Genomic DNA, 288,358 nt, shown 5'->3' with positions numbered 1-288,358 from the left:
GTCCTGTGTGCATTAAACAATCAGGGGAAAAGGCTCTGCTCACTTATACTGTTCATCTGGTGACATGTCCCGTGTCTATTAAACCATCAGGGGAACACACTCTCCTCACTTATACTGTTCATCTGTTAACATATCCCGACTATATTAAACCATTTGGGGAACACGCTCTCCGCACTTATACTGTTCAACTGGTATCATGTCCTGTGTGCATTATACAATCAGGGGAACACACACTCCTCACTGATCCTGTTCACCTGGTAAAATATCCTGTCCATATTAAACCATCGGGGGAACACACTCTCCTCACTTACACTGTGCAAATGGTAACATATCCTGTCTATATTAAACCATCAGGGGAACACATTCTCCTCACTTCTACTGTTCACCTGGTAACATATCCTGTCCATATTAAACAATCAGGGGAACACACTCTCCTCAATTATACTGTTCACCTGGTAACATATCCTGACTATATTAAACCATCAGGGGAACACGCTCTCCTCACTTCTACTGTTCACCTGGTATCATGTCCTGTGTGCATTATACAATCAGGGGAACACACTCTCCTCACTGATACTGTTCACCTGGCAACATGTCCCGTGTGTATTAAACTATAAGGCGAACACACTCTCCTCACTTATACTGTTCACCTGGTGACATGTCCCGTCAGTATTAAACAATCAGGGGAACACACTCTCCTCAATTATACAGTTCACCTGGTAACATGTCCTGTGTGTATTGAACAATCAGGGGAACACACTCTCCTCACTTATACTGTTCACCTGGAAACATGTCCTGTGTGTATGAAACCATCAGGGGAACACACTCTCCTCACTAATACTGTTCACCTGGTAACATATCCTGTCAATATTAACACATCAAGGGAAAACACTCTCCTCACTCATACTGTTCACCTGGTAACATGTCCTGTGTGCATTAAACAATCAGGGGAACACACTCTGCTCACTTATACTGTTTACCTGGCAACATATCCTGTCTATAGTAAACCTTCAGCGGAACACACTCTCCTCACTTATACTGTTCACCTTGTAACATATCCTGTCTATATTAAACCATCATTGGAACACACTCTCCTCACTTCTGCTGTTCACCTGGGAACATATCCTGTCTATATTAAACAATCAGGGGAACACACTCTCCTCACTTATACTGTTCAACTGGTAACATACCCTGTCAACATTAAACCATCAGGGGAACACACTCTCCTCACTTATACTGTTCACCTGGTAACATGTCCTGTGTGCATTAAACAATCAGGGGAACACACACTCCTCACTGATACTGTTCACCTGGCAACATGTCCTGTGTATATTAAACCATCAGGGGAACACACTCTCCTCACTTATACTGTTCACCTGGCGACATGTCCCGTGTGTATTAAACCATCAGGGGAACAGACTCTCCTCGCTTATACTGTTCACCTGGTAGCATGTCCTGTGTGCATTAAACAATCAGGGGACAGGGCTCTGCTCACTTATACTGTTCATCTGGTGACATGTCCTGTGTATTGTAAACCATCAGGTTAACACACTCTCCTCACTTATACTGTTCGCCTGGTAACATTTCCCTTGTGTATTAAACAATCAGGTGAACACAGTCTCCTCACTTATACTGTTCATCTGGTAACATGTCCTGTGTGCATTAAACAATCAGGGGAAAATCCTCTGCTCACTTATACAGTTCATCTGGTGACATGTCCCGTGTCTATTAAACCATCAGGGGAACACACTCTCCTCACTTATACTGTTCACCTGGAAACATGTCCTGTTTGTGTTAAACCTTCAGGGGAACACACTCTCCTCACTTATTCTGTTAACCTGGTAACATATCCTGTCTAAATTAAACCATCAGGGGAACACACTCTCCTCACTTATACTGTTCACCTGGTAAGATTCACTGTGTGCATTGAACAATCAGGGGAACACACTCTCCTCACTTGCACTGTTCACCTGGTAACATGCCCTGTGTATAGGAAGCCATCAGGAGAACACACTCTCCGCACTTCTACTGTTCACCTGGTAACATATCCTGTTTATATTAAACCATCAGGGGAACACACTCTCCTCACTTATACTGTGCACCTGGTAACATATCCTGTATATATTAAACCATCAGGGTAACACATTCTCCTCACTTCTACTGTTCACCTGGTAACATATCCTGATTATATTCAACAATCAGGGAAACACACTCTCCTCACTTATACTGCTCACCTGGTAACATATCCTGTCTGTATTAAACCATCAGGGGAACACACTCTCCTCACTTATACTGTTCACCTGGTAACATTATCTGTGTGCATTAAACAATCAGGGGAACACACTCTCCTCACTGATACTGTTCACCTGGCAACATGTCCCGTGTGTATTAAACCATCAGGGGAACACACTCTCCTCACTTATACTGTTCACCTGGAAACATGTCCTGTGTGTATGAAACCATCAGGGGAACACACTCACCTCACTAATACTGTTCACCTGGTAACATATCCTGTCGATATTAACACATCAAGGGAAAACACTCTCTTCACTTATACTGTTCACCTGGTGACATGTCCTGTGTGCGTTGAACAATCAGGGGAACACACTCTGCTCACTTATACTGTTTACCTGGCAACATATCCTGTCTATATTAAACCTTCAGGGGAACACACTCTCCTCACTTATACTGTTCACCTGGTAACATATCCTGTCTATATTAAACCATCATGGGAACACACTCTCCTCACTTCTACTGTTCACCTGGGAACATATCCTGTCTATATGAAACAATCAGGGGAACACACTCTCCTCACTTATACTGTTCAACTGGTAACATACCCTGTCAACATTAAACCATCAGGGGAACACACTCTCCTCACTTATACTGTTCACCTGGTAACATGTCTTGTGTGCATTAAACAATCATGGGAACACACTCTCCTCACTGATACTGTTCACCTGGCAACATGTCCTGTGTATATTAAACCATCAGGGGAACACACTCTCCTCAATTATACTGTTCACCGGGCGACATGTCCCGTGTGTATTAAACCATCAGGGGAGCACACTCTCCTCGCTTATACTGTTCACCTGGTAGCATGTCCTGTGTGCATTAAACAATCAGTGGACAGGGCTCTGCTCACTTATACTGTTCATCTGGTGACATGTCCTGTGTATTTTAAACCATCAGGTTAACACACTCTCCTCATTTATACTGTTCGCCTGGTAACATTTCCCTTGTGTATTAAACAATCAGGTGAACACACTCTCCTCACTTATACTGTTCACCTGGTAACATGTCCTGTGTGCATTAAACAATCAGGGGAAAAGGCTCTGCTCACTTATACAGTTCATCTGGTGACATGTCCCGTGTCTATTAAACCATCAGGGGAACACACTCTCCTCACTTATTCTGTTCACCTGGTAACACATCCTGTCTAAATTAAACCATCAGGGGAACACACTCCCCTCACTGATACTTTTCACCTGGTAACATTCCCTGTGTGCATTGAACAATCAGGGGAACGCACTCTCCTCACTTACACTGTTCACCTGGTAACATGCCCTGTGTATAGGAAGCCATCAGGGGAACACACTCTCCGCACTTCTACTGTTCACCTGGTAACATATCCTGTATATATTAAACCATCAGGGTAACACATTCTCCTCACTTCTACTGTTCACCTGGTAACATATCCTGTCTATATTCAACAATCAGGGAAACACACTCTCCTCACTTATACTGCTCACCTGGTAACATATCCTGTCTGTATTAAACCATCAGGGGAACACACTCTCCTCAATTATACTGTTCACCTGGTAACATGTCCTGTGTGCATGAAACAATCAGGGGAACACATTCTCCTCACTTCTACTGTTCACCTGGTAACATAGCCTGTCTATATTCAACAATCATTGGAACACACTCTGCTCACTTATACTGTTCATCTGGTAACATGTCCTGTGTGCATTAAACAATCAGGGGAACACACTCTCCTCACTTATACTGTTCGCCTGGTAACATTTCCCTTGTGTATTAAACAATCAGGTGAACACACCCTCTTCACGAAATACTGTTCGCCTTGTATCATGTCCTGTGTGCATTAAACAATCAGGGGAACACACGTCCTCACTTATACTTTTCACCTGGTAACATGTCCCGTGTGTATTAAACCATCAGGGGAACACACTCTCCTCACTTATACTCTTCACCTGGTTACATGTCCTGTGTGTATTAAATCATCATGGGAACACACTCTCCTCACTTATACTGTTCAGCTGGCAACATATCCTGTCTATATTAAACCATCAGGGGAACACACTCTCCTCGCTTCTATTGTTCACCTGGCGACATGTCCCGTGTGTATTAAACAATCAGGCGAACACACTCTCCTCACTTATACAGTTCACCTGGTAACATGTCCTGTGTATATCAAACCATCAGGGGAACACACTCTCCTCACCTCTACTGTTCACCTGGTAACATATCCTGTCTATATTAAACCATCAGGGGAACACACTCTACTCACTTATACTGTGCACCTGGTAGCATATCCTGTCTATATTGAACCATCAGAGGAACACACTCTCCTCACTTCTACTGTTCACCTGGTAACATATCCTGTCTATATTAAACAATCAGGAGAACACAGTCTCCTCACTTATTCTGCTCACTTGGTAACATATCCTGTCTATACTAAACCATCAGGGGAACACACTCTCCTCCCTTATACTGTTATCCTGGTAACATGTCCTGTGTGCATTAAACAATCAGGGGAACACTCTCTGCTCACTTATACTGTTCATCTAGTGACATGTCCTGATTATATTACACCTTCAGGGGAACACACTCTCTTCACTTATACTGTTCACCTGGTGACATATCCTGTCTATATTGAACCATCAGGGGAACACACTCTCCTCACTTATACTGTTCACCTGGTAACAGGTCAATTGTGCATTAAACAATCCGGTGAACACACCCTCCTCACTTATACTGCTCGTCTGGTAACATGTCCCGTGTGCATTAAACAATCAGGGGAACACACTCTCCTCACTTATACTGTTCACCTGTTAACATGTCCCGTGTGCATTAAATAATCAGGGGAACACACTCTCCTCACTTATACTGTTCACCTGGCGACATGTCCCGTGTGTATTAAACCATCAGGGGAACACACACTCCTCACTTATACTGTTCACCTGGCAACATGTCCCGTGTGTATTAAACCATCTGGGGAACACAGTCTCCTCACTTATACTGTTCACCTGGTGACATGTCCAGTTTGGATTAACCCATCAGGGGAACACACTCTCCTCACTTATACTGTTCACCTGGTAACATGTCCCGTGTATAGTAATCCATCAGGGGAACACACTCTCATTACTGACACTGTTCACCTGGAAACATGTCCTGTGTGTATGAAACAATAAGGGGAACACACTCTCCTCACTTATACTGTTCACCTGGTAACATGTCCTGTGTTTATTGAACCATCAGGGGAACACACTCCCCTCACTTATACTGTTCACCTGGTAACATGTCCTGTGTGTATTAAACCATCAGGGGAACACACTCTCCACACTAATACTGTTCGCCTGGTAACATATCCTGTCTGTATTAAACCTTCAGGGGAACACACCATCCTCACTTATACTGTTCACCTGGTAACATATCCTGTCTATATTAAACCATCATGGGAACACTCTCTCCTCACTTCAACTGTTCACCTGGGAACATGTCCTGTGTGCTTTAAACAATCAGGGGAACACACTCTCCTCACTTATACTGTTCACCTGGTAACATATCCTGTCTATATTAAACCATCAGCGGAACACACTCACCTCACTTATACTGTTCACCTGGTAACATGTCCTGTGTATATGAAACCATCAGGGGAACACACTCTCCTCACTTCTACTGTTCACCTGGTAACATATCCTGTCTATGTTAAACCATCAGGGGACACACTCTACTCACTTACACTGTGCACCTGGTAGCATATCCTGTCTATATTAAACCATCAGGGGAACACACTCTCCTCACTTCTACTGTTCACCTGGTAACATATCCTGTCTATATTAAACAATCAGTGGAACACACTCTCCTCACTTATACTGTTCACCTGGCAACATGTCCCGTGTGCATTAAACCATCAGGGGAACACACTCTCCTCACTTATACTGTTCACCTGGTGACATATCCTGTCTCCATTAAACCATCAGGGGAACACACTCTCCTCTCTTATACTGTTCACCTGGAAACATGTCAATTGTGCATTAAACAATCAGGGGAACACTCTCTGCTCACTTATACTGTTCATCTAGTGTCATGTCCTGTGTATAACAAACCTTCAGGGGAACACACTCTCTTCACTTATACTGTTCGCCAGATAACATTTCCCTTGTGTATTAAACAATCCGTTGAACACACCCTCCTAACTTATACTGTTCGTCTGGTAACATGTCCCGTGTGCATTAAACAATCAGGGGAACACACTCTCCTCACTTATACTGTTCACCTGTTAACATGTCCCGTGTGCATTAAATAATCAGGGGAACACACTCTCCTCACTTCTACTGTTCACCTGGCGACATGTCCCGTGTGTATTAAACCATCAGGGGAACACACTCTCCTCAATTATACTGTTCACCTGTTGACATGTCCCGTGTATATTAAACCATCAGGGGAACAGACTCTCCTCAATTATACTGTTCACCTGGCAACATGTCCCGTGTGTATTAAACCATCTGGGGAACACACTCTCCTCACTTATACTGTTCACCTGGTGTCATGTCCCGTGTCTATTAAACCATCAGGGGAACAGACTCTCCTCACTTATACTGTTCACCTGGCAACATGTCCCGTGTGTATTAAACCATCTGGGGAACACACTCTCCTCACTTATACTGTTCACCTGGTAACATAGCCTGTCTATATTCAACAATCATTGGAACACACTCTGCTCACTTATACTGTTCATCTGGTAACATGTCCTGTGTGCATTAAACAATCAGGGGAACACACTCTCCTCACTTATACTGTTCGCCTGGTAACATTTCCCTTGTGTATTAAACAATCAGGTGAACACACCCTCTTCACGAAATACTGTTCGCCTTGTATCATGTCCTGTGTGCATTAAACAATCAGGGGAACACACGTCCTCACTTATACTTTTCACCTGGTAACATGTCCCGTGTGTATTAAACCATCAGGGGAACACACTCTCCTCACTTATACTCTTCACCTGGTTACATGTCCTGTGTGTATTAAATCATCATGGGAACACACTCTCCTCACTTATACTGTTCAGCTGGCAACATATCCTGTCTATATTAAACCATCAGGGGAACACACTCTCCTCGCTTCTATTGTTCACCTGGCGACATGTCCCGTGTGTATTAAACAATCAGGCGAACACACTCTCCTCACTTATACAGTTCACCTGGTAACATGTCCTGTGTATATCAAACCATCAGGGGAACACACTCTCCTCACCTCTACTGTTCACCTGGTAACATATCCTGTCTATATTAAACCATCAGGGGAACACACTCTACTCACTTATACTGTGCACCTGGTAGCATATCCTGTCTATATTGAACCATCAGAGGAACACACTCTCCTCACTTCTACTGTTCACCTGGTAACATATCCTGTCTATATTAAACAATCAGGAGAACACAGTCTCCTCACTTATTCTGCTCACTTGGTAACATATCCTGTCTATACTAAACCATCAGGGGAACACACTCTCCTCCCTTATACTGTTATCCTGGTAACATGTCCTGTGTGCATTAAACAATCAGGGGAACACTCTCTGCTCACTTATACTGTTCATCTAGTGACATGTCCTGATTATATTACACCTTCAGGGGAACACACTCTCTTCACTTATACTGTTCACCTGGTGACATATCCTGTCTATATTGAACCATCAGGGGAACACACTCTCCTCACTTATACTGCTCACCTGGTAACATGTCAATTGTGCATTAAACAATCCGGTGAACACACCCTCCTCACTTATACTGCTCGTCTGGTAACATGTCCCGTGTGCATTAAACAATCAGGGGAACACACTCTCCTCACTTATACTGTTCACCTGTTAACATGTCCCGTGTGCATTAAATAATCAGGGGAACACACTCTCCTCACTTATACTGTTCACCTGGCGACATGTCCCGTGTGTATTAAACCATCAGGGGAACACACTCTCCTCACTTATACTGTTCACCTGGTGACATGTCCCGTGTATATTAAACCATCAGGGGAACAGACTCTCCTCACTTATACTGTTCACCTGGCAACATGTCCCGTGTGTATTAAACCATCTGGGGAACACAGTCTCCTCACTTATACTGTTCACCTGGTGACATGTCCAGTTTGGATTAACCCATCAGGGGAACACACTCTCCTCACTTATACTGTTCACCTGGTAACATGTCCCGTGTATAGTAATCCATCAGGGGAACACACTCTCATTACTGACACTGTTCACCTGGAAACATGTCCTGTGTGTATGAAACAATAAGGGGAACACACTCTCCTCACTTATACTGTTCACCTGGTAACATGTCCTGTGTTTATTGAACCATCAGGGGAACAAACTCCCCTCACTTATACTGTTCACCTGGTAACATGTCCTGTGTGTATTAAACCATCAGGGGAACACACTCTCCACACTAATACTGTTCGCCTGGTAACATATCCTGTCTGTATTAAACCTTCAGGGGAACACACCATCCTCACTTATACTGTTCACCTGGTAACATATCCTGTCTATATTAAACCATCATGGGAACACTCTCTCCTCACTTCAACTGTTCACCTGGGAACATGTCCTGTGTGCTTTAAACAATCAGGGGAACACACTCTCCTCACTTATACTGTTCACCTGGTAACATATCCTGTCTATATTAAACCATCAGCGGAACACACTCACCTCACTTATACTGTTCACCTGGTAACATGTCCTGTGTATATGAAACCATCAGGGGAACACACTCTCCTCACTTCTACTGTTCACCTGGTAACATATCCTGTCTATGTTAAACCATCAGGGGAACACACTCTACTCACTTACACTGTGCACCTGGTAGCATATCCTGTCTATATTAAACCATCAGGGGAACACACTCTCCTCACTTCTACTGTTCACCTGGTAACATATCCTGTCTATATTAAACAATCAGTGGAACACTCTCTCCTCACTTATACTGTTCACCTGGCAACATGTCCCGTGTGCATTAAACCATCAGGGGAACACACTCTCCTCACTTATACTGTTCACCTGGTGACATATCCTGTCTCCATTAAACCATCAGGGGAACACACTCTCCTCTCTTATACTGTTCACCTGGAAACATGTCAATTGTGCATTAAACAATCAGGGGAACACTCTCTGCTCACTTATACTGTTCATCTAGTGTCATGTCCTGTGTATAACAAACCTTCAGGGGAACACACTCTCTTCACTTATACTGTTCGCCAGATAACATTTCCCTTGTGTATTAAACAATCCGTTGAACACACCCTCCTAACTTATACTGTTCGTCTGGTAACATGTCCCGTGTGCATTAAACAATCAGGGGAACACACTCTCCTCACTTATACTGTTCACCTGTTAACATGTCCCGTGTGCATTAAATAATCAGGGGAACACACTCTCCTCACTTCTACTGTTCACCTGGCGACATGTCCCGTGTGTATTAAACCATCAGGGGAACACACTCTCCTCAATTATACTGTTCACCTGTTGACATGTCCCGTGTATATTAAACCATCAGGGGAACAGACTCTCCTCAATTATACTGTTCACCTGGCAACATGTCCCGTGTGTATTAAACCATCTGGGGAACACACTCTCCTCACTTATACTGTTCACCTGGTGTCATGTCCCGTGTCTATTAAACCATCAGGGGAACAGACTCTCCTCACTTATACTGTTCACCTGGCAACATGTCCCGTGTGTATTAAACCATCTGGGGAACACACTCTCCTCACTTATACTGTTCACCTGGTGACATGTCTATGTGTATTAAACAATCAGGGGAACACACTCTCCTCCCTTCTACTGTTCACCTGGTAACATGTCCCGTGTATATTAAACCATCAGGGGAACACACTCTCATTACTGATACTGTTCACCTGGAAACATGTCCTGTGTGTATGAAACAATAAGGGGAACACACTCTCCTCACTTATACTGTTCACCTGAGAACATGTCCTGTGTTTCTTGAACCATCAGGGGAACACACTCCCCTCACTTATACTGTTCACCTGGTAACATGTCCTGTGTATATGAAACCATCAGGGGAACACACTCTCCACACTAATACTGTTCACCTGGTAACATATCCTGTCTATATTGAACCATCAGGGGAACACACTCTCCTCACTTATACTGTTCACCTGGTAACATGTCCTGTGTGCATTAAACAATCAGGGAAACACACTCTCCTCACTTATACTGTTCGCCTGGTAACATATCCTGTCTATATTAAACCTTCAGGGAAACACACCCTCCTCACTGATACTGTTCACCTGGTAACATATCCTGTCTATATTAAACCATCATGGGAACACTCTCTCCTCACTTCAACTGTTCACCTGGGAACATGTCCTGTGTGCTTTAAACAATCAGGGGAACACACTCTCCTCACTTTTTCTGTTCTCCTGGTAACATATCCTGTCTATATTAAACCATCAGCGGAACACACTCACCTCACTTATACTGTTCACCTGGTAACATTTCCTGTGTATATGAAACCATCAGGGGAACACACTCTCCTCACTTCTACTGTTCACCTGGTAACATATCCTGTCTATATTAAACCATCAGGGGAACACACTCTACTCACTTACACTGTGCACCTGGTAGCATATCCTGTCTATATTAAACCATCAGGGGAACACACTCTCCTCACTTCTACTGTTCACCTGGTAACATATCTTGTCTATATTAAACAATCAGGGGAACACACTCTCCTCACTTTTTCTGCTCACTTGGTAACATATCCGGACTATATTAAACCATCAGTGGAACACACTCTCCTCACTTATACTGTTCACCTGGCAACATGTCCCGTGTGCATTAAACCATCAGGGGAACACACTCTCCTCACTTCTACTGTTCACCTGGCGACAAGTCCCGTGCGTATTAAACCATCAGGGGAACACAGTCTCCTCAATTATACTGTTCACCTGGTGACATGTCCCGTTTATATTAAACCATCAGGGGAACAGACTCTCCTCACTTATACTGTTCAACTGGAAACATGTCCTGTGTGTATTAAACAATCAGGGGAACACACTCTCCTCACTTATACTGTTCACCTGGTAACATGTCCTGTGTGTATTGAACCATCAGGGGAACACACTCCCCTCACTGAAACTGTTCACCTGGTAACATGTCCTGGGTGCATTAAGCAATCAGGGGAAAAGGCTCTGCTCACTTATACTGTTCATCTGGTGACATGTCCCGTGTCTATTAAACCATCATGGGAACACACTCTCCTCACTTATACTGTTCACCTGGTAACATGTCGTGTGTGCATTAAACCATCAGGGGAAGACACTCTCCTCCCTTATTCTGTTAACCTCTTAACATATCCTGCCTAAATTAAACCATCAGGGGAACACACTCTCCTCACTTATACTGTTCACCTGGTAACATTCCCTGTATGCATTAAACAATCAGGGGAACACACTCTCCTCACTTACACTGTTCACCTGGTTACATTCCCTGTATGCATTAAACAATCAGGGGAACACACTCTCCTCACTTACACTGTTCACCTGGTTACATGCCCTGTGTATATGAAGCCATCAGGGGAACACACTCTCCTCACTTCTACTGTTCTCCTGGTAACATATCCTGTCTATATTAAACCATCAGGGGAACACACTCTCCTCACTTATACTGTTCACCTGGTAACATATCCTGTCTATATTAAACCATCAGGGGAACACACTCTCCTCACTTACACTGTGCACCTGGTAACATATCCTGTCTATCTTAAACCATCAGGGGAACACATTCTCCTCACTTCTACTGTTCACCTGGTAACATAGCCTGTCTTTTCAACAGTCAGGGGAACACACTCTCCTCACTTATACTGTTCGCCTGGTAACATTTCCCTTGTGTATTAAACAATCTGGTGAACAGACCCTCCTCACGAGATACTGTTCGCCTGGTAACATGTCCTGTGTGCATTAAACAATCAGGGGAACACACCTCCACACTTATCCTGTTCACCTGGTAACATGTCCCGTGTGTATTGAACCATCAGGGGAACACACTCTCCTCACTTATACTCTTCACCTGGTTACATGTCCTGTGTGTATCAAACCATCAGGGGAACACTCTCTCCTCACTTATACTTTTCACCTGGTAACATGTCCCGTCAGGATTAAAAAATCAGGGGAATAAACTCTCCTCACTTACACTGTTCACCTGGCAACATATCCTGTCTATATTAAACGATCAGGGGAACACACTCTCCTCACTTCTTCGGTTCACCTGGTAACATGTCCTGTGTGCATTAAACAATCAGCGGAACACACTCTCCTCACTTATTCAGTTCACCTGGTAACATGTCCTGTGTATATGAAACCATCAGGGGAACACACTGTCCTCACTTCTACTGTTCACCTGGTAACATATCCTGTCTATAATAAACAATCAGGGGAAAACAATCTCCTCACTTATTCTGCTCACTTGGTAACATATCCTGTCTATATTAAACCATCAGGGGAACAGACTCTCCTCACTTATAATGTTCACCTGGCAACATGACCCGTGTGCATTAAACCATCAGGGTAACACACTCTCCTCACTTCTACTGTTCACCTGGTAACATATCCTGTCTATATTAAACCATCAGGGGAACACACTCTACTCAATTATACTGTGCACCTGGTAGCATATCCTGTCTATATTAAACCATCAGGGGAACACACTGTCCTCACTTCTACTGTTCACCTGGTAACATATCCTGTCTATATTAAACAATCAGGGGAAAACAATCTCCTCACTTATTCTGCTCACTTGGTAACATATCCTGTCTATATTAAACCATCAGGGGAACAGACTCTCCTCACTTATAATGTTCACCTGGCAACATGACCCGTGTGCATTAAACCATCAGGGTAACACACTCTCCTCACTTATACTGTTCACCTGGTGACATATCCTGTCTATATTGAACCATCAGGGGAACACACTCTCCTCACTTATACTGTTCACCTGGTAACATGTCAATTGTGCATTAAACAAGCAGGGAAACACTCTCTGCTCACTTATACTGTTCATCTAGTGACATGCCCTGTGTATATTAAACCTTCAGGGGAATACACTCTCTTCACTTATACTGTTCGCCTGGTAACATTTCCCTTGTGTATTAAACAATCCGGTGAACACACCCTCCTCACTTATACTGTTCACCTGTTAACATGTCCCGTGTGCATTAAACCATCAAGGAACACACTCTCCTCACTTATACTGTTCACCTGGTGACATGTCCCGTGTATATTAAACCATCAGGGTAACAGACTCTCCTGACTTATACTGTTCACCTGGCAACATGTCCCGTGTGTATTAAACCATCTGGGGAACACACTCTCCTCACTGATACTGCTCACCTGGTGACATGTCTATGTGTATTAAACAATCAGGGGAACACACTCTCCTCCCTTATACTGTTCACCTGGTAACATGTCCTGTGTGTATTAAACCATCAGGGGAACACACTCTCCTCACTTGTACTGTTCACCTGGTAACATGTCGCGTGTATATTAAACCATCAGGGGAACACACTCTCATTACTGATACTGTTCACCTGGAAACATGTCCTGTGTGCATGAAACAATCAGGGGAACACACTCTCCTCACTTATACTGTTAACCTGGTAACATGTCCTGTGTGTATTAAACCATCAGGGGAACACACTCTCCACACTAATACTGTTCACCTGGTAACATATCCTGTCTATATTATCCCATCAGGTGAACACTCTCTCCTCACTTCTACTGTTCACCTGGTAACATGTCCTGTGTGCATTAAACAATCAGGGGAGCACACTCTCCTCACTTATACTGTTCGCCTGGTAACATATCCTGTCTATATTAAACCTTCAGGGGAACACACTCTCCTTACTTATACTGTTCACCTGGTAACATTTCCTGTGTATATGAAACCATCAGGGGAACACACTCTCCTCACTTCTACTGTTCACCTGGTAACATATCCTGTCTATATTAAACCATCAGGGGAACACACTCTACTCACTTACACTGTGCACCTGGTAGCATATCCTGTCTATATTAAACCATCAGGGGAACACACTCTCCTCACTTCTACTGTTCACCTGGTAACATATCTTGTCTATATTAAACAATCAGGGGAACACACTCTCCTCACTTTTTCTGCTCACTTGGTAACATATCCGGACTATATTAAACCATCAGTGGAACACACTCTCCTCACTTATACTGTTCACCTGGCAACATGTCCCGTGTGCATTAAACCATCAGGGGAACACACTCTCCTCACTTCTACTGTTCACCTGGCGACAAGTCCCGTGCGTATTAAACCATCAGGGGAACACACTCTCCTCAATTATACTGTTCACCTGGTGACATGTCCCGTTTATATTAAACCATCAGGGGAACAGACTCTCATTCCTTATACTGTTCAACTGGAAACATGTCCTGTGTGTATTAAACAATCAGGGGAACACACTCTCCTCACTTATACTGTTCACCTGGTAACATGTCCTGTGTGTATTGAACCATCAGGGGAACACACTCCCCTCACTGAAACTGTTCACCTGGTAACATGTCCTGGGTGCATTAAGCAATCAGGGGAAAAGGCTCTGCTCACTTATACTGTTCATCTGGTGACATGTCCCGTGTCTATTAAACCATCATGGGAACACACTCTCCTCACTTATACTGTTCACCTGGTAACATGTCGTGTGTGCATTAAACCATCAGGGGAAGACACTCTCCTCCCTTATTCTGTTAACCTCTTAACATATCCTGCCTAAATTAAACCATCAGGGGAACACACTCTCCTCACTTATACTGTTCACCTGGTAACATTCCCTGTATGCATTAAACAATCAGGGGAACACACTCTCCTCACTTACACTGTTCACCTGGTTACATTCCCTGTATGCATTAAACAATCAGGGGAACACACTCTCCTCACTTACACTGTTCACCTGGTTACATGCCCTGTGTATATGAAGCCATCAGGGGAACACACTCTCCTCACTTCTACTGTTCTCCTGGTAACATATCCTGTCTATATTAAACCATCAGGGGAACACACTCTCCTCACTTATACTGTTCACCTGGTAACATATCCTGTCTATATTAAACCATCAGGGGAACACACTCTCCTCACTTACACTGTGCACCTGGTAACATATCCTGTCTATCTTAAACCATCAGGGGAACACATTCTCCTCACTTCTACTGTTCACCTGGTAACATAGCCTGTCTTTTCAACAGTCAGGGGAACACACTCTCCTCACTTATACTGTTCGCCTGGTAACATTTCCCTTGTGTATTAAACAATCTGGTGAACAGACCCTCCTCACGAGATACTGTTCGCCTGGTAACATGTCCTGTGTGCATTAAACAATCAGGGGAACACACCTCCACACTTATCCTGTTCACCTGGTAACATGTCCCGTGTGTATTGAACCATCAGGGGAACACACTCTCCTCACTTATACTCTTCACCTGGTTACATGTCCTGTGTGTATCAAACCATCAGGGGAACACTCTCTCCTCACTTATACTTTTCACCTGGTAACATGTCCCGTCAGGATTAAAAAATCAGGGGAATAAACTCTCCTCACTTACACTGTTCACCTGGCAACATATCCTGTCTATATTAAACGATCAGGGGAACACACTCTCCTCACTTCTTCGGTTCACCTGGTAACATGTCCTGTGTGCATTAAACAATCAGCGGAACACACTCTCCTCACTTATTCAGTTCACCTGGTAACATGTCCTGTGTATATGAAACCATCAGGGGAACACACTCTCCTCACTTCTACTGTTCACCTGGTAACATATCCTGTCTATATTAAACCATCAGGGGAACACACTCTACTCAATTATACTGTGCACCTGGTAGCATATCCTGTCTATATTAAACCATCAGGGGAACACACTGTCCTCACTTCTACTGTTCACCTGGTAACATATCCTGTCTATAATAAACAATCAGGGGAAAACAATCTCCTCACTTATTCTGCTCACTTGGTAACATATCCTGTCTATATTAAACCATCAGGGGAACAGACTCTCCTCACTTATAATGTTCACCTGGCAACATGACCCGTGTGCATTAAACCATCAGGGTAACACACTCTCCTCACTTATACTGTTCACCTGGTGACATATCCTGTCTATATTGAACCATCAGGGGAACACACTCTCCTCACTTATACTGTTCACCTGGTAACATGTCAATTGTGCATTAAACAAGCAGGGAAACACTCTCTGCTCACTTATACTGTTCATCTAGTGACATGCCCTGTGTATATTAAACCTTCAGGGGAATACACTCTCTTCACTTATACTGTTCGCCTGGTAACATTTCCCTTGTGTATTAAACAATCCGGTGAACACACCCTCCTCACTTATACTGTTCACCTGTTAACATGTCCCGTGTGCATTAAACCATCAAGGAACACACTCTCCTCACTTATACTGTTCACCTGGTGACATGTCCCGTGTATATTAAACCATCAGGGTAACAGACTCTCCTCACTTATACTGTTCACCTGGCAACATGTCCCGTGTGTATTAAACCATCTGGGGAACACACTCTCCTCACTGATACTGCTCACCTGGTGACATGTCTATGTGTATTAAACAATCAGGGGAACACACTCTCCTCCCTTATACTGTTCACCTGGTAACATGTCCTGTGTGTATTAAACCATCAGGGGAACACACTCTCCTCACTTGTACTGTTCACCTGGTAACATGTCGCGTGTATATTAAACCATCAGGGGAACACACTCTCATTACTGATACTGTTCACCTGGAAACATGTCCTGTGTGCATGAAACAATCAGGGGAACACACTCTCCTCACTTATACTGTTAACCTGGTAACATGTCCAGTGTGTATTAAACCATCAGGGGAACACACTCTCCACACTAATACTGTTCACCTGGTAACATATCCTGTCTATATTATCCCATCAGGTGAACACTCTCTCCTCACTTCTACTGTTCACCTGGTAACATGTCCTGTGTGCATTAAACAATCAGGGGAGCACACTCTCCTCACTTATACTGTTCGCCTGGTAACATATCCTGTCTATATTAAACCTTCAGGGGAACACACTCTCCTCACTTATACTGTTCACCTGGTAACATATCCTGTCTATATTAAACCATCATGGGAACACACTCTCCTCACTTCAACTGTTCACCTGGGAACATGTCCTGTGTTCCTTAAACAATCAGGGGAACACACTCTCCTCACTTATACTGTTCACCTGGGAACATGTCCTGTGTGTATGAAACCATCAGGGGAAGGAACTCTCCTCCCTTATTTTGTTAACCTCTTAACATATCCTGTCTAAATTAAACCATCAGGGGAACACCCTCTCCTCACTTATACTGTTCACCTGGTAACATTCCCTGTATGCATTAAACAATCAGGGGAACACACTCTCCTCACTTACACTGTTCACCTGGTTACATGCCCTGTGTATATGAAGCCATCAGGGGAACACACTCTCCTCACTTCTACTGTTCACCTGGTAACATATCCTGTCTATATTAAACCATCAGGGGAACACACTCTCCTCACTTATACTGTTCACCTGGTAACATATCCTGTCTATATTAAACCATCAGGGGAACACATTCTCCTCACTTCTACTGTTCACCTGGTAACATAGCCTGTCTATATTCAACAGTCAGGGGAACACACTCTCCTCACTTATACTGCTCACCTGGTAACATATCCTGTCTGTATTAAACCATCAGGGGAACACACTCTCCTCACTTATTCTGTTCTCCTGGCAACATGTCCCGTATGTATTAAACCATCAGGGGAACACACACTCCTCACTTCGACTGTTCACCTGGTAACATATGCTGACTATATAAAACCATCAGGGGAACACACTCTCCTCACTTATACTGTTCACCTGGTAACATGTCCTGTGTGCATTAAACCTTCATGGGACCATACTCTCTTCACTTATGCTGTTCGCCTGGTAACTTTTCCCTTGTGTATTAAACAATCCGATGAACACACCCTCCTCACATATACTGTTCGCCTGATAACATGTCCCGTGTGCATTAAACAATCAGGGGAACATACTCTGCTCACTTATACTGTTCACCTGGTAACATGTCCTGTGTGCATTAAACAATCAGGGGAACAAACTCTCCTCACTTATACTGTTCACCTGGCGACATGTCCCGTGTGTATTAAACCATCAGGGGAATACACTCTCCTCACTAAAACAGTTCACCTGGTGACATGTCCCTTGTATATCAAACCATCAGGGGAACACACTCTCCTCACTTATACTGTTTACCTGGCAAAATGTCCCGTGTGTATTAAACCATCAGGGGAACACACTCTCCTCACTTATACTGTTCACCTGGTGACATGTCTATGTTTATTTAACAATCAGGGGAACACACTCTCCTCCCTGATACTTTTCACCTGGTAACATGTCCTGTGTGCATTAAGCAATCATTGGAACACACTCTGCTCACTTACACTGTTCATCATGTGACATGTCCTGTGTATATTAATCCATCAGGGGAACACACTCTCCTCACTTATACTGTTGGCCTGGTAACATTTCCCTTCTGTATTAAACAATCAGGTGAACACACCCTCCTCACGAAATACTGTTCACCAGGTAACATGTCCCATGTGTATTAAACAATCAGGGGAACACACTCTCCTCACTTATACTCTTCACCTGGTTACATGTCCTGTGTGTATCAAATCATCAGGGGAACACACTCTCCTCACTTATACTGTTCACCTGGTAACATATCCCGTCTATATTAAACCATCAGGGGAACACACTCTCCTCACTTCTTCGGTTCACCTGGTAACATGTACTGTGTATATGAAACCATCAGGGGAACACACTCTCCTCACCTCTACTGTTCACCTGGTAACATATCCTGTCTATATTAAACCATCAGGGGAACACACTCTACTCAATTATACTGTGCACCTGGTAGCATATCCTGTCTATATTAAACCATCAGGGGAACACACTCTCCTCACTTCTACTGTTCACCTGGTAACATATCCTGTCTATATTAAACAATCAGGGGAACACACTCTCCTCACTTATTCTGCTCACTTGGTAACATATCCTGTCTATATGAAACCATCAGGGGAACAGACTCTCCTCACTTATAATGTTCACCTGGCAACATGTCCTGTGTATATGAAACCATCAGGGGAACACACTCTCCTCACTTCTACTGTTCACCTGGTAACATATCCTGTCTATATTAAACCATCAGGGGAACACACTCTACTCAATTATACTGTGCACCTGGTAGCATATCCTGTCTATATTAAACCATCAGGGGAACACACTGTCCTCACTTCTACTGTTCACCTGGTAACATATCCTGTCTATATTAAACAATCAGGGGAAAACAATCTCCTCACTTATTCTGCTCACTTGGTAACATATCCTGTCTATATTAAACCATCAGGGGAACAGACTCTCCTCACTTATAATGTTCACCTGGCAACATGACCCGTGTGCATTAAACCATCAGGGTAACACACTCTCCTCACTTATACTGTTCACCTGGTGACATATCCTGTCTATATTGAACCATCAGGGGAACACACTCTCCTCACTTATACTGTTCACCTGGTAACATGTCAATTGTGCATTAAACAAGCAGGGAAACACTCTCTGCTCACTTATACTGTTCATCTAGTGACATGCCCTGTGTATATTAAACCTTCAGGGGAATACACTCTCTTCACTTATACTGTTCGCCTGGTAACATTTCCCTTGTGTATTAAACAATCCGGTGAACACACCCTCCTCACTTATACTGTTCACCTGTTAACATGTCCCGTGTGCATTAAACCATCAAGGAACACACTCTCCTCACTTATACTGTTCACCTGGTGACATGTCCCGTGTATATTAAACCATCAGGGTAACAGACTCTCCTCACTTATACTGTTCACCTGGCAACATGTCCCGTGTGTATTAAACCATCTGGGGAACACACTCTCCTCACTGATACTGCTCACCTGGTGACATGTCTATGTGTATTAAACAATCAGGGGAACACACTCTCCTCCCTTATACTGTTCACCTGGTAACATGTCCTGTGTGTATTAAACCATCAGGGGAACACACTCTCCTCACTTGTACTGTTCACCTGGTAACATGTCGCGTGTATATTAAACCATCAGGGGAACACACTCTCATTACTGATACTGTTCACCTGGAAACATGTCCTGTGTGCATGAAACAATCAGGGGAACACACTCTCCTCACTTATACTGTTAACCTGGTAACATGTCCTGTGTGTATTAAACCATCAGGGGAACACACTCTCCACACTAATACTGTTCACCTGGTAACATATCCTGTCTATATTATCCCATCAGGTGAACACTCTCTCCTCACTTCTACTGTTCACCTGGTAACATGTCCTGTGTGCATTAAACAATCAGGGGAGCACACTCTCCTCACTTATACTGTTCGCCTGGTAACATATCCTGTCTATATTAAACCTTCAGGGGAACACACTCTCCTTACTTATACTGTTCACCTGGTAACATTTCCTGTGTATATGAAACCATCAGGGGAACACACTCTCCTCACTTCTACTGTTCACCTGGTAACATATCCTGTCTATATTAAACCATCAGGGGAACACACTCTACTCACTTACACTGTGCACCTGGTAGCATATCCTGTCTATATTAAACCATCAGGGGAACACACTCTCCTCACTTCTACTGTTCACCTGGTAACATATCTTGTCTATATTAAACAATCAGGGGAACACACTCTCCTCACTTTTTCTGCTCACTTGGTAACATATCCGGACTATATTAAACCATCAGTGGAACACACTCTCCTCACTTATACTGTTCACCTGGCAACATGTCCCGTGTGCATTAAACCATCAGGGGAACACACTCTCCTCACTTCTACTGTTCACCTGGCGACAAGTCCCGTGCGTATTAAACCATCAGGGGAACACACTCTCCTCAATTATACTGTTCACCTGGTGACATGTCCCGTTTATATTAAACCATCAGGGGAACAGACTCTCATTCCTTATACTGTTCAACTGGAAACATGTCCTGTGTGTATTAAACAATCAGGGGAACACACTCTCCTCACTTATACTGTTCACCTGGTAACATGTCCTGTGTGTATTGAACCATCAGGGGAACACACTCCCCTCACTGAAACTGTTCACCTGGTAACATGTCCTGGGTGCATTAAGCAATCAGGGGAAAAGGCTCTGCTCACTTATACTGTTCATCTGGTGACATGTCCCGTGTCTATTAAACCATCATGGGAACACACTCTCCTCACTTATACTGTTCACCTGGTAACATGTCGTGTGTGCATTAAACCATCAGGGGAAGACACTCTCCTCCCTTATTCTGTTAACCTCTTAACATATCCTGCCTAAATTAAACCATCAGGGGAACACACTCTCCTCACTTATACTGTTCACCTGGTAACATTCCCTGTATGCATTAAACAATCAGGGGAACACACTCTCCTCACTTACACTGTTCACCTGGTTACATTCCCTGTATGCATTAAACAATCAGGGGAACACACTCTCCTCACTTACACTGTTCACCTGGTTACATGCCCTGTGTATATGAAGCCATCAGGGGAACACACTCTCCTCACTTCTACTGTTCTCCTGGTAACATATCCTGTCTATATTAAACCATCAGGGGAACACACTCTCCTCACTTATACTGTTCACCTGGTAACATATCCAGTCTATATTAAACCATCAGGGGAACACACTCTCCTCACTTACACTGTGCACCTGGTAACATATCCTGTCTATCTTAAACCATCAGGGGAACACATTCTCCTCACTTCTACTGTTCACCTGGTAACATAGCCTGTCTTTTCAACAGTCAGGGGAACACACTCTCCTCACTTATACTGTTCGCCTGGTAACATTTCCCTTGTGTATTAAACAATCTGGTGAACAGACCCTCCTCACGAGATACTGTTCGCCTGGTAACATGTCCTGTGTGCATTAAACAATCAGGGGAACACACCTCCACACTTATCCTGTTCACCTGGTAACATGTCCCATGTGTATTGAACCATCAGGGGAACACACTCTCCTCACTTATACTCTTCACCTGGTTACATGTCCTGTGTGTATCAAACCATCAGGGGAACACTCTCTCCTCACTTATACTTTTCACCTGGTAACATGTCCCGTCAGGATTAAAAAATCAGGGGAATAAACTCTCCTCACTTACACTGTTCACCTGGCAACATATCCTGTCTATATTAAACGATCAGGGGAACACACTCTCCTCACTTCTTCGGTTCACCTGGTAACAAGTCCTGTGTGCATTAAACAATCAGCGGAACACACTCTCCTCACTTATTCAGTTCACCTGGTAACATGTCCTGTGTATATGAAACCATCAGGGGAACACACTCTCCTCACTTCTACTGTTCACCTGGTAACATATCCTGTCTATATTAAACCATCAGGGGAACACACTCTACTCAATTATACTGTGCACCTGGTAGCATATCCTGTCTATATTAAACCATCAGGGGAACACACTGTCCTCACTTCTACTGTTCACCTGGTAACATATCCTGTCTATAATAAACAATCAGGGGAAAACAATCTCCTCACTTATTCTGCTCACTTGGTAACATATCCTGTCTATATTAAACCATCAGGGGAACAGACTCTCCTCACTTATAATGTTCACCTGGCAACATGACCCGTGTGCATTAAACCATCAGGGTAACACACTCTCCTCACTTATACTGTTCACCTGGTGACATATCCTGTCTATATTGAACCATCAGGGGAACACACTCTCCTCACTTATACTGTTCACCTGGTAACATGTCAATTGTGCATTAAACAAGCAGGGAAACACTCTCTGCTCACTTATACTGTTCATCTAGTGACATGCCCTGTGTATATTAAACCTTCAGGGGAATACACTCTCTTCACTTATACTGTTCGCCTGGTAACATTTCCCTTGTGTATTAAACAATCCGGTGAACACACCCTCCTCACTTATACTGTTCACCTGTTAACATGTCCCGTGTGCATTAAACCATCAAGGAACACACTCTCCTCACTTATACTGTTCACCTGGTGACATGTCCCGTGTATATTAAACCATCAGGGTAACAGACTCTCCTCACTTATACTGTTCACCTGGCAACATGTCCCGTGTGTATTAAACCATCTGGGGAACACACTCTCCTCACTGATACTGCTCACCTGGTGACATGTCTATGTGTATTAAACAATCAGGGGAACACACTCTCCTCCCTTATACTGTTCACCTGGTAACATGTCCTGTGTGTATTAAACCATCAGGGGAACACACTCTCCTCACTTGTACTGTTCACCTGCTAACATGTCGCGTGTATATTAAACCATCAGGGGAACACACTCTCATTACTGATACTGTTCACCTGGAAACATGTCCTGTGTGCATGAAACAATCAGGGGAACACACTCTCCTCACTTATACTGTTAACCTGGTAACATGTCCTGTGTGTATTAAACCATCAGGGGAACACACTCTCCACACTAATACTGTTCACCTGGTAACATATCCTGTCTATATTATCCCATCAGGTGAACACTCTCTCCTCACTTCTACTGTTCACCTGGTAACATGTCCTGTGTGCATTAAACAATCAGGGGAGCACACTCTCCTCACTTATACTGTTCGCCTGGTAACATATCCTGTCTATATTAAACCTTCAGGGGAACACACTCTCCTCACTTATACTGTTCACCTGGTAACATATCCTGTCTATATTAAACCATCATGGGAACACACTCTCCTCACTTCAACTGTTCACCTGGGAACATGTCCTGTGTTCCTTAAACAATCAGGGGAACACACTCTCCTCACTTATACTGTTCACCTGGGAACATGTCCTGTGTGTATGAAACCATCAGGGGAAGGAACTCTCCTCCCTTATTTTGTTAACCTCTTAACATATCCTGTCTAAATTAAACCATCAGGGGAACACCCTCTCCTCACTTATACTGTTCACCTGGTAACATTCCCTGTATGCATTAAACAATCAGGGGAACACACTCTCCTCACTTACACTGTTCACCTGGTTACATGCCCTGTGTATATGAAGCCATCAGGGGAACACACTCTCCTCACTTCTACTGTTCACCTGGTAACATATCCTGTCTATATTAAACCATCAGGGGAACACATTCTCCTCACTTCTACTGTTCACCTGGTAACATAGCCTGTCTATATTCAACAGTCAGGGGAACACATTCTCCTCACTTCTACTGTTCACCTGGTAACATAGCCTGTCTATATTCAACAGTCAGGGGAACACATTCTCCTCACTTATACTGTTCGCCTGGTAACATTTCCCTTGTTTATTAAACAATCAGGAGAACACATCCTCCTCACTTATACTGTTCGCCTGGTAACATGTCCCGTGTGCATTAAACAATAAGGGGAACACACTGTCCTCACTTATACTGTTCACCTGGTAACATATCCTGTCTATATTAAAACATCAGGGGAACACACTCTCCTCACTTATACTGTTCACCTGGTAAAATGTCTTGTGTGCATTAAACAATCAGGGGAACACACTCTCCTCACTGATACTGATCACCTGGCAACATGTCCCGTGTGTATTAAACCATCAGGGGAACACACTCTCCTCACTTGTACTGTTCACCTGGTAACATGTCCCGTGTGTATTAAACAATCAGGGGAACACACTCTCCTCACTTATACTGTTCGCCTGGTAACATTTCCCTTGTTTATTAAACAATCAGGAGAACACATCCTCCTCACTTATACTGTTCGCCTGGTAACATGTCCCGTGTGCATTAAACAATAAGGGGAACACACTGTCCTCACTTATACTGTTCACCTGGTAACATATCCTGTCTATATTAAAACATCAGGGGAACACACTCTCCTCACTTATACTGTTCACCTGGTAACATGTCCTGTGTGCATTAAACAATCAGGGGAACACACTGTGCTCACTTATACTGTTCATCTGGTGACATGTCCTGTGTATATTAAACCATCAGGGGAACACACTCTCCTCACTTATACTGTTCGCCTGGTACCATTTCCCTTGTGTATTAAACAATCAGGTGAACACACCCTCCTCACTTATACTGTTCGCCTGGTAACATGTCCCGTGTGTATTAAACCATTATGGGAACACACTCTCCTCACTCATACTGTTCACCTGGTGACATGTCAATGTGTATTAAACAATCAGGGGAACACAATCTCCTCCCTTATACTGTTCACCTGGTAACATGTCCTGTGTTTATTAAATCATCAGGGGAAAACCCTCTCCTCACTTATACTGTTCACCTGGTAACATGTCCTGTGTGTATTAAACCATCAGGGGAACACACTCTCCTCACTTATACCGTTCACCTGGTAACATTTCCCGTGTATATTAAACCATCAGGGGAACACACTCTCATTACTTATGCTGTTCACCTGGAAACATGTCCTGTGTGTATTAAACCATCAGGGGAACACTCTCTCATCACTTATACTGTTCACCTGGTAACATGTCCCGTCAGTACTAAACAATCAGGGGAACAAACTCTCCTCACTTATACTGATTACCTGGTAACATATCCTGTCTATATTAAACCATCAGGGGAACACACTCTCCTCACATATAATGTTCACCTCTTAACATGTCCCGTGTGTATTAAACCATCAGGGGAACACACTCTCCTCACTTTTTCTGTTCAACTGGTAAAATGTCCTGTGTATAAGAAGCCATCAGGGGAACACACTCTCCTCACTCCTCCTGTTCATCTGGTAACATATCCTGTCTTTATTAAACCATCAGGGGAACACACTCTCCTCACTTATACTGTTCACCTGGTAACATGCCCCGTGAGTATTAAACAATCAGGGGAACACACTCTCCTCACTTATACTGTTCACCTGGTAACATGTCCTGTGCATATTAAACAATCAGGGGAACACACTCTCCTCACTTACACTGTTAATCTGGTAACATGTCCTGTGTTAATTAAACATTCAGGGCAGCACACTCTCCTCACTTATTCTCTCCACCTGGTAACATGTCCTGTGTGTATTTAACCATCACGGGAACACACTCTCCTCACTTATCCTGTTCACCTGGTAACATTTCCCGTGTATATTAAACCATCAGGGGAACACACTCTCAGTGCTTATGCTGTTCACCTGGAAACATGTCCTGTGTGTATTAAACCATCAGGGGAACACACTCTCCTCACTTATGCTGTTCACCTGGTAACATGTCCCGTGCGGTATTAAACCATCAGGGGAACACTGTCTCATCACTTATACTGTTCACTAGGTAACATATCCCGTCAGTATTAAACAATCAGGGGAACAAACTCTCCTCACTTATACTGTTCAGCTGGTAACATATCCTGTCCATATTAAACCATCAGGGGAACACACTCTGCTCACATATCATGTTCACCTCTTAACATGTCCCGTGTGTATTAAACCATCAGGGGAACACACTCTGCTCACTTATACTGTTCACCTGGTAAAATGTCCTGTGTATAAGAAACCATCAGGGGAAGACACTCTCCTCACTCCCACTGTTCACCTGGTAACATATCCTGTCCATATTAAAACATCAGGGGTACACACGCTCCTCACTTATACTGTTCACCTGGTAACATGTCCTGTGTCTATTAAGCCATCAGGAGAACACACTCTCCTCACTTATACTGTTCACCTGGTAACATGTCCTGTGTGCATTGAAGCATCAGGGGAACAAATTCTCCTCACTTATACTGTTCACCTGGTAACATATCCTGAGTGTATTAAACCATCAGGGGATCACACTCTCCTCACTTATACTGTTCACCTGGTAACATGTCCTGTGTCTATTAAGCCATCAGGGGAACACACTCTCCTCACTTATACTGTTCACCTGGTAACATGTCCCGTCAGTATTAAACAATCAGGGGAACACACTCTCCTCACTTAAACTGTTCACCTGGTAACATATCCTGTCTATATTAAACCATGAGGCGAACACACTCTCCTCACTTATACTGTTCACCTGGTAACATGTCCTGTGTGTATGAAACCATCAGGGGAACACTCTCTCCTCACTTATACTGTGCACCTGGTAACATATCCTGTCTATATTAAACCATCAGGGGAACACACTCTCCTCACTCATACTGTTCACCTGGTAACATGTCCTGTGTGTATTAAACCATCAGGGGAACACACTCTCCACACTATTACTGTTCACCTGGTAACATATCCTGTCTATATTAACCCATCAGGGGAACACACTCTCCTCACTTATCCTGTTCACCTGGTAACATGTCCTCTGTGCATTAAACAATCAGGGGAACACACTCTCCTCACTTATACTGTTCACCTGGTAACATATCCTGTCTATATTATACCTTCAAGGGGAACACACTCTCCTCACTTATACTGTTCACCTGGTAACATATCCTGTCCATATTAAACCATCATGGGAACACACTCTCCTCACTTCAACTGTTCACCTGGGACATGTCCTGTGTGCATTAAACAATCAGGGGAACACACTCTCCTCACTTATACTGTTCACCTGGTAACATATCCTGTCTATATTAAACCATCAGCGGAACACACTCTCCTCTATTATACTGTTCACCTGGTAACATGTCCTGTGTGCATTAAACAATCAGCGGAACACACTCTCCTCACTGATACTGTTCACCTGGCAACATGTCCCGTGTGTACTAAACAATCAGGGGAACACACTCTCCTCACTTATACTGTTCACGTGGTAACATATCCTGTCTATAATAAACAATCAGCGGAACGCACTCTCCTCACTTATACTGTTCACCTGGTAACATGTCCTGTGTGCAATAAACAATCAGCGGAACACACTCTCCTCACTGATACTGATCACCTGGCAACATGTCCCGTGTGTATCTAACCATCAGGGGATCACACTCTCCTCACTTATACTGTTCACCTGGTAACATGTCCCGTGTGTATTAAACAATCTGGGGAACACACTCTCCTCACTTATACTGTTCGCCTGGCAACATGTCCCGTGTGTATTAAACCATCAGGGGAACACACTCTCCTCACTTGTACTGTTCACCTGGTAACATGTCCCGTGTGTATTAAACAATAAGGGGAACACACTCTCCTCACTTATACTGTTCGCCTGGTAACATTTCCCTTGTTTATTAAACAATCAGGAGAACACATCCTCCTCACTTATACTGTTCGCCTGGTAACATGTCCCGTGTGCATTAAACAATAAGGGGAACACACTGTCCTCACTTATACTGTTCATTTGGTAACATATCCTGTCTATATTAAAACATCAGGGGAACACACTGTGCTCACTTATACTGTTCATCTGGTGACATGTCCTGTGTATATTAAACCATCAGGGGAACACACTCTCCTCACTTATACTGTTCGCCTGGTACCATTTCCCTTGTGTATTAAACAATCAGGTGAACACACCCTCCTCACTTATACTGTTCGCCTGGTAACATGTCCCGTGTGTATTTAACCATTATGGGAACACACTCTCCTCACTCATACTGTTCACCTGGTGACATGTCAATGTGTATTAAACCATCAGGGGAACACAATCTCCTACCTTATACTGTTCACCTGGTAACATGTCCTGTGTTTATTAAACCATCAGGGGAAAACCCTCTTCTCACTTATACTGTTCACCTGGTAACATGTCCCGTGTGTATTAAACAATCAGGGGAACACACTCTCCTCACTTACACTGTTCGCCTGGTAACATTTCAGATGTGTATTAAACAATCCGGTGAACACACCCTCCTCACTTATACTGTTCGTCTGGTAAGATGTCCCGTCTGCATTAAACAATCAGGGGAAGACACTCTCCTCACTTATACTGTTCACCTGTTAACATGTCCCGTGTGCATTAAACAATCAGGGGAACACACTCTCCTCACGAATACTGTTCAACTGGCTGCATGTCTATTTGTATTAAACAATCAGGGGAACACACTCTCCTCCCCTATACTGTTCACCTGGTAACATGTCCTGTGTGTATTAAATCATCATGGGAACACACTCTCCTCACTTATACTGTTCTTTGGTAACATGTCCCGTGTATATTAAACCATCAGGGGAACACAGTCTCATTACTTATACTGTTCACCTGGAAACATGTCCTGTGTGTATTAAACAATCAGGGGAACACACTCTCCTCACTTATACTGTTCACCTGCTAACATGTCCTGTGTGTATTGAACCATCAGGGGAACACACTCTCCTCACTCATACTGTTCACCTGGTAACATGTCCTGTGTGTATTAAACCATCAGGGGAACACACTCTCCACACTATTACTGTTCACCTGGTAACATATCCTGTCTATATTAACCCATCAGGGGAACACACTCTCCTCACTTATCCTGTTCACCTGGTAACATGTCCTCTGTGCATTAAACAATCAGGGGAACACACTCTCCTCACTTATACTGTTCACCTGGTAACATATCATGTCTATATTATACCTTCAAGGGGAACACACTCTCCTCACTTATACTGTTCACCTGGTAACATATCCTGTCCATATTAAACCATCATGGGAACACACTCTCCTCACTTCAACTGTTCACCTGGGAACATGTCCTGTGTGCATTAAACAATCAGGGGAACACACTCTCCTCACTTATACTGTTCACCTGGTAACATATCCTGTCTATATTAAACCATCTGCGGAACACACTCTCCTCTATTATACTGTTCACCTGGTAACATGTCCTGTGTGCATTAAACAATCAGCGGAACACACTCTCCTCACTGATACTGTTCACCTGGCAACATGTCCCGTGTGTATTAAACAATCAGGGGAACACACTCTCCTCACTTATACTGTTCACGTGGTAACATATCCTGTCTATAATAAACAATCAGCGGAACGCACTCTCCTCACTTATACTGTTCACCTAGTAACATGTCCTGTGTGCAATAAACAATCAGCGGAACACACTCTCCTCACTGATACTGATCACCTGGCAACATGTCCCGTGTGTATTAAACCATCAGGGGATCACACTCTCCTCACTTATACTGTTCACCTGGTAACATGTCCCGTGTGTATTAAACAATCTGGGGAACACACTCTCCTCACTTATACTGTTCGCCTGGTAACATTTCCCTTGTTTATTAAACAATCAGGAGAACACATCCTCCTCACTTATACTGTTCGCCTGGTAACATGTCCCGTGTGCATTAAACAATAAGGGGAACACACTGTCCTCACTTATACTGTTCACCTGGTAACATATCCTGTCTATATTAAAACATCAGGGGAACACACTCTCCTCACTTATACTGTTCACCTGGTAACATGTCTTGTGTGCATTAAACAATCAGGGGAACACACTCTCCTCACTGATACTGATCACCTGGCAACATGTCCCGTGTGTATTAAACCATCAGGGGAACACACTCTCCTCACTTGAACTGTTCACCTGGTAACATGTCCCGTGTGTATTAAACAATCAGGGGAACACACTCTCCTCACTTATACTGTTCGCCTGGTAACATTTCCCTTGTTTATTAAACAATCAGGAGAACACATCCTCCTCACTTATACTGTTCGCCTGGTAACATGTCCCGTGTGCATTAAACAATAAGGGGAACACACTGTCCTCACTTATACTGTTCACCTGGTAACATATCCTGTCTATATTAAAACATCAGGGGAACACACTCTCCTCACTTATACTGTTCACCTGGTAACATGTCCTGTGTGCATTAAACAATCAGGGGAACACACTGTGCTCACTTATACTGTTCATCTGGTGACATGTCCTGTGTATATTAAACCATCAGGGGAACACACTCTCCTCACTTATACTGTTCGCCTGGTACCATTTCCCTTGTGTATTAAAAAATCAGGTGAACACACCCTCCTCACTTATACTGTTCGCCTGGTAACATGTCCCGTGTGTATTAAACCATTATGGGAACACACTCTCCTCACTCATACTGTTCACCTGGTGACATGTCAATGTGTATTAAACAATCAGGGGAACACAATCTCCTCCCTTATACTGTTCACCTGGTAACATGTCCTGTGTTTATTAAACCATCAGGGGAAAACCCTCTCCTCACTTATACTGTTCACCTGGTAACATGTCCTGTGTGTATTAAACCATCAGGGGAACACACTCTCCTCACTTATACCGTTCACCTGGTAACATTTCCCGTGTATATTAAACCATCAGGGGAACACACTCTCATTACTTATGCTGTTCACCTGGAAACATGTCCTGTGTGTATTAAACCATCAGGGGAACACTCTCTCATCACTTATACTGTTCACCTGGTAACATGTCCCGTCAGTACTAAACAATCAGGGGAACAAACTCTCCTCACTTATACTGATCACCTGGTAACATATCCTGTCTATATTAAACCATCAGGGGAACACACTCTCCTCACATATAATGTTCACCTCTTAACATGTCCCGTGTGTATTAAACCATCAGGGGAACACACTCTCCTCACTTTTTCTGTTCAACTGGTAAAATGTCCTGTGTATAAGAAGCCATCAGGGGAACACACTCTCCTCACTCCTCCTGTTCATCTGGTAACATATCCTGTCTTTATTACACCATCAGGGGAACACACTCTCCTCACTTATACTGTTCACCTGGTAACATGCCCCATGAGTATTAAACAATCAGGGGAACACACTCTCCTCACTTATACTGTTCACCTGGTAACATGTCCTGTGCATATTAAACAATCAGGGGAACACACTCTCCTCACTTACACTGTTAATCTGGTAACATGTCCTGTGTTAATTAAACATTCAGGGCAGCACACTCTCCTCACTTATTCCCTCCACCTGGTAACATGTCCTGTGTGTATTTAACCATCACGGGAACACACTCTCCTCACTTATCCTGTTCACCTGGTAACATTTCCCGTGTATATTAAACCATCAGGGGAACACACTCTCAGTGCTTATGCTGTTCACCTGGAAACATGTCCTGTGTGTATTAAACCATCAGGGGAACACACTCTCCTCACTTATGCTGTTCACCTGGTAACATGTCCCGTGCGGTATTAAACCATCAGGGGAACAAACTCTCCTCACTTATACTGTTCAGCTGGTAACATATCCTGTCCATATTAAACCATCAGGGGAACACACTCTGCTCACATATCATGTTCACCTCTTAACATGTCCCGTGTGTATTAAACCATCAGGGGAACACACTCTGCTCACTTATACTGTTCACCTGGTAAAATGTCCTGTGTATAAGAAACCATCAGGGGAAGACACTCTCCTCACTCCCACTGTTCACCTGGTAACATATCCTGTCCATATTAAAACATCAGGGGTACACACGCTCCTCACTTATACTGTTCGCCTGGTAACATGTCCCGTGTGTATTAAACCATTATGGGAACACACTCTCCTCACTCATACTGTTCACCTGGTGACATGTCAATGTGTATTAAACAATCAGGGGAACACAATCTCCTCCCTTATACTGTTCACCTGGTAACATGTCCTGTGTTTATTAAACCATCAGGGGAAAACCCTCTCCTCACTTATACTGTTCACCTGGTAACATGTCCTGTGTGTATTAAACCATCAGGGGAACACACTCTCCTCACTTATACCGTTCACCTGGTAACATTTCCCGTGTATATTAAACCATCAGGGGAACACACTCTCATTACTTATGCTGTTCACCTGGAAACATGTCCTGTGTGTATTAAACCATCAGGGGAACACTCTCTCATCACTTATACTGTTCACCTGGTAACATGTCCCGTCAGTACTAAACAATCAGGGGAACAAACTCTCCTCACTTATACTGATCACCTGGTAACATATCCTGTCTATATTAAACCATCAGGGGAACACACTCTCCTCACATATAATGTTCACCTCTTAACATGTCCCGTGTGTATTAAACCATCAGGGGAACACACTCTCCTCACTTTTTCTGTTCAACTGGTAAAATGTCCTGTGTATAAGAAGCCATCAGGGGAACACACTCTCCTCACTCCTCCTGTTCATCTGGTAACATATCCTGTCTTTATTAAACCATCAGGGGAACACACTCTCCTCACTTATACTGTTCACCTGGTAACATGCCCCGTGAGTATTAAACAATCAGGGGAACACACTCTCCTCACTTATACTGTTCACCTGGTAACATGTCCTGTGCATATTAAACAATCAGGGGAACACACTCTACTCACTTACACTGTTAATCTGGTAACATGTCCTGTGTTAATTAAACATTCAGGGCAGCACACTCTCCTCACTTATTCTCTCCACCTGGTAACATGTCCTGTGTGTATTTAACCATCACGGGAACACACTCTCCTCACTTATCCTGTTCACCTGGTAACATTTCCCGTGTATATTAAACCATCAGGGGAACACACTCTCAGTGCTTATGCTGTTCACCTGGAAACATGTCCTGTGTGTATTAAACCATCAGGGGAACACACTATCCTCACTTATGCTGTTCACCTGGTAACATGTCCCGTGCGGTATTAAACCATCAGGGGAACACTGTCTCATCACTTATACTGTTCACTAGGTAACATATCCCGTCAGTATTAAACAATCAGGGGAACAAACTCTCCTCACTTATACTGTTCAGCTGGTAACATATCCTGTCCATATTAAACCATCAGGGGAACACACTCTGCTCACATATCATGTTCACCTCTTAACATGTCCCGTGTGTATTAAACCATCAGGGGAACACACTCTGCTCACTTATACTGTTCACCTGGTAAAATGTCCTGTGTATAAGAAACCATCAGGGGAAGACACTCTCCTCACTCCCACTGTTCACCTGGTAACATATCCTGTCCATATTAAAACATCAGGGGTACACACGCTCCTCACTTATACTGTTCACCTGGTAACATGTCCTGTGTCTATTAAGCCATCAGGGGAACACACTCTCCTCACTTATACTGTTCACCTGGTAACATGTCCTGTGTGCATTGAAGCATCAGGGGAACAAACTCTCCTCACTTATACTGTTCACCTGGTAACATGTCCTGTGTGCATTAAACCGTCAGGGGATCACACTCTCCTCACTTATACTGTTCACCTGGTAACATGTCCTGTGTCTATTAAGCCATCAGGGGAACACACTCTCCTCACTTATACTGTTCACCTGGTAACATGTCCTGTGTGCATTAAACCGTCAGGGGAACACACTCTCCTCACTTACACTGTTCACCTGGTAACATGTCCCGTCAGTATTAAACAATCAGGGGAACACACTCTCCTCACTTAAACTGTTCACCTGGTAACATATCCTGTCTATATTAAACCATGAGGCGAACACACTCTCCTCACTTATACTGTTCACCTGGTAACATGTCCTGTGTGTATGAAACCATCAGGGGAACACTCTCTCCTCACTTATACTGTGCACCTGGTAACATATCCTGTCTATATTATACCATCAGGGGAACACATTCTCCTCAATTCTACTGTTCACCTAGTAACAAATCCTGTCTATATTAAACAATCAGGGGAACAAATTCTCCTCACTTATACGGCTCACCTGGTAACATATCCTGACTATATTAAACCATCAGGGGAACACACTCACCTCACTTATACTGTTCACCTGGCAACATGTCCCGTGTGTATTAAACCATCAGGGGAACACACACCCCTCACTTATGCTCTTCACCTCGTAACATATCCTGTCTATATTAAACCATCAGGGGAAAACACTCTCCTCACTTATACTGTTCACCTTTTAATATGTCCTGTGTGCATTAAACGATCAGGGGAACACACTCTTCTCACTTATACTGTTCATCTCGTGACATGTCCTGTGTATATTCAACCATCAGGGGACCACAATCTCTTCACTTATACTGTTCGAATGGTAACATTTCCCTTGTGTATTAAACAATCCGGTGAACACACCCTCCTCACTTATACTGTTCGCCTGGTAACATATCCCGTGTGCATTAAACAACAGGGGAACACACTCTCCTCACTTATACTGTTCACCTGGCGACATGTCCCGTGTATATTAAACCATCAGGGGAACACACTCTCCTCACTTATTCTTTTCACCTGGCAACATGTCCCGTGTGTATTAAACCATCAGTGGAACACACTCTCCTCACTTATACTGTTCACCTGGTAAAATGTCCTGTGTGTATTAAACCATCAGGGGAACACACTCTCCTCACTTATACTGTTCACCTGGTAACATGTCCTGTGTGCATTAAACAATCAGGGGAACACACTCTGCTCACTTATACTGTTCAACTGGTGACATGTCCTGTGGATATTAAACCATAAGGGGAACACACTCTCCTCACTTATACTGTTCACCTGGTAACATTTCCCTTGTGTATTAAACAATCAGGTGAACACAACCCTCCTCACGAAATACTGTTCGCCCGGTAAGATTTCCTGTGTGCATTAAACAATCAGGGGAACACACTCTCCTCACTTATACTGTTCTCCTGGTGACATGTCCCGTGTCTATTAAACCATCAGGGGAACACACTCTCCTCACTTATACTGTTCACCTGGTAACATGTCCTGTGTGTATTAAACCATCAGGGGAACACACTCTCCTCACTTATACTCTTCACCTGTTTACATGTCCTGTGTGTATTAAAAAATCCGGGGAACACACTCTCCTCACTTATACTGTTCACCTGGTAACATGTCCTGTGTATATTAAACCATCAGGGGAACACACTCTCCTCACTTATACTGTTCACCTGGTAACATGTCCTGTGTGCATTAAACAGTGAGGGGAACACACTCTCCTCACTTATACTGTTCACCTGGTAACATGTCCTGTGTATATTAAACCATCAGGGGAACACACTCTCCTCACTTATACTATGCACCTGGTAACATGACCTGTCTATATTAAACCATCAGGGGAACACAATCTCCTCACTTCTGCTGTTCACCTGGTAACATATCCTGTCTATATTAAACAATCAGGGGAACACACTCTCCTCACTTATTCTGCTCACTTGGTAACATATCCTGTCTATATTAAACCATCAGGGGAACACACTCTCCTCACTTATACTGTTCACCTGGCAACATGTCCCGTGTGGATGAAACCATCAGGGGAACACACTCTCCTCACTTATGCTGTTCACCTGGTGTCATATCCTGTCTATATTAAACAATCAGGGGAACACACTCTCTTCACTTATACTGTTCGCCTGGTAACATTTCCCTTGTGTATTAAACAATCCGGTGAACACACCCGCCTCACTTATACTGTTCACCTGGTAACATGTCCCGTGTGCATTAAACAATCAGGGGAACACACTCTCCTCACTTATACTTTTCACCTGTAAACATGTCCCGTCTGCATTAAACAATCAGGGGAACACACTCTCCTCACTTATACTGTTCACCTGGTGACATGTCCCGTGTATATTAAACCATCACGGGAACAGACACTCCTCACTTACACTGTTCACTTGGCAACATGTCCCGTGTGTTTTAACCCATCAGGGGAACAAACTCTCCTCACTTATACTGTTCTCCTGGTGACATGTCTATGTGTATTAAACAATAAGGGGAACACACTCTCCTCCCTTATACTTTTCACCTGGTAACATGTCCTGTGTGTATTAAGCCATCAGGGGAACACATTCTCCTCACTTATACTGTTCACCTGGTAACATGTCCTGTATGTATTAAACCATCAGGGGAACACACTCTCCTCACTTCTGCTGTTCACCTGGGAACATATCCTGTCCATATTAAACAATCAGGGCAACGCACTCTCCTGACCTGTACTGTTCACCTGGGAACATATCCCATATCCTGTCAAAATTAAATCATGATGGAAACACACTCTCCTCACCTCTGCTGTTCACCTGGGAACATATCCTGTCTGTATTAAACAATCAGGGGAACACACTCTCCTCACTTATGCTGTTCACCTGGTAACTTATCCTGTCTATATTAAACCATCAGGGGAACACACTCTCCTCACTTATACTGTTCACCTGGTAGCATGTCCTGTGAATATTAAACCATCAAGGGAACACACTCTCCTCACTTATACTGTTCACCTGGCAACATGTCCCGTGTGTATTAAACCATCAAGGGAACACACTCTCCTCACTTATACTGTTCGCCTGGTAACATTTCCCTTGTGTATTAAACAATCAGGTGAACACACCCTCCTCACTTATACTGCTCGCCTGGTAACATGTCCCGTGTGCATTAAACAATCAGGGGAACACACTCTCCTCACTTATACTGTTCAGCAAGCGACATGTCCTGTGTGTATTAAACCATCAGGGGAACACACTCTCCTCACTTATACTGTTCACCTGGTGACATGTCCCGTGTATATTAAACCATCAGGGGAATACACTCTCCTCACTTATACTGTTCACCTGGCAACATGTCCCGTGTGTATTAAACCATCAGGGGAACACACTCTCCTCACTTATACTGTTCACCTGGTGACATGTCTATGTGTATTAAACAATCAGGGGAACACACTCTCCTCCCTTCTCCAGTTCAACTGGTAACATGTCCTGTGTTTATTAAACCATCAGGGGAACCCACTCTCCTCACTTATACTGTTCACCGAGTAACATGTCCTGTGTGTATTAAACCATCAGGGGAACACACTCTCCTCACTTATACTGTTCACCTGGCAACATTTCCCGTGTATATAAACCATCATTGGGACACACTCTCATTACTTATACTGTTCACCTGGAAGCATGTCCTGTGTGTACTAAACCATCAGGGGAACACACTCTCCTCACTTATACTGTTCACCTGGTAACATGTCCCGTGTGTATTAAACTATCAGGGGAACACAATCTCATCAATTATAGTGTTCCCCTGGTAACATGTCCCGTGTGTATTAAATCTTCAGGGGAACACACTCTCCTCACATATACTGTTCACCTGGTAAAATGTCGTGTGTATATGAAACCATCAGGGGAACACACTCTCTTCACTGATACTGTTCATCTGGTGACATATCCTGTCTATATTAAACCATCAGGGGAACACAATCTCCTCACTTATACTGTTCGCCTGGTAACATGTCCCGTGTGCATTAAACAATCAGGGGAACACACTCTCCTCACTTATACTGTTCACCTGGTGACATGTGCCGTGCATATAAAACCATCAGGGGAACAGACTCTCCTCACTGACACTGTTCACTTGGCAACATGTCCCGTGTGTTTTAAACCATCAGGGGAACACAATCTCCTCACTTATACTGTTCACCTGGTGACATGTCTATGTGTATTAAACAATAAGGGGAACACACTCTCCTCCCTTATACTTTTCACCTTGTAACATGTCCTGTGTGTATTAAACCATCAGGGGAACACACTCTCCTCACTTATACTGTTCACCTGGTAACATGTCCCGTGTATATTAAACCATCAGGGGAACGCACACTCATTACTTATACTGTTCACCTGGAAACATGTCCTGTGTGTATTAAACAATCAGGTGTACACACTCTCCTCACTTATACTGTTCACCTGGTAACATGTCCTGTGTGTATTGAACCATCAGGGGAACACACTCTCCTCACTTATACTGTTCACCTGGTAACATGTCCTGTGTGTATTAAACCATCAGGGGAACACACTCTCCTCACTTATACTGTTCACCTGGTAACATATCCTGTCTATATTAACCCATCAGTGGAACACACTCTCCTCACTTATACTGTTCACCTGGTAACATATCCTGTCTATATTAACCCATCATGGGAACACACTCACCTCACTTATGCTGTTCACCTGGTAACATGTCCTGTGTGCATTAAAAAATCAGGGGAACACACTCTCCTCACTTATAATGCTCACCTGGTAACATATCCTGTCTATATGAAAACTTCAGGGGAACACACTCTCCTCACTTACACTGTTCACCTGGTAACATATCCTGTCTATATTAAACCATCATGGGAACACACTCTCCTCACTTATACTGTTCACCTGGTAACATATCCTGTCTATATTAACCCATCAGTGGAACACACTCTCCTCACTTATACTGTTCACCTGGTAACATATCCTGTCTATATTAACCCATCATGGGAACACACTCACCTCACTTATGCTGTTCACCTGGTAACATGTCCTGTGTGCATTAAAAAATCAGGGGAACACACTCTCCTCACTTATAATGCTCACCTGGTAACATATCCTGTCTATATGAAAACTTCAGGGGAACACACTCTCCTCACTTACACTGTTCACCTGGTAACATATCCTGTCTATATTAAACCATCATGGGAACACACTCTCCTCACTTCTACTGTCCACCTGGGAACATATCCTGTCTATATTAAACAAGTTCGGCAACACACTCTCCTGACTTACACTGTTCACCTGGGAACATATCCCATATCCTGTCAAAATTAAACCATCATGGGAATACACTCTCCTCACTTCTACTGTTCACCTGGGAACATATCCTGTCTGTATTAAACAATCAGGGGAACACACTCTCCTCACTTATACTGTTCACCTGGTAACATGTCCTGTGAATATTAAACCATCAGGGGAACACACTCTCCTCACTTATACTGTTCACCTGGCAACATGTCCCGTGTGTATTAAACCATCAAGGGAACACACTCTGCACACTTATACTGTTCATCTGGTGACATGTCCTGTGTATATTAAACCATCAAGGGAACACACTCTGCTCACTTATACTGTTCGCCTGGTAACATTTCCCTTGTTTATTAAACAATCAGGTGAACACACCCTCCTCACTTATGCTGTTCGCCTGGTAACATGTCCCGTGTGCATTAAACAATAAGGGGAACACACTCTCCTCACTTATACAGTTCACCAGGCAACATGTCCCTTGTGCATTAAACAATAAGGGGAACACGCTCTCCTCACTTATACTGTTCACCTGGTAACATATCCAGTCTGTATTAAACCATCAGGGGAACACTCTCTCCTCACTTATACTGTTCACCTGGTAACATGTCCTGTGTGCATTAAACAGTCAGGGAACACACTCTGCTCACTTATACTGTTCATCTGGTGACGTGTCCTGTGTATATTAAACCATCAGGGGAACACACTCTCCTCACTTATACTGTTCGCCCTGTAACATTTCCTGTGTGTATTAAACAATCAGGTGAACACACCCTCCTCACTTATACTGTTCGCCTGGTAACATGTCCCGTGTGCATTATACAATAAGGGGAATACACTCTCCTCACTTATACTGTTCAGCTGGCGACATGTCCCGTGTGTATTAAACCATCAGGGGAACACACTCTCCTCACTTATACTGTTCACCTGGTGACATGTCCCGTGTATATTAAACCATCAGGGGAATACACTCTCCTCACTTATACTGTTCACCTGGCAACATGTCCCGTGTGTATTAAACCATCAGGGGAACACACTCTCCTCACTTATACTGTTCACCTGGTGACATGTCTATGTTTATTAAACAATCAGGGGAACACACTCTCCTCCCTTCTCCTGTTCACCTGGTAACATGTCCTGAATTTATTAAACCATCAGGGGAACCCACTCTCCTCACTGATACTGTTCACCTGGTAACATGTCCTGTGTGTATTAAACCATCAGGGGAACACACTCTCCTCACTTATACTGTTCACCTGGCAACATTTCCCGTGTATATAAACCATCATTGGGACACACTCTCATTACTTATACTGTTCACCTGGAAGCATGTCCTGTGTGTATTGAACCATCAGCGGAACACACTCTCCTCACTTATACTGTTCACCTGGTAACATGTCCCGTGTGTATTAAACTATCAGGGGAACACAATCTCATCAATTATAATGTTCACCTGGTAACATGTCCCGTGTGTATTAAATCATCAGGGGAACACACTCTCCTCAGTTATACTGTTCACCTGGGAAAATGTCCTGTGTAAATGAAACCATCAGGGGAACACACTCTCTTCACTTATACTGTTCACCTGGTGACATATCCTGTCTATATTAAACCATCAGGGGAACACACTCTCTTCACTTACCCTGTTCGCCTGGTAACATTTCCCTTGTGTATTAAACAATCCGGTGAACAAACCCTCCTCACTTATACTGATCGCCTGGTAACATGTCCCGTGTGCATTAAACAATCAGGGGAACACACTCTCCTCACTTATACTTTTCACCTGTTAACATGTCCCGTGTGCATAAAACAATCAGGGGAACACACTCTCCTCACTTATACAGTTCACCTGGCGACATGTCCCGTATGTATTAAACCATCAGGGGAAAACACTCTCCTCACTTATATTGTACACCTGGTGACATGTCCCGTGTATATTAAACCATCAGGGGAACAGACTCTCATCACTTATACTGTTCACCTGGCAACATGTCGCGTGTGTATTAAACCATCAGGGGAACACACTCTCCTCGCTTAGACTGTTCACCTGGTGACATGTCGATGTGTATCAAACAATCAGGGGAACACACTCAGCTCACTTATATTGTTCATTTGGTGACATGTCCTGTGTATATTAAACCATCAGGGGAACACACTCTCCTCACTTATACTGCTCACCTGGCAACATGTCCCGTGTGCATTAAACCATCAGGGGAACACTCTCTCCTCACTTATACTGTTCACCTGGTGACATGGCTATGTGCATTAAACAATCAGGGGAACACACTCTCCTCCCTTATACTGTACAACTGGTAACATGTCCTGTGTTTATTAAACCATCAGGGGAACACACTCTCCTCACTTATACTGTTCACTTTGTAACATGTCCCGTGTATATTAAACCATCAGGGGAACACACTCTCATTCCTTATACTGTTCACCTGGAAACATGTCCTGTGTGAATTAAACCATCAGGGGAACACACTCTCCTCACTTATACTGTTCACCTGGTAACATGTCCCGTGTGTATTAAAACATCAGGGGAACACACTCTCATCACTTATACTGTTCACATGGTAACATGTCCCGTCAGCATTAAACAATCAGTGGAACACCCTCTCCTCACTTATACTGTTCACCTGGTAAAATATCCTGTCCATATGAAACCATCAGGGGAACACACTCTCCTCACTTATACTGTTCACCTGTTAACATATCCTGTCTATATTAAACCATCAGGGGAACACACTCTCCTCACTTATACTGTCACCTGGTAACATGTCCTGTGTATATTAAACCATCAGGGGAACACACTCTCCTCACTTATACTGTTCACCTGGTGACATGTCCTTTGTGCATTAAACAATCAGGGGAACACACTCTACTCACTTATACTGTTCACCTGGTAACATGTCCTGTGTATATGAAACCATCAGGGGAACACACTCTCCTCACTTCCACTGTTCACCTGGTAACATATCCTGTCAATATTAAACAATCAGGGGAACACACTCTCCTCACTTATTCTGCTCACTTGGTACCATATCCTGTCTCTATTAAACCATCAGGGGAACACACTATCCTCACTTACACTGTTCACCTGGCAACATGTCCCGTGCGTATTAAACCATCAGGGGAACACACTCTCCTCATTGAAACTGTTCACCTGGTGACATACCCTGTCTATATTAAACCATCAGCGGAACACACTCTCTTCACTTATACTGTTCGCTTGGTAACATTTCCCTTGTGTATTAAACAATTCGGTGAACACACCCTCCTCACTTATACTGTTCGCCTGGTAACATGTCCCGTGTACATTAAACAATCAGGGGAACACACTCTCCTCACTTATACTGTTCGCCTGGCGACATGTCCCGTGTGTATTAAACCATCAGGGGAACACACTCTCCTCACTTATACAGTTCACCTGGTGACATGTCCCGTGCATATTAAACCATCAGGGGAACAGACTCTCCTCACTTATACTGTTCACCTGGCAACATGTCCCGTGTGTATTAAACCATCAGGGGAACACACTCTCCTCACTTATACTGTTCACCTGGTGACATGTCTATGTGCATTAAACAATCAGTGGAACACACTCTTCTCCCTCAAAATGTTCACCTGGTAACATGTCCTGTGTGTATTAAACCATCAGGGGAACACACTCTCCTCACTTATCCAGTTCACCTGGTAACATGTCCCGTGTATATTAAACCATCAGGGGAACACACTCTCATTACTTATACTATTCACCTGGAAACATGTCCTGTGTGTTTTAAACAATCAGGGGAACACACTCTCCTCACTTATACTGTTCACCTGGTAACATGTCCTGTGTGTATTGAAACATCAGGGGAACACACTCTCCTCACTTATGCTGTTCACCTGGTAACATGTCCTGTGTGTATTAAACCATCAGGGGAACACACTCTCCTCACTAATACTGTTCACCTGGTAACATATCCTGTCTATCTTAAACAATCAGTGGAACACACTCTCCTCACTTATACTGTTCACCTGGTAACATATCCTGTCTATATTAAACCATCATGGGAACACACTCTCCTCACTTCTACTGTTCACCTGGGAACATATCCAGTCTATATTAAACAATCAGGGGAAGACACTCTCCTCACTTATACTGTTCACCTGGTAACATATCCTGTCTATATTAAACCATCAGGGGAACACACTCTCCTCACTTATACTGTTCGCCTGGCGACATGTCCCGTGTGTATTAAACCATCAGGGGAACACACTGTCCTCATTTATACTGTTCACCTGGTGACATATCCTGTCTATATTCAACCATCAGCGCAACACATTCTCTTCACTTATATATGTTCGCCTGGTAACATTTCCCTTGTGCATTAAACAATCCGGTGAACACACCCTCCTCACTTGTACTGTTCGCCTGGTAACATGTCCCGTGTACATTAAACAATCAGGGGAACACACTCTCCTCACTTATACTGTTCGCCTGGCGACATCTCCCGTGTGTATTAAACCATCAGGGGAACACACTCTCCTCACTTATACTGTTCACCTGGTGACATGTCCCGTGTATATTAAACCATCAGGGTAACAGACTCTCCTCACTTATACTGTTCATCTGGCAACATGTCCCGTGTGTATTAAACCATCAGGGGAACACTGTCTCCTCACGTATACTGTTCAAATGGTGACATGTCTATGTGTATTAAACAATCAGGGGAACACACTCTCCTCCCTTAAACTGTTCACCTGGTAACATGTCCTGTGTGTATTAAACCATCAGGGGAACACACTCTCCTCACTTATACTGTTCACCTGGTAACATGTCCCGTGTATATTAAACCATCAGGGGAACACACTCTCATTACTTAAACTGTTCACCTGGAAACATGTCCTGTGTGTATTAAACAATCAGGGGAACACACTCTCCTCACTTAGACTGTTCACCTGGTAACATGTCCTGTGTGTATTGAAACATCAGGGGAACACACTCTCCTCACTTATACTGTTCACCTGGTAACATGTCCTGTGTGTATTAAACCATCAGGGGAACACACACTCCTCAATAACACTCTTCACCTGGTTACATATCCTGTCTATATTAACCAATCAGGGGAACACACACTCCTCACGTGTACTGTTCACCTGGTAACATGTCCTGTGTATATTTAACCATCAGGGGAACATACTCTCCTCACTTATACTGTTCACCTGGCGACATGTCCCGTGTGTATTAAACCATCAGGGGAACACACTCTGCTCACTTATACTGTTCATCTGGTGACATGTCCTGTGTACATTAAACCATCAAGGGAACACACTCTCCTCACTTATACTGTTCGATTGGTAACATTTCCCTTGCTTCTTAAACAATCAGGTGAACTCACCCTCCTCACTTATACTGTGCGCCTGGTAACATGTCCAGTGTGCATTAAACAATAAGGGGAACACACTCTCCTCACTTATACTGTTCACCTGGTAACTCATCCTGTCTATATTAAGTTTTAGTTTCGGTGACTGCAGCGTTGATAGCAACGGAGGTGCGTGAACGGGCTTACAGCTGGGAAGTCAATTTCAGCGTAAGTTTAAAAGTGAATTCCCTTTTGTTTTCGGAGGACCAGGGGACTGCTGGGTAAGGAAAAGGGTATATATTTGTGTGGTTTAGAATCTCTTTCTTTTAGTTTCGGTGACTGCAGCGTTGATAGCAACGGAGGTGCGTGAACGGGCTTACAGCTGGGAAGTCAATTTCAGCGTAAGTTGAAAAGTGAATTCCCTTTTGTTTTCGGAGGACCAGGGGACTGCTGGGTAAGGAAAAGGGTACATATTTGTGTGGTTTAGAATCTCTTTCTTTTAGTTTCGGTGACTGCAGCGTTGATAGCAACGGAGGTGCGTGAACGGGCTTACAGCTGGGAAGTCAATTTCAGCGTAAGTTTCAAAGTGAATTCCCTTTTGTTTTCGGAGGACCAGGGGACTGCTGGGTAAGGAAAAAGGTATATATTTGTGTGGTTTAGAATCTCTTTCTTTTAGTTTCGGTGACTGCAGCGTTGATAGCAACGGAGGTGCGTGAACGGGCTTACAGCTGGGAAGTCAATTTCAGCGTAAGTTTAAAAGTGAATTCCCTTTTGTTTTCGGAGGACCAGGGGACTGCTGGGTAAGGAAAAAGGTATATATTTGTGTGGTATAGAATCTCTTTCTTTTAGTTTCGGTGACTGCAGCGTTGATAGCAACGGAGGTGCGTGAACGGGCTTACAGCTGGGAAGTCAATTTCAGCGTAAGTTTAAAAGTGAATTCCCTTTTGTTTTCGGAGGACCAGGGGACTGCTGGGTAAGGAAAAGGGTATATATTTGTGTGGTTTAGAATCTCTTTCTTTTAGTTTCGGTGACTGCAGCGTTGATAGCAACGGAGGTGCGTGAACGGGCTTACAGCTGGGAAGTCAATTTCAGCGTAAGTTTAAAAGTGAATTCCCTTTTGTTATCGGAGGACCAGGGGACTGCTGGGTAAGGAAAAAGGAAGATTTGTGTGGTGGCTGTACCCGAGACACTACACGTGTAGTGTCTCCCACGCACCCTCCTCCTCTAACCAAAAAAAAAGGACTCTGGTGTGTTGATAAGGTAAACTTTTTATTTGGGAAGTTCTGTCCGTTGGATTGCTAACCTAACAAGTTTTGACTTTTTGTTTTTTTGGTTTTTCAGTAGATTTGTTGGGAATTTGGAATAGTGGGAATGGAGATTAAGGCAGTTGTATGTTCCTCCTGCAGAATGTGGGAGGTAAGGGTCGCCAAGAGTGTCCCTGCTGACTGCATCTGTGGGAAGTGCACCCAACTCCAGCTCCTCGAGAACCGCGTTAGGGAACTGGAGATGGAGCTGGATGAACTTCAGATCATTCGGGAGGCGGAGGAGGTTATTGAGAGGAGTTATGGGGAGGTAGTCACACCTCAGGTAAAAGAAGTAGGTAGATGGGTTACCGTCAGGGGAAGGAGAGGGAACCAGCAGGCAGTGCAGGGATCCCCTGTGGCAGTTTCCCTCAACAACAGGTATACCGTTTTGGATACTGTTGCGGGGGACGACTTACCAGGGGTAAGCAATGGGGTACAGATATCTGGCACAGAGTCTGTCCCTGTTGCTCAGAAGGGAAGGGGGAAGAGGAGCAGAACATTAGTCATTGGGGACTCCATAGTTAGGGGAACAGATAGGAGGTTCTGTGGGAACGAGAGAGACTCACGGTTGGTATGTTGCCTCCCAGGTGCCAGGGTTCGTGATGTCTCGGATCGTGTTTTTGGGATCCTTAATGGGGAGGGGGAGCAGCCCCAAGTCGTGGTCCACATAGGCACCAACGACATAGGTAGGAAGAGGGATGGGGATTTAAGACAGAAATGTAGGGAACTAGGGTGGAAGCTTAGAGCAAGAACAAACAGAGTTGTTATCTCTGGGTTGTTGCCCGTGCCACGTGATAGCGAAGCGAGGAATAGGGAGAGAGAGGAGTTGAACATGTGGCTGCAGGGATGGCGCAGGAGGGAAGGATTTGGTTTCCTGGATAATTGGGGCTCTTTCTGGGGTAGGTGGGACCTCTACAAACAGGATGGTCTTCACCTGAACCAGAGGGGTACCAATATCCTGGGGGGGAGGTTTGCTAGTGCTCTTCGGGGGGGTTTAAACTAATTCAACAGGGGAATGGGAACCCAAATTGTAGTGCCAGTGTACAGGATGTTGAGAGTAGTGAGGTCAGGGATATGGTTACAAGGACGCAAGAGGGCACTGGCAAGCAAGAACCTGGTTTAAAGTGTGTCTATTTCAATGCCAGGAGCATCCGGAATAAGGTGGGTGAGCTTGCAGCATGGGTTGGTACCTGGGATCTCGATGTAGTGGCCATTTCGGAGACATGGGTAGAGCAGGGGCAGGAATGGATGTTGCAGATTCCGGGATTTAGATGTTTCAGTAAGAACAGAGAAGATGGTAAAAGAGGGGGGGGGAGGGGTGGCATTGTTAATCAAGGAGAGTATTACAGCGACAGAAAGGACGTTTGAGGACTCGTCTACTGAGGTAGTATGGGCTGAGGTTAGAAACAGGAGAGGTGAGGTTACCCTGTTGGAAGTCTTTTATAGACCTCCGAATAGTTCCAGAGATGTAGAGGAAAGGATAGCGAAGATGATTCTCGACAGGGGTGAGAGTAACAGGGTAGTTGTTATGGGGGACTTTAACTTTCCAAATATCGACTGGAAATACTATAGTTCGAGTACTTTAGATGGGTCAGTTTTTGTCCAGTGTGTGCAGGAGGATTTTCTGACACAGTATGTAGACAGGCCAACCAGGGGCGATGCCACATTGGATTTGGTACTGGGAAATGAACCCGGCCAGGTGTTAGATTTAGATGTAGGTGAGCTCTTTAGTGACAGTGATCACAATTCGGTTAGGTTTACCTTAGCGATGGGCAGGGTCAGGTATATACCGCAGGGCAAGAATTATAACTGGGGGAAAGGAAATTATGATGCGATTAGGCAAGATTGAGGATGCGTAGGATGGGGAAGGAAACTGCAGGGGATGGGAACAATCGAAATGTGGAGCTTATTCAAGGAGCAGCTACTGCGTGTCCTTGATAAGTATGTACCTGTGAGGCAGGGAGGAAGTTGTCGTGCGAGGGAGCCGTGGTTTACTAAAGAAGTTGAAGCGCTTGTCAAGAGGAAGAAGAAGGCTTATGTTAGGATGAGACGTGAAGGCTCAGTTAGGGCGCTTGAGAGCTACAAGCTAGCCAGGAAGGATCTAAAGGGAGAGCTAAGAAGAGCAAGGAGAGGACACGAGAAGTCATTGGTGGATCGGATCAGGGAAAACCCTAAGGCTTTCTATAGGTATATCAGGAATAAAAGAATGACTAGAGTTAGATTAGGGCCAATCAAGGATAGTAGTGGGAAGTTGTGTGTGGAATCAGAGGAGATAGGGGAAGTGTTAAATGAATATTTTGCGTCAGTATTTACAGTAGAGAAAGAAAATGTTGTTGAGAATACTGAGATTCAGGCTACGAGGCTAGATGGGATTGAGGTTCACAAGGAGGAGGTGTTAGCAATTTTGGAAAGTGTGAAAATAGATAGGTCCCCTGGGCCAGATGGGATTTATCCGAGGATTCTCTGGGAAGCTAGGGAGGAGATTGCAGAGCCTTTGTCCTTGATCTTTATGTCGTCATTGTCGACAGGAATAGTGCCGGAAGACTGGAGGATTGCAAATGTTGTCCCCTTGTTCAAGAAGGGGAGTAGAGACAGCCCTGGTAATTATAGACCTGTGAGCCTTACTTCGGTTTTGGGTAAAATGTTGGAAAAGGTTATAAGAGACAGGATTTATAATCATCTTGAAAAGAATAAGTACATTAGAGATAGTCAGCACGGTTTTGTGACGGGTAGGTCGTGCCTCACAAACCTTATTGAGTTTTTCGAGAAGGTGACCAAACAGGTGGATGAGGGTAAAGCAGTGGATGTGGTGTATATGGATTTCAGTAAGGCGTTTGATAAGGTTCCCCACGGTAGGCTATTGCAGAAAATACGGAAGTATGGGGTTGAAGGTGATTTAGAGCTTTGGATCAGAAATTGGCTAGCTGAAAGAAGACAGAGGGTGGTGGTTGATGGCAAATGTTCATCCTTGAGTTCAGTTACTAGTGGTGTACCGCAAGGATCTGTTTTGGGGCCATTGCTGTTTGTCATTTTTATAAATGACCTGGAAGAGGGTGTAGAAGGGTGGGTTAGTAAATTTGCAGATGACACTAAAGTCGGTGGAGTTGTGGATAGTGCCGAAGGATGTTGTAGGGTACAGAGAGACATAGATAGGCTGCAGAGCTGGGCTGAGAGATGGCAAATGGAATTTAATGCGGTAAAAGTGTGAGGTGATTCACTTTGGAAAGAGTAACAGGAATGCAGAGTACTGGGCTAATGGGAAGATTCTTGTTAGTGTAGATGAGCAGAGAGATCTTGGTGTCCAGGTGCATAAATCCCTGAAGGTTGCTAACCAGGTTAATAGGGCTGTCAAGAAGGCATATGGTGTGTTAGCTTTTATTAGTAGGGGGGTCGAGTTTCGGAGCCACGAGGTCATGCTGCAACTGTACAAGACTCTGGTGAGACCGCACCTGGAGTATTGCGTGCAGTTCTGGTCACCGCATTATAGAAAGGATGTGGAAGCTATGGAAAGGGTGCAGAGGAGATTTACTAGGATGTTGCCTGGTATGGAGGGAAGGTCTTACGAGGAAAGGCTGAGGGACTTGAGGTTGTTTTCGTTGGAGAGAAGGAGGAGGAGAGGTGACTTAATAGAGACATATAAGATAATCAGAGGGTTAGATAGGGCGGATAGTGAGCGTCTTTTTCCTCGGATGGTGATGGCAAACACGAGGGGACATAGCTTCAAGTTGAGGGGTGATAGATATAAGACAGATGTGAGAGGTAGTTTCTTTACTCAGAGAGTAGTAAGGGCGTGGAATGCCCTGCTTGCAGCAGTAGTAGATTCGCCAACTTTAAGGGCATTTAAGTGGACATTGGATAGACACATGGATGAAAATGGAATAGTGTAGGTCAGATGGTTTCACAGCTCGGCGCAACATCGAGGGCCGAAGGGCCTGTACTGCGCTGTAATATTCTAATTCTAATTCTAATTCTAAACCATCAGGGGAACACACTCTCCTCACTTATACTGTTCACCTGGCAACTTGTCCCATGTGTATTAAACCATCAGGGGAACACGCTCTCCTCACTTATACTGTTCACCTGGTAACATATACAGTCTATATTAAACCATCAGGGGAACACAGTCTCCTCACTTACACTGTTCACCTGGTAACATGTCCTGTGTGCATTAAACAGTCAGGGGAACACACTCTGCTCACTTATACTGTTCATCTGGTGACATGTCCCGTGTATATTAATCCATCAGGGGAACCCGCCCTCCTCACTTATACTGTTCACCTGGTGACATGTCCCGTGTATATTAAACCATCAGGGGAACACACTCTCCTCACTTACACTGTTCACCTGGCAGCATGTCCCGTGTGTATTAAACCATTAGTGGAACACTCTCTCCTCACTTATACTGTTCACCTGGTGACATGTCTATGTGTATTAAACAATCAGGGGAACACACTCTCCTCCCTTATACTGTTCACCTGGTAACATGTCCAGTGTTTATTAAACCATCAGGGGAACACAGTCTCCTCACTTATACTGTTCACCTGGAGACATGTCTATGTGTATTAAACAATCAGGATAACACACTCTCCTCCCTTATACTGTTCACCTGGTAACATTTCCCGTCAGTATTAAACAATCAGTAGAACATACTCTCCTCACTTATACTGTTCACCTGGTAACATATCCAGTCTACATTAAACCATCAGGGGAACACACTCTCCTCACTCATACTGTTCACCTGTTACCATGTCCCGTGTGTATTAAACCATCAGGGGACCACACTCTCCTCACTTATACTGTTCACCTGGTAAAATAACCTGTGTATATGAAACCATCAGGGGAACACACTCTCCTCACTCCTACTTTTCACCTGGTAACATATCCTGTCTCTATTAAACAATGAGGGGAACACACTCTCCTCACTTATACTGTTCACCTGTTAACATATTCTGTCTATATTAAACCATCAGGGGAACACACTCTCCTCACTTAAACTGTTCACCTGGTAACATGTCCCGTTAGTATTAAACAATCAGGGGAACACCATCTCCTCACTTATACTGTTCACCTTGTGACATGTCCTGTGTATGTACAACAATCAGGCGAACACACTCTCCTCACTTATACTGTTCACCTGGTAACATGTCCCGTCAGTATTAAACAATCAGGGGAACACACTCGCCTCACTTATACTGTTCACCTGGTGACATGTCCTGTGTATATAAAACAATCAGGGGAACACACTCTCCTCACTTATACTGTTCACCTGGTGACATGTCCTGTGTATATAATACAATCAGGGGAACACACTCACCTCACCTATACTGTTCAACTGGTAACATGTTCTGTGTGTATCAAACCATCATTGGAACACACTCCCCTCACTTACACTGTTCACCTGGTTACATGTCCTGTGTGTATTAAAGCATCAGGGGAACACACTCTCCTCACTTATCCTGTTCACCTGGTTACATGTCCTGTGTGTATTAAACCATCAGGGGAACACACTCTCCTCACTTATACTTTTCACCTGGTAACATTTCCTGTGTGTTTTGCACCTTCAGGGGAACACACGCTCCTCACTTATACTGTTCACCTGGTAACATGTCCAGTGTGTATTAAACCATCAGCGGAACACACTCTCCTCACTTATACTGTTCACCTGGTAACATGTCCCGTGTGCATTAAACAATCAGGGGAACACACTCTCCACACTTCTAATGTTCACCTGGTAACATGTCCTGTGTGCATTAAACAATCAGGGGAAAACACTCTCCTCACTTATACTGTTCACCTGGGAACATGTCCTGTGTGTTTTGAACCATCAGGGGAACACACTCTCCTCACTTATACTGTTCTCCTGGTAACATGTCCTGTGTGTATTAAACCATAAGGGGAACACCCTCTCCTCCCTTATACTGTTCACCTGGCAACATGTCCTGTGTGTATTAAACCATCAGGGGAACACACTTTCCTCACTTATACAGTTCACCTGGTAACATGTCCCGTGTATATTAAACAATCAGGGGAACACACTCTCCTCACTTATCGTGTTCACCAGGTTCCATGTCCTGTGTGTATTAAACCATCAGGGGAACACACTCTCCGCACTCATACTGTTCACCTGGTAACATATCCTGTCTATATTAAACCTTCAGGGGATCACACTCTCCTAACTTATACTGTTCACCTGGTAACATATCCTGTCTATATTAAACCATCATGGGAACACACTCTCCTCACTTCTACTGTTCACCTGGTGACATGTGATGTGTATGTAAAACAATCAGGGGAACACACTCTTCTCACTTATACTTTTCACCTGGTAACATGTCCTGTGTCTTTTGCACCATCAGAGGAACACACTCTCCTCACTTACACTGTTCACCTGGTAACATGTCCTGTGTGTATTAAACCATCAGGGGAACACACTCTCCTCACTTATACTGTTCACCTGGAAACTTGTCCTGTGTGTATTAAGCCATCAGGGGAGCACACTCGCCTCACTTATACTGCTCACCTGGTAACATGTCCCGTGTGCATTAAACCATCAGGGGAACACACTCTCCTCACTTATACTGTTCACCTGGAAACATGTCCTGTGTGAATTAAACAATCAGGGCAGCACACTCTCCTCACTTATACTGTTCACCTGGTAACATGTCCTGTGTATATTAAAGAATCAGGGGAACACACTATCCTCACTTCTACTGTTAACCTTTTAACATGTCCTGTGTGTATTACACCATCAGGGCAACACACACTCCTCACTTACAGTGTTCACCTGGTAACATGTCCCGTGTGCATTAAATAATCAGGGGAACACGCTCTCCTCACTTATACTGTTCACCTGGTAACATGTCCTGTGTTTTTTGAAACATCAGGGGAACACACTCTCCTTACATATACTGTTCTCCTGGTAACATGTCCTGTGTGTATTAAACCATTGGGGGAACACACTCTCCTCACTTATACTGTTCACCTGGTAACATGTCCTGTGTGTATTAAACCATCAGGGGAATACACTCTCCTCACTTAGACTGTTCACCTGGTAACATGTCCCGTGTATATTAAACAATCAGGGGAACACACTCTCCTCACTTATCGTGTTCACCTGGTTACATGTCCTGTGTGTATTAAACCATCAGGGGAACACACTCTCCTCATTTTTACTGTTCACCTGGTAACATGTCCCGGCAGTCTCATACAATCAGGGGAACACACTCTCCTCACTTATACTGTTCACCTGCTGACATATCCTGTCGATATTAAACCTTCAGGTTATCACACTCTCCTTACTTATACTGTTCACCTGGTAACATATCCTGTCTATATTAAAACATCATGGGAACAAACTCTCCTCACTTCTACTGTTCACCTGGTGACATGTGATGTGTATATAAAACCATCAGGGGAACACACTCTACACACTTATACTGTTCACCGGGTAACATGTCCCGTCAGTATTAAACAATCAGGGGAACACACTCTCCTCACTTCTACTGTTCATCTGGTGACATGTCCTGTGTGTATTAAACCATCAGGGGAACACACTCTCCTCACTTCTACTCTTCACCTGGTTACCTGTCCTGTGTGTATTAAACCATCAGGGGAACACACTCTCCTCACTTATACTGTTCACCTGATAACATGTCAAGTCAGTATTAAACAATCAGGGGAACACACTCTCCTCACTTACACTTTTCACCTGGTAACATATCCTGTGTGTTTTGCACCATTTGGGGAACACACTCTCCTCACTTATACTGTTCACCTGGTAACATGTCCTGTGTGTATTAAACCATTCGGGGAACACACTCTCCTCACTTATAATGTTCACCTGGTAACATGTCCTGCGTGTATTAAACCATCAGGGGAACACGCTCTCCTCACTTATACTGCTCACCTGGTAACATGTCCCGTGTGCATTAAACCATCAGGGGAACACGCTCTCCACACTTATACTTTTCACCTGGTAACATGTCCTGTGTGCATTAAACAATGAGGGGAACACACTCTCCTCACTTATACTGTTCACCTGGTAACATGTCCCGTGTGCATTAAACTATCAGGGGAACACACTCTCCTCACTTATATTGTTCACCTGGTAACATGTCATGTGTGCATCAAACAATCAGAGCAACACACTCTCATCACTTATACTGTTCACCTAGTAACATGTCCCGTCAGTATTGAACAATCAGGGGAACACACTCTCCTCACGTATACTGTTCATCTGCAGACATGTCCTGTGTATATTAAACAATCAGGGGAACACACTCTCCTCACTTATACTGTTCACCTGGTGACATATCCTGTGTATTTTAAACAATTAGGGGAACACACTCTCCTCACTTATACTGTTCAACTGGTAACATGTCCAGTCAGGATTAAACAATCAGGGGAACACACTCTCCTCACTTATACTGTTCACCTGTTGACATGCCCTGTGTAGATAAAACAATCAGGGGAACACACTCTCCTCACTTATACTGTTCACCTGGTGACATGTCCTGTGTATATAATACAATCAGGGGAACACACTCACCTCACCTATACTGTTCACCTGGTAACATGTTCTGTGTGTATCAAACCATCATTGGAACACACTCCCCTCACTTACACTGTTCACCTGGTAACATGTCCTGTGTGTATTGAAGCATCCGGGGAACACACTCTCCTCACTTATCGTGTTCACCTTGTTACATGTCCTGTGTGTATTAAATCATCAGGGGAACACACTCTCCTCACTTATCCTGTTCACCTGGGTACATGTCCTGTGTGTATTAAACCATCAGGGGAACAAACTCTCCTCACTTATGCTGTTCACCTGGTAACATGTCAAGTCAGTATTAAACAATCAGGGGAACACACTCTCCTCACTTATACTTTTCACCTGGTAACATGTCCTGTGTGTTTTGCACCATCAGGGGAACACACGCTCCTCACTTATACTGTTCACCTGGTAACATGTCCTGTGTGTATTAAACCATCAGCGGAACTCACTCTCCTCACTTATACTGTTCACCTGGTAACATGTCCCATGTATATTAAACAATCAGGAGAACACACTCTCCTCACTCATACTGTTCACCTGGCAACATGTCCTGTCTATATTAAACCTTCAGGGGATCACACTCTCCTTACTGATACTGCTCACCTGGTAACATGTCCTGTCTATATTAAACCATCATGGGAACACACACTCCTCCCTTCTACTGTTCACCTGGTGACATGTGATGTGTATGTAAAACAATGATGGGAACACACTCTTCTCACTTATACTTTTCACCTGGTAACGTGTCCTGTGTCTTTTGCACCATCAGGGGAACACACTCTCCTCACTTATACTGTTCACCTGGTAACATGTCCTGTGTGTATTAAACCATCAGGGGAATACACTCTCCTCACTTAGACTGTTCACCTGGTAACATGTCCCGTGTATATTAAACAATCAGGGGAACACACTCTCCTCACTTATCGTGTTCACCTGGTTACATGTCCTGTGTGTATTAAACCATCAGGGGAACACACTCTCCTCATTTTTACTGTTCACCTGGTAACATGTCCCGTCAGTCTCATACAATCAGGGGAACACACTCTCCTCACTTATACTGTTCACCTGCTGACATATCCTGTCGATATTAAACCTTCAGGTTATCACACTCTCCTTACTTATACTGTTCACCTGGTAACATATCCTGTCTATATTAAAACATCATGGGAACAAACTCTCCTCACTTCTACTGTTCACGTGGTGACATGTGATGTGTATATAAAACCATCAGGGGAACACACTCTACACACTTATACTGTTCACCGGGTAACATGTCCCGTCAGTATTAAACAATCAGGGGAACACACTCTCCTCACTTCTACTGTTCATCTGGTGACATGTCCTGTGTGTATTAAACCATCAGGGGAACACACTGTCCTCACTTCTACTCTTCACCTGGTTACCTGTCCTGTGTGTATTAAACCATCAGGGGAACACACTCTCCTCACTTATACTGTTCACCTGATAACATGTCAAGTCAGTATTAAACAATCAGGGGAACACACTGTCCTCACTTACACTTTTCACCAGGTAACATATCCTGTGTGTTTTGCACCATTTGGGGAACACACTCTCCTCACTTATACTGTTCACCTGGTAACATGTCCTGTGTGTATTAAACCATTCGGGGAACACACTCTCCTCACTTATAATGTTCACCTGGTAACATGTCCTGCGTGTATTAAACCATCAGGGGAACACGCTCTCCTCACTTATACTGCTCACCTGGTAACATGTCCCGTGTGCATTAAACCATCAGGGGAACACGCTCTCCACACTTATACTTTTCACCTGGTAACATGTCCTGTGTGCATTAAACAATGAGGGGAACACACTCTCCTCACTTATACTGTTCACCTGGTAACATGTCCCGTGTGCATTAAACTATCAGGGGAACACACTCTCCTCACTTATATTGTTCACCTGGTAACATGTCATGTGTGCATCAAACAATCAGGGGAACACACTCTCATCACTTATACTGCTCACCTGGTAACATGTCCCGTGTGCATTAAACCATCAGGGGAACACACTCTCCTCACTTATACTGTTCTCCTGGAAACATGTCCTGTGTGAATTAAACAATCAGGGCAGCACACTCTCCTCACGTATACTGTTCACCTGGTAACATGTCCTGTGAATATTAAAGAATCAGGGGAACACACTCTCCTCACTTCTACTGTTAACCTGGTAACATGTCCTGTGTGTATTACACCATCAGGGCAACACACACTCCTCACTTACAGTGTTCACCTGGTAACATGTCCCCTGTGCATTAAATAATCAGGGGAACACACTCTCCTCACTTATACTGTTCACCTGGTAACATGTCCTGTGTGTTTTGAAACATCAGGGGAACACACTCTCCTTACTTATACTGTTCTCCTGGTAACATGTCCTGTGTGTATTAAACCATTGGGGGAACACACTCTCCTCACTTATACTGTTCACCTGGTAACATGTCCTGTGTGTATTAAACCATCAGGGGAACACACTCTCCTGACTTAGACTGTTCACCTGGTAACATGTCCCGTGTATATTAAACAATCAGGGGAACACACTCTCCTCACTTATCGTGTTCACCTGGTTACATGTCCTGTGTGTATTAAACCATCAGGGGAACACACTCTCCTCATTTTTACTGTTCACCTGGTAACATGTCCCGTCAGTATCATACAATCAGGGGAACACACTCTTCTCACTTATACTGTTCACCTGCTGACATATCCTGTCTATATTAAACATTCAGGGTATCACACTCTCCTTACTTATACTGTTCACCTGGTAACATATCCTGTCTATATTAAAACATCATGGGAACACACTCTCCTCACTTCTACTGTTCACCTGGTGACATGTGATGTGTATATAAAACCATCAGGGGAACACACTCTCCTCACTTATACTTTTCACCTGGTAACATGTCCTGTGTTAATTAAACAATCAGGGCAGCACAATCTCCTCACTTATACTGTTCACCTGGTAACATGTCCTGTGTATATTAAACAATCAGGGGAACACACTCTCCTCACTTCTACTGTTAACCTGGTAACATGTCCTGTGTGTATTACACCATCAGGGGAACACACACTCCTCACTTACACTGTTCACCTGGTAACATGTCCCGTGTGCATTAAACAATCAGGGGAACACACTCTCCTCACTTATACTGTTCACCTGGTAACATGTCCTGTGTGTTTTGCACCATCAGGGGAACACACTCTCCTCACTTATACTGTTCTCCTGGTAACATGTCCTGTGTGTATTAAACCATGAGGGGAACACTCTCTCCTCACTTATACTGTTCACCTGGTAAGATGTCCTGTGTGTATTAAACCATCATAGGAACACACTCTCCTCACTTACACTGTTCACCTGGAAACATGTCCTGTGTGTATTAAAGCATCAGGGGAAAACACTCTCCTCACTTATACTGTTCACCTGGTAACATGTCCTGTATATATTAAACAATCAGGGGAATACACTCTCCTCGCTTATTCTGTTAACCTGGTAACATGTCCTGTGAGTATTAAACCATCAGGGGAACACACTCTCCTCACTTATACTGTTCACCTAGTAACATGTCCTGTGTGTTTTGAACCATCAGGGGAACACAATCTCCTCACTTATAATGTTCACCTGGTAACATGTCCTGTGTGTATTAAGCAATCAGGGGAACACACTCTCCTCACTTATACTTTTCACCTGGTAACATGTCCTGTGTGTTTTGCACCATCAGGGGAACACACTCTCCTCACTTACACTGTTCACCTGGTAACATGTCCCGTGTGCATTAAGCAATCAGGGGAACACACTCTCCTCACTTATACTGTTCACCTGGTAACATGTCCTGTGTGTTTTGCACCATCAGGGGAACAGACTCTCCTCACTTAGACTGTTCTCCTGGTAACATGTCCTGTGTGTATTAAACCATTAGGGGAACACACTCTCCTCACTTATACTGTTCACCTGGTAAGATGTCCTGTGTGTATGAAACCAACATCGGAACACACTCTCCTCACTTACACTGTTCACCTGGTAACATGTCCTGTGTATATTAAAGCATCAGGGGAAAACACTCTCCTCACTTATTCTGTTAACCTGGTAACATGTCCTGTGAGTATTAAACCATTGGGGAACACACTCTCCTCACTTCTACTGTTCACCTGGTAACATGTCCCGTGTGCATTAAACAATCAGGGGAACACACTCTCCTCACTTATACTGTTCACCAAGGAACATGTCCTGTGTGTTTTGAACCATCAGGGGAACACAATCTCCTCACTTATACTGTTCAGCTGGTAACATGTCCTGTGTGTATTAAACCATCAGGGGAACACACTCTCCTCACTTCTACTCTTCACCTGGTAACATGTCCTGTGTGCATTAAACAATCAGGGGAACACACTCTCCTCACTTATCCTGTTCACCTGTTTACCTGTCCTGTGTGTATTAAACCATCAGGGGAACACACTCTCCTCACTTATACTGTTCACCTGGTAACATGTCAAGTCAGTATTAAACAATCAGGGGAACACACTCTCCTCACTTACACTTTTCGCCTGGTAACATGTCCTGTGTGTTTTGCACCATTAGGGGAACACACTCTCCTCACTTATACTGTTCACCTGGTAACATGTCCTGTGTGTATTAAACCATTAGGGGAACACACTCTCCTCACTTATACTGTTCACCTGGTAACATGTCCTGTGTGTATTAAACCATCAGGGGAACACACTCTCCTCACTTATACTGCTCACCTGGTAACATGTCCCGTGTGCATTAAACTATCAGGGGAACACGCTCTCCACACTTATACTTTTCACCTGGTAACATGTCCTGTGTGCATTAAACAATGAGGGAAACACACTCTACTCAATTATACTGTTAACCTGGTAACATGTCCTGTGTGTATTACACCATCAGGGGAACACACACTCCTCACTTATACTGTTCACCTGGTAACATGTCCTGTGAGTATTAAACCATCAGGGGAACACACTCTCCTCACTTATACTGTTCACCTGGTAACATGTCCCGTGTGCATTAAACAATCAGGGGAACACACTCTCCTCACTTATACTGTTCACCTAGTAACATGTCCTGTGTGTTTTGAACCATCAGGGGAACACAATCTCCTCACTTATACTGTTCACCTGGTAACATGTCCTGTGTGTATTAAACCATCAGGGGAACACACTCTCCTCACTTATACTTTTCACCTGGTAACATGTCCTGTGTGTTTTGCATCATCAGGGGAACACCCTCTCCTCACTTACACTGTTCACCTGGTAACATGTCCCGTGTGCATTAAACAATCAGGGGAACACACTCTCCTCACTTATGCTGTTCACCTGGTAACATGTCCTGTGTGTTTTGAACCATCAGGGGAACACACTCTCCTCACTTATACTGTTCTCCTGGTAACATGTCCTGTGTGTATTAAACCATTAGGGGAACAACCTCTCCTCACTTATACTGTTCACCTGCCAACATGTCCTGTGTGTATTAAACCATCAGGGGAACACACTCTCCTCACCTATACTGTTCACCTGGTAACATGTCCCGTGTATATTAAACAATCAGGGGAACACACTCTCCTCACTTATCGTGTTCACCTGGTTACATGTCATGTGTGTATTAAACCATCAGGGGAACACACTCTCCTCACTTATACTGTTCACCTGGTAACATGTCCCATCAGTATCATACAATCAGGGGAACACACTCACTTCACTTATACTGTTCACCTGGTAACATATCCGGTCTATATTAAACCTACAGGGGATCACACTCTCCTTACTTATACTGTTCACCTGGTAACATATCCTGTCTATATTAAACCATCATGGGAACACACTCTCCTCACTTCTACTGTTCACCTGGTGACATGTGATGTGTATGTAAAACAATCAGGGGAACACACTCTTCTCACTTATACTTTTCACCTGGTAACATGTCCTGTGTCTTTTGCACCATCAGGGGAGCACACTCTCCTCACTTACACTGTTCACCTGGTAACATGTCCTGTGTGTATTAAACCATCAGTGGAACACACTCTCCTCACTTATACTGTTCACCTGGAAACTTGTCCTGTGTGTATTAAGCCATCAGGGGAACACACTCTCCTCACTTATACTGCTCACCTGGTAACATGTCCCGTGTGCATTAAACCATCAGGGGAACACACTCTCCTCACTTATACTGTTCACCTGGAAACATGTCCTGTGTGAATTAAACAATCAGGGCAGCACACTCTCCTCACTTATACTGTTCACCTGGTAACATGTCCTGTGTGTATTACACCATCAGGGGAACACACACTCCTCACTTACAGTGTTCACCTGGTAACATGTCCCGTGTGCATTAAATAATCAGGGGAACACACTCTCTTCACTTATACTGTTCACCTGGTAACATGTCCTGTGTGTTTTGAAACATCAGGGGAACACACTCTCCTCACTTATACTGTTCTCCTGGTAACATGTCCTGTGTATATTAAACAATCAGGGGAACACACTCTCCTCACTTATCGTGTTCACCTGGTTACATGTCCTGTGTGTATTAAACCATCAGGGGAACACACTCTCCTCATTTTTACTGTTCACCTGGTAACATGTCCCGTCAGTATCATACAATCAGGGGAACACACTCTCCTCACTTATACTGTTCACCTGGTGACATATCCTGTCTATATTAAACATTCAGGGGATCACACTCTCCTTACTTATACTGTTCACCTGGTAACATATCCTGTCTATATTAAAACATCATGGGAACACACTCTCCTCACTTCTACTGTTCACCTGGTGACATGTGATGTGTATATAAAACCATCTGGGGAACACACTCTCCTCACTTATACTGTTCATCTGGTGACATGTCCTGTGTATATTAAACAATCAGGGGAACACACTCTCATTACTTATACTGTTCACCTGGTGACATGTCCTGTGTGTATAAAACAATCAGGGGAACACACTCTCCTCACTTATACTGTTCACCTGGTGACATGTCCTGTGTATATAAAACAATCAGGGGAACACACTCTCCACATTTATACTGTTCACCTGGTAACATGTTCTGTGTGTATTAAACCATCATTGGAACAGACTCTCCTCACTTACACTGTTCACCTGGTAACATGTCCTGTGTGTATTAAAGCATCAGGGGAACACACTCTCCTCACTTATCGTGTTCACCTGGTCACATGTCCTGTGCGTATTAAACCATCAGGGGAACAGACTCTCCTCACTTATACTGTTCACCTGGTAACATGTCCCGCCAGTATTATACAATCAGGGGAACACACTCTCCTCACTTATCCTGTTCACCTGGTTACATGCCATGTGTGTATTAAACCATCAGGGGAACACACTCTCCTCACTTATACTGTTCACCTGGTAACATGTCCTGTGTGTATTAAACCATCAGGGGAACACAGTCTCCTCAGTTATACTGTTCACCTGGTAACATGTCTCGTGCATATTAAACCATCAGTGGAACACACTCGCCTCACTTATACTGTTCAGCTGGTAACATGTCCTGTGTGCATTAAACTATGAGGGGAACACAGTCTCCTCACTTATACTGTTCACCTGGTAACATGTCCTGTGTGAATTAAACAATCAGGGCAGCACACTCTCCTCACTTATACTGTTCACCTGGTAACATGTCCTGTGTATATTAAACAATCAGGGGAACACACTCTCCTCATTTCTACTGTTAACCTGGTAACATGTCCTGTTTGTATTACACCATCAGGGGAACACACACTCCTCACTTACACTGTTCACCTGGTAACATGTCCCGTGTGCATTAAGCAAACAGGGGAACACACTCTGCTCACTTATACTGTTCACCTGGTAACATGTCCTGTGTGTTTTGCACCATCAGGGGAACAGACTCTCCTCACTTATACTGTTCTCCTGGTAACATGTCCTGTGCGTATTAAACCATTAGGGGAACACACTCTCCTCACTCATACTGTTCACCTGGTAAGATGTCCTGTGTGTATAAAACCATCATAGGAACACACTCTCCTCACTTACACTGTTCACCTGGTAACATGTCCTGTGTATATTAAAGCATCTGGGGTAAACACTCTCCTCACTTATTCTGTTAACCTGGTAACATGTCCTGTGAGTATTAAACCATCGGGGAACACACTCTCCTCACTTATACTGCTCACCTGGTAACATGTCCCGTGTGCATTAAACCATCAGGGGAACACACTCTCCTCACTTATACTGTTCACCTGGAAACATGTCCTGTGTGAATTAAACAATCAGGGCAGCACACTCTCCTCACTTATACTGTTCACCTGGTAACATGTCCTGTGTGTATTACACCATCAGGGGAACACACACTCCTCACTTACAGTGTTCACCTGGTAACATGTCCCGTGTGCATTAAATAATCAGGGGAACACACTCTCTTCACTTATACTGTTCACCTGGTAACATGTCCTGTGTGTTTTGAAACATCAGGGGAACACACTCTCCTCACTTATACTGTTCTCCTGGTAACATGTCCTGTGTATATTAAACAATCAGGGGAACACACTCTCCTCACTTATCGTGTTCACCTGGTTACATGTCCTGTGTGTATTAAACCATCAGGGGAACACACTCTCCTCATTTTTACTGTTCACCTGGTAACATGTCCCGTCAGTATCATACAATCAGGGGAACACACTCTCCTCACTTATACTGTTCACCTGGTGACATATCCTGTCTATATTAAACATTCAGGGCATCACACTCTCCTTACTTATACTGTTCACCTGGTAACATATCCTGTCTATATTAAAACATCATGGGAACACACTCTCCTCACTTCTACTGTTCACCTGGTGACATGTGATGTGTATATAAAACCATCTGGGGAACACACTCTCCTCACTTATACTGTTCACCTGGTGACATGTCCTGTGTATATTAAACAATCAGGGGAACACACTCGCATTACTTATACTGTTCACCTGGTGACATGTCCTGTGTGTATAAAACAATCAGGGGAACACACTCTCCTCACTTATACTGTTCACCTGGTGACATATCCTGTGTATATAAAACAATCAGGGGAACACACTCTCCACATTTATACTGTTCACCTGGTAACATGTTCTGTGTGTATTAAACCATCATTGGAACAGACTCTCCTCACTTACACTGTTCACCTGGTAACATGTCCTGTGTGTATTAAAGCATCAGGGGAACACACTCTCCTCACTTATCGTGTTCACCTGGTTACATGTCCTGTGCGTATTAAACCATCAGGGGAACAGACTCTCCTCACTTATACTGTTCACCTGGTAACATGTTCCGCCAGTATTATACAATCAGGGGAACACACTCTCCTCACTTATCCTGTTCACCTGGTTACATGTCATGTGTGTATTAAACCATCAGGGGAACACACTCTCCTCACTTATACTGTTCACCTGGTAACATGTCCTGTGTGTATTAAACCATCAGGGGAACACAGTCTCCTCAGTTATACTGTTCACCTGGTAACATGTCTCGTGCATATTAAACCATCAGTGGAACACACTCGCCTCACTTATACTGTTCAGCTGGTAACATGTCCTGTGTGCATTAAACAATGAGGGGAACACACTCTCCTCACTTATACTGTTCACCTGGTAACATGTCCTGTGTGAATTAAACAATCAGGGCAGCACACTCTCCTCACTTATACTGTTCACCTGGTAACATGTCCTGTGTATATTAAACAATCAGGGGAACACACTCTCCTCATTTCTACTGTTAACCTGGTAACATGTCCTGTTTGTATTACACCATCAGGGGAACACATACTCCTCACTTACACTGTTCACCTGGTAACATGTCCCGTGTGCATTAAGCAAACAGGGGAACACACTCTACTCACTTATACTGTTCACCTGGTAACATGTCCTGTGTGTTTTGCACCATCAGGGGAACAGACTCTCCTCACTTATACTGTTCTCCTGGTAACATGTCCTGTGCGTATTAAACCATTAGGGGAACACACTCTCCTCACTCATACTGTTCACCTGGTAAGATGTCCTGTGTGTATAAAACCATCATAGGAACACACTCTCCTCACTTACACTGTTCACCTGGTAACATGTCCTGTGTATATTAAAGCATCAGGGGTAAACACTCTCCTCACTTATTCTGTTAACCTGGTAACATGTCCTGTGAGTATTAAACCATCAGGGAACACACTCTCCTCACTTCTACTGTTCACCTGGTAACATGTCCCGTGTGCATTAAACAATCAGGGGAACACACTCTCCTCACTTATCGTGTTCACCTGGTTACATGTCCTGTGTGTATTAAACCATCAGGGGAACACACTCTCCTCATTTTTACTGTTCACCTGGTAACATGTCCCGTCAGTATCATACAATCATGTGAACACACTCTCCTCACTTATACTGTTCACCTGGTGACATATCCTGTCTATATTAAACATTCAGGGGATCACACTCTCCTTACTTATACTGTTCACCTGGTAACATATCCTGTCTATATTAAAACATCATGGGAACACACTCTCCTCACTTCTACTGTTCACCTGGTGACATGTGATGTGTATATAAAACCATCTGGGGAACACACTCTCCTCACTTATACTGTTCATCTGGTGACATGTCCTGTGTATATTAAACAATCAGGGGAACACACTCTCATTACTTATACTGTTCACCTGGTGACATGTCCTGTGTGTATAAAATAATCAGGGGAACACACTCTCCTCACTTATACTGTTCACCTGGTGACATGTCCTGTGTATATAAAACAATCAGGGGAACACACTCTCCACATTTATACTGTTCACCTGGTAACATGTTCTGTGTGTATTAAACCATCATTGGAACAGACTCTCCTCACTTACACTGTTCACCTGGTAACACGTCCTGTGTGTATTAAAGCATCAGGGGAACACACTCTCCTCACTTATCGTGTTCACCTGGTTACATGTCCTGTGCGTATTAAACCATCAGGGGAACAGACTCTCCTCACTTATACTGTTCACCTGGTAACATGTCCCGCCAGTATTATACAATCAGGGGAACACACTCTCCTCACTTATCCTGTTCACCTGGTTACATGCCATGTGTGTATTAAACCATCAGGGGAACACACTCTCCTCACTTATACTGTTCACCTGGTAACATGTCCTGTGTGTATTAAACCATCAGGGGAACACATTCTCCTCAGTTATACTGTTCACCTGGTAACATGTCTCGTGCATATTAAACCATCAGTGGAACACACTCGCCTCACTTATACTGTTCAGCTGGTAACACGTCCTGTGTGCATTAAACAATGAGGGGAACACACTCTCCTCACTTATACTGTTCACCTGGTAACATGTCCTGTGTGAATTAAACAATCAGGGCAGCACACTCTCCTCACTTATACTGTTCACCTGGTAACATGTCCTGTGTATGTTAAACAATCAGGGAAACACACTCTCCTCATTTCTACTGTTAACCTGGTAACATGTCCTGTTTGTATTACACCATCAGGGGAACACACACTCCTCACTTACACTGTTCACCTGGTAACATGTCCCGTGTGCATTAAGCAAACAGGGGAACACACTCTACTCACTTATACTGTTCACCTGGTAACATGTCCTGTGTGTTTTGCACCATCATTGGAACAGACTCTCCTCACTTATACTGTTCTCCTGGTAACATGTCCTGTGCGTATTAAACCATTAGGGGAGCACACTCTCCTCACTCATACTGTTCACCTGGTAAGATGTCCTGTGTGTATAAAACCATCATAGGAACACACTCTCCTCACTTACACTGTTCACCTGGTAACATGTCCTGTGTATATTAAAGCATCAGGGGTAAACAATCTCCTCACTTATTCTGTTAACCTGGTAACATGTCCTGTGAGTATTAAACCATCGGGGAACACACTCTCCTCACTTATACTGCTCACCTGGTAACATGTCCCGTGTGCATTAAACCATCAGGGGAACACACTCTCCTCACTTATACTGTTCACCTGGAAACATGTCCTGTGTGAATTAAACAATCAGGGCAGCACACTCTCCTCACTTATACTGTTCACCTGGTAACATGTCCTGTGTGTATTACACCATCAGGGGAACACACACTCCTCACTTACAGTGTTCACCTGGTAACATGTCCCGTGTGCATTAAGTAATCAGGGGAACACACTCTCTTCACTTATACTGTTCACCTGGTAACATGTCCTGTGTGTTTTGAAACATCAGGGGAACACACTCTCCTCACTTATACTGTTCACCTGGTAACATGTCCTGTGTATATTAAACAATCAGGGGAACACACTCTCCTCACTTATCGTGTTCACCTGGTTACATGTCCTGTGTGTATTAAACCATCAGGGGAACACACTCTCCTCATTTTTACTGTTCACCTGGTAACATGTCCCGTCAGTATCATACAATCAGGGGAACACACTCTCCTCACTTATACTGTTCACCTGGTGACATATCCTGTCTATATTAAACATTCAGGGGATCACACTCTCCTTACTTATACTGTTCACCTGGTAACATATCCTGTCTATATTAAAACATCATGGGAACACACTCTCGTCACTTCTACTGTTCACCTGGTGACATGTGATGTGTATATAAAACCATCTGGGGAACACACTCTCCTCACTTATACTGTTCATCTGGGGACATGTCCTGTGTATATTAAACAATCAGGGGAACACACTCTCATTACTTATACTGTTCACCTGGTGACATGTCCTGTGTGTATAAAACAATCAGGGGAACACACTCTCCTCACTTATACTGTTCACCTGGTGACATGTCCTGTGTATATAAAACAATCAGGGGAACACACTCTCCACATTTATACTGTTCACCTGGTAACATGTTCTGTGTGTATTAAACCATCATTGGAACAGACTCTCCTCACTTACACTGTTCACCTGGTAACATGTCCTGTGTGTATTAAAGCATCAGGGGAACACACTCTCCTCACTTATCGTGTTCACCTGGTTACATGTCCTGTGCGTATTAAACCATCAGGGGAACAGACTCTCCTCACTTATACTGTTCACCTGGTAACATGTCCCGCCAGTATTATACAATCAGGGGAACACACTCTCCTCACTTATCCTGTTCACCTGGTTACATGTCATGTGTGTATTAAACCATCAGGGGAACACACTCTCCTCACTTATACTGTTCACCTGGTAACATGTCCTGTGTGTATTAAACCATCAGGGGAACACAGTCTCCTCAGTTATACTGTTCACCTGGTAACATGTCTCGTGCATATTAAACCATCAGTGGAACACACTCGCCTCACTTATACTGTTCAGCTGGTAACATGTCCTGTGTGCATTAAACAATGAGGGGAACACAGTCTCCTCACTTATACTGTTCACCTGGTAACATGTCCTGTGTGAATTAAACAATCAGGGCAGCACACTCTCCTCACTTATACTGTTCACCTGGTAACATGTCCTGTGTATATTAAACAATCAGGGGAACACACTCTCCTCATTTCTACTGCTAACCTGGTAACATGTCCTGTTTGTATTACACCATCAGGGGAACACACACTCCTCACTTACACTGTTCACCTGGTAACATGTCCCGTGTGCATTAAGCAAACAGGGGAACACACTCTACTCACTTATACTGTTCACCTGGTAACATGTCCTGTGTGTTTTGCACCATCAGGGGAACAGACTCTCCTCACTTATACTGTTCTCCTGGTAACATGTCCTGTGTGTATTAAACCATCAGGGGAACACACTCTCCTCACTTCTACTCTTCACCTGGTAACATGTCCTGTGCGTATTAAACCATTAGGGGAACACACTCTCCTCACTCATACTGTTCACCTGGTAAGATGTCCTGTGTGTATAAAACCATCATAGGAACACACTCTCCTCACTTACACTGTTCACCTGGTAACATGTCCTGTGTATATTAAAGCATCAGGGGTAAACACTCTCCTCACTTATTCTGTTAACCTGGTAACATGTCCTGTGAGTATTAAACCATCGGGGAACACACTCTCCTCACTTCTACTGTTCACCTGGTAACATGTCCCGTGTGCATTAAACAATCAGGGGAACACAGTCTCCTCACTTATACTGTTCACCTAGTAACTTGTCCTGTGTGTTTTGAACCATCAGGGGAACACAATCTCCTCACTTATACTGTTCACCTGGTAACATGTCCTGTGTGTATTAAACCATCAGGGGAACACACTCTCCTCACTTCTACTCTTCACCTGGTAACATGTCCTGTGTGCATTAAACAATCAGGGGAACGCACTCTCCTCACTTATCCTGTTCACCTGGTTACCTGTCCTGTGTGTATTAAACCATCAGGGGAACACACTCTCCTCACTTATACTGTTCACCTGGTAACATGTCAAGTCAGTATTAAACAATCAGGGGAACACACTCTCCTCACTTACACATTTCACCTGGTAACATGCCCTGTGTGTTTTGCACCATTAGGTGAACACACTCTCCTCACTTATACTGTTCACCTGGTAACATGTCCTGTGTGTATAAACCATCAGGGGAACACACTCTCCTCACTTATACTGCTCACCTGGTAACATGTCCCGTGTGCATTAAACCATCAGGGGAACACGCTCTCCACACTTATACTTTTCACCTGGTAACATGTCCTGTGTGCATTAAACAATGAGGGGAACACACTCTCCTCACTTATACTGTTCACCTGGTAACATGTCCTGTGTGAATTAAACAATCAGGGCAGCACACTCTCCTCACTTATACTGTTCACCTGGTAACATGTCCTGTGTATATTAAACAATCAGGGGAACACACTCTCCTCACTTCTACTGTTAACCTGGTAACATGTCCGGTGTGTATTACATCATCAGGGGAACACACACTCCTCACTTACACTGTTCACCTGGTAACATGTCCCGAGTGCATTAAACAATCAGGGGAACACACTCTCCTCACTTATACTGTTCACCTGGTAACATGTCCTGTGTGTTTTGCACCATCAGGGGAACACACTCTCCTCACTTATACTGTTCTCCTGGTAACATGTCCTGTGTGTATTAAACCATGAGGGGAACACTCTCTCCTCACTTATACTGGTCACCTGGTAAGATGTCCTGTGTGTATTAAACCATCATAGGAACACACTCTCCTCACTTACACTGTTCACCTGGAAACATGTACTGTGTGCATTAAACAATCAGGGGAATACACTCTCCTCACTTATTCTGTTAACCTGGTAACATGTCCTGTGAGTATAAGACCATCAGGGGAACACACTCTCCTCACTTATACTGTTCACCTGGTAACATGTCCCGTGTGCATTAAACAATCAGGGGAACACACTCTCCTCACTTTTACTGTTCACCTAGTAACATGTCCTGTGTGTTTTGAACCATCAGGGGAACTCAATCTCCTCACTTATACTGTTCACCTGGTAACATGTCCTGTGTGTATTAAACCATCAGGGTAACACACTCTCCTCACTTCTACTCTTCACCTGGTAACATGTCCTGTGTGCATTAAACAATCAGGGGAACACACTCTCTTCACTTATACTTTTCACCTGGTAACATGTCCTGTGTGTTTTGCACCATCAGGGGAAGACACTCTCCTCACATATACTGTTCATCTGGTAACATGTCCTGTGTGTATTAAACCATCAGGGGAACACACTCTCCTCACTTATACTGTTCACCTGGTATCATCTCCCGTCAGTATTAAACAATCAGGGGAACACACTCTCCTCACTTATACTGTTCACCTGGTTACATGTCATGTGTGTATTAAACCATTAGGGGAACACACTCTCCTCACTTATACTGTTCACCTGGTAATATGTCCTGTGTGTATTAAACCATCAGGGGAACACACTCTCCTCAGTTATACTGTTCACCTGGTAACATGTCTCGTGCATATTAAACCATCAGTGGAACACACTCTCCTCACTTATACTGTTAACCTGGTAACATGTCCTGTGTGTATTACATCATCAGGGGAACACACACTCCTCACTTACACTGTTCACCTGGTAACATGTCCCGAGTGCATTAAACAATCAGGGGAACACACTCTCCTCACTTATACTGTTCACCTGGTAACATGTCCTGTGTGTTTTGCACCATCAGGGGAACACACTCTCCTCACTTATACTGTTCTCCTGGTAACATGTCCTGTGTGTATTAAACCATGAGGGGAACACTCTCTCCTCACTTATACTGGTCACCTGGTAAGATGTCCTGTGTGTATTAAACCATCATAGGAACACACTCTCCTCACTTACACTGTTCACCTGGTAACATGTCCTGTGTATATTAAAGCATCAGTGGTAAACACTCTCCTCACTTATTCTGTTAACCTGGTAACATGTCCTGTGAGTATTAAACCATCGGGGAACACACTCTCCTCACTTCTACTGTTCACCTGGTAACATGTCCCGTGTGTTTTGAACCATCAGGGGAACACAATCTCCTCTCTTATACTGTTCACCTGGTAACATGTCCTGTGTGTATTAAACCATCAGGGGAACACACTCTCCTCACTTCTACTCTTCACCTGGTAACATGTCCTGTGTGCATTAAACAATCAGGGGAACACACTCTCCTCACTTATACTCTTCACCTGGTAACATGTCCTGTGTGCATTAAACAATCAGGGGAACACACTCTCCTCACTTATACTGTTCACCTGGTAACATGTCAAGTCAGTATTAAACCATCAGGGGAACACACTCTCCTCACTTATACTGTTCACCTGGTAACATGTCCTGAGTGTATTAAACCATCAGGGGAACACACTGTCCTCACTTATACTCCTCACCTGGTAACATGTCCCGTGCGCATTAAACCATCAGGGGAACAGACTCTCCACACTTATACTGTTCACCTGGTAACATGTCCTGTGTGCATTAAACAATGAGGGGAACACACTCTCCTCACTTATACTGTTCACCTGGTAACATGTCCTGTGTGAATTAAACAATCAGGGCAGCACACTCTCCTCACTTATACTGTTCACCTGGTAACAAGTCATGTGTATATTAAACAATCAGGGGAACACACTCTCCTCATTTCTACTGTTAACCTGGTAGCATGTCCTGTTTGTATTACACCATCAGGGGTACACACACTCCTCACATACACTGTTCACCTGGTAACATGTCCCGTGTGCATTAAGGAATCAGGGGAACACACTCTACTCACTTATACTGTTCACCTGGTAACATGTCCTGTGTGTTTTGCACCATCAGGGGAACAGACTCTCCTCACTTATACTGTTCTCCTGGTAACATGTCCTGTGTGTATTAAACCATTAGGGGAACACACTCTCCTCACTCATACTGTTCACCTGGTAAGATGTCCTGTGTGTATAAAACCATCATAGGAACACACTCTCCTCACTTACACTGTTCACCTGGTAACATGTCCTGTGGATATTAAAGCATCAGGGGTAAACACTCTCCTCACTTATTCTGTTAACCTGGTAACATGTCCTGTGAGTATTAAACCATCGGGGAACACACTCTCTCTCACTTCTACTGTTCACCTGGTAACGTGTCCCGTGTGCATTAAACAATCAGGGGAACACACTCTCCTCACTTATACTGTTCACCTAGTAACATGTCCTGTGTGTTTTGAACCATCAGGGGAACACAATCTCCTCAATTATACTGTTCACCTGGTAACATGTCCTGTGTGTATTAAACCATCAGGGGAACACACTCTCCTCACTTCTACTCTTCACCTGGTAACATGTCCTGTGTGCATTAAACAATCAGGGGAACACACTCTCCTCACTTTTCCTGTTCACCTGGTTACCTGTCATGTGTGTATTAAACCATCAGGGGAACACACTCTCCTCACTTATACTGTTCACCTGGTAACATGTCAAGTCAGTATTAAACAATCAGGGGAACACACTCTCCTCTCTTACACTTTTCACCTGGTAACATGCCCTGTGTGTTTTGCACCATTAGGTGAACACACTCTCCTCACTTATACTGTTCACCTGGTAACATGTCCTGTGTGTATAAAACCATTAGGGGAACACACTCTCCTCACTTATACTGTTCACCTGGTAACATGTCCTGTGTGTATTAAACCATCAGGGGAGCACACTCTCCTCACTTATACTGCTCACCTGGTAACATGTCCCGTGTGCATTAAACCATCAGGGGAACACGCTCTCCACACTTATACTTTTCACCTGGTAACATGTCCTGTGTGCATTAAACAATGAGGGGAACACACTCTCCTCACTTATACTGTTCACCTGGTAACATGTCCTGTGTGAATTAAACAATCAGGGCAGCACACTCTCCTCACTTATACTGTTCACCTGTTAACATGTCCTGTGTATATTAAACAATCAGGGGAACACACTCTCCTCACTTCTACTGTTAACCTGGTAGCATGTCCTGTGTGTATTACACCATCAGGGGAACACACACTCCTCACTTACACTGTTCACCTGGTAAAATGTCCCGTGTGCATTAAACAATCAGGGGAACACACTCTCCTCACTTATACTGTTCACCTGGTAACATGTCCTGTGTGTTTTGCACCATGAGGGGAACACTCTCTCCTCACTTATACTGTTCACCTGGTAAGATGTCCTGTGTGTATTAAACCATCATAGGAACACACTCTCCTCACTTACACTGTTCACCTGGAAACATGTACTGTCTGCATTAAACAATCAGGGGAATACACTCTCCTCACTTATTCTGTTAACCTGGTAACATGTCCTGTGAGTATTAGACCATCAGGGGAACACACTCTCCTCACTTATACTGTTCACCTGGTAACATGTCCCGTGTGCATTAAACAATCAGGGGAACACACTCTCCTCACTTTTACTGTTCACCTAGTAACATGTCCTGTGTGTTTTGAACCATCAGGGGAACACAATCTCCTCACTTATACTGTTCACCTGGTAACATGTCCTGTGTGTATTAAACCATCAGGGTAACACACTCTCCTCACTTCTACTCTTCACCTGGTAACATGTCCTGTGTGCATTAAACAATCAGGGGAACACACTCTCCTCACTTATACTTTTCACCTGGTAACATGTCCTGTGTGTTTTGCACCATCAGGGGAAGACACTCTCCTCACTTATACTGTTCATATGGTAACATGTCCTGTGTGTATTAAACCATCAGGGGAACACACTCTCCTCACTTATACTGTTCACCTGGTATCATCTCCCGTCAGTATTAAACAATCAGGGGAACACACTCTCCTCACTTATACTCTTCACCTGGTTACATGTCATGTGTGTATTAAACCATCAGGGCAACACACACTCCTCACTTATACTGTTCACCTGGTAACATGTCCTGTGTGTATTAAACCATCAGGGGAACACACTCTCCTCAGTTATACTGTTCACCTGGTAACATGTCTCGAGCATATTAAACCATCAGTGGATCACACTCTCCTCACTTATACTGTTCAGCTGGTAACATGTCCCGTGTGTATTAAACAATCAGGGGAACACACTCTACTCACTTATACTGTTCACCTGGTAACATGTCCTGTGTGTTTTGCACCATCAGGGGAACAGACTCTCCTCACTTATACTGTTCTCCTGGTAACATGTCCTGTGTGTATTAAACCATTAGGGGAACACACTCTCCTCACTCATACTGTTCACCTGGTAAGATGTCCTGTGTGCATAAAACCATCATAGGAACACACTCTCCTCACTTCCACTGTTCACCTGGTAACATGTCCTGTGTATATTAAAGCATCAGGGGTAAACACTCTCCTCACTTATTCTGTTAACCTGGTAACATGTCCTGTGAGTATTAAACCATCGGGGAACACACTCTCCTCACTTCTACTGTTCACCTGGTAACATGTCCCGTGTGCATTAAACAATCAGGGGAACACACTCTCCTCACTTATACTGTTCACCTAGTAACATGTCCTGTGTATTTTGAACCATCAGGGGAATACAATCTCCTCACTTATACTGTTCACCTGGTAACATGTCCTGTGTGTATTAAACCATCAGGGGAACACACTCTCCTCACTTCTACTCTTCACCTGGTAACATGTCCTGTGTGCATTAAACAATCAGGGGAACACACTCTCCTCACTTATCCTGTTCACCTGGTTACCTGTCCTGTGTGCATTAAACAATGAGGGGAACACACTCTCCTCACTTATACTGTTCACCTGCTAACATGTCCTGTGTGTATTAAACCATTAGGGGAACACACTCTCCTCACTTATACTGTTCACCTGGTAACATGTCCTGTGTGTATTAAACCATCAGGGGAACACACTCTCCTCACTTATACTGCTCACCTGGTAACATGTCCTGTGTGCATTAAACAATGAGGGGAAAACACTCTCCTCACTTCTACTGTTCACCTGGTAACATTTCCTGTGTGAATTAAACAATCAGGGCAGCACACTCTCCTCACTTATACTGTTCACCTGGTAACATGTCCTGTGTATATTAAACAATCAGGGGAACACACTCTCCTCACTTATACTGTTCACCTGGTAACATGTCCTGTGTGTATTACACCATCAGGGGAACACACACTCCTCACTTACACTGTTCACCTGGTAACATGTCCCGTGTGCATTAAACAATCAGGGGAACACACTCTCCTCACTTATACTGTTCACCTGGTAACATGTCCTGTGTGTTTTGCACCATCGGGGAACACCCTCTCCTCACTTATACTGTTCTCCTGGTAACATGTCCTGTGTGTATTAAACCATGAGGGGAACACTCTCTCCTCACTTATACTGTTCACCTGGTAAGATGTCCTGTGTGTATTAAACCATCATAGGAACACACTCTCCTCACTTACACGGTTCACCTGGAAACATGTACTGTGTGCATTAAACAATCAGGGGAATACACTCTCCTCACTTTTTCTGTTAACCTGGTAACATGTCCTGTGAGTATTAAACAATCAGGGGAACACACTCTCCTCACTTCTACAGTTCACCTGGTAACATGTCCCGTGTGCATTAAACAATCAGGGGAACACACTCTCCACACTTTTACTGTTCACCTAGTAACATGTCTTGTGTGTTTTGAACCATCACGGGAACACAATCTCCTCACTTATACTGTTCACCTGGTAACATGTCCTTTGTGTATTAAACCATCAGGGTAACACACTCTCCTCACTTCTACTCTTCACCTGGTAACATGTCCTGTGTGCATTAAACAATCAGGGGAACACACTCTCCTCACTTATACTTTTCACCTGGTAACATGTCCTGTGTGTTTTGCACCATCAGGGGAAGACACTCTCCTCACTTATACTGTTCTCCTGGTAACATGTCCTGTGTGTATTAAACCATTAGGGGAACACACTCTCCTCACTCATACTTTTCACCTGGTAAGATGTCCTGTGTGCATAAAACCATCATAGGAACACACTCTCCTCACTTACACTGTTCACCTGGTAACATGTCCTGTGTATATTAAAGCATCAGGGGTAAACAATCTCCTCACTTATTCTGCTAACCAGGTAACATGTCCTGTGAGTATTAAACCATCGGGGAACACACTCTCCTCACTTCTACTGTTCACCTGGTAACATGTCCCGTGTGCATTAAACAATCAGGGGAACACACTCTCCTCACTTATACTGTTCACCTAGTAACATGTCCTGTGTGTTTTGAACCATCAGGGGAATACAATCTCCTCACTTATACTGTTCACCTGGTAACATGTCCTGTGTGTATTAAACCATCAGGGGAACACACTCTCCTCACTTCTACTCTTCACCTGAAAACATGTCCTGTGTGCATTAAACAATCAGGGGAACACACTTTCCTCACTTATCCTGTTCACCTGGTTACCTGTCCTGTGTGCATTAAACAATGAGGGGAACACACTCTCCTCACTTATACTGTTCACCTGGTAACATGTCCTGTGTGTATTAAACCATCAGGGGAACACACTCTCCTCACTTATACTGCTCACCTGGTAACATGTCCCGTGTGCATTAAACCATCAGGGGAACACGCTCTCCACACTTATACTTTTCACCTGGTAACATGTCCTGTGTGCATTAAACAAAGAGGGGAACACACTCTCCTCACTTCTACTGTTCACCTGGTAACATTTCCTGTGTGAATTAAACAATCAGGGCAGCACACTCTCCTCACTTATACTGTTCACCTGGTAACATGTCCTGTGTATATTAAACAATCAGGGGAACACACTCTCCTCACTTCTACTGTTAACCTGGTAACATGTCCTGTGTGTATTACACCATCAGGGGAACACACACTCCTCACTTACACTGTTCACCTGGTAACATGTCCAGTGTGCATTAAACAATCAGGGGAACACACTCTCCTCACTGAGACTGTTCACCTGGTAACATGTCCTGTGTGTTTTGCAAAATCAGGGGAACACACTCTCCTCACTTATACTGTTCCCCTGGTAACATGTCCTGTGTGTATTAAACCATGAGGGGAACACTCTCTCCTCACTTATACTGTTCACCTGGTAAGATGTCCTGTGTGTATTAAACCATCATAGGAACACACTCTCCTCACTTACACGGTTCACCTGGAAACATGTACTGTGTGCATTAAACAATCAGGGGAATACACTCTCCTCACTTATTCTGTTAACCTGGTAACATGTCCTGTGAGTATTAAACAATCAGGGGAACACACTCTCCTCACTTATACAGTTCACCTGGTAACATGTGCCGTGTGCATTAAACAATCAGGCAACACACTCTCCACACTTTTGCTGTTCACCTAGTAACATGTCTTGTGTGTTTTGAACCATCACGGGAACACAATCTCCTCACTTATACTGTTCACCTGGTAACATGTCCTGTGTGTATTAAACCATCAGGGTAACACACTCTCCTCACTTCTACTCTTCACCTGGTAACATGTCCTGTGTGCATTAAACAATCAGGGGAACACACTCTCCTCACTTATACTTTTCACCTGGTAACATGTCCTGTGTGTTTTGCACCATCAGGGGAAGACACTCTCCTCACTTATACTGTTCATCTGGTAACATGTCCTGTGTGTATTAAACTATCAGGGGAACACACTCTCCTCACTTATACTGTTCACCTGCTATCATGTTCCGTCAGTATTAAACAATCAGGGGAACACACTCTCCACACTTTTACTGTTCACCTAGTAACATGTCTTGTGTGTTTTGAACCATCACGGGAACACAATCTCCTCACTTATACTGTTCACCTGGTAACATGCCCTGTGTGTATTAAACAATCAGGGGAACACACTCTCCTCAGTTATACTGTTCACCTGGTATCATGTCTCGTGCATATTAAACCATCAGGGGAACACACACTCCTCACTTACACTGTTCACCTGGTAACATGTCCCGTGTGCATTAAACAATCAGGGGAACACACTCTCCTCACTTATTCTGTTAACCTGGTAACATGTCCTGTGAGTATTAAACCATCAGGGGAACACACTCTCCTCACTTATACTGTTCACCTGGTAACATGTCCCGTGTGCATTAAACAATCAGGGGAACACAATCTCCTCACTTATACTGTTCACCTGGTAACATGTCCTGTGTGTATTAAACCATCAGGGGAACACACTCTCCTCACTTCTACTCTTCACCTGGTAACTTGTCCTGTGTGCATTAAACAATCAGGGGAACACACTCTCCTCACTTATACTTTTCACCTGGTAACATGTCCTGTGTGTTTTGCACGATCAGGGGAACACGCTCTCCTCACTTACACTGTTCACCTGGTAACATGTCCCGTGTGCATTAAACAATCAGGGGAACACACTCTCCTCACTTATACTGTTCATCTGGTAACATGTCCTGTGTGTTTTGAACCATCAGGGGAACACACTCTCCTCACTTATACTGTTCTCCTGGTAACATGTCCTGTGTGTATTAAACCATTAGGGGAACACCCTCTCCTCACTTATACTGTTCACCTGGCAACATGTCCTGTGTTTATTAAACCATCAGGGGAACACACTCTCCTCACTTATACTGTTCACCTGGTAACATGTCCCGTGTATATTAAACAATCAGGGGAACAAACTCTCCTCACTTATCGTGTTCACCTGGTTACATGTCCTGTGTGTATTAAACCATCAGGGGAACACACTCTCCTCACTTCTACTCTTCACCTGGTAACATGTCCTGTGTGTATTAAACCATCAGGGGAACACACTCTCCTCAGTTATACTGTTCACCTGGTATCATGTCTCGTGCATATTAAACCATCAGGGGAACATACACTCCTCACTTACACTGTTCACCTGGTAACATGTCCCGTGTGCATTAAACAATCAGAGGAACACACTCTCCTCACTTATACTGTTCACCTGTTAACATGTCCTGTGTGTTTTGCACCATCAGGGGAACACACTCTCCTCACTTATACTGTTCTCCTGGTAACATGTCCTGTGTGTATTAAACCATGAGGGGAACAATCTCTCCTCACTTATACTGTTCACCTGGTAAGATGTCCTGTGTGTATTAAACCATCATAGGAACACACTCTCCTCACTTACACTGTTCACCTGGAAACATGTCCTGTGTGTATTAAAGCATCAGGGGAAAACACTCTCCTCACTTATACTGTTCACCTGGTAACATGTCCTGTGAGTATTAAACCATCAGGGGAACACACTCTCCTCACTTATACTGTTCACCTGGCAACATGTCCCGTGTGCATTAAACAATCAGGGGAACACACTCTCCTCACTTATACTGTTCACCTAGCAACATGTCCTGTGTGTTTTGAACCATCAGGGGAACACAATCTCCTCACTTATACTGTTCACCTGGTAACATGTCCTGTGTGTATTAAACCAGCAGGGGAACACACTCTCCTCACATTTACTCTTCACCTGGTAACTTGTCCTGTGTGCATTAAACAATCAGGGGAACACACTCTCCTCACTTATACTTTTCACCTGGTAACATGTCCTGTGTGTTTTGAACCATCACGGGAACACAATCTCCTCACTTATACTGTTCACCTGGTAACATGTCCTGTGTGTATTAATCCATCAGGGTAACACACTCTCCTCACTTCTACTCTTCACCTGGTAACATGTCCTGTGTGCATTAAACAATCAGGGGAACACACTCTCCTCACTTATACTTTTCACCTGGTAACATGTCCTGTGTGTTTTGCACCATCAGGGGAAGACACTCTCCTCACTTATACTGTTCATCTGGTAACATGTCCTGTGTGTTTTGAACCATCAGGGGAACACACTCTCCTCACTTATACTGTTCTCCTGGTAACATGTCCTGTGTGTATTAAACCATTAGGGGAACACCCTCTCCTCACTTATACTGTTCACCTGGCAACATGTCCTGTGTGTATTAAACCATCAGGGGAACACACTCTCCTCACTTATACTGTTCACCTGGTAACATGTCCCGTGTATATTAAACAATCAGGGGAACAAACTCTCCTCACTTATCGTGTTCACCTGGTTACATGTCCTGTGTGTATTAAACCATCAGGGGAACACACTCTCCTCACTTCTACTCTTCACCTGGTAACATGTCCTGTGTGTATTAAACCATCAGGGGAACACACTCTCCTCAGTTATACTGTTCACCTGGTATCATGTCTCGTGCATATTAAACCATCAGGGGAACATACACTCCTCACTTACACTGTTCACCTGGTAACATGTCCCGTGTGCATTAAACAATCAGAGGAACACACTCTCCTCACTTATACTGTTCTCCTGGTAACATGTCCTGTGTGTATTAAACCATGAGGGGAACAATCTCTCCTCACTTATACTGTTCACCTGGTAAGATGTCCTGTGTGTATTAAACCATCATAGGAACACACTCTCCTCACTTACACTGTTCACCTGGAAACATGTCCTGTGTGTATTAAAGCATCAGGGGAAAACACTCTCCTCACTTATACTGTTCACCTGGTAACATGTCCTGTATATATTAAACAATCAGGGGAATACACTCTCCTCACTTATTCTGTTAACCTGGTAACATGTCCTGTGAGTATTAAACCATCAGGGGAACACACTCTCCTCACTTATACTGTTCACCTGGCAACATGTCCCGTGTGCATTAAACAATCAGGGGAACACACTCTCCTCACTTATACTGTTCACCTAGCAACATGTCCTGTGTGTTTTGAACCATCAGGGGAACACAATCTCCTCACTTATACTGTTCACCTGGTAACATGTCCTGTGTGTATTAAACCAGCAGGGGAACACACTCTCCTCACTTTTACTCTTCACCTGGTAACTTGTCCTGTGTGCATTAAACAATCAGGGGAACACACTCTCCTCACTTATACTTTTCACCTGGTAACATGTCCTGTGTGTTTTGAACCATCACGGGAACACAATCTCCTCACTTATACTGTTCACCTGGTAACATGTCCTGTGTGTATTAAACCATCAGGGTAACACACTCTCCTCACTTCTACTCTTCACCTGGTAACATGTCCTGTGTGCATTAAACAATCAGGGGAACACACTCTCCTCACTTATACTTTTCACCTGGTAACATGTCCTGTGTGTTTTGCACCATCAGGGGAAGACACTCTCCTCACTTATACTGTTCATCTGGTAACATGTCCTGTGTGTATTAAACTATCAGGGGAACACACTCTCCTCACTTATACTGTTCACCTGCTATCATGTCCCGTCAGTATTAAACAATCAGGGGAACACACTCTCCACACTTTTACTGTTCACCTAGTAACATGTCTTGTGTGTTTTGAACCATCACGGGAACACAATCTCCTCACTTATACTGTTCACCTGGTAACATGTCCTGTGTGTATTAAACCATCAGGGTAACACACTCTCCTCACTTCTACTCTTCACCTGGTAACATGTCCTGTGTGCATTAAACAATCAGGGGAACACACTCTCCTCACTTATACTTTTCACCTGGTAACATGTCCTGTGTGTTTTGCACCATCAGGGGAAGACACTCTCCTCACTTATACTGTTCATCTGGTAACATGTCCTGTGTGTATTAAACTATCAGGGGAACACACTCTCCTCACTTATACTGTTCACCTGCTATCATGTCCCGTCAGTATTAAACAATCAGGGGAACACACTCTCCTCACTTATACTGTTCACCTGGTTACATGTCATGTGTGTATTAAACCATCAGGGGAACACACTCTCCTCACTTATACTGTTCACCTGGTAACATGTCCTGTGTGTATTAAACCATCAGGGGAACACACTCTCCTCAGTTATACTGTTCACCTGGTAACATGTCTCGTGCATATTAAACCATCAGTGGAACACACTCTCCTCACTTATACTGTTTAGCTGGTAACATGTCCCGTGTGTATTAAACCATCAGGGGAACACACTCTCCTCACTTATCCTGTTCACCTGGTAACATGTCCTGTGTGTATTAAACAATCAATGGAACACACTCTCCTCACTTACACTTTTCACCTGGTAACATGTCCTGTGTGTATTAAACCATGAGGGGAACACTCTCTCCTCACTTATACTGTTCACCTGGTAAGATGTCCTGTGTGTATTAAACCGTCATAGGAACACACTCTCCTCACTTACACGGTTCACCTGGAAACATGTACTGTGTGCATTAAACAATCAGGGGAATACACTCTCCTCACTTATTCTGTTAACCTGGTAACATGTCCTGTGAGTATTAAACCATCAGGGGAACACACTCTCCTCACTTATACAGTTCACCTGGTAACATGTCCCGTGTGCATTAAACAATCAGGGGAACACACTCTCCACACTTTTACTGTTCACCTAGTAACATGTCTTGTGTGTTTTGAACCATCACGGGAACACAATCTCCTCACTTATACTGTTCACCTGGTAACATGTCCTGTGTGTATTAAACCATCAGGGTAACACACTCTCCTCACTTCTACTCTTCACCTGGTAACATGTCCTGTGTGCATTAAACAATCAGGGGAACACACTCTCCTCACTTATACTTTTCACCTGGTAACATGTCCTGTGTGTTTTGCACCATCAGGGGAAGACACTCTCCTCACTTATACTGTTCATCTGGTAACATGTCCTGTGTGTATTAAACCATCAGGGGAACACACTCTCCTCACTTATACTGTTCACCTGGTATCATGTCCCGTCAGTATTAAACAATCAGGGGAACACACTCTCCTCACTTATACTGTTCACCTGGTTACATGTCATGTGTGTATTAAACCATCAGGGGAACACACTCTCCTCACTTATACTGTTCACCTGGTAACATGTCCTGTGTGTATTAAACCATCAGGGGAACACACTCTCCTCAGTTATACTGTTCACCTTCTAACATGTCTCGTGCATATTAAACCATCAGTGGAACACACTCTCCTCACTTATACTGTTTAGCTGGTAACATGTCCCGTGTGTATTAAACAATCAGGGGAACACACTCTCCTCACTTATCCTGTTCACCTGTTAACATGTCCTGTGTGTATTAAACAATCAATGGAACACACTCTCCTCACTTACACTTTTCACCTGTTAACATGTCCTGTGTGTATTAAACAATCAATGGAACACACTCTCCTCACTTACACTTTTCACCTGGTAACATGTCCTGTGTGTTTTGCACCATTAGGGGAACACACTCTCCTCACTTATACTGTTCACCTGGTAACATGTCCTGTGTGTATTTAACCATTAGGGGAACACACTCTCCTCACTTATACTGTTCACCTGGTAACATGTCCTGTGTGTATTAAACCATCAGGGGAACACACTCTCCTCACTTATGCTGCTCACCTGGTAACATGTCCCGTGTGCATTAAACCATCAGGGGAACACGCTCTCCACACTTATACTTTTCACCTGGTAACATGTCCTGTGTGCATTAAACAATGAGGGGAACACACTCTCCTCACTTATACTGTTCACCAGGTAACATGTCCTGTGTGAATTAAACAATCAGGGCAGCACACTCTCCTCACTTATACTGGTCACCTGGCACCATTTCCTGTGTATATTAAACAATCAGGGGAACACACTCTCCTCACTTCTGCTGTTAACCTGGTAACATGTCCCGTGTGCAATAAACAATCAGGGGAACACACTCTCCTCACTTATACTGTTCAGCTGGTAACATGTCCTGTGTGTTTTGCACCATCAGGGGAACACACTCTCCTCACTTATACTGTTCTCCTGGTAACATGTCCTGTGTGGATTAAACCATGAGGGGAACACACTCTCCTCACTTATACTGTTCACCTGGTAAGATGTCCTGTGTGCATTAAACCATCATAGGAACACACTCTCCTCACTTACACTGTTCACCTGGTAACATGTCCTGTGTGTATTAAAGCATCAGGGGAAAACACTCTCCTCACTTATACTGTTCAGCTGGTAACATGTCCTGTATATATTAAACAATCAGGGGCATACACTCTCCTCACTTATTCTGTTAACCTGGTAACATGTCCTGTGAGTATTAAACCATCAGGGGAACACACTCTCCTCACTTATACTGTTCACCTGGTAACATGTCCCGTGTGCATTAAACAATCAGGGGAACACATTCTCCTCACTTATACTGTTCACCTAGTAACATGTCCTGTGTGTTTTGCACCATCAGGGGAACACAGTCTCCTCACTTATACTGTTCACCTGGTAACATGTCCTGTGTGTATTAAACCATCAGGGGAACACACTCTCCTCACTTATACTTTTCACCTGGTAACAGGTCCTGTGTGTTTTGCACCATCAGGGGAACACCCTCTTCTCACTTACACTGTTCACCTGGTAACATGTCCCGTGTGCATTAAACAATCAGGGGAACACACTCTCCTCACTTATGCTGTTCATCTGGTAACATGTCCTGTGTGTATTAAACCATCAGGGGAACACACTCTCCTCACTTATACTGTTCACCTGGTATCATGTCCCGTCAGTATTAAACAATCAGGGGAACACACTCTCCTCACTTATACTGTTCACCTGGTAACATATCCTGTCTATATTAAACAATCAGGCGAACACACTCTCCTCACTTATACTGTTCACCTGGTAACCTGTCCCGTGTGCATTAAACCATCAGGGGAACACACTCTCCACACTTATACTTTTCACCTGGTAACATGTCCTGTTTGCATTAAACAATGAGGGGAACACAGTCTCCTCACTTATGCTGTTCACCTGGTAACATGTCCTGTGTGAATTAAACAATCAGGGCAGCACACTCTCCTCGCTTATACTGTTCACCTGGTAACATGTCCTGTGTATATTAAACAATCAGGGAAAACGCTCTCTTCACTTCTACTGTTCACCTGGTGAAATGTGATGTGTATATAAAACCATCAGGGGAACACACTCTCCTCACTTATACTGTTCACCGCGTAACATGTCCCGTCAGTATTAAACCTTCAGGGGAACACACTCTCCTCACTTATACTGTTCATCGGGTGACATGTCCTGTGTATATTAAACAATCAGGGGAACACACTGTCATTACTTATACTGTTCAGCTGGAAACATGTCCTGTGTTTTTAAAACAATCATGGGAACACACTCTCCTCACTTATACTGTTCACCTGGTGACATGTCCTGTGTATATAAAACAATCAGGTGAACACACTCTCCTCACTTATACTGTTCACCTGGTAACATGTTCTGTGTGTATTAAACCATCATTGGAACAGACTCTCCTCACTTACACTGTTCACCTGGTAACATGTCCTGTGTGTATTAAAGCATCAGGGGAACAGACGCTCCTCACTTATACTGTTCACCTGGTAACATGTCCCGTCAGTATTATACAATCAGGGGAACACACTCTCCTCACTTATACTGTTCACCTGGTTACATGTCCTGTGTGTATTAAACCATCAGGGGAACACACTCTCCTCACTTATACTGTTCACCTGGTAACATGTCCTGTGTGTATTAAACCATCAGGGGAACACACTCTCCTCAGTTATACTGTTCACCTGGTAACATGTCTCGTGCATATTAAACCATCAGGGGAACACACACTCCTCACTCACACTGTTCACCTGGTAACATGTCCCGTGTGCATTAAACAATCAGGGGAACACACTCTCCTCACTTATACTGTTCACCTGGTAACATGTCCTGTGTGTATTAAACCATGAGGGGAACACTCTCTCCTCACTTATACTGTTCACCTGGTAAGATGTCCTGTGTGTCTTAAAACATCATAGGAACACACTCTCCTCACTTACACTGTTCACCTGGAAACATGTCCTGTGTGTATTAAAGCATCAGGGGAAAACACTCTCCTCACTTATACTGTTCACCTCGGAAGATGTCCTGTATATATTAAACAATCAGGGGAATACACTCTCCTCACTTATTCTGTTAACCTGGTAACATGTCCTGTGAGTATTAAACCATCAGGGGAACACACTCTCCTCACTTATACTGTTCACCTGGTAACATGTCCCGTGTGCATTAAACAATCAGGGGAACACACTCTCCTCACTTATACTGTTCACCTAGTAACATGTCCTGTGTGTTTTGAACCATCAGGGGAACACAATCTCCTCACTTATACTGTTCACCTGGTAACATGTCCTGTGTGTATTAAACCATCAGGGGAACACACTCTCCTCACTTCTGCTCTTCACCTGGTAACTTGTCCTGTGTGCATTAAACTATCAGGGGAACACACTCTCCTCACTTATACTTTTCACCTGGTAACATGTCCTGTGTGTTTTGCACCATCAGGGGAACACCCTCTCCTCACTTACACTGTTCACCTGGTAACATGTCCCGTGTGCATTAAACAATCAGGGGAACACACTCTCCTCACTTATACTGTTCATCTGGTAACATGTCCTGTGTGTTTTGAACCATCAGGGGAACACACTCTCCTCACTTATACTGTTCGCCTGGTAACATGTCCTGTGTGTATTAAACCATTAGGGGAACACCCTCTCCTCACTTATACTGTTCACCTGGCAACATGTCCTGTGTGTATTAAACCATCAGGGGAACACACTCTCCTCACTTATACTGTTCACCTGGTAACATGTCCCGTGTATATTAAACAATCAGGGGAACAAACTCTCCTCACTTATCGTGTTCACCTGGTTACATGTCCTGTGTGTATTAAACCATCAGGGGAACACACTCTCCTCACTTATACTGTTCACCTGGTAACATGTCCTGTGTGTATTAAACCATCAGGGGAACACACTCTCCTCAGTTATACTGTTCACCTGGTATCATGTCTCGTGCATATTAAACCATCAGGGGAACACACACTCCTCACTTACACTGTTCACCTGGTAACATGTCCTGTGTGTATTAAACCATCAGGGGAACACACTCTCCTCACTTTTACTGTTCACCTGGTAACATGTCCCGTGTATATTAAACAATCAGGGGAACAAACTCTCCCCACTTATCGTGTTCACCTGTTAACATGTCCTGTGTGTTTTGCACCATCAGGGGAACACACTCTCCTCACTTATACTGTTCTCCTGGTAACATGTCCTGTGTGTATTAAACCATGAGGGGAACACTCTCTCCTCACTTATACTGTTCACCTGGTAAGATGTCCTGTGTGTATTAAACCATCATAGGAACACACACTCCTCACTTACACTGTTCACCTGGAATCATGTCCTGTGTGTATTAAAGCATCAGGGGAAAACACTCTCCTCACTTCTACTCTTCACCTGGTAACTTGTCCTGTGTGCATTAAACAATCAGGGGAACACACTCTCCTCACTTATACTTTTCACCTGGTAACATCTCCTGTGTGTTTTGCACCATCAGGGGAACACCCTCTCCTCACTAACACTGTTCACCTGGTAACATGTCCCGTGTGCATTAAACAATCAGGGGAACACACTCTCCTCACTTATACTGTTCTTCTGGTAACATGTCCTGTGTGTTTTGAACCATCAGGGGAACACACTCTCCTCACTTATACTGTTCTCCTGGTAACATGTCCTGTGTGTATTAAACCATTAGGGGAACACCCTTTCCTCACTTATACTGTTCACCTGGCAACATGTCCTGTGTGTATTAAACCATCAGGGGAACACACTCTCCTCACTTATACTGTTCACCTGGTAACATGTCCCGTGTATATTAAACAATCAGGGGAACAAACTCTCCTCACTTATCGTGTTCACCTGGTTACATGTCCTGTGTGTATTAAACCATCAGGGGAACACACTCTCCTCAGTTATACTGTTCACCTGGTATCATGTCTCGTGCATATTAAACCATCAGGGGAACACACACTCCTCACTTACACTGTTCACCTGGTAACATGTCCCGTGTGCATTAAACAATCAGGGGAACACACTCTCCTCACTTATACTGTTCACCTGGTAACATGTCCTGTGTGTATTAAACAATCAGGGGAACACACTCTCCTCAGTTATACTGTTCACCTGGTATCATGTCTCGTGCATATTAAACCATCAGGGGAACACACACTCCTCACTTACACTGTTCACCTGGTAACATGTCCCGTGTGCATTAAACAATCAGGGGAACACACTCTCCTCACTTATTCTGTTAACCTGGTAACATGTCCTGTGAGTATTAAACCATCAGGGGAACACACTCTCCTCACTTATACTGTTCACCTGGTAACATGTCCCGTGTGCATTAAACAATCAGGGGAACACAATCTCCTCACTTATACTGTTCACCTGGTAACATGTCCTGTGTGTATTAAACCATCAGGGGAACACACTCTCCTCACTTCTACTCTTCACCTGGTAACTTGTCCTGTGTGCATTAAACAATCAGGGGAACACACTCTCCTCAGTTATACTGTTCACCTGGTATCATGTCTCGTGCATATTAAACCATCAGGGGAACACACACTCCTCACTTACACTGTTCACCTGGTAACATGTCCCGTGTGCATTAAACAATCAGGGGAACACACTCTCCTCACTTATACTGTTCACCTGGTAACATGTCCTGTGTGTATTAAACAATCAGGGGAACACACTCTCCTCAGTTATACTGTTCACCTGGTATCATGTCTCGTGCATATTAAACCATCAGGGGAACACACACTCCTCACTTACACTGTTCACCTGGTAACATGTCCCGTGTGCATTAAACAATCAGGGGAACACACTCTCCTCACTTATTCTGTTAACCTGGTAACATGTCCTGTGAGTATTAAACCATCAGGGGAACACACTCTCCTCACTTATACTGTTCACCTGGTACATGTCCCGTGTGCATTAAACAATCAGGGGAACACAATCTCCTCACTTATACTGTTCACCTGGTAACATGTCCTGTGTGTATTAAACCATCAGGGGAACACACTCTCCTCACTTCTACTCTTCACCTGGTAACTTGTCCTGTGTGCATTAAACAATCAGGGAAACACACTCTCCTCACTTATACTTTTCACCTGGTAACATGTCCTGTGTGTTTTGCACCATCAGGGGAACACGCTCTCCTCACTTACACTGTTCACCTGGTAACATGTCCCGTGTGCATTAAACAATCAGGGGAACACACTCTCCTCACTTATACTGTTCATCTGGTAACATGTCCTGTGTGTTTTGAACCATCAGGGGAACACACTCTCCTCACTTATACTGTTCTCCTGGTAACATGTCCTGTGTGTATTAAACCATTAGGGGAACACCCTCTCCTCACTTATACTGTTCACCTGGCAACATGTCCTGTGTGTATTAAACCATCAGGGGAACACACTCTCCTCACTTATACTGTTCACCTGGTAACATGTCCCGTGTATATTAAACAATCAGGGGAACAAACTCTCCTCACTTATCGTGTTCACCTGGTTACATGTCCTGTGTGTATTAAACCATCAGGGGAACACACTCTCCTCACTTCTACTCTTCACCTGGTAACATGTCCTGTGTGTATTAAACCATCAGGGGAACACACTCTCCTCAGTTATACTGTTCACCTGGTATCATGTCTCGTGCATATTAAACCATCAGGGGAACATACACTCCTCACTTACACTGTTCACCTGGTAACATGTCCCGTGTGCATTAAACAATCAGGGGAACACACTCTCCTCACTTATACTGTTCACCTGTTAACATGTCCTGTGTGTTTTGCACCATCAGGGGAACACACTCTCCTCACTTATACTGTTCTCCTGGTAACATGTCCTGTGTGTATTAAACCATGAGGGGAACAATCTCTCCTCACTTATACTGTTCACCTGGTAAGATGTCCTGTGTGTATTAAACCATCATAGGAACACACTCTCCTCACTTACACTGTTCACCTGGAAACATGTCCTGTGTGTATTAAAGCATCAGGGGAAAACACTCTCCTCACTTATACTGTTCACCTGGTAACATGTCCTGTATATATTAAACAATCAGGGGAATACACTCTCCTCACTTATTCTGTTAACCTGGTAACATGTCCTGTGAGTATTAAACCATCAGGGGAACACACTCTACTCACTTATACTGTTCACCTGGCAACATGTCCCGTGTGCATTAAACAATCAGGGGAACACACTCTCCTCACTTATACTGTTCACCTAGCAACATGTCCTGTGTGTTTTGAACCATCAGGGGAACACAATCTCCTCACTTATACTGTTCACCTGGTAACATGTCCTGTGTGTATTAAACCAGCAGGGGAACACACTCTCCTCACTTTTACTCTTCACCTGGAAACTTGTCCTGTGTGCATTAAACAATCAGGGGAACACACTCTCCTCACTTATACTTTTCACCTGGTAACATGTCCTGTGTGTTTTGCACCATCAGGGGAACACCCTCTCCTCACTTATACTGTTCACCTGGTAACATGTCCTGTGTGTATTAAACCATCAGGGGAACACACTCTCCTCACTTATACTGTTCACCTGGTAACATGTCCCGTCAGTATCATACAATCAGGGGAACACACTCTCTTCACTTATACTGTTCACCTGGTAACATATCCTGTCTATATTAAACCTTCAGGGGATCACACTCTCCTTACTTATACTATTCACCTGGTAACAAATCCTGTCTATATTAAACCATCATGGGAACACACTCTCCTCACTTCTACTGTTCACCTGGTGACATGTGATGTGCATGTAAAACAATCAGGGGAACACACTCTTCTCACTTATACTTTTCACCTGGTAACATGTCCTGTGTCTTTTGCACCATCAGGGGAACACACTCTCCTCACTTACACTGTTCACCTGGTAACATGTCCTGTGTGTATTAAACCATCAGTGGAACACACTCTCCTCACTTATACTGTTCACCTGGAAACTTGTCCTGTGTGTATTAAGCCATCAGGGGAACACACTCTCCTCACTTATACTGCTCACCTGGTAACATGTCCCGTGTGCATTAAACCATCAGGGGAACACACTCTCCTCACTTATACTGTTCACCTGGAAACATGTCCTGTGTGAATTAAACAATCAGGGCAGCACACTCTCCTCACTTATACTGTTCACCTGGTAACATGTCCTGTGTGTATTACACCATCAGGGGAACACACACTCCTCACTTACAGTGTTCACCTGGTAACATGTCCCGTGTGCATTAAATAATCAGGGGAACACACTCTCCTCACTTATACTGTTCACCTGGTAACATGACCTGTGTGTTTTGAAACATCAAGGGAACACACTCTCCTCACTTATACTGTTCTCCTGGTAACATGTCCTGTGTGTATTAAACCATTGGGGGAACACACTCTCCTCACTTATACTGTTCACCTGGTAACATGTCCTGTGTGTATTTAACCATCAGGGGAACACACTCTCCTCAGTTAGACTGTTCACCTGGTAACATGTCCCGTGTATATTAAACAATCAGGGGAACACACTCTCCTCACTTATCGTGTTCACCTGGTTACATGTCCTGTGTATATTAAACAATCAGGGGAACACACTCTCATTACTTATACTGTTCAGCTGGAAACATGTCCTGTGTGTATTAAACCATCAGGGGAACACACTCGCCTCACTTATACTGTTCACCTGGTGACATGTCCTGTGTATATAAAACAATCAGGGGAACACACTCTCCTCACTTATACTGTTCACCTGGTGACATGTCCTGTGTATATAAAACAATCAGGGGAACACACTCTCCACACTTATACTGTTCACCTGGTAACATGTTCTGTGTGTATTAAACCATCATTGTAACAGACTCTCCTCACTTACACTGTTCACCTGGTAACATGTCCTGTGTGTATTAAAGCATCAGGGGAACACACTCTCCTCACTTATCGTGTTCACCTGGTTACATGTCCTGTGCGTATTAAACCATTAGGGGAACAGACTCTCCTCACTTATACTGTTCACCTGGTAACATGTCCCGTCAGTATTATACAATCAGGGGAACACACTCTCCTCACTTATCCTGTTCACCTGGTTACATGTCCTGTGTGTATTAAACCATCAGGGGAACACACTCTCCTCACTTATACTGTTCACCTGGTAACATGTCCTGTGTGTATTAAACCATCAGGGGAACACACTCTCCTCAGTTATACTGTTCACCTGGTAACATGTCTCGTGCATATTAAACCATCAGGGGAACACACACTCCTCACTTACACTGTTCACCTGGTAACATGTCCCGTGTGCATTAAACAATCAGGGGAACACACTCTCCTCACTTATACTGTTCACCTGGTAACATGTCCTGTGTGTTTTGCACCATCAAGGGAACACACTCTCCTCACTTATACTGTTCTCCTGGTAACATGTCCTGTGTGTATTAAACCATTGGGGGAACACACTCTCCTCACTTATACTGTTCACCTGGTAACATGTCCTGTGTGTATTTAACCATCAGGGGAACACACTCTCCTCAGTTAGACTGTTCACCTGGTAACATGTCCCGTGTATATTAAACAATCAGGGGAACACACTCTCCTCACTTATCGTGTTCACCTGGTTACATGTCCTGTGTGTATTAAACCATCAGGGGAACACACTCTCCTCATTTTTACTGTTCACCTGGCAACATGTCCTGTGTGTATCAAACCATCAGGGGAACACACTCTCCTCACTTAGACTGTTCACCTGGTAACATGTCCCGTGTATATTAAACAATCAGGGGAACACACTCTACTCACTTATCGTGTTCACCTGGTGACATATCCTTTCTATATTAAACCATCAGGGGATCACACTCTCCTTACTTATGCTGTTCACCTGGTAACATATCCTGTCTATATTAAAACATCATGGGAACACACTCTCCTCACTTCTACTGTTCACCTGGTGACATGTGATGTGTATATAAAACCATCAGGGGAACACACTCTCCTCACTTATACTGTTTACCGGGTAACATGTCCCGTCAGTATTAAACAATTAGGGGAACACACTCTCCTCACTTCTACTGTTCATCTGGTGACATGTCCTGTGTATATTAAACAATCAGGGGAACACACTCTCATTACTTATACTGTTCAGCTGGAAACATGTCCTGTGTGTATTAAACCATCAGGGGAACACACTCGCCTCACTTATACTGTTCACCTGGTGACATGTCCTGTGTATATAAAACAATCAGGGGAACACACTCTCCTCACTTATACTGTTCACCTGGTGACATGTCCTGTGTATATAAAACAATCAGGGGAACACACTCTCCACACTTATACTTTTCACCTGGTAACATGTTCTGTGTGTATTAAACCATCATTGGAACAGACTCTCCTCACTTACACTGTTCACCTGGTAACATGTCCTGTGTGTATTAAAGCATCAGGGGAACACACTCTCCTCACTTATCGTGTTCACCTGGTTACATGTCCTGTGCGTATTAAACCATCAGGGGAACAGACTCTCCTCACTTATACTGTTCACCTGGTAACATGTCCCGTCAGTATTATACAATCAGGGGAACACACTCTCCTCACTTATCCTGTTCACCTGGTTACATGTCCTGTGTGTATTAAACCATCAGGGGAACACACTCTCCTCACTTATACTGTTCACCTGGTAACATGTCCTGTGTGTATTAAACCATCAGGGGAACACACTCTCCTCAGTTATACTGTTCACCTGGTAACATGTCTCGTGCATATTAAACCATCAGGGGAACACACACTCCTCACTTACACTGTTCACCTGGTAACATGTCCCGTGTGCATTAAACAATCAGGGGAACACACTCTCCTCACTTATACTGTTCACCTGGTAACATGTCCTGTGTGTTTTGCACCATCAGGGGAACACACTCTCCTCACTTATACTGTTCTCCTGGTAACATGTCCTGTGTGTATTAAACCATGAGGGGAACACTCTCTCCTCACTTATACTGTTCACCTGGTAAGATGTCCTGTGTGTCTTAAACCATCATAGGAACACACTCTCCTCACTTACACTGTTCATCTGGAAACATGTCCTGTGTGTATTAAACCATCAGGGGAACACACTCTCCTCACTTATACTGTTCACCTGGGAAGATGTCCTGTATATATTAAACAATAAGGGGAATACACTCTCCTCACTTATTCTGTTAACCTGGTAACATGTCCTGTGAGTATTAAACCATCAGGGGAACACACTCTCCTCACTTATACTGTTCACCTGGTAACATGTCCCGTGTGCATTAAACAATCAGGGGAACACACTCTCCTCACTTATACTGTTCACCTAGTAACATGTCCTGTGTGTTTTGAACCATCAGGGGAACACAATCTCCTCACTTATACTGTTCACCTGGTAACATGTCCTGTGTGTATTAAACCATCAGGGGAACACACTCTCCTCACTTCTACTCTTCACCTGGTAACTTGTCCTGTGTGCATTAAACAATCAGGGTAACACACTCTCCTCACTTATACTTTTCACCTGGTAACATGTCCTGTGTGTTTTGCACCATCAGGGGAACACCCTCTCCTCACTTACACTGTTCACCTGGTAACATGTCCCGTGTGCATTAAGCAATCAGGGGAACACACTCTCCTCACTTATACTGTTCATCTGGTAACATGTCCTGTGTGTTTTGAACCATCAGGGGAACACACTCTCCTCACTTATACTGTTCTCCTGGTAACATGTCCTCTGTGTATTAAACCATTAGGGGAACACCCTCTCCTCACTTATACTGTTCACCTGGCAACATGTCCTGTGTGTATTAAACCATCAGGGGAACACACTCTCCTCACTTATACTGTTCACCTGGTAACATGTCCCGTGTATATTAAACAATCAGGGGAACAAACTCTCCTCACTTATCGTGTTCACCTGGTTACATGTCCTGTGTGTATTAAACCATCAGGGGAACACACTCTCCTCACTTATACTGTTCACCTGGTAACATGTCCTGTGTGTATTAAACCATCAGGGGAACACACTCTCCTCAGTTATACTGTTCACCTGGTATCATGTCTCGTGCGTATTAAACCATCAGGGGAACACACACTCCTCACTTACACTGTTCACCTGGTAACATGTCCTGTGTGTATTAAACCATCAGGGGAACACACTCTCCTCACTTTTACTGTTCACCTGGTAACATGTCCCGTGTATATTAAACAATCAGGGGAACAAACTCTCCTCACTTATCATGTTCACCTGTTAACATGTCCTGTGTGTTTTGCACCATCAGGGGAACACACTCTCCTCACTTATACTGTTCTCCTGGTAACATGTCCTGTGTGTATTAAACCATGAGGGGAACACTCTCTCCTCACTTATACTGTTCACCTGGTAAGATGTCCTGTGTGTATTAAACCATCATAGGAACACACTCTCCTCACTTACACTGTTCACCTGGAAACATGTCCTGTGTGTATTAAAGCATCAGGGGAAAACACTCTCCTCACTTCTACTCTTCACCTGGTAACTTGTCCTGTGTGCATTAAACAATCAGGGGAACACACTCTCCTCACTTATACTGTTCACCTGGTAACATATCCCGTGCATATTAAACAATCAGGGGAACAAACTCTCCTCACTTATCGTGTTCACCTGGTTACATGTCCTGTGTGTATTAAACCATCAGGGGAACACACTCTCCTCACTTACACTGTTCACCTGGTAACATGTCCTGTGTGTATTAAACCATTAGTGGAACACACTCTCCTCACTTATACTGTTCACCTGGAAACTTGTCCTGTGTGTATTAAGCCATCAGGGGAACACACTCTCCTCACTTATACTGCTCACCTGGTAACATGTCCCGTGTGCATTAAACCATCAGGGGAACAAACTCTCCTCACTTATCGTGTTCACCTGGTTACATGTCCCGTGTGCATTAAACAATCAGGGGAACACACTCTCCTCACTTATACTGTTCACCTGGTAACATGTCCTGTGTGTTTTGCACCATCAGGGGAACACACTCTCCTCACTTATACTGTTCTCCTGGTAACATGTCCTGTGTGTATTAAACCATGAGGGGAACACTCTCTCCTCACTTATACTGTTCACCTGGTAAGATGTCCTGTGTGTCTTAAACCATCATAGGAACACACTCTCCTCACTTACACTGTTCATCTGGAAACATGTCCTGTGTGTATTAAAGCATCAGGGGAAAACACTCTCCTCACTTATACTGTTCACCTGGGAAGATGTCCTGTATATATTAAACAAAAAGGGGAATACACTCTCCTCACTTATTCTGTTAACCTGGTAACATGTCCTGTGAGTATTAAACCATCAGGGGAACACACTCTCCTCACTTATACTGTTCACCTGGTAACATGTCCCGTGTGCATTAAACAATCAGGGGAACACACTCTCCTCACTTATACTGTTCACCTAGTAACATGTCCTGTGTGTTTTGAACCATCAGGGGAACACAATCTCCTCACTTATACTGTTCACCTGGTAACATGTCCTGTGTGTATTAAACCATCAGGGGAACACACTCTCCTCACTTCTACTCTTCACCTGGTAACTTGTCCTGTGTGCATTAAACAATCAGGGTAACACAGTCTCCTCACTTATACTTTTCACCTGGTAACATGTCCTGTGTGTTTTGCACCATCAGGGGAACACCCTCTCCTCACTTACACTGTTCACCTGGTAACATGTCCCGTGTGCATTAAGCAATCAGGGGAACACACTCTCCTCACTTATACTGTTCATCTGGTAACATGTCCTGTGTGTTTTGAACCATCAGGGGAACACACTCTCCTCACTTATACTGTTCTCCTGGTAACATGTCCTGTGTGTATTAAACCATCAGGGGAACACACTCTCCTCACTTATACTGTTCACCTGGTAACATGTCCCGTGTATATTAAACAATCAGGGGAACAAACTCTCCTCACTTATCGTGTTCACCTGGTTACATGTCCTGTGTGTATTAAACCATCAGGGGAACACACTCTCCTCACTTATACTGTTCACCTGGTAACATGTCCTGTGTGTATTAAACCATCAGGGGAACACACTCTCCTCAGTTATACTGTTCACCTGGTATCATGTCTCGTGCGTATTAAACCATCAGGGGAACACACACTCCTCACTTACACTGTTCACCTGGTAACATGTCCTGTGTGTATTAAACCATCAGGGGAACACACTCTCCTCACTTTTACTGTTCACCTGGTAACATGTCCCGTGTATATTAAACAATCAGGGGAACAAACTCTCCTCACTTATCATGTTCACCTGTTAACATGTCCTGTGTGTTTTGCACCATCAGGGGAACACACTCTCCTCACTTATACTGTTCTCCTGGTAACATGTCCTGTGTGTATTAAACCATGAGGGGAACACTCTCTCCTCACTTATACTGTTCACCTGGTAAGATGTCCTGTGTGTATTAAACCATCATAGGAACACACTCTCCTCACTTACACTGTTCACCTGGAAACATGTCCTGTGTGTATTAAAGCATCAGGGGAAAACACTCTCCTCACTTCTACTCTTCACCTGGTAACTTGTCCTGTGTGCATTAAACAATCAGGGGAACACACTCTCCTCACTTATACTGTTCACCTGGTAACATGTCCCGTGTATATTAAACAATCAGGGGAACAAACTCTCCTCACTTATCGTGTTCACCTGGTTACATGTCCTGTGTGTATTAAACCATCAGGGGAACACACTCTCCTCAGTTATACTGTTCACCTGGTATCATGTCTCGTGCATATTAAACCATCAGGGGAACACACACTCCTCACTTACACTGTTCACCTGGTAACATGTCCCGTGTGCATTAAACAATCAGGGGAACACACTCTCCTCACTTCTACTGTTCACCTGGTAACATGTCCTTTGTGTATTAAACAATCAGGGGAACACACTCTCCTCAGTTATACTGTTCACCTGGTATCATGTCTCGTGCATATTAAACCATCAGGGGAACACACACTCCTCACTTACACTGTTCACCTGGTAACATGTCCCGTGTGCATTAAACAATCAGGGGAACACACTCTCCTCACTTATTCTGTTAACCTGGTAACATGTCCTGTGAGTATTAAACCATCAGGGGAACACACTCTCCTCACTTATACTGTTCACCTGGTAACATGTCCCGTGTGCATTAAACAGTCAGGGGAACACACTCTCCTCACTTATACTGTTCACCTAGTAACATGTCCTGTGTGTTTTGAACCATCAGGGGAACACAATCTCCTCACTTATACTGTTCACCTGGTAACATGTCCTGTGTGTATTAAACCATCAGGGGAACACACTCTCCTCACTTCTACTCTTCACCTGGTAACTTGTCCTGTGTGCATTAAACAATCAGGGGAACACACTCTCCTCACTTATACTTTTCACCTGGTAACATGTCCTGTGTGTTTTGCACCATCAGGGGAACACCCTCTCCTCACTTACACTGTTCACCTGGTAACATGTCCCGTGTGCATTAAACAATCAGGGGAACACACTCTCCTCACTTATACTGTTCATCTGGTAACATGTCCTGTGTGTTTTGAACCATCAGGGGAACACACTCTCCTCACTTATACTGTTCTCCTGGTAACATGTCCTGTGTGTATTAAACCATTAGGGGAACACCCTCTCCTCACTTATACTGTTCACCTGGCAACATGTCCTGTGTGTATTAAACCATCAGGGGAACACACTCTCCTCACTTATACTGTTCACCTGGTAACATGTCCCGTGTATATTAAACAATCAGGGTAACAAACTCTCCTCACTTATCGTGTTCACCTGGTTACATGTCCTGTGTGTATTAAACCATCAGGGGAACACACTCTCCTCACTTCTACTCTTCACCTGGTAACATGTCCTGTGTGTATTAAACCATCAGGGGAACACACTCTCCTCAGTTATACTGTTCACCTGGTATCATGTCTCGTGCATATTAAACCATCAGGGGAACATACACTCCTCACTTACACTGTTCACCTGGTAACATGTCCCGTGTGCATTAAACAATCAGGGGAACACACTCTCCTCACTTATACTGTTCACCTGTTAACATGTCCTGTGTGTTTTGCACCATCAGGGGAACACACTCTCCTCACTTATACTGTTCTCCTGGTAACATGTCCTGTGTGTATTAAACCATGAGGGGAACACTCTCTCCTCACTTATACTGTTCACCTGGTAAGATGTCCTGTGTGTATTAAACCATCATAGGAACACACTCTCCTCACTTACAGTGTTCACCTGGAAACATGTCCTGTGTGTATTAAAGCATCAGGGGAAAACACTCTCCTCACTTATACTGTTCACCTGGTAACATGTCCTGTATATATTAAACAATCAGGGGAATACACTCTCCTCACTTATTCTGTTAACCTGGTAACATGTTCTGTGAGTATTAAACCATCAGGGGAACACACTCTCCTCACTTATACTGTTCACCTGGTAACATGTCCCGTGTGCATTAAACAGTCAGGGGAACACACTCTCCTCACTTATACTGTTCACCTAGCAACATGTCCTGTGTGTTTTGAACCATCAGGGGAACACAATCTCCTCACTTATACTGTTCACCTGGTAACATGTCCTGTGTGTATTAAACCAGCAGGGGAACACACTCTCCTCACTTTTACTCTTCACCTGGTAACTTGTCCTGTGTGCATTAAACAATCAGGGGAACACACTCTCCTCACTTATACTTTTCACCTGGTAACATGTCCTGTGTGTTTTGCACCATCAGGGGAACACCCTCTCCTCACTTACACTGTTCACCTGGTAACATGTCCCGTGTGCATTAAACAATCAGGGGAACACACTCTCCTCACTTATACTGTTCATCTGGTAACATGTCCTGTGTGTATTAAACCATCAGGGGAACACACTCTCCTCACTTATACTGTTCACCTGGTAACATGTCCCGTCAGTATCATACAATCAGGGGAACACACTCTCTTCACTTATACTGTTCACCTGGTCACATATCCTGTCTATATTAAACCTTCAGGGGATCACACTCTCCTTACTTATACTGTTCACCTGGTAACATATCCTGTCTATATTAAACCATCATGGGAACAGACTCTCCTCACTTCTACTGTTCACCTGGTGACATGTGATGTGTATGTAAAACAATCAGGGGAACACACTCTTCTCACTTATACTTTTCACCTGGTAACATGTCCTGTGTCTTTTGCACCATCAGGGGAACACACTCTCCTCACTTACACTGTTCACCTGGTAACATGTCCTGTGTGTATTAAACCATTAGTGGAACACACTCTCCTCACTTATACTGTTCACCTTGAAACTTGTCCTGTGTGTATTAAGCCATCAGGGGAACACACTCTCCTCACTTATACTGCTCACCTGGTAACATGTCCCGTGTGCATTAAACCATCAGGGGAACACACTCTCCTCACTTATACTGTTCACCTGGAAACATGTCCTGTGTGAATTAAACAATCAGGGCAGCACACTCTCCTCACTTATACTGTTCACCTGGTAACATGTCCTGTGTGTATTACACCATCAGGGGAACACACACTCCTCACTTACAGTGTTCACCTGGTAACATGTCCCGTGTGCATTAAATAATCAGGGGAACACACTCTCCTCACTTATACTGTTCACCTGGTAACATGACCTGTGTGTTTTGAAACATCAAGGGAACACACTCTCCTCACTTATACTGTTCTCCTGGTAACATGTCCTGTGTGTATTAAACCATTGGGGGAACACACTCTCCTCACTTATACTGTTCACCTGGTAACATGTCCTGTGTGTATTAAACCATCAGGGGAACACACTCTCCTCACTTAGACTGTTCACCTGGTAACATGTCCCGTGTATATTAAACAATCAGGGGAACACACTCTCCTCACTTATCGTGTTCACCTGGTTACATGTCCTGTGTGTATTAAACCATCAGGGGAACACACTCTCCTCATTTTTACTGTTCACCTGGCAACATGTCCTGTGTGTATCAAACCATCAGGGGAACACACTCTCCTCACTTAGACTGTTCACCTGGTAACATGTCCCGTGTATATTAAACAATCAGGGGAACACACTCTCCTCACTTATCGTGTTCACCTGGTGACATATCCTGTCTATATTAAACCATCAGGGGATCACACTCTCCTTACTTATGCTGTTCACCTGGTAACATATCCTGTCTATATTAAAACATCATGGGAACACACTCTCCTCACTTCTACTGTTCACCTGGTGACATGTGATGTGTATATAAAACCATCAGGGGAACACACTCTCCTCACTTATACTGTTCACCGGGTAACATGTCCCGTCAATATTAAACAATCAGGGGAACACACTCTCCTCACTTCTACTGTTCATCTGGTGACATGTCCTGTGTATATTAAACAATCAGGGGAACACACTCTCATTACTTATACTGTTGAGCTGGAAACATGTCATGTGTGTATTAAACCATCAGGGGAACACACTCGCCTCACTTATACTGTTCACCTGGTGGCATGTCCTGTGTATATAAAACAATCAGGGGAACACACTCTCCTCACTTATACTGTTCACCTGGTGACATGTCCTGTGTATATAAAACAATCAGGGGAACACACTCTCCACACTTATACTGTTCACCTGGTAACATGTTCTGTGTGTATTAAACCATCATTGGAACAGACTCTCCTCACTTACACTGTTCACCTGGTAACATGTCCTGTGTGTATTAAAGCATCAGGGGAACACACTCTCCTCACTTATCGTGTTCACCTGGTTACATGTCCTGTGCGTATTAAACCATCAGGGGAACAGACTCTCCTCACTTATACTGTTCACCTGGTAACATGTCCCGTCAGCATTATACAATCAGGGGCACACACTCTCCTCACTTATCCTGTTCACCTGGTTACATGTCATGTGTGTATTAAACCATCAGGGGAACACACTCTCCTCACTTATACTGTTCACCTGGTAACATGTCCTGTGTGTATTAAACCATCAGGGGAACATACTCTCCTCAGTTATACTGTTCACCTGGTAACATGTCTCGTGCATATTAAACCATCAGTGGAACACACTCTCCTCACTTACACTTTTCACCTGGTAACATGTCCTGTGTGTTTTGCACCATTAGGGGAACACACTCTCCTCACTTATACTGTTCACCTGGTAACATGTCCTGTGTGTATTAAACCATCAGGGGAACACACTCTCCTCACTTATACTGTTCACCTGGTAACATGTCCTGTGTGTATTAAACCATCAGAGGAACACACTCTCCTCACTTATACTCCTCACCTGGTAACATGTCCCGTGCGCATTAAACCATCAGGGGAACACACTCTCCACACTTATACTGTTCACCTGGTAACATGTCCTGTGTGCATTAAACAATGAGGGGAACACACTCTCCTCACTTATACTGTTCACCTGGTAACATGTCCTGTGTGAATTAAACAATCAGGGCAGCACACTCTCCTCACTTACACTGTTCACCTGGTAACATGTCCTGTGTATATTAAACAATCAGGGGAACACACTCTCCTCATTTCTACTGTTAACCTGGTAATTTGTCCTGTTTGTATTACACCATCAGGGGAACACACACTCCTCACTTGCACTGTTCACCTGGTAGCATGTCCCGTGTGCATTAAGCAATCAGGGGAACACACTCTACTCACTTATACTGTTCACCTGGTAACATGTCCTGTGCGTTTTGCACCATCAGGGGAACAGACTCTCCTCACTTACACTGTTCACCTGGTAACATGTCCCGTGTGCATTAAACAATCAGGGGAACCAACTCTCCTCACTTATACTGTTCACCTGGTAACATGTCCTGTGTGTTTTGCACCATCAGGGGAACACACTCTCCTCACTTATACTGTCCTCCTGGTAACATGTCCAGTGTGTATTAAACCATGAGGGGAACACTTTCTCCTCACTTATACTGTTCACCTGGTAAGATGTCCTGTGTGTATTAAACCATCATAGGAACACACTCTCCTCACTTACACTGTTCACCTGGAAACATGTACTGTGTGCATTAAACAATCAGGGGAATACACTCTCCTCACTTATTCTGTTAACCTGGTAACATGTCCTGTGAGTATTAAACCATCAGGGGAACACACTCGCCTCACTTATAATGTTCACCTGGTGACATGTCCTGTGTATATAAAACAATCAGGGGAACACACTCTCATCACTTATACTGTTCACCTGGTGACATGTCCTGTGTATATAAAACAATCAGGGGAACACACTCTCCTCACTTATACTGTTCACCTGGTCACATGTTCTGTGTGTATTAAACCATCATTGGAACAGACTCTCCTCACTTACACTGTTCACCTGGTAACATGTCCTGTGTGTATTAAAGCATCAGGGGAACTCACTCTGCTCACATATCGTGTTCACCTGGTTACATGTCCTGTGCGTATTAAACCATCAGGGGAACATACTCTCCTCACTTATACTGTTCACCTGGTAACATGTCCCGTCAGTATTATACAATCAGGGGAACACACTCTCCTCACTTATCCTGTTCACCTGGTTACATGTCATGTGTGTATTAAACCATCAGGGGAACACACTCTCCTCACTTATACTGTTCAACTGGTAACATGTCCTGTGTGTATTAAACCATCAGGGGAACACACTCTCCTCAGTTATACTGTTCACCTGGTAACATGTCTCGTGCATATTAAACCATCAGTGGAACACACTCTCCTCACTTATACTGTTCAGCTGGTAACATGTCCCGTGTGTATTAAACAATCAGGGGAACACACTCTCCTCACTTATCCTGTTCACCTGGTTACCTGTCCTGTGTGTGTTAAACCATCAGGGGAACACACTCTCCTCACTTATACTGTTCACCTGGTAACATGTCAAGTCAGTATTAAACAATCAATGGAACACACTCTCCTCACTTACACTTTTCACCTGGTAACATGTCCTGTGTGTTCTGCACCATTAGGGGAACACACTCTCCTCACTTATACTGTTCACCTGGTAACATGTCCTGTGTGTATTAAACCATCCGGGGAACACACTCTCCTCACTTATACTGTTCACCTGGTAACATGTCCTGTGTGTATTAAACCATCAGGGGAACACACTCTCCTCACTTATACTCCTCACCTGGTAACATGTCCCGTGCGCATTAAACCATCAGGGGAACACACTCTCCACACTTATACTGTTCACCTGGTAACATGTCCTGTGCATTAAACAATGAGGGGAACACACTCTCCTCACTTATACTGTTCACCTGGTAACATGTCCTGTGTGAATTAAACAATCAGGGCAGCACACTCTCCTCACTTATACTGTTCACCTGGTAACATGTCCTGTGTATATTAAACAATCAGGGGAACACACTCTCCTCATTTCTACTGTTAACCTGGTAACATGTCCTGTTTGTATTACACCATCAGGGGAACACACACTCCTCACTTACACTGTTCACCTGGTAACATGTCCCGTGTGCATTAAGCAATCAGGGGAACACACTCTACTCACTTATACTGTTCACCTGGTAACATGTCCTGTGCGTTTTGCACCATCAGGGGAACATACTCTCCTCACTTACACTGTTCACCTGGTAACATGTCCCATGTGCATTAAACAATCAGGGGAACACACTCTCCTCACTTATACTGTTCACCTGGTAACATGTCCTGTGTGTTTTGCACCATCAGGGGAACACACTCTCCTCACTTATACTGTTCTCTTGGTAACATGTCCTGTGTGTATTAAACCATGAGGGGAACACTCTCTCCTCACTTATACTGTTCACCTGGAAACATGTACTGTGTGTATTAAACAATCAGGGGAATACACTCTCCTCACTTATTCTGTTAACCTGGTAACATGTCCTGTGAGTATTAAACCATCAGGGGAACACACTCTCCTCACTTTTACTGTTCACCTAGTAACATGTCCTGTGTGTTTTGAACCATCAGGGGAACACAATCTCCTCACTTATACTGTTCACCTGGTAACATGTCCTGTGTGTATTAAACCATCAGGGTAACACACTCTCCTCACTTCTACTCTTCACCTGGTAACAAGTCCTGTGTGTATTAAACCATCAGAGGAACACACTCTCCTCACTTATACTGTTCACCTGGTAACATGCCCTGTGTGTATTAAACCATCAGGGGAACACACTCTCCTCAGTTATACTGATCACCTGGTAACATGTCCTGTGTGTTTTGCACCATCAGGGGAAGACACTCTCCTCACTTATACTGTTCATCTGGTAACATGTCCTGTGTGTATTAAACCATCAGGGGAACACACTCTCCTCACTTATACTGTTCACCTGGTATCATGTCCCGTCAGTATTAAACAATCAGGGGAACACACTCTCCTCACTTACACTGTTCACCTGGTTACATGTCATGTGTGTATTAAACCATCAGAGGAACACACTCTCCTCACTTATACTGTTCACCTGGTAACATGCCCTGTGTGTATTAAACCATCAGGGGAACACACTCTCCTCAGTTATACTGATCACCTGGTAACATGTCTCGTGCATATTAAACCATCAGTGGAACACACTCTCCTCACTTATACTGTTCAGCTGGTAACATGTCCCGTGTGTATTAAACAATCAGGGGAACACACTATCCTCACTTATCCTGTTCACCTGGTTACCTGTCCTGTGTGTATTAAATCATCAGGGGAACACACTCTCCTCACTTATACTGTTCACCTGGTAACATGTCAGGTCAGTATTAAACAATCAATGGAACACACTCTCCTCACTTACACTTTTCACCTGGTAACATGTCCTGTGTGTTTTGCACCATTAGTGGAACACACTCTCCTCACTTATACTGTTCACCTGGTAACATGTCCTGTGTGTATTAAACCATCAGGGGAACACACTCTCCTCACTTATACTGTTCACCTGGTAACATGTCCTGTGTGTATTAAACCATCAGGGGAACACACTCTCCTCACTTATACTGCTCACCTGGTAACATGTCCCGTGCGCATTAAACCATCAGGGGAACACACTCTCCACACTTATACTGTTCACCTGGTAACATGTCCTGTGTGCATTAAACAATGAGGGGAACACACTCTCCTCACTTATACTGTTCACCTGGTAACATGTCCTGTGTGAATTAAACAATCAGGGCATCACACTCTCCTCACTTATACTGTCCACCTGGTAACATGTCCTGTGGATATTAAACAATCAGGGGAACACACTCTCCTCATTTCTAATGTTAACCTGGTTACATGTCCTGGTTGTATTACACCATCAGGGGAACACACACTCCTCACTTACACTGTTCACCTGGTAACATGTCCCGTGTGCATTAAGCAATCAGGGGAACACACTCTCCTCACTTATACTGTTCACCTGGTAACATGTCCTGGGTGTTTTGCACCATCAGGGGAACAGACTCTCCTCACTTATACTGCTCTCCTGGTAACATGTCCTGTGTGTATTAAACCATTAGGGGAACACACTCTCCTCACTTATACTGTTCACCTGGTAACATGTCCTGTGTATATTAAAGCATCAGGGGAAAACACTCTCCTCACTTATTCTGTTAACCTGGTAACATGTCCTGTGAGTATTAAACCATCGGGGAACACACTCTCCTCACTTATACTGTTCACCTGGTAACATGTCCCGTGTGCATTAAACAATCAGGGGAACACATTCTCATCACTTATACTGTTCACCTAGTAACATGTCCTGTGTGTTTTGAACCATCAGGTGAACACAATCTCCTCAATTATACTGTTCACCTTGTAACATGTCCTGTGTGTATTAAACCATCAGGGGAACACACTCTCCTCATTTTTACTCTTCACCTGGTAACATGTCCTGTGTGCATTAAACAATCAGGGGAACACACTCTCCTCACTTATCCTGTTCACCTGGTTACCTGTCCTGTGTGTATTAAACCATCAGGGGAACACACTCTCCTCACTTATACTGTTCACCTGGTAACATGTCAAGTCAGTATTAAACAATCAGGGGAACACACTCTCCTCACTTACACTTTTCACCTCGTAACATGTCCTGTGTGTTTTGCACCATGAGGGGAACACACTCTCCTCACTTATACTGTTCACCTGGTAACATGTCCTGTGTGTATTAAACCATCAGGGGAACACACTCTCCTCACTTATACTGTTCACCTGGTAACATGTCCTGTGTGTATTAAACCATCAGGGGAACACACTCTCCTCACTTATACTGCTCACCTGGTAACATGTCCCGTGTGCATTAAACCATCAGGGGAACACGCTCTCCACACTTATACTTTTCACCTGGTAACATGTCCTGTGCGCATTAAACAATGAGGGGAACACACTCTCCTCACTTATACTGTTCACCGAGTAACGTGTCCTGTGTGAATTAAACAATCAGGGCAGCACACTCTCCTCACTTATACTGTTCACCTGGCACCATGTCCTGTGTATATTAAACAATCAGGGGAACACACTCTCCTCACTTCAACTGTTCACCTGGTAACATGTCCTGTGTGTATTAAACCATCATAGGAACACACTCTCCTCACTTACACTGTACACCTGGAAACATGTACTGTTTGTATTAAACAATCAGGGGAATACACTCTCCTCACTTATTCTGTTAACCTGGTAACATGTCCTGTGTGTATTAAAGCATCAGGGGAAAACACTCTGCTCACTTATCGTGTTCACCTGGTTACATGTCCTGTGCGTATTAAACCATCAGGGGAACAGACTCTCCTCACTTATACTGTTCACCTGGTAACATGTCCCGTCAGTATTATACAATCAGGGGAACACACTCTCCTCACTTATCCTGTTCACCTGGTTACATGTCATGTGTGTATTAAACCATCAGGGGAACACACTCTCCTCACTTATACTGTTCACCTGGTAACATGTCCTGTGTGTATTAAACCATCAGGGGAACACACTCTCCTCAGTAATCCTGTTCACCTGGTAACATGTCTCGTGCATATTAAACCATCAGTGGAACACACTCTCCTCACTTATACTGTTCAGCTGGTAACATGTCCCGTGTGTATTAAACAATCAGGGGAACACACTCTCCTCACTTATCCTGTTCACCTGGTTACCTGTCCTGTGTGTGTTAAACCATCAGGGGAACACACTCTCCTCACTTATACTGTTCGCCTGGTAACATGTCAAGTCAGTATTAAACAATCAATGGAACACACTCTCCTCACTTACACTTTTCACCTGGTAACATGTCCTGTGTGTTTTGCACCATTAGGGGAACACACTCTCCTCACTTATACTGTTCACCTGGTAACATGTCCTGTGTGTATTGAACCATCAGGGGAACACACTCTCCTCACTTATACTGTTCATCTGGTAACATGTCCTGTGTGTATTAAACAATCAGGGGAACACACTCTCCTCACTTATACTCCTCACCTGGTAACATGTCCCGTGCGCATTAAACCATCAGGGGAACACACTCTCCACACTTATACTGTTCACCTGGTAACATGTCCTGTGTGCATTAAACAATGAGGGGAACACACTCTCCTCACTTATACTGTTCACCTGGTAACATGTCCTGTGTGAATTAAACAATCAGGGCAGCACACTCTCCTCACTTATACTGTTCACCTGGTAACATGTCCTGTGTATATTAAACAATCAGGGGAACACACTCTCCTCATTTCTACTGTTAACCTGGTAACATGTCCTGTTTGTATTACACTATCAGGGGAACACACACTCCTCACTTACACTGTTCACCTGGTAACATGTCCCGTGTGCATTAAGCAATCAGGGGAACACATTCTACTCACTTATACTGTTCACCTGGTAACATGTCCTGTGTGTTTTGCACCATCAGGGGAACAGACTCTCCTCACTTACACTGTTCACCTGGTAAAATGTCCCATGTGCATTAAACAATCAGGGGAACACACTATCCTCACTTATACTGTTCACCTGGTAACATGTCCTGTGTGTTTTGCACCATCAGGGGAACACACTCTCCTCACTTATACTGTTCTCCTGGTAACATGTCCTGTGTGTATTAAACCATGAGGGGAACACTCTCTCCTCACTTATACTGTTCACCTAGTAAGATGTCCTGTGTGTATTAAACCATCATAGGAACACACTCTCCTCATTTCTACTCTTCACCTGGTAACATGTCCTGTGTGCATTAAACAATCAGGGGAACACACTCTCCTCACTTCTACTTTTCACCTGGTAACATGTCCTGTGTGTTTTGCACCATCAGGGGAAGGCACTCTCCTCACTTATACTGTTCATCTGGTAACATGTCCTGTGTGTATTAAACCATCAGGGGAACAGACTCTCCTCACTTATACTGTTCACCTGGTATCATGTCCTGTGTGTATAAAACCATCATAGGAACACACTCTCCTCACTTACACTGTACACCTGGTAACATGTCCTGTGTATATTAAAGCATCAGGGGAAAACACTCTCCTCACTTATTCTGTTAACCTGGTAACATGACCTGTGAGTATTAAACCATCGGGGAACACACTCTCCTCACTTATACTGTTCACCTGGTAACATGTCCCGTGTGCATTAAACAATCAGGGGAACACATTCTCATCACTTATACTGTTCACCTAGTAACATGTCCTGTGTGGTTTGAACCATCAGGGGAACACAATCTCCTCACTTATACTGTTCACCTGGTAACATGTCCTGTGTGTATTAAACCATCAGGGAAACACACTCTCCTCACTTCTACTCTTCACCTGGTAACATGTCCTGTGTGCATTAAGCAATCAGGGAACACACTCTCCTCACTTATCCTGTTCACCTGGTTACCTGTCCTGTGTGTATTAAACCATCAGGGGAACACACTCTCCTCACTTATACTGTTCACCTGGTAACATGTCAAGTCAGTATTAAACAGTCAGGGGAACACACTCTCCTCACTTACACTTTTCACCTCGTAACATGTCCTGTCTGTTTTGCACCATTAGGGGAACACACTCTCCTCACTTATACTGTTCACCTCTAACATGTCCTGTGTGTATTAAACCATCAGGGGATCACACTCTCCTCACTTATACTGCTCACCTGGTAACATGTCCCGTGTGCATTAAACCATCAGGGGAACACGCTCTCCACACTTATACTTTTCACCTGGTAACATGTCCTGTGTGCATTAAACAATGAGGGGAACACACTCTCCTCTCTTATACTGTTCACCGAGTAACATGTCCTGTGTGAATTAAACAATCAGTGCAGCACACTCTCCTCACTTATACTGTTCACCTGGCACCATGTCCTGTGTATATTAAACAATCAGGTTAATACACTCTCCTCACTTATTCTGTTAACCTGGTAACATGTCCTGTGAGTATTAAACCATCAGGGGAACACACTCTCCTCACTTATACTGTTCACCTGGTTACATGTCCCGTGTGCATTAAACAATCAGGGGAACACACTCTCCTCACTTATACTGTTCACCTAGTAACATGTCCTGTGCGTTTTGCATCATCAGGGGAACACAATCTCCTCACTTATACTGTTCACCTGGTAACATGTCCTGTGTGTATTAAACCATCAGGGGAACACACTCTCCTCACTTCTACTCTTCACCTGGTAACATGTCCTGTGTGCATTAAACAATCAGGGGAACACACTCTACTCACTTATACTTCTCACCTGGTAACATGTCCTGTGTGTTTTGCACCATCAGGGGAAGACACTCTCCTCACTTATACTGTTCATCTGGTAACATGTCCTGTGTGTATTAAACCATCAGGGGAACACACTCTCCTCACTTATACTGTTCACCTGGTATCATGTCCCGTCAGTATTAAACAATCAGGGGAACACACTCTCCTCACTTATACTGTTCACCTGGTAACATATCCTGTCTATATTAAACAATCAGGCGAACACACTCTCCTCACTTATACTGTTCACCTGGTAACATGTCCTGTGTGAATTAAACAATCAGGGCAGCACACTCTCCTCGCTTATACTGTTCACCTGGTAACATGTCCTGTGTATATTAAACAATCAGGGAAAACACTCTCTTCACTTCTACTGTTCACCTGGTGACATGTGATGTGTATATAAAACCATCAGGGGAACACACTCTCCTCACTTATAATGTTCACCGCGTAACATGTCCCGTCACTATTAAACCTTCAGGGGAACACACTCTCCTCACTTATACTGTTCATCGGGTGACATGTCCTGTGTATATTAAACAATCAGGGGAACACACTCTCCTCATTTCTAATGTTAACCAGGTAACATGTCCTGTGTGTATTAAAGCATCAGGGGAACAGACGCTCCTCACTTATCCTGTTCACCTGGTAACATGTCCCGTCAGTATTATACAATCAGGGGAACACACTCTCCTCACTTATCCTGTTCACCTGGGTACATGTCCTGTGTGTATTAAACCATCAGGGGAACTCACTCTCCTCACTTGTACTGTTCACCTGGTAACATATCCTGTGTGTATTAAACCATCAGGGGAACACACTCTCCTCAGTTATACTGTTCACCTGGTCACATGTCTCGTGCATATTAAACCATCAGTGGAACACACTCTCCTCACTTCTACTGTTCAGCTGGTAACATGTCCCGTGTGTATTAAACAATCAGGGGAACACACTCTCCTCACTTATCCTGTTCACCTGGTTACCTGTCCTGTGTGTATTAAACCATCAGGGGAACACACTCTCCTCACTTATACTGTTCACCTGGTAACATGTCAAGTCAGTATTAAACAATCAGGGGAACACACTCTCCTCACTTACACTTTTCACCTGGTAACATGTCCTGTGTGTATTAAAGCATCAGGGGAAATCACTCTCCTCACCTATACTGTTCACCTGGTAACATGTCCTGTGTCTGTTAAACCATCAGGGGAAAACACTCTCCTCACTTATACTGCTCACCTGGTAACATGTCCCGTGCGCATTAAACCATCCGGGGAACACACTCTCCACACTTATACTGTTCACCTGGTAACATGTCCTGTGTGCATTAAACAATGAGGGGACCACACTCTCCTCACTTATACTGTTCACCTGGTAACATGTCCTGTGTGAATTAAACAATCAGGGCAGCACACTCTCCTCACTTATACTGTTCACCTGGTAACATGTCCTGTGTATATTAAACAATCAGGGGAACACACTCTCCTCATTTCTAATGTTAACCTGGTTACCTGCCCTGTGTGTATTAAACCATCAGGGGAACACACTCTCCTCACTTATACTGTTCAACTGGTAACATGTCAGGTCAGTATTAAACAATCAATGGAACACACTCTCCTCACTTACACTTTTCACCTGGTAACATGTCCTGTGTGTTTTGCACCATTAGTGGAACACACTCTCCTCACTTATACTGTTCACCTGGTGACATGTCCTGTGTATATAAAACAATCAGGGGAACACACTCTCCTCACTTATACTGTTCACCTGGTAACATGTTCTGTGTGTATTAAACCATCATTGGAACAGACGCTCCTCACTTACACTGTTCACCTGGTAACATGTCCTGTGTGTATTAAAGCATCAGGGGAACAGACGCTCCTCACTTATACTGTTCACCTGGTAACATGTCCCGTCAGTATTATACAATCAGGGGAACACACTCTCCTCACTTATCCTGTTCACCTGGGTACATGTCCTGTGTGTATTAAACCATCAGGGGAACTCACTCTCCTCACTTGTACTGTTCACCTGGTAACATATCCTGTGTGTATTAAACCATCAGGGGAACACACTCTCCTCAGTTATACTGTTCACCTGGTCACATGTCTCGTGCATATTAAACCATCAGTGGAACACACTCTCCTCACTTCTACTGTTCAGCTGGTAACATGTCCCGTGTGTATTAAACAATCAGGGGAACACACTCTCCTCACTTATCCTGTTCACCTGGTTACCTGTCCTGTGTGTATTAAACCATCAGGGGAACACACTCTCCTCACTTATACTGTTCACCTGGTAACATGTCAAGTCAGTATTAAACAATCAGGGGAAATCACTCTCCTCACTTATACTGTTCACCTGGTAACATGTCCTGTGTGTTAAGCCATCAGGGGAACACACTCTCCTCACTTATACTGCTCACCTGGTAACATGTCCCGTGCGCATTAAACCATCCGGGGAACACACTCTCCACACTTATACTGTTCACCTGGTAACATGTCCTGTGTGCATTAAACAATGAGGGGACCATACTCTCCTCACTTATACTGTTCACCTGGTAACATGTCCTGTGTGAATTAAACAATCAGGGCAGCACACACTCCTCACTTATACTGTTCACCTGGTAACATGTCCTGTGTATATTAAACAATCAGGGGAACACACTCTCCTCATTTCTAATGTTAACCTGGTTACCTGTCCTGTGTGTATTAAACCATCAGGGGAACACACTCTCCTCACTTATACTGTTCACCTGGTAACATGTCAGGTCAGTATTAAACAATCAATGGAACACACTCTCCTCACTTACACTTTTCACCTGGTAACATGTCCTGTGTGTTTTGCACCATTAGTGGAACACACTCTCCTCACTTATACTGTTCACCTGGTAACATGTCCTGTGTGTATTAAACCATCAGGGGAACACACTCTCCTCACTTATACTGTTCACCTGGTAACATGTCCTGTGTGTATTAAACCATCAGGGGAACACACTCTCCTCACTTATACTGCTCACCTGGTAACATGTCCCGTGCGCATTAAACCATCAGGGGAACACACTCTCCACACTTATACTGTTCACCTGGTAACATGTCCTGTGTGCATTAAACAATGAGGGGAACACACTCTCCTCACTTATACTGTTCACCTGGTAACATGTCCTGTGTGAATTAAACAATCAGGGCAGCACACTCTCCTCACTTATACTGTCCACCTGGTAACATGTCCTGTGGATATTAAACAATCAGGGGAACACACTCTCCTCATTTCTAATGTTAACCTGGTAACATGTCCTGGTTGTATTACACCATCAGGGGAACACACACTCCTCACTTACACTGTTCACCTGGTAACATGTCCCGTGTGCATTAAGCAATCAGGGGAACACACTCTCCTCACTTATACTGTTCACCTGGTAACATGTCCTGTGTGTTTTGCACCATCAGGGGAACAGACTCTCCTCACTTATACTGTTCTCCTGGTAACATGTCCTGTGTGTATTAAACCATTAGGGGAACACACTCTCCTCACTTATACTGTTCACCTGGTAAGATGTCCTGTGTGTATAAAACCATCATAGGAACACACACTCCTCACTTATTCTGTTAACCTGGTAACATGTCCTGTGTGTTTTGCACCATCAGGGGAACAGACTCTCCTCACTTATACTGTTCTCCTGGTAACATGTCCTGTGTGTATTAAACCATTAGGGGAACACACTCTCCTCACTTATACTGTTCACCTGGTAACATGTCCCGTGTGCATTAAACAATCAGGGGAACACATTCTCATCACTTATACTGTTCACCTAGTAACATGTCCTGTGTGTTTTGAACCATCAGGGGAACACAATCTCCTCAATTATACTGTTCACCTTGTAACATGTCCTGTGTGTATTAAACCATCAGGGGAACACACTCTCCTCATTTTTACTCTTCACCTGGTAACATGTCCTGTGTGCATTAAACAATCAGGGGAACACACTCTCCTCACTTATCCTGTTCACCTGGTTACCTGTCCTGTGTGTATTAAACCATCAGGGGAACACACTCTCCTCACTTATACTGTTCACCTGGTAACATGTCAAGTCAGTATTAAACAATCAGGGGAACACACTCTCCTCACTTACACTTTTCACCTCGTAACATGTCCTGTGTGTTTTGCACCATGAGGGGAACACACTCTCCTCACTTATACTGTTCACCTGGTAACATGTCCTGTGTGTATTAAACCATCAGGGGAACACACTCTCCTCACTTATACTGTTCACCTGGTAACATGTCCTGTGTGTATTAAACCATCAGGGGAACACACTCTCCTTACTTATACTGCTCACCTGGTAACATGTCCCGTGTGCATTAAACCATCAGGGGAACACGCTCTCCACACTTATACTTTTCACCTGGTAACATGTCCTGTGCGCATTAAACAATGAGGGGAACACACTCTCCTCACTTATACTGTTCACCGAGTAACATGTCCTGTGTGAATTAAACAATCAGGGCAGCACACTCTCCTCACTTATACTGTTCACCTGGCACCATGTCCTGTGTATATTAAACAATCAGGGGAACACACTCTCCTCACTTCAACTGTTCACCTGGTAACATGTCCTGTGTGTATTAAACCATCATAGGAACACACTCTCCTCACTTACACTGTTCACCTGGAAACATGTACTGTGTGTATTAAACAATCAGGGGAATACACTCTCCTCGCTTATACTGTTAACCTGGTAACATGTCCTGTGTGTATTAAAGCATCAGGGGAACACACTCTGCTCACATATCGTGTTCACCTGGTTACATGTCCTTTGCGTATTAAACCATCAGGGGAACAGACTCTCCTCACTTATACTGTTCACCTGGTAACATGTCCCGTCAGTATTATACAATCAGGGGAACACACTCTCCTCACTTATCCTGTTCACCTGGTTACATGTCATGTGTGTATTAAACCATCAGGGGAACACACTCTCCTCACTTATACTGTTCACCTGGTAACATGTCCTGTGTGTATTAAACCATCAGGGGAACACACTCTCCTCAGTAATCCTGTTCACCTGGTAACATGTCTCGTGCATATTAAACCATCAGTGGAACACACTCTCCTCACTTATACTGTTCAGCTGGTAACATGTCCCGTGTGTATTAAACAATCAGGGGAACACACTCTCCTCACTTATCCTGTTCACCTGGTTACCTGTCCTGTGTGTGTTAAACCATCAGGGGAACACACTCTCCTCACTTATACTTTTCGCCTGGTAACATGTCAAGTCAGTATTAAACAATCAATGGAACACACTCTCCTCACTTACACTTTTCACCTGGTAACATGTCCTGTGTGTTTTGCACCATTAGGGGAACACACTCTCCTCACTTATACTGTTCACCTGGTAACATGTCCTGTGTGTATTAAACCATCAGGGGAACACACTCTCCTCACTTATACTGTTCACCTGGTAACATGTCCTGTGTGTATCAAACAATCAGGGGAACACACTCTCCTCACTTATACTCCTCACCTGGTAACATGTCCTGTGTGTTTTGCACCATTAGGGGAACACACTCTCCTCACTTATACTGTTCACCTGGTAACATGTCCTGTGTGTATTAAACCATCAGGGGAACACACTCTCCTCACTTATACTGTTCACCTGGTAACATGTCCTGTGTGTATCAAACAATCAGGGGAACACACTCTCCTCACTTATACTCCTCACCTGGTAACATGTCCCGTGCGCATTAAACCATCAGGGGAACACACTCTCCACACTTATACTGTTCACCTGGTAACATGTCCTGTGTGCATTAAACAATGAGGGGAACACACTCTCCTCACTTATACTGTTCACCTGGTAACATGTCCTGTGTGAATTAAACAATCAGGGCAGCACACTCTCCTCACTTATACTGTTCACCTGGTAACATGTCCTGTGTATATTAAACAATCAGGGGAACACACTCTCCTCATTTCTACTGTTAACCTGGTAGCATGTCCTGTTTGTATTACACTATCAGGGGAACACACACTCCTCACTTACACTGTTCACCTGGTAACATGTACCGTGTGCATTAAGCAATCAGGGGAACACTCTCTACTCACTTATACTGTTCACCTGGTAACATGTCCTGTGTGTTTTGCACCATCAGGGGAACAGACTCTCCTCACTTACACTGTTCACCTGGTAACATGTCCCATGTGCATTAAACAATCAGGGGAACACACTATCCTCACTTATACTGTTCACCTGGTAACATGTCCTGTGTGTATTGCACCATCAGGGGAACACACTCTCCTCACTTATGCTGTTCTCCTGGTAACATGTCCTGTGTGTATTAAACCATGAGGGGAACACTCTCTCCTCACTTATACTGTTCACCTAGTAAGATGTCCTGTGTGTATTAAACCATCATAGGAACACACTCTCCTCATTTCTACTCTTCACCTGGTAACATGTCCTGTGTGCATTAAACAATCAGGGGAACACACTCTCCTCACTTCTACTTTTCACCTGGTAACATGTCCTGTGTGTTTTGCACCATCAGGGGAAGGCACTCTCCTCACTTATACTGTTCATCTGGTAACATGTCCTGTGTGTATTAAACCATCAGGGGAACAGACTCTCCTCACTTATACTGTTCACCTGGTATCATGTCCTGTGTGTATAAAACCATCATAGGAACACACTCTCCTCACTTACACTGTTCACCTGGTAACATGTCCTGTGCATATTAAAGCATCAGGGGAAAACACTCTCCTCACTTATTCTGTTAACCTGGTAACATGTCCTGTGAGTATTAAACCATCGGGGAACACACTCTCCTCACTTATACTGTTCACCTGGTAACATGTCCCGTGTGCATTAAACAATCAGGGGAACACATTCTCATCACTTATACTGTTCACCTAGTAACATGTCCTGTGTGGTTTGAACCATCAGGGGAACACAATCTCCTCACTTATACTGTTCACCTGGTAACATGTCCTGTGTGTATTAAACCATCAGGGAAACACACTCTCCTCACTTCTACTCTTCACCTGGTAACATGTCCTGTGTGCATTAAACAATCAGGGAACACACTCTCCTCACTTATCCTGTTCACCTGGTTACCTGTCCTGTGTGTATTAAACCATCAGGGGAACACACTCTCCTCACTTATACTGTTCACCTGGTAACATGTCAAGTCAGTATTAAACAGTCAGGGGAACACACTCTCCTCACTTACACTTTTCACCTCGTAACATGTCCTGTGTGTTTTGCACCATTAGGGGAACACACTCTCCTCACTTATACTGTTCACCTCTAACATGTCCTGTGTGTATTAAACCATCAGGGGAACACACTCTCCTCACTTATACTGCTCACCTGGTAACATGTCCCGTGTGTATTAAACCATCAGGGGAACACGCTCTCCACACTTATACTTTTCACCTGGTAACATGCCCTGTGTGCATTAAACAATGAGGGGAACACACTCTCCTCTCTTATACTGTTCACCGAGTAACATGTCCTGTGTGAATTAAACAATCAGGGCAGCACACTCTCCTCACTTATACTGTTCACCTGGCACCATGTCCTGTGTATATTAAACAATCAGGGGAATACACTCTCCTCACTTATTCTGTTAACCTGGTAACATGTCCTGTGAGTATTAAACCATCAGGGGAACACACTCTCCTCACTTATACTGTTCGCCTGGTAACATGTCCCGTGTGCATTAAACAATCAGGGGAACACACTCTCCTCACTTATACTGTTCACCTAGTAACATGTCCTGTGTGTTTTGCATCATCAGGGGAACACAATCTCCTCACTTATACTGTTCACCTGGTAACATGTCCTGTGTGTATTAAACCATCAGGGGAACACACTCTCCTCACTTCTACTCTTCACCTGGTAACATGTCATGTGTGCATTAAACAATCAGGGGAACACACTCTCCTCACTTATACTTCTCAACTGGTAAAATGTCCTGTGTGTTTTGCACCATCAGGGGAAGACACTCTCCTCACTTATACTGTTCATCTGGTAACATGTCCTGTGTGTATTAAACCATCAGGGGAACACACTCTCCTCACTTATACTGTTCACCTGGTATCATGTCCCGTCAGTATTAAACAATCAGGGGAACACACTCTCCTCACTTATACTGTTCACCTGGTAACATATCCTGTCTATATTAAACAATCAGGCGAACACACTCTCCTCACTTATACTGTTCACCTGGTAACCTGTCCCGTGTGCATTAAACCATCAGGGGAACACACTCTCCACACTTATACTTTTCTCCTGGTAACATGTCCTGTGTGCATTAAACAATGATGGGAACACAATCTCCTCACTTATGCTGTTCACCTGGTAACATGTCCTGTGTGAATTAAACAATCAGGGCAGCACACTCTCCTCGCTTATACTGTTCACCTGGTAACATATCCTGTGTATATTAAACAATCAGGGAAAACACTCTCTTCACTTCTACTGTTCACCTGGTGACATGTGATGTGTATATAAAACCATCAGGGGAACACACTCTCCTCACTTATACTGTTCACCGCGTAACATGTCCCGTCAGTATTAAACCTTCAGGGGAACACACTCTCCTCACTTATACTGTTCATCGGGTGACATGTCCTGTGTATATTAAACAATCAGGGGAACACACTCTCATTACTTATACTGTTCAGCTGGAAACATGTCCTGTGTATATAAAACAATCATGGGAACACACTCTCCTCACTTATACTGTTCACCTGGTGACATGTCCTGTGTATATAAAACAATCAGGGGAACACACTCTCCTCACTTATACTGTTCACCTGGTAACATGTTCTGTGTGTATTAAACCATCATTGGAACAGACGCTCCTCACTTACACTGTTCACCTGGTAACATGTCCTGTGTGTATTAAAGCATCAGGGGAACAGACGCTCCTCACTTATACTGTTCACCTGGTAACATGTCCCGTCAGTATTATACAATCAGGGGAACACACTCTCCTCACTTATCCTGTTCACCTGGTTACATGTCCTGTGTGTATTAAACCATCAGGGGAACTCACTCTCCTCACTTGTACTGTTCACCTGGTAACATATCCTGTGTGTATTAAACCATCAGGGGAACACACTCTCCTCAGTTATACTGTTCACCTGGTCACATGTCTCGTGCATATTAAACCATCAGTGGAACACAATCTCCTCACTTCTACTGTTCAGCTGGTAACATGTCCCGTGTGTATTAAACAATCAGGGGAACACACTCTCCTCACTTATCCTGTTCACCTGGTTACCTGTCCTGTGTGTATTAAACCATCAGGGGAACACACTCTCCTCACTTATACTGTTCACCTGGGAACATGTCAAGTCAGTATTAAACAATCAGGGGAACACACTCTCCTCACTTACACTTTTCACCTGGTAACATGTCCTGTGTGTATTAAAGCATCAGGGGAAATCACTCTCCTCACTTATACTGTTCACCTGGTAACATGTCCTGTGTGTGTTAAACCATCAGGGGAACACACTCTCCTCACTTATACTGCTCACCTGGTAACATGTCCCGTGCGCATTAAACCATCCGGGGAACACACTCTCCACACTTATACTGTTCACCTGGTAACATGTCCTGTGTGCATTAAACAATGAGGGGACCACACTCTCCTCACTTATACTGTTCACCTGGTAACATGTCCTGTGTGAATTAAACAATCAGGGCAGCACACTCTCCTCACTTATACTGTTCACCTGGTAACATGTCCTGTGTATATTAAACAATCAGGGGAACACACTCTCCTCATTTCTAATGTTAACCTGGTAACATGTCCTGGTTGTATTACACCATCAGGGGAACACACACTCCTCACTTACACTGTTCACCTGGTAACATGTCCCGTGTGCATTAAGCAATCAGGGGAACACACTCTCCTCACTTATACTGTTCACCTGGTAACATGTCCTGTGTGTTTTGCGCCATCAGGGGAACCGACTCTCCTCACTTATACTGTTCTCCTGGTAACATGTCCTGTGTGTATTAAACCATTAGGGGAACACACTCTCCTCACTTATACTGTTCACCTGGTAAGATGTCCTGTGTGTATAAAACCATCATAGGAACGCACTCTCCTCGCTTTCACTGTTCACCTGGTAACATGTCCTGTGTATATTCAAGCATCAGGGGAAAACACTCTCCTCACTTATTCTGTTAACCTGGTAACATGTCCTGTGAGTATTAAACCATCGGGGAACACACTCTCCTCACTTATACTGTTCACCTGGTAACATGTCCTGTGAGTATTAAACCATCAGGGGAACACACTCTCCTCACTTATCCTGTTCACCTGGTTACCTGTCCTGTGTGTATTAAACCATCAGGGGAACACACTCTCCTCACTTATACTGTTCACCTGGTAACATGTCAAGTCAGTATTAAACAATCAGGGGAACACACTCTCCTCACTTACACTTTCCACCTCGTAACATGTCCTGTGTGTTTTGCACCATTAGGGGAACACACTCTCCTCACTTATACTGTTCACCTCTAACATGTCCTGCGTGTATTAAACCATTAGGGGAACACACTCTCCTCACTTATACTGTTCACCTGGTAACATGTCCTGTGTGTATTAAACCATCAGGGGAACACACTCTCCTCACTTATACTGCTCACCTGGTAACATGTCTCGTGTGCATTAAACCATCAGGGGAACACGCTCTCCACACTTATACTTTTCACCTGGTAACATGTCCTGTGTGCATTAAACAATGAGGGGAACACACTCTCCTCACTTATACTGTTCACCTGGTAACATATCCTGTGTATATTAAACAATCAGGGAAAACACTCTCTTCACTTCTACTGTTCACCTGGTGACATGTGATGTGTATATAAAACCATCAGGGGAACACACTCTCCTCACTTATACTGTTCACCGCGTAACATGTCCCGTCAGTATTAAACCTTCAGGGGAACACACTCTCCTCACTTATACTGTTCATCGGGTGACATGTCCTGTGTATATTAAACAATCAGGGGAACACACTCTCATTACTTATACTGTTCAGCTGGAAACATGTCCTGTGTATATAAAACAATCATGGGAACACACTCTCCTCACTTATACTGTTCACCTGGTGACATGTCCTGTGTATATAAAACAATCAGGGGAACACACTCTCCTCACTTATACTGTTCACCTGGTAACATGTTCTGTGTGTATTAAACCATCATTGGAACAGACGCTCCTCACTTACACTGTTCACCTGGTAACATGTCCTGTGTGTATTAAAGCATCAGGGGAACAGACGCTCCTCACTTATACTGTTCACCTGGTAACATGTCCCGTCAGTATTATACAATCAGGGGAACACACTCTCCTCACTTATCCTGTTCACCTGGTTACATGTCCTGTGTGTATTAAACCATCAGGGGAACTCACTCTCCTCACTTGTACTGTTCACCTGGTAACATATCCTGTGTGTATTAAACCATCAGGGGAACACACTCTCCTCAGTTATACTGTTCACCTGGTCACATGTCTCGTGCATATTAAACCATCAGTGGAACACAATCTCCTCACTTCTACTGTTCAGCTGGTAACATGTCCCGTGTGTATTAAACAATCAGGGGAACACACTCTCCTCACTTATCCTGTTCACCTGGTTACCTGTCCTGTGTGTATTAAACCATCAGGGGAACACACTCTCCTCACTTATACTGTTCACCTGGGAACATGTCAAGTCAGTATTAAACAATCAGGGGAACACACTCTCCTCACTTACACTTTTCACCTGGTAACATGTCCTGTGTGTATTAAAGCATCAGGGGAAATCACTCTCCTCACTTATACTGTTCACCTGGTAACATGTCCTGTGTGTGTTAAACCATCAGGGGAACACACTCTCCTCACTTATACTGCTCACCTGGTAACATGTCCCGTGCGCATTAAACCATCCGGGGAACACACTCTCCACACTTATACTGTTCACCTGGTAACATGTCCTGTGTGCATTAAACAATGAGGGGACCACACTCTCCTCACTTATACTGTTCACCTGGTAACATGTCCTGTGTGAATTAAACAATCAGGGCAGCACACTCTCCTCACTTATACTGTTCACCTGGTAACATGTCCTGTGTATATTAAACAATCAGGGGAACACACTCTCCTCATTTCTAATGTTAACCTGGTAACATGTCCTGGTTGTATTACACCATCAGGGGAACACACACTCCTCACTTACACTGTTCACCTGGTAACATGTCCCGTGTGCATTAAGCAATCAGGGGAACACACTCTCCTCACTTATACTGTTCACCTGGTAACATGTCCTGTGTGTTTTGCGCCATCAGGGGAACCGACTCTCCTCACTTATACTGTTCTCCTGGTAACATGTCCTGTGTGTATTAAACCATTAGGGGAACACACTCTCCTCACTTATACTGTTCACCTGGTAAGATGTCCTGTGTGTATAAAACCATCATAGGAACGCACTCTCCTCGCTTTCACTGTTCACCTGGTAACATGTCCTGTGTATATTCAAGCATCAGGGGAAAACACTCTCCTCACTTATTCTGTTAACCTGGTAACATGTCCTGTGAGTATTAAACCATCGGGGAACACACTCTCCTCACTTATACTGTTCACCTGGTAACATGTCCTGTGAGTATTAAACCATCAGGGGAACACACTCTCCTCACTTATCCTGTTCACCTGGTTACCTGTCCTGTGTGTATTAAACCATCAGGGGAACACACTCTCCTCACTTATACTGTTCACCTGGTAACATGTCAAGTCAGTATTAAACAATCAGGGGAACACACTCTCCTCACTTACACTTTCCACCTCGTAACATGTCCTGTGTGTTTTGCACCATTAGGGGAACACACTCTCCTCACTTATACTGTTCACCTCTAACATGTCCTGCGTGTATTAAACCATTAGGGGAACACACTCTCCTCACTTATACTGTTCACCTGGTAACATGTCCTGTGTGTATTAAACCATCAGGGGAACACACTCTCCTCACTTATACTGCTCACCTGGTAACATGTCTCGTGTGCATTAAACCATCAGGGGAACACGCTCTCCACACTTATACTTTTCACCTGGTAACATGTCCTGTGTGCATTAAACAATGAGGGGAACACACTCTCCTCACTTATACTGTTCACCTGGTAACATGTCCTATGTGATTTAAACAATCAAGGCAGCACACTCTCCTCACTTATACTGTTCACCTGGCACCATGTCCTGTGTGTATTAAACAATCAGGGGAACACACTCTCCGCACTTCTACTGTTCACCTGGTAACATGTCCTGTGTGTATTACACCATCAGGGGAACACACACTCTTCACTTACACTGTTCACCTGGTAACATGTCCCGTGTGCATTAAACAATCAGGGGAACACACTCTCCTCACTTATACTGTTCACCTGGTAACATGTCCTGTGTGTTTTGCACCATCAGGGGAACTCACTCTCCTCACTTATACTGTTCTCCTGGTAACATGTCCTGTGTGTATTAAACCATGAGGGGAACACACTCTCCTCACTTATACTGTTCACCTGGTAAGATGTCCTGTGTGTATTAAACCATCAGGGGAACACACTCTCTTCACTTATACTGTTCACCTGGTAACATGCCCTGTGTGCATTAAACAATCAGGGGAAAACACTCTCCTCACTTATACTTTTCACCTGGTAACATGTCCTGTTTGTTTTGCTCCATCAGGGGAAGACACTCTCCTCACTTATACTGTTCATATGGTAACATGTCCTGTGTGTATTAAACCATCAGGGGAACACACTCTCCTCACTTATACTGTTCACCTGGTATCATGTCCCGTCAGTATTAAACAATCAGGGGAACACACTCTCCTCACTTATACTGTTCACCTGGTAACATATCCTGTCTATATTAAACAATCAGGCGAACACACTCTCCTCACTTATACTGTTCACCTGGTAACCTGTCCCGTGTGCATTAAACCATCAGGGGAACACACTCTCCACACTTATACTTTTCACCTGGTAACATGTCCTGTGTGCATTAAACAATGAGGGGAACACACTCTCCTCACTTATGCTGTTTACCTGGTAACATGTCCTGTGTGAATTAAACAATCAGGGCAGCACACTCTCCTCGCTTATACTGTTCACCTGGTAACATGTCCTGTGTATATTAAACAATCAGGGAAAACACTCTCTTCACTTCTACTGTTCACCTGGTGACATGTGATGTGTATATAAAACCATCAGGGGAACACACTCTCCTCACTTATACTGTTCACCGCGTAACATGTCCCGTCAGTATTAAACCTTCAGGGGAACACACTTTCCTCACTTATACTTTTCATCGGGTGACATGTCCTGTGTATATTAAACAATCAGGGGAACACACTGTCATTACTTATACTGTTCAGCTGGAAACATGTCCTGTGTATATAAAACAATCATGGGAACACACTCTCCTCACTTATACTGTTCACCTGGTGACATGTCCTGTGTATATAAAACAATCAGGGGAACACAATCTCCTCACTTATACTGTTCACCTGGTAACATGTTCTGTGTGTATTAAACCATCATTGGAACAGACTCTCCTCACTTACACTGTCACCTGGTAACATGTCCTGTGTGTATTGAAGCATCAGGGGAACAGACGCTCCTCACTTATACTGTTCACCTGGTAACATGTCCCGTCAGTATTATACAATCAGGGGAATACACTCTCCTCACTTATCCTGTTCACCTGGTTACATGTCCTGTGTGTATTAAACCATCAAGGGAACTCACTCTCCTCACTTATACTGTTCACCTGGTAACATGTCCTGTGTGTATTAAACCATCAGGGGAACACACTCTCCTCAGTTATACTGTTCACCTGGTAACATGTCTCGTGCATATTAAACCATCAGTGGAACACACTCTCCTCACTTATACTGTTCAGCTGGTAACATGTCACGTGTGTATTAAACAATCAGGGGAACACACTCTCCTCACTTATCCTGTTCACCTGGTTACCTGTCCTGTGTGTATTAAACCATCAGGGGAACACACACTCCTCACTTATACTGTTCACCTGGGAACATGTCCTGTGTGTATTAAACCATCAGGGGAACACACTCTCCTCACTTCTACTCTTCACCTGGTATCATGTCCTGTGTGCATTAAACAATCAGGGGAACACACTCTCCTCACTTATCCTGTTAACCTGGTAACATGTCCTGTGAGTATTAAACCATCGGGGAACACACTCTCCTCACTTATACTGTTCACCTGGTAACATGTCCCGTGTGCATTAAACAATCAGGGGAACACACTCTCCTCACTTATACTGTTCACCTAGTAACATGTCCTGTGTGTTTTGAACCATCAGGGGAACACAATCTCCTCACTTATACTGTTCACCTGGGAACATGTCCTGTGTGTATTAAACCATCAGGGGAACACACTCTCCTCACTTCTACTCTTCACCTGGTATCATGTCCTGTGTCCATTAAACAATCTGGGGAACACACTCTCCTCACTTATCCTGTTCACCTGGTTACCTGTCCTGTGTGTATTAAACCATTAGGGGAACACACTCTCCTCACTTATACTGTTCACCAGGTAACATGTCAATTCAGTATTAAACAATCAGGGGAACACACTCTCCTCACTTACACTATTCACCTGGTAACATGTCCTGTGTGTTTTGCACCATTCGGGGAACACACTCTCCTCACTTATACTATTCACCTGGTAACATGTCCTGTGTGTACTAAACAATCAGGGGAACACACTCTCCTCACTTATACTGTTCACCTGGGAACATGTCCTGTGTGCATTAAACCATCAGGGGAACACACTCTCCTCACTTATACTGCTCACCTAGTAACATGTCCCGTGTGCATTAAACCATTAGGGGAACACGCTCTCCACACTTATACTGTTCACCTGGTATCATGTCCTGTGTGCATTAAACAATGAGGGGAACACACTCTCCTCACTTATACTGTTCACCTGGTAACAAGTCCTGTGTGAATTAAACAATCAGGGCAGCACACTCTCCTCACTTATACTGTTCACCTGGTAACATGTCCTGTGTATATTAAACAATCAGGGGAACACACTCTCCTCACTTATACTGTTCACCGCGTAACATGTCCCGTCAGTATTAAACAATCAGGGGAACACACTCTCCTCACTTATACTGTTCATCTGGTGACATGTCCTGTGTATATTAAACAATCAGGTGAACACACTCTCATTACTTATACTGTTCAGCTGGAAACATGTCCTGTGTATATAAAACAATCATGGGAACACACTCTCCTCACTTATACTGTTCACCTGGTGACATGTCCTGTGTATATAAAACAATCAGGGGAACACACTCTCCTCACTTATACTGTTCACCTGGTAACATGTTCTGTGTGTATTAAACCATCATTGGAACAGACTCTCCTCACTTACACTGTTCAGCTGGTAACATGTCCCGTCAGTATTATACAATCAGGGGAACACACTCTCCTCACTTATCCTGTTCACCTGGTTACATGTCCTGTGTGTATTAAACCATCAGGGGAACTCACTCTCCTCACTTATACTGTTCACCTGGTAACATGTCCTGTGTGTATTAAACCATCAGTGGAAAACACTCTCCTCAGTTATACTGTTCACCTGGTAACATGTCTCGTGCATATTAAACCATCAGTGGAACACACTCTCCTCACTTATACTGTTCAGCTGGTAACATGTCCCGTGTGTATTAAACAATCAGGGGAACACACTCCACTCACTTATCCTGTTCACCTGGTTACCTGTCCTGTGTGTATTAAACCATCAGGGGAACACACTCTCCTCACTTTCACTTTTCACCTGGTTACATGTCCTGTGTGTATTAAACCATCAGGGGAAAACACTCTCCTCACTTATACTGTTCACCTGGTAACATGTCCTGTATATATTAAACAATCAGGGGAACACACTCTCCTCACGTATTCTGTTAACCTGTTAACATGTCCTGTGAGTATTAAACCATCGGGGAACACACTCTCCTCACTTATACTGTTCACCTGGCAGCATGTCCCGTGTGCATTAAACAATCAGGGGAACACACTCTCCTCACTTATACTGTTCACCTAGTAACATGTCCAGTGTGTTTTGAACCATCAGGGGAACACAATCTCCTCACTTATACTGTTCACCTGGTAACATGTCCTGTGTGTATTAAACCATCAGGGGAACACACTCTCCTCACTTCCACTCTTCACCTGGTATCATGTCCTGTGTGCATTAAACAATCAGGGGAACACACTCTCCTCACTTATCCTGTTCACCTGGTTACCTGTCCTGTGTGTATTAAACCATCAGGAGAACACACTCTCCTCACTTATACTGTTCACCTGGTAACATGTCAAGTCAGTATTAAACAATCAGGGGAACACACTCTCCTCACTTACACTTTTCACCTGGTAACATGTCTTGTGTGTTTTGCACCATTAGGGGAACACACTCTCCTCACTTATACTGTTCACCTGGGAACATGTCCTTTGTGTATTAAACCATCAGGGGAACTCACTCTCCTCACTTATACTGCTCACCTGGTAACATGTCCCGTGTGCATTAAACCATCAGGGGAACACACTCTCCTCACTTATACTGTTCACCGCGTAACATGTCCCGTCAGTATTAAACAATCAGGGGAACACACTCTCCTCACTTATACTGTTCATCTGGTGACATGTCCTGTGTATGTTAAACAATCAGGGGAACACACTCTCATTACTTATACTGTTCAGCTGGAAACATGTCCTGTGTATATAAAACAATCATGGGAACACACTCTCCTCACTTATACTGTTCACCTGGTGACATGTCCTGTGTATATAAAACAATCAGGGGAACACACTCTCCTCACTGATACTGTTCACCTGGTAACATGTTCTGTGTGTATTAAACCATCATTGGAACAGACTCTCCTCACTTACACTGTTCAGCTGGTAACATGTCCCGTCAGTATTATACAATCAGGGGAACACACTCTACTCACTTATCCTGTTCACCTGGTTACATGTCCTGTGTGTATTAAACCATCAGGGGAACTCACTCTCCTCACTTATACTGTTCACCTGGTAACATGTCCTGTGTGTATTAAACCATCAGGGGAAAACACTCTCCTCAGTTATACTGTTCACCTGGTAACATGTCTCGTGCATATTAAACCATCAGTGGAACACACTCTCCTCACTTATACTGTTCAGCTGGTAACATGTCCCGTGTGTATTAAACCATCAGGGGAACACACTCTCCTCACTTATACTGTTCACCTGGTAACTTGTCAAGTCAGTATTAAACAATCAGGGGAACACACTCTCCTCACTTTCACTTTTCACCTGGTAACATGTCCTGTGTGTATTAAAGCATCAGGGGAAAACACTCTCCTCACTTATACTGTTCACCTGGTAACATGTCCTGTATATATTAAACAATCAGGGGAACACACTCTCCTCACGTATTCTGTTAACCTGTTAACATGTCCTGTGAGTATTAAACCATCGGGGAACACACTCTCCTCACTTATACTGTTCACCTGGCAGCATGTCCCGTGTGAATTAAACAATCAGGGGAACACACTCTCCTCACTTATACTGTTCACCTGGTAACATGTCCTGTGTGTTTTGAACCATCAGGGGAACACAATCTCCTCACTTATACTGTTCACCTGGTAACATGTCCTGTGTGTGTTAAACCATCAGGGGAACACACTCTCCTCACTTCTACTCTTCACCTGGTATCATGTCCTGTGTGCATTAAACAATCAGGGGAACACACTCTCCTCACTTATCCTGTTCACCTGGTTACCTGTCCTGTGTGTATTAAACCATCAGGAGAACACACTCTCCTCACTTATACTGTTCACATGGTAACATGTCAAGTCAGTATTAAACAATCAGGGGAACACACTCTCCTCACTTACACTTTTCACCTGGTAACATGTCTTGTGTGTTTTGCACCATTAGGGGAACACACTCTCCTCACTTATACTGTTCACCTGGGAACATGTCCTTTGTGTATTAAACCATCAGGGGAACTCACTCTCCTCACTTATACTGCTCACCTGGTAACATGTCCCGTGTGCATTAAACCATCAGGGGAACACGCTCTCCAGACTTATACTGTTCACCTGGTAACATGTCATGTGTGCATTAAACAATGAGGGGAACACACTCTCCTCACTTATACTGTTCACCTGGTAACAAGTCCTGTGTGAATTAAACAATCAGGGCAGCACACTCTCCTCACTTATACTCTTCACCTGGTAACATGTCCTGTGTATATTAAACAATCAGGGGAACACTCTCTCCTCACTTCTACTGTTAGCCTGGTAACATGTCCTGTGTGTATTACACCATCAGGGGAACACACACTCCTCCCTTACACTGTTCACCTGGTAACATGTCCCGTGTGCATTAAACAATCAGGGGAACACACTCTCCTCACTTATACTGTTCACCTGGTAACATGTCCTGTGTGTTTTGCACCATCAGGGGAACACACTCTCCTCACTTATACTGTTCTCCTGGTAACATGTCCTGTGTGTATTAAACCATGAGGGGAACACACTCTCCTCACTTATACTGTTCACCTGGTAAGATGTCCTGTGTGTCTTAAACCATCATAGGAACACACTCTCCTCACTTACACTGTTCACCTGGTAACATGACCTGTGTGTATTAACGCATCAGGGTAAAACGCTCTCCTCACTTACACTGTTGACCTGGTAACATGTCCTGTATATATTAAACTATCAGGGGAACACACTCTCCTCAATTATTCTGTTAACATGGTAACATGTCCTGTGAGTATTAAACCATCAGGGGAACACACTCTCCTCACTTATACTGTTCACCTGGTAACATGTCCCGTGTGCATTAAACAATCAGGGGAACACAGTCTCCTCACTTATACTGTTCACCTGGTAACCTGTCCTGTATATATTAAACAATCAGGGGACACTCTCTCCTCACTTATTCTGTTAACCTGGTAACATGTCCTGTGAGTATTAAACCATCAGGGGAAAACACTCTCCTCACTTATACTGTTCACCTGGTAACATGTCCCGTGTGCATTAAACAATCAGGGGAACACACTCTCCTCACTTATACCGTTCACCTAGTAACATGTCCTGTGTGTTTCGAACCATCAGGGGAACACAATCTCCTCACTTATACTGTTCACCTGGTAACATGTCCTGTGTGTATTAAACCATCAGGGGAACACACTCTCCTCACTTCTACTCTTCACCTGGTAACATGTCCTGTGTGCATTGAACAATCAGGGGAACACACTCTCCTCACTTGTACTTTTCACCTGGTAACATGTCCTGTGTGTTTTGCACCATCAGGGGAACACACTCTCCTCACTTATACTGTTCATCCGGTAACATGTCCTGTGTGTATTAAACCATCAGGGGAACACACTCTCCTCACTTATACTGTTCACCTGGTATCATGTCCTGTGTGTATTAAACCATCAGGGGAACACACTCTCCTCACTTATACTGTTCACCTGGTAACATGTCCCGTCAGTATTAAACAATCAGGGGAAAACAGTCTCCTCACTTATACTGTTCACCTGGTAACATATCCTGTCTATATTAAACAATCAGGCGAACACACTCTCCTCACTTATACTGTTCACCTGATAACCTATCCCGTGTGCATTAAACCATCAGGGGAGCACACTCACCACACTTATACTGTTCACCTGGTAACATGTCCTGTGTGCATTAAACAATAAGGGGAACACACTCTCCTCACTTATACTGATCACCTGGTAACATGTCCTGTGTGAATTAAACAATCTGGGGAGCACACTCTCCTCACTTATACTGTTCACCTGGTAACATGTCCAGTGTATATTAAACAATCAGCGGAACACACTCTCTTCACTTCCACTGTTCACCTGGTTACATGTCCTGTGTGTATTAAACCATCAGGGGAACACACTCTCCTCACTTACACTGTTCAACTGGTTACATGTCCCGTCAGTATTAAACCATCAGGGGAACACACTCTCCTCACTTCTACTCTTCACCTGGTAACATGTCCTGTGTGCATTGAACAATCAGGGGAACACACTCTCCTCACTTATAATGTTCATCTGGTAACATGTCCTGTGTGTATTAAACCATCAGGGGAACACACTCTCCTCACTTATACTGTTCACCTGGTATCATGTCCTGTGCGTATTAAACCATCAGGGGAACACACTCTCCTCACTTATACTTTTCACCTGGTAACATGTCCCGTCAGTATTAAACAATCAGGGGAAAACAGTCTCCTCACTTATACTGTTCACCTGGTAACATATCCTGTCTATATTAAACAATCAGGCGAACACACTCTCCTCACTTATACTGTTCACCTGGTAACCTGTCCCGTGTGCATTAAACCATCAGGGGAGCACAATCTCCACACTTATACTGTTCACCTGGTAACATGTCCTGTGTGCATTAACCAATAAGGGGAACACACTCTCCTCACTTATACTGATCACCTGGTAACATGTCCTGTGTGAATTAAACAATCTGGGGAGCACACTCTCCTCACTTACACTGTTCAACTGGTTACATGTCCCGTGAGTATTAAACAATCAGGGGAACACACTCTCCTCACTTATCCTGTTCACCTGGTTACATGTCCTGTGTGTATTAAAACATCAGGGGAACACACTCTCCTCACTTATACTGTTCACCTGGTAACATGTCCCGTCAGTATTAAACAATCAGTGGGACACACTCTCCTCACTTATACTGTTCAGCTGATAACATGTCCTGTGTGTATTAAACCATCAGGGGAACACACTCTCCTCACCTGTCCTGTTCAACTGGTTACATGTCCTGTGTGTATTAAACCATCTGGGGAACACAGTCTCCTCACTTATACTGTTCACCTGGTATCATGTCCCGTCAGTATTAAACAATCAGGGGAACAAACTCTCCTAACTTATACTGTTCACCTGGTAACCTATCCTGTCTATATTAAACCATCAGGGGAACACACCCTCCTCACTTATACTGTTCACCTGGTAACATGTCCTGTGTGCATTAAACGATCAGAGGAACACACTCGACTCGCTTATACTGTTCACCTGGTAACATGTCCCGTCAGTATTAAACAATCAGGGGAACACACTCTCCTCACTTATACTGTTCATCTGGTGACATGTCCTGTGTATATTAAACAAAAAGGGGAACACACTCTCCTCACTTATACTGTTCACCTGGTGACATGTCCTGTGTATATTAAACAATCAGGGGAACAGACTCTCCTCACTTATACTGTTCAACTGGTAACATGTCCAGTCAGTATTAAACAATCAGGGGAACACACTCTCCTCACTTATAGTGTTCACCTGGTAACATATCCTGTCTATATTAAACCATCAGGGGAACACACTCTCCTCACTTATTCTGTTCACCTGGTAACATGTCCTGTGTATATTAAACAATCAGGGGAATACACTCTCCTCACTTCTACTGTTAACCTGGTAACATGTCCTGTGTGTATTACACCATCAGGGGAACACACACTCCTCGCTTACACTGTTCACCTGGCAACATGTCCCGTGTGCATTAAACAATCAGGGGAACACACTCTCCTCACTTATACTGTTCACCTGGTAACATGTCCAGTGTGTTTTGCACCATCAGGGGAAAACACTCTCCTCACTTATACTGTTCCCCTGGTAACATGTCCTGTGTGTATTAAACCATGAGGGGAACACACTCTCCTCACTTATACTGTTCACCTGGTAAGATGTCCTGTGTGTATTAAACCATCATATGAACACACTCTCCTCACTTACACTGTTCACCTGGTAACATGTCCTGTGTGTATTAAAGCATCAGGGGAAAACACTCTCCTCACTTATTCTGTTCACCTGGTAACATGTCCTGTATATATTAAACAATCAGGGGAACACACTCTCCTCACTTATTCTGTTAACCTGGTAACATGTCCTGTGAGTATTAAACCATCAGGGGAACACACTCTCCTCACTTATACTGTAGTCCTGGTAACATGTCCCGTGTGCATTAAACAATCAGGGGAACACACTCTCCTCACTTATACTGTTCAAATGGTATCATGTCCTGTATATATTAAACAATCAGGGGAACACACTCTCCTCACTTATTCTGTTCACCTGGTAACATGTCCTGTGAGTATTAAACCATCAGGGGAACACACTCTCCTCACTTATACTGTTCACCTGGTAACATGTCCCGTCTGCATTAAACAATCAGGGGAACACACTCTCCTCACTTATATTGTTCACCTAGTAACATGTCCTGTGTGTTTTGAACCATCAGGGGAACACAATCTCCTCACTTATACTCTTCACCTGGTTACATGTCCTGTGTGTATTAAACCATCAGCGGAACACACTCTCCTCACTTCTACTCTTCACCTGGTAACATGTCCTGTGTGCATTAAACAATCAGGGGAACACACTCTCCTCACTTATACTTTTCAGCTGATAACATGTCCTGTGTGTTTTGCACCATCAGGGGAACACACTCTCCTCACTTATACTGTTCATCTGGTAACATGTCCTGTGTGTATTAAACCATCAGGGGAACACACTCTCCTCACTTATACTGTTCACCTGGTATCATGTTCTGTGTGTATTAAACCATCAGGGGAACACACTCTCCTCACTTATACTGTTCACCTGGTAACATGTCCCGTCAGTATTAAACAATCAGGGGAACACACTCTCCTCACTTATACTGTTCACCTGGTAACATATCATGTCTATATTAAACAATCAGGCGAACACACTCTCCTCACATATACTGTTCACCTGGTAACATGTCAACTGTGCATTAAACAATCAGGGGAACACACTCTCCTCACTTATTCTGTTCACCTGGTAACATGTCCTGTGTATATTAAATCATCAGGGGAACACACTCTCCTCACTTATACTGTTCAACTGGTAACATGTCCCGTGTGCTTTAAACAATCAGGGGAACACACTCTCCTCACTTTTACTGTTCAACTGGTAACGTGTCCCCTGTATATTAAATCATCAGGGGAAGACAATCTCCACATTTATACTGTTCACCTGGTGACATGTCCCGTGTATATTAAACAATCAGGGGAACACACTCTCCTCACTTATATTGTTCACCTGGTAATGTGTCCCCTGTATATTGAATCATCAGGGGAAGACAATCTCCTCACTTATACTGTTCACCTGGTGACATGTCCCGGGTGTATTAAACAATCAGGGGAACACACTCTCCTCACTTATGCTGTTCACCTGTTAACATGTCCCGTGTGTATTAAACCATCAGGGGGACACTCGCTCCTCACTTATACTGTTCACCTGGTATCATATCCCGTGTGTATTAATCCATCAGGGGAACACACTCTCCTCACTTATACTGTTCACCTGGGAACATATCCCGTGTGTATTAAACCATCAGGGGAACACACTCTCCTCACTTATACTGTTCACCTGGTAACATGTCCCGTGCGTATTAAACCAACAGGGGAACACTCTCTCCTCACTTATACTGTTCACCTGGTAACATATCCCGTGTGTATTAAACCATCTGGGGAACACACTCTCCTCACTGATACTGCTCACCTGGTAACATGTCACGTGTGTATTAATCCATCAGGGGAACACACTCTCCTCACTTATACTATTCACCTGGGAACATATCCCGTGTTTATTAAACCATCAGGGGAACACACTCTCCTCACTTATACTGTTCACCTGGTAACATGTCGCGTGCGTATTAAACCAACAGGGGAAAACACTCTTCTCACTGATACTGTTCACCTGGTAACATATCCCGTGTGCATTAAATAATCAGGGGAACACACTCTCCTCACTTATACTGTTCACCTGGTAACATGTCCTGTGTGTATTAAACCCTCAGGGGAACACACTCTCCTCACTGATACTGTTCACCTGGTAACATGTCAACTGTGCATTAAACAATCTGGGGAGCACACTCTCCTCACATATACTGTTCACCTGGTAACATGTCAACTGTGCAGTAAACAATCAGGGGAACACACTCTCCTCACTTACACTGTTCACCTGGTAACATGTCCTGTGTGCATTAAACAATCAGGGAAACACACTCTCCTCACTTATACTGTTCACCTGGTAACATGTCCTGTGTATATTAAACCATCAGGGGAACACATTCTCCTCACTTATACTCTTCACCTGGTGACATTTCCCGTGTGTATTAAACAATCAGGGGAACACACTCTCCTCACTTATATTGTTCACCTGGTAACATGTCCCGTGCATATTTAACAATCAGGGGAAAACATTCTCCTCAATTATACTGTTCACCTGGTGACATGTCCCGTGTATAGTTAACAATCAGGGGAAAACATTCTCCTCACTTATACTGTTCACCTGGTGACATGTCCCGTGTATATTAAACCATCAGGGGAACACACTCTCCTCACTGAAACTGTACACCTGGTGAAATGTCCCGTGTAGATTAAACCATCAGGGGAACACACTCTCCTCACTTATACTGTTCACCTGTTAACATGTCCCCTGTGTATTAACCCATCAGGGGAACACACTCTCCTCACTTATGCTGTTCACCTGGTGACATGTTCTGTGTCTATTTAAAAATCATGGGAACACACTCCCCTCACTTATACTGTTCACCTGGTAACATGTCCCGTGTATTGTTAACAATCAGGGGAAAACATTCTCCTCACTTATACTGTTGACCTGGTGACATGTCCCGTATATATTAATCCATGAGGGGAGCACATTCTCCTCACGTATGCTGTTCAACTGGTTACATGTCCCGTGTATATTAAACCATCAGGGGAACACACTCTCCTCACTTATACTGTTCAGCTGGTAACATGTCCTCTGCATATTAAACCATCAGGGGAACACACTCTCCTCACTTATACTGTTCACCTGGTACCATGTCCCGTGTTTATTAAACCATCAGGGGAAAACACTCTCCTCACTTATACTGTTAACCTGGTGACATGTCAACAGTGCATTAAACCATCAGTGGAACACTCTCTCCTCACTTATCCTGTTCACCTGGTAACATGTCCCGTGTGTATTAAACCATCAGGAGAACACTCTCTCCTCACTTACACTGTTCACCAGGTGACATGTGCCGTGTGTATTAAGCCATCAGGGGAACACACTCTCCTCACTTATACTGTTCACCTGGTAACATGTCTAGTGCATATTAATCTATCAGGGGAACACACTCTCCCAACTTCTACTGTTCTCCTGGTAACATGTCCCGTGTATATTAAACAATCAGGGAAACACACTCTCCTCACTTCTTCTGGTCACCTGGTGACATGTCTCGTGCACATTAAACCATCAGGGGAACACAGTCTCCTCACTTATACTGTTCACCTGGTAACATGTCCCGTGTATATTTAACAATCAGGGGAAAACACTCTCCTCACTTGTACTGTTCAACTGGTAACATGTCCCGTGTATATTTAATTATCAGGGGAAAACCTTCTCCTCATTATACTGTTCACCTGGTGACCTGTCCCATGTGTATTAAATCATCAGGGGAACACATTCTCCTCAGTGAAACTGTTCACCTGGTGACATGTCCCGTGTATATTAAACCATCAGGGGAACACACTCTCCTCACTTATACTGTTCACCTGTTAACATGTCCCGAGTGTATTAAACCATCAGGGGGACACTCGCTCCTCATTTATAATGTTCACCTGGTAACATATCCCGTGTGTATTAAACCATCTGGGGAACATACCCTCCTCACTTATACTGTTCACCTGGTAACATGTCCCGTGTGCATTAAACCATCAGGGGAACACACTCTCCTCACTTCTACTGTTCACCTGGGAACATATCCCGTGTGTATTAAACCATCAGGGGAACACACTCTCCTCACTTATACTGTTCACCTGGTAACATGTCCCGTGCGTATTAAACCACAGGGGAACACACTCTCCTCACTTATACTGTTCACCTGGTAACATATCCCGTGTGCATTAAATAATCAGGGGAACACACTCTCCTCACTTATACTGTTCACCTGGTAACATGTCCTGTGTGTATTAAACACTCAGGGGAACACACTCTCCTCACTTATACTGTTCACCTGGTAACATGTCAACTGTGCATTAAACAATCAGGGGAACACACTCTCCTCACTTATACTGTTCACCTGGTAACATGTCCTGTGTGCATTAAACAATCAGGGGAACACACTCTCCTCACTTATACTGTTCACCTGGTAACATGTCCTGTGTATATTAAACCATCAGGGGAACACACTCTCCTGACTTTTACTGTTCAACTGGTAACATGTCCCGTGTATATTAAACCATCAGGGGAACACACTCTCCTCACTTGTACTGTTCAACTGGTAATATGTCCCGTGTGTATTAAACGATCAGGGGAACACATTCTCCTCACTAAAACTCTTCTCCTGGTGACATTTCCCGTGTGTATTAAACAATCAGGGGAACACACTCTCCTCACTTATACTGTTCACCTGGTAACATGTCCCGTGTATATTTAACAATCAGGGGAAAACATTCTCCTCAATTATACTGTTCACCTGGTGACATGTCCCATGTGTATTAAACCATCAGGGGAACACACTCTCCTCACTGACACTGTACACCTGGTGACATGTCCCGTGTATATTAAACCATCAGGGGAACCCACTCTCCTCACTTATACTGTTCACCGGTTAACATGTCCCCTGTGTATTAACCCATCAGGGGAACACACTCTCCTCACTTATACTGTTCACCTGGTGACATGTCCTGTGTCCATTTAACAATCAGGGGAACACACTCCCCTCACTTATACTGTTCACCTGGTAACATGTCCCGTGTATAGTTAACAATCAGGGGAAAACATTCTCCTCACTTATACTGTTCACCTGGTGACATGTCCAGTATATATTAAACCATGAGGGGAGCACACTCTCCTCACGTATGCTGTTCAACTGGTTACATGTCCCGTGTATCTTAAACCATCAGGGGAACACACTCTCCTCACTTATACTGTTCACCTGGTAACATGTCCTCTGTATATTAGACCATCAGGGGAACACACTCTCCTCACTTATACTGTTCACCTGGTACCATGTCCCGTGTTTATTAAACCATCAGGGGAACACACTCTCCTCACTTATACTGTTCACCTGGTGAAATGTCAACAGGGCATGAAACCATCAGGGGAACACACTCTCCTCACTTATACTGTTCACCTGGTAACATGTCCTGTGTGCATTAAACAATCCATGGAACACACTCTCCCAACTTCTACTGTTCTCCTGGTAACATGTCCCGTGTATTTTAAACAATCAGGGGAACACACTCTCCTCACTTCTTCTGGTCACCTGGTGACATGTCTCGTGCACATTAAACCATCAGGGGAACACAGTCTCCTCACTTATACTGTTCACCTGGTAACATGTCCCGTGTATATTTAACAATCAGGGGAAAACAGTCTCCTCATTTATACTGTTCAACTGGTAACATGTCCCGTGTATATTTAATTATCAGGGGAAAACCTTCTCCTCATTATACTGTTCACCTGGTGACATGTCCCATGTGTATTAAATATTCAGGGGAACACATTCTCCTCAGTGAAACTGTTCACCTGGTGACATGTCCCGTGTATATTGAACCATCAGGGGAACACACTCTCCTCACTTATACTGTTCACCTGTTAACATGTCCCGAGTGTATTAAACCATCAGGGGGACACTCGCTCCTCATTTATACTGTTCACCTGGTAACATATCCCGTGTGTATTAAACCATCTGGGGAACATACCCTCCTCACTTATACTGTTCACCTGGTAACATGTCCCGTGTGTATTAAACCATCAGGGGAATACACTCTCCTCACTTATACTGTTCACGTGGGAACATATCCCGTGTGTATTAAACTATCAGGGGAACACACTCTCCTCACTTATACTGTTCACCTGGTAACATGTCCCGTGCGTATTAAACCACAGGGAAACACACTCTCCTCACTTATACTGTTCACCTGGTAACATATCCCGTGTGCATTAAATAATCAGGGGAACACACTCTCCTCACTTATACTGTTCACCTGGTAACATGTCCTGTGTGTATTAAACACTCAGGGGAACACACTGTCCTCACGTATACTGTCCACCTAGTAACATGTCAACTGTGCATTGAACAATCTGGGGAACACACTCTCCTCACTTTTACTGTTCAACTGGTAATATGTCCCGTGTATATTAAACCATCAGGGGAACACACTCTCCTCACTTTTACAGTTCAACTGGTAATATGTCCCATGTGTATTAAACCATCAGGGGAACACATTCTCCTCACTTATACTGTTCACCTGGTAACATGTCCCGTGTATATTTAACAATCAGGGGAAAACATTCTCCACAATTATACTGTTCACCTGGTGACATGTCCCATGTGTATTAAACCATCTGGGGAACACACTCTCCTCACTGAAACTGTACACCTGGTGACATGTCCCGTGTATATTAAACCATCAGGGGAACACACTCTCCTCACTTATACTGTTCACCGGTTAACATGTCCCCTGTGTATTAACCCATCAGGGGAACACACTCTCCTCACTTATACTGTTCACCTGGTGACATGTCCTGTGTCCATTTAACAATCAGGGGAACACACTCCCCTCACTTATACTGTTCACCTGGTAACATGTCCCGTGTATAGTTAACAATCAGGGGAAAACATTCTCCTCACTTATACTGTTCACCTGGTGACATGTCCAGTATATATTAAACCATGAGGGGAGCACACTCTCCTCACGTATGCTGTTCAACTGATTACATGTCCCGTGTATCTTAAACCATCAGGGGAACACACTCTCCTCACTTATACTGTTCACCTGGTAACATGTCCTCTGCATATTAAACCATCAGGGGAACACACTCTCCTCACTTATACTGTTCTCCTGGTACCATGTCCCGCGTTTATTGAACCATCAGGGGAACACACTCTCCTCACTTATACTGTTCACCTGGTGAAATGTCAACAGGGCATGAAACCATCAGGGGAACACACTCTCCTCACTTATACTGTTCACCTGGTAACATGCCCTGTGTGCATTGAACAATCAGGGGAACACACTCTCCTCACTTATACTGTTCACCTGGTAACATGTCCCGTGTATATTTAACAATCAGGGGAAAACATTCTCCTCACTTATACTGTTCACCTGGTGACATGTCCCATGTGTATTAAACCATCAGGGGAACGCACTCTCCTCACTGAAACTGTTCACCTGGTGACATGTCCCCTATATATTGATCCATCAGGGGAACACACTCTCCTCACTTATACTGTTCACCTGGTGACATGTCCTGTTCATATTTAACAATCAGGGAACACACTCTCCGAACTTGTACTGTTCAACTGGTAACATGTCCCGTGTATATTTAATTATCAGGGGAAAACATTCTCCTCATTATACTGTTCACCTGGTGACATGTCCCATGTGTATTAAATCATCAGGGGAACTCATTCTCCTCACTGAAACTGTTCACCTGGTGACATGTCCCGTGTATGTTAAACCATCAGGGGAACACACTCTCCTCACTTATACTGTTCACCTGGTAACATGTCCCATGTATATTTAACAATCAGGGGAACACACTCTCCTCACGTATGCTGTTCACCTGGTAACATGTCCCGTGTATATTAAACCATCAGGGGAACACACTCTCCTCACTTATACTGTTCACCTGGTAACATGTCCCGTGTGTATTAAACCATCAGGAGAACACACTCTCCTCACTTATACTGTTCACCTGGTAACATGTCTAGTGTATATTAATCTGTCAGGGGAACACACTCTCCCAACTTCTACTGTTCACCTGGTAACATGTCCCGTGAATATTAAACAATCAGGTGAACACACTCTCCTCACTTATACTGTTCAACTGGTAACATGTCCCGTGTGTATTAAACCATCAGGGGAACACACTCTCCTCACTTCTTCTGGTCACCTGGTGACATGTCTCGTGCGTATTAAACCATCAGGGGAACACACTCTCCTCACTTATACTGTTCACCTGGTAACATGTCCCGTGTATATTTAACAATCAGGGGAACACACTATCCTCACTGAAACTGTTCACCTGGTGACATGTCCCCTATATATTGATCCATCAGGGGAACACACTCTCCTCACTTATACTGTTCACCTAGTGACATGTCCTGTTCATATTTAACAATCAGGGGAACATACTCTCCTAACTTATACTGTTCAACTGGTAACATGTCCCGTGTATATTTAATTATCAGGGGAAAACATACTCCTCGTTATACTGTTCACCTGGTGACATGTCCCATGTGTATTAAATCATCAGGGGAACACATTCTCCTCACTGAAACCGTTCACCTGGTGACATGTCCCGTGTATATTAAACCATCAGGGGAACACACTCTCCTCACTTATACTGTTCACCTGGTAACATGTCCCATGTATATTTAACAATCAGGGGAACACACTCCCCTCACTTATACTGTTCAGCTGGTAACATGTCCCGTGTGCATTAAACCATCAGGGGAACACACTCTCCTCACTTCTTCTGGTCACCCGGTGACATGTCTCGTGCGTATTAAACCATCAGTGGAACACACTCTCCTCACTTATACTGTTCACCTGGTAACATGTCCCGTGTATATTTAAAAATCAGGGGAAAACATTCTCCTCACTTATACTGTTCACCTGGTGACATGTCCCATGTGTATTAAACCATCAGGGGAACGCACTCTCCTCACTGAAACTGTTCACCTGGTGACATGTCCCCTATATATTGATCCATCAGGGGAACACACTCTCCTCACTTATACTGTTCACCTGGTGACATGTCCTGTTCATATTTAACAATCAGGGAACACACTCTCCGAACTTGTACTGTTCAACTGGTAACATGTCCCGTGTATATTTAATTATCAGGGGAAAACATTCTCCTCATTATACTGTTCACCTGGTGACATGTCCCATGTGTATTAAATCATCAGGGGAACTCATTCTCCTCACTGAAACTGTTCACCTGGTGACATGTCCCGTGTATGTTAAACCATCAGGGGAACACACTCTCCTCACTTATACTGTTCACCTGGTAACATGTCCCATGTATATTTAACAATCAGGGGAACACACTCTCCTCACGTATGCTGTTCACCTGGTAACATGTCCCGTGTATATTAAACCATCAGGGGAACACACTCTCCTCACTTATACTGTTCACCTGGTAACATGTCCCGTGTGTATTAAACCATCAGGAGAACACACTCTCCTCACTTATACTGTTCACCTGGTAACATGTCTAGTGTATATTAATCTGTCAGGGGAACACACTCTCCCAACTTCTACTGTTCACCTGGTAACATGTCCCGTGAATATTAAACAATCAGGTGAACACACTCTCCTCACTTATACTGTTCAACTGGTAACATGTCCCGTGTGTATTAAACCGTCAGGGGAACACACTCTCCTCCCTTCTTCTGGTCACCTGGTGACATGTCTCGTGCGTATTAAACCATCAGGGGAACACACTCTCCTCACTTATACTGTTCACCTGGTAACATGTCCCGTGTATATTTAACAATCAGGGGAACACACTCTCCTCACTGAAACTGTTCACCTGGTGACATGTCCCCTATATATTGATCCATCAGGGGAACACACTCTCCTCACTTATACTGTTCACCTAGTGACATGTCCTGTTCATATTTAACAATCAGGGGAACACACTCTCCTAACTTATACTGTTCAACTGGTAACATGTCCCGTGTATATTTAATTATCAGGGGAAAACATACTCCTCGTTATACTGTTCACCTGGTGACATGTCCCATGTGTATTAAATCATCAGGGGAACACATTCTCCTCACTGAAACCGTTCACCTGGTGACATGTCCCGTGTATATTAAACCATCAGGGGAACACACTCTCCTCACTTATACTGTTCACCTGGTAACATGTCCCATGTATATTTAACAATCAGGGGAACACACTCCCCTCACTTATACTGTTCAACTGGTAACATGTCCCGTGTGCATTAAACCATCAGGGGAACACACTCTCCTCACTTCTTCTGGTCACCTGGTGAAATGTCTCGTGCGTATTAAACCATCAGGGGAACACACTCTCCTCACTTATACTGTTCACCTGGTAACATGTCCCGTGTATATTTAACAATCAGGGGAAAACATTCTCCTCACTTATGCTGTTCACCTGCTGACATGTCCCATGTGTATTGAACCATCAGGGGAACACACTCTCCTCACTTATACTGTTCACCTGGAGACATGTCCTGTTCATATTTAACAATCAGGGGAACACACTCTCCTTACTTATACTGTTCAACTGGTAACATGTCCCGTGTATATTTAATTATCAGGGGAAAACATTCTCCTCATTATACTGTTCACCTGGTGACATGTCCCATGTGTATTATATGATCAGGGGAACACATTCTCCTCACTGAAACTGTTCACCTGGTGTCATGCCCCGTGTATATTAAACCATCAGGGGAACACACTCTCCTCACTTACACTTTTCACCTGGTAACATGTCCCATGTATATTTAACAATCAGGGGAACACACTCCCCTCACTTATACTGTTCACCTGGTAACATGTCCCGTGTATTGTTAACAATCAGGAGAAAACATTCTCCTCACTTATACTGTTCACCTGGTGACATGTCCCATGTGTATTAAACCATCATGGGAACACACTCTCCTCGCATATACTGTACACCTGGTGACATGTCCCGTGTATATTAAACCATGAGGGGAACACACTCCCCTCACGTATGCTGTTCAACTGGTTACATGTCCTGTGTATATTGAACCATCAGGGGAACACACTCTGCTCACTTATACTGTTCACTTGGTGACATGTCCCGTGTATATTAAACCATCAGGGGAACACACTCTCCTCACTTATACTGTTCACCTGGTGACATGTCCCGTGTATATTAAACCATCAGGGGAACACACTCGCCTCACTGAAACTGTTCAGCTGGTGACATGTCCCGTTTGTATTAAATAATCAGGGGAACACACTCTCCTCACTTGCACTGTTCACCTGGCAGCATGTCCCGTGTATATTATACAATCAGGGGAACAAACTCTCCTCACTTATACTGTTCACCTGTTGACATGTCCCGTGTATATTAAACCATCAGGGGAACACACTCTCCTCACTTATACTGTTCACCTGGTGACATGTCCAGGGTGTATTAAACATTCAGGGGAACACACTGTGCTCACTTATACTGTTCACCTGTTAACATGTCCCGTGTGTATTAAACAATCAGGGGGACACTCTCTCCTCACTTATACTGTTCACCTGGTAACATATCCCGTGTGTCTTAAACCATCTGGGGAACACTCTCTCCTCACTTATACTTTTCACCTGGTAACATGTCACGTGTGTATTAAACCATAAGGTGAACACACTCTCCTCACTTATACTGTTCACCTGGTAACATGTCAACTGTGCATTAAACAATCTGGGGAACACACTCTCCTCACTTATACTGTTCACCTGGTAACATGTCAACTGTGCATTAAACAAACAGGGGAACACACTCCCCTCACTTATACAGTTCAACTGGTAACATGTCCTGTTTGTATTAAACAATCAGGGGAAAACACTCTCCTCACTTATACTGTTCACCTGGTAACATGTCCCGTGTGCTTTAAACAATCAGGTGAACACACTCTCCTCACTTTTATTTGTTCAACTGGTAACATGTCCCGTGTGTATTAAACCGTCAGGGGAACACTTTCTCCTCACTTATACTCTTCATCTGGTGACATGTCCCGTGTGTATTAAACCATCAGGGGAACACACTCTCCTCACTTTTACTGTTCAACTGGTAACATGTCCCGTGTGTATTAATCCACCAGGGGAACACAGTCTCCTCACTTATACTGCTCACCTGGTAACATATTCCATGTGTATTAAATAATCAGGGGAACACACTCTCCTCACATATACTGTTCACCTGGTAACATGTCCTGTGTGTATTAAACCCTCAGGGGAACACACTCTCCTCACTTATACTGTTCACCTGGTAACATGTCAACTGTGCATTAAACAATCTGGGGAACACACTCTCCTCACTTATACTGTTCACCTGGTAACATGTCAACTATACATTAATCGATCAGGGGAACACACTCTCCTCACTTACACTGTTCACCTGGTAACATGTCCTGTTTGTATGAAACAATCAGGAGAAAACACTCTCCTCACCTTTACTGTTCAACTGGTAACATGTCCCATGTGTATTAAACCATCAGGGGAACACATTCTCTTCACTTATACTCTTCACCTGGTGACATGCCCCGTGCGTATTAAGCAATCAGGGGAACACCCTCTCCTCACTTATACTGTTCACCTGGTAACATGTCCCGTGTATACATAACAATCAGGGGAAAACATTCTCCTCAATTATACTGTTCACCTGGTGACATGTCCCATGTGTATTAAACCATCAGGGGAACACACTCTCCTCACTGAAACTGTTCACCTGCTGACATGTCCCGTGTATATTAAACCATCAGGGGAACACACTCTCCTCACTGAAACTGTTCACCTGGTGACATGTCCCGTGTATATTAACCCATCAGGGGAACACACTCTCCTCACTTATACTGTTCACCTGGTGACATGTCCTGTGTATATTTAACAATTAGGGGAACACACTCGCCTCAATTATACTGTTCATCTGTTAACATGTCCCGTGTATAGTTAACAATCAGGGCAAAACATTCTCCTCACTTATCCTGTTCACCTGGTGACATGTCCCATGTGTACTAAACGATCAGGGGAACACACTCTCCTCACTTATACTGCTCACCTGGTAACATGTCCTATGTATATTAAACCATCAGGGGAACACACTCTCCTCACTTACACTGTTCACCTGGTGACCTGTCCCGTGTGTATTAAACAATCAGGGGAACACACTCTCCTCACTTATACTGTTCATCTGTTAACATGTCCCGTGTGTATTAAACCATCAGGGGGACACTCTCTCCTCACTTATACTGTTCACCTGGCAACATATCCCGTGTGTATTAAACCATCAGGGGAACAGACTCTCCTCACTTATACTGTTCACCTGGTGACATGTCCTGTGTATATTTAACAATCAGGGGAAAACATTCTCCTCACTTATACTGTTCACCTGGTGACATGTCCCATGTGTTTTAAACCATCAGGGGAACACACTCTCCTCACTGAAACTGTTCACCTGGTGACATTTTCAGTGTGTATTAAAAAATCAGGGGAACACACTCTCCTCACTTATACTGTTCACCTGGTGACATGTCCTGTGTATATTTAACAATCAGGGGAACAGACTCTCCTCACTTATACTGTTCACCTGGTAACATGTCCCGTGTATATTTAACAATGAGGGGAACACACTCCCCTCACTAATACTGTTCATCTGGTAACATGTCAAGTGCAGAGTTAACAATCAGGGGAAAACATTCATCTCACTTAAACTGTTCACCTGGTGACATGTCCCATGTATATTAAATCATCAGTGGAACACACTCTCCTCACTTATACTGTTCACCTGGCGATATGCCCCGTGTACATTAAACCATCAGGGGAACACAATCTCCTCACTTATACTGTTCACCTGGTAACATGTCCCCTGTAAATTAAAACATCAGGGGCACACACTCTCCTCACTTATACTGTTCACCTGGTGACATGCCCCGTGTGTATTAAACAGTCAGGGGAACACACTCTCCTCACTTATGCTGTTCAACTGTTAACATGTCCCGTGAGTATTAAACCATCAGGGGGACACTCTCTCCTCACTTATGCTGTTCACCTGGTAACATATCCCGTGTGTATTAAACCATCAGGGGAACACTCTCTCCTCACTTATACTGTTCACCTGGTAACATGTCCCGTGTGTATTAATCCAACAGGGGAACACACTCTCATCACTTATACTTTTCACCTGGGAACATATCGCGTGTGTATTAAACCACCAGTGGAACACACTCACCGCACTTATACTGTTCACCTGGTTACATGTCCCGTGTTTATTAAACCATCAGGGGAACACACTCTCCTCACTTGTACTGTTCACCTGGTAGCATGTCCCGTGTATATTATACAATCAGGGGAACAAACTCTCCTCACTTATACCGTTCACCTGGTAACATGTCCTGTGTGTATTAAACCATCAGGGGAACACACTCTCTTCACTTATAGTGTTCACCTGGCAACATGTGAACTGTGCATTAAACCATCAGAGGAACACACTCTCCTCACTTATACTGTTCACCTGGTAACATGTCAACTGTGCATTAACCAATCAGGGAAACACACTCTCCTCACTGATACTGTTCACCTGGTAACATGTCCTGTGTGCATTAAACAATCAGGGGAACACACTCTCCTCACTTATACTGTTCACCTGGTACATGTCCTGTGTGTATTAAACCATCAGGGGAACACACTCTCCTCACTTATACTGTTCACCTGGTAACATGTCCCGTGTGCTTTGAACCATCAGGGGAACACATTCTCCTCACTTATACTCTTCACCTGGTGACATGTACCGTGTGTATTAAACAATGAGGGGAAGATACTCTCCTCACTTGTCCTATTCACCTTGTAACATGTCCCGTGTACATTAAACAATCAGGGGAACACACTCTCCTCACTTATACTGTTCACCTGGTGTCATGTCCTATGTATATTAAACCATCAGGGGAGCACATTCTCCTCTCATATAATGTTCACCTGGTGACATGTCCTGTCAGTATTAAACCATCAGTGGAACACATTCTCCTCACTTATACAGTTCATCTGGTGACATGTTCCTTGTATATTGAACCATCAGGGGAACACACTCTCCTCACTTATACAGCTCTTCTGGCAACATGTCCCGTGCATATTAAACCATCAGGAGAACACATTCTCCTCACTTATACTGTTCACCTGGTGACATGTCCTGTGTATATTTAACAATCAGGGGATCACACTCTCCTCACTTATACTGTTCACCTGGTAACATGTCCCATGTGTATTAAACCATCATGGGAACTCACTCTCCTCACTTATACTGTTCAACTGGTGACATGTCCCGTGTATATTAAACCATGAGGGGAACACACACTCCTCACGTATGCTGTTCACCTGGTTACATGTCCTGTGTATATTAAACCATCAGGGGAACTCATTCACCTCACTTAAACTGTTCACCTGGTGACATGTCCCGTGTATATTAAACCATCAGGGTAACACACTCTCCTCACTTATACTGTTCACCTGGTGACATGTCCCCTGTATATTAAACCATCAGGGGAACACACTCTCCTCACTTATACTGTTCACCTGGTAACATATCCCGTGTGTATTAAATAACCAGGCGAACACACTCTCCTCGCTTATCCTGTTCACCTGGTAGCATGTTCCGTGTATATTATACAATCAGGGGAACAAACTCTCCTCACTGAAACTGTTCACCAGGGAACATGTCCTGTGTGTAATAAACCATCAGGGGAACACAGTCTCTTCACTTACACTGTTCACCTGGTAACATGTCAACTGTGCATTAAACAATCAGGGGAAAACACTCTCCTCACTTATACTGTTCACCTGGTAACATGTCAAGTGTGCATTAAACAATCTGGGGAACACACTCTCCTCACTTACACTTTTCACCTGGTAACATGTCAACTGTGCATTAAAGAATCAGGGGAACACACTCTCCTCACTTAGACTGTTCAAGTGGTAACATGTCCCGTGTGTATTAAACCATCAGGGGAAAACATTCACTTCACTGTTCACCTGGTAGCATTTCCCGTGTATATTATACAATCAGGGGAACAAACTCTCCTCACTTATACTGTTCACCTGGTAACATGTCCCGTGTGTATTAATCCAACAGGGGAACACACTCTCCTCACTTATACTTTTCAACTGGGAACATATCCCGTGTGTATTAAACCATCAGGGGAACACACTCTCCTCACTTATACTGTTCACCTGTTAACATGTCCCGTGTGTATTAAACAACCAGGGCAACACTCTCACCTCACTTATACTGTTCAACTTATAACATATCCCGTCTGTATTAAATTATCAGGGGAACACACTCTCCTCACTTATACTGTTCACCTGGTAGCATGTCCCGTGTATATTATACAATCAGGGGAACAAACTCTCCTCACTTATACTGTTCACCTGGTAACATGTCCTGTGTGTATTAAACCATCAGGGGAACACAGTCTCTTCACTTATACTGTTCTCCTGGTAACATGTCAACTGTGCATTAAACAATCAGGGGAACACACTCTCCTCACTTATACTGTTCACCTGGTAACATGTCAAGTGTGCATTAAACAATCTGGAGAACACATTCTCCTCACTTATACTGTTCACCTGGTAACATGTCAACTGTGCATTAAACAATCAGGGGAACACACTCTCCTCACTTATACTGTTCAAGTGGTAACATGTCCTGTGTGTATTAAACTATCAGGGGAACACATTCTCTTCACTTATACTCTTCACCTGGTGACATGTCCCATGTGTATTAAACAATCAGGGGAACACACCCTACTCACTTATACTGTTCACCTGGTAACATGTCCAGTGTGTATTAAACCACCAGGGCAACACTCTCACCTCACTTATACTGTTCAACTTATAACATATCCCGTCTGTATTAAATTATCAGGGGAACACACTCTCCTCACTTATACTGTTCACCTGGTAGCATGTCCCGTGTATATTATACAATCAGGGGAACAAACTCTCCTCACTTATACTGTTCACCTGGTAACATGTCCTGTGTGTATTAAACCATCAGGGGAACACACTCTCTTCACTTATACAGTTCATCTGGTAACATGTCAACTGTGCATTAAACAATCAGGGGAACACACTGTCCTCACTTATACTGTTCACCTGTTAACATGTCCCGTGTGTATTAAACCATCAGGGGACTCTCTCTCCTCACTTATACTGTTCACCTGGTAACATATCCCGTGTGTATTAAACCATCTGGGGAACACACTCTCCTCACTTATACTGTTCACCTGGTAACATGTCCCGTATGTATTAAACCACCAGGGGAACACAGCCTCCTCACTTATACTGCTCACCTGGTAACATATCCCATGTGTATTAAATAATCAGGGGAACAAACTCTCCTCACTTATACTGTTTACCTGGTAACATGTCAACTGTGCATTAAACAATCTGGGGAACACACTCTCCTCACTTATACTGTTCACCTGGTAACATGTCAACTGTGCATTAATCAATCAGGGGAACACACTCTCCTCACTTATACTGTTCACCTGGTAACATGTCCTATTTGTATTAAACAATCAGGGGAAAACACTCTCCTCACTTATACTGTTCACCTGGTAACATGTCCCGTCTGCTCCAAACAATCAGGGGAACACACTCTCCTGACTTTTACTGTTCAACTGGTAACATGTCCCGTGTATATTAAACCATCAGGGGAACACACTCTCCTCACTGAAACTGTTCACCTGGTGACATGTCCCGTGTATATTAACCCATCAGGGGAACACACTCTCCTCACTTATACTGTTCACCTGGTAACATGTCAACTGTGCATTAAACAATCAGGGGAACACACTGTCCTCACTTATACTGTTCAAGTGGTAACATGTCCCGTGTGTATTAAACCATCAGGGGAACACATTCTCCTCACTTATATTCTTTAACTGGTGACATGTCCCGTGTGTATTAAACAATCAGGGGAACACACTCTCCTCACTTATACTGTTCACCTGGTAACATGTCCCGTGTGTATTAATCCAACAGGGGAACAAACTCTCCTCACTTATACATTTCACCTGGGAACATATCCCGTGTGTATTAAACCATCAGGGGAACACACTCTCCTCACGTATACTGTTCACCTGGTAACATGTCCCGTGTGTATTCAACCACCAGGGCAACACTCTCACCTCACTTATACTGTTCACCTGGTAACATGTCCCGTGTTTATTAAACCATCTGGGGAACACACTCTCCTCACTTACACTGTTCACCTGGTAGCATGTCAACTGTGCATTAAACAATCAGTGGAACACACTCTCCTCACTTATACTGTTCACCTGGTAACATGTCAACTGTGCATTAAACAATCAAGGGAACACAATCTCCTCACTTATACTGTTCACCTGGTAACATGTCCTGTGTGTATTAAACCATCAGGGGAACACGCTCTCTCACTTATACTGTTCACCTGGTAACATGTCAACTGTGCATTAAACAATCTGTGGAACACACTCTCCTCACTTATACTGTTCACCTGGTAACATGTCAACTGTGCATTAAACAATCAAGGGAACACAATCTCCTCACTTATACTGTTCACCTGGTAACATGTCAAATGTGCATTAAACAATCAGGGGAACACAATCTCCTCACTTATACTGTTCACCTGGTAACATGTCCTGTGTGCATTTAACCATCAGGGGAACACACTCTCTTCACTTATACTGTTCATCTGGTAACATGTCAACTGTGCATTAAACAATCATGGGAACACACTCTCCTCACTTATACTGTTCACCTGGTAACATGTCAACTGTGAATTAAACAGTCAGGGGAACACACTCTCCTCACTTATACTGTTCACCTGGTAACATGTCAACTGTGCATTAAACAATCAGGGGAACACACTCTCCTCACTTATACTGTTCACCTGGTGACATGTCCCGTGTGTATTAAACAATCAGGGGAACACACTCTCCTCACTTATACTGTTCACCTGGTAACATGTCCCGTGTGTATTAATCCAACAGGGGAACAAACTCTCCTCACTTATACATTTCACCTGGGAACATATCCCGTGTGTATTAAACCATCAGGGGAACACACTCTCCTCACGTATACTGTTCACCTGGTAACATGTCCCGTGTGTATTAAACTACCAGGGCATCACTCTCACCTCACTTACACTGTTCACCTGGTAGCATGTCCCGTGTATATTATACAATCAGGGGAACAAACTCTCCTCACTTATACTGTTCACCTGGTAACATGTCCTGTGTGTATTAAACCATCAGGAGAACTCGCTCTCTCACTTATACTGTTCACCTGGTGACATGTCAACTGTGCATTAAACAATCAGTGGAACACACTCTCCTCACTTATACTGTTCACCTGGTAACATGTCAACTGTGCATTAAACAATCAAGGGAACACAATCTCCTCACTTATACTGTTCACCTGGTAACATGTCAACTGTGCATTAAACAATCAGGGGAACACAATCTCCTCACTTATACTGTTCACCTGGTAACATGTCCTGTGTGCTTTTAACCATCAGGGGAACACACTCTCTTCACTTATACTGTTCACCCGGTAACATGTCAACTGTGCATTAAACAATCATGGGAACACACTCTCCTCACTTATACTGTTCACCTGGTAACATGTCAACTGTGAATTAAACAATCAGGGGAACACACTCTCCTCACTTATACTGTTCACCTGGTAACATGTCTACTGTGCATTAAACAATCAGGGGAACACACTCTCCTCACTTATACAGTTCACCTGGTGACATGTCCCGTGTGTATTAAACAATCAGGGGAACACACTCTCCTCACTTGTACTGTTCACCTGGAAACATGTCCCGTGTGTATTAATCCAACAGGGGAACAACCTCTCCTCACTTATACATTTCACCTGGGAACATATCCCGTGTGTATTAAACCATCAGGGGAACACACTCTCCTCACGTATACTGTTCACCTGGTAACAAGTCCCGTGTGTATTAAACCACCAGGGCAACACTCTCACCTCACTTATACTGTTCACCTGGTAACATGTCCCGTGTTTATTAAACCATCTGGGGAACACACTCTCCTCACTTACACTGTTCACCTGGCAGCATGTCCCGTGTATATTATACAATCAGGGGAACAAACTCTCCTCACTTATACTGTTCACCTGGTAACATGTCAACTGTGCATTAAACAATCAGTGGAACACACTCTCCTCAATTATACTGTTCACCTGGTAACATGTCAACTGTGCAATAAACAATCAAGGGAACACAATCTCCTCACTTATACTGTTCACCTGGTAACATGTCAACTGTGCATTAAACAATCAGGGGAACACAATCTCCTCACTTATACTGTTCACCTGGTAACATGTCCTGTGTGCATTTAACCATCAGGGGAACACACTCTCCTCACTTATACTGTTCACCTGGTAACATGTCAACTGTGCATTAAACAATCATGGGAACACACTCTCCTCACTTATACTGTTCACCTGGTAACATGTCAACTGTGAATTAAACAATCAGGGGAACACACTCTCCTCACTTATACTGTTCACCTGGTAACATGTCAACTGTGCATTAAACAATCAGGGGAACACACTCTCCTCACTTATACTGTTCACCTGGTAACATGTCCTGTGTGCATTAAACAATCAGGGGAAAACAATCTCCTCACTTACACTGTTCACCTGGTACATGTCCTGTGTGTATTAAACCATCAGGGGAACACACTGTCCTCACTTATACTGTTCAACTGGTAACATGTCCCGTGTGTATTAAACCATCAGGGGAATACACACTCCTCACTTATACTGTTCACCTGGTGACATGTCCAGTGTATATTAAACCATGAGGGGAACATACTCTCCTCACGTATGCTGTTCACCTGGTTACATGTCCTGTGTATATTAAACCATCAGGGGAACTCTCTCACCTCACTTAAACTGTTCACCTGGTGACATGTCCCGTGTATATTAAACCATCAGGGTAACACACTCTCCTCACTTATACTTTTCACCTGGTAACATGTCCCCTGGATATTAAACCATCAGGGGAACAAACTCTCCTCACTTATTCTGTTCATCTGGTGACATGTCCTAAGTTTATATTAAACCATCAGGGGAACATACTGTCCTCAGTTATAATGTTCACCTGGTGACATGTCAACTGTGCATTAAACCATCAGAGGAACACACTCTCCTCACTTACACTGCTCACCTGGTAACATGTCCCGTGTGTATTAAAGGATCAGGGGAACACACTCTACTCACTTACACTGTTCACCTTGTGACATGTCCCGTGTGTATTGAACCATCAGGGGAACACACTCTCCTCACCTATACTGTTCAACTGGTAACATGTCTAGCGTGTATTAAACTATCAGGGGAACACACTCTCCCAACTTATACTGTTCACCTGTTAACATGTCCCGTGTATATTAAACCATCAGGGGAACACACTCTGCTCACTTATGCTGTTCACCTGGTTACATGTCCCGTGTATATTAAACCATCAGGGGAACACACTCTCCTCACTTGTACTGTTCACCTGGTAACATGTCCCCTGTACATTAAACCATCAGGGGAACACACTCTCCTCACTTATACTGTTCACCTGTTAACATGTCCCGTCTGTATTAAACCATCAGGGGGACACTCTCTCCTCACTTATACTGTTCACCTGGTAACATGTCCCGTGTGCATGAAACCATCAGGGGAACACACTCTCCTCACTTATACTGTTCACCTGGTAACATATCCCGTGTGTATTAAACCATCAGGGGAACACACTCTCCTCACTTATACTGTTCGCCTGGTAACATGTCCCGTGTGTATTAAACCACCAGGGGAACACACTCTCCACACTTATACTGTTCACCTGGTATCATGTCCCGTGTTTATTAAACGATAAGGGGAACACACTCTCCTCACTTATACTGTTCACCTGGTAACATATCCCGTGTGTATTATACAATCAGGGGAGCAAACTCTCCTCACTTATACTGTTCACCTGGTAACATGTCCAGTGTGTATTAAACCATGAGGGGAACACAATCTCCTCACTTATACTGTTCAACTGGCAACATGTCAACTGTGCGTTAAACAAACAGGGGAACACACTCTCCTCACTTATACTGTTCACCTGGTAACATCTCCTGTGTGCATTAAACAATCAGGGGAACACACTCTCCTCACTTATACTGTTCACCTGGTAACATGTCCTTTGTGCATTAAACAATCAGGGGAACACACTCTCCTCACTTATACTGTTCTCCTGGAAACATGTCCTGTGTGCATTAAATAATCAGGGGAACACACTCTCCTCACTTATGCTGTTCACCTGGTGACATGTCCTGTGTGCATTAAACAATCAGGGGAGCACATTCTCCTCACTTATACTCTTCACCTGGTAACATGCCCTGTGTGTATTAAACCATCAGGGGAACACACTCTCCTCACTTATACTGTTCACCTGGTAACATGTACCGTGTTTATTAAACCATCAGGGGAACACACTCTCCTTGCTTATACTGTTCACCTGGTAGCATGTCCCCTGTATATTCTCCAATCAGGGGAACAAAGTCTCCTCACTTATACTGTTCACCTGGTAACATGTCCTGTGTGTATTAAACCATCAGGGGAACACACTCTCTTCACTTATACTGTTCACCTGGTAACATGTCAAGTGTGCATTAAACAATCAGGGGAACACACTCTCCTCACTTATACTGTTCACCTGGTAACATGTCAACTGTGCATTAAACAATCAGCGGAACACACTCTCCTCACTTATACTGTTCATCTGGTAACATGTCCTGTGTGCATTAAACAATCAGGGGAACACACTCTCCTCACTTATCCTGTTCACCAGGTAACATGTCCTGTGTGCATTAAACAATCAGGGGAAAACACTCTCCTCACTTATACTGTTCACCTGGTACATGTCCCGTGTGCTTTAAGCAATCAGAGGAACACACTCTCCTCACCTATACTGTTCAAGTGGTAACATGTCCCGTGGAGATTATACAATCAGGGGAACAAACTCTCCTCACTTATACATTTCACCTGGTACCATGTCCCGTGTATATTATACAATCAGGGGAACAAACTCTCCTCACTTATACTGTTCACCTGGTAACATGTCAACTGTGCATGAAACCGTCAGGGGAACACACACTCCTCACTTATACTGTTCACCTGGTACATGTCCTGTGTGTATTAAACAATCAGGGGAACACACTCTCCTCACTTATACTGTTCACCTGGTAACATGTCCCGTGTGCTTTGAACAATCAGGGGAACACACTCTCCTCACTTATACTGTTCAACTGGTAACATGTCCTGTGTGCAGGAAACAATCAGGGAAAAACATTCTCCTCACTTATACTCTTCACCTGGTGACATGTCCTGTGCATATTAAACCATCAGGGGAACACAATCTCCTCTCATATAATGTTCACCTGGTGACATGTTCCGTGCGTATTAAACCATCAGGGGAACACACTCTCCTCACTTATACAGCTCATCTGGCAACATGTCCCGTGCGTATTAAACCATCAGGTTAACACATTCTCCTCACTTATACTGTGCACCTGGTCACAAGTCCTGTGTATATTTAACAATCAGGGGAACACACTCTCCTCACTTATCCTGTTCACCTGGTAACATGTCCCGTGTATTTTTAACAATCAGGGGAACACACACTCCTCACTTATACTGTTCACCTGGTGACATGTCCCGTGTATATTAAACCATTAGGTTAACACACTCTCCTCACTTATACTGTTCACCTGGTGACATGTCCCCTGTATATTAAACCATCAGCGGAAAATACTCTCCACACTTATACTGTTCACCTGGTAACATGTACCGTGTTTATCAAACCATCAGGGGAACACACTCTCCTCGCTTCTACTGTTCACCTGGTAGCATGTCCCGTGTATATTATACAATCAGGGGAACAAAGTCTCCTCACTTATACTGTTCACCTGGTAACATGTCCTGTGTGTATTAAACCATCAGGGGAACACACTCTCTTCACTTATACTGTTCACCTGGTAACATGTCAACTGTGCATTAAACAATCAGGGGAACACACTCTCCTCACTTATACTGTTCACCTGGTAACATGTCCTGTGTGCATTATACAATCAGGGGAACACACTCTCCTCACTTATACTGTTCACCAGGTAACATGTCCTGTGTGCATTAAACAATCAGGGGAAAACACTCTCCTCACTTACACTGTTCTCCTGGTACATGTCCTGTGTGTATTAAACCATCAGGGGAACACACACTCCTCACTTATACTGTTCACCTGGTAACATGTCCCGTGTGCTTTGAACAATCAGAGGAACACACTCTCCTCACTTATACTGTTAAACTGGTAACATGTCCCGTGGAGATTATACAATCAGGGGAACAAACTCTCCTCACTTATACTGTTCAACTGGTTGCATGTCCCGTGTATATTATACAATCAGGGGAACAAACTCTCCTCACTTATACTGTTCACCTGGTAACATGTCAACTGTGCATGAAACCATCAGGGGAACACACACTCCTCACTTATACTGTTCACCTGGCAACATGTCAACTGTGCATTTAACAATCAGGGAAACACACTCTCCTCACTTATACTGTTCACCTGGTAACATGTCCTGTGTGCATTAAACAATCAGGGGAACACACTCTCCTCACTTATCCTGTTCACCTGGTAACATGTCCTGTGTGCATTCAACAATCAGGGGAATACACTCTGATCACATATACTGTTCACCTGGTACATGTCCTGTGTGTATTAAACAATCAGGGGAACACACTCTCCTTACTTTTACTGTTCACCTGGTAACAGGTCCCGTGTGCTTTGAACAATCAGGGGAACACACTCTCCTCACTTATACTGTTCACCTGGTAACATATCCCGTGTGTATTAAACCATCAGGGGAACACACTCTCCTCACTTATACTGTTCACCTGGTAACATGTCCCGTGTGTATTAAACCACCAGGGGAACACACTCTCCACACTTATACTGTTCACCTGGTATCATGTCCCGTGTTTATTAAACGATCAGGGGAACACACTCTCCTCACTTATACTGTTCACCTGGTAACATGTCAACTGTGCATTAAACAATCAGGGAAACACACTCTCCTCACTTATACTGTTCGCCTGGCAACATGTCCTGTGTGCATTAAACAATCAGGGGAACACTCTCTCCTCACTTATCCTGTTCACCTGGTAACATGTCCTGTGTGCATTAAACAATCAGGGGAATACACTCTCCTCACACATACTGTTCACCTGGTACATGTCCTGTGTGTATTAAACAATCAGGGGAACACACTCTCCTCACTTTTACTGTTCACCTGGTAACAGGTCCCGTGTGCTTTGAACAATCAAGGGAACACACTCTCCTCACTTATACTGTTCACCTGGTAACATATCCCGTGTGTATTAAACCATCAGGGGAACACACTCTCCGCACTTATACTGTTCACCTGGTAACATATCCCGTGTGTATTAAACCACCAGGGGAACACACTCTCCACACTTATACTGTTCACCTGGCATCATGTCCCGTGTTTATTAAACGATCAGGGGAACACACTCTCCTCACTTATACTGTTCACCTGGTAACATATCCCGTGTGTATTATACAATCAGGGGAGCAAACTCTCCTCACTTATACTGTTCACCTGGTAACATGTCCAGTGTGTATTAAACCATGAGGGGAACACAATCTCCTCACTTATACTGTTCAACTGGCAACATGTCAACTGTGCGTTAAACAAACAGGGGAACACACTCTCCTCACTTATACTGTTCACCTGGTAACATCTCCTGTGTGCATTAAACAATCAGGGGAACACACTCTCCTCACTTATACTGTTCACCAGGTAACATGTCCTGTGTGCATTAAACAATCAGGGGAAAACACTCTCCTCACTTACACTGTTCTCCTGGTACATGTCCTGTGTGTATTAAACCATCAGGGGAACACACACTCCTCACTTATACTGTTCACCTGGTAACATGTCCCGTGTGCTTTGAACAATCAGAGGAACACACTCTCCTCACTTATACTGTTAAACTGGTAACATGTCCCGTGGAGATTATACAATCAGGGGAACAAACTCTCCTCACTTATACTGTTCAACTGGTTGCATGTCCCGTGTATATTATACAATCAGGGGAACAAACTCTCCTCACTTATACTGTTCACCTGGTAACATGTCAACTGTGCATGAAACCATCAGGGGAACACACACTCCTCACTTATACTGTTCACCTGGTAACATGTCAACTGTGCATTTAACAATCAGGGAAACACACTCTCCTCACTTATACTGTTCACCTGGTAACATGTCCTGTGTGCATTAAACAATCAGGGGAACACACTCTCCTCACTTATCCTGTTCACCTGGTAACATGTACTGTGTGCATTAAACAATCAGGGGAATACACTCTGATCACATATACTGTTCACCTGGTACATGTCCTGTGTGTATTAAACAATCAGGGGAACACACTCTCCTCACTTTTACTGTTCACCTGGTAACAGGTCCCGTGTGCTTTGAACAATCAGGGGAACACACTCTCCTCACTTATACTGTTCACCTGGTAACATATCCCGTGTGTATTAAACCATCAGGGGAACACACTCTCCTCACTTATACTGTTCACCTGGTAACATGTCCCGTGTGTATTAAACCACCAGGGGAACACACTCTCCACACTTATACTGTTCACCTGGTATCATGTCCCGTGTTTATTAAACGATCAGGGGAACACACTCTCCTCACTTATACTGTTCACCTGGTAACATGTCAACTGTGCATTAAACAATCAGGGAAACACACTCTCCTCACTTATACTGTTCGCCTGGCAACATGTCCTGTGTGCATTAAACAATCAGGGGAACACTCTCTCCTCACTTATCCTGTTCACCTGGTAACATGTCCTGTGTGCATTAAACAATCAGGGGAATACACTCTCCTCACACATACTGTTCACCTGGTACATGTCCTGTGTGTATTAAAAAATCAGGGGAACACACTCTCCTCACTTTTACTGTTCACCTGGTAACAGGTCCCGTGTGCTTTGAACAATCAGGGGAACACACTCTCCTCACTTATACTGTTCACCTGGTAACATATCCCGTGTGTATTAAACCATCAGGGGAACACACTCTCCGCACTTATACTGTTCACCTGGTAACATATCCCGTGTGTATTAAACCACCAGGGGAACACACTCTCCACACTTATACTGTTCACCTGGTATCATGTCCCGTGTTTTCTAAACGATCAGGGGAACACACTCTCCTCACTTATACTGTTCACCTGGTAACATATCCCGTGTGTATTATACAATCAGGGGAGCAAACTCTCCTCACTTATACTGTTCACCTGGTAACATGTCCAGTGTGTATTAAACCATGAGGGGAACACAATCTCCTCACTTATACTGCTCAACTGGCAACATGTCAACTGTGCGTTAAACAAACAGGGGAACACACTCTCCTCACTTATACTGTTCACCTGGTAACATCTCCTGTGTGCATTAAACAATCAGGGTAACACACTCTCCTCACTTATACTGTTCACCTGGTAACATGTCCTTTGTGCATTAAACAATCAGGGGAACACACTCTCCTCAATTATACTGTTCTCCTGGTAACATGTCCTGTGTGAATTAAATAATGAGGGGAACACACTCTCCTCACTTATACTGTTCACCTGGTGACATGTCCTGTGTGCATTAAACAATCAGGGGAGCACATTCTCCTCACTTATACTGTTCACCTGGTAACATGCCCTGTGTGTATTAAACCATCAGGGGAACACACTCTCCTCACTTATACTGTTCACCTGGTAACATGTACCGTGTTTATTAAACCATCAGGGGAACACACTCTCCTTGCTTATACTGTTCACCTGGTAGCATGTCCCGTGTATATTCTCCAATCAGGGGAACAAAGTCTCCTCACTTATACTGTTCACCTGGTAACATGTCCTGTGTGTATTAAACCATCAGGGGAACACACTCTCTTCACTTATACTGTTCACCTGGTAACATGTCAACTGTGCATTAAACAATCAGCGGAACACACTCTCCTCACTTATACTGTTCATCTGGTAACATGTCCTGTGTGCATTAAACAATCAGGGGAACACACTCTCCTCACTTATCCTGTTCACCAGGTAACATGTCCTGTGTGCATTAAACAATCAGGGGAAAACACTCTCCTCACTTATACTGTTCACCTGGTACATGTCCTGTGTGGATTAAACCATCAAGGAAACACACACTCCTCACTTATACTGTTCACCTGGTAACATGTCCCGTGTGCTTTAAGCAATCTGAGGAACACACTCTCCTCACCTATACTGTTCAAGTGGTAACATGTCCCGTGGAGATTATACAATCAGGGGAACAAACTCTCCTCACTTATACATTTCACCTGGTAGCATGTCCCGTGTATATTATACAATCAGGGGAACAAACTCTCCTCACTTATACTGTTCACCTGGTAACATGTCAACTGTGCATGAAACCGTCAGGGGAACACACACTCCTCACTTACACTGTTCACCTGGTACATGTCCTGTGTGTATTAAACAATCAGGGGAACACACTCTCCTCACTTATACTGTTCACCTGGTAACATGTCCCGTGTGCTTTGAACAATCAGGGGAACACACTCTCCTCACTTATACTGTTCAACTGGTAACATGTCCTGTGTGCAGGAAACAATCAGGGAAGCACATTCTCCTCACTTATACTCTTCACCTGGTGACATGTCCTGTGCATATTAAACCATCAGGGGAACACAATCTCCTCTCATATAATGTTCACCTGGTGACATGTTCCGTGCGTATTAAACCATCAGGGGAACACACTCTCCTCACTTATACAGCTCATCTGGCAACATGTCCCGTGCGTATTAAACCATCAGGTTAACACATTCTCCTCACTTATACTGTGCACCTGGTCACAAGTCCTGTGTATATTTAACAATCAGGGGAACACTCTCTCCTCACTTATCCTGTTCACCTGGTAACATGTCCCGTGTATTTTTAACAATCAGGGGAACACACACTCCTCACTTATACTGTTCACCTGGTGACATGTCCCGTGTATATTAAACCATTAGGTTAACACACTCTCCTCACTTATACTGTTCACCTGGTGACATGTCCCCTGTATATTAAACCATCAGCGGAAAATACTCTCCACACTTATACTGTTCACCTGGTAACATGTACCGTGTTTATCAAACCATCAGGGGAACACACTCTCCTCGCTTCTACTGTTCACCTGGTAGCATGTCCCGTGTATATTATACAATCAGGGGAACAAAGTCTCCTCACTTATACTGTTCACCTGGTAACATGTCCTGTGTGTATTAAACCATCAGGGGAACACACTCTCTTCACTTATACTGTTCACCTGGTAACATGTCAACTGTGCATTAAACAATCAGCGTAACACACTCTCCTCACTTATACTGTTCACCTGGTAACATGTCCTGTGTGCATTATACAATCAGGGGAACACACTCTCCTCACTTATACTGTTCACCAGGTAACATGTCCTGTGTGCATTAAACAATCAGGGGAAAACACTCTCCTCACTTACACTGTTCTCCTGGTACATGTCCTGTGTGTATTAAACCATCAGGGGAACACACACTCCTCACTTATACTGTTCACCTGGTAACATGTCCCGTGTGCTTTGAACAATCAGAGGAACACACTCTCCTCACTTATACTGTTAAACTGGTAACATGTCCCGTGGAGATTATACAATCAGGGGAACAAACTCTCCTCACTTATACTGCTCAACTGGTTGCATTTCCCGTGTATATTATACAATCAGGGGAACAAACTCTCCTCACTTATACTGTTCACCTGGTAACATGTCAACTGTGCATGAAACCATCAGGGGAACACACACTCCTCACTTATACTGTTCACCTGGTAACATGTCAACTGTGCATTAAACAATCAGGGAAACACACTCTCCTCACTTATACTGTTCACCTGGTAACATGTCCTGTGTGCATTAAACAATCAGGGGAACACACTCTCCTCACTTATCCTGTTCACCTGGTAACATGTCCTGTGTGCATTAAACAATCAGGGGAATACACTCTCCTCACATATACTGTTCACCTGGTACTTGTCCTGAGTGTATTAAACAATCAGGGGAAAATGCTCTCCTCACTTATACTGTTCACCTGGTTCATGTCCTGTGTATATTAAACCATCAGGGGAACACAATCTCCTCTCATATAATGTTCACCTGGTGACATGTTCCGTGCGTATTAAACCATCAGGGGAACACACTCTCCTCACTTATACAGCTCATCTGGCAACATGTCCCGTGCGTATTAAACCATCAGGTTAACACATTCTCCTCACTGATACTGTGCACCTGGTCACAAGTCCTGTGTATATTTAACAATCAGGGGAACACACTCTCCTCACTTATCCTGTTCACCTGGGAACATGTCCCGTGTATTTTTAACAATCAGGGGAACACACACTCCTCACTTATACTGTTCACCTGGTGACATGTCCCGTGTATATTAAACCATTAGGTTAACACACTCTCCTCACTGATACTGTTCACCTGGTGACATGTCCCCTGTATATTAAACCATCAGCGGAAAATACTCTCCACACTTATACTGTTCACCTGGTAACATGTACCGTGTTTATCAAACCATCAGGGGAACACACTCTCCTCGCTTCTACTGTTCACCTGGTAGCATGTCCCGTGTATATTATACAATCAGGGGAACAAAGTCTCCTCACTTATACTGTTCACCTGGTAACATGTCCTGTGTGTATTAAACCATCAGGGGAACACACTCTCTTCACTTATACTGTTCACCTGGTAACATGTCAACTGTGCATTAAACAATCAGCGGAACACACTCTCCTCACTTATACTGTTCACCTTGTAACATGTCCTGTGTGCATTATACAATCAGGGGAACACACTCTCCTCACTTATACTGTTCACCAGGTAACATGTCCTGTGTGCATTAAACAATCAGGGGAAAACACTCTCCTCACTTACACTGTTCTCCTGGTACATGTCCTGTGTGTATTAAACCATCAGGGGAACACACACTCCTCACTTATACTGTTCACCTGGTAACATGTCCCGTGTGCTTTGAACAATCAGAGGAACACACTCTCCTCACTTATACTGTTAAACTGGTAACATGTCCCGTGGAGATTATACAATCAGGGGAACAAACTCTCCTCACTTATACTGTTCAACTGGTTGCATGTCCCGTGTATATTATACAATCAGGGGAACAAACTCTCCTCACTTATACTGTTCACCTGGTAACATGTCAACTGTGCATGAAACCATCAGGGGAACACACACTCCTCACTTATACTGTTCACCTGGTAACATGTCAACTGTGCATTAAACAATCAGGGGAACACACTCTCCTCACTTATCCTGTTCACCTGGTAACATGTCCTGTGTGCATTAAACAATCAGGGGAATACACTCTCCTCACATATACTGTTCACCTGGTACATGTCCTGAGTGTATTAAACAATCAGGGGAACACACTCTCCTCACTTTTACTGTTCACCTGGTAACAGGTCCCGTGTGCTTTGAACAATCAGGGGAACACACTTTCCTCACTTATACTGTTCAACTGGTAACATGTCCCGTGTGTATTTATCCATCAGGGAAACACATTCTCCTCACTTATACTGTTCACCTGGTATCATGTCCCGTGTTTATTAAACGATCAGAGGAACACACTCTCCTCACTTATACTGTTCACCTGGTAACATGTCAACTGTGCATTAAACAATCAGGGAAACACACTCTCCTCACTTATACTGTTCACCTGGTAACATGTCCTGTGTGCATTAAACAATCAGGGGAACACACTCTCCTCACTTATCCTGTTCACCTGGTAACATGTCCTGTGTGCATTAAACAATCAGGGGAATACACTCTCCTCACATATACTGTTCACCTGGTACATGTCCTGTGTGCATTAAACAATCAGGGGAACACACTCTCCTCACTTTTACTGTTCACCTGGTAACAGGTCCCGAGAGCTTTGAACAATCAGGGGAACACACTCTCCTCACTTATACTTTTCACCTGGTAACATATCCCGTGTGTATTAAACCATCAGGGGAACACACTCTCCTCACTTATACTGTTCACCTGGTAACATGTCCCGTGTGTATTAAACCACCAGGGGAACACACTCTCCACACTTATAGTGTTCACCTGGTATCATGTCCCGTGTTTATTAAACGATCAGGGGAACACACTCTCCTCACTTATACTGTTCACCTGGTAACATATCCCGTGTGTATTATACAATCAGGGGAGCAAACTCTCCTCACTTATACTGTTCACCTGGTAACATGTCCAGTGTGTATTAAACCATGAGGGGAACACAATCTCCTCACTTATACTGTTCAACTGGCAACATGTCAACTGTGCGTTAAACAAACAGGGGAACACACTCTCCTCACTTATACTGTTCACCTGGTAACATCTCCTGTGTGCATTAAACAATCAGGGGAACACACTCTCCTCACTTATACTGTTCACCAGGTAACATGTCCTTTGTGCATTAAACAATCAGAGGAACACACTCTCCTCACTTATACTGTTCTCCTGGTAACATGTCCTGTGTGCATTAAATAATCAGGGGAACACACTCTCCTCACTTATACTGTTCACCTGGTGACATGTCCTGTGTGCATTAAACAATCAGGGGAGCACATTCTCCTCACTTATACTGTTCACCTGGTAACATGCCCTGTGTGTATTAAACCATCAAGGGAACACACTCTCCTCACTTATACTGTTCACCTGGTAACATGAACCGTGTTTATTAAACCATCAGGGGAACACACTCTCCTTGCTTATACTGTTCACCTGGTAGCATGTCCCGTGTATAAGCTCCAATCAGGAGAACAAAGTCTCCTCACTTATACTGTTCAACTGGTAACATGTCCTGTTTGTATTAAACCATCAGGGGAACACACTCTCTTCACTTATACTGTTCACCTGGTAACATGTCAAGTGTGCATTAAACAATCAGGGGAACACACTCTCCTCACTTATACTGTTCACCTGGTAACATGTCAACTGTGCATTAAACAATCAGCGGAACACACTCTCCTCACTTATACTGTTCATCTGGTAACATGTCCTGTGTGCATTAAACAATCAGGGGAACACACTCTCCTCACTTATCCTGTTCACCAGGTAACATGTCCTGTGTGCATTAAACAATCAGGGGAAAACACTCTCCTCACTTATACTGTTCACCTGGTACATGTCCTGTGTGGATTAAACCATCAGGGAAACACACACTCCTCACTTATACTGTTCACCTGGTAACATGTCCCGTGTGCTTTGAACAATCAGAGGAACACACTCTCCTCACTTATACTGTTAAACTAGTAACATGTCCCGTGGAGATTATACAATCAGGGGAACAAACTCTCCTCACTTATACTGTTCAACTGGTTGCATGTCCCGTGTATATTATACAATCAGGGGAACAAACTCTCCTCACTTATACTGTTCACCTGGTAACATGTCCCGTGTATATTATACAATCAGGGGAACAAACTCTCCTCACTTATACTGTTCACCTGGTAACATGTCCCGTGTGCTTTGAACAATCAGAGGATCACACTCTCCTCACTTATACTGTTAAACTGGTAACATGTCCCGTGGAGATTATACAATCAGGGGAACAAACTCTCCTCACTTATACTGTTCAACTGGTTGCATGTCCCGTGTATATTACACAATCAGGGGAACAAACTCTCCTCACTTATACTGTTCACCTGGTAACATGTCAACTGTGCATGAAACCATCAGGGGAACACACACTCCTCACTTATACTGTTCACCTGGTAACATGTCAACTGTGCATTAAACAATCAGGGAAACACACTCTCCTCACTTATACTGTTCACCTGGTAACATGTCCTGTGTGCATTAAACAATCAGGGGAACACACTCTCCTCACTTATCCTGTTCACCTGGCAACATGTCCTGTGTGCATTAAACAATCAGGGGAATACACTCTCCTCACATATACTGTTCACCTGGTACATGTCCTGTGTGCATTAAACAATCAGGGGAATACACTCTCCTCACATATACTGTTCACCTGGTACATGCCCTGTGTGTATTAAACAATCAGGGGAACACACTCTCCTCACTTTTACTGTTCACCTGGTAACAGGTCCCGTGTGCTTTGAACAATCAGGGGAACACACTCTCCTCACTTATACTGTTCAACTGGTAACATGTCCCGTGTGTATTAATCCATCAGGGAAACACATTCTCCTCACTTATACTCTTCACCTGGTGACATGTCCCGTGTGTATTAAACAATCAGGGGAAGATACTCTCCTCACTTGTTCTATTCACCCTGTAACATGTCCCGTGTACATTAAACAATCAGGGGAACACACTCTCCTCACTTATACTGTTCACCTGGTAACATGTCAACTGTGCATTAAACAATCAGGGAAACACACTCTCCTCACTTATACTGTTCACCTGGTAACATGTCCTGTGTGCATTAAACAATCAGGGGAACACACTCTCCTCACTTATCCTGTTCACCTGGTAACATGTCCTGTGTGCATTAAACAATCAGGGGAATAGACTCTCCTCACATATACTGTTCACCTGGTACATGTCCTGTGTGTATTAAACAATCAGGGGAACACACTCTCCTCACTTATACTGTTCACCTGGTAACAGGTCCAGTGTGCTTTGAACAATCAGGGGAACACACTCTCCTCACTTTCACTGTTCAACTGGTAACATGTCCCGTGTGCATTAAACCATCAGGGAAACACATTCTCCTCACTTATACTCTTCACCTGGTGACATGTCCGTGTGTATTAAACAATCAGGGGAAGATACTCTCCTCACTTGTTCTATTCACCTTGTAACATGTCGCGTGTACATTAAACAATCAGGGGAACACACTCTCCTCACTTATACTGTTCACCTGGTGTCATGTCCTGTGTATATTAAACCATCAGGGGAACACAATCTCCTCTCATATAATGTTCACCTGGTGACATGTTCCGTGCGTATTAAACCATCAGGGGAACACATTCTCCTCACTTATACAGCTCATCTGGCAACATGTCCCGTGCGTATTAACCCATCAGGAGAACACATTCTCCTCACTTATACTGTGCACCTGGTGACATGTCCTGTGTATATTTAACAATCAGGGGAACACACTCTCCTCACTTATACTGTTCACCTGGTAACATGTCCCGTGTATTTTTAACAATCACTGGAACACACTCTCCTCACTTACACTGTTCACCTGGTAACATGTCCCATGTGTGTTAAACCATCAGGGGAACACACACTCCTCACTTAAACTGTTCACTTGGTGACATGTCCCGTGTATATTAAACCATGAGGGGAACACACTCTCCTCACGTATGCTGTTCACCTGGTTACATGTCCTGTGTATATTAAACCATCAGGGGAACTCACTCACCTCACTTAAACTGTTCACCTGGTGAAATGTCCCGTGTATATTAAAACATTAGGGTAACACAATCTCCTCACTTATACTGTTCACCTGGTGACATGTCCCCTGCATATTAAACCATCAGGGGAACACACTCTCCACACTTATACTGTTCACCTGGTAACATGTCCCGTGTGTATTAAACCACCAGGGGAACACACTCACCTCACTAATACTGTTCACCTGGTAACATGTCCCGTGTGTATTAAATAATCAGGGGAACACACTCTCATCGCTTATACTCTTCACCTGGTAGTATTTCACGTGTATATTATACAATCAGGGGAACACACTCTCCACACTTATACTGTTCACCTGGTCACATGTCCCGTGTGTATTAAACCACCAGGGGAACACACTCACCTCACTAATACTGTTCACCTGGTAACATGTCCCGTGTTTATCAAACCATCAGGGGAACACACTCTCCACACTTATACTGTTCACCTGGTAACATGTCCTGTGTGTATTAAACCATCAGGGGAACACATTCTCTACACTTATACTGTTCACCTGGTAACATGTCAACTGTGCATTAAACAATCAGGGGAACACACTCTCCTCACTTATACTGTTCACCTGGTAACATGTCAACTGTGCATTAAACAATCAGGGGAACACACTCTCCTCACTTATACTGTTCACCTGGTAACATATCAACTGTGCATGAAACAATCAGGGGAACACACTCTCCTCACTTATACTGTTCACCTGATAACATGTCCCGTGTGCTTTAAACAATCAGGGGAACACACTCTCCTCACTTGTACTGTTCAACTGGTAACATGGCCCGTGTGTATTAAACCATCAGGGGAACACATTCTCCTCACTTATACTCTTCACCTGGTGACATGTCCCGTGTGTACTAAACAATCAGGGGAACACACTCTCCTCACTTTTTCTATTCACCTTGCAACATGTCCCGTGTACATTAAACAATCAGGGGAACACACACTCCTCACTTCCACTGTTCACCTGGTATCATGTCCTGTGTATATTAAACCATCAGGGGAACACAATCTCCTCTCATATAATGTTCACCTGGTGACATGTCCTGTCTGTATTAAACCATCAGGGGAACACATCCTCCTCACTTATACTGTTCATCTGGTAACATGTTCCGTGCGTATTAAACCATCAGGGGAGCACATTCTCCTCACTTATCCTGTGCACCTGGTGATATGTCCTGTGTATATTTAACAATCAGGGGAAAACAATCTCCTCACTTATACTGTTCACCTGGTAACATGTCCCGTGTATATTTAACAATCAGGGGAACACACTCTCCTCACTTATACTGTTCCCCTGTTAACATGTCCTGTGTGCATGAAACAATCAGGGGAACACACTCTCCTCATTTAGACTGTTCACCTGGTAACATGTCCTGTGTGCATTAAACAATCAGGGGAAAACACTCTCCTCACTTATACTGTTCACCTGGTACATGTCCTGTGTGAATTAAACCATCAGGGGAACACACTCTCCTCACTTATACTGTTCACCTGGTAACATGTCCCGTGTGCTGTAAACAATCAGGGGAACACACTCTCCTCACTTGTTCTAATCACCTTGTAACATGCCCCGTGTACATTAAACAATCAGGGGAACACACACTCCTCACTTATACTGTTCACCTGGTGTCATGTCCCGTGTGTATTAAACCATCAGGGGAACACAATCTCCTCTCAAATAATGTTCACCTGGTGACATGTCCTGTCAGTATTAATACATCAGGGGAACATACTCTCCTCTCTTATACAGCTCATCTGGCTACATGTCCCGTGCGTATTAAACCAGCAGGGGAACACATTCTCCTCACTTATACTGTGCACCTGGTGACATGTCCTGTGTATATTTAACAAACAGGGGAACACACTCTCCTCACTTATACTGTTCACCTGGTAACATGTCCCGTGTATATTTAACAATCAGGGGAACACACTCTCCTCACTTACACTTTTTCACCTGGTGACATGTCCCGTGTATATTAAACCATGAGGGGAACACAATCTCCTCACGTCTGCTGATCACCTGGTTACATGTCCTGTGTATATTAAACCATCAGGGGAACTCACTCACCTCACTTATACTTTTCACCTGGTAACATGTCCCCTGTATATCAAACCATCAGGGGAACACACTCTCCTCACTTATTCTGTTCACCTGGTGACATGTCCTAAGTGTATATTAAACCACCAGGGGAACATACTCTCCTCACTTATAATGTTCACCTGGTGACATCTCCCGTGTATATTAAACTATCAGGGGAACACACTCTCCTCACATATTTTGTTCACCTGGTGACATGTCCCCTGTAAATCAAAGCATCAGGGGAACACACTCTCCTCACTTATTCAGTTCACCTGGTGACATGTCCTAAGTGTATATTAAACTATCAGGGGAACATACTCTCCTCACTTATAATGTTCACCTGGTGACATCTCCCGTGTATGTAAAACTATCAGGGGAACACTCTCTCATCACTTATTTTGTTCACCTGTTAACATTTCAAATGTGCATTAAACGATCAGGGGAACACACTCTCCTCACTTATACTGCTCACCTGGTAACATGTCCCGTGTGTATCAAAGGATCAGGGGAACACACTCTCCTCAATTACACTGTTCACCTGGTGACATGTCCCGTGTGTATTAAACAATCAGGGGAACACAATCTCCTCACTTATCCTGTTCACCTGGTAACATGTCCCGTGTGCTTGAAACAATCAGGGGAACACACTCTCCTCACTTATACTGTTCAACTGGTAACATGTCCCGTGTGTATTAAACCATCAGGGGAAGACATTCTCCTGACTTATAATCTTCACCTGGTGACATGTCCCGTGTGTATTAAACAATCAGGGGAACACAATCTCCTCACTTGTTCTATTCACCTTGTAACATGTCCCCTGTACATTAAACAATCAAGGGAACACACACTCCTCACTTATAGTGTTCACCTGGTGTCATGTCCTGTGTATATTAAACCATCAGGGGAACACAATCTCCTCTCAAATAATGTTCACCTGGTGACATGTCCTGTCAGTATTAAAACATAAGGGGAACACAGTCTCCTCACTTATACTGTGCACCTGGTGACATGTCCTGTGTATATTTAACAATCAGGGGAACACACTCTCCTCACTTATACTGTTCACCTGGTAACATGTCCCGTGTATATTTAACAATCAGGGGAACACACTCTCCTCACTTCCACTTTTCACCTGGTGACATGTCCCGTGTATATTAAACCATGAGGGGAACACACTCTCCTCACGTATGCTGATCACCTGGTTACATGTCCTGTGTATATTAAACCATCAGGGGAAGTCACTCACCTCACTTATACTTTTCACCTGGTAACATGTCCCCTGTATATCAAACCATCAGGGAACACACTCTCCTCACTTATTCTGTTCACCTGGTCACATGTCCTAAGTGTATATAAAACCACCAGGGGAACATACTCTCCTCACTTATAATGTTCACCTGGTGACATCTCCCGTGTATATTAAACTAACAGGGGAACACACTCTCCTCACATATTTTGTTCACCTGGTGACATGTCCCCTGCATATCAAACCATCAGGGGAACACACTCTCCTCACTTATTCTGTTCACCTGGTGACATGTCCGAAGTGTATATTAAACTATCAGGGGAACATACTCTCCTCACTTATAATGTTCACCTGGTGACATCTCCCGTGTATATTAAACTATCAGGGGAACACTCTCTCCTCACTTATTTTGTTCACCTGTTAACATGTCAAATGTGCATTAAACTATCAGGGGAACACACTCTCCTCACTTACACTGCTCACCTGGTAACATGTCCCGTGTGTATCAAAGGATCAGGGATACACACTCTCCTCAATTACACTGTTCACCTGGTGACATGTCCCGTCTGTATTAAACAATCAGGGGAACACAATCTCCTCAGTTATCCAGTTCACCTGGTAACATGTCCCGTGTGCTTGAAACAATCAGGGGAACACACTCTCCTCTCTTATACTGTTCAACTGGTAACATGTATAGTGTGTATTAAACCATCAGGGGAACACAATCTCCTCTCAAATAATGTTCACCTGGTGACATGTCCTGTCAGTATTAAAACATAAGGGGAACACAGTCTCCTCACTTATACAGCTCATCTGGCTACATGTCCCGTGCGTATTAAACCATCAGGGGAGCACATTCTCCTCACTTATACTGTGCACCTGGTGACATGTCCTGTGTATATTTAACAATCAGGGGAACACACTCTCCTCACTTATACTGTTCACCTGGTAACATGACCCGTGTATATTTAACAATCAGGGGAACACACTCTCCTCACTTACACTTTTCACCTGGTGACATGTCCCGTGTATATTAATCCATGAGGGGAACACACTCTCCTCACGTATGCTGATCACCTGGTTACATGTCCTGTGTATATTAAACCATCAGGGGAACTCACTCACCTCACTTATACTTTTCACCTGGTAACATGTCCCCTGTATATCAAACCATCAGGGGAACACACTCTCCTCACTTATTCTGTTCACCTGGTGACATGTCCTAAGTGTATATTAAACCACCAGGGGAACATACTCTCCTCACTTATAATGTTCACCTGGTGACATCTCCAGTGTATATTAAACTATCAGGGGAACACACTCTCCTCACATATTTTGTACACCTGGTGACATGTCCCCTGTGTATCAAAACATCAGGGGAACATACTCTCGTCACTTATAATGTTCACCTGGTGACATCTCCCGTGTATATTAAACTATCAGGGGAACACTCTCTCCTCACTTATTTTGTTCACCTGTTAACATGTCAAATGTGCATTAAACTATCAGGGGAACACACTCTCCTCACTTATACTGCTCACATGGTAACATGTCCTGTGTGTGTTAAAGGATCAGGGGAACACACTCTCCTCAATTACACTGTTCACCTGGTGACATGTCCCGTGTGTATTAAACAATCAGGGGAACACAATCTCCTCACTTATCCTGTTCACCTGGTAACATGTCCCGTGTGCTTGAAACAATCAGGGGAACTCACTCACCTCACTTATACTTTTCACCTGGTAACATGTCCCCTGTATATCAAACCATCAGGGGAACACACTCTCCTCACTTATTCTGTTCACCTGGTGACATGTCCTAAGTGTATATTAAACCACCAGGGGAACATACTCTCCTCACTTATAATGTTCACCTGGTGACATCTCCAGTGTATATTAAACTATCAGGGGAACACACTCTCCTCACATATTTTGTACACCTGGTGACATGTCCCCTGTGTATCAAAACATCAGGGGAACATACTCTCGTCACTTATAATGTAACACCTGGTGACATCTCCCGTGTATATTAAACGATCAGGGGAACACACTATCCTCACTTATTTTGTTCACCTGGTAACATGTCAACTGTGCATTAAACCATCAGGGGAACACACTCTCCTCACTTATGCTGCTCACCTGGTAACATGTCCCGTGTGTATTAAAGGATCAGGGGAACACACTCTCCTCACTTACACTGTCCACCTGGTGACATGTCCCGTGTGTATTAAACCATCAGGGGAACACACTCTCCCAACTTATCCTGTTCACCTGGTAACATGTCCCGTGTGCTTGAAACAATCAGGGGAACACACTCTCCTCACTTATACTGTTCAACTGGTAACATGTCCCGTGTGTATTAAACCATCAGGGGAACACATTCTCCTCACTTATACTCTTCACCTGGTGACATGTCCCGTGTGTATTAAACAATCAGGGGAACACAATCTCCTCACTTGTTCTATTCACCTTGTAACATGTCCCGTGTACATTAAACAATCAGGGGAACACACTCTCCTCACTTATAGTGTTCACCTGGTGTCATGTCCTGTGTATATTAAACCATCAGGGGAACACAATCTCCTCTCAAATAATGTTCACCTGGTGACATGTCCTGTCAGTATTAAAAGATAAGGGGAACACAGTCTCCTCACTTATACAGCTCATCTGGCTACATGTCCCGTGCGTATTAAACCATCAGGGGAGCACATTCTCCTCACTTATACTGTGCACCTGGTGACATGTCCCGTGTATATTTAACAATCAGGGGAACACACTCTCCGCACTTATACTGTTCACCTGGTGACATGTCACGTGTATATTAAACCATGAGGGGAACACACTCACCTCACGTATGCTGATCACCTGGTTACATGTCCTGTGTATATTAAACCATCAGGGGAACATACTCTCCTCACTAATAATGTTCACCTGGTGACATCTCCCGTGTATATTAAACTATCAGGGGAATACACTCTCCTCACTTATTTTGTTCACCTGGTGACATGTCCCCTGTATATCAAAACATCAGGGGAACACACTCTCCTCACTTATTCTGTTCATCTGGTGACATGTCCTAATTGTATATTAAACTATCAGGGGAACATACTCTCCTCACTTATAATGTTCACCTGGTGACATCTCCCGTGTATATTAAACTATCAGGGAAGCACTCTCTCCTCACTTATTTTGTTCACCTGGTAACATGTCAACTGTGCATTAAACCATCAGGGGAACACACTCTCCTCACTTATACTGCTCACCTGGCAACATGTCCCGTGTGCATTAAAGGATCAGGGGAACACACTCTCCTCAATTACACTGTTCACCTGGTGACATGACCCGTGTGTATTAAACCATCAGGGGAACACAATCTCCTCACTTATACTGTTCACCTGGTAACATGTCCCGTGTGCTTTAAACAATCAGGGGAACACACTCTCCTCACTTGTACTGTTCAACTGGTAACATGTCCCGTGTGTATTAAACCATCAGGGGAACACATTCTCCTCACTTATACTCATCACCTGGTGACATGTCCCGTCTGGATTAAACAATCAGGGGAACACAATCTCCTCACTTGTTCTATTCACCTTGTAACATGTCCCGTGTCCATTAAACAATCAGGGGAACACACACTCCTCATTTATGCCGTTCATCTGTTGTCATGTCCTGTGTATATTAAACCATCAGGGGAACACAATCCCCTCTCAAATAATATTCACCTGGTGACATGTCCTGTCAGTATTAAAACATCAGGGGAACACCGTCTCCTCGCTTATGCAGCTCATCTGGCTACATGACCCGTGCGTATTAAACCATCAGGGGAACACATTCTCCTCACTTATACTGTGCAGCTGGTGACATGTCCTGTGTATATTTAACAATCAGGGGAACACACTCTCCTCACTTATACTGTTCACCTGGTAACATGTCCCGTGTATATTTAACAATCAGGGGAACACACTCTCCTCACTTATCCTGTTCACCTGGTAACATGTCCCGTTTATATTTAGCAATCAGGGGAACACACTCTCCTCACTTACACTGTTCACCTGGTAACATGTCCCATGTGTATTAAACCATCAGGGGAACACACTCTCCTCACTTATACTGTTCACCTGGTGACATGTCCCGTGTATATTAAACTATGAGGGGAACACACTCTCCTCACGTATGCTGATCACCTGGTTACATGTCCTGTGTATATTAAACCATCAGGGGAACTCTCTCACCTCACTTAAACTGTTCACCTGGTGACATGTCCCGTGTATATTAAACCATCAGGGTAACACACTCTCCTCACTTATACTTTTCACCTGGTAACATGTCCCCTGTATATCAAACCATCAGGGGAACACACTCTCCTCACTTATTCTGTTCACCTGGTGACATGTCCTAAGTGTTTATTAAACCATCAGGGGAACATACTCTCCTCACTTATACTGTTCACCTGGTTACATGTCCTGTGTGTATTAAACAATCAGGGGAACACACTCTCCTCACTTATACTGTTCAACTGGTAACATGTCCCGTGTGTATTAAACCATCGGGGGAACACATTCTCCTCACTTGTTCTATTCACCTGGTAACATGTCCCTTGTAGATTAAACAGTCAGGAAAACACATTCTCCCCCCTTATACTGTTCACCTGGTGACGGGTCCTGTCAGCATTAAACCATCAGGGGAACACATTCTCCTCACTTATACTGTTCATCTGGTAACATGTTCCGTGCGTATTAAACCATCAGGGGAACACACTCTCCTCACTTAGACAGCTCATCTGGTAACATGTCCCGTGCGTATTAAACGATCAGGGAACACATTCTCCTCACTTATACTGTACACCTGGTGACATGTCCTGTGTATATTTAACAATCAGGGGAACACATTCTCCTCACTTATACTGTTCACCTGGTAACATGTCCCGTATATATTTAACAATCAGGGGAACACACTCTATTCACTTATACTGTTCACCTGGTGACATGTCCCGTGTATATTAAACCATGAGGGGAACACACTCTCCACACGTATGCTGTTCACCTGGTTACATGTCCTGTGTACATTAAAGCATCAGGGGAACACACTCACCTCACTTATACTGTTCACCTGGTGACATGTCCCGTGTATATTAAACCATGAGGGGAACACACTCTCCACACGTATGCTGTTCACCTGGTTACATGTCCTGTGTACATTAAAGCATCAGGGGAACACACTCTCCTCACGTATGCTGTTCACCTGGTAACATGTCCCGTGCATATTTAACAAACAGGGGATCACACTCTCCGCACTTAAACTGTTCACCTGGTATCATGTCCCGTGTATGTTTAACAATCAGGGGAAAACATTCTCCTCACTTATACTGTTCACCTGGTGACATGTCCCATGTGTACTAAAACATCAGGGGAACACGCTCTCCTCATTTATGCTGTTCACCTGGTGACATGTCCCGTGTATATTAAACCATGAGGGGAACACACTCTCCACACGTATGCTGTTCACCTGGTTTCATGTCCTGTGTACATTAAAGCATCAGGGGAACACACTCTCCTCACTTATACTGTTCACCTGGTGACATGACCCGTGAATATTAAACCATGAGGTGAACACACTCTCCTCACTTATACTGTTCACCTGGTAACATGTCCCATGTGTATTAAACCACTAGGGGAACACACGCTCCTCACTTATGCTGTTCACCTGGTGACATGTCCCGTGTGTATTAAACAATCAGGGGAACACACTCTCCTCACTTATACTGTTCACCTGTTAACATGTCCCGTGTGTATTAAACCATCAGGGGGACACTCTCTCCTCACTTATACTGTTCACCTGGTAACATATCCCGTGTGTATTAAACCACCAGGGGAACACACTCTCCACACTTATACTGTTCACCTGGTATCATGTCCCGTGTTTATTAAACCATCAGGGGAACACACTCTCCTCACTTATTCTTTTCATCTGGTAGCATGTCCCGTGTATATTATACAATCAGGGGAACAAACTCTCCTCACTTATACTGTTCACCTGGTAACATGTCAACTGTGCGTTAAACAATCCGGGGAACACACTCTCCTCACTTATACTGTTCACCTGGTAACATGTCCTGTGTGCATTAAACAATCAGGGGAGCACACTCTCATCACTTATACTGTTCACCTGGTAACATGTCCTGTGTGCATTAAGCAATCAGGGGAACACACTCTCCTCACTTATACTGTTCAACCGGTAACATGTCCCGTGTGTATTAAACCATCGGGGGAACACATTCTCCTCACTTGTTCTATTCACCTGGTAACATGTCCCTTGTAGATTAAACAGTCAGGGGAACACACTCTCCCCCCTTATACTGTTCACCTGGTGACGGGTCCTGTCAGCATTAAACCATCAGGGGAACACATTCTCCTCACTTATACTGTTCATCTGGTAACATGTTCCGTGCGTATTAAACCATCAGGGGAACACACTCTCCTCACTTATACAGCTCATCTGGTAACAATCCCGTGCGTATTAAACGATCAGGGAACACATTCTCCTCACTTATACTGTACACCTGGTGACATGTCCTGTGTATATTTAACAATCAGGGGAACACATTCTCCTCACTTATACTGTTCACCTGGTAACATGTCCCGTATATATTTAACAATCAGGGGAACACACTCTCCTCACTTATACTGTTCACCTGGTGACATGTCCCGTGTATATTAAACCATGAGGGGAACACACTCTCCACACGTATGCTGTTCACCTGGTTACATGTCCTGTGTACATTAAAGCATCAGGGGAACACACTCACCTCAATTATACTGTTCACCTGGTGACATGTCCCGTGTATATTAAACCATGAGGGGAACACACTCTCCTCACGTATGCTGTTCACCTGGTAACATGTCCCGTGCATATTTAACAAACAGGGGATCACACTCTCCGCACTTAAACTGTTCACCTGGTATCATGTCCCGTGTATGTTTAACAATCAGGGGAAAACATTCTCCTCACTTATACTGTTCACCTGGTGACATGTCCCATGTGTACTAAAACATCAGGGGAACACGCTCTCCTCACTTATGCTGTTCACCTGGTGACATGTCCCGTGTATATTAAACCATGAGGGGAACACACTCTCCACACGTATGCTGTTCACCTGGTTACATGTCCTGTGTACATTAAAGCATCAGGGGAACACACTCTCCTCACTTATACTGTTCACCTGGTGACATGACCCGTGAATATTAAACCATGAGGTGAACACACTCTCCTCACTTATACTGTTCACCTGGTAACATGTCCCATGTGTATTAAACCACTAGGGGAACACACGCTCCTCACTTATGCTGTTCACCTGGTGACATGTCCCGTGTGTATTAAACAATCAGGGGAACACACTCTCCTCACTTATACTGTTCACCTGTTAACATGTCCCGTGTGTATTAAACCATCAGGGGGGCACTCTCTCCTCACTTATACTGTTCACCTGGTAACATATCCCGTGTGTATTAAACCACCAGGGGAACACACTCTCCACACTTATACTGTTCACCTGGTATCATGTCCCGTGTTTATTAAACCATCAGGGGAGCACACTCTCCTCACTTATTCTTTTCATCTGGTAGCATGTCCCGTGTATATTATACAATCAGGGGAACAAACTCTCCTCACTTATACTGTTCACCTGGTAACATGTCCTGTGTGTATTAAACCATGAGGGGAACACACTCTCCTCACTTATGCTGTTCACCTGGTAACATGTCAACTGTGCGTTAAACAATCCGGGGAACACACTCTCCTCACTTATACTGTTCACCTGGTAACATGTCCTGTGTGCATTAAACAATCAGGGGAGCACACTCTCATCACTTATACTGTTCACCTGGTAACATGTCCTGTGTGCATTAAGCAATCAGGGGAACACACTCTCCTCACTTATACTGTTCAACTGGTAACATGTCCCGTGTGTATTAAACCATCGGGGGAACACATTCTCCTCACTTGTTCTATTCACCTGGTAACATGTCCCTTGTAGATTAAACAGTCAGGGGAACACACTCTCCCCCCTTATACTGTTCACCTGGTGACGGGTCCTGTCAGCATTAAACCATCAGGGGAACACATTCTCCTCACTTATACTGTTCATCTGGTAACATGTTCCGTGCGTATTAAACCATCAGGGGAACACACTCTCCTCACTTATACAGCTCATCTGGTAACAATCCCGTGCGTATTAAACGATCAGGGAACACATTCTCCTCACTTATACTGTACACCTGGTGACATGTCCTGTGTATATTTAACAATCAGGGGAACACATTCTCCTCACTTATACTGTTCACCTGGTAACATGTCCCGTATATATTTAACAATCAGGGGAACACACTCTCCTCACTTATACTGTTCACCTGGTGACATGTCCCGTGTATATTAAACCATGAGGGGAACACAATCTCCACACGTATGCTGTTCACCTGGTTACATGTCCTGTGTACATTAAAGCATCAGGGGAACACACTCACCTCAATTATACTGTTCACCTGGTGACATGTCCCGTGTATATTAAACCATGAGGGGAACACACTCTCCTCACGTATGCTGTTCATCTGGTAACATGTCCCGTGCATATTTAACAAACAGGGGATCACACTCTCCGCTCTTAAACTGTTCACCTGGTAGCATGTCCCGTGTATGTTTAACAATCAGGGGAAAACATTCTCCTCACTTATACTGTTCACCTGGTGACATGTCCCATGTGTACTAAAACATCAGGGGAACACACTCTCCTCACTTATGCTGTTCACCTGGTGACATGTCCCGTGTATATTAAACCATGAGGGGAACACACTCTCCTCACGTATGCTGTTCACCTGGTTACATGTCCTGTGTATATTAAACCATCAGGGGAACACACTCTACTCACTTATACTGATCACCTGGTGACATGTCCCATGTGTATTAAAGCATCAGGGGAACACACTCTCCTCACTTATACTGTTCACCTGTTAACATGTCCCGTGTGTATTAAACCATCAGGGGGACACTCTCTCCTCACTTATACTGTTCACCTGTTAACATATCGTGTGTGTATTAAACCATCAGGGGAACACACTCTCCTCATTTACACTGTTCACCTGGTAACATATCCCGTGTGTATTAAACCACCAGGGGAACACACTCACCACACTTATACTGTTCACCTGGTATCATGTCCCGTGTTTATTAAACCATCAGGGGAACACACTCTCCTCACTTATTCTGTTCATCTGGTAGCATGTCCCGTGTATATTATACAATCAGGGGAACAAACTCTCCTCACTTATACTGTTCACCTGGTAACATGTCCTGTGTGTATTAAACCATGAGGGGAAAACTCTCTCCTCACTTATGCTGTTCACCTGGTAACATGTCAACTGTGCGGTAAACAATCAGGGGAACACACTCTCCTCACTTATACTGTTCACCTGGTAACATGTCCTGTGTGCATTAAACAATCAGGGGAACACACTCTCATCACTTATACTGTTCACCTGGTAACATGTCCCGTGTGCATTAAGCAATCAGGGGAACACACTCTCCTCACTTCTAGTGTTCTCCTGGGAACATGTCCTGTGTGCATTAAATAATCAGGGGAACACACTCTCCTCACTTATACTGTTCACCTGGTAACATGTCCTGTGTGTATTAAACAATCAGGGGATCACACTCTCCTCACTTATACTGTTCAACTGGTAACATGTCCCGTGTGTATTAAACCATCGGGGGAACACATTCTCCTCACTTGTTCTATTCACCTGGTGACGGGTCCTGTCAAAATTAAACCATCAGGGGAACACATTCTCCTCACTTATACTGTTCATCAGGTAACATGTTCCGTGCGTATTAAACCATCAGGGGAACACACTCTCCTCACTTATACAGCTCATCTAGTAACATGTCCCGTGCGTATTAAACGATCAGGGAACACATTCTCCTCACTTATACTGTACACCTGGTGACATGTCCTGTGTATATTTAGCAATCAGGGGAACACATTCTCCTCACTTATACTGTTCACCTGGTAACATGTCCCGTATATATTTAACAATCAGGGGAAAATATTCTCCTCACCTATACTGTTCACCTGGTAACATGTCCCGTGTATATTTAACAAACAGGGGATCACACTCTCCGCACTTAAACTGTTCACCTGTTATCATGTCCCGTGTATGTTTAACATTCAGGGGAAAACATTCTCCTCACTTATACTGTTCACCTGGTGACATGTCCCATGTGTACTAAAACATCAGGGGAACACACTCTCCTCACTTATGCTGTTCACCTGGTGACATGTCCCGTGTATATTAAACCATGAGGGGAACACACTCTCCTCACGTATGCTGTTCACCTGGTTACATGTCCTGTGTATATTAAACCATCAGGGGAACACACTCTCCTCACTTATACTGTTCACCTGGTGACATGTACCGTGTATATTAAACCACGAGGTGAACACACTCTCCTCACTTATACTGTTCACCTGGTAACATGTCCCATGTGTATTAAACCACTAGGGGAACACACGCTCCTCACTTATGCTGTTCACCTGGTGACATGTCCCGTGTGTATTAAACAATCAGGGGAACACACTCTCCTCACTTATACTGTTCACCTGTTAACATGTCCCGTGTGTATTAAACCATCAGGGGGACACTCTCTCCTCACTTATACTGTTCACCTGGTAACATATCCCGTGTGTATTAAACCACCAGGGGAACACACTCTCCACACTTATACTGTTCACCTGGTATCATGTCCCGTGTTTATTAAACCATCAGGGGAGCACACTCTCCTCACTTATTCTTTTCATCTGGTAGCATGTCCCGTGTATATTATACAATCAGGGGAACAAACTCTCCTCACTTATACTGTTCACCTGGTAACATGTCCTGTGTGTATTAAACCATGAGGGGAACACACTCTCCTCACTTATGCTGTTCACCTGGTAACATGTCCTGTGTGCATTAAACAATCAGGGGAGCACACTCTCATCACTTATACTGTTCACCTGGTAACATGTCCTGTGTGCATTAAGCAATCAGTGGAACGCACTCTCCTCACTTATACTGTTCAACTGGTAACATGTCCCGTGTGTATTAAACCATCGGGGGAACACATTCTCCTCACTTGTTCTATTCACCTGGTAACATGTCCCTTGTAGATTAAACAGTCAGGGGAACACACTCTCCCCCCTTATACTGTTCACCTGGTGACGGGTCCTGTCAGCATTAAACCATCAGGGGAACACATTCTCCTCACTTATACTGTTCATCTGGTAACATGTTCCGTGCGTATTAAACCATCAGGGGAACACACTCTCCTCACTTATACAGCTCATCTGGTAACAATCCCGTGCGTATTAAACGATCAGGGAACACATTCTCCTCACTTATACTGTACACCTGGTGACATGTCCTGTGTATATTTAACAATCAGGGGAACACATTCTCCTCACTTATACTGTTCACCTGGTGACATGTCCCGTGTATATTAAACCATGAGGGGAACACACTCTCCACACGTATGCTGTTCACCTGGTTACATGTCCTGTGTACATTAAAGCATCAGGGGAACACACTCACCTCAATTATACTGTTCACCTGGTGACATGTCCCGTGTATATTAAACCATGAGGGGAACACACTCTCCTCACGTATGCTGTTCACCTGGTAACATGTCCCGTGCATATTTAACAAACAGGGGAGCACACTCTCCGCTCTTAAACTGTTCACCTGGTAGCATGTCCCGTGTATGTTTAACAATCAGGGGAAAACATTCTCCTCACTTATACTGTTCACCTGGAGACATGTCCCATGTGTACTAAAACATCAGGGGAACACACTCTCCTCACTTATGCTGTTCACCTGGTGACATGTCCCGTGTATATTAAACCATGAGGGGAACACACTCTCCTCACGTATGCTGTTCACCTGGTTACATGTCCTGTGTATATTAAACCATCAGGGGAACACACTCTACTCACTTATACTGATCACCTGGTGACATGTCCCATGTGTATTAAAGCATCAGGGGAACACACTCTCCTCACTTATACTGTTCACCTGTTAACATGTCCCGTGTGTATTAAACCATCAGGGGGACACTCTCTCCTCACTTATACTGTTCACCTGTTAACATATCGCGTGTGTATTAAACCATCAGGGGAACACACTCTCCTCATTTACACTGTTCACCTGGTAACATATCCCGTGTGTATTAAACCACCAGGGGAACACACTCACCACACTTATACTGTTCACCTGGTATCATGTCCCGTGTTTATTAAACCATCAGGGGAACACACTCTCCTCACTTATTCTGTTCATCTGGTAGCATGTCCCGTGTATATTATACAATCAGGGGAACAAACTCTCCTCACTTATACTGTTCACCTGGTAACATGTCCTGTGTGTATTAAACCATGAGGGGAACACTCTCTCCTCACTTATGCTGTTCACCTGGTAACATGTCAACTGTGCGGTAAACAATCAGGGGAACACACTCTCCTCACTTATACTGTTCACCTGGTAACATGTCCTGTGTGCATTAAACAATCAGGGGAACACACTCTCATCACTTATACTGTTCACCTGGTAACATGTCCTGTGTGCATTAAGCAATCAGGGGAACACACTCTCCTCACTTCTAGTGTTCTCCTGGGAACATGTCCTGTGTGCATTAAATAATCAGGGGAACACACTCTCCCCACTTATACTGTTCACCTGGTAACATGTCCTGTGTGCATTAAGCAATCAGGGGAACACACTCTCCTCACTTCTAGTGTTCACCTGGAAACATGTCCTGTGTGCATTAAACAATCAGGGGAACACACTCTCCTCACTTATACTGTTCACCTGGTAACATGTCCTGTGTGTATTAAACAATCAGGGGATCACACTCTCCTCACTTATACTGTTCAACTGGTAACATGTCCCGTGTGTATTAAACCATCGGGGGAACACATTCTCCTCACTTGTTCTATTCACCTGGTAACATGTCCCTCTTAGATTAAACAGTCAGGGGAACACACTCTCCCCCCTTATACTGTTCACCTGGTGACGGGTCCTGTCAAAATTAAACCATCAGGGGAACACATTCTCCTCACTTATACTGTTCATCAGGTAACATGTTCCGTGCGTATTAAACCATCAGGGGAACACACTCTCCTCACTTATACAGCTCATCTAGTAACATATCCCGTGCGTATTAAACGATCAGGGAACACATTCTCCTCACTTATACTGTACACCTGGTGACATGTCCTGTGTATATTTAGCAATCAGGGGAACACATTCTCCTCACTTATACTGTTCACCTGGTAACATGTCCCGTGTATATTTAACAAACAGGGGATCACACTCTCCGCACTTAAACTGTTCACCTGTTATCATGTCCCGTGTATGTTTAACATTCAGGGGAAAACATTCTCCTCACTTATACTGTTCACCTGGTGACATGTCCCATGTGTACTAAAACATCAGGGGAACACACTCTCCTCACTTATGCTGTTCACCTGGTGACATGTCCCGTGTATATTAAACCATGAGGGGAACACACTCTCCTCACGTATGCTGTTCACCTGGTTACATGTCCTGTGTATATTAAACCATCAGGGGAACATACTCTCCTCACTTATACTGTTCACCTGGTGACATGTACCGTGTATATTAAACCATCAGGGGAACACACTCTCCTCACTTATACTGTTCACCTGGTAACATGTCCCCTGCATATTAAACCATCAGGGGAACACACTCTCCTCTCCTATACTGTTCACCTGGTGACATGCCCTGTCAGTATTAAACCATCATGGGAACACACTCTCCTCACTTACACTGTTTACCTGGTGACATGTCCTGTGTACATTTAACAATCAGGGGAACACGCTCTCCTCACTTCTTCTGTTCACCTGGTAACATGTCCCGTGCATATTTAACAAACAGGGGAACACACTCCCCTCACTTATACAGTTCACCTGGTAACATGTCCCGTGTATAGTTAACAATCAGGGGAACACACTCTCCTCACTTACACTGTTCACATGTTAACATGTCCCGTGTGTATTAAACCATCAGGGGGACACTCTCTCCTCACTTTTCCTGCTCACCTGGTAACATGTCGCGTGTGTATTAAACCATCTGGGGAACACACTCTCCTCACTTATACTGTTCACCTGGTAACATATCCCGTGTGTATTAAACAATCAGGGGAACACTCTCTCCTCACTTATACTGCACACCTGGTAACATGTCCCGTGTGTATTAAACCATCAGGGGGACACTCTCTCCTCACTTTTCCTGCTCACCTGGTAACATGTCGCGTGTGTATTAAACCATCTGGGGAACACACTCTCCACGCTTATACTGTTCACCTGGTATCATTTCCCGTGTTTATTAAACCATCAGGGGAACACACTCTCATCACTCATACTGTTCTCCTGGTAACATATCCCGTGTGTATTAAATAATCAGGGGAACACACTCCCCTCACTTATTCCGTTCACCTGGTAGCATGTCCCGTGTATATTATACAATCAGGGGAACAAACTCTCCTCTCTTATACTGTTCAACTGGTAACATGTCCTGTGAGTATTACACCATGAGGGGAACACACTCTCCTCAATTATACTGTTCACCTGGTGAAATGTCAACTGTGCGTTAAACAATCAGGGGAACACACTCTCCTCACTTATTCTGTTCTCCTGGTAACATGTCCTGTGTGCATTACATAATCAGGGGAACACACTCTCCACACTTATAATGTTCACCTGGTAACATGTCCTGTGTGCATTAAACAATCAGGGGAACACACTCTCCTCACTTATCCTGTTCACCTGGTAACATGCCCTGTGTGTATTAAACAATCAGGGGAACACACTCTCCTCACTTACACTGTTCAAATGGTAACATGTCCGGTGTGTATTAAACCATCAGGGGAACACATTCTCCTCACTTGTTCTATTCACCTGGTAACATGTCCCGTGTAGATTAAACAATCAGGGGAACACACTCTCCTCACTTATACTGTCCACCTGGTGACATGTTCTGTCAGCATTAAACCATCAGGGGAACACATTCTCCTCATTTATACTGTTCATCCGGTAACATGTCCGGTGTATACTAAATCATCAGGGGACCACACTCTCCTCACTTATACTGTTCACCTGGTAACATGTCCCGTGTGCATTAAAGCATCAGGGGAACACATTCTCCTCACTTATACTGTTCACCTGGTTACATGTCCGGTGTATGTTAAACCATCAGGGGAACACACTCTCCTCACATATACTGTTCACCTGGTAACATGTCCTGTGTGTATTACACAATCAAGGTAACACACTCTCCACACTTTTCCTGTTCAACTGGTAACATTTCAACTGTGCGTTAAACAATCAGGGGAACACACTCTACCCACCTATACTGTTCACCTGGTAACATGTCCAGTGTGTAAAAACAATCAGGGAAACACACTCTCCTCACTTATACTGTTCACCTGGTAACATGTCCTGTGTGTATTAAACTATCAAGGGAACACACTCTCCTCACTTATACTGTTCACCTGGTAACATGTCTACTGTGCATTAAACAATCAGGGGAACAAACTCTCCTCACTTGTTCTATTGACCTGGTAACATGTCCCGTGTACATTCATCAATCAGGGGAACACACTCTCAACACTTAGACTGTTCACCTGGTAAAATGTCCCGTGAATATTAAACCATGAGGGGAACACAATCTCCTCTTTCCTACTGACCACCTGGTGACATGTCCTGTCAGTATTAAACCATCAGGGGAACACATTCTCCTCACTTACACTGTTCATCTGGTAACATCTCCCGTGCGTATTTAACAATCAGGGGAACACACTCTCCTCACTTATGCAGCTCATCTGGTAGCATGTCCCGTGTGTATTTAACAATCAGGGGAAAACATTCTCCTCACTTGTACTGTTCTCCTTGTGACATGTCCCCTGTGTATTAAACCATCAGGGGAACACACTCTCCTCACTTATACTGTTCACCTGGTGACATGACCCGTGAATATTAAACCATGAGGTGAACACACTCTCTTCACTTGTACTGTTCACCTGGTAACATGTCCCATGTGTATTAAACCACTAGGGGAACACACGCTCCTCACTTATGCTGTTCACCTGGTGACATGTCCCCTGTGTATTAAACCGTCAGGGGAACACATTCTCCTCACTTATACTGTTCACCTGGTAACATGTCCCGTGTACATTATCAATCATTGGAACACACTCTCCTCACTTATACTGTTCACCTGGTAACATGTCCCGTGTATATTATACAATCAGGGGAACACATTCTCCTCACTTAAACTGTTCACCTGGTGACATATCCCGTGTATATAAAACCATCAGGGGAACACACTCTCCTCACTTATACTCTTCACCTGGTGACATGTCCCGTGTATATTAAACCATCAGGGGGAAACACTCTCCTCACTTATACTGTTCAAATGGTGACATGTCCCGTGTGTATTAAACAATCAGGGGAACACACTCTCCTCACTTATACTGTTCACCTGTTAACATGTCCCGTGTGTATTAAACCATCAGGGGGACACTCTCTCCACACTTATACTGTTCACCTGGTAACATATCCCGTGTGTATTAAATCATCAGGGGAACACACTCTCCTCACTTGTACTGTTCACCTGGTAACATGTCCCGTGTTTATTAATCCATCAGGGGAACACACTCTCCTCACTTATACTGTTCACCTGGGAACATATCCCGTGTGTATTAAACCATCAGGGGAACACACTCTCCTCAATTACACTGTTCACCTGGTAACATGTCAACTGTGCATTAAACCATCAGGGGAACACACTCTCCTCACTTTTACTGTTCACCTGGTAACATGTCAACTGTGCATTAAACAATCAGGGGAACACACTCTCCTCACTTATACTGATCACCTGGTAACATGTCCTGTGTGTATTAAACAATCTTAGGAACACACTTTCCTAACTTATACTGTTCACCTGGTAACATGTCCTGTGTGCATTAAACAATCAGGGGAACAGACTCTCCGCACTTATACTGTTCACCTGGTAACATCTCCTGTGTGCATTAAACAACCAGGGGAACACACTCTCCTCACTTATGCTGTTCACCTGGTACATGTCCTGTGTGTATTAAACCATCAGGAGAACACATTCTCCTCACTTATACTGTTCACCTGGTAACATGTCCCGTGTGCATTAAACAATCAGGGGAACACACTCTCCTCACTTATACTGTTCAACTGGTCACATGTCCCGTGTGTATTAAACCATCAGGGTAACACACTCTCCTCACTTATACTGTTCACCTGGTGTCATGTCATGTGTATATTAAACCATCAGGGGAACACAATCTCCTCTCATATAATGTTCACCTGGTGACATGTCCTGTCAGTATTAAACCATCAGGGGAACACATTCTCCTCACTTATACTGTTCATCTGGTATCATGTTCCGTGCGTATGACACCATCAGGGGAAAACTCTCTGCTCACTGATACTATTCACCTGATAACTTTTCCCGTGTCCATTAAACTATCAGGGCAACAAAGTCTCCTCATTTATACTGTTCACCTGGTAACATGTCCTGTGTCTATTAAACCATCAGGTGAACCCACTCTCCTCACTTATCCTGTTCACCTGGTGACATGTCCTGTGTATATTAAACCATCAGGTGAGCACACTCTCTTCACTTATACTGTTCACCTCGCAACATGTTCTTTGTTCATTAAACAATCAGGTTAACATACTCTCCTCACTTATACTGTTCACCTGGTAACATGTCCTGTGTATATTAAACCATCAGGGGAACACACTCTCCTCACTTATACTGTTCACCTGGTGTCATGTCATGTGTATATTAAACCATCAGGGGAACACAATCTCCTCTCATATAATGTTCACCTGGTGACATGTCCTGTCAGTATTAAACCATCAGGGGAACACATTCTCCTCACTTATACTGTTCATCTGGTAACATGTTCCGTGCGTATGAAACCATCAGGGGAAAACTCTCTGCTCACTGATACTATTCACCTGATAACTTTTCGTGTCCATTAAACTATCAGGGGAACAAAGTCTCCTCATTTATACTGTTCACCTGGTAACATGTCCTGTGTCTATTAAACCATCAGGTGAACACACTCTCCTCACTTATCCTGTTCACCTGGTGACATGTCCTGTGTATATTAAACCATCAGGTGAGCACACTCTCTTCACTTATACTGTTCACCTCGCAACATGTCCTTTGTTCATAAAACAATCAGGTTAACATACTCTCCTCACTTATACTGTTCACCTGGTAACATGTCCTGTGTATATTAAACCATCAGGGGTACACACTCTCTTCACTTATACTGTTCACCTCGTAACATGTCCCGTGTTCATTAAACAATCAGGGTAACACAGTCTCCTCACTTCTGCTCCACACCTGGTAACATGTCCCGTGAATATTAAACCATCAGGGAAACACACTCTCCTCACTTATACTGTTCACCTGGTAACATGTCCCGTGTATGTTAAACCATCATGGCAACACACTCTCCTCCCTTTTACTGTTCACGTGGCAACATGTCCCGTGGATATTAAACAATCAGGGGAACGCACTCTCCTCACTTATACTGTTCACCTGGTAAAATGTCCCGTGTATATTAAACAATCAGGGGAACACACTCTCCTCACTTATAATGTTCACCTGTTAACATGTCAACTGTGCATTCAACAATCAGGGGAACACAATTTCCTCACTTATGCTGTTCACCTGGTAACATGTCAGGTGTGCATTAAACACACATGGAACACAATCTCCTCACATATACTGTTCACCTGGTAACATGTCCCGTGTATGTTAATCCATCATGGGAAAACACTCTCATCACTTAGTCTGTTCACATGGTAACATGTCCCGTGTATATTAAACAATCAGGGGAACAAACTCTCCTCACTTACAATGTTCACCTGTCAACATGTCAGCTGTGCATTAAACAATCAGGGGAACACACACTCCTCACTTATACTGTTCACCTGGTAACATGTCCCGTGTGCATTAAAAGCAGAGGGGAACACACTGTCATCACATATACTGTTCACCTGGTAACAGGTCCCGTGTGCATTAAACCATCAGGGGAACACACTCTCCTTACTTATACTGTTCACCTGGCAACATGTCCCGTGTGCATTAAACAATCAGGGGAACACACTCTCCTCACTTCTCCTGTTCACCTGGTAACATGTCCCGTGTGCATTAAACAATCAGGGAAACACATTATCCTCACTTATCCTGTTCACCTGGTAAAATGTCTCGTGTGTATTAAACCATCAGCGGAACACACTCTCCTCACTTATTGAGTTCACCTGGTGACATGTCCCGTATGTATTAAACCATCAGCGGAACACACTCTCCTCACTTATACTGTTCACCTGGTAACATGTTCCGTGTGTATTAAACCATCAGAGGAACACACTCTCCTCACTTATACTGTTCACCTGGTGACATGTTCCGTGTGCATTAAACAATCAGGGGAACACACTCCCCTCACTTATAATGTTCACTTGGTAACATGTCCCGTGCATATTAAACCATCAGTGGAACACACTCTCCGCACTAATACTGTTCAGCTGCTGACAAGTCCCGTGTTCATTAAATATTCAGGGGAAAACACTCTCCTCACTTATCCTGTTCACCAGGTGACATGTCACGTGTGTATTAAACAATAAGGGGAACACACTCTCCTCACTTATACTGTACACTTTGTAACATGTCCCGTGTGCATTAAACAATCATGGGAACACACTCTCCTCACTTATACTGTTCACTTGGTAACATGTCCCGTGCGTATTAAACCATCAGGGGAACACACTCTCCTCACATATACTGTTCACCTGGTGACATGTCCCGTGTTCATTAAACAATCAGGAGAACACACTCTCTTTACTTATACTGTTCACCTAGTAACATGCCCCGTGTTCATTAAACAATCAGGGGAACACACTCTCCACACTTCTACGCCACACCTGGTAACATGTCCCGTGTATGTTAAACCATCATGGGAACACAATCTCCTCACTTATACTGTTCACCTGGTAACATGAACCGTGTATATTAAACAATCAGGGGAAAACACTCTGCTCACTTATACTTTTCACCAAGGAACATGTCCCGTGTGTATTAAACCATCAGAGGAACACACTCTCCTCACTTATACTGTTCACCTGGTGACATGTTCCGTGTTCATTAAACAATCAGGGGAACATGATCTCCTCACTTATACTGTTCATCTGGTAACATGTCCCGTGCGTATTAAACCATCAGGGGTACGTACTCTCCTCACTTCTACTGTTCACCTGGCAACATGTCCCGTGCATAATAAACCATGAGGGGGACACACTCTCCTCACTTATGCTGTTCACCTGGTAACATGTCCCGTGTATGTTAATCCATCATGGCAACACACTCTCATCACTTAGTCTGCTCACGTGGTAACATGTCCCGTGTTTATTAAACAATCAGGGGAACACACTCTCCTCACTTATACTGTTCGCCTTGTGACATGTCCTGTGTGTATTAAACAATCAGGGGAACACACTCCCCTCACTTATACTGTTCACTTGGTAACATGTCCCGTGCATATTAAACCATCAGGGGAACACACTCTCCGCACTAATACTGTTCAGCTGCTGACAGGTCCCGTGTGTATTAAACAATCATGAGAACATACTCTCCTCACATATATACTGTTTACCTGGTAACATGTCCCGTGTGTATTAAACCATTAGGGGAACACACTCTCCTCACTTATCGTGTTCACCTGGTGACATTTCCCGTGTTCATTAAATAATCAGGGGAACACACTCTCCTCACTTATCCTGTTCACCTGGTGACATGTCCCGTGTGTATTAAACAATAAGGGGAACACACTCTCCTCACTTATACTGTTCACCTGGTGACATCTCCCGTGTTCATTAAACTATCAGGGGAACACACTCTCTTCACTTATACTGTTCACCTAGTAACATGTCCCGTGTTCATTAAACAATCAGGGGAACACACTCTCCTCACTTCGACGCCACACCTGGTAACATGTCCCGTGTATGTTAAACCATCATGGGAAAACACTCTCCTCACTTATACTGTTCACCTGGTAACATGAACCGTGTATATTAAACAATCAGGGGAAAACACTCTACTCACTTATACTGTTCACCTGGTAACATGTCCTGTGTGCATTAAGCAATCAGGGGAACACACTCACCTCACTTTTCTGTTTACCTGGTAACATGTCCCGTGTGCATTAAACCATCAGGGGAACACTCTCTCCTCACTTATCCTGTTCACCTTGTGACATGTCCCGTGTATTTTGTACCATCAGGGGAACACACTCTCCTAAATTACACGGTTCACCTGGTGACAAGTCCCTTGTATATTAAACCATCAGGGGAAAATACACTCCTCACTTATACTGTTCACTTGGTAACATGTCCTGTGTATATTAAACCTTCAGGGGAACGCACTCTCTTCACATATACTTTTCACCAAGTAACATGTCCCGTGTTCATTAAGCAATCAGGGGAACACACTCTCCTCACTTATAGTGTTCATCGGGTAACATGTCCCGTATGTATTAAACCATCAGGGGAACACACTCTGCTCACTTATACTGTTCACCTGGTAACATGTTCCGTGTGTATTAAACCATCAGGGGAACACACTCTCCTCACATAGACTGTTTATTGGTAACATGTCCCGTGTGTATTAAACCATCAGGGGAACACACTCTCTTCACTTATACTGTTCACCTAGTAACATGTCCCGTGTTCATTAAACAATCATTGGAACACACTATCCTCACTTACACTGTTCACCTGGTGACATGTCCCGTGTGCATGAAACAATCAGGGGAACACACTCTCCTCACTTATACTGTTCACTTGGGAACATGTCCCGTGCGTATTAAACCATCAGGGGAACAGACTCTCCACACTAGTACTGTTCACCTGGTGACATGTCCCGTGCGTATTAAACAATCAAGGGAACACACTCTCCTCACATATACTGTTTACCTGTTAACATGTCCCGTGTGTATTAAAACATCAGGGGAACACACTCTCCTCAATTATCGTGTACACCTGGTAACATTTCCCGTGTGCATTAAACAATCAGGGGAACACACTCTCCTCACTTATCCTGTTCACCTGGTGACATGTCCCGTGTGCATTAAACAATCAGTGGAACACACTCTCCTCACTTATCCAGTTCACTAGGTAACATGTCCCGTGTGCATTAAACCATCAGGTGAACTCACTCTCCTCACTTATACTGTTCACCTGCTAACAAGTCCCGTGTATATTAAACCATCAGCTGAACACACTCTCTTCACTTATACTGTTCACCTGGTGACATGTCCCGTGTTCATTAAACAATCAGGGGAACACACTCTCCTCACTTCGACTCCACACCTGGTAACATGTCCCGAGTATGTTAAACCATCATGGTAACACACTCTCCTCACTTATACTATTCATGTGGTAACATGTCCCATGTATATTAAACAATCAGGGGAACACACTCTCCCACTTACACTGTTCGCCTGGTAACATGTCAACTGTGCATTAAACAATAAGGGGAACACACTCTCTCACTTTTCTGTTTACCTGGTAACATGTCCTGTGTGCATTAAACCATCAGGGGAACACACTCTCCTCACTTATACTGTTCACCTGGTGACATGTCCCGTGTATATTATACCACCAGGGGAACACACTCGCCTAACTTACACATTTCAACTGGTGACAAGTCCCTTGTATATTAAACCATCGGGGAAAATACTCTCCTCAGTTATACTGTTCACTTGGTAACATGTCCTGTGTATATTACACCTTCAGGGGAACGCATTCTCTTCACATATACTTTTCACCGAGTAACATGTCCCGTGTTCATTAAACAATCAGGGGAAGATAATCTCCTCACTTATACAGTTCATCTGGTAACATGTCCCGTGCGTATTAAACCATCAGGGGTACACACTCTCCTCACTTACACTGTTCACCTGGTAACATGTCCCATGTGCATTAAAAACACAGGAGAACACTCTCTCCTCACATATACTGTTTACCTGGTAACATGTCCTCTGTGCATTAAACCATCAGGGGAACACACTCTCCTCACTTATACTGTTCACCTGGTAACATGTCCCGTGTGTATTTAACAATCAGGGGAACACACTCTCCTCACTTATACTGTTCACCTGGTAACATGTCCCGTGTGCATTAAACAATCAGGGGAACACACTATCCTCACTTATCCCGTTCACCTGGTAACATGTCTCGTGTGTATTAAACCATCAGGGGAACACTTTCTCCTCACTTATTGAGTTCACCCGGTGACATGTCCCGTATGTATTAAACCATCAGGGGAACACACTCTGCTCACTTTTACTGTTCACCTGGTAACATGTTCCGTTTGTATTAAACCATCAGGGGAAGACAGTCTCCTCACTTATACTGTTCACCTGGTGACATGTCCCGTGTGTATTAAACAATCAGGGGAACACACTCTCCTCACTTCTACTGTTCACTTGGTAACATGTCCCGTGCATAATAAACCATCAGGGGAACAGACTCTCCGCACTAATACTTTTCAGCTGGTGACATGTCCCGTGTGTAATAAGCAATCAGGGGAACACACGCTCCTCACATATACTGTTTGCCTGGGAACATGTCCCGTCTGTATTAAACCATCAGGGGAACACTGTCTCCTCACTCATCGTGTTCACCTCGTAACATGTCCCGTGTGCATTAAACAATCAGTGGAACACACTCTCCTCACTTATACTGTTCACTTGGTAACATGTCCCGTGTGCATTAAACAATCAGGGGAACACACTTTCATCACTTATACTGTTCACTTGGTAACATGTCCCGTGTGCATTAAAGAATCAGTGGAACACACTCTCCTCACTTATACTGTTCACTTGGTAACATGTCCCGTGTGCATTGAACAATCAGGAGAACACACTCTCATCACTTATACTGTTCACTTGGTAACATGTCCCGTGCGTATTAAAACATCAGGGGAACACACTCTCCTCACTTATACTGTTCACCTGGTGACATGTACTGTGTGTATTAAACCATCAGGGGAACACACTCTCTTCACTTATTCTGTTCACCTAGTAACATGTCCCGTGTTCATTAAACAATCAGGGGAACACACTCTCCTCACTTCTACTCTACACCTGGTAACATGTCCCGTGTGCATTAAACCATCAGGGGAACACACTCTCCTCATTTATACTGTTCACCTGGTGACATGTCCCGTGTATATTATACCACCAGGGGAACACACTCTCCTAACTTACACAGTTCACCTGGTGACAAGTCCCTTGTATATTAAACCATCGGGGAAAATACTCTCCTCAGTTATACTGTTCACTTGGTAACATGTCCTGTGTATATTAAAACTTCAGGGGAACGCACTCTCTTCACATATACTTTTCACCGAGTAACATGTCCCGTGTTCATTAAACAATCAGGGGAAGATAATCTCCTCACTTATACTGTTCATCTGGTAACATGTCCCGTGCGTATTAAACCGTCAGGGGTACACACTCTCCTCACTTATACTGTTCACCTGGTAACATGTCCTGTGTATATTAAACCATCAGGGGAACACACTCTCCTCACTTCCACTGTTCACCTGGCAACATGTCCCGTGCCTAATAAACCATCAGGGGAGCACACTCTCCTCACTTCTGCTGTTCACCTGGTAACATGTCCCGTGTATGTTAATCCATCATGGGAACACACTCTCATCACTTAGTCTGTTCACGTGGTAACATGTCCCGTGTGTATTAAACAATCAGGGGAACACACTCTCCTCACTTAAACTGTTCGCCTGGTGACATGACCTGTGTGTATTAAACAATCAGGGGAACACACTCTCCTCACTTATACTGTTCACCTGGTAACATGTCTCGTGTTTATTAAACCATCAGGGGAACACACTCTCCTCACTAATACTGTTCAGCTGTTGACATGTCCCGTGTGTATTAAACAATCAAGGGAACACACTCTCCTCACATAGACTGTTTATTGGTAACATGTCCCGTGTGTATTAAACCATCAGGGGAACACACTCTCTTCACTTATACTGTTCACCTAGTAACATGTCCCGTGTTCATTAAACAATCATTGGAACACACTCTCCTCACTTCTACTCCACACCTGGTAACATCTCCCGTGTATGTTAAGCCATCATGGTAAAATACCCTCCTCAGTTATACTGTTCATCTGGTAACATGTCCCGTGCGTATTAAACCATCAGGGGTACACACTCTCCTCACTTATACTGTTCACCTGGTAACATGTCCCGTGTGCATTAAAAACACAGGAGAACACACTCTCCTCACGTATACTGTTTACCTGGTAACATGTCCCGTGTGCATTAAACCATCAGGCGAACACACTCTCCTCACTTATACTGTTCACCTGGTAACATGTCCCGTGTGCATTAAACAATCAGGGGAACACACTCTCCTCACTTATACTGTTCACCTGGTAACATGTCCCGTGTGCATTAAACAATCAGGGGAACACACTATCCTCACTTATCCTGTTCACCTGGTAACATGTCTCGTGTGTATTAAACCAATCAGGGGAACACACTCTCCTCACTTGTTGAGTTCACCCGGTGACATGTCCCGTATGTATTAAACCATCAGGGGAACACACGCTGCTCACTTATACTGTTCACCTGGTCACATGTTCCGTTTGTGTTAAACCATCAGGGGAAGATACTCTCCTCACTTATACCGTTCACCTGGTGACATGTCCCGTGTGCATTAAACAATCAGGGGAACACACTCTCCTCACTTATACTGTTCACTTGGTAACATGTCCCGTGCGCATTAAACCATCAGGGGAACAGACTCTCCGCACTAATACTGTTCAGCTGGTGACATGTCCCGTGTTTATTAAACAATCAGGGGAACACACTCTCCTCACTTATACTGTTCGCCTGGTGACATGTCCTGTGTGTATTAAACAATCAGGGGAACACACTCCCTTCACTTATACTGTTCACTTGGTAACATGTCCCGTGCATATTAAACCATCAGGGGAACACACTCTCCGCACTAATACTGTTCAGCTGCTGACAAGTCCCGTGTGTATTAAACAATTAGGAGAACACACTCTCCTCACATATACTGTTTACCTGGTAACATGTCCCGTGTGTATTAAACCATCAGGGGAACACACTCTCCTCACTCATCGTGTTCACCTGGTAACATTTCCCGTGTGCATTAAACATTCAGGGGAACACACTCTCCTCACTTATCCTGTTCACCTGGTGACATGTCCCTTGTGCATGAAACAATCAGGGGAACACACTCTCATCACTTATACTGTTCACTTGGTAACATGTCCCGTGTTCATTAAACAATCAGGGGAACACACTCTCATCACTTATACTGTTCACTTGGTAACATGTCCCGTGCGTATTGAACCATCAGGGGAACACACTCTCCTCAGTTATACCGTTCGCCTGGTGACATGTGCTGTGTATATTAAACCATCAGGGGAACACACTCTCTTCACTTATACTGTTCACCTAGTAACATGTCCCGTGTTCATTAAACAATCAGGGGAACACTCTCTCCTCACTTCTCCTCTACAAATGGTAACATGTCCCGTGTATGTTAAACAATCATGGTAACACACTCTCCTCACTTATACTGTTCATGTGGTAACATGTCCCATGTATATTAAACAATCAGGGGAACACACTCTCCCACTTATGCTGTTCACCTGGTAACATGTCCCGTGTCTATTAAACAATCACGGAAAAACACTCTGCTAACTTATCCTGTTCACCTGATAACATGTCAACTGTGCATTAAACAATAAGGGGAACACACTCTCCTCACTTTTCTGTTTACCTGGTAACATGTCCCGTGTGCATTAAACCATCAAGGGAACACACTCTCCTCACTTATACTGTTCACCTGGTGACATGTCCCATGTATATTATACCATCAGGGGAACACACTCTCCTAACTTACACGGTTCACCTGGTGACAACTCAGTTGTATATTAAACCATCAGGGGAAAATACTCTCCTCACTTATACTGTTCACTTGGTAACATGTCCTGTGTATATTAAACCTTCAGGGGAACGCACTCTCTTCACATATACTGTTCACCTGGTAACATGTCCTGTGTATATTAAAAAATCAGGCGAACACACTCTCCTCACTTCCACTGTTCACCTGGCAACATGTCCTGTGCGTAATAAACCATCAGGGGAACACACTCTCCTCACTTATGCTGTTCACCTGGTAACATGTCCCGTGTATGTTAATCCATCATGGGAACACAATCTCATCACTTAGTCTGTTCACGTGGTAACATGTCCCGTGTGTATTAAACAATCAGGGGAACACACTCTCCTCACTTAAACTGTTCGCCTGGTGACATGTCCTGTGTGTATTAAACAATCAGGGGAACACACTCTCCTCACTTATAATGTTCACCTGGTAACATGTCAACTGTGCATTAAACAATCAGGGGAACACACTCTCCTCACTTATACTGTTCACCTGGTAACATGCCCCGTGTGTATTATACCATTAGGGGAACACACTCCCCTCACTTCTACTGTTCAAGTGGTGACATGTCCCGTGTGTATTAAACCATCAGGGGAACAAACTCTCCTCTCTTGTCCTGTTCACCTGGTAACATGTCCCGTGTATGTTAAACCATCAGGAGAACACACTCTCCTCACTTATACTGTTCACGTGTTAACATGACCCGTGTATATTAAACAATCAGGGGAACATACTCTCCTCACTAATGCTGCTCACCTGGTGACATATCCCGTTTCTATTAAACCATCAGGGGAACACACTCTCCTCACTTATCCTGTTCACCTGGTAACATGTCCCGTGTGAATTAAACAATCAGGGGAACGCACGCTCCTCACTTAAACTGTTCACCTGGTAACATGTCCCTTGTTCATTAAACAATCAGGGGAACATCCTCTCCTCACTTATACTTTTCTCCTGGTAACATGTCCTGTGTATATTAAACCATCAGGGGAACACACTCTCCTGACCAATACTGTTCACCTGGTAACATGCCCCGTGAGTATTAAACCATCAGGGGAATACACTCTCCTAACTTATACTGTTCATCTGGTAACATGTCCCGTGCGTTTTAAACCATCAGCGGAACACACTCTCCTCACTTCTACTCCTCACCTGGTAACATGTCCCGTGAATATTAAACCATCAGGGAAACAAACTCTCTTCACATAAACTGTTCACCTGGTGACATGTCCCGTGTCTATTAAACCATCATGGGAAAACACTCTCCTCACTTACAATGTTCACCTGGTAACTTGTCCCGTGGATGTTAAAACATCATGGGAAAACACTCTCCTCACTTATACTGTTCACGTGGTAACATGTCCCGTGTATATTAAACAATCAGGGGAAAACACTCTCCCACTTATACTGCTCACCTGGTAACATCTCCCGTGTGTATTAAACAATCAGGGGAACACACTCTCCTCACTTATACTGTTCACATGGTAACATGTCCCGTGTGCATTAAACAATCAGGGGAACACACTCTCCTCACTTATACTGTTCACCTGGTAACATGTCCCGTGCGTATTAAACCGTCAGGGGTACACACTCTGCTCACTTATACTGTTCACCTGGTAACATGTCCTGTGTATATTAAACCATCAGGGGAACACACTCTCCTCACTTCCACTGTTCACCTGGCAACTTGTCCCGGGCCTAATAAACCATCAGGGGAGCACACTCTCCTCACTTATGCTGTTCACCTGGTAACATGTCCCGTGTATGTTAATCCATCATGGGAACACACTCTCATCACTTAGTCTGTTCACGTGGTAACATGTCCCGTGTGTATTAAACAATCAGGGGAACACACTCTCCTCACTTAAACTGTTCGCCTGGTGACATGACCTGTGTGTATTAAACAATCAGGGGAACACACTCTCCTCACTTATACTGTTCACCTGGTAACATGTCTCGTGTTTATTAAACCATCAGGGGAACACACTCTCCTCACTAATACTGTTCAGCTGTTGACATGTCCCGTGTGTATTAAACAATCAAGGGAACACACTCTCCTCACATAGGCTGTTTATTGGTAACATGTCCCGTGTGTATTAAACCATCAGGGGAACACACTCTCTTCACTTATACTGTTCACCTAGTAACATGTCCCGTGTTCATTAAACAATCATTGGAACACACTCTCCTCACTTCTACTCCACACCTGGTAACATCTCCCGTGTATGTTAAGCCATCATGGTAAAATACCCTCCTCAGTTATACTGTTCATCTGGTAACATGTCCCGTGCGTATTAAACCATCAGGGGTACACACTCTCCTCACTTATACTGTTCACCTGGTAACATGTCCCGTGTGCATTAAAAACACAGGAGAACACACTCTCCTCACGTATACTGTTTACCTGGTAACATGTCCCGTGTGCATTAAACCATCAGGCGAACACACTCTCCTCACTTATACTGTTCACCTGGTAACATGTCCCGTGTGCATTAAACAATCAGGGGAACACACTCTCCTCACTTATACTGTTCACCTGGTAACATGTCCCGTGTGCATTAAACAATCAGGGGAACACACTATCCTCACTTGTTGAGTTCACCCGGTGACATGTCCCGTATGTATTAAACCATCAGGGGAACACACGCTGCTCACTTATACTGTTCACCTGGTAACATGTTCCGTTTGTGTTAAACCATCAGGGGAAGATACTCTCCTCACTTATACCGTTCACCTGGTGACATGTCCCGTGTGCATTAAACAATCAGGGGAACACACTCTCCTCACTTATACTGTTCACTTGGTAACATGTCCCGTGCGCATTAAACCATCAGGGGAACAGACTCTCCGCACTAATACTGTTCAGCTGGTGACATGTCCCGTGTTTATTAAACAATCAGGGGAACACACTCTCCTCACTTATACTGTTCGCCTGGTGACATGTCCTGTGTGTATTAAACAATCAGGGGAACACACTCCCTTCACTTATACTGTTCACTTGGTAACATGTCCCGTGCATATTAAACCATCAGGGGAACACACTCTCCGCACTAATACTGTTCAGCTGCTGACAAGTCCCGTGTGTATTAACCAATCAGGAGAACACACTCTCCTCACATATACTGTTTACGTGGTAACATGTCCCGTGTGTATTAAACCATCAGGGGAACACACTCTCCTCACTCATCGTGTTCACCTGGTAACATTTCCCGTGTGCATTAAACAATCAGGGGAACACACTCTCCTCACTTATCCTGTTCACCTGGTGACATGTCCCTTGTGCATGAAACAATCAGGGGAACACACTCTCATCACTTATACTGTTCACTTGGTAACATGTCCCGTGTTCATTAAACAATCAGGGGAACACACTCTCATCACTTATACTGTTCACTTGGTAACATGTCCCGTGCGTATTGAACCATCAGGGGAACACACTCTCCTCAGTTATACCGTTCGCCTGGTGACATGTGCTGTGTATATTAAACCATCAGGGGAACACACTCTCTTCACTTATACTGTTCACCTAGTAACATGTCCCGTGTTCATTAAACAATCAGGGGAACACTCTCTCCTCACTTCTCCTCTACACCTGGTAACATGTCCCGTGTATGTTAAACAATCATGGTACCACACTCTCCTCACTTATACTGTTCATGTGGTAACATGTCCCATGTATATTAAACAATCAGGGGAACACACTCTCCCACTTATGCTGTTCACCTGGTAACATGTCCCGTGTCTATTAAACAATCACGGAAAAACACTCTGCTAACTTATCCTGTTCACCTGATAACATGTCAACTGTGCATTAAACAATAAGGGGAACACACTCTCCTCACTTTTCTGTTTACCTGGTAACATGTCCCGTGTGCATTAAACCATCAGGGGAACACACTCTCCTCACTTATACTGTTCACCTGGTGACATGTCCCATGTATATTATACCATCAGGGGAACACACTCTCCTAACTTACACGGTTCACCTGGTGACAACTCAGTTGTATATTAAACCATCAGGGGAAAATACTCTCCTCACTTATACTGTTCACTTGGTAACATGTCCTGTGTATATTAAACCTTCAGGGGAACGCACTCTCTTCACATATACTGTTCACCTGGTAACATGTCCTGTGTATATTAAAAAATCAGGCGAACACACTCTCCTCACTTCCACTGTTCACCTGGCAACATGTCCCGTGCGTAATAAACCATCAGGGGAACACACTCTCCTCACTTATGCTGTTCACCTGGTAACATGTCCCGTGTATGTTAATCCATCATGGGAACACAATCTCATCACTTAGTCTGTTCACGTGGTAACATGTCCCGTGTGTATTAAACAATCAGGGGAACACACTCTCCTCACTTAAACTGTTCGCCTGGTGACATGTCCTGTGTGTATTAAACAATCAGGGGAACACACTCTACTCACTTATAATGTTCACCTGGTAACATGTCAACTGTGCATTAAACAATCAGGGGAACACACTCTCCTCACTTATGCTGTTCACCTGGTAACATGCCCCGTGTGTATTATACCATTAGGGGAACACACTCCCCTCACTTCTACTGTTCAAGTGGTGACATGTCCCGTGTGTATTAAACCATCAGGGGAACAAACTCTCCTCTCTTGTCCTGTTCACCTGGTAACATGTCCCGTGTATGTTAAACCATCAGGAGAACACACTCTCCTCACTTATACTGTTCACGTGTTAACATGACCCGTGTATATTAAACCATCAGGGGAACATACTCTCCTCACTAATGCTGCTCACCTGGTGACATGTCCCGGGTATATTAATCCATCAGGGGAACACACTCTCCTCACTTATCCTGTTCACCTGGTAACATGTCCCGTGTGAATTAAACAATCAGGGGAACGCACGCTCCTCACTTATACTGTTCACCTGGTAACATGTCCCTTGTTCATTAAACAATCAGGGCAACATCCTCTCCTCACTTATACTTTTCTCCTGGTAACATGTCCTGTGTATATTAAACCATCAGGGGAACACACTCTCCTGACCAATACTGTTCACCTGGTAACATGCCCCGTGAGTATTAAACCATCAGGGGAATACACTCTCCTAACTTATACTGTCAATCTGGTAACATGTCCCGTGCGTTTTAAACCATCAGCGGAACACACTCTCCTCACTTCTACTCCTCACCTGGTAACATGTCCCGTGAATATTAAACCATCAGGGAAACAAACTCTCCTCACATAAACTGTTCACCTGGTGACATGTCCCGTGTCTATTAAACCATCATGGGAAAACACTCTCCTCACTTACACTGTTCACCTGGTAACTTGTCCCGTGGATGTTAAAACATCATGGGAAAACACTCTCCTCACTTATACTGTTCACGTGGTAACATGTCCCGTGTATATTAAACAATCAGGGGAAAACACTCTCCCACTTATACTGCTCACCTGGTAACATCTCCCGTGTGTATTAAACAATCAGGGGAACACACTCTCCTCACTTACACTGTTCACCTGGTAACATGTCCCGTGTGCATTAAACAATCAGGGGAACACACTCTCCTCACTTATACTGTTCACCTGGTAACATGTCCCGTGTGTATTAATCCATCAGGGGAACATACTCTCCTCACTTATTGAGTTCACCTGGTGACATGTCCTGTGTATATTAAACCATCATGGGAACACACTCTGCTCATTTATACTGTTCACCTGGTAACATGTCCCGTGTGCATGAAACAATCAGGGGAACATACTCCCCTCACTTATACTGTTCACCTGGTAACATGTCCCGTGTTCATTAAATCATCAGGTGAACTCACTCTCCTCACTTATACTGTTCACCTGCTAACATGTCCCGTGTATATTAAACCATCAGGTGAACACACTCTCTTCACTTATACTGTTCACCTGGTGACATGTCCTGTGTTTTTTAAACCATCAGGGGAACACACTCTCCTCACTTATACTGTTCACCTGGTATCATGTCCCGTGTTCATTAAACAATCAGGGGAACATAATCACGTCACTTATACTGTTCATCTGTAACATGTCCCGTGCGTTTTAAACCATCAGCGGAACACACTCTCATCACTTATAATGTTCACCTGGTAACATGTCAACTGTGCATTAAACAATCAGGGGAACACACTCTCCTCACTTATACTTTTCACCTGGTAACATGTCCCATGTGCATTATACACACAGGGGAACACACTCTCCTCACATGTACTGTATACCTGGTAACATGTCCCGTGTGCATTTAACTATCAGGCGAACACACTCTCCTCAATTATACTGTTCACCTGGTAACAAGTACCGTGTGTATTAAACCATCAGGGGAACACACTCTCCTCACTTACTCTGTTCACCTGGTGACATGTCCTGTGTTCATTAAAAAATAAGGGGAACATACTCTCCTCACTTATACTGTTCACCTCGTAACATGTCCCGTGTTCATTAAACAATCAGGGGAACATACTCTCCTCATACTTCTGTTCACCTGGTAACATGTCCTGTGTATATTAAACCATCAGGGGAACACACTCTCCTCACTTATACTGTTCACCTGGTAACATGTCCTGTGTATATTAAAACATCAGGGGAACACACTCTCTTCACTTATACTGTTCACCTCGTAACATGTCCCGTCTTCATTAAACTATCAGGGGAACACACTCTCCTCACTTATACTGTTCACCTGGTAACATGTCCCGTGTTCATTAAACAATCAGGGGAACTCACTCTCCTCACTCATACTGTTCACCTGGTAACATGTAAACTGTGCATTAAACAATAAGGGGAACACACTCTCCTCACTTATACTGTTTACCTAGTAACATGTCCCGTGCGTATTAAACCATCAGGGGAACACACTCTCCTCACTTCTGCTCCACACCTCGTAACATGTCCCGTGTTCATTAAACAATCAGGGGAACACACTCTCCTCACCTACACTGTTCACCTGGTAACATGCCCCGTATGTATTATACCATCAGGGGAACACACTCTCCTAACTTATCCTGTTCATCTGGTAACATGTCCCGTGCGTATTAAACCATCAGGAGAACAAACTCACCTCACTTATACAGTTCACCTGGTGACATGTCCTGTGTGTATTAAACCATCAGGGGAACACACTCTCCTCACTTATCCTGTTCATCTGGTAACATGTCCCGTGCGTATTAAACCATCAGGAGAACACACTCACATCACTTATACAGTTCACCTGGTGACATGTCCTGTGTGTATTAAACCATCAGGGGAACACACTCTCCTCACTTCTACTCCTTACCTGGTAACATGTCCCGTGAATATCAAACCATCAGGGAAACTCACTCTCCTCACAGAAACCGTTCACCTCGTGACATGTCCCGTGTCTATTAAACCATCATGGGAAAACACTCTCCAAAAATACACTGTTCACCTGGTAACTTGTCCCGTGTCTGTTAAACCATCAGGGGAACACACTCTCCTCACTTACTCTGTTCACCTGGTGACATGTCCCGTGTTCATTAAACAATAAGGGGAACATACTCTCCTCACTTATACTGTTCACCTGGTAACATGTCCTGTGTATATTAAACCATCAGGGGAACACACTCTCCTCACTTATACTGTTCACCTGGTAACATGTCCTGTGTATATTAAAACATCAGGGGAACACACTCTCTTCACTTATACTGTTCACCTCGTAACATGTCCCGTCTTCATTAAACTATCAGGGGAACACACTCTCCTCACTTATACTGTTCACCTGGTAACATGTCCCGTGTTCATTAAACAATCAGGGGAACTCACTCTCCTCACTTATACTGTTCACCTGGTAACATGTAAACTGTGCATTAAACAATAAGGGGAACACACTCTCCTCACTTATACTGTTTACCTGGTAACATGTCCCGTGCGTATTAAACCATCAGGGGAACACACTCTCCTCACTTCTACTCCTCACCTCGTAACATGTCCCGTGTTCATTAAACAATCAGGGGAACACACTCTCCTCACCTACACTGTTCACCTGGTAACATGCCCCGTATGTATTATACCATCAGGGGAACACACTCTCCTAACTTATCCTGTTCATCTGGTAACATGTCCCGTGCGTATTAAGCCATCAGGGGAACACACTCTCCTCACTTCTCCTGTTCATCTGGTAACATGTCCCGTGCGTATTAAACCATCAGGAGAACACACTCACCTCACTTATACAGTTCACCTGGTGACATGTCCTGTGTGTATTAAACCATCAGGGGAACACACTCTCCTCACTTCTACTCCTTACCTGGTAACATGTCCCGTGAATATCAAACCATCAGGGAAACTCACTCTCCTCACATAAACCGTTCACCTCGTGACATGTCCCGTGTCTATTAAACCATCATGGGAAAATACTCTGCTCAAATACACTGTTCACCTGGTAACTTGTCCCGTGTATGTTAAACCATCATGGGAACACACTCTCCTCACTTGCAATGTTCACGTGGTAACATGTCCCGTGTATATTAAACAATCAGGGGAAAACACTCTCCCACTTATACTGTTCACCTGGTAACATGTCCCGTGTATATTAAACAATCAGGGGAACACACTCTCCTCACTTATACTGTTCACCTGGTGACATGTCAACTGTGCATTAAACAATAAGGGGAACGCACTCTCCTCACTTATACTGTTCACCTGGTAACATGTCCCGTGTGCATTAAACCATCAGGGGAACACACTCTCCTCACTTATACTGTTCACCTGGTGACATATCCCTTGTGTATTAAATAATCAGGGGAACACACTCTCCTCACCTACACTGTTCACCTGGTAACATGCCCCGTATGTATTATACCATCAGGGGAACACACTCTCCTAACTTATCCTGTTCATCTGGTAACATGTCCCGTGCGTATTAAGCCATCAGGGGAACACACTCTCCTCACTTCTCCTGTTCATCTGGTAACATGTCCCGTGCGTATTAAACCATCAGGAGAACACACTCACCTCACTTATACAGTTCACCTGGTGACATGTCCTGTGTGTATTAAACCATCAGGGGAACACACTCTCCTCACTTCTACTCCTTACCTGGTAACATGTCCCGTGAATATCAAACCATCAGGGAAACTCACTCTCCTCACATAAACCGTTCACCTCGTGACATGTCCCGTGTCTATTAAACCATCATGGGAAAATACTCTGCTCAAATACACTGTTCACCTGGTAACTTGTCCCGTGTATGTTAAACCATCATGGGAACACACTCTCCTCACTTGCAATGTTCACGTGGTAACATGTCCCGTGTATATTAAACAATCAGGGGAAAACACTCTCCCACTTATACTGTTCACCTGGTAACATGTCCCGTGTATATTAAACAATCAGGGGAACACACTCTCCTCACTTATACTGTTCACCTGGTGACATGTCAACTGTGCATTAAACAATAAGGGGAACGCACTCTCCTCACTTATACTGTTCACCTGGTAACATGTCCCGTGTGCATTAAACCATCAGGGGAACACACTCTCCTCACGTATACTGTTCACCTGGTGACATATCCCTTGTGTATTAAATAATCAGGGGAACACACTCTCCTCACTTATACTGTTCACCTGGTGACATGTCCTGGGTTCATTAAACAATCAGGGGAACACACTCTCCTCACTTATACTGTTCACCTGGCAACATGTCCCGTGTGCATTAAACAATCAGGGGAACACACTCTCCTCACATATACTGTTCACCTGGTAACATGTCCTGTGTATGTTAAATAATCGGGGGAACGCACTCTCCTCACTTATATTGTTCACCTGGTAACATGTCCTGTGTGTATTAAACAATCAGGGGAACACACTCTCCTCACATACACTGTTCACCTGGTAACATGTCCCGTGTATATTAAACCATCAGGGGAACACACTCTCCTCACTTATACTGTTTGCCTGGTAAGATGTTACGTGTGCATTAAACCATCAGGGGAACACACTCTGCTCATTTATACTGTTCACTTGCTAACATGTCCCGTGTGCATTAAACAATCAGGGGAACATACTCTCCTCACTTATACTGCTCACCTGGTAACATGTCCCGTGTGCATTAAATCATCAGGTGAACACACTCTCCTCACTTATACTGTTCACCTGGTAACATGTACTGTGTATATTAAACCATCAGGTGAACACACTCTCCTCACTCATACTGTTTACCTGGTAACATGTCCCGTGTGTATTAAACCATCAGGGGAACACACTCTGCTCATTTATACTGTTCACCTGGTAACATGTCCCGTGTACATTAAACAATCAGGGGAACACACTCTCCTCACCTATACTGTTCACCTAGCAACATGTCCTGTGTGCATTAAACAATCAGGGAAACTCACTCTCCTCACTTATACTGTTCACCTGGTAACATGTAAACTGTGCATTAAACAATAAGGGGAACACACTCTCCTCACTTATATTGTTCACCTGGTAGCATGTCCTGTGTGTATTAAACTATCAGGGGAACAAACTCTCTTCACTTATACTGTTCACCTGGTGACATATCCCATGTGTATTAAATGATCAGGGGAACACACTCTCCTCACTTATACTGTTCACCTGGTGACATGTCCTGGGTTCATTAAACAATCAGGGGAACACACTCTCCTCACTTATACTGTTCAATTGGCAACATGTCCCGTGTGCATTAAACAATCAGGGGAACACACTCTCCTCACATATACTGTTCACCTGGTAACATGTCCCGTGAATATCAAACCATCAGGGAAACTCACTCTCCTCACATAAACCGTTCACCTCGTGACATGTCCCGTGTCTATTAAACCATCATGGGAAAATACTCTGCTCAAATACACTGTTCACCTGGTAACTTGTCCCGTGTATGTTAAACCATCATGGGAACACACTCTCCTCACTTGCAATGTTCACGTGGTAACATGTCCCGTGTATATTAAACAATCAGGGGAAAACACTCTCCCACTTATACTGTTCACCTGGTAACATGTCCCGTGTATATTAAACAATCAGGGGAACACACTCTCCTCACTTATACTGTTCACCTGGTGACATGTCAACTGTGCATTAAACAATAAGGGGAACGCACTCTCCTCACTTATACTGTTCACCTGGTAACATGTCCCGTGTGCATTAAACCATCAGGGGAACACACTCTCCTCACTTATACTGTTCACCTGGTGACATATCCCTTGTGTATTAAATAATCAGGGGAACACACTCTCCTCACCTACACTGTTCACCTGGTAACATGCCCCGTATGTATTATACCATCAGGGGAACACACTCTCCTAACTTATCCTGTTCATCTGGTAACATGTCCCGTGCGTATTAAGCCATCAGGGGAACACACTCTCCTCACTTCTCCTGTTCATCTGGTAACATGTCCCGTGCGTATTAAACCATCAGGAGAACACACTCACCTCACTTATACAGTTCACCTGGTGACATGTCCTGTGTGTATTAAACCATCAGGGGAACACACTCTCCTCACTTCTACTCCTTACCTGGTAACATGTCCCGTGAATATCAAACCATCAGGGAAACTCACTCTCCTCACATAAACCGTTCACCTCGTGACATGTCCCGTGTCTATTAAACCATCATGGGAAAATACTCTGCTCAAATACACTGTTCACCTGGTAACTTGTCCCGTGTATGTTAAACCATCATGGGAACACACTCTCCTCACTTGCAATGTTCACGTGGTAACATGTCCCGTGTATATTAAACAATCAGGGGAAAACACTCTCCCACTTATACTGTTCACCTGGTAACATGTCCCGTGTATATTAAACAATCAGGGGAACACACTCTCCTCACTTATACTGTTCACCTGGTGACATGTCAACTGTGCATTAAACAATAAGGGGAACGCACTCTCCTCACTTATACTGTTCACCTGGTAACATGTCCCGTGTGCATTAAACCATCAGGGGAACACACTCTCCTCACTTATACTGTTCACCTGGTGACATATCCCTTGTGTATTAAATAATCAGGGGAACACACTCTCCTCACTTATACTGTTCACCTGGTGACATGTCCTGGGTTCATTAAACAATCAGGGGAACACACTCTCCTCACTTATACTGTTCACCTGGCAACATGTCCCGTGTGCATTAAACAATCAGGGGAACACACTCTCCTCACATATACTGTTCACCTGGTAACATGTCCTGTGTATGTTAAATAATCGGGGGAACGCACTCTCCTCACTTATATTGTTCACCTGGTAACATGTCCTGTGTGTATTAAACAATCAGGGGAACACACTCTCCTCACATACACTGTTCACCTGGTAACATGTCCCGTGTATATTAAACCATCAGGGGAACACACTCTCCTCACTTATACTGTTTGCCTGGTAAGATGTTACGTGTGCATTAAACCATCAGGGGAACACACTCTGCTCATTTATACTGTTCACTTGCTAACATGTCCCGTGTGCATTAAACAATCAGGGGAACATACTCTCCTCACTTATACTGCTCACCTGGTAACATGTCCCGTGTGCATTAAATCATCAGGTGAACACACTCTCCTCACTTATACTGTTCACCTGGTAACATGTACTGTGTATATTAAACCATCAGGTGAACACACTCTCCTCACTCATACTGTTTACCTGGTAACATGTCCCGTGTGTATTAAACCATCAGGGGAACACACTCTGCTCATTTATACTGTTCACCTGGTAACATGTCCCGTGTACATTAAACAATCAGGGGAACACACTCTCCTCACCTATACTGTTCACCTAGCAACATGTCCTGTGTGCATTAAACAATCAGGGAAACTCACTCTCCTCACTTATACTGTTCACCTGGTAACATGTAAACTGTGCATTAAACAATAAGGGGAACACACTCTCCTCACTTATATTGTTCACCTGGTAGCATGTCCTGTGTGTATTAAACTATCAGGGGAACAAACTCTCTTCACTTATACTGTTCACCTGGTGACATATCCCATGTGTATTAAATGATCAGGGGAACACACTCTCCTCACTTATACTGTTCACCTGGTGACATGTCCTGGGTTCATTAAACAATCAGGGGAACACACTCTCCTCACTTATACTGTTCAATTGGCAACATGTCCCGTGTGCATTAAACAATCAGGGGAACACACTCTCCTCACATATACTGTTCACCTGGTAACATGTCCTGTGTGTGTTAAATAATCAGGGGAACGCACTCTCCTCACTTATATTGTTCACCTGGTAACATGTCCTGTGTGTATTAAACAATCAGGGGAACACACTCTCCTCACATACACTGTTCACCTGGTAACATGTCCCGTGTATATTAAACCATCAGGGGAACACACTCTCCTCACTTATACTGTTCACCTGGTAACATCTCCCGTGTATATTAAACCATCAGGGGAACACACTCTGCTCATTTATACTGCTCACCTGGTAACATGTCCCGTGTATATTAAACAATCAGGGGAACACACTCTCCTCACCTGTACTGTTCACCTGGCAACATGTCCTGTGTGCATTAAACAATCAGGGAAACTTACTCTCCTCACTTATACTGTTCACCTGGAAACATGTAAACTGTGCATTAAACAATAAGGGGAACACACTCTCCTCACTTATACTGTTTACCTGGTAACATGTCCCGTGTGCATTAAACCATCAGGGGACAATTCTCTCCTCACTTATACTGTTTACCTGGTAACTTGTCCCGTGTGTATTAAACCATCAGGTGAACATACTCTCCACACTTATACTGTTCACCTGGTAACATGTCCCGTGTGCATTAAACCATCAGGGGAACACACTCTGCTCATTTATACTGTTGACCTGGTAACATGTCCCGTGTGCATTAAACAATCAGGGGAACATACTCTCCTCACTTATACTGTTCACCTGGTAACATGTCCCGTGTGCATTAAATCATCAGGTGAACACACTCTCCTCACGGATAATCTTCACCTGGTGAAATGTCCTGTGTATATTAAACTATCAGGGGAACAAACTCTCTTCACTTATAGTGTTCACCTGGTAACATGTCCCGTGAATATCAAGCCATCAGGGAAACACACTCTCCTCACTTAAACTGTTCACCTGGTGACATGTCCCGTGTCTATTAAACCATCATGGGAACACACTCTCCTCACTTACACTGTTCATCTGGTAACTTGTCCCGTGCTTGTCAAACCATCATGGGAGCACACTCTCCTCACTTATACTTTTCTCGTGGTAACATGTCCCGTGTATATTAAACAATCAGGGGAACACACTCTCCTCACTTATAATGTTCACCTGGTGCCATGTCCTGTGTGCATTAAACAATCAGCGGAACACACTCTCCTCACTTATACTGTTTTCCTGGTAACATGTCCCGTGTGCATTAAACATCAGGGGAACACACTCTCCTCACTTATACTGTTCACCTGGTAACATATCCCGTGTGTATTAAATAATCAGGGGAACACACTCGCCTCACTTATACTGTTCACCTGGCAACATGTCCCGTGTGCATTAAACCATCAGGCGAACACACACTCCTCACTTATACTGTTCACCTGGTAACATATCCCGTGTGTATTAAATAAACAGGGTAACACACTCTCCTCACTTATACTGTTCACCTGGTAACAATGTCCCGTGTATATTAAACAATCAGGGGAACACATTCTCCTCACTTAAACTGTTCACCAGGTAACATGTCCCGTGTGTATGAAACCATCTGGGGAACACACTCTCCTAACTTATTATGTTCATCTGATAACACGTAGCGTGTATATTAAACCATCAGGGGAACACACTCTCCTATCTTATCCTGTTCATCTGGTAACATGTCCCGTGCTTATTAAACCATCAGGGGAATACACTCTCCTCACTTATACTGTTCATCTGGTAACATGTCCCGTGCGTATTAAACCATCAGGGGAACACACTCGCCTCACTTATACTGTTCACCTGGTGACATGTCCCGTGTGTATTAAAACATCAGGGGAAAACTCTCTCCTCACTTACACTTTTCACCTGGTAACTTGTCCCGTGTATGTTAAACCATCATGCGAACACACTCTCCTCACTTGTACTGTTCACGTGGTAACATGTCCCGTGCAAATTAAACAATCAGGGGAAAACACTCTCCCACTTATACTGTTCACCTGGTACCATGTCCTGCGTGCATTAAACAATCAGGGGAACTCACTCTCCTCACTTAACCTGTTCACCTGGTGACATGTCCCGTGTCTATTAAACCATCATGGGAAAACACTCTCCTCACTTACACTGTTCATCTGGTACTTGTCCCGTGCATATTAATCAATCAGGGGAACACACTCTCCTCACTTATAATGTTCACCTGGTACCATGTCCCGTGTGCATTAAACAATCAGGGGAACACACTCTCCTCACTTACACTGTTCACCTGGTAACTTGTCCCGTGCATGTGAAACCATCATGGGAACACACTCTCCTCACTTATACTTTTCACGTGGTAACATGTCCCGTTTAGATTAAACAATCAGGGGAACACACTCTCCTCACTTATACTGTTTACATGGTAACATGTCCCGTGTGCATTAAACCATCAGGGGAACACACTTTCCTCACTTATACTGTTCACCTGGTAACATATCCCGTGTGTATTAAATAATCAGGGGAACACACTCTCCTCACTGATACTGTTCACCTGGTAACATGTCCCGTGTGCATTAAACCATCAGGGGAACACACACTCCTCACTTATACTGTTTACCTGGTAACATATCCCGTGTGTATTAAATAAACAGGGGAACACACTCTCCTCACTTAAACTGTTCTCCAGGTAACATGTCAAGTGTGTATGAAACCATCTGGGGAACACAATCTCCTCCCTTATACTGTTCATCTGGTGACACGTAGCGTGTATATTAAACCATCAGGGGAACGCACTCTCCTCACTTATACTGTTCACCTGGTAACATGCCCCGTGTGCATTATACAATCAGGGGAACACAATCTCCTATCTTATCCTGCTCATCTGGTAACATGTCCCGTGCGTATTAAACCATCAGGGAACACACTCTACTCACTTATACTGTTCATCTGGTAACATGTCCCGTGCGTATTAAACCATCATGGGAACACACTCGCCTCACTTATACTTTTCACCTGGTGACATGTCCCGTGTATATTAAACCATCAGGGGAAAACGCTCTCCTCACTTACACTGTTCACCTGGTAACTTGTCCCGTTTATGTTAATCCATCATGGGAACACACTCTCCTCATTTATAATCTACACGTGGTAACATGTCCCGTGTATATTAAACAATCAGGGGAAAACACTCTCCCAAACATACTGTTCGCCTGGTAACATGTCCCGTGTATATTAAACAATCAGGGGAACACACTCTCCTCACTGATACTGTTCACCTGGTAAAATGTCCCGTGTGCATTAAACAATCAGGGGAACACACTCTCCTCACTTATACTGTTCACCTGGTAACATGTCCCGTGTGTATTAAACCATCAGGTGAACATACTCTCCACACTGATACTGTTCACCTGGTAACATGTCCCGTGTATATTAAACAATCAGGTGAACACACTCTCCTCACTAATACTGTTCACCTGGTGACATGTCCCGTGTATATTAAACGTTCAGGGGAACAAACTCTCCTCACTTATGCTGTTCACCTGGTAACATGTCCCGTGTGCATTAAACAAACAGGGGAACTCACTCTCCTCACTTATACTGTTCACCTGGTGACATGTCAACTGTGCATTAAACAAATAGGGGAACACACTCTCCTCACTTATACTTTTTAACTGGTAACATGTCCCGTGTGCATTAAACCATCAGGGGAACACACTCTCCTCACTTATACTGTTCACCTGGTAACATGTCCCGTGTGCATTAAACAATCAGGGGAACAGACTCTCCTCACTTATACTGTTCGCCTGGTAACATATCCCGTGTGTATTAAATAATCAGGGGAACGCACTCTCCTCACATATACTGTTCACCTCGTAACATGTCCCGTGTGCATTAAACAATCAGTGGAACACACTCTCCTCACTTATACTGTTCACCTGGTAACATGTCCCGTGTGCATGAAACCATCAGGGGAACACACTCGCCTCACTTATACAGTTCACCTGGTAACATATCCCGTGTGTATTAAATAATCAGGGGAACACACTCTCCTCACATATACTGTTCACCTCGTAACATATCCCGTGTGCATTAAACAATCTTGGGAACACACTCTCCTCACTTATACTGTTCACCTGGCAACATGTCCCGTGTGCATTAAACAATCAGGGGAACTCACTCTCCTCACATATACTGCTCACCTGGTAACATGTCCTGTGTGTATTAAATAATCAGGGGAACGCACTCTCCTCACTTATACTGTTCACCTGGTAACATGTCCTGTGTGTATTAAACAATCAGGGGAACACACTCTCCTCACATATACTGTTCACGTGGTAACATGTCCCGTGTATATTAAACAATCAGGGGAACACACTCTCCTCCCTTATACTGTTCACCTGGTAACATGTCCCGTGTGCATTAAACAATCAGGGGAACAGACTCTCCTCACTGATACAGTTCACCTGGTAACATATCCCGTGTGTCTTAAATAATCAGGGGAACACACTCTCCTCACATATACTGTTCACCTCGTAACATGTCCCGTGTGCATTAAACAATTAGTGGAACACACTCTCCTCACTTATACTGTTCACCTGGCAACATGTCCCGTGTGCATTAAACAATCAGGGGAACTCACTCTCCTCATATATACTGTTCACCTGGTAACATGTCCTGTGTGTATTAAATAATCAGGGGAACGCCCTCTCCTCACTTATACTGTTCACGTGGTAACATGTCCCGTGTATATTAAACAATCAGGCGAACACACTCTCCTCACTTATACTGTTCACCTGGCAACATGTCCCGTGTGCATTAAACAATCAGGGGAACACACTCTCCTCACTTATACTGTTCACCTGGTAACATGTCCCGTGTATACTGAACCATCAGGGTAACACACTCTCCTCACTTATATTGTTCACCTGGCAACATGACCCGTGTGCATTAAACCATCAGGCGAACACACTCTGCTCATTTCCACTGTTCACTTGGTAACATGTCCCTTGTGCATTAAACAATCAGAGGAAGATACTCTCTTCACTTATACTGTTCACCTCGTAACATGTCCCGGGTTCATTAAACAATCAGTGTAACATACTCGCCTCACTTATACTGTTCACCTGGTAACATGTCCCGTGTATATTAAACCGTCAGGGGAACAAACTCTCCTAACTTATACTGTTCATCTGGTAACATGTCCCGTGCGTTTTAAACCATCAGGGGAGCACACTCTCCTCACTTATACTGTTCACCTGGTAACATGTCCCGTGCGTATTAAACGATGAGGGGAATAAACTCTCCTCACTTCTACTCCTCACCTGGTTACATGTCCCGTGAATATCAAACCGTCAGGGAAACAGACTCTCCTCACATAAACTGTTCACCTGGTGACATGTCCCGTGTCTATTAAACCATCATGGGAAAACACTCTCCTCACTTACATTGTTCACGTGGTAACATGTCCCGTGTACATTAAACAATCAGGGGAACACACTCTCCTCACTTATAATGTTCACCTGGTACCATGTCCTTTATGCATAAAGCAATCAGGGGAACACACTCTCCTCACTAATACTGTTCATCTGGTAACATGTCAACTGTGCATTCAACAATAAGGGGAACACACTCTCCTCACTTGCACTGTTTACCTGGTAACATGTTACGTGTTCATTAAACCATCAGGGGAACACCCTCTGCTCATTTATACTGTTCACTTGCTAACATGTCCCGTGTGCCTTGAACAATCAGGGGAACATCCTCTCCTCACTTATGCTGCTCACCTGGTAACATGTCCCGTGTGCATTAAATCATCAGGTGAACACACTCTCCTCACTTATACTGTTCACCTGGTAACATGTCCTGTGTATATTAAACCATCAGGTGAACACACTCTCCTCACTTATACTGTTTACCTGGTAACATGTCCCGTGTGTATTAAACCAACAGGTGAACATACTCTCCACACTTATACTGTTCACCTGGTAACATGTCCTGTGTGTATTAAACAATCAGGGGAACACACTCTCCTCACATACACTGCACAAATGGTAACATGTCCCGTGTATATTAAACCATCAGGGGAACACACTCTCCTCACTTATACTGTTTACCTGGTAACATGTTACGTGTGCATTAAACCATCAGGGGAACACCCTCTGCTCATTTATACTGTTCAGTTGCTAACATGTCCCGTGTGCATTAAACAATCAGGGGAACATACTCTCCTCACTTATACTGCTCACCTGGTAACAAGTCCCGTGTGCCTTAAATCATCAGGTGAACACACTCTCCTCACTTATACTGTTCACCTGGTAACATGTCCCGTGTATATTAAACCATCAGGTGAACACACTCTCCTCACTTATACTGTTCACCTGGTAACATGTCCCGTGTGCATTAAACCATCAGGGGAACACACTCTGCTCATTTATACTGTTCACCTGGTAACATGTCCCGTGTGCATTAAACAATCAGGGGAACCTACTCTCCTCACTTATACTGTTCACCTGGTAACATGTCCCGTGTGCATTAAATCATCAGGGGAACGCAATCTCCTAACTTATCCTGTTCATCTGGTAACATGTCCCGTGTGTATTAAACCATCAGGGGAACACACTCTCCTCACTTTTACTGTTCATCTGGTAACATGTCCCGTGCGTATTAAACCATCAGTGGAACACACTCTCCTCACTTCTACTCCTCACCTGGTAACATGTCCCGTGTATGTTAAACCATCATGGGAACACACTCTCCTCACTTATACTGCTCACATGGTAACATGTCCCGTGTATATTAAACAATCAGGGGAAAACACTCTCCCACTTATACTGTTCACCTGGTAACATGTCCCGTGTATATTAAACAATCAGGGGAACGCACTCTCCTCACCTATACTGTTCACCTGGCAACATGTCCTGTGTGCATTAAACAATCAGGGAAACTCACTCTCCTCACTTATACTGTTCACCTGGTAACATGTAAACTGTGCATTAAACAATAAGGGGAACACATTCTCCTCACTTATATTGTTTACCTGGTAACATGTCCCGTGTGCATTAAACCATCAGGGGAACACACTCTCCTCACTTATCCTGTTCACCTGGTAACATGTCCCGTGTGCATTAAACAATCAGGGGAACAGACTCTCCTCAGTTATACTGTTCAGTTGGTAACATGTCCCGTGTATATTAAACAATCACTGGACCACACTCTCCTCACTTATCCTGTTCACCTGGCAACATGGCCCTTGTGAATGAAACCATCAGGGGAACATACTCTCCTCACTTATTGAGTTCACCTGGTGACATGTCCAGTATATATTAAACAATCACGGGAACATCCTCTCCTCACTTATACTGTTAACCTGGTGACATGTCCTGTGTTCATTAAACAATCAGGGGAAAATTATCTCCTCACTTATACTGTTTCCCTGCTAACTTGTCCCGTGTGTATTAAACCATCAGGGGAACAAACTCTCTTCACTTATACTGTTCACCCGGTAACATGTCCCGTGTTCATTAAACAATCAGTGGAACATACTCTCCTCACGTATACTTTTCACCTGGTAACATGTCCCGTGTATATTAAACCATCAGGGGAACAAACTCTCCTCACTTATACTGTTCATCTGGTAACATGTCACGTGCGTTTTAAACCATCAGGGGAACACACTCTCCTCACTTATACTGTTCATCTGGTAACATGTCCCGTGTGTATTAAACCAACAGGTGAACATACTCTCCACACTTATACTGTTCACCTGGTAACATGTCCTGTGTGTATTAAACAATCAGGGGAACACACTCTCCTCACATACACTGCACAAATGGTAACATGTCCCGTGTATATTAAACCATCAGGGGAACACACTCTCCTCACTTATACTGTTTACCTGGTAACATGTTACGTGTGCATTAAACCATCAGGGGAACACCCTCTGCTCATTTATACTGTTCAGTTGCTAACATGTCCCGTGTGCATTAAACAATCAGGGGAACATACTCTCCTCACTTATACTGCTCACCTGGTAACAAGTCCCGTGTGCCTTAAATCATCAGGTGAACACACTCTCCTCACTTATACTGTTCACCTGGTAACATGTCCCGTGTATATTAAACCATCAGGTGAACACACTCTCCTCACTTATACTGTTTACCTGGTAACATGTCCCGTGTGTATTAAACCAACAGGTGAACATACTCTCCACACTTATACTGTTCACCTGGTAACATGTCCCGTGTGCATTAAACCATCAGGGGAACACACTCTGCTCATTTATACTGTTCACCTGGTAACATGTCCCGTGTGCATTAAACAATCAGGGGAACATACTCTCCTCACTTATACTGTTCACCTGGTAACATGTCCCGTGTGCATTAAATCATCAGGGGAACGCAATCTCCTAACTTATCCTGTTCATCTGGTAACATGTCCCGTGTGTATTAAACCATCAGGGGAACACACTCTCCTCACTTTTACTGTTCATCTGGTAACATGTCCCGTGCGTATTAAACCATCAGTGGAACACACTCTCCTCACTTCTACTCCTCACCTGGTAACATGTCCCGTGAATGTCAAACCATCAAGAAACACTCGCTCCTCAGATAAACTGTTCACCTGGTGACATGTCCCGTGTCTATTAAACCATCATGGGAATACACTCTCCTCACTTACACTGTTCACCTGGTAACTTGTCCCGTGTATGTTAAACCATCATGGGAACACACTCTCCTCACTTATACTGCTCACATGGTAACATGTCCCGTGTATATTAAACAATCAGGGGAAAACACTCTCCCACTTATACTGTTCACCTGGTAACATGTCCCGTGTATATTAAACAATCAGGGGAACACACTCTCCTCACCTATACTGTTCACCTGGCAACATGTCCTGTGTGCATTAAACAATCAGGGAAACTCACTCTCCTCACTTATACTGTTCACCTGGTAACATGTAAACTGTGCATTAAACAATAAGGGGAACACATTCTCCTCACTTATATTGTTTACCTGGTAACATGTCCCGTGTGCATTAAACCATCAGGGGAACACACTCTCCTCACTTATCCTGTTCACCTGGTAACATGTCCCGTGTGCATTAAACAATCAGGGGAACAGACTCTCCTCAGTTATACTGTTCAGTTGGTAACATGTCCCGTGTATATTAAACAATCACTGGACCACACTCTCCTCACTTATCCTGTTCAGCTGGCAACATGGCCCTTGTGAATGAAACCATCAGGGGAACATACTCTCCTCACTTATTGAGTTCACCTGGTGACATGTCCAGTATATATTAAACAATCACGGGAACATCCTCTCCTCACTTATACTGTTAACCTGGTGACATGTCCTGTGTTCATTAAACAATCAGGGGAAAATTATCTCCTCACTTATACTGTTTCCCTGCTAACTTGTCCCGTGTGTATTAAACCATCAGGGGAACAAACTCTCTTCACTTATACTGTTCACCCGGTAACATGTCCCGTGTTCATTAAACAATCAGTGGAACATACTCTCCTCACGTATACTTTTCACCTGGTAACATGTCCCGTGTATATTAAACCATCAGGGGAACAAACTCTCCTCACTTATACTGTTCATCTGGTAACATGTCACGTGCGTTTTAAACCATCAGGGGAACACACTCTCCTCACTTATACTGTTCATCTGGTAACATGTCCCGTGCGTTTTAAACCATCAGGTGAACACACTCTCCTCACTTATACTGTTCACCTGGTAACATGTCCCGTGTATATTAAACCATCAGGTGAACATACTCTCCTCACTTATACTGTTTACCTGGTAACATGTCCCGTGTGTATTAAACCAACAGGTGAACATACTCTCCACACTTATACTGTTCACCTGGTAACATGTCCCGTGTGCATTAAACCATCAGGGGAACACACTCTGCTCATTTATACTGTTCACCTGGTAACATGTCCCGTGTGCATTAAACAATCAGGGGAACATACTCTCCTCACTTATACTGTTCACCTGGTGACATGTCACTTGTGCATTAAATCATCAGGGGAACACAATCTCCTAACTTATCCTGTTCATCTGGTAACATGTCCCGTGCGTATTAAACCATCAGGGGAACACACTCTCCTCACTTATACTGTTCATCTGGTCACATGTCCCGTGCGTATTAAACCATCAGTGGAACACACTCTCCTCACTTCTACTCCTCACCTGGTAACATGTCCAGTGAATGTCAAACCATCAGGGAAACACTCTCTCCTCAGATAAACTGTTCACCTGGTGACATGTCCCGTGTCTATTAAACCATCATGGGAATACACTCTCCTCACTTACACTGTTCACCTGGTAACTTGTCCCGTGTATGTTAAACCATCATGGGAACACACTCTCCTCACTTATACTGTTCACATGGTAACATGCCCCGTGTATATTAAACAATCAGGGGAAAACACTCTCCCGCTTGTACTGTTCACCTGGTAACATGTCCCGTGTATATTAAACAATCAGGGGAACACACTCTCCTCACCTACACTGTTCACCTGGCAACATGTCCTGTGTGCATTAAACAATCAGGGAAACTCACTCTCCTCACTTATACTGTTCACCTGGTAACATGTAAACTGTGCATTAAACAATAAGGGGAACACACTCTCCTCACTTATACTGTTTACCTGGTGACATGTCCCGTGTGCATTAAACCATCAGGGGAACACACTCTCCTCACTTATCCTGTTCACCTGGTAACATGTCCCGTGTGCATTAAATAATCAAGGGAACAGACTCTCCTCAGTTATACTGTTCAGTTGGTAACATGTCCCGTGTATATTAAACAATCACTGGAACACACTCTCCTCACTTATCCTGTTCACCTGGCAACATGGCCCTTGTGCATGAAACCATCACGGGAACGTCCTCTCCTCACTTATACTGTTCACCTGGTAACATGTCCCGTGTGCATTAAACAATCAGGGCAACATACTCTCCTCACTTATACTGTTCACCTGGTAACATGTCCCGTGTGCATTAAATCATCAGGTGTACACACTCTCCTCACTTATACTGTTCACCTGGTGACATGTCCTGTGTTCATTAAACAATCAGGGGAAAATTCTCTCCTCACTTATACTGTTTACCTGGTAACATGTCCCGTGTGTATGAAACCATCAGGGGAACAAACTCTCCTCACTTATACTGTTCACCCGGTAACATGTCCCGTGTTCATTAAACAATCAGTGGAACATACTCTCCTCACTTATACTTTTCACCTGGTAACATGTCCCGTGTATATTAAAGCATCAGGGGAACAAACTCTCCTCACTTTTTCTGTTCATCTGGTAACATGTCCCGTGCGTTTTAAACCATCAGGGGAACACACTCTCCTCACTTATACTGTTCACCTGGTAACATGTCCCGTGCGTATTAAACCATGAGGGGAACAAACTCTCCTCACTTCTTCTCCTCACCTGGTAACATGTGCCGTGAATATCAAGCCATCAGGGAAACACACTCTCCTCACTGAAACTGTTCACCTGGTGACATGTCCCGTGTCTATTAAACCATCATGGGAATACATTCTCCTCACTTACACTGTTCACCTGGTAACTTGTCCCGTGCATGTTAAACCATCAGGGGAACACACTCTCCTCACTTATCCTGTTCACCTGGCAACATGGCCCTTGTGAATGAAACCATCAGGGGAACATACTCTCCTCACTTATTGAGTTCACCTGGTGACATGTCCAGTATATATTAAACAATCACGGGAACATCCTCTCCTCACTTATACTGTTAACCTGGTGACATGTCCTGTGTTCATTAAACAATCAGGGGAAAATTATCTCCTCACTTATACTGTTTCCCTGCTAACTTGTCCCGTGTGTATTAAACCATCAGGGGAACAAACTCTCTTCACTTATACTGTTCACCCGGTAACATGTCCCGTGTTCATTAAACAATCAGTGGAACATACTCTCCTCACGTATACTTTTCACCTGGTAACATGTCCCGTGTATATTAAACCATCAGGGGAACAAACTCTCCTCACTTATACTGTTCATCTGGTAACATGTCACGTGCGTTTTAAACCATCAGGGGAACACACTCTCCTCACTTATACTGTTCATCTGGTAACATGTCCCGTGCGTTTTAAACCATCAGGTGAACACACTCTCCTCACTTATACTGTTCACCTGGTAACATGTCCCGTGTATATTAAACCATCAGGTGAACATACTCTCCTCACTTATACTGTTTACCTGGTAACATGTCCCGTGTGTATTAAACCAACAGGTGAACATACTCTCCACACTTATACTGTTCACCTGGTAACATGTCCCGTGTGCATTAAACCATCAGGGGAACACACTCTGCTCATTTATACTGTTCACCTGGTAACATGTCCCGTGTGCATTAAACAATCAGGGGAACATACTCTCCTCACTTATACTGTTCACCTGGTGACATGTCACTTGTGCATTAAATCATCAGGGGAACACAATCTCCTAACTTATCCTGTTCATCTGGTAACATGTCCCGTGCGTATTAAACCATCAGGGGAACACACTCTCCTCACTTATACTGTTCATCTGGTCACATGTCCCGTGCGTATTAAACCATCAGTGGAACACACTCTCCTCACTTCTACTCCTCACCTGGTAACATGTCCAGTGAATGTCAAACCATCAGGGAAACACTCTCTCCTCAGATAAACTGTTCACCTGGTGACATGTCCCGTGTCTATTAAACCATCATGGGAATACACTCTCCTCACTTACACTGTTCACCTGGTAACTTGTCCCGTGTATGTTAAACCATCATGGGAACACACTCTCCTCACTTATACTGTTCACATGGTAACATGCCCCGTGTATATTAAACAATCAGGGGAAAACACTCTCCCGCTTGTACTGTTCACCTGGTAACATGTCCCGTGTATATTAAACAATCAGGGGAACACACTCTCCTCACCTACACTGTTCACCTGGCAACATGTCCTGTGTGCATTAAACAATCAGGGAAACTCACTCTCCTCACTTATACTGTTCACCTGGTAACATGTAAACTGTGCATTAAACAATAAGGGGAACACACTCTCCTCACTTATACTGTTTACCTGGTGACATGTCCCGTGTGCATTAAACCATCAGGGGAACACACTCTCCTCACTTATCCTGTTCACCTGGTAACATGTCCCGTGTGCATTAAATAATCAAGGGAACAGACTCTCCTCAGTTATACTGTTCAGTTGGTAACATGTCCCGTGTATATTAAACAATCACTGGAACACACTCTCCTCACTTATCCTGTTCACCTGGCAACATGGCCCTTGTGCATGAAACCATCACGGGAACGTCCTCTCCTCACTTATACTGTTCACCTGGTAACATGTCCCGTGTGCATTAAACAATCAGGGCAACATACTCTCCTCACTTATACTGTTCACCTGGTAACATGTCCCGTGTGCATTAAATCATCAGGTGTACACACTCTCCTCACTTATACTGTTCACCTGGTGACATGTCCTGTGTTCATTAAACAATCGGGGGAAAATTCTCTCCTCACTTATACTGTTTACCTGGTAACATGTCCCGTGTGTATGAAACCATCAGGGGAACAAACTCTCCTCACTTATACTGTTCACCCGGTAACATGTCCCGTGTTCATTAAACAATCAGTGGAACATACTCTCCTCACTTATACTTTTCACCTGGTAACATGTCCCGTGTATATTAAAGCATCAGGGGAACAAACTCTCCTCACTTTTTCTGTTCATCTGGTAACATGTCCCGTGCGTTTTAAACCATCAGGGGAACACACTCTCCTCACTTATACTGTTCACCTGGTAACATGTCCCGTGCGTATTAAACCATGAGGGGAACAAACTCTCCTCACTTCTTCTCCTCACCTGGTAACATGTGCCGTGAATATCAAGCCATCAGGGAAACACACTCTCCTCACTGAAACTGTTCACCTGGTGACATGTCCCGTGTCTATTAAACCATCATGGGAATACATTCTCCTCACTTACACTGTTCATCTGGTAACTTGTCCCGTGCATGTTAAACCATCATGGAAACACACTCTCCTCACTTATACTTTTCACGTGGTAACATGTCCCGTGTATATTAAACAATCAGGGGAACACACTCTCCTCACTTTTAATGTTCACCTGGTACCATGTCTTGTGTGCATTAAACAATCAGGGGAACACACTCTCCTCACTTACACTGTTCACCTGGTAACTTGTCCCGTGCATGTTAAACCATCAGGGGAACACACTCTCCTCACTTATCCTGTTCACCTGGCAACATGGCCCTTGTGAATGAAACCATCAGGGGAACATACTCTCCTCACTTATTCAGTTCACCTGGTGACATGTCCAGTATATATTAAACAATCACGGGAACATCCTCTCCTCACTTATACTGTTAACCTGGTGACATGTCCTGTGTTCATTAAACAATCAGGGGAAAATTATCTCCTCACTTATACTGTTTCCCTGCTAACTTGTCCCGTGTGTATTAAACCATCAGGGGAACAAACTCTCTTCACTTATACTGTTCACCCGGTAACATGTCCCGTGTTCATTAAACAATCAGTGGAACATACTCTCCTCACGTATACTTTTCACCTGGTAACATGTCCCGTGTATATTAAACCATCAGGGGAACAAACTCTCCTCACTTATACTGTTCATCTGGTAACATGTCACGTGCGTTTTAAACCATCAGGGGAACACACTCTCCTCACTTATACTGTTCATCTGGTAACATGTCCCGTGCGTTTTAAACCATCAGGTGAACACACTCTCCTCACTTATACTGTTCACCTGGTAACATGTCCCGTGTATATTAAACCATCAGGTGAACATACTCTCCTCACTTATACTGTTTACCTGGTAACATGTCCCGTGTGTATTAAACCAACAGGTGAACATACTCTCCACACTTATACTGTTCACCTGGTAACATGTCCCGTGTGCATTAAACCATCAGGGGAACACACTCTGCTCATTTATACTGTTCACCTGGTAACATGTCCCGTGTGCATTAAACAATCAGGGGAACATACTCTCCTCACTTATACTGTTCACCTGGTGACATGTCACTTGTGCATTAAATCATCAGGGGAACACAATCTCCTAACTTATCCTGTTCATCTGGTAACATGTCCCGTGCGTATTAAACCATCAGGGGAACACACTCTCCTCACTTATACTGTTCATCTGGTCACATGTCCCGTGCGTATTAAACCATCAGTGGAACACACTCTCCTCACTTCTACTCCTCACCTGGTAACATGTCCAGTGAATGTCAAACCATCAGGGAAACACTCTCTCCTCAGATAAACTGTTCACCTGGTGACATGTCCCGTGTCTATTAAACCATCATGGGAATACACTCTCCTCACTTACACCGTTCACCTGGTAACTTGTCCCGTGTATGTTAAACCATCATGGGAACACACTCTCCTCACTTATACTGTTCACATGGTAACATGCCCCGTGTATATTAAACAATCAGGGGAAAACACTCTCCTCACCTACACTGTTCACCTGGCAACATGTCCTGTGTGCATTAAACAATCAGGGAAACTCACTCTCCTCACTTATACTGTTCACCTGGTAACATGTAAACTGTGCATTAAACAATAAGGGGAACACACTCTCCTCACTTATACTGTTTACCTGGTGACATGTCCCGTGTGCATTAAACCATCAGGGGAACACACTCTCCTCACTTATCCTGTTCACCTGGTAACATGTCCCGTGTGCATTAAATAATCAAGGGAACAGACTCTCCTCAGTTATACTGTTCAGTTGGTAACATGTCCCGTGTATATTAAACAATCACTGGAACACACTCTCCTCACTTATCCTGTTCACCTGGCAACATGGCCCTTGTGCATGAAACCATCACGGGAACGTCCTCTCCTCACTTATACTGTTCACCTGGTAACATGTCCCGTGTGCATTAAACAATCAGGGCAACATACTCTCCTCACTTATACTGTTCACCTGGTAACATGTCCCGTGTGCATTAAATCATCAGGTGTACACACTCTCCTCACTTATACTGTTCACCTGGTGACATGTCCTGTGTTCATTAAACAATCAGGGAAAAATTCTCTCCTCACTTATCCTGTTTACCTGGTAACTTGTCCCGTGTGTATTAAACCATCAGGGGAACAAACTCTCTTCACTTATACTGTTCACCCGGTAACATGTCCCGTGTTCATTAAACAATCAGAGGAACATACTCTCCTCACTTATACTGTTCACCTGGTAACATGTCCCGTGCGTATTAAACCATGAGGGGAACAAACTCTCCTCACTTCTTCTCCTCACCTGGTAACATGTGCCGTGAATATCAAGCCATCAGGGAAACACACTCTCCTCACTGAAACTGTTCACCTGGTGACATGTCCCGTGTCTATTAAACCATCATGGGAATACATTCTCCTCACTTACACTGTTCATCTGGTAACTTGTCCCGTGCATGTTAAACCATCATGGAAACACACTCTCCTCACTTATACTTTTCACGTGGTAACATGTCCCGTGTATATTAAACAATCAGGGGAACACACTCTCCTCACTTTTAATGTTCACCTGGTACCATGTCTTGTGTGCATTAAACAATCAGGGGAACACACTCTCCTCACTTACACTGTTCACCTGGTAACTTGTCCCGTGCATGTTAAACCATCAGGGGAACACACTCTCCTCACTTATCCTGTTCACCTGGCAACATGGCCCTTGTGAATGAAACCATCAGGGGAACATACTCTCCTCACTTATTGAGTTCACCTGGTGACATGTCCAGTATATATTAAACAATCACGGGAACATCCTCTCCTCACTTATACTGTTAACCTGGTGACATGTCCTGTGTTCATTAAACAATCAGGGGAAAATTATCTCCTCACTTATACTGTTTCCCTGCTAACTTGTCCCGTGTGTATTAAACCATCAGGGGAACAAACTCTCTTCACTTATACTGTTCACCCGGTAACATGTCCCGTGTTCATTAAACAATCAGTGGAACATACTCTCCTCACGTATACTTTTCACCTGGTAACATGTCCCGTGTATATTAAACCATCAGGGGAACAAACTCTCCTCACTTATACTGTTCATCTGGTAACATGTCACGTGCGTTTTAAACCATCAGGGGAACACACTCTCCTCACTTATACTGTTCATCTGGTAACATGTCCCGTGCGTTTTAAACCATCAGGTGAACACACTCTCCTCACTTATACTGTTCACCTGGTAACATGTCCCGTGTATATTAAACCATCAGGTGAACATACTCTCCTCACTTATACTGTTTACCTGGTAACATGTCCCGTGTGTATTAAACCAACAGGTGAACATACTCTCCACACTTATACTGTTCACCTGGTAACATGTCCCGTGTGCATTAAACCATCAGGGGAACACACTCTGCTCATTTATACTGTTCACCTGGTAACATGTCCCGTGTGCATTAAACAATCAGGGGAACATACTCTCCTCACTTATACTGTTCACCTGGTGACATGTCACTTGTGCATTAAATCATCAGGGGAACACAATCTCCTAACTTATCCTGTTCATCTGGTAACATGTCCCGTGCGTATTAAACCATCAGGGGAACACACTCTCCTCACTTATACTGTTCATCTGGTCACATGTCCCGTGCGTATTAAACCATCAGTGGAACACACTCTCCTCACTTCTACTCCTCACCTGGTAACATGTCCAGTGAATGTCAAACCATCAGGGAAACACTCTCTCCTCAGATAAACTGTTCACCTGGTGACATGTCCCGTGTCTATTAAACCATCATGGGAATACACTCTCCTCACTTACACCGTTCACCTGGTAACTTGTCCCGTGTATGTTAAACCATCATGGGAACACACTCTCCTCACTTATACTGTTCACATGGTAACATGCCCCGTGTATATTAAACAATCAGGGGAAAACACTCTCCTCACCTACACTGTTCACCTGGCAACATGTCCTGTGTGCATTAAACAATCAGGGAAACTCACTCTCCTCACTTATACTGTTCACCTGGTAACATGTAAACTGTGCATTAAACAATAAGGGGAACACACTCTCCTCACTTATACTGTTTACCTGGTGACATGTCCCGTGTGCATTAAACCATCAGGGGAACACACTCTCCTCACTTATCCTGTTCACCTGGTAACATGTCCCGTGTGCATTAAATAATCAAGGGAACAGACTCTCCTCAGTTATACTGTTCAGTTGGTAACATGTCCCGTGTATATTAAACAATCACTGGAACACACTCTCCTCACTTATCCTGTTCACCTGGCAACATGGCCCTTGTGCATGAAACCATCACGGGAACGTCCTCTCCTCACTTATACTGTTCACCTGGTAACATGTCCCGTGTGCATTAAACAATCAGGGCAACATACTCTCCTCACTTATACTGTTCACCTGGTAACATGTCCCGTGTGCATTAAATCATCAGGTGTACACACTCTCCTCACTTATACTGTTCACCTGGTGACATGTCCTGTGTTCATTAAACAATCAGGGAAAAATTCTCTCCTCACTTATCCTGTTTACCTGGTAACTTGTCCCGTGTGTATTAAACCATCAGGGGAACAAACTCTCTTCACTTATACTGTTCACCCGGTAACATGTCCCGTGTTCATTAAACAATCAGAGGAACATACTCTCCTCACTTATACTTTTCACCTGGTAACATGTCCCGTGTATATTAAACCATCAGGGGAACAAACTCTCCTAACTTATACTGTTCATCTGGTAACATGTCCCGTGCGTTTTAAACCATCAGGGGAACACACTCTCCTCACTTATACTGTTCATCTGGTAACATGTCCCGTGCGTTTTAAACCATCAGGGGAACACACTGTCCTCACTGAAACTGTTCACCTGGTGACATGTCCCGTGTCTATTAAACCATCATGGGAAAACATTCTCCTCACTTACACTGTTCATCTGGTAACTTGTCCCGTGCATGTTAAACCATCATGGGAACACACTCTCCTCACTTATACTTTTCACGTGGTAACATGTCCCGTGTATATTAAACAATCAGGGGAACACATTCTCCTCACTTATAATGTTCAAAAGGTACCATGTCCTGTGTGCATTAAACAATCAGGGGAACACACTCTCCTCACTTACACTGTTCACCTGGTAACTTGTCCCGTGCATGTTAAACCATCGTGGGAACACACTCTCCTCACTTATACTGTTCATCTGGTAACATATCCCGTGTGTATTAAATAATCAGGGGAACACACTCTCCTCACTTATACTGTTCACCTGGTAACATGTCCCGTGTGCATTAAACCATCAGGGGAACACACACTCCTCACTTATACTGTTCACCTGGTAACATACCCGGTGTGTATTAAATAAACAGGGGAACATACTCTCCTCACTTATACTGTTCACCTGGTAACATGTCCCGTGTGTATGAAACCATCTGGGGAACACACTCTCCTCACTTATACTGTTCATCTGGTAACACGTAGCGTGTATATTAAACCATCAGGGGAACACACTCTCCTCACTTATACTGTTCACCTGGTAACATGCCACGTGTGCATTATACAATCAGGGGAAAATTCTCTCCTCACTTATACTGTTTACCTGGTAACATGTCCCGTGTGTATGAAACCATCAGGGGAACAAACTCTCCTCACTTATACTGTTCACCCGGTAACATGTCCCGTGTTCATTAAACAATCAGTGGAACATACTCTCCTCACTTATACTTTTCACCTGGTAACATGTCCCGTGTATATTAAAGCATCAGGGGAACAAACTCTCCTCACTTTTTCTGTTCATCTGGTAACATGTCCCGTGCGTTTTAAACCATCAGGGGAACACACTCTCCTCACTTATACTGTTCACCTGGTAACATGTCCCGTGCGTATTAAACCATGAGGGGAACAAACTCTCCTCACTTCTTCTCCTCACCTGGTAACATGTCCCGTGAATATCAAGCCATCAGGGAAACACACTCTCCTCACTGAAACTGTTCACCTGGTGACATGTCCCGTGTCTATTAAACCATCATGGGAATACATTCTCCTCACTTACACTGTTCATCTGGTAACTTGTCCCGTGCATGTTAAACCATCATGGAAACACACTCTCCTCACTTATACTGTTCACGTGGTAACATGTCCCGTGTATATTAAACAATCAGGGGAACACACTCTCCTCACTTTTAATGTTCACCTGGTACCATGTCTTGTGTGCATTAAACAATCAGGGGAACACACTCTCCTCACTTACACTGTTCACCTGGTAACTTGTCCCGTGCATGTTAAACCATCATGGGAACACACTCTCCTCACTTATACTGTTCACCTGGAAACATATCCCGTGTGTATTAAATAATCTGGGGAACACACTCTCCTCACTTATACTGTTCACCTGGTAACATATCCCGTGTGTATTAAATAAACAGGGGAACACACTCTCCTCACTTCTACTGTTCACCTGGTAACATGTCCCGTGTATATTAAACAATCAGGGGAACACACACTCCTCACTTATACTGTTCACCTGGTAACATATCCCGTGTGTATTAAATAAACAGGGGAACACACTCTCCTCACTTATACTGTTCACCTGGTAACATGCCACGTGTGCATTATACAATCAGGGGAAAATTCTCTCCTCACTTATACTGTTTACCTGGTAACATGTCCCGTGTGTATGAAACCATCAGGGGAACAATCTCTATTCACTTATACTGTTCACCCGGTAACATGTCCCGTGTTCATTAAACAATCAGTGGAACATACTCTCCTCACTTATACTTTTCACCTGGTAACATGTCCCGTGTATATTAAACCATCAGGGGAACAAACTCTCCTCACTTATACTGTTCATCTGGTAACATGTCCCGTGCGTTTTAAACCATCAGGGGAACACACTCTCCTCACTTATACTGTTCACCTGGTAACATGTCCCGTGCGTATTAAACCATGAGGGGAACAAACTCTCCTCACTTCTACTCCTCACCTGGTAACATGTCCCGTGTATATTAAACAATCAGGGGAACACACACTCCTCACTTACACTGTTCACCTGGTAACATATCCCGTGTGTATTAAATAAACAGGGGAACACACTCTCCTCACTTATACTGTTCACCTGGTAACATGCCACGCGTGCATTATACAATCAGGGGAACACACACTCCTCACTTATACTGTTCACCTGGTAACATATCCCGTGTGTATTAAATAAGCAGGGGAACACAATCTCCTCACTTCTACTGTTCACCTGGTAACATGTCCCGTGTATATTAAACAATCAGTGGAACACACTCTCCTCACTTAAACTGTTCACCAGGTAACATGTCCCGTGTGTATGAAACCATCTGGGGAACACACTCTCTTCCCTTATACTGTTCATCTGGTAACACGTAGCGTGTATATTAAACCATCAGTGGAACACACTCTCCTCACTTATACTGTCCACCTGGTAACATGCCCCGTGTGCATTATACAATCAGGGGAACACAATCTCCTATCTTATCCTGTTCATCTGGTAACATGTCCCGTGCGTATTAAACCATCAGGGGAACACACTCTCCTCACTTATACTGTTCATCTGGTAACATGTCCCGTGCATATTAAACCATCAGGGGAACACACTCGCCTCACTTATACTGTTCACCAGGTGACATGTCCCGTGTATATTAAACCATCAGGGGAAAACGCTCTCCTCACTTACACTGTTCACCTGGTAACTTGTCCCGTTTATGTTAATCCATCATGGGAACACACTCTCCTCACTTATAATGTTCATGTGGTAACATGTCCCGTGTATATTAAACAATCAGGGTTAAACAATCTCCCTCATATACTGTTCGCCTGGTAACATGTCTCGTGTATATTAAACAATCAGAGGAACACACTCTCCTCACTTATACTGTTCACCTGGTAACATGTCCCGTGTGTACTAAACCATCAGGCGAACATACTCTCCACACTTATGCTGTTCACCTGGTAACATGTCCCGTGTATATTAAACCATCAGGTGAACACACTCTCCTCACTTATACTGTTCACCTGGTGACGTGTCCCATGGATATTAAACCATCAGGGGAACAAACTCTCTTCACTTATGCTGTTCACCTGGTAACATGTCCCGTGTGCATTAAACAATCAGGGGAACTCTCTCTCCTCACTTATACTGTTCACCTGGTGACATGTCAACTGTGCATTAAACAATAAGGGGAACACACTCTCCTCACTTATACTTTTTACCTGGTAACATGTCCCGTGTGCATTAAACCATCAGGGGAACACACTCTCCTCACTTATACTGTTCACCTGGTAACATGTCCCGTGTGCATTAAACAATCAGGGGAACAGACTCTCCTCACTTATACTGTTCGCCTGGTAACATATCCCGTGTGTATTAAATAATCAGGGGAACGCACTCTCCTCACTTATACTGTTCACTTGGTAACATGTCCCGTGTGCATGAAACCATCAAGGGAACACACTCTCCTCACTTATACAGTTCACCTGGTAACATATCCCGTGTGTATTAAATAATCAGGGGAACACACTCTCCTCACATATACTGTTCACCTCGTAACATGTCCCGTGTGCATTAAACAATCAGTGGAACACACTCTCCTTACTTATACTGTTCACCTGGCAACATGTCCCGTGTGCATTAAACAATCAGGGGAACTCACTCTCCTCACATATACTGTTCACCTGGTAACATGTCCTGTGTGTGTATTAAATAATCAGGGGAACGCACTCTCCTCACTGATACTGTTCACCTGGTAACATGTCCTGTGTGTATTAAACAATCAGGGGAACACACTCTCCTCACATATACTGTTCACCTGGTAACATGTCCCGTGTATATTAAACAATCAGGGGAACACACTCTCCTCACTTATACTGTTCAACTGGATACTTGTCCCGTGTGCATTAAACAATCAGGAGACAGACTCTCCTCACTTATACAGTTCACCTGGTAACATATCCCGTGTGTATTAAATAATCATGGGAACACACTCTCCTCACATATACTGTTCACCTCGTAACATGTCCAGTGTGCATTAAACAATCAGGGGAACACACTCTCCTCACTTATACTGTTCACCTGGCAACATGTCCCGTGTGCATTAAACAATCAGGGGAACTCACTCTCCTCACATATACTGTTCACCTGGTAACATGTTCTGTGTGTATTAAATAATCAGGGGAACGCACTCTCCTCACTTATACTGTTCAACCGGTAACATGTCCTGTGTGTATTAAACAATCAGGGGAACACACTCTCCTCACATATACTGTTCACCTGGTAACATGTCCCGTGTATATTAAACAATGAGGGGAACACAATCTCCTCACTTATACTGTTCACCTGGCAACATGTCCCGTGTGCATTAAATAATCAGGGGAACACACTCTCCTCACTTATACTGTTCAACTGGTAACATGTCCCGTGTGCATTAAACCATCAGGGGAACACACTCTCCTCACTTATACTGTTCACCTGGTAACATGTCCCGTGTGCATTAAACAATCAGGGGAACAGACTCTCCTCACTTATACTGTTCGCCTGGTAACATATCCCGTGTGTATTAAATAATCAGGGGAACGCACTCTCCTCACTTATACTGTTCACTTGGTAACATGTCCCGTGTGCATGAAACCATCAAGGGAACACACTCTCCTCACTTATACAGTTCACCTGGTAACATATCCCGTGTGTATTAAATAATCAGGGGAACACACTCTCCTCACATATACTGTTCACCTCGTAACATGTCCCGTGTGCATTAAACAATCAGGGGAACACACTCTCCTCACTTATACTGTTCACCTGGCAACATGTCCCGTGTGCATTAAACAATCAGGGGAACTCACTCTCCTCACATATACTGTTCACCTGGTAACATGTCCTGTGTGTGTATTAAATAATCAGGGGAACGCACTCTCCTCACTGATACTGTTCACCTGGTAACATGTCCTGTGTGTATTAAACAATCAGGGGAACACACTCTCCTCACATATACTGTTCACCTGGTAACATGTCCCGTGTATATTAAACAATCAGGGGAACACACTCTCCTCACTTATACTGTTCAACTGGATACTTGTCCCGTGTGCATTAAACAATCAGGGGACAGACTCTCCTCACTTATACAGTTCACCTGGTAACATATCCCGTGTGTAGTAAATAATCATGGGAACACACTCTCCTCACATATACTGTTCACCTCGTAACATGTCCAGTGTGCATTAAACAATCAGGGGAACACACTCTCCTCACTTATACTGTTCACCTGGCAACATGTCCCGTGTGCATTAAACAATCAGGGGAACTCACTCTCCTCACATATACTGTTCACCTGGTAACATGTCCTGTGTGTATTAAATAATCAGGGGAACGCACTCTCCTCACTTATACTGTTCAACCGGTAACATGTCCTGTGTGTATTAAACAATCAGGGGAACACACTCTCCTCACATATACTGTTCACCTGGTAACATGTCCCGTGTATATTAAACAATCAGGGGAACACAATCTCCTCACTTATACTGTTCACCTGGCAACATGTCCCGTGTGCATTAAATAATCAGGGGAACACACTCTCCTCACTTATACTGTTCAACTGGTAACATGTCACGTGTATATTAAACCATCAGGGGAACACACTCTCCTCACTTATACTGTTCACCTGGCAACATGACCCGTGTGCATTAAACCATCAGGCGAACACACTCTGCTCATTTACACTGTTCACTTGGTAACATGTCCCGTGTGCATTAAACAATCAGGGGAAGAGACTCTACTCACTTATACTGTTCACCTGGTAACATGTCCCGTGTGCATTAAATCATCAGGTGAACAAACTCTCCTCACTTATACTGTTCACCTGGTAACATGTCCCGTGTATATTAAACCATCAGGTGAACACACTCTCCTCACTTATCCTGTTCACCTGGTGACATGCCCTGTGTTCATTAAACAATCAGGGGAAAATAATCTGCTCATTTATACTGTTCGCCTGGTAACATGTCCCGTGTGCATTAAACAATCAGGGGAACATACTCTCCTCACTTATAATCTTCACCTAGTGACATGTCCTGTGCATATTAAACTATCAGGGGAACAAACTCTCTTCACTTATACTGTTCACCTGGTAACATGTCCCGTGTGCATTAAACAATCAGGGGAACACACTCTCCTCACTTATACTGTTCAACTGGTAACATGTTACGTGTGCATTAAACCATCAGGGGAACACCCTCTGCTCATTTATACTGTTCAGTTGCTAACATGTCCCGTGTGCATTAAACAATCAGGGGAACATACTCTCCTCACTTATACTGCTCACCTGGTAACATGTCCCGTGTACATTAAACAATCAGTGGAACACACTCTCCTCACTTGTTATGTTCACCTGGTACCATGTCCTTTGTGCATAAAACAATCAGGGGAACACACTCTCCTCACTAATACTGTTCATCTGGTAACATGTCAACTGTGCATTCAACAATAAGGGGAACACACTCTCCTCACTTGCACTGTTTACCTGGTAACATTTTACGTGTTCATTAAACCATCAGGGGAACACCCTCTGCTCATTTATACTGTTCACTTGCTAACATGTCCCGTGTGCATTAAACAATCAGGGGAACATCCTCTCCTCACTTATGCTGCTCACCTGGTAACATGTCCCGTGTGCATTAAATCATCAGGTGAACACACTCTCCTCACTTATACTGTTCACCTGGTAACATGTCCCGTGTATATTAAACCATCAGGTGAACACACTCTCCTCACTTATACTGTTTACCTGGTAACATGCCCCGTGTGTATTAAACCAACAGGTGAACATACTCTCCACACTTCTACTGTTCACCTGGTAACATGTCCTGTGTGTATCAAACCATCAGGGGAACACACTCTCCTCACTTATACTGTTTCCCTGGTAACATGTTACGTGTGCATTAAACCATCAGGGGAACACCCTCTGCTCATTTATACTGTTCACTTGCTAACATGTCCCGTGTGCATTAAACAATCAGGGGAACATCCTCTCCTCACTTATGCTGCTCACCTGGTAACATGTCCCGTGTGCATTAAATCATCAGGTGAACACACTCTCCTCACTTATACTGTTCACCTGGTAACATGTCCCGTGTATATTAAACCATCAGGTGAACACACTCTCCTCACTTATACTGTTTACCTGGTAACATGCCCCGTGTGTATTAAACCAACAGGTGAACATACTCTCCACACTTCTACTGTTCACCTGGTAACATGTCCTGTGTGTATCAAACCATCAGGGGAACACACTCTCCTCACTTATACTGTTTACCTGGTAACATGTCCCGTGTGCATTAAACAATCAGGGGAACATACTCTCCTCACTTATACTGCTCACCTGGTAACATGTCCCGTGTGCCTTAAATCATCAGGTGAACACACTCTCCTCACTGAAACTGTTCACCTGGTGACATGTCCCGTGTCTATTAAACCATCATGGGAAAACATTCTCCTCACTTACACTGTTCATCTGGTAACTTGTCCCGTGCATGTTAAACCATCATGGGAACACACTCTCCTCACTTATACTTTTCACGGAGTAACATGTCCCGTGTATATTAAACAATCAGGGGAACACATTCTCCTCACTTATAATGTTCACCTGGTACCATGTCCCGTGTGCATTAAAGAATCAGGGGAACATACTCTCCTGACTTATACTGTTCACCTGGTAACATGTCCAGTGTGCATTAAGTCATCAGGTGAACACACTCTCCTCACTTATAATCTTCACCTGGTGACATGTCCTGTGTATATTAAACTATCAGGGGAACAAACTCTCTTCACTTATACTGTTCACCTGGTAACATGTCCCGGGTTCATTAAACAATCAGTGTAACATACTCTCCTCACTTATACTGTTCACCTGGTAACATGTCCCGTGTATATTAAACCGTCAGGGGAACAAACTCTCCTAACTTATACTGTTCATCTGGTAACATGTCCGGTGCGTTTTAAACCATCAGGGGAACACACTCTCCTCACTTATACTGTTCACCTGGTAACATGTCCCGTGCGTATTAAACAATGAGGGGAATAAACTCTCCTCACTTCTACTCCTCACCTGGTTACATGTCCCGTGAATATCAAACCATCAGGGAAACACACTCTCCTCACATAAACTGTTTACCTGGTGACATGTCCCGTGTCCATTAAACCATCATGGGAAAACACTCTCCTCACTTACAATGTTCACGTGGTAACATGTCCCGTGTACATTAAACAATCAGGGGAACACACTCTCCTCACTTATAATGTTCACCTGGTACCATGTCCTTTGTGCATAAAACAATCAGGGGAACACACTCTCCTCACTAATACTGTTCATCTGGTAACATGTTACGTGTTCATTAAACCATCAGGGGAACACCCTCTGCTCATTTATACTGTTCACTTGCTAACATGTCCCGTGTGCATTAAACAATCAGGGGAACATCCTCTCCTCACTTATGCTGTTCACCTGGTAACATGTCCCGTGTGCATTAAATCATCAGGTGAACACACTCTCCTCACTTATACTGTTCACCTGGTAACATGTCCCGTGTATATTAAACCATCAGGTGAACACACTCTCCTCACTTATTCTGTTTACCTGGTAACATGTCCCATGTGTATTAAACCAACAGGTGAACATACTCTGCACACTTATACTGTTCACCTGGTAACATGTCCTGTGTGTATTAAACAATCAGGGGAACACACTCTCCTCACATACACTGTTCAAATGGTAACATGTCCCGTGTATATTAAACCATCAGGGGAACACACTCTCCTCACTTATACTGTTTACCTGGTAACATGTTACGTGTGCATTAAACCATCAGGGGAACACCCTCTGCTCATTTATACTGTTCAGTTGCTAACATGCCCCGTGTGCATTAAATAATCAGGGGAACATACTCTCCTCACTTATACTGCTCACCTGGTAACATGTCCCGTGTGCCTTAAATCATCAGGTGAACACACTCTCCTCACTTATACTGTTCACCTGGTAACATGTCCCGTGTATATTAAACCATCAGGTGAACACACTCTCCTCACTTATACTGTTTACCTGGTAACATGTCCCGTGTGTATTAAACCAACAGGTGAACATACTCTCCACACTTATACTGTTCACCTGGTAACATGTCCCGTGTGCATTAAACCATCAGGGGAACACACTCTGCTCATTTATACTGTTCACCTAGTAACATGTCCCGTGTGCATTAAACAATCAGGGGAACATACTCTCCTCACTTATACTGTTCACCTGGTAACATGTCCCGTGTGCATTAAATCATCAGGGGAACGCAATCTCCTAACTTATCCTGTTCATCTGGTAACATGTCCCGTGTGTATTAAACCATCAGGGGAACACACTCTCCTCACTTATGCTGTTCACCTGGTAACATGTCCCGTGCGTATTAAACCATCAGTGGAACACACTCTCCTCACTTCTACTCCTCACCTGGTAACATGTCCCGTGAATGTCAAACCATCAGGGAAACACTCTCTCCTCAGATAAACTGTTCACCTGGTGACATGTCCCGTGTCTATTAAACCATCATGGGAATACACTCTCCTCACTTACACTGTTCACCTGGTAACTTGTCCCGTGTATGTTAAACCATCATGGGAACACACTCTCCTCACTTATACTGTTCACATGGTAACATGTCCCGTGTATATTAAACAATCAGGGGAAAACACTCTCCCGCTTATACTGTTCACCTGGTAACATGTCCCGTGTATATTAAACAATCAGGGGAACACACTCTCCTCACCTATACTGTTCACCTGGCAACATGTCCTGTGTGCATTAAACAATCAGGGAAACTCACTCTCCTCCCTTATACTGTTCACCTGGTAACATGTAAACTGTGCATTAAACAATAAGGGGAACACACTCTCCTCACTTATACTGTTTACCTGGTGACATGTCCCGTGTGCATTAAACCATCAGGGGAACACACTCTCCTCACTTATCCTGTTCACCTGGTAGCATGTCCCGTGTGCATTAAACAATCAGGGGAACAGACTCTCCTCAGTTATACTGTTCAGTTGGTAACATGTCCCGTGTATATTAAACAATCAGGGGAACACACTCTCCTCACCTATACTGTTCACCTGGCAACATGTCCTGTGTGCATTAAACAATCAGGGAAACTCACTCTCCTCCCTTATACTGTTCACCTGGTAACATGTAAACTGTGCATTAAACAATAAGGGGAACACACTCTCCTCACTTATACTGTTTACCTGGTGACATGTCCCGTGTGCATTAAACCATCAGGGGAACACACTCTCCTCACTTATCCTGTTCACCTTTTAACATGTCCCGTGTGCATTAAACAATCAGGGGAACAGACTCTTCTCAGTTATACTGTTCAGTTGGTAACATGTCCCGTGTATATTAAACAATCACTGGAACACACTCTCCTCACTTATCCTGTTCACCTGGCAACATGGCCCTTGTGCATGAAACCATCAGGGGAACATACTCTCCTCACTTATTGAGTTCACCTGGTGACATGTCCAGTATATATTAAACAATCACGGGAACATCCTCTCCTCACTTATACTGTTCACCTGGTAACATGTCCCGTGTGCATTAAACAATCAGGGCAACATACTCTCCTCACTTATACTGTTCACCTGGTAACATGTCCCGTGTGCATTAAATCATCAGGTGTACACACTCTCCTCACTTATACTGTTCACCTTGTGACATGTCCTGTGTTCATAAAACAATCAGGTGAAAATTCTCTCCTCACTTATCCTGTTTACCTGGTAACTTGTCCCGTGTGTATAAAACCATCAGGGGAACAAACTCTCTTCACTTATACTGTTCACCCGGTAACATGTCCCGTGTATATTAAACCATCAGGGGAATAAACTCTCCTAACTTATACTGTTCATCTGGTAACATGTCCCGTGCGTTTCAAACCATCAGGGGAACACACTCGCCTCACTTATACTGTTCATCTGGTAACATGTCCCGTGCGATTTAAACCATCAGGGGAACACACTCTCCTCACTGAAACTGTTCACCTGGTGACATGCCCCGTGTCTATTAAACCATCATGGGAAAACATTCTCCTCACTTGCACTGTTCATCTGGTAACTTGTCCCGTGCATGTTCAACCATCATGGGAACACACTCTCCTCACTTATACTTTTCACGTGGTAACATGTCCCGTGTATATTAAACAATCAGGGGAACACATTCTCCTCACTTATAATGTTCACCTGGTACCATGTCCTGTGTGCATTAAACAATCAGGGGAACACACTCTCCTCACTTACACTGTTCACCTGGTAGCTTGTCCCGTGCATGTTAAACCATCGTGGGAACACACTCTCCTCACTTATACTGTTCATCTGGTAACATATCCCGTGTGTATTAAATAATCAGGGGAACACACTCTCCTCACTTATACTGTTCACCTGGTAACATGTCCCGTGTGCATTAAACCATCAGGGGAACACATACTCCTCACTTATACTGTTCACCTGGTAACATACCCCGTGTGTATTAAATAAACAGGGGAACACACTCTCCTCACTTATACTGTTCACCTGGTAACATGTCCCGTGTGTATGAAACCATCTGGGGAACACACTCTCCTCACTTATACTGTTCATCTGGTAACACGTAGCGTGTATATTAAACCATCAGGGGAACACACTCTCCTCACTTATCCTGTTCACCTGGTAACAGGCCCCGTGTGCATTATGCAATCAGGGGAAAATTCTCTCCTCACTTATACTGTTTACCTGGTAACATGTCCCGTGTGTATGAAACCATCAGGGGAACAAACTCTCTTCACTTATACTGTTCACCCGGTAACATGTCCCGTGTTCATTAAACAATCAGTGGAACATACTCTCCTCACTTATACTTTTCACCTGGTAACATGTCCCGTGTATATTAAACCATCAGGGGAACAAACTCTCCTCACTTATACTGTTCATCTGGTAACATGTCCCGTGCGTTTTAAACCATCAGGGGAACACACTCTCCTCACTTATACTGTTCACCTGGTAACATGTCCCGTGCGTATTAAACCATCAGTGGAACACACTCTCCTCACTTCTACTCCTCACCTGGTAACATGTCCCGTGAATGTCAAACCATCAGGGAAACACTCTCTCCTCAGATAAACTGTTCACCTGGTGACATGTCCCGTGTCTATTAAACCATCATGGGAATACACTCTCCTCACTTACACTGTTCACCTGGTAACTTGTCCCGTGTATGTTAAACCATCATGGGAACACACTCTCCTCACTTATACTGTTCACATGGTAACATGTCCCGTGTATATTAAACAATCAGGGGAAAACACTCTCCCGCTTATACTGTTCACCTGGTAACATGTCCCGTGTATATTAAACAATCAGGGGAACACACTCTCCTCACCTATACTGTTCACCTGGCAACATGTCCTGTGTGCATTAAACAATCAGGGAAACTCACTCTCCTCCCTTATACTGTTCACCTGGTAACATGTAAACTGTGCATTAAACAATAAGGGGAACACACTCTCCTCACTTATACTGTTTACCTGGTGACATGTCCCGTGTGCATTAAACCATCAGGGGAACACACTCTCCTCACTTATCCTGTTCACCTGGTAACATGTCCCGTGTGCATTAAACAATCAGGGGAACAGACTCTCCTCAGTTATACTGTTCAGTTGGTAACATGTCCCGTGTATATTAAACAATCAGGGGAACACACTCTCCTCACCTATACTGTTCACCTGGCAACATGTCCTGTGTGCATTAAACAATCAGGGAAACTCACTCTCCTCCCTTATACTGTTCACCTGGTAACATGTAAACTGTGCATTAAACAATAAGGGGAACACACTCTCCTCACTTATACTGTTTACCTGGTGACATGTCCCGTGTGCATTAAACCATCAGGGGAACACACTCTCCTCACTTATCCTGTTCACCGTTTAACATGTCCCGTGTGCATTAAACAATCAGGGGAACAGACTCTTCTCAGTTATACTGTTCAGTTGGTAACATGTCCCGTGTATATTAAACAATCACTGGAACACACTCTCCTCACTTATCCTGTTCACCTGGCAACATGGCCCTTGTGCATGAAACCATCAGGGGAACATACTCTCCTCACTTATTGAGTTCACCTGGTGACATGTCCAGTATATATTAAACGATCACGGGAACATCCTCTCCTCACTTATACTGTTCACCTGGTAACATGTCCCGTGTGCATTAAACAATCAGGGCAACATACTCTCCTCACTTATACTGTTCACCTGGTAACATGTCCCGTGTGCATTAAATCATCAGGTGTACACACTCTCCTCACTTATACTGTTCACCTTGTGACATGTCCTGTGTTCATAAAACAATCAGGTGAAAATTCTCTCCTCACTTATCCTGTTTACCTGGTAACTTGTCCCGTGTGTATTAAACCATCAGGGGAACAAACTCTCTTCACTTATACTGTTCACCCGGTAACATGTCCCGTGTATATTACACCATCAGGGGAATAAACTCTCCAACTTATACTGTTCATCTGGTAACATGTCCCGTGCGTTTCAAACCATCAGGGGAACACATTCTCCTCACTTATACTGTTCATCTGGTAACATGTCCCGTGCGTTTTAAACCATCAGGGGAACACACTCTCCTCACTGAAACTGTTCACCTGGTGACATGCCCCGTGTCTATTAAACCATCATGGGAAAACATTCTCCTCACTTGCACTGTTCATCTGGTAACTTGTCCCGTGCATGTTCAACCATCATGGGAACACACTCTCCTCACTTATACTTTTCACGTGGTAACATGTCCCGTGTATATTAAACAATCAGGGGAACACATTCTCCTCACTTATAATGTTCACCTGGTACCATGTCCTGTGTGCATTAAACAATCAGGGGAACACACTCTCCTCACTTACACTGTTCACCTGGTAGCTTGTCCCGTGCATGTTAAACCATCGTGGGAACACACTCTCCTCACTTATACTGTTCATCTGGTAACATATCCCGTGTGTATTAAATAATCAGGGGAACACACTCTCCTCACTTATACTGTTCACCTGGTAACATGTCCCGTGTGCATTAAACCATCAGGGGAACACATACTCCTCACTTATACTGTTCACCTGGTAACATACCCCGTGTGTATTAAATAAACAGGGGAACACACTCTCCTCACTTATACTGTTCACCTGGTAACATGTCCCGTGTGTATGAAACCATCTGGGGAACACACTCTCCTCACTTATACTGTTCATCTGGTAACACGTAGCGTGTATATTAAACCATCAGGGGAACACACTCTCCTCACTTATCCTGTTCACCTGGTAACAGGCCCCGTGTGCATTATACAATCAGGGGAAAATTCTCTCCTCACTTATACTGTTTACCTGGTAACATGTCCCGTGTGTATGAAACCATCAGGGGAACAAACTCTCTTCACTTATACTGTTCACCCGGTAACATGTCCCGTGTTCATTAAACAATCAGTGGAACATACACTCCTCACTTATACTTTTCACCTGGTAACATGTCCCGTGTATATTAAACCATCAGGGGAACAAACTCTCCTCACTTATACTGTTCATCTGGTAACATGTCCCGTGCGTTTTAAACCATCAGGGGAACACACTCTCCTCACTTATACTGTTCACCTGGTAACATGTCCCGTGCGTATTAAACCTGAGGGGAACAAACTCTCCTCACTTCTACTCCTCACCTGGTAACATGTCCCGTGAATATCAAGCCATCAGGGAAACACACTCAACTCACTGAAACTGTTCACCTGGTAACATGTCCCGTGTCTATTAAACCATCATGGGAATACACTCTCCTCACTTATACTTTTCGCGTGGTAACATGTCCCGTGTATATTAAACAATCAGGGGAACACACTCTCCTCACTTTTAATGTTCACCTGGTAACTTGTCCCGTGCATGTGAAACCATCATGGGAACACACTCTCCTCACTTATACTGTTCACCTGGTAACATGTCCCGTGTGTATGAAACCACCTGGGGAACACACTCTCCTCACTTATACTGTTCACCTGGTAACATGTCCCGTGTGTATGAAACCATCTAGGGAACACACTCTCCTCACTTATACAGTTCACCTGGTAACATATCCCGTGTGTATTAAATAATCAGGGGAACACACTCTCCTCACATATACTGTTCACCTCGTAACATGTCCCGTGTGCATTAAACAATCAGGGGAACACACTCTCCTCACTTATACTGTTCACCTGGCAACATGTCCCGTGTGCATTAAACAATCAGGGGAACTCACTCTCCTCACATATACTGTTCACCTGGTAACATGTCCCGTGTATATTAAACAATCAGGGGAACACACTCTCCTCACTGATACTGTTCACCTGGTAACATGTCCTGTGTGTATTAAACAATCAGGGAACACACTCTCCTCACATATACTGTTCACCTGGTAACATGTCCCGTGTATATTAAACAATCAGGGGAACACACTCTCCTCACTTATACTGTTCACCTGGTAACATGTCCCGTGTGCATTAAACAATCAGGGGACAGACTCTCCTCACTTATACAGTTCACCTGGTAACATATCCCGCGTGTATTAAATAATCCTGGGAACACACTCTCCTCACATATACTGTTCACCTCGTAACATGTCCAGTGTGCATTAAAGAATCAGGGGAACACACTCTCCTCACTTATACTGTTCACCTGGCAACATGTCCCGTGTGCATTAAACAATCAGTGGAACTCACTCTCCTCACATATACTGTTCACCTGGTAACATGTCCTGTGTGTATTAAATAATCAGGGGAACGCACTCTCCTCACTTATACTGTTCAACCGGTAACATGTCCTGTGTGTATTAAACAATCAGGGGAACACACGCTCCTCACATATACTGTTCACCTGGTAACATGTCCCGTGTATATTAAACAATCAGGGGAACACAATCTCCTCACTTATACTGTTCACCTGGCAACATGTCCCGTGAGCATTAAACAATCAGGGGAACACACTCTCCTCACTTATACTGTTCAACTGGTAACATGTCCCGTGTATATTAAACCATCAGGGGAACACACTCTCCTCACTTATACTGTTCACCTGGCAACATGTCCCGTGTGCATTAAACCATCAGGCGAACACACTCTGCTCATTTACACTGTTCACCTGGTAACTTGTCCCGTTTATGTTAATCCATCATGGGAACACACTCTCCTCACTTATAGTGTTCACGTGGTAACATGTCCCGTGTATATTAAACAATCAGGGAAAAACACTCTCCCTCATATACTGTTCGCCTGGTAACATGTCTCGTGTATATTAAACAATCAGGGGAACACACTCTCCTCACTTATACTGTTCACCTGGTAACATGTCCTGTGTGTGTATTAAATAATCAGGGGAACGCACTCTCCTCACTTAAATTGTTCACCTGGTAACATGTCCTGTGTGTATTAAACAATCAGGGGAACACACTCTCCTCACATATACTGTTCACCTGGTAACATATCCCGTGTGTATTAAATAATCATGGGAACACACTCTCCTCACATATACTGTTCACCTCGTAAAATGTCCAGTGTGCATTAAACAATCAGGGGAACACACTCTCCTCACTTATACTGTTCACCTGGCAACATGTCCCGTGTGCATTAAACAATCAGGGGAACTCACTCTCCTCACATATACTGTACACCTGGTAACATGTCCTGTGTGTATTAAATAATCAGGTGAACGCACTCTCCTCACTTATACAGTTCAACCGGTAACATGTCCTGTGTGTATTAAACAATCAGGGGAACACACTCTCCTCACATATACTGTTCACCTGGTAACATGTCCCGTGTATATTAAACAATCAGTGTAACATACTCTCCTCACTCATACTGTTCACCTCGCAACATGTCCCGTGTATATTAAACCGTCAGGGGAACAAACTCTCCTAACTTATAATGTTCATCTGGTAACATGTCCCGTGCGTTTTAAACCATCAGGGGAACAATCTCTCCTAACTTATACTGTTCATCTGGTAACATGTCCCGTGCGTATTAAAACATGAGGGGAATAAACTCTTCTCACTTCTACTCCTCACCTGGTTACATGTCCCGTGAATATCAAACCATCAGGGAAACACACTCTCCTCACATAAACTGTTCACCTGGTGACATGTCCCGTGTCTATTAAACCATCATGGGAAAACACTCTCCTCACTTACACTGTTCACGTGGTAACATGTCCCGTGTACATTAAACAATCAGGGGAACACACTCTCCTCACTTATAATGTTCACCTGGTACCATGTCCTGTGTGCATTAAACAATCAGGGGAACACACTCTCCTCACTTATACTGTTCACCTGGTAACATGTCAACTGTGCATTCAACAATAAGGGGAACACACTCTCCTCACTTGCACTGTTTACCTGGTAACATGTTACGTGTGCATTAAACAATCAGGGGAACATCCTCTCCTCACTTATACTGCTCACCTGGTAACATGTCCCGTCTGCATTAAATCATCAGGTGAACACACTCTCCTCACTTATACTGTTCACCTGGTAACATGTCCCGTGTATATTAAACCATCAGGTGAACACACTCTCCTCACTTACACTGTTTACCTGGTAACATGTCCCGTGTGTATTAAACCAACAGGTGAACATACTCTCCACACTTATACTGTTCACCTGGTAAAATGTCCCGTGTGCATTAAACCATCAGGGGAACACACTCTGCTCATTTATACTGTTCACCTGGTAACATGTCCCGTGTGCATTAAGCAATCAGGGGAACATACTCTCCTCACTTATACTGTTCATCTAGTGACATGTCCCGTGCGTATTTAACCATCAGGGGAACACACTCTCCTCACTTCTACTCATCACCTGGTAACATGTCCCGTGAATGTCAAACCATCAGGGAAACACTCTCTCCTCACATAAACTGTTCACCTGGTGACATGTCCCTTGTCTATTAAACCATCATGGGAATACACTCTCCTCACTTACACTGCTCACCTGGTAACTTGTCCCGTGTATGTTAAACCATCATGGGAACACACTCTCCTCACTTATACTGTTCACATGGTAACATGTCCCGTGTATATTAAACAATCAGGGGAAAACACACTCCCACTTATACTGTTCACCTGGTAACATGTCCTGTGTGCATTAAACAATCAGGGAAACACACTCTCCTCACTTATACTGTTCACCTGGTAACATGTAAACTGTGCATTAAACAATAAGGGGAACACACTCTCCTCACTTATACTGTTTACCTGGTAACATGTCCCGTGTGCATTAAAACATCAGGGGAACACACTGTCCTCACTTATACTGTTCACCTGGTAACATGTCCCGTGTGCATTAAACAATCAGGAGAACAGACTCTCCTCACTTATACTGTTCACGTGGTAACATGTCCCGTGTATATTAAACAATCACTGGAACACACTCTCCTCACTTATACTGTTCACCTGGTAACATGTCCCGTGTGCATTAAATCGTCAGGTGAACACACTGTCCGCACTTATACTGTTCACCTGGTAACATGTCCCGTGTATTTTAAACCATCAGGGGAACATACTCTCCTCATTTATTGAGTTCACCTGGTGACATGTCCACTGTATATTAAACAATCACGGGAACATACTCTCCTCACATATACTGTTCACCTGTTAACATGTCCGGTGTGCATTAAATCATCAGGTGAACACACTCTCCTCACTTATACTGTTCACCTGGTAACATGTCCCGTGTATATTAAACCATCAGGTGTACACACTCTCCTCACTCATACTGTTTACCTGGTAACTTGTCCCGTGTGTATTAAACCATCAGTTGAACATACTCTCCACACTTATACTGTTCACCTGGTAACCTGTCCAGTGTGCATTAAACCATCAGGGGAACACACTCTGCTCATTTATACTGTTCACCTGGTAACATGTCCCGTGAGCATTAAACAATCAGGGGAACAGACTCTCCTCACTTATACTGTTCACCTGGTAACATGTCCCGTGTGCATTAAATCATCAGGTGAACACACTCTCCTCACTTATAATCTTCACCTGGTAACATGTCCCGTGTTCATTAAACAATCAGTGGAACATACTATCCTCACTTATACTGTTCACCTGGTAACATGTCCCGTGTATATTAAACCATTAGGGGAACAAACTCTCCTCACTTATACTGTTCATCTGGTAACATGTCCCGTGCGTTTTAAACCATCAGGGGAACACACTATCCTCACTTATACTGTTCACCTGGTAACATGTCCCGTGCGTATTAAACCATGAGGGGAACAAACTCTCCTCACTTCTACTCCTCACCTGGTAACATGTCCCGTGAATATCAAGCCATCAGGGAAACACACTCTCCTCACTTAAACTGTTCACCTGGTGACATGTCCCGTGTCTATTAAACCATCATGGGAAAACACTCTCCTCACTTACACTGTTCATCTGGTAACTTGTCCCGTGCATGTTAAACCATCATGGGAGCACACTCTCCTCACTTATACTTTTCACGTGGTAACATGTCCCGTGTATATTAAACAATCAGGGGAACACACTCTCCTCACTTATAATGTTCACCTGGTACCATGTCATGTGTGCATTAAACAATCAGGGGAACACACTCTCCTCACTTGCACTGTTCACCTGGTAACTTGTCCCGTGCATGTTAAACCATCATGGGAACACACTCTCCTAACTTATACTGTTCAAGTGGTAACATGTCCCGTGTATATTAAACAATCAGGGGAACACACTCTCCTCACTTATACTGTTTACCTGGTAGCATGTCCCGTGTGCATTAAACCATCAGGGGAACACACTCTCCTCACTTATACTGTTCACCTGGTAACATATCCCGTGTGTATTAAATAATCAGGGGAACACACTCTCCTCACTTATACTGTTCACCTGGTAACATGTCCCGTGTGCATTAAACCATCAGGGGAACACACACTCCTCACTAATACTTTTCACCTGGTAACATATCCCGTGTGTATTAAATATTCAGGGGAACACACTCTCCTCACCTACACTGTTCACCTGGTAACATGTCCCCTGTATATTAAACAATCAGGGGAACACACTCTCCTCACTTAAACTGTTCACCAGGTAACATGTCCCGTGTGTATGAAACCATCTGGGGAACACACTCTCCTCCCTTATACTGTTCATCTGGTAACACGTAGCGTGTATATTAAACCATCAGGGGAACACATCTCCTCTCTTAGACTTTTCACCTGGTAACATGCCCCGTGTGCATTATACAATCAGGGGAACACAATCTCCTATGTTATCCTGTTCATCTGGTAACATGTCCCGTGCGTATTAAACCATCAGGGGAACACACTCTCCTCACTTATACTGTTCATCTGGTAACATGTCCCGTGCGTATTAAACCATCAGTGGAACACACTCGCCTCACTTATACTGTTCACCTGGTGACATGTCCCGTGTATATTAAACCATCAGGGAAAACGCTCTCCTCACTTGCACTGTTCACCTGGTAACTTGTCCCGTTTATGTTAAACCATCATGGGATCACACTCTCCTCACTTATACTGTTCACGTGGTAACATGCCCGTGTATATTAAACAATCAGGGGAAAACACTCTCCCACATGTACTGTTCGCCTGGTAACATGTCCCGTGTATATTAAACAATCAGGGGAACACACTCTCCTCACTTATACTGTTCACCTGGTAACATGTCCCGTGTGCATTAAACAATCAGGGGAACACACACTCCTCACTTATACTGTTTACCTGGTAACATGTCCCGTGTGTATTAAACCATCAGGTGAACATACTCTCCACACTTATACTGTTCACCTGGTAACATGTCCCGTGTGCATTAAACCATCAGGGGAACACACTCTGCTCATTTATACTGTTCACCTGGTAACATGTCCCGTGAGCATTAAACAATCAGGGGAACAGACTCTCCTCACTTATACTGTTCACCTGGTAACATGTCCCGTGTGCATTAAATCATCAGGTGAACACACTCTCCTCACTTATAATCTTCACCTGGTAACATGTCCCGTGTGCATTAAACAATCAGGGGAACACACACTCCTCACTTATACTGTTTACCTGGTAACATGTCCCGTGTGTATTAAACCATCAGGTGAACATACTCTCCACACTTATACTGTTCACCTGGTAACATGTCCCGTGTGCATTAAACCATCAGGGGAACACACTCTGCTCATTTATACTGTTCACCTGGTAACATGTCCCGTGAGCATTAAACAATCAGGGGAACAGACTCTCCTCACTTATACTGTTCACCTGGTAACATGTCCCGTGTGCATTAAATCATCAGGTGAACACACTCTCCTCACTTATAATCTTCACCTGGTAACATGTCCCGTGTTCATTAAACAATCAGTGGAACATACTATCCTCACTTATACTGTTCACCTGGTAACATGTCCCGTGTATATTAAACCATTAGGGGAACAAACTCTCCTCACTTATACTGTTCATCTGGTAACATGTCCCGTGCGTTTTAAACCATCAGGGGAACACACTATCCTCACTTATACTGTTCACCTGGTAACATGTCCCGTGCGTATTAAACCATGAGGGGAACAAACTCTCCTCACTTCTACTCCTCACCTGGTAACATGTCCCGTGAATATCAAGCCATCAGGGAAACACACTCTCCTCACTTAAACTGTTCACCTGGTGACATGTCCCGTGTCTATTAAACCATCATGGGAAAACACTCTCCTCACTTACACTGTTCATCTGGTAACTTGTCCCGTGCATGTTAAACCATCATGGGAGCACACTCTCCTCACTTATACGTTTCACGTGGTAACATGTCCCGTGTATATTAAACAATCAGGGGAACACACTCTCCTCACTTATAATGTTCACCTGGTACCATGTCATGTGTGCATTAAACAATCAGGGGAACACACTCTCCTCACTTGCACTGTTCACCTGGTAACATGTCCCGTGCATGTTAAACCATCATGGGAACACACTCTCCTAACTTATACTGTTCAAGTGGTAACATGTCCCGTGTATATTAAACAATCAGGAGAACACACTCTCCTCACTTATACTGTTTACCTGGTAACATGTCCCGTGTGCATTAAACCATCAGGGGAACACACTCTCCTCACTTATACTGTTCACCTGGTAACATATCCCGTGTGTATTAAATAATCAGGGGAACACACTCTCCTCACCTATACTGTTCACCTGGTAACATGTCCCGTGTATATTAAACAATCAGGGGAACACACTCTCCTCACTTAAACTGTTCACCAGGTAACATGTCCCGTGTGTATGAAACCATCTGGGGAACACACTCTCCTCCCTTATACTGTTCATCAGGTAACACGTAGCGTGTATATTAAACCATCAGGGGAACACATCTCCTCTCTTAGACTTTTCACCTGGTAACATGCCCCGTGTGCATTATACAATCAGGGGAACACAATCTCCTATCTTATCCTGTTCATCTGGTAACATGTCCCGTGCGTATTAAACCATCAGGGGAACACACTCTCCTCACTTATACTGTTCATCTGGTAACATGTCCCGTGCGTATTAAACCATCAGTGGAACACACTCGCCTCACTTATACTGTTCACCTGGTGACATGTCCCGTGTATATTAAACCATCAGGGAAAACGCTCTCCTCACTTGCACTGTGCACCTGGTAACTTGTCCCGTTTATGTTAAACCATCATGGGATCACACTCTCCTCACTTATACTGTTCACGTTTTAACATGTCCCGTGTATATTAAACAATCAGGGGAAAACACTCTCCCACATGTACTGTTCGCCTGGTAACATGTCCCGTGTATATTAAACAATCAGGGGAACACACTCTCCTCACTTATACTGTTCACCTGGTAACATGTCCCGTGTGCATTAAACAATCAGGGGAACACACACTCCTCACTTATACTGTTTACCTGGTAACATGTCCCGTGTGTATTAAACCATCAGGTGAACATACACTCCACACTTATACTGTTCACCTGGTAACATGTCCCGTGTATATTAAACCATCAGGTGAACACACTCTCCTCACTTATACTGTTCACCTGGTGACATGTCCCGTGTATATTAAACCATCAGGGGAACAAACTCTCTTCACTTATGCTGTTCACCTGGTAACATGTCCCGTGTGCATTAAACAATCAGGGGAACTCACTCTCCTCAGTTATACTGTTCACCTGGTGACATGTCAACTGTGCATTAAACAATAAGGGGAACACACTCTCCTCACTTATACTTTTTACCTGGTAACATGTCCCGTGTGCATTAAACCATCAGGGGAACACACTCTCCTCACTTATACTGTTCACCTGGTAACATGTCAAGTGTGCATTAAACAATCAGGGGAACAGTCTCTCCTCACTTATACTGTTCGCCTGGTAACATATCCCGTGTGTATTAAATAATCAGGGGAACGCATTCTCCTCACTTATGCTGTTCACCTGGTAACATGTCCTGTGTGTATTAAACAATCAGGGGAACACACTCTCCTCACTTATACTGTTCACCTGGCAACATGTCCCGTGTGTATTAAAAAATCAGGGGAACACACTCTCCTCACTTATACTGTACACCTGGTAACATGTCCCGTGTATATTAAACCATCAGGGGAACACACTCTCCTCACTTATAGTGTTTACCTGGCAACATGTCCCGTGTGCATTAAACCATCCGGCGAACACACTCTGCTCATTTGCACTGTTCACCTGGTAACATGTCCCGTGAGCATTAAACAATCAGGGGAAGATACTCTCCTCACTTATACTGTTCACCTGGTAACATGTCCCGTGTGCATTAAATCATCAGGTGAACACACTCTCCTCACTTATACTGTTCACCTGGTAACATGTCCCGTGTATATTAAACCATCAGGTGAACACACTCTCCTCACTTATACTGTTCACCTGGTGACATGCCCTGTGTTCATTAAACAATCAGGGGAACACACACTCCTCACTAATACTTTTCACCTGGTAACATGTCCTGTGTGTATTAAACAATCAGGGGAACACACTCTCCTCACTTATACTGTTCACCTGGCAACATGTCCCGTGTGCATTAAACAATCAGGGGAACACACTCTCCTCACTTATACTGTACACCTGGTAACATGTCCCGTGTATATTAAACCATCAGGGGAACACACTCTCCTCACTTATAGTGTTTACCTGGCAACATGTCCCGTGTGCATTAAACCATCAGGCGAACACACTCTGCTCATTTGCACTGTTCACCTGGTAACATGTCCCGTGTGCATTAAACAATCAGGGGAAGATACTCTCCTCACTTATACTGTTCACCTGGTAACATGTCCCGTGTGCATTAAATCATCAGGTGAACACACTCTCCTCACTTATACTGTTCACCTGGTAACATGTCCCGTGTATATTAAACCATCAGGTGAACACACTCTCCTCACTTATACTGTTCACCTGGTGACATGCCCTGTGTTCATTAAACAATCAGGGGAAAATACTCTCCTCACTTATACTGTTTACCTGGTAACATGTCCCGTGTGTATTAAAACATCAGGTGAACATACTCTCCACACTTATACTGTTCACCTGGTAACATGTCCCGTGTGCATCAAACCATCAGGGGAATGCACTCTCCTCACTTATCCTGTTCACCTGGTAACATGTCCTGTGTGTACTAAACAATCAGGGGAACACACTCTCCTCACATATACTGTTCACCTGGTAACATGTCCCGTGTGCATTAAACAATCAGGGGAACACACTCTCCTCACTTATACTGTTCACCTGGTAACATGTCCCGTGTATATTAAACCATCAGGAGAACACGCTCTCCTCACTTATACTGTTTACCTGGCAACATGTCCCGTGTGCATTAAACTATCAGTCGAACACACTCTGCTCATTTACACTGTTCACCTGGTAACATGTCCCGTGTGCATTAAACAATCAGGGGAAGATACTCTACTCACTTAAACTGTTCACCTGGTAACATGTCCCGTGTGCATTAAGTCATCAGGTGAACACAATCTCCTCACTTATACTGTTCACCTGGTAACATGTCCCGTCTATATTACACCATCAGGGGAACACACTCTCCTCACTTATACTGTTCACCTGGTGACATGCCCTGTGTTCATTAAACAATCAGGGGAAAATACTCTCCTCACTTATACTGTTTACCGGGTAACATGTCCCGTGTGTATTAAACCATCAGGTGAACATACTCTCCACACTTATACTGTTCACCTGGTAACATGTCCCGTGTTCATTAAACAATCAGTGTAACATACTCTCCTCACTTATACTGTTCACCAGGTAACATGTCCCGTGTATATTAAACCATCGGGGGAACAAACTCTCCTAACTTATACTGTTCATCTGGTAACATGTCCCGTGCGTATTAAACCATGAGGGGAATAAATTCTCCTCACTTCTGCTCCTCACCTGGTTACAAGTCCCGTGAATATCAAACCATCAGGGAAGCACACTCTCCTCACATAAACTGTTCACCTGGTGACATGTCCCGTGTCTATTAAACCATCATGGGAAAACACTCTACTCACTTACACTGTTCACCTGGTAACTTGTCCCGTGGATGTTAAACCATCATGGGAACACACTCTCCTCACTTATACTGTTCACGTGGTAACATGTCCCGTGTACATTAAAAAATCAGGGGAACACACTCTCCTCGCGTATAATGTTCACCTGGTACCATGTCCTGTGTGCATTAAACAATCAGGGGAACACACTCTCCTCACTTATACTGTTCGCCTGGTAACATGTCAACTGTGCATTCAACCATCAGGGGAACACTCTCTCCTCACTTATACTGTTCACCTGGTAACATGTCCCGTGTGCATTAAACCATCAGGAGAACACACACTCCTCACTTACACAGTTCACCTGGTAACATATCCCGTGTGTATTAAATAATCAGGGGAACACACTCTCCTCACTTATACTGTTCACCTGGTAACATGTCCCGTGTATATTAAACAATCAGGGGAACGCACTCTCCTCACTTAAACTGTTCACCTGGTAACATGTCGCGTGTGTATGAAAACAAATGGGGAACACACTCTCCTCCCTTATACTGTTCACCTGGTAACACGTCGCGTGTATATTAAAACATAAGGGGAACACACTCTCCTCACTTATACTTTTCACCTGGTAACATGTCCCGTGTATATTAAACCATCAGGGGAACACACTCTCCTCACTTTACTGTTCACCTGGTTACATATCCCGTTAGTATTAAACAATCAGGGGAAGACCCTCTGCTCACTTATACTGTTCTCCTGGTGACATGTCCCTTCAGCATTAAACAATCAGGGGAACTCACTCTCCTCACTTATACCGTTTACCTGGTAACATGTCCCGTGTGCATTAAACCATCAGGGGAACACACTCTCCTCACTTATACTGTTCACCTGGTAACATATCCCATGTGTATTAAATAATCAGGGGAACACACTCTCCTCACTTATACTGTTCACCTGGTAACATGTCCCGTGTGCATTAAACCATCAGGGGAACACACACTCCTCACTTATACAGTTCACCTGGTAACATATCCCGTGTGTATTAAATAATCAGGGGAACACACTCTCCTCGCTTATACTGTTCACCTGGTAACATGTCCCGTGTACATTAAACAATCAGGGGAAAACACTCTCCTCACTTAAACTGTTCACCAGGTAACATGTCCCGTGTGTATGAAACCATCTGGGGATCACACTCTCCTCCCTTATACTGTTCACCTGGTAACACGTCGCGTGTATATTAAACCATCAGGGGAAAACACTCTCCTCACTTATACTGTTCACCTGGTTACATGTCCCGTGTATATTAAACCATCAGGGGAACACACTCTAGTCACTTTACTGTTCACCTGCTTACATATCCCGTTAGTATTAAACAATCAGGGGAACACACTCTCCTCACTTATACTGTTCACCTTGTGACATGACCCGTCAGTATTAAACAATCAGGGGAACACACTCTCCTCACTTATTCTGTTCTCCTGGTGACATGTCCCTTCAGCATTAAACAATCAGGGGAACACACTCTCCTCACTTATAATGTTCACCTGGTAACATATCCCGTGTGTATTAAATAATCAGTGGAACACACTCTCCTCATTTATACTGTTCACCTGGTAGCATGTCCCGTGTGCATTAAACCATCAGGGGAACACACACTCCTCACTTATACTGTTCACCTGGTATCATATCCCGTGTGTATTAAATAATCAGGGGAACACACTCTCCTCACGTATACTGTTCACCTGGTAACATGTCCCGTGTATATTAAACAATCAGGGGAACACACTCTCCTCACTTAAACTGTTCACCTGGTAACATGCCCCGTGTGTATTAAATAATCAGGGGAACACACTCTCCTCACGTATACTGTTCACCTGGTAACATGTCCCGTGTGTATTAAACAATCAGGGGAACACAATCTCCTATCTTATCCTGTTCATCTGGTAACATGACCCGTGCGTATTAAACCATCAGGGGAACACACTCTCCTCTGTTACACTGTTCATCTGGTCACATGTCCCGTGCGTATTAAACCATCAGGGGAACACACTCACCTCACTTATACGGTTCACCTGGTGACATGTCCCGTTTATGTTCAACCATCATGGGAACACACTCTCCTCACTTATACTGTTCACGTGGTATCATGTCCCGTGTATATTAAACAATCAGGGGAAAACACTCTCCCACATATACTGTTCGCCTGGTAACATGTCCCGTGTATATTAAACAATCAGGGGAACACACTCTCCTCAGTTATACTGTTCACTTGGTAACATGTCCCGTGTGCATTAAACAATCAGGGGAACGCACTCTCCTCACTTATACTGTTCACCTGGTAACATGTACCGTGTGCATTAAACAATCAGGGGAACTCACTCTCCTCACTTCTACTGTTCACCTGGTGACATGTCAACTGTGCATTAAACAATAAGGGGAACACACTCTCCTCACTTATACTTTTTACCTGGTAACATGTCCCGTGTGCATTAAATCATCAGGGGAACACACTCTCCTCACTTATACTGTTCACCTGTTAACATGTCCCGTGTGCATTAAACAATCAGGGGAAGATACTCTCCTCACTTATACTTTTTACCTGGCAACATGTCCCGTGTGCATTAAACTATCAGGCGAACACACTCTGCTCATTTACACTGTTCACCTGGTAACATGTCCCGTGTGCATTAAACAATCAGGGGAAGATACTCTAATCACTTAAACTGTTCACCTGGTAACATGTCCCGTGTGCATTAAGTCATCAGGTGAACACACTCTCCTCACTTATACTGTTCACCTGGTAACATGTCCCGTCTATATTACACCATCAGGTGAACACACTCTCCTCACTTATACTGTTCACCTGGTGACATGCCCTGTGTTCATTAAGCAATCAGGGGAAAATACTCTCCTCACTTATACTGTTTACCGGGTAACATGTCCCGTGTGTATTAAACCATCAGGTGAACATACTCTCCACACTTATACTGTTCACCTGGTAACATGTCCCGTGTTCATTAAACAATCAGTGTAACATACTCTCCTCACTTAAACTGTTCACCTGGTAACATGTCCCGTGTATATTAAACCATCAGGGGAACAAACTCTCCTAACTTATACTGTTCATCTGGTAACATGTCCCGTGCGTTTTTAACCATCAGGGGAACACACTCTCCTCACTTATACTGTTCACCTGGTAACATGTCCCGTGCGTATTAAACCATGAGGGGAGTAAACTCTCCTCACTTCTACTCCTCACCTGGTGACATGTCCCGTGAATATCAAACCATCAGGGAAACACACTCTCCTCACATAAACTGTTCACCTGGTGACATGTCCCGTGTCTATTAAACCATCATGGGAAAACACTCTCCTCATTTACACTGTTCACCTGGTAACTTGTCCCGTGGATGTTAAACCATCATGGGAACACACTCTCCTCACTTATACTGTTCACGTGGTAACATGTCCCGTGTGCATTAAAAAATCAGGGGAACACACTCTCCTCACTTATAATGTTCACCTGGTACCATGTCCTGTGTGCATTAAACAATCAGGGGAACACACTCTCCTCACTTATACTGTTCACCTGGTAACATGTCAACTGTGCATTCAACAATTAGGGGAACACACTCTCCTCACTTGCACTGTTTACCTGGTAACATGTCCTGTGTGCATTAAACCATCAGGGAACACTCTCTCCTCACTTATACTGTTCACCTGGTAACATGTCCCGTGTGCATTAAAGCATCAGGGGAACACACACTCCTCACTTATACAGTTCACCTGGTAACATATCCCGTGTGTATTAAATAATCAGGGGAACACACTCTCCTCACTTATACTGTTCACCTGGTAACATGTCCCGTGTATATTAAACAATCAGGGGAACACACTCTCCTCACTTAAACTGTTCACCAGGTAACATGTCGCGTGTGTATGAAAACAAATGGGGAACACACTCTCCTCCCTTATACTGTTCACCTGGTAACACGTCGCGTGTATATTAAAACATAAGGGGAACACACTCTCCTCACTTATACTTTTCACCTGGTAACATGTCCCGTGTATATTAAACCATCAGGGGAACACACTCTCCTCACTTAACTGTTCACCTGGTTACATATCCCGTTAGTATTAAACAATCAGGGGAACACACTCTGCTCACTTATACTGTTCTCCTGGTGACATGTCGCTTCAGCATTAAACAATCAGGGGAACACACTCTCCTCACTTATACCGTTTACCTGGTAACATGTCCCGTGTGCATTAAACCATCAGGGGAACACACTCTCCTCACTTATACTGTTCACCTGGTAATATATCCCATGTGTATTAAATAATCAGGGGAACACACTGTCCTCACTTATACTGTTCACCTGGTAACATGTCCCGTGTTCATTAAACCATCAGGGGAACACACACTCCTCACTTATACAGTTCACCTGGTAACATATCCCGTGTGTATTAAATAATCAGGGGAACACACTCTCCTCCCTTATACTGTTCACCTGGTAACACGTCGCGTGTATATTAAACCATCAGGGGAACACACTCTCCTCACTTATACTGTTCACCTGGTAACATGTCCCGTGTATATTAAACCATCAGGGGAACACACTCTCGTCACTTTACTGTTCACCTGGTTACATATCCCGTTAGTATTAAACAATCAGGGGAACACACTCTCCTCACTTATACTGTTCACCTTGTGACATGACCCGTCAGTATTAAACAATCAGGGGAACACACTCTCCTCACTTATACTGTTCTCCTGGTGACATGTCCCTTCAGCATTAAACAATCAGGGGAACACACTCTCCTCACTTATACTGTTTACCTGGTAACATGTCCCGTGTGCATTAAACCATCAGGGGAACACACTCTCCTCACTTATACTGTTCACCTGGTAACATATCCCGTGTGTATTAAATAATCAGGGGAACACACTCTCCTCATTTATACTGTTCAAATGGTAACATGTCCCGTGTGCATTAAACCATCAGGGGAACACACACTCGTCACTTATACTGTTCACCTGGTAACATGCCCCGTGTGCATTATACAATCAGGGGAACACAATCTCCTATCTTATCCTGTTCATCTGGTAACATGTCCCGTGCGTATTAAACCATCAGGGGAACACACTCTCCTCTGTTACACTGTTCATCTGGTAACATGTCCCGTGCGCATTAAACCATCAGGGGAACACACTCACCACACTTATACTGTTCACCTGGTGACATGTCCCATGCATATTAAACCATCAGGGGAAAACGCTCTCCTCACTTACACTGTTCACCTGGTAACTTGTCCCGTTTATGTTCAACCATCATGGGAACACACTCTCCTCACTTATACTGTTCACGTGGTAACATGTCCCGTGTATATTAAACAATCAGGGGAAAACACTCTCCCACATGTACTGTTCGCCTGGTAACATGTCCCGTGTATATTAAACAATCAGGGGAACACACTCTCCTCAGTTATACTGTTCACTTGGTTACATGTCCCGTGTGCATTAAACAATCAGGGGAACACACTCTCCTCACTTATACTGTTCACCTGGTGACATGTCCAGTGTATATTAAACCATCAGGGGAACAAACTCTCTTCACTTATGCTGTTCACCTGGTAACATGTACCGTGTGCATTAAACAATCAGGGGAACTCACTCTCCTCACTTATACTGTTCACCTGGTGACATGTCAACTGTGCATTAAACAATAAGGGGAACACACTCTCCTCACTTATACTTTTTACCTGGTAACATGTCCCGTGTGCATTAAATCATCAGGGGAACACAGTCTCCTCACTTATACTGTTCACCTGGTAACATGTCCCGTGTGCATTAAACAATCAGGGGAAGATACTCTCCTCACTTATACTGTTCACCTGGTAACATGTCCCGTGTGCATTAAATCATCAGGTGAACACACTCTCCTCACTTATACTGTTCACCTGGTAACATGTCCCGTGTATATTAAACCATCAGGTGAACACACTCTCCTCACTTATACTGTTCACCTGGTGACATGCCCTGTGTTCATTAATCAATCAGGGGAAAATACTCTCCTCACTTATACTGTTTACCAGGTAGCATGTCCCGTGTGTATTAAACCATCAGGTGAACATACTCTCCACACTTATACTGTTTCCCTGGTAACATGTCCCGTGTGCATTAATCCATCAGGGGAACACACTCTGCGCATTTATACTGTTCACCTGGTAACATGTACCGTGTGCATGAAACAATCAGGGGAACATACTCTCCTCACTTATACTGTTCACCTGGTAACATGTCCCGTGTGCATTAAATCATCAGGTGAACACACTCTCCTCACTTATACTGTTCACCTGGTGACATGTCCCATATATATTAAACCATCAGGGGAAAACGCTCTCCTCACTTACACTGTTCACCTGGTAACTTGTCGGGTTTATGTTAAATCATCAGGGGAACACACTCTCCTCACTTATACTGTTCACGTGGTAACATGTCCCGTGTATATTAAACAATCAGGGGAAAACACTCTCCCACATATACTGTTCGCCTGGTAACATGTCCCGTGTGTATTAAACCATCAGGTGAACGTACTCTCCACACCTATACTGTTCACCTGGTAACATGTCCCGTGTATATTAATCCATCAGGTGAACACACTCTCCTCACTTATACTGTTCACCTGGTAACATGTCCCGTGTATATTAAACCATCAGGGGAACAAACTCTCTTCACTTATGCTGTTCACCTGGTGACATGTTAACTGTGCAAAAAACAATAGGGGGAACACACTCTCCTCACTTATACTTTTTAACTGGTAACATGTCCCGTGTGCATTAAACAATCAGGGGAAGATACTCTCCTCACTTATACTGTTCACCTGGTAACATGTCCCGTGTGCATTAAATCATCAGGTGAACACACTCTCCTCACTTATACTGTTCACCTGGTAACATGTCCCGTGTATATTAAACCATCATGGGAACACACTCTCCTCACTTATACTGTTCACGTGGTAACATGTCCCGTGTATATTAAACAATCAGGGGAAAACACTCTCCCACATATACTGTTCGCCTGGTAACATGTCCCGTGTATATTAAACAATCAGGGGAACACACTCTCCTCACTTGCACTGTTTACCTGGTAACATGTCCTGTGTGCATTAAACCATCAGGGAACACTCTCTCCTCACTTATACTGTTCACCTGGTAACATGTCCCGTGTGCATTAAAGCATCAGGGGAACACACACTCCTCACTTATACAGTTCACCTGGTAACATATCCCGTGTGTATTAAATAATCAGGGGAACACACTCTCCTCACTTATACTGTTCACCTGGTAACATGTCCCGTGTATATTAAACAATCAGGGGAACACACTCTCCTCACTTAAACTGTTCACCAGGTAACATGTCGCGTGTGTATGAAAACAAATGGGGAACACACTCTCCTCCCTTATACTGTTCACCTGGTAACACGTCGCGTGTATATTAAAACATAAGGGGAACACACTCTCCTCACTTATACTTTTCACCTGGTAACATGTCCCGTGTATATTAAACCATCAGGGGAACACACTCTCCTCACTTAACTGTTCACCTGGTTACATATCCCGTTAGTATTAAACAATCAGGGGAACACACTCTGCTCACTTATACTGTTCTCCTGGTGACATGTCGCTTCAGCATTAAACAATCAGGGGAACACACTCTCCTCACTTATACCGTTTACCTGGTAACATGTCCCGTGTGCATTAAACCATCAGGGGAACACACTCTCCTCACTTATACTGTTCACCTGGTAATATATCCCATGTGTATTAAATAATCAGGGGAACACACTGTCCTCACTTATACTGTTCACCTGGTAACATGTCCCGTGTTCATTAAACCATCAGGGGAACACACACTCCTCACTTATACAGTTCACCTGGTAACATATCCCGTGTGTATTAAATAATCAGGGGAACACACTCTCCTCCCTTATACTGTTCACCTGGTAACACGTCGCGTGTATATTAAACCATCAGGGGAACACACTCTCCTCACTTATACTGTTCACCTGGTAACATGTCCCGTGTATATTAAACCATCAGGGGAACACACTCTCGTCACTTTACTGTTCACCTGGTTACATATCCCGTTAGTATTAAACAATCAGGGGAACACACTCTCCTCACTTATACTGTTCACCTTGTGACATGACCCGTCAGTATTAAACAATCAGGGGAACACACTCTCCTCACTTATACTGTTCTCCTGGTGACATGTCCCTTCAGCATTAAACAATCAGGGGAACACACTCTCCTCACTTATACTGTTTACCTGGTAACATGTCCCGTGTGCATTAAACCATCAGGGGAACACACTCTCCTCACTTATACTGTTCACCTGGTAACATATCCCGTGTGTATTAAATAATCAGGGGAACACACTCTCCTCATTTATACTGTTCAAATGGTAACATGTCCCGTGTGCATTAAACCATCAGGGGAACACACACTCGTCACTTATACTGTTCACCTGGTAACATGCCCCGTGTGCATTATACAATCAGGGGAACACAATCTCCTATCTTATCCTGTTCATCTGGTAACATGTCCCGTGCGTATTAAACCATCAGGGGAACACACTCTCCTCTGTTACACTGTTCATCTGGTAACATGTCCCGTGCGCATTAAACCATCAGGGGAACACACTCACCACACTTATACTGTTCACCTGGTGACATGTCCCATGCATATTAAACCATCAGGGGAAAACGCTCTCCTCACTTACACTGTTCACCTGGTAACTTGTCCCGTTTATGTTCAACCATCATGGGAACACACTCTCCTCACTTATACTGTTCACGTGGTAACATGTCCCGTGTATATTAAACAATCAGGGGAAAACACTCTCCCACATGTACTGTTCGCCTGGTAACATGTCCCGTGTATATTAAACAATCAGGGGAACACACTCTCCTCAGTTATACTGTTCACTTGGTTACATGTCCCGTGTGCATTAAACAATCAGGGGAACACACTCTCCTCACTTATACTGTTCACCTGGTGACATGTCCAGTGTATATTAAACCATCAGGGGAACAAACTCTCTTCACTTATGCTGTTCACCTGGTAACATGTACCGTGTGCATTAAACAATCAGGGGAACTCACTCTCCTCACTTATACTGTTCACCTGGTGACATGTCAACTGTGCATTAAACAATAAGGGGAACACACTCTCCTCACTTATACTTTTTACCTGGTAACATGTCCCGTGTGCATTAAATCATCAGGGGAACACAGTCTCCTCACTTATACTGTTCACCTGGTAACATGTCCCGTGTGCATTAAACAATCAGGGGAAGATACTCTCCTCACTTATACTGTTCACCTGGTAACATGTCCCGTGTGCATTAAATCATCAGGTGAACACACTCTCCTCACTTATACTGTTCACCTGGTAACATGTCCCGTGTATATTAAACCATCAGGTGAACACACTCTCCTCACTTATACTGTTCACCTGGTGACATGCCCTGTGTTCATTAATCAATCAGGGGAAAATACTCTCCTCACTTATACTGTTTACCAGGTAGCATGTCCCGTGTGTATTAAACCATCAGGTGAACATACTCTCCACACTTATACTGTTTCCCTGGTAACATGTCCCGTGTGCATTAATCCATCAGGGGAACACACTCTGCGCATTTATACTGTTCACCTGGTAACATGTACCGTGTGCATGAAACAATCAGGGGAACATACTCTCCTCACTTATACTGTTCACCTGGTAACATGTCCCGTGTGCATTAAATCATCAGGTGAACACACTCTCCTCACTTATACTGTTCACCTGGTGACATGTCCCATATATATTAAACCATCAGGGGAAAACGCTCTCCTCACTTACACTGTTCACCTGGTAACTTGTCGGGTTTATGTTAAATCATCAGGGGAACACACTCTCCTCACTTATACTGTTCACGTGGTAACATGTCCCGTGTATATTAAACAATCAGGGGAAAACACTCTCCCACATATACTGTTCGCCTGGTAACATGTCCCGTGTGTATTAAACCATCAGGTGAACGTACTCTCCACACCTATACTGTTCACCTGGTAACATGTCCCGTGTATATTAATCCATCAGGTGAACACACTCTCCTCACTTATACTGTTCACCTGGTAACATGTCCCGTGTATATTAAACCATCAGGGGAACAAACTCTCTTCACTTATGCTGTTCACCTGGTGACATGTTAACTGTGCAAAAAACAATAGGGGGAACACACTCTCCTCACTTATACTTTTTAACTGGTAACATGTCCCGTGTGCATTAAACAATCAGGGGAAGATACTCTCCTCACTTATACTGTTCACCTGGTAACATGTCCCGTGTGCATTAAATCATCAGGTGAACACACTCTCCTCACTTATACTGTTCACCTGGTAACATGTCCCGTGTATATTAAACCATCATGGGAACACACTCTCCTCACTTATACTGTTCACGTGGTAACATGTCCCGTGTATATTAAACAATCAGGGGAAAACACTCTCCCACATATACTGTTCGCCTGGTAACATGTCCCGTGTATATTAAACAATCAGGGGAACACACTCTCCTCAGTTATACTGTTCACTTGGTTACATGTCCCGTGTGCATTAAACAATCAGGGGAACACACTCTCCTCACTTATACTGTTCACCTGGTGACATGTCCCCTGTATATTAAACCATCAGGGGAACAAACTCTCTTCACTTATGCTGTTCACCTGGTAACATGTACCGTGTGCATTAAACAAATAGGGGAACTCACTCTCCTCACTTATACTGTTCACCTGGTGACATGTCAACTGTGCATTAAACAATAAGGGGAACACACTCTCCTCACTTATACTTTTTACCTGGTAACATGTCCCGTGTGCATTAAATCATCAGGGGAACACAGTCTCCTCACTTATACTGTTCACCTGGTAACATGTCCCGTGTGCATTAAACAGTCAGGGGAAGATACTCTCCTCACTTATACTGTTCACCTGGTAACATGTCCCATGTGCATTAAATCATCAGGTGAACACACTCTCCTCACTTATACTGTTCACCTGGTAACATGTCCCGTGTATATTAAACCATCAGGTGAACACACTCTCCTCACTTATACTGTTCACCTGGTGACATGCCCTGTGTTCATTAATCAATCAGGGGAAAATACTCTCCTCACTTATACTGTTTACCAGGTAGCATGTCCCGTGTGTATTAAACCATCAGGTGAACATACTCTCCACACTTATACTGTTCACCTGGTAACATGTCCCGTGTGCATTAATCCATCAGGGGAACACACTCTGCGCATTTATACTGTTCACCTGGTAACATGTACCGTGTGCATGAAACAATCAGGGGAACATACTCTCCTCACTTATACTGTTCACCTGGTAACATGTCCCGTGTGCATTAAATCATCAGGTGAACACACTCTCCTCACTTATACTGTTCACCTGTTGACATGTCCCATATATATTAAACCATCAGGGGAAAACGCTCTCCTCACTTACACTGTTCACCTGGTAACTTGTCGGGTTTATGTTAAATCATCAGGGGAACACACTCTCCTCACTTATACTGTTCACGTGGTAACATGTCCCGTGTATATTAAACAATCAGGGGAAAACACTCTCCCACATATACTGTTCGCCTGGTAACATGTCCCGTGTATATTAAACAATCAGGGGAACACACTCTCCTCACTTATACTGTTCACCTGGTAACATGTCCCGTGTGCATTAAACAATCAGGTGAACACACTCTCCTCACTTATACTGTTTACCTGGTAACATGTCCCGTGTGTATTAAACCATCAGGTGAACGTACTCTCCACACCTATACTGTTCACCTGGTAACATGTCCCGTGTATATTAATCCATCAGGTGAACACACTCTCCTCACTTATACTGTTCACCTGGTAACATGTCCCGTGTATATTAAACCATCAGGGGAACAAACTCTCTTCACTTATGCTGTTCACCTGGTGACATGTTAACAGTGCATTAAACAATAGGGGGAACACACTCTCCTCACTTATACTTTTTAACTGGTAACATGTCCCGTGTGCATTAAACAATCAGGGGAAGATACTCTCCTCACTTATACTTTTTACCTGGCAACATGTCCCGTGTGCATTAAACCATCAGGCGAACACACTCTGCTCATTTACACTGTTCACCTGGTAACATGTCCCGTGTGCATTAAACAATCAGGGGAAGATACTCTCCTCAATTATAATGTTCACCTGGTAACATGTCCCGTGTGCATTAAATCATCAGGTGAACACACTCTCCTCACTTATACTTTTCTCCTGGTAACATGTCCCGTGTATATTAAACCATCAGGTGAACACACTCTCCTCACTTATACTGTTCACCTGGTGACATGCCCTGTGTTCATTAATCAATCAGGGGAAAATAGTCTCCTCACTTATACTGTTTACCTCGTAGCATGTCCCGTGTGTAATAAACCATCAGGTGAACATACTCTCCACACTTATACTGTTCACCTGGCAACATGTCCCTTGTGCATTAATGCATCAGGGGAACACACTCTGCGCATTTATACTGTTCACCTGGTAACATGTCCCGTGTGCATTAAATCATCAGGTGAACACACTCTCCTCACTTATACTGATCACCTGGTGACATGTCCCGTGTATATTAAACCATCAGTGGAACAAACGCTCTTCATTATGCTGTTCAACTGGTAACATGTCCCGTGTGCATTAAACAATCACGGGAAATCACTCTCCTCACTTATACTGTTCACCTGGTGACATGTCAACTGTGCATTAAACAGTAAGGGGAACACACTCTCCTCACTTATACTTTTTACCTGGTAACATGTCCCTTGTGCATTAAACCATCAGGGGAACACACTCTCCTCACTTATACTGTTCACCTGGTAACATGTCCCGTGTGCATTAAACAATCAGGGGAACAGACACTCCTCACGTATACTTTTCGCCTGGTAACATATCCCGTGTGTATTAAATAATCAGGGGAACGCACTCTCCTCACTTGTGCTGTTCACTTGTTAACATGTCCCGTGTGCATTAAACCATCAGGGGAACACACTCTCCTCACTTATTCAGTTCATCTGGTAACATGTCCCGTGCGTATTAAACCATCAGGGGAACACACTCTCCTCACTTATACTGTTCACCTTAGAATTATTAGAATATTTCAGCGCAGTACAGGCCCTTCGGCCCTCGATGTTGCGCCGATCATCTGACCTACACTATTCCTTTTACATCCATATGTCTATCCAATGACCACTTAAATGCCCTTAAAGTTGGCGAGTCTACTACTGTTGCAGGCAGGGCGTTCCACGCCCCTACTACTCTCTGCGTAAAGAAACTACCTCTGACATCTGTCCTATATCTTTCACCCCTCAACTTAAAGCTATGTCCCCTCGTGTTTGCCATCCTCATCCGAGGAAAAAGACTCTCACTATCCACCCTATCTAACCCTCTGATTATCTTGTATGTCCCTATTAAGTCACCTCTCCTCCTCCTTGTCTCTAACGAAAACAACCCCAAGTCCCTCAGCCTTTCCTCGTAAGACCTTCCTTCCATACCAGGCAACATCCTAGTAAATCTCCTCTGCACCCTTTCCAAAGCTTCGACATCCTTCCTATAATGCGGTGACCAGAACTGCACGCAATACTCCAGGTGCGGCCTCACCAGAGTTTTGTACAGCTGCATCATGACCCCGTGGCTCTGAAACTCGATCCCCCTACTAATAAAGGCTAACACACCATATGCCTTCTTAACAGCCCTATTAACCAGGGTAGCAACTTTCAGGGATTTATGTACCTGGATACCAAGATCTCTCTGCTCATCTACACTACCAAGAATCTTCCCATTAGCCCAGTACTCTGCATTGCTGTTACTCCTTCCAAAGTGAATCACCTCACACTTCTCCGCATTAAACTCCATTTGCCATCTCTCAGCCCAGCTCTGCAGCCTATCTATGTCCCTCTGTACCCTACAACACCCTTCGACACTATCCACAACTCCACCGACCTTCGTGTCATCCGCAAATTTACTAACCCACCCTTCTACACCCTCATCCAGGTCGTTTATAAAAATGACAAACAGCAGTGGCCCCAAAACAGAACCTTGCGGTACACCACTAGTAACTGAACTCCAGGATGAACATTTGACATCAACCACCACCCTCTGTCTTCTTTCAGCTAGCCAATTTCTGATCCAAAGCTCTAAATCACCTTCAACCCCATACTTGCGTATTTTCTGCAATAGCCTACCGTGGGGAACCTTATCAAACGCCTTACTGAAATCCATATACACCACATCCACGGCTTTACCCTCATCCACCTGTTTGGTCACCTTCTCGAAAAACTCAATAAGGTTTGTGAGGCACGACCTACCTTTCACAAAACCGTGCTGACTATCGCAAATGAACTTATTCTTTTCAAGATGATTATAAATCCTGTCTCTTATAACCTTTTCCAACATTTTACCCACAACCGAAGTAAGGCTCACAGGTCTATAATTACCAGGGCTGTCTCTACTCCCCTTCTTGAACAAGGGGACAACATTTGCTATCCTCCAGTCCTCCGGCACTACTCCTGTCGACAATGACGACTTAAAGATTAACAACAACGGCTCTGCAATCTCCTCCCTGGCTTCCCAGAGAATCCTAGGATAAATCCCATCTGGCCCAGGGGACTTATCTATTTTCACTCTTTCCAAAATTGCTAACACCTCCTCCTTGTGAATCTCAATCCCATCTAGCCTAGTAGGCTGTATCTCAGTAATCTCCTCGGCAACATTTTCTTTCTCTACTGTAAATACTGACGAAAAATATTCATTTAACGCTTCCCCTATCTCCTCTGATTCCGCACACAACTTCCCACTACTATCCTTGATTGGCCCTGTTCTAACTCTTATCATTCGTTTATTCCTGATATACCTATAGAAAGCCTTAGGGTTTTCTTTGATCCTATCCGCCAATGACTTCTCGTGTCCTCTCCTTGCTCTTCTTAGCCCTCCCTTTAGATCCTTCCTGGCTAGCTTGTAACTCTCAAGCGCCCTAACTGAGCCTTCACGTCTCATCCTAACATAAGCCGCCCTCTTCCTCTTGACAAGCGCTTCAACTTCTTGAGTAAACCACGGCTCCCTTGCTCGACAACTTCCTCCCTGCCTGACAGGTACATACTTATCAAGGACACGCATTAGCTGCTCCTTGAATAAGCTCCACATTTCGTTTGTGCCCATCCCCTACAGTTTCCTTCCCCATCCTACACATCCTAAATCTTGCCTAATCGCGTCATAATTTCCTTTCCCCCAGCTATAATTCTTGCCCTGCGGTATATACCTGTCCCTGCCCATCGCTAAGGTAAACCTAACCGAATTGTGATCACTATCGCCAAAGTGCTCACCTACATCTAAATCGAACACCTGGCCGGGTTCATTACCCAGTACCAAATCCAATGTGGCATCGCCCCTGGTTGGCCTGTCCACATACTGTGTCAGAAAACCCTCCTGCACACACTGGACAAAAACAGACCCATCTAAAGTACTCGAACTATAGTATTTCCAGTCAATATTTGGAAAGTTAAAGTCCCCCATAACCACTACCCTGTTACTCTCGCTCCTGTCGAGAATCATCTTCGCTATCCTTTCCTCTACATCTCTGGAACTATTCGGAGGTCTATAGAAAACTCCCAACAGGGTGACCTCTCCTCTCCTGTTTCTAACCTCGGCCCATACTACCTCAGTAGACGAGTCCTCAAACGTCCTTTCTGCCGCTGTAATACTTTCCTTGATTAACAATGCCACACCCCCCCCCCTCTTTTACCCTCTTCTCTGTTCTTTCTGAAACATCTAAATCCCGGAACCTGCAACATCCATTCCTGCCCCTGCTCTACCCATGTCTCCGAAATGGCCACAACATCAGGATCCCAGGTACCAACCCATGCTGCAAGCTCACCCACCTTATTCCGGATGCTCCTGGCGTTGAAGTAGACACACTTTAAACCAAGTTCTTGCTTGCCAGTGCCCTCTTGCGTCCCTGTAACCTTATCCCCTACCTCACTACTCTCAACAGCCTGTACACTGGCACTGCAATTTAGGTTCCCATTCCCCTGCTGATTTAGTTTAAACCCCCCCGAAGAGCACTAACAAATCTCCCCCCCCAGGATATTGGTACCCCTCTGGTTCAGGTGAAGACCATCCTGTTTGTAGAGGTCCCACCTACCCCAGAAAGAGCCCCAATTATCCAGGAAACCAAAACCCTCCCTCCTACACCATCCCTGCAGCCACGTGTTCAACTCCTCTCTCTCCCTATTCCTCTCTTCGCTAGCACGTGGCACAGGCAACAACCCAGAGATAACAACTCTGGTTGTTCTCGCTCTAAGCTTCCACCCTAGCTCCCTGAATTTCTGCCTTAAATCCCCATCTCTCTTCCTACCTATGTCGTTGGTGCCTATGTGGACCACGACTTGGAGGTGCTCCCCCTCCCTCTTAAGGATCCCAAAAACACGATCGGAGACATCACGTACCCTGGCACCTGGGAGGCAACACACCAACCGTGAGTCTCTCTCGTTCCCACAGAACCTCCTATCTGTTCCCCTAACTATGGAGTCCCCAATGACTAATGCTCTGCTCCTCTTCCCTTTTCCCTTCTGAGCAACAGGGACAGACTCTGTGCCAGAGACCTGCACCCCATTGCTTACCCCTGGTAAGTCGTCCCCCCCAACAGCATCCAAAACGGTATACCTGTTGTTGAGGGAAACGGCCACAGGGGATCCCTGCACTGCCTGCTGGTTCCCTTTCCTTCCCCTGACGGTAACCCATCTACCTACTTCTTTTACCTGAGGTGTGACTGCCTCCCTATAACTCCTGTCAATAATCCCCTCCGCCTCCCGAATGATCCGAAGTTCATCCAGCTCCAGCTCCAGTTCCCTAACGCGGTCTGCGAGGAGCTGGAGTTGGGTGCACTTCCCGCAGATGCAGTCAGCAGGGACACTCTTGGCGACCCCTACCTCCCACATTCTGCAGGAGGAACATACAACTGCCTTTACCTCCATTCCCACTATTCTAGATTCCCAATAAATCTACTGAAAAACCAAACGAAAAAAAAAGTCAAAACTTGTTCGCTTAGCAATCCGACGGACTGAAGTTTTAAATAGAAAGCTTACCTTATCAACACCCTAGAGTCCTTTTTTTTTTGGTTAGAGGAGGAGGGTGGGTGGGAGACACTACACGTGTAGTGTATCGGGTACTGCCACTGCCCAAATAAATAGTTTTCCCCTACCCAGCAGTCCCCGGTCCTCCGAAACAAAAAAGGGATTAACTTGTAACTTACTGAAATTGACCGCTCAGCTGAAAGTCCGCTCCGCACCCCGTTCTATCAAGGCTGCTCCTCGCAAAAGACAAAGATTTTAAAACTGCCCAAATAAATAGTTTTCCCCTACCCAGCAGTCCCCGGTCCTCCGAAACAAAAAAGGGATTAACTTGTAACTTACTGAAATTGACCGCTCAGCTGAAAGTCCGCTCCGCACCCCGTTCTATCAAGGATGCTCCTCGCAAAAGACAAAGATTTTAAAACAGCCCAAATAAATAGCACCTGGTAACATGTCCCGTGTATATTAAACGATCAGGTGAACACACTCTCCTCACTTATACTGTTCAACTGGTGACATGCCCTATGTTCATTAATCAATCAGGGGAAAATACTCTCCTCACTTATACTGTTTACCTGGTAACATGTCCCGTGGGTGTTAAACCATCAGGGGAACACACTCGCCTCACTTATTCTGTTCACCTGGTGACATGTCCCATGTATATTAAACCATCAGGGGAAAACGCTCTCCTCACTTACACTGTTCGCCTGGTAACTTGTCCCGTTTATGTTAATCCATCATGGGAACACACTCTCCTCACTTATACTGTTCATGCGGTAACATGTCCCGTGTATATTAAACAATCAGGGGAAAACACTATCCCACATATACTGTTCGCCTGGTAACATGTCCCGTGTATATTAAACAATCAGGGGAACACACTCTCCTCACTTATACTGTTCACCTGGTAACATGTCCCGTGTGCATTAAACAATCAGGGGAACACACTCTACTCACTTATACTGTTTACCTGGTAACATGTCCCGTGTGTATTAAACCATCAGGTGAACATACTCTCCACACTTATACTGTTCACCTGGTAACATGTCCCGTGTATATTAAACCATCAGGTGAACACACTCTCCTCACTTATACTGTTCACCTGGTGACATGTCCCGTGTATATTAAACCATCAGGGGAACAAACTCTCTTCACTTATGCTGTTCACCTGGTAACATGTCCCGTGAGCATTAAACAATCAGGGGAACTCACTCTCCTCACTTATGCTGTTCACCTGGTGACATGTTAACTGTGCATTAAACAATAAGGGGAACACAATCTCCTCACTTATACTTTTTACCTGGTAACATGTCCCGTGTGCATTAAACCATCAGGGGAACACACTCTCCTCACTTTTACTGTTCACCAGGTAACATGTCCCGTGTGCATTAAACAATCAGGGGAAGATACTCTCCTCACTTATACATTTTACCTGGCAACATGTCCCGTGTGCATTAAACCATCAGGCGAACACACTCTGCTCATTTACACTGTTCACCTGGTAACATGTCCCGGGTGCATTAAACAATCAGGGGAAGATACTCTCCTCACTTATACTGTTCACCTGGTAACATGTCCCGTGTATATTAAACCATCAGGTGAACACACTCTCCTCACTTATACTGTTCACCTGGTGACATGCCCTGTGTTCATTAATCGATCAGGGGAAAATACTCTCCTCACTTATACTGTTTACCTGGTAACATGTCCCGTGTGCATTAAATCATCAGCTGAACACACTCTCCTCACTTATACTGATCACCTGGTGACATGTCCCGTGTATATTAAACCATCAGGGGAACACACGCTCTTCACTTATGCTGTTCAACTGGTAACATGTCCCGTGTGCATTAAACAATCAGGGGAACATACTCTCCTCACTTCTACTGTTCACCTGGTAACATGTCCCGTGTGCATTAAATCATCAGCTGAACACACTCTCCTCACTTATACTGATCACCTGGTGACATGTCCCGTGTATATTAAACCATCAGGGGAACACACGCTCTTCACTTATGCTGTTCAACTGGTAACATGTCCCGTGTGCATTAAACAATCAGGGGAACTCACTCTCCTCACTTATACTGTTCACCTGGTGACATGTCAACTGTGCATTAAACAATAAGGGGAACACACTCTCCTCACTTATACTTTTTACCTGGTAACATGTCCCGTGTGCATTAAACCATCAGGGGAACACACTCTCCTCACTTATAATGTTCACCTGGTAACATGTCCCGTGTGCATTAAACAATCAGGGGAACAGACACTCCTCACTTATTCAGTTCATCTGGTAACATGTCCCGTGCGTATTAAACCATCAGGGGAACACACTCTCCTCACTTATACTGTTCACCTGGTAACATGTCCCGTGTATATTAAACGATCAGGTGAACACACTCTCCTCACTTATACTGTTCAACTGGTGACATGCCCTGTGTTCATTAATCAATCAGGGGAAAATACTCTCCTCACTTATACTGTTTACCTGGTAACATGTCCCGTGTGTATTAAACCATCAGGGGAACACACTCGCCTCACTTATACTGTTCACCAGGTGACATGTCCCATGTATATTAAACCATCAGGGGAAAACGCTCTCCTCACTTACACTGTTCACCTGGTAACTTGTCCCGTTTATGTTAATCCATCATGGGAACACACTCTCCTCACTTGTACTGTTCATGTGGTAACATGTCCCGTGTATATTAAACAATCAGGGGAAAACACTATCCCACATATACTGATCACCTGGTGACATGTCCCGTGTATATTAAACAATCAGGTGAACATACTCTCCACACTTATACTGTTCACCTGGTAACATGTCCCGTGTATATTAAACCATCAGGTGAACACACTCTCCTCACTTATACTGTTCACCTGGTGACATGTCCCGTGTATATTAAACCATCAGGGGAACAAACTCTCTTCACTTATGCTGTTCACCTGGTAACATGTCCCGTGAGCATTAAACAATCAGGGGAACACACTCTCCTCACTTATGCTGTTCACTTGGTGACATGTTAACTGTGCATTAAACAATAAGGGGAACACAATCTCCTCACTTATACTTTTTACCTGGTAACATGTCCCGTTTGCATTAAACCATCAGGGGAACACACTCTCCTCACTTATACTTTTCACCAGGTAACATGTCCCGTGTGCATTACACAATCAGGGGAAGATACTCTCCTCACTTATACTTTTTACCTTGCAACATGTCCCGTGTGCATTAAACCATCAGGCGAACACACTCTGCTCATTTACACTGTTCACCTGGTAACATGTCCCGGGTGCATTAAACAATCAGGGGAAGATACTCTCCTCACTTATACTGTTCACCTGGTAACATGTCCCGTGTCTATTAAACCATCAGGTGAACACACTCTCCTCACTTATACTGTTCACCTGGTGACATGCCCTGTGTTCATTAATCAATCAGGGGAAAATACTCTCCTCACTTATACTGTTTACCTGGTAACATGTCCCGTGTGTATTAAACCATCAGGTGAACATACTCTCCACACTTATGCTGTTCACCTGGTAACATGTCCCGTGTGCATTAAACAATCAGGGGAACACACTCTGCTCATTTATACTGTTCACCTGGTAACATGTAGCGATTGCATTAAACAATCAGGGGAACATACTCTCCTCACTTCTACTGTTCACCTGGTAACATGTCCCGTGTGCATTAAATCATCAGCTGAACACACTCTCCTCACTTATACTGATCACCTGGTGACATGTCCCGTGTATATTAAACCATCAGGGGAACAAACTCTCTTCACTTATGCTGTTCAACTGTTAACATGTCCCGTGTGCATTAAACAATCAGGGGAACTCACTCTCCTGACTTATACCGTTCACCTGGTGACATGTCAACTGTGCATTAAACAATAAGGGGAACACACTCTCCTCACTTATACTTTTTACCTGGTAACATGTCCCGTGTGCATTAAACCATCAGGGGAACACACTCTCCTCACTTATACTGTTCATCTGGTAACATGTCCCGTGTGCATTAAACAATCAGGGGAACAGACACTCCTCACGTATACTGTTCGCCTGGTAACATATCCCGTGTGTATTAAATAATCAGGGGAACGCACTCTCCTCACTTGTACTGTTCACTTGGTAACATGTCCCGTGTGCATTAAACCATCAGGGGAACACACTCTCCTCACTTATTCAGTTCACCTGGTAACATATCCCGTGTGTATTAAATAATCAGGGGAACACACTCTCCTCACATATACTGTTCACCTCGTAACATGTCCCGTGTGCATTAAACAATCAGGGGAACACACTCTCCTCACTTATACTGTTCACCTGGCAACATGTCCCGTGTGCATTAAACAATCAGGGGAACTCACTCTCCTCACATATACTGTTCACCTGGTAACATGTCCTGTGTGTATTAAACAATCAGGGGAACGCACTCTCCTCACTTATACTGTTCACCTGGTAACATGTCCTGTGTGTATTAAACAATCATGGGAACACACTCTCCTCACATATACTGTTCACCTGGTAACATGTCCCGTGTATAATAAACAATCAGGGGAACACACTCTCCTCACTTCTACTGTTCACCTGGCAACATGTCCCGTGTGCATTAAACCATCAGGGGAGCACACTCTCCTCACATATACTGTTCACCTGGCAACATGTCCCGTGTGCATTCAACAATCAGGGGAACTCGCTCTCCTCACATATACTGTTCACCTGGTAACATGTCCTGTGTGTATTAAATAATCAGGGGAACGCACTCTCCTCACTTATACTGTTCACCTGGTAACATGTCCTGTGTGTATTAAACAATCATGGGAACACACTCTCCTCACATATACTGTTCACCTGGTAACATGTCCCGTGTATAATAAACAATTAGGGGAACACACTCTCCTCACTTCTACTGTTCACCTGGCAACATGTCCCGTGTGCATTAAACCATCAGGGGAGCACACTCTCCTCACATATGCTGTTCACCTGGTAACATGTCCCGTGTATATTAAACCATCAGGGGAGCACACTCTCCTCACTTATGCTGTTCACCTGGCAACATGCCCGTGTGCATTAAACCATCAGGCGAACACACTCTGCTCATTTACACAGATCACCTGGTAACATGTCCCGTGTGCATTAAACAATCATGGGAAGATACTCTACTCACTTATACTGTTCACCTGGTAACATGTCCCGTGTGCATTAAACCATCAGGGGAGCACACTCTCCTCACATATGCTGTTCACCTGGTAACATGTCCTGTGTATATGAAACCATCAGGGGAACACACTCTCCTCACCTCTACTGTTCACCTGGTAACATATCCTGTCTATATTAAACCATCAGGGGAACACACTCTACTCAATTATACTGTGCACCTGGTAGCATATCCTGTCTATATTAAACCATCAGGGGAACACACTCTCCTCACTTCTACTGTTCACCTGGTAACATATCCTGTCTATATTAAACAATCAGGGGAACACACTCTCCTCACTTATTCTGCTCACTTGGTAACATATCCTGTCTATATGAAACCATCAGGGGAACAGACTCTCCTCACTTATAATGTTCACCTGGCAACATGACCCGTGTGCATTAAACCATCAGGGTAACACACTCTCCTCACTTATACTGTTCACCTGGTGACATATCCTGTCTATATTGAACCATCAGGGGAACACACTCTCCTCACTTATACTGTTCACCTGGTAACATGTCAATTGTGCATTAAACAAGCAGGGGAACACTCTCTGCTCACTTATACTGTTCATCTAGTGACATGCCCTGTGTATATTAAACCTTCAGGGGAATACACTCTCTTCACTTATACTGTTCGCCTGGTAACATTTCCCTTGTGTATTAAACAATCCGGTGAACACACCCTCCTCACTTATACCGCTCGTCTGGTAACATGTCCCGTGTGCATTAAACAATCAGGGGAACACACTTTCCTCACTTATACTGTTCACCTGTTATCATGTCCCGTGTGCATTAAATAATCAGGGGAACACACTCTCCTCACTTATACTGTTCACCTGGCGACATGTCCCGTGTGTATTAAAGCATCAGGGGAACACACTCTCCTCACTTATACTGTTCACCTGGTGACATGTCCCGTGTATATTAAACCATCAGGGGAACAGACTCTCTTCACTTATACTGTTCACCTGGCAACATGTCCCGTGTGTATTAAACCATCTGGGGAACACACTCTCCTCACTTATACTATTCACCTGGTGACATGTCTATGTGTATTAAACAATCAGGGGAGCACACTCTCCTCCCTTATACTGTTCACCTGGTGACATGTCCTGTGTGTATTAAACCATCAGGGGAACACACTCTCCTCACTTGTACTGTTCACCTGGTAACATGTCCCGTGTATATTAAACCATCAGGGGAACACACTCTCATTACTGATACTGTTCACCTGGAAACATGTCCTGTGTGTATGAAACAATCAGGGGAACACACTCTCCTCACTTATACTGTTAACCTGGTAACATGTCCTGGGTGTATTCAACCATCAGGGGAACACACTCTCCTCACCAATACTGTTCACCTGGTAACATATCCTGCCTATATTATCCCATCAGGGGAACACACTCTCCTCACTTCTACTGTTCACCTGTTAACATGTCCAGTGTGCATTAAACTATCAGGGGAACACACTCTCCTCAGTTATTCTGCTCACTTGGTAACATATCCTGTCTATATTAAACCATCAGGGGAACACACTCTCCTCACTTCTACTGTTCACCTGGCAACATGTCCCGTGTGCATTAAACCATCAGGGGAACACACTCTCCTCACTTATACTGTTCACCTGGTGACATAGCCTGTCTATATTAAACCATCAGGGGAAAACACTCTCCTCACTTATACTGTTCACCTGGTAACATGTCAATTGTGCATTAAACAATCAGGGGAACACTCTCTGCTCACTTATACTGTTCATCTAGTGACATGTCCTGTGTATATTAAACCTTCAGGGGAACAGACTCTCTTCACTTATACTGTTCGCCTGCTAACATTTCCCTTGTGTATTAAACAATCCGGTGAACACACCCTCCTCACTTATACTGTTCGTCTGGTAACATGTCCCGTGTGCATTAAACAATCAGGGGAACACACTCTCCTCACTTATACTGTTCACCGCGTAACATGTCCCGTGTGCATTAAATAATCAGGGGAACACACTCTCGTCAATTATACTTTTCACCTGGTGACATGTCCCGTGTATATTAAACCATCAGGGGAACAGACTCTCCTCACTTATGCTGTTCACCTGGCAACATGTCCCGTGTGTATTAAACCATCTGGGGAACACACTCTCCTCACTTATACTGTTCACCTGGTGACATGTCTATGTGTATTAAACAATCAGGGGAACACACTCTCCTCACTTATACTGTTCACCTGGTAACATGTCCTGTGTGTATTAAACCATCAGGGGGACACACTCTCCTCACTTATACTGTTTACCTGGTAACATGTCCCCTGTATATTAAACCATCAGGGGAACACACTCTCCACACTTATACTGTTCACCTGGAAACATGTCCTGTGTGTATTAAACAATCAGGGGAACACACTCTCCTCACTTATACCGTTCACCTGTTAACATGTCCCGTGTGCATTAAATAATCAGGGGAACACACTCTCCTAACTTCTACTGTTCACCTGGCGACATGTCCCGTGTGTATTAAACCATCAGGGGAACACACTCTCCTCAATTATACTGTTCACCTGGTGACATGTCCCGTGTATATTAAACCATCAGGGGAACAGACTCTCCTCACTTATACTGTTCACCTGGCAACATGTCCCGTGTGTATTAAACCATCTGGGGAACACAATCTCCTCACTTGTACTGTTCACCTGGTAACATGTCCCGTGTATATTAAACCATCAGGGGAACACACTCTCATTACTTATACTGTTCACCTGGAAACATGTCCTGTGTGTATTAAACAATCAGGGGAACACACTCTCCTCACTTATACTGTTCACCTGGTAACATGTCCTGTGTATTAAACCATCAGGGGAACACACTCTCCTCACTTATACTGTTCACCTGGTAACATGTCCCGTGTATATTAAACCATCAGGGGAACACACTCTCATTACATATACTGTTCACCTGGAAACATGTCCTGTGTGTATTAAACAATCTGGGGATCACACTCTCCTCACTTATACTGTTCACCTGGTAACATGTCCTGTGTGTATTGAACCATCAGGGGAACACACTCCCCTTACTGATACTGTTCACCTGGTAACATGTCCTGTGTGTCTTAAACCATCAGGGGAACAAACTCTCCACACGAATACTGTTCACCTGGTAACATATCCTGTCTATATTAACCCATCAGGGGAACACACTCTCCTCACTTATACTGTTCACCTGGCAACATGTCCCGTGTGTACTAAACCATCTGGGGAATACACTCTCTCACTTATACTGTTCACCTGGTGACATGTCTATGTGTATTAAACAATCAGGGGAACACACTCTCCTCACTTTTACTGTTCACCTGGTAACATGTCCTGTGTGCATTAAACAATCAGGGGAACAAACGCTCCTCACTTATACTGTTCACCTGGCGACTTGTCCCGTGTGTATTAAACCATCAGGGGAATACACTCTCCTCACTAAAACAGTTCACCTGGTGACATGTCCCGTGTATATCAAACCATCAGGGGAACACACTCTCCTCACTTATACAGTTTACCTGGCAACATGTCCCGTGTGTATTAAACCATCAGGGGAACACACTCTCCTCACTTATACTGTTCACCTGGTGACATGTCTATGTTTATTTAACAATCAGGGGAACACACTCTCCTCCCTGATACTTTTTACCTGGTAACATGTCCTGTGTGCATTAAACAATCATTGGAACACACTCTGCTCACTTACACCGTTCATCATGTGACATGTCCTGTGTATATTAAACCATCAGGGGAACACACTCTCCTCACTTATACTGTTCGCCTGGTAACATTTCCCTTGTGTATTAAACAATCAGGTGAACACACCCTCCTCACGAAATACTGTTCGCCTGGTAACATGTCCTGTGTGCATTAAACAATCAGGGGAACACACCTCCTCAATGTTACTTTTCACGTGGTAACATGTCCCGTGTGTATTAAACCATCAGGGGAACACACTCTCCTCACTTATACTCTTCACCTGGTTACATGTCCTGTGTGTATCAAATCATCAGGGGAACACACTCTCCTCACTTATACTGTTCACCTGGTAACATGTCCCGTCAGTATTAAAAAATCAGGGGAACAAACTCTCCTCACTTACACTGTTCACCTGGCAACATATCCTGTCTATATTAAACCATCAGGGGAACACACTCTCCTCACTTCTTCGGTTCACCTGGTAACATGTCCTGTGTGCATTAAACAATCAGGGGAACACACTCTCCTCACTTATTCAGTTCACCTGGTAACATGTCCTGTGTATATGAAACCATCAGGGGAACACACTCTCCTCACTTCTACTGTTCACCTGGTAACATATCCTGTCTATATTAAACCATCAGGGGAACACACTCTACTCAATTATACTGTGCACCTGGTAGCATATCCTGTCGATATTAAACCATCAGGGGAACACACTCTCCTCACTTATAATGTTCACCTGGCAACATGACCCGTGTGCATTAAACCATCAGGGGAACACACTCTCCTCACTTATACTGTTCACCTGGTGACATATCCTGTCTATATTGAACCATTTGGGGAACACACTCTCCTCACTTATACTGTTCACCTGGTAACATGTCAATTGTGCATTAAACAAGCAGGGGAACACTCTCTGCTCACTTATACTGTTCATCTAGTGACATGCCCTGTGTATATTAAACCTTCAGGGGAATACACTCTCTTCACTTATACTGTTCGCCTGGTAACATTTCCCTTGTGTATTAAACAATCCGGTGAACACACCCTCCTCACTTATACTGTTCGCCTGGTAACATGTCCCGTGTGCATTCAACAATCAGGGGAACACACTTTCCTCACTTTTACTGTTCACCTGTTATCATGTCCCGTGTGCATTAAATAATCAGGGGAACACACTCTCCTCACTTATACTGTTCACCTGGCGACATGTCCCGTGTGTATTAAACCATCGGGGGAACACACTCTCCTCACTTATACTGTTCACCTGGTGACATGTCCCCTGTATATTAAACCATCAGGGGAACAGACTCTCTTCACTTATACTGTTCACCTGGCAACATGTCCCGTGTGTATTAAACCATCTGGGGAACACACTCTCCTCACTTATACTGTTCACCTGGTGACATGTCTATGTGTATTAAACAATCAGGGGAACACACTTTCCTCCCTTATACTGTTCACCTGGTGACATGTCCTGTGTGTATTAAACCATCAGGGGAACACACTCTCCACACCAATACTGTTCACCTGGTAACATGTCCCGTGTGCATTAAACCATCAGGGGAACACACTCTCCTCACTTATACTGTTCACCTGGTGACATATCCTGTCTATATTAAACCATCAGGGGAACACACTCTCATTACTGATACTGTTCACCTGGAAACATGTCCTGTGTGTATGAAACAATCAGGGGAACACACTCTCCTCAATTATACTGTTAACCTGGTAACATGTCCTGTCTATATTAAACCATCAGGGGAACACACTCTCCTCACATATACTGTTCACCTGGCAACATGTCCCGTGTGCATTAAACCATCAGGGGAACACACTCTCCTCACTTATACTGTTCACCTGGTGACATATCCTGTCTATATTAAACCATCAGGGGAACACACTCTCCTCACTTATACTGTTCACCTGGTAACATTTCAATTGTGCATTAAACAATCATGGGAACACTCTCTGCTCACTTATATTGTTAATGTAGTGACATGTCCTGTGTATATTAAACCTTCAGGGGAACACACTCTCTTCACTTATACTGTTCGCCTGCTAACATTTCCCTTGTGTATTAAACAATCCGGTGAACACACAGTCCTCACTTAGACTGTTCGTCTGGTAACATGTCCCGTGTGCATGAAACAATCAGGGGAACACACTCTCCTCACTTATACTGTTCATCTGTTAACATGTCCCGTGTGCATTAAATAATCAGGGGAACACACTCTCCTCAATTATACTGTTCACCTGGTGACATGTCCCGTGTATATTAAACCATCAGGGGAACAGACTCTCCTCACTTATACTGTTCACCTGGCAACATGTCCCGTGTGTATTAAACCATCTGGGGAACACACTCTCCTCACTTATACTGTTCACCTGGTAACATGTCCCGTGTATATTAAACCATCAGGGGAAGACACTCTCCTCACTTATACTGTTCACCTGTTAACATGTCCCGTGTATATTAAACCATCAGGGGAACACACTCTCATTACTGATACTGTTCACCTGGAAACATGTCCTGTGTGTATGAAACAATCAGGGGAACACACTCTCCTCACTTATACTGTTCACCTGGTAACATGTCATGTTTGTATTAAACCATCAGGGGAACACACTCTCCACACTAATACTGTTCACCTGGTAACATATCCTGTCTATATTATCCCATCAGGGGAACACACTCTCCTCACTTCTACTGTTCACCTGGTAACATGTCCTGTGTGTATTAAACAATCAGGGGAACACACTCTCCTCACTTATACTGTTCGCCTGGTCACATATCCTGTCTATATTAAACCTTCAGGGGAACACACTCTCCTCACTTATACTGTTCACCTGGTAACATATCCTGTCTATATTAAACCATCATGGGAACAGACTCTCCTCACTTCAACTGTTCACCTGGGAACATGTCCTGTGTGCTTTAAACAATCAGGGGAACACACTCTCCTCACGTATGCTGTTCACCTGGTAACATATCCTGTCTATATTAAACCTTCAGCGGAACACACTCACCTCACTTACACTGTTCACCTGGTAACATGTCCTGTGTATATGAAACCATCAGGGGAACACACCCTCCTCACTTCTACTGTTCACCTGGTAACATATCCTGTCTATATTAAACCATCAGGGGAACACAATCTACTCACTTATACTGTGCACCTGGTAGCATATCCTGTCTATATTAAACGATCAGGGGAAAACACTCTCCTCACTTCTACTGTTCACCTGGTAACATTTGCTGTCTATATTAAACAATCAGGGGAACACACTCTCCTCACTTATTCTGCTCACTTGGTAACATATCCTGTCTATATTAAACCATCAGGGGAACACACTCTCCTCACTTGCACTGTTCACCTGGCAACATGTCCCGTGTGCATTAAACCATCAGGGGAACACACTCTCCTCACTTATTCTGTTCACCTGGTGACATAGCCTGTCTATATTAAACCATCAGGGGAACACACTCTCCTCACTTATACTGTTCATCTAGTGACATGTCCTGTGTATATTAAACCTTCAGGGGAACACACTCTCTTCACTTATACTCTTCGCCTGCTAACATTTCCCTTGTGTATTAAACAATCCGGTGAACACACCATCCTCACTTAGACTGTTCGTCTGGTAACATGTCCCGTGTGCATTAAACAATCAGGGGAACACACTCTCCTCACTTATACTGTTCACCGCGTAACATGTCCCGTGTGCATTAAATAATCAGGGGAACACACTCTCCTCACTTCTACTGTTCACCTGGCGACATGTCCCGTGTGTATTAAACCATTAGGGGAACACCCTCTCCTCAATTATACTGTTCACCTGGTGACATGTCCCGTGTATATTAAACCATCAGGGGAACAGACTCTCCTCACTTAAACTGTTCACCTGGCAACATGTCCCGTGTGTATTAAACCATCTGGGGAACAAACTCTCCTCACTTATACTGTTCACCTGGTGAGATGTCTATGTGTATTAAACAATCAGGGGAAGACACTCTACTGACTTATACTGTTCACCTGGTAACATGTCCTGTGTGTATTAAACCATCAGGGGAACACACTCTCCTCACTTATACTGTTCACCTGGTAACATGTCCCGTCTATATTAACCCATCAGGGGAACACACTCTCCTCACTTATACTGTTCACCTGGTAACATGTCCTGTGTGCATTAAACAATCAGGGGAACACACTCTCCTCACCTATACTGTTCGCCTGGTAACATATCCTGTCTATATTAAACCTTCAGGGGAACACACTCTCCTCACTTATACTGTTCACCTGGTAACATATTATGTCAATATTAAACCATCATGGGAACACACTCTCCACACTTCAACTGTTCACCTGGGAACATGTCCTGTGTGCATTAAACAATCAGGGGAACACACTCTCCTCACTTATACTGTTCACCTGGTAACATATCCTGTCTATATTAAACCTTCAGGGGAACACACTCTCCTCACTTATACTGTTCACCTGGTAACATATCCTGTCAATATTAAGCCATCATGGGAACACACTCTCCTCACT

The sequence above is a fragment of the Heterodontus francisci genome, chromosome 39, assembly GCF_036365525.1.
Source record: "Heterodontus francisci isolate sHetFra1 chromosome 39, sHetFra1.hap1, whole genome shotgun sequence".
NCBI classification, from domain to species: Eukaryota; Metazoa; Chordata; class Chondrichthyes; order Heterodontiformes; family Heterodontidae; genus Heterodontus; species Heterodontus francisci.
The sequence above is the reverse complement of the archived record's forward strand: the minus strand, read 5'-3'. Positions refer to the sequence as shown.